Below are 247,577 nucleotides of genomic sequence, written 5' to 3'. Positions count from 1 at the left end.
TTCCTGCGGTCAGTGGCCTCCATCATGACAACCACCTATAAACAAAGTGCAGACGCCTCTCAAGGACTGGAAAGGCAGCAATTCAGATACTGCTTACTAGACTGGCAAGTTCATTGTCCCACAAGTGAACAGGTTATGACTCACTAGTAAAAGATGTAACAGATTTTTAATACACTTAGCGTCCTTAATTTTAACAACCTCCTAGGAGGGGCTCAGTGGGAGAGGACTTTTTATCTCAGGCTGTAAAGGTGAAGTAGTTATGGTCCTGCAAGCAGAGTATTTCAGCTTTTTAGGGTTCATTTAAAAGTAACCAGTTTAAACTTCGAGCAGATTGCAAGAACCATAAAAATTAGACAGGCCAAACTGAATAAGAACAAAAAGTTGATTCACTTGCAGCTGCCCGGTGCAGGACATAGACAAAACACACATTTATGAGATGTTAGAGTGACCCTGTGCTTGGGACTATGGACTGTGACATGCGAAGATTCAAACTGTATTTGTTAACAAACAGTTGCAGTCCCTTTATCAACAGAGTTGCCCCTGCAAACACCAGACAGACCAGCTCCTCTGACATACGGTCTCTCTCCTGTCCATCCATTTGTAAGTTGCAAATGACAAAGGGGTTGTTCATTTCCCTGTGCACTGAAAACTGTCCTGTGGGGAGCCTGGGCTCCCTGGATGTGATGTGGCATGCCATTGCGATGCCTAGTGTGCAAACTCCAAGCAGGACAACCAGGGACAAGCAAAAGGAGGAAGCCTGGTCTGTGAGTTCCACAGCCTTGAGGTGAAGAAGAATGGTTTATGTGACCATTTCAGAGGCAAATCAATATAAGTGGAAGTCCTGTTTCATAGGAACACGAGGGGACAAATGGAGAGACAGCAAATCACTATAAATCCTTTCTGTCCCATTCAGATATATGAACCGAAGCAGCAAGTCCCTGTTCCCAAATTCTCACAAACAATTCGCAGCTTCCGGATGACTTCTGGGTGAGTATCTCTTCTGGGTGACGAGGTTTTAACACTGTCTGATTTCCCTCTTAACACTTCCTCTGCACGGGGGCTGTCAGCAGTTTTTCACTGTTTGGAGGAAGAGGGTAGCTTTCTGAAGAAGAAGTAGGGAAGAAACTTGTGAAGGAGAAACCCCATGAGGCTGGTACTCTCCACAGAAAACTCCTTATTGGAGAGAGGAAAAGCATAAATCCAGCTGCTTTGCAATAAGGAGTGTAGCAGCATCAAACCCTTGCAGAAATATGTGTTACAGCAGCAGCACAGTCACAGAGATACTTTTAATCTCGTGCTTTTCCTTTGATGTCTGGCAATTGGGGGTCTGTGGAAGAGCAGCTTATCTGATTCCTGCAGGCAGGTTATAGACCTGGGTCTCACACTGCTTTGTGACATCTGGAGCACTTCTCTGCATATTGAATTCCTTCCTCGCTTCCTTTTTCCCCTTTTCTTTTTCTTCCGCCTAAAGTCTGTTTCATTCTTCTGGTTTTATTTCCAATAATTTTTTATTGTTAGTGACCTAAACCGCAAATCACCCACCCAAGGCCCGTAACTGCTGTTAGTGATACAGTACCATCTGTACAGAGGCTCTGGCCAGCCAAGGAGATTCTGCCAAAGCAGCAACAGGTGCCCTTCCTAAGGCTCTGTCGCAACCTGGGGACAGATCTAGTGCGAACATGGCTCATTGCAATACTGCGTGCTACATGCAGAAAGGCTTTTGGTCCTGCTAACCAGGTCCCTCCATGGAGCATTACAAAAGGAATGTTTACAGACAGGGTTATTTTTATGACTTGATGTATTTATTCAAGAAGAGACATAGCTGTATAACTTCTTTAAAACACCCGGAGCCCTGTCTCTCCTGTTGCAACCTGCGTTGCTCTCAGCTACAGGTGAAGGAGACATGAGCCACGTGAAGATAACAGATGTTTTCCTCATCTGAAGTTGGCCTGCCTTCTAGCTCTTCAGTTCCTGGGGAAAAAGGGCTTTCAGTCTGCTCGTACACAGAGCCCCAGCGTGTCCTGCCTGGCATAGCTTCAAGGCTGGGGATTTTTAAGCAAGAGCAGGCTCCTTTCTTCTCTTCAGACGGACAAGTAGTGCTGCTGTGGCTGGCCATGGTGTAATTGCTACCTATTGTCAGGGAAACAAGAAAGACAAGCAGAAAGGAGTCAAAGTAGTCAAAATTGAAATGCAGTATTTGTTTCTAAAAAGTCAATATTGGCTGCTCGTTTGCTTCCTCCCTTTTTCCATTTTTCAGAGAGGTAGTTTGAGATGGATCAGAACATTTCCACAGTTATCAACTCATTTTTTTCATGGTTTCTTTTTCCCATAGGATCCTTTCCCAATGTTTAAATCTCTTTGATTCTCAACATGCTCAAAATGCAGTTTCCATTTGGGCTCTTTCTTTCCTCTCTGCTTACCTCCTCTTCACTTTCATAGGTTCGTAGGAGAATTCAGATGGGAAGGGGTCTTAGCAAAGCTCTTGCACAAAGCAGGATCAGCTCTGAGCTCAAACCAGGTTGCTCAGGGCTTTATCTTTGCAGATCCTGAAAATATCCAAGAATGGAGACTGCACAGTCTCCCTGAGCAACTTGTTCCAAAACCTTTCCAGTATTGCTGTATAAATATTGCCACTTTTGGAGCAGAAAACTCCAAAAGAGATTCCTAGTAGTAGTAAGTGGGAATGAGCAAACTGTGTGCAAACCATGACAAGTGACTCGGTGTGAAGCCAAAGCTATCGAGCTGTGAGCGTAGTTCTCTGTTCAGGTACACTCTGCCCTGTGGGAGTGAATCTACACCAGCTCTCTACACAAGCATAACTGAAACCATAAAACGGCATACAAGCATTTAAAAAAATCAAGACAGCTTCTTTGTGATACTGAAGTTAATTGTAATTATATTTCATGCTGATGTAACTGGTATCTGTTTATTGCCTGGTACTGTGTTTGCATATTGAAGAAGTCAATTATCTCTTCAATTTGCAATCCTTGGCACATGTAATCAATTACCCTGAGTGAATGTTTAAAATTACTCATGAAAGAGTCATATTTTATTATATTTCATCTAGAAGAACCAGTAGCACCCATTAATAGAATGGATTATTAGATTTTTGGAAAACCTGTGTGGAGTGGCCAGTAGGAAACAGATTGAATTGCTGAACTTATGCATTGCCTGAGTCATTAATTCATACAACCTTACTGTGATCTTTATTAACTGAAAAATCATTTAGATTAACTGAGAAAAAGAATTCTTTCTTCTCAGACTTCCACTCATATTGACTTTCCATTACTGCCCCCATGTATGCGTGCACACACACAAGTGTTAGAACTGATCTCCAAAAGTAAAAATAGATTACAAACCAATACTTGCATGTAATGTGGATGAAGGCTAGGCTCATCAGGGGTTTGTTTTGTTTTAATTAAGGTCTAGCTAGTGCCACTGAGGAGCCCTTACCTCCCAGCATGTCTAGCAGAGGCAATCGGAAGAGAGCTGGCCCCTTTCAAGTTCTCGTCTGGGAAGGTGGCAAATTACTTAAAGAAATGTGAAAACGAGACTGACAACTTTGCAGAAAAACAGGAGATTTAAGTGTTAAAGGAGAGGATGAATGTACAAAGATCAAACACATCAATACGATTTAATCCACATTTGTGTCTTAAAGCAGTAGCTTATCTGAAGAGCATGTGTAATTTTAAAGGATAGAAAGACAAAGGCAAAGGAACTAGGTAAGAAGAGACTATCTTATTCAAAAGTAGCTTTTACAAAAGTATTGGTGGACTCTCCCTCCTTTGAAATAGAGGTGAATGTCGATGATGACTGCTTCTGAGACACTGCATGGAGTTGATATGCAGGTGGCTACTAAGTCTTTTGGACAATGAAACATATACTCAAATATGGTCACAGTTTCAGTATTTAATCATTCATAAAATCATTTGCTGAAAGCAGGTATAGCTTGAGCCAACAGCAGCTAGAGTTAATATATTCCAGTACTGCAGCAGCTCCAGCTGCTCCAGATGTTTGAGAGCCTTTGTGAGGTTTGCTCCGCGTCGGCTGTGGCAGCCTTGCCAGGTAACACTGCTGAGGCTGCATGTGTGGCTTGACTTCTGTGCCATCCAAGCGATAACACAAGCCTGATCCCACAAGTACAGATAATTTCCAGTAATCATTGTTTCTATGTTTCCATGGTTACTGGAAAGATAAAAATTCTATTTTTGCTTCGTGAAACTACAAAAATTGAATGTTTTCCAGAATCTGTGCAAGGTTAAAATTAAATTGTGAGCAGACAATATAGCCATTTTTCTTTCATGTGTGCCATCTCTTTACTCTCTTTTCACCCTTTCCATCACTTCTGACCTGCACAAATCCCACCAGCTCCACAGGAAAGCTACTCCTCAGAAATAATCCCAAAGGGGGCAGAGATCAAACTCTTTCCTATGGAGTCCTAGAAAGACTTCAGGCATCATTCATTCTAAAAGAAGAAAAGAAAAAGAAAAACGAATATTGATTCCAAGGTCTAAAGAGTTTGTTATTTATATAAATGCAGCTAGAGCAGATGTGGCAGAAGTCGACAGTAACCTCCTGCTCCATTTTTACGGCAACTCTGCCTATGAGGGCCAGCATAATTATTTGTTGAACCTGTCAACTACAGGTAGGCTTAGTGTGCAGTATTTAATGAAACCTCCATGGAAATGTGTGTTGTTGCACCTGGAAGAGTGGGGTATTTTTTCAAGCTCAGGCAATACCCAGATCACATAAGAGAACACAGTGATGGGTCCTTAGTAACCAGTCTGTGCTAACAGGGTGGTGAAATTCGTGCAGGGCCATCGTGAGCTATGTGGCTATTTTAGGTCCCTGCACCTGACCAGTTAGCCCCATTGCTCTGAAGAGTGTTACAAAGACACAGCATTGTAATGCTGGTCTGACTAGACTTCAAAGGTATCTGGTTCATTTGGGTGTATTTTACTGCCTTGCAAAAGGCACATGAAGGAGTAAACACAGATAGCCCAAATGTCCCTCCTGCTGTTTTGATGGCTCCAACTTTACACCACAAAAAGCTCCACCTTCTCTTTGGAGAAATGAACTGGGTGGTTGGCAAGGCCTTTGCTAGAGACCTCTCTGCTCCATCGATGCGGTCTGCTGGAAAAATGTACTTTACTCAGACTATCCACTCATCATCTTGCTCTTGTTACTATTTATACCACAGCAGCATGTAAGTGCCTTAGACAAAGAAGACTATAAATATTGGAAAGGAGCTGCTTGAAGAATTTCTAATACAAAAGACATGCAGAAGTAGAAAGGAAAATTAAAATGCTAAGACATGAAATCACTTGCCCAAGTTCCCAGAAATCAGGTATCCCACTGCTTGTCCATTTTATTAGGACTTTGGCCTTCCTAGTTTGTTGCTGTCAAACGTTTTGTTTGCGTCATGAGATTGACACAAACATGAAACATCCCAGGAACAGGACTAGGGGTATTTCACCCTGGCATATGTTCCCTCTAGAGAAATTAGGTTTTTTAAATCAGAAGGCAGTTTTGCTAGCGTCAGATACCTCTTGTCTTCTGCCATGAAAATGCCTGCAGGGTGACTGTAATGAGAAGTGGAAATACCTCACTTCTTCCTCAGCTGCCTTCCTGAGTTTGCTGATCTCAGGCTGGGTTCGGATATTGCAAGTCTGGAAAACAGACTTCAACAGTGATTCATATCACAGCACGTAACACGCAAAGAAGCTACAAAGCTACTCTCGTATTCCCCCAGATGCTGACATTCTATTGTTTCTTTGCATATGATATTTTGCAAAAAGGAAGTAGTTAATTTCCTTTTTGTAGTAAATGCAAGGACCAACAACATTTATGTGATGCAACTTCAGAATTTATACCGGGTGATGTTTTTCCTTCAGCTGTATCAAGTGGCACTGAGAAACAATGCTGGAAGTTCGAAAGACAAGCAGTGAAAAATATTCTGCTAACACGTTCCTGTCATGTACGCTGTGAGTGCATTAATTTTTGCTTGAACAATGAAACAGGGAGACCTGTAAAACAATCTATTTGTAATGGGATTCTGCACGTGGTGTCCTGATACACAGTCTTGTCTGAGATGCGAAAGAGCGCTGCCCATGTCAGTATGATAAATACTATTTTTAGGGACAAGATGAGGGGAAACATTAGCCTGGCAAGAGTGTGTGTGAGCAGCAGAATGTGACAAGTGCTGTGACACGTCTCAGCCTCCTGGGCTGGGGCTGCCTGGCAATCTGCTACCAAAAGCGTATGTAAGTCACCACTAACAGACCTGCTGCTGCTGTAAATTAAAGTTGGTCAGTGTAATCTCATTCCTAAGCACTCTCCAGAGGTGGGAGGGGAAAGCTGGAGCTCTGTGTGAGCGGGGTTGTGGTCACAGAGTGGTGAGACATCTCTCCCGACAGCAAGCACCTGGCCCAGGAGAGGAGGCATCACCCCATGCCTCTCCCCCAGTCTGATGGCGGGGCAAGAAAGTGGAGCGGGGCCATACTCTGCATCTTCTACCCCATTGCTTTATGGGGAACAGACAGAAAAGTTTCTTCTGCCTGGGCATTTCACCTGTGAAACCTCTGTCTTCTGCTGGTGCCACCGTACTTTGGCATGGGCGAGTCACAGCATGCCCTGGCATGGGGCCCTCAGTGCAGCAGGAGCAGGGTGCTGGCACGGGTCCTCTGCTCCCAGGCTGGCTGGCAATGGCTATATCAGTCTGGAAACCAGGAAAGGATTTTGGATCCTTGGCACGTCAGAAGGCAACAGTGCAAAAGCACAGGAGGTGAGCTGGAGGTGAGGGGCACTGAGATTCACGCAGGTGTTTAGCGGGGCTGAGCCACAGACATGAATCCTGCTTTCTTGGTCCTATAAGAGCTGCTTGGTACAGGTACAGATGTAAGGAAGGTAGCCTAGGGGCACCCACGGGTCTTCAGCTTATCTTCCCCACTCCTCACCGCCCTTCCTGTGGAACGAGATGGGGACATGCAGGGGTGAGGGATGGGAGGTGCTCCTTGTGTGCAGGCGTTAGTTGAGGCCATGGCTGTGTGGGTAGGTGAGTCCCACCAAATGACTGCTGCAAGGGCCCTGCTGTGCAACTGAGGCTGTGCCAAGGGGCGATGGAGCCCGGCTGCCCTGCCCGTGTCCCCCAGAGAGCCTGGGGACACAGCAGGAGCCCGCAGATCGCGCGGGCAGGGCAGCCTTCCCTGGGTGGCACCCACTGGGACAAACCACAGCAACAGCCTGCCCAGGGCAAATCTTTTCAGTTCACATAGCTTAAATCACATGAGGATCAAGAGTGATTTATCCAACAGCACCTAGCTAACCAGTAGCTAGTGGACTTTACATTCAGGTTCAATACCAGCAATACAGCAGATAAACTGCATTACTAGACACTAAGCAAATGTTAATAAACATCAATAAAATCCTAAACACTCTTCTAACCCCAAAACCTTCTGGTCACCCACTCTGACACATACACCTGCGTGTGGTTGCAGCAAGGGCTACACAGATCATGTCCCCAGGACCGGCCACTTCTACCTGGGGGTGCTGGTTGACAGCCGGCTGAACATGAGCCAGCAGTGTGCCCAGGTGGTCAAGAAGGCCGATAGCATCCTGGCTTGGATCAGGAATAGTGTGGCCAGCAGGAGTAGGGAAGTGATCGTCGCTTTGTGCTCAGCATTGGTGAGACCGCAACTTGAATACTGTGTTCGGTTTTGGGCCCCTCACGACAAGAAAGACATTGAGATGCTGGAGCATGTCCAAATAAGAGCAATGAAGCTGGTGAAGGGCCTGGAAAACAAGTCCAATGAATGGCAGCTAAGGGAACTGGGGTTGTTCAGCCTGGAGAAGAGGAGGCTGAGAGGAGACCTTATTGGTCTCTACAAGAACCTGAAAGGAGATTGTAATGAGGTGGGGTTTGGTCTCTTCTCCCAGGTAACAAGTGACAGGACAAGAGGAAACGGCCTCAGGTTATACCGCAGTGATTTAGATTGGATTTTAGGGAAAATTTCTTCACTGAAGGGGTTATCAAGCATTGGAACAGGCTGTCCAGGGAAGTGGTGGAATCACCATCCCTGGTGGTGTCACCATCCCTGGAGGTATTTAAAAGACGTGTAGATGTGGCACTTGGGGACATGGTTTAGTGGTGGACTTCATAACATTAGGTTAACGATTGGACTCAATGATCTTAATGGTCTTTTCCAGCCTAAAGAATTCTATGATTCTCCAGCCAGCCCCAGTCACCCCGCATATCAGGACGAGTGCCTGCTGTCCAGCCTCCCCTCAGCACCACACCATCCTCTGTGCTCTGCATGGAGCTGTTTTCCCATGGACAGGAGCATGGCCATCCTATGTGCCTGCAAAGTGCCCGCTCTCTGCCTAGGCCATTGCTATGTCTTCTGTTTTTCCTTATCCAGTTATCAGGAGTCAGTTTAACAGAATTACAGGCTCCACTTAGGTGCCTTCCTGACTTTGGACTTTGGCTAGCTTTACTTCTCTTTTTTCGGGAGTCACTGGCGCATCTCTGCAAAAGTAGGCTCCTCTTTTGAAAGCATACAGCTGGTGTGCACGGATTTTGCAGAAAAATCTTTTATTTTGTGGATCTGTCGGTAATTGCTCCTGGATCAATCTCAGAAAGGTCTCTGTGAAGGCTGACCTCCTTTGAGACGTCACCTTCATTTTTATGCAGAGTCATGGTGTTCTGCTCCACAGAGAAATGCTCTGGTATAGCTGCTGTGATGATGAACACCCTGCCCGCAATGGTGAATGTTGTACAAGGAAGGCCAGAGGTGCCTACCAGCTTGTACCTGAATGCCATGATTTTATTTTCTGTGAGAGTGTTGGTGACAGGCATGGGTTTCAGCAGAGCCAGCACACTGGTAAATCTTATGGCCTCAAAGGAAGTTGTGTCTGTCTGAGACTCCAACCCTGTCACTTCACTTCCATCTTCCAAGGAGCATTGTTCTCCCCTGCTGCTAAAGCCCCTATACAGAACAATGTAGTGTGCAGCAAAAATGATCTTTCTAACATACTTGCATGCCCTATTGGCAATATCTGTCACAAACACAATGGTTTTCCAGAGCAAACCACACTTTTCTCCAGGAAGATCCGAGGGATCACAGAGCCATGACTGAAGCAGGAGAAATAAACTACGTCTTTCCTAGCTTCCACCACCAGTGGAGCCTGCGTGGAGAGGGTGGGTGGACAGGCAAAATATGGTGAGTTCTTGTTGCTGGATACATGGTTATTCCCAAACACCACATGCTAAAGTTCTGACGCAACAGCTAAAGATGCTCAGCCCTCCCCTCAAGCCTCAACATTAACCCAGAGGACAGTATTCCTCACTGCACCAAATGTGACATGGCTGGATTATCACAGTCCTCCTGAGCATCTGTGCAAAGAATTCATGTGTGCATATGTAAACATTGTCACTCTTAGCTACCTGTACCCAAATTTAAAGGGAGGCCACAAAATCATTAGAATCATCATGTTCTAACTGTCTTGATGGTCTTTGACTGACTGGTCCATTCTAGGCAGAGTTTGGTAAAAATGGCACCTCCTATTTGGTGATGCTTGCCCAAGACTTAGACTCCAAAGCAAGAGAGTAACCTCCGTTTTCCCTCACCCTGGATCTCAAAGCGCTCCCTACATGTCACTTGAAGACTTACAATGCACCTTGTATGCTAGAGAAGAAACATCTTGGTGCAAGACCTAGAACAAAGATGGCAGAAGATATTGAAGTGTCATTTGAATGTTAAAAGGAGGAAGCTCAGAGCTAAAAGTTCATGGACACTTAATCGTAAGCAGTTACAGCTCTGGATCAGAGCAAGGTAGCTCTATGTGTCTCCAACTCAGACAGCTTGTTCCCCTTGCTCTGTCTTTCATATGTCTTTTGTGGTCACTAGCAGTTCCTTGCAACAGTAGACTTCTCTCCTCTTTAGCTAAGACAATTGGTGGCTGCAGCAAGTCCCTTGAACAAAGTAGGAGATGCAGCCAATTTTGCGGGTGAATGTGAAGGGAATACTCGGAGGAAAGCTGAAGTGGAAGTCAAAGGTGTGGTCACCAGTCATCTGAAAGCCAACCAACACACTGCTATCAGAAGTCTTTTAAACATTTAGGTTGTTTGTACCTTATGGAAACTTTGATGTTTCTCCCAGAATCCAAGGTGTCCTTACCATCCAGTATTGCACCCAAAGTGCCATAAAGCCATGGTATGGGGTGGACTGTGCATTACCTCTGCAGGTCAGCTGCTGAGTGTATGGACCCCTACCAGTCAACAGACTTGGGAACTGCTAATCTGACTCATTTTAACACAAGGTCACCTAACCTGCAGCTCCTTACAAACTGTTTCGGATTTTCGCTTAGCAAACTGGAGCGCCACAGACTTTTAACCTTCCAAATAAACATTAATAGGGTTTTGAGGAGAAAAACGGTGTAATAACTCTCACTCCTCTTTTATCATTGTCTACAACACCTGTGCATATGATCTGAAACTTTCATTTCACCTGTGCAAAAGACCCCACTCACAAATAAAGTAACATTTAACACCTTCTCTGCACAAATGAGAGACGGGAAAGCTGATCCATTCTTTCAAATACCTTTCCTTCTGTGCCAGTTCCTCTTAATCAAATTCAGTTCTGTGTGGGTGAAGTCCCACTGCCTGTAACGAAAGACTATCCCACCTATGCAAGGATAAGTCTGGCCTCTTCTGGCCAGATAAGACCAGCTCTTGACTGTTTTCTTCATCCAAGACTTATTTCTTTTCAACACATGTATCTGCTGGGAGTCTGTCATCCAGTCTTGAGCTTTCCTTCCTTTTAGCAGCTTGTGCCAAAACTTCACTTTGAACAACAATATTAGGACATGTGAGACACTGCTAGAATTTTTGTCCTGCTGACTGTATCCTTTTGCAGATGATTTCAACAACACCTTGAGTTTTAATAATCTAAACTGGATATTCTTGTTAGCAGAAGAGCCTGGATATTGTTTCCTTGCAGCATGGGATATTTACCAGATAGCATAAAAGCATTTTCAATCAAACATCAGAGTTGTCACTGAAGAAAAAAAATGCCTAAAAGAATCTGAAAGGGAGGAAACTAAAACTCATCAGCCTCTTAGATAACTTCAATATAAGAAAGTCATGTTGTCTATTCTGACAGTTTGTAGAAACCTGATATTCCCAGGGCCTTATCTCACATGACGTTGACTTATTTAAGTTATTTTGGCAATGTTCTTGTTTTGGTATAAGGAAGGACTTTGAACCTGGAGCAGATCTGCAATTTAACCTTGAAAGAAATCAGTGTTCCCCTCCTGGAATGATCTGCAGTTAGGCCCTGGTGTGACTGGTCTGTTTTGCAACCCTAGCACAGTGTGGGGATTTATTGAAGAGTTCAGATTTCTCAGTCCCTGCTGCAGGTATAGCCTCAGAGCCTGGCGTTGCGTGCAGGGCTGAAGTAGGCCCTGTGGCACAAAAAGGCTTGCAGATACACATTTCATTCTATGAACAGTTTTAATCCCAATTCCTCTTGTTTTGCATCACTTCTAAAGAGACTTCTTTGACTTGTGCCCGCTTGCTAAGCTGTGCTTAACTTTCTGCACAAGCCCTTGGACTCAAAAGGACCTTCTGGCCTTAAACAATGTCCCTGAATTCACCCTGGAAGCAAAGGTGCACTCGCTTTCCCTGGCTCCCCACAGGAGCAGCCATCCTGTACGTGGGCTCCAAAAACCTTATTGCCCTGAAACCACGCAACAGAATTAATCACACTGCAGAGAGTTTCCCAGCAGCTGCAGAGGTGGGAGGGTGCTGCCAGGAGTTTGCTCCCCAGAGGTGCGCGGGGATGCCACGTGCTCCATGTTCAGCAGAACCTGGCAACTTCAGTCACACTGGAAAATCTAAGTCAATTCCAGATAATTTGTTGTGCCACGCAATTCAAAAAGTGCTCCATCTTGTATTACGCAGCAAGGGAGATGATGGCTGCAGCTGTGGCGAGAGCGCAAACAGGCTGCTGGTGGGAGTGACTTCAGGGGTGAACCTTCTTTGAAGGACACGAGGGATTTCCCAGGGTGCCACTGACGGCACATGGCAGTGCTGGAGGAGTTTCAACCTGCCGGTAGTGTTGTGAGCTCCTGCCCCTGGTTTGCTCTGGCCTAGGGGTTTCTGCTGGTGATGGGGATGGTTATCCCTGGTAGCACGGCAACTGTTCTTTTTCTTTTCTGGGTCTAATTATCCTAGAGCTGTTACCCATCTTATTCGATGACTGCAAGGAGTCAGTTCCTCCAGCAGTCTTTATCTCACAGAGGGACAATACAGAGTTTCAAGTGTGGTGACAGGGCTTACCAGGGTTAAAAAGAAATATGTCAGCAGGTACCTGGATCCATGTATAACGCTTCTTACAGAGACATCAGCTGTGACCCAAGCAGGGCATTTGGCAAGATCAAACACCAGATAGTAACATGCTATCAGGAGCATATTAGCAGCTGAGTGTCAAAAGCTGACACCAGCAGCAATCTGTTCAAACATACTTGTATGCCAACATTAGTGGGGAGCACAGAGTATTCAGGGTGAGAAGGGTCAGGTCCGTATCTTCTTTCATGTTTTAAAATGGCTTTCTTGGACTTGTTAGAGCATGTCTACAGAGATACAATCAATGCTGGAAAAGGAAGGAAAATACTGAGTTACAGTAGTAAAAAGCTGTTATTAAACTGCACTGCATGGGCAAGTTTTGTTTGATGTGAATGCTCAACTATTTTGAAAACAGGAATACATATGTAGGTGGCAGAATACGGATTCAAGTGTGTCTTCAAGCAACATCAATTTGAACTTTAGCTGCGAAGATCCAGAACTGAGGTGCTTTACATGTACTTGTTCTTATAATGACAAAAATAATTCTTCCAACACTCAGGCTTTCTCTCTCTTTTCTGTCAGGGCCGTAACATCTGGTGGCCTACAGGAAGAGTCAGCATGCAGCAGTACATCAAGGCTAAGACTCTAATGCATGTGTAAGGGGAAAATAACCTTTGGACAAAGTAGAGCCTTCAAGTCTGAGAAGAAACAAAGCCTGACTACTACAGGTCATAGCTCAAAAGCACAGTTACCATGCATTGGCACAGTCTAATTTCAGTACTAAGCTAATCTAGGGCAGCGACCACCTGTGATCTGCAGACTAAATTTTCAGGACTCCCAACAGACCCTAAGAAAGAGTAGCTGAGAAAGGGGAGTGCACCTCCTAGGAGACTTCGATATACTTTAAGCATCCACTGGAATAATTCACTGTTTTAGGTGGTCATTGCATGCCACTGACTTTACTCTTTTTAGTAAATCTGTACATTTTAACATTTAGCTCTGCATTTATGTGTGTGTGTGTGTTGGGGTGTATAATATCAGAAGTGAAGGTGCAAAGAAGATGGAGCCAGGCTCATTCCAGTAGCAGGACAAGAGACAACAGGCACAAACTGAAACACAGGAGGTTCCCTCTGAAAATCAGAAAACGCTTTTTCACTGTGATACAGGTTGCACTGAGAGGTTGTGGAGTTTCCTTCCTTTGACAAATTGAAAAGTCCGGGCAACTGGCTCTAGGTGGCTGTGCTTGAGCAGGGGGTTGGACTAGATGACCTCCAGAGGTGCCTTCCAACCTCAACCATTCTTTGATTCTGTAATTTCGGCGAAGCTACTGAAGGTGAAGGGTTCTGGAGCAGAGGCTCGCGCCGAGGGACCCTTTCTCCGGTGGCAAAACCGCAGCGGCGAGGCGGCAAAAAGCGCCGAGAGAGAGAGGAGACCCCAGCCCCCCCCCTCAGCGGGAAAGCGGGAAGTGCCAACGAGCGGCAGCTCTGACTCAGCGGGGGCGGAGTCGAGTGTGACAGCGGCCAAACCCCCTCAGGGATAAGAGCAGCCCCCAGGGAGCGCGAGCGAACAGAGCCGGCAAACAGAGGCAGCGCAGCAGCCCGGGAGCGGCGCAGCAGTTTGCGCGGGCAGGGCGAGCGGGGAAGGCGACTGGCAGGGTACAGCCGCCCCTTCTGGCTACTCGAGTAGTGGGCATCGCTCTTCCAGGAGATATTCTAGCCATGGTTACCACCCGTGGTAAAGCTGTGGCTCGAAGGAGTGTGGGGACCCAGACGGAGGCCCCATGCAAGAACGCGGGTGTCCAGGTCTCTGGCTGCAGGGAGTGCCTGAGCCTGGCGCTCGTACCGGAGGACAGCAGAGACAACGGCTGTGTTCGGTGCGAGCAGGTGAATGACCTGCTCAGCCTGGTGGCAGAACTGAAGGAGGAAGTGGAGAGGCTGAGGAGCATCCGGGAGTGTGAGAGGGAGATCGACTGGTGGAGCCGCACCCTGCCCTCCCTGAGGCAGCGGCAGCAGGAGGCGGCTCCACAGAAAGCAGAGAACCCCCATCCCTCTTGCCACCGAGCAGAAAGAGGGGACCTAAGAGATGGGGGGGAATGGAAACAGGTCCCTGCTCGGGGGGGCAAGCGAATTTCCCCCTGGCCTCCCTCACCTGCTCAGTTGCCCTTAAGCAACAGGTATGGGGCTCTGGAATGTGAGGGACCGGCCACAGAGGATGTGGGTGAAGGTGAGGCTCCATCCAGGGGGTTGCCTAGAACGAGTCAGACAGCCCCACGTATTACAACTGCCTCAATGAAGAAAAAAAGGAGGGTCATTGTCATAGGTGATTCCCTTCTGAGGGGAACAGAGGGCCCGATCTGCCGACCGGACCCATCCCACAGGGAAGTCTGCTGCCTCCCTGGGGCCCGGGTTAGGGATGTTGCGAAGAAACTCCCTGGTCTGGTGCGGCCTTCTGATTACTACCCCCTCTTGGTAATGCAGGTTGGCGGGGACGAGGTAGCAGAAAGAAGTCCCAAGGCCATCAAAAGGGACTTCAGGGCACTGGGGCGACTGGTTGAGGGATCAGGGGCGCAGGTGGTGTTTTCCTCCGTCCCATCAGTGGCAGGGGACAGCACTGAAAGGGGCAGGAAAACTCACCTGGTTAACAGGTGGCTCAGGGACTGGTGCCATCGGTCAAATTTTGGCTTTTTTGATCATGGGGAGGTATACACAGCACCGGGCCTGCTGGCAACAAGTGGAGTTCAGCTATCACAAAGGGGGAAAAGAATTCTTGGCCACGAGCTGGCGGGGCTCATTGAGAGGGCTTTAAACTAGGTTCGAAGGGGGAAGGGGATATTGCCCAGCTCACTAGGGATGAGCCTAGGCTTGGAGTGCCAAGGCCAGGGGTGAGATTGACAGCCCAGCTCAAGTGTGTTTACACCAATGCACGTAGTATGGCCAATAAACAGGAGGAGCTGGAAGCCATTATACAGCAGGACGGCTACGACTTGGTCGCCATCACAGAAACATGGTGGGACAACTCGCATGACTGGCATGCTGTCATAGATGGCTACAGACTCTTTAGGAAAGACAGACCAACAAGGAGAGGTGGGGGAGTTGCTCTATATGTGAGGCAGCAACTGGAATGCATTGAGCTTGGCCTGGGGGCAAGTGAAGAAGGAGTTGAAAGCTTGTGGGTTAGAATTAAGGGACAGGCTCACACGGGTGACATTACGGTGGGTGTATACTACAGGCCACCCGACCAGGAGGAGGAGGTTGATGAAGCCTTCTACAGGCAGCTGCAAGCAGCCTCACAGTCACAGGCTCTGGTTCTCATGGGGGACTTCAACCACCCTGACATCAGCTGGGAAGACCATACAGCTAGGCAGGCGCAATCCAGGAGGTTCCTACAGAGCATCGATGATAACTTTCTGATGCAAGTGGTGGAGGAACCAACAAGGAAAGGCGCGCTGCTGGACCTCGTGTTAACAAACAAGGAGGGACTGGTGGAGGACGTGAAGGTTGGAGGTAGACTCGGCTGCAGTGACCATGAAATGGTCGAGTTCAGGATCCTGCGTGGAGGAAGCAGGGCGATAAGCAGGATCAAAACCCTGGACCTCAGGAGGGCTGACTTTGGCCTCTTCAAGGAGCTACTGGGAGGAATCCCGTGGGCCAGGGCTCTCGAAGGCAGGGGGGTCCATGAGTGCTGGTCGCTTTTTAAACAACACTTCTTCCATGCACAGGAGCAATGCATCCCCCTGAGAAAGAAATCGAGCAAAGGAGGCAGGAGACCTGCATGGTTAAACAAGGAGCTTCTAGCGGAGATCACGCAGAAGAGAAAGGTGCATGGCATGTGGAAAGAGGGACAGGCCACTTGGGAAGAGTACAGAAACGTAGTGAGAGCATGCAGGGATGCGACGAGGAAGGCCAAGGCTCACCTGGAATTGAAGCTGGCAAGGGATGTCAAAAACAACAAGAAGGGCTTCTTCAACTACATCAGCAGCAAAAGGAAGGCTAGGGACAACGTGGGGCCGCTGCTGAATGAGGCGGGTGTCCTGGTGACGGAGGATGCGGAGAAGGCAGAGCTAATGAATGCCTTCTTTGCTTCAGTCTTCAGTGCTAAGACTGGCCCTCAGGAATCCCAGGCCCCGGAGGTAAGAGAGGAAGCCTACAGAGAGGACGACTTTCCCTTGGTCGAGGAGGACTGTGTGAGGGATCGCTTAAGCGATCTGGATGTCCACAAATCCATGGGCCCCGATGGAATGCACCCACGAGTGCTGAGGGAGCTGGCGGATGTCATTGCTGAGCCACTCTCCATCATCTTTGAGAGGTCCTGGAGGACAGGAGAGGTGCCCGAGGACTGGAGAAAGGCCAATGTCACTCCAATCTTCAAAAAGGGCAAGAAGGAGGACCCAGGGAACTACAGGCCGGTCAGCCTCACCTCCATCCCGGGAAAGGTGATGGAGCAGCTTATCCTGGAGGCCATCATGAAGCAAGTGGAAGAAAAGAAGGTTATCAGGAGTAGTCAGCATGGATTCACCAAGGGGAAATCATGCCTGACCAATCTGATAGCTTTCTACGATGACATGACTGGCTGGGTAGACGAAGGGAGAGCTGTGGATGTTATCTACCTTGACTTCAGCAAGGCTTTCGACACAGTCTCCCATGATATCCTCCTGGGGAAGCTGAGGAAGTGTGGGCTAGATGAGTGGTCGGTGAAGTGGATAGAGAACTGGCTGAATGGCAGAACTCAGAGGGTTGTCATCAGCGGCGCTGAGTCTAGTTGGAGGCTGGTGACAAGTGGTGTCTCCCAGGGGTCAGTACTGGGCCCAGTCTTGTTTAACTTCTTCATCAACGACCTGGATGAAGAGTTAGAATGTACCCTCAGCAAGTTTGCTGACGACACCAAACTGGGAGGTGTGGTAGATACACCAGAAGGCTGTGCTGCCATTCAGCGTGACCTGGATAGGCTGGAGAGCTGGGCAGAGAGGAACCTGATGAGGTTCAACAAGGGCAAGTGCAGGGTCCTGCACCTGGGGAGGAACAACCTCATGCACCAGTACAGGCTTGGGGTGGACCTGCTGCAGAGCAGCTCTGCGGAGAGGGACCTGGGTGTCCTGGTGGACGACAGGTTAACTATGAGCCAGCAGTGTGCCCTGGCTGCCAAGAAGGCCAATGGGATCCTGGGGTGCATCAAGAAGAGTGTGGCCAGCAGGACAAGGGAGGTTCTCCTTCCCCTCTACACTGCCCTGGTGAGGCCTCATCTGGAGTACTGTGTCCAGTTCTGGGCTCCCCAGTTCAAGAAGGATGAAGAGCTACTGGAGAGAGTCTAGCGGAGGGCTACAAGGATGGTGAGGGGACTGGAGCATCTCCCCTACGAGGAGAGGTTGAGGGAACTGGGCTTGTTCAGCCTGAAGAAGAGAAGGCTGCGAGGGGACCTTATAAATGCCTACAAATATCTGAAGGGTGGGTGTCAGGAGGATGGGGCCAAGCTCTTTTCAGTGGTGCCCAGTGACAGGACAAGGGGTAATGGGCACAAACTGAGGCACAGGAAGTTCCGTCTGAACATGAGGAGGAACTTCTTCTCTCTGAGGGTGACGGAGCACTGGAACAGGCTGCCCAGGGAGGTTGTGGAGTCTCCTTCTCTGGAGATATTCAAGACCCGCCTGGACAAGGTCCTGTGCAGCCTGCTGTAGGTGACCCTGCTTTGGCAGGGGGGTTGGACTAGATGACCCACAGAGGTCCCTTCCAACCCCTACTATTCTGTGATTCTGTGATTCTGATTCTGTAATTTTGTGATCCAGTGAAATAACCACGCTTTTGCAGTTGTTTTCAGTGTATGTCTCACATTTTTCTTGCCTCTCAGTAAAAATACAGCAATATCTTTAATAACCCTTTACTATAGTTGCAAATATAACAAAGCCTGTATTCCCAGTGGATACTTGCTGGCACGTAAGTCAACAAGAATACTGCAGGTAAGCATTTTAGATGACCAAAGAAAGCTTCAGTGATGTGCTTGTGACTAAAGATTTGCTACCTGCTGCTAAACAGGTTGTGATAGATTTCTGTGCGACAAACGTTCAATTTACAGATACAGCCTCATGGGGGACTGCTCACAGCCTTAAATACTGCTGATTGTACCAGAATGCTGCTCTTCATCACAAAGGCCTGGTTGCCCTCTACTGTAGTGAAAATGAGCATGCCATGGGATAGCAACAGAGCATGTGGACATTGCTAAAAGGACTTCGTCCCCAGATCCCACCTTCCCTAGCCCAACACTAAAATGTCATTCAGTTGACAGGCACCTCATTCTCGTGTTTTACTTTCTATGTGGAAATACTTTGCTTTGGAGATGTAGGCAGCCTGGTTGGTGCAAGCCGTGTGCTTGTCATAGTCCAGTTCAGGATTACCCTTTCTTGTGGTTTTGCCTCAATTTGCAACAAAAGAACCACGCAGTTACTCTCACTCCTTCCCTCCTCCCTGGTGGGGAGGAGAATCCAAAGGAAAAAAAGCAAAAACTCATGGGTTGAGATGAGAACAGTTTAACAGAACAGCAAAGGGAGAAGAAAACAACAATCAATAACAGTGATAAAAGCATATACAACATGCAGCGTTCTCACCACCTAACACTCAGCTTGCTCGTGAGTAGAAAAGCCTCTCCTGCAGCCAGCTCCTCACTTAAATACTGAGCATGGCATCACATGGTATAGAATATCCCATCTGATTGGCTGTTTGGGTCAGCCCAACCAGCTGCTTGTGAAAATTAACTCTATCCCAGCTGAACCCAGGACATTATCCACACCATATTCTATACCATCTATGTCGTGCTCCAGGTCCACACTTTACTATCACTTCTTCTGATTTTAAGCCATCTCAGGTAGCCTCTTCCCATAACCTCCACCTTCACCACAGGGTCCACCAGGGTACTGCTGTGGTTCAGGATCAGTTGGCCATCTATGCTGGAGCCAGCCAAAAGCATCTGAATCTCAGGCAGCACTGGGTTAACTATTCTCACTGTCAACATGAGGGAGGAGAGGCAGCTGGATGCTGCTGGGGTCTGGAGGTTGGACCGAGAAGTCATCTTCTCCAATGCCACCCCATGAAACTGGGATTTGTGAGGTCACAGCATGGAGGACAGGTGCAGAGTGCTCCACAGGGAGAGAGAGAGCGAGCGCTCAGCTCCCCAAGCTATGTCAGAGAGGACTGGAGCCATTTAGCTGCTTATTAGCAGCACCTAACTAACTGGCAAGCATTCAGCTGCACATTTAGGATTGGTATTGGCAATACAGCAGATAAACCACAGTTCAAGACACTTAACAAATGTTGGCAAGCACCCCAAAATTTCTCAGCACGCTTTCCGTGAGTAATCCCAAAAACTTCTAAGCATGCACACACACGTGCATGGTTAGATGCACCCCATCTCCTCTGGGGTGCTGGTTCCCCAACCCATGGACCTCGTGTTGGGGACATGTGGGTGCTCTACATACACCCTATCCACTAATCCATCCACCAGTGAGAACACATCCCAGAAGCCTCCACGCTCTGTGGTGCTGCACCCCATCAGTGTCAGGGTGCTGGCTGCTCATACCACCCAGCAGCGGTGGGCTGCGGCTGGCAGTGCCAGCCCGGGCTTCGGTGGCCACTGCTTCCCCTGTCCCACTCCCAGGTCTCATCACAGCTTCTCACATGTCCTTGAAATTTCTTTCCAGGCTGACTCTTCCTTCATAAGTCTCCTGGTAATCTTCTACCTACTTTTTAATCTAGCTGATGATTGTCTCAAGCAGACTTCACTATTCCTCATTTCCTCATGGTGTTACCAGTTTAGGGCAACCTCCCTCGCAGGATGCGCAGGTTTGTGTTCACACTCATGCACTCGCTGTGCACACTCACCTCACTCCCACTCTAGCCATTGTTATCTGGGCATGGTACCAAGAAGAAGCCGTGCAAAGTATCCCACAGCAAACTGCTTGCGGTGGGTGGTAGATGTGGCTGATATTGCCCCCATAAGCAGCGGCCAGAAGATCACAGCAAGTGCTGGTGAGATCATCAGGGCAGGTAAGCAGCCACCACAACACCTCTCCAGGCAGCGAGGTCTTGCAGGTCCAACGGAAGCCAGTGAGCTGTCATTCACCAAAGCGGGATGATTGGCAACATTTTATTGTGATGTAGGAGACTTTGATGAATATGGCTAAAGGCAAGGGACTGAGACGAAGCTCAGCCTGCTTTGTCTCCTGAACTCCTCCTTGTCATATCAGAGCAATGCCAACTAGCTGAAGCTACTGCAACTTGACCATAACATTAAGGGGAAAGACATATTCCTTCCAAAAAACACCCCAAAACACTGTAAGGCTGAGCTGAGATGGACTTCAAATGCTGTTGGACACTTGGACCAAATGGTTGTGCCATGCTTTGACCTACATAGCAGTGGGAAAGGAAGGGAAAGGATTCAGCATGGGAAATCAGAGAGACATCTTCAGCCAGGAGAGCCAGGATGAGGACAGCTAAAGCAAGGATCATGTCTGCAGCTGATACCAGCAGACATCTGTGAGCCACTGATTACTTGTAAGGCCAGAGTGAAAGTGCTGGCACCTGCTCTGCAAAACCCAATTCCAGAGGCAGTGTTCTCAGCTGCAGGTTGAGGATGAGGGTACATGCTGAGAAATGCTGAAAATTAACTGATCAAGACAGCCAACAGTTTAGGAAACAAGTCACAGCGGCAAGTTGGTATTTAAGCCGTTTCTCCTCCATACTAATTAGTCACTTGTTCCAAAGCTGCCAAGATTCTCCCTCACAGCCTCTGTACCCCATCCTTGCTTACAGTGTTTTCAGGTGTTTTTTTTTTAAGGAAAAAAAAAAGCAGTGAATTAACATGCTGACTGCAAACTGTCAGTCAGTCTTCATTCTTGGTTGCTGCATCTAATTCTCTGAGCCTCTGCTTTCCTTGCCTTTTTGAAAAGTAAACTCTTTGGGAAAGGATCTGTTCAGTGCCCTGGGTTGTAGTGAGAAGGAACGATTTCTCAACTGGGCACAGAATTACCAGTAACAAAAATACCCTTTTTCTTATTTATGCTTGGCTGTTCTCAGCAGTCATCGCCTTGTGCAAAAGTTGTGTGGTTATGGGTGGAAAAAAATAGCTTATAGCTACTTGCATGACTGATGATACACTGTCAAGTAAAAAATTATAATTAGTGATAATATATGAATCAAATGCTAGATTTCCATGGTTTGGTGCTCAGGCACTGATTTATGCTTTAGAAAAATAGCTTATAGCTATGATCTCCATGCTGATATTACACCAAACCAATATCTCATCTGAATCTGTGCATCCCCCGAGAATTGTAAGTGCAATCTGAGAATGCAATTGGCCAGAAAAGGAGAAAGCATTGCTTTTATGTCATGTTTTGTGCTCCTTCCTTAACTCCAATTGCTGTCTTGAAGTTAGACAGATAAAAATGAGTTGTGCAAATGTTTCTTTGCACTTTGTGATGTCTCTGAATAAATGATCTTTAAATTCCATTTCCAGAAGAACAGTACAGTATACTTTTAACAAAAGTAAGCTTCAAAAGGTACAGTAGGGAACAATATATTCTGTCTTTGCCCATGTTGATGTGTGGTGTCATGGATTTTGAGCTTTCAATTGATATCAGCCAAAACAGAACCTTTTGTCTGAATCAGTTACACTTCAGAAGATATAAATGAAAGTGGATCCATACCTAGCTATATTTAATTTTGCAAACAAAAAGCTGGCTTCCATAGCTTCCTCTCAGTCATTTAAGAAACTTTGTGCAGTCCCACTATGTTTGGCAGTTTTCTGCAGACATCAGGGACATTGTTTGCTCTTGGTTTCAGTTCTCTGAGACTCACATGAACATTGCCTTTGGTTTGAACCTTCTGGTTTCAGTTTAAAATTTTGAGCATGAAAACTCAAGGGCAAATGAAGGGCCAAGCTCCTGAGCTCAGTGTTGTACTGTGATAAAACACGTTGGTGTAGGGTTGTGTCAATGAGGACCCAGAGTAACCAAACTCAGCCCAGGGATGGCCCTTGTCACTCTGGCTCTGCACAAGGACTGGCTTCCCCCGAGACCCCAAGGTCTGAAGGAACTGGATGTAGGAAAGCAGAGGCAAGACGCAGGCTGAGCTTTTGGGTTCATCATAGAAATTAGACTAGTTTGTGCTTTGAGAGGATTTAATACAAAAGTGTTGCACAGGTCTCATTTGTATTCTACTGCTTTCCAACAGGATATGAAGGGCCTACGTCTGCACACAAATTCCCTTTGTGAGTTGAGCTGGCTCTGTAGCTCTCCTGATGGTAACATGTGGAAAATGGAGTACCTGCATTTGAATTTTAAATTTCTTGTATTACAGGGGAATTAGGATGTACTGGTGGTGTAAACACTGGCACTAGCTTTCCTGAAGCCAACTTCACAACCATCTCAGAGGCAGTGACATAGCTATGAAGAAACTGTCATGGAGGAGTCTTCATACACTCAGCCCGTGTTAATACAGAGGTTTTACAAGACAGCATGAATCAGGCAAATGAATGCGGTCTCTTTTTGCCAAGTAATGTCTCTCTATGGAAAAAATAATGTGTAATAAGCACTGTGAGTAGGATGGCTGTCCAGAGTTAAATGGATAATTCTTATTTGGCATTCCCACACAACGAGTGATTCACTTGGCAATCATAGGGTCCAATTATCTTTTAATACTCTTTTTTTGGTTGCTATTATGATATATTGTGCATACAATGCTTTCACTAATACTGTTCTTAATTTTAGTAGTGAATGCATTGGAAAATACAACTTTTTTCATCTCTCTTCTAACTTTGATGATTTTTTTTATATCAATATTGCTATTGTCCCTAATCTTGGTATTAAGAATTACTTGTTATTTTAAGGTGTTCCACGACATCCATAGAGCAGAAAAACACACCATTTCTACTGCAAGTTGGTTCACCATCAAGTTGTTCTGCAAGAGATATAAAGAGCTGTGCCATACAGCCATACAGGGAAATGAATTTCATCAGAGGGCATGGAAGTGTAGTTGCCAGGTTTTTATAAGCCAAAATCTCATGACACCTTTTTTTGTGAGGATCAACATAAGTCAGGCTGACTGTAAATTCAGAGCATCTCCTTCATTTCTTGGCTAATCTCAACATTTAGCGAGCACATGCAAATGTAAGAACCACTTTAAGAATTTATAACTGTACTTGGCAAGTGAGGGAGGGTTAGAAATACAGCAAAGCCAGCAAGTTTAAAGCTCTACCATGATAGATCTTACCTGGAGAATGTACTGAGAAATTGTCAATAGCTGCTTGTAAACAGTAGAGCTTGAAATGGGGAAAACATGTTTTTTCCCTGTCAGAATGGCACAAAGGCTTGGCTGAAGCCCTTGCCTGGCCTGTCCTTCTGGCTGATGTGAGAAATGAGATATAGATTTTTTTTTATACCATACGATCAGAAACTTAGAGGAGCCACAAAGCTGGCACACAGTTTATGTTACACTTAAGGGAGATGTTGGAAAACTTTTGCAACACACATCTTGCTATTTACCAAATGCAACTGAATTCACATTATTAACCAAAGAAATACAGAACACATGCTGCTAAATTTGCTTCTGGTGAAAGCTGATGTAGCTAGGAACCGGCTAACATGCTGCAGCTTTGCATGTTACAGAGAATTTGTTCACTAAAAGGAAATAATTCCTTTGTTAAAAATAAATGGTAAGTCTGTGATTTTCCAGAATCCCCCATTAAATTAGAAACACAGTTGCTGCTCATTTCAAGGAAACGTGTGCATGCAAATCCATTCTGTATCCTTGACATTATCAATCTAAGCACCCAGAATGATCTTTTGTCTAGAAAATAGTATACAAAAGAAAATCAGAGTGGAAAATTTCATATATTATGAATAAGAAATTACAAGGTAAAGTCAAGAGTACCTGTAGATACTTGCAAGGAATTAAGATTTCAATATACAACAATGTGAGATATTTCATTGTGTCTGCTTAAAGTTACTTACCTACAAGAGCCAAAATAGAGAAGTCTGAAGATCAGAAACTTTAGTGGGAATGAGAAAGACATGCTGCTGTCTACAATATTTGGCATCAGTAGCAAGTTTGCATTATTTTATCCCTTCTAGAGAGACACAGTAGTTCAAAACTTTCTTAATAAGCCAAAAAGTTCCAGAGTACTGCAGTATCCCATAGGAGGTCTTTTAATGATAGACCAGCATTCACGTCCTGTTCTGCTGACTGCCATTACTTTAAATACCCACTCTGCCTGTCTACATTTAAATAAGCAAGTGGATAAATAGGCCTGTTTCGATTTCAGAAAGCGTTACCAGTGAGATGGACAAAACACCAGCGGGACGGCTGCAGCGAAAGGCACAAGCCCAGGAGGAGCTGCGTACCCCTGGCCCACAGACCTCATTCATCTCAAGGGCTGTAGGCTGTAAGCAGCTTTGTTTGGAGCACACAGGAGAATGCAGTGCTGCTCCTGACAAGCATCTTCCTGGGGTTTGTTTTAAAGCCAACCAATTCAGAAGTGGGAACATTCCTCAATATTCCCCAAAAAAGTGAACAGAATCACAGAGTGAACCCGACTCTGTAATCATAAAGAGAGGAGATAAAACAAGCAAAACCCAAGGCCAGCAATTAACATAAACAACCTTCATAATGAAAGCACAAGAGACAAGCCTGATTATTTATATGGGTATCTAAGGTGAGGAAAATATATAAGACAGAGTCCAACCCTTGACCAGAACTAAACTGAGCCTGCGGGGTGTATGCAACCCTCTTTTCTGTGCCCCAGAGGTTTTCAGCCAGGGCTGTATACCCCATGCCGGGGCCTGTGCTGCCTAACCAGTGTCTGTGGGTACCTCCTGAGCACATCACGCAAAGAGCTCCCCTCCCCTGCAGTGTCATCAGAAAGTTCACCGTCCCTTCAAACCCCATGCCTTTCCAGGCTGCTCTGTGCAGGTCCAGGTTTGATCTGTGCCCCATGAAGTCAGACATGGACTCCCCATGCTGGTACCACCCTGGGAATATCCATCCGTCTCCACAGCCATTTGCAGGGGGCTGAGGTGCCTCCTCATAGCTGGATTGCACAGTTGGGTTGTCTTTTTTGGACGTAGGTCCTCCTGCTGAAGCCAAGGAGGGGTGAGGGCTTTCTCAGGAAAAGGGGGATAGAACTGCTCCATTTTTTACCTGAAATACTGTGTCCAAGCGCTGCATTGATGTATAGCCCTTCCACTCTGTTTTGCGGTCCAGGAGAGTATAACTGTTCAGCTACAACCTGTGCTGTCCTGGAAAGCTTCACAGGACCTGACACCCTCTTCACTCTACTGAAGCATCTCCATTCTGCTTTAAATATTCTTTACATCAATGAGACGTACATAAGAATGATTTCTTTGGCTAATTTTCAGTACCATTGCTTGTCAAGGCAAAGTTTACTACAACTGACTTCCAATGAGAGCTCTTTCCTTCAGAATGCCATATATATATATATATATATATATATATAGCCACGTTAACCCTGTGAGATCCAACTGGAAGTCCCCCAGAGCCAGCAGTCACCCAGTGTGCTCTTAGAAAGGGTATGGTAGGGAGTGTTGGGTTACACGACAAAAATTCAGACACACAAGCAAACACACACCCCTCAAAGAACACTGCAGCTGGGGGAACCCAAATACCCCCTGCCCAGCTCCTCCTGGGGCCTCACAGGAGCCTCCAGCCCATGAAAATCTCATTCCCCACAACCCCAGAGGCACAGTGGCGGGGGGGACCCTAATGCCCCAGTGAGGGACGGGAGCCCCTGCTCATCCCAGGGCTGTCCTAGCCCCACGGACTGGGGGTCATCCAGCACTAGGACTCGGCAGGGAGGCTCTCTGGGTCACCCCATGGACTGGGGACACTGCCCAGGGGTACAGGGCTTGCTCCGACGTGCTGGGAACAGTATTTGGGGACTGCACAGAACTAATTATGGGATGTTTAGGGGCGGTAAGTGAAGAGAGGTATCACAAGGAGGAACTTGAGGAGGAACAAGTGTGGGAAAACAGAAAGAGAAGGGAAGGAAAGGATCTGGTCCCTTGCAAAGAGGCACTGGCCAGGATGGAGTCAGTCCCGACTTCTGACTAAACTCCATGCCTAGTGATTTTCCTGGGTGCAGGGCTCTCTGGGCTGGGTGCCTGTGTGTATGGGGGGGCTGAGTGCCATGGGTGGACCAGGGGTGGGAGTCCCATGTGCATGTGGTGCCAGGCCAGGGCATGATGAGGGTGCACTGTGAGTGCATGGCCCTGGCCAGCCCCAAGCTGGACTAGCTGGTGAGTGTGACACGTGGCCTGGGGAGTAAGGGGGGGATGTCTCTGGGAGCAGGGCCTGGGAGGCATGGCCCAGGGACAGGGAACTGTGGCAAGCTCCCCCCTCTCAGGCTGCTGGATTCAGCAAACCTCTAACAGGGGAGGACTGACTCCAGCCCTTGCTTAAGAGAGCTGAGCAAAGACATTTTCGGAGCACATAAATCGGGCCTGACGTAACAAATGAGATGTTTGCATTGGCTCCCACCAAGGCTTCAGCAGGAGCTAGGTGCTGAGCTGTCTAGCACATCTAGTCTGGCAGAAGTTAAACCCAGTCTATTTGTTTGGGATCTACGCACATATTTGCACATCTCTCGTCTGTACATCGAAACAGCATATTAAAAAATACTTCAGGATGGTGCAGTTTCAAACAAACACTTCAAACATTGTAAAGAAAGCTGAATGCCTTAAACCTCCCATGCCTTGTGGTCCAATGAAGGCATGCCAGGAAGATTTCTCGCCATTTAGGGAGCCTGTATTCCCCAGTCTGGTGTTGTCCACTTCTATTCATTTGTGATGTCGAGTTTTCTTCTCTTTTAGCTTTCAGATTCAGGCCTAGAAGTGTATTTGTTCGACTAGGTTTGGGGTCATAAATAATTGAAATGCACTAAGAAGTGGTAGTTTTGGTTGGCTGATTTATACAGTGAGGAGTGTAAAGTGGTTGTGACCTTCTGGCTCTATCCTTGACATGCATATAATTGGGAGACAAGAGAGAGGCTCAAAAGCATGCCACTACATGGCAAACGAGCTACTTTTGCTTATGAAGACGTGGGGTTGTTCTAAATTTCTTCTCATTCATAGAATGCATAGTCTATATATTCATCTTTTAACAGCCCTATTGGCTTTTCCAGACATACTGGATATTCCTCAGCGTCTTGTTTGGTTAGGTTTGGCTTTACTGGTCAGAGAATACAAAAGCGATGCAAGCCTAATGAGTGACATCGTTGTGCAGACAGAGCCAGGAACCTCAGCAGATAAACCCCAGGAATACAGAAAGATAAGAGCAGGTAAAAGAAAAGGGAGGAGGAAAAATGCCCAAGCTCAGCCTTTGCTTTATTTTTCTGTCCCATTATTGGCCTTCAAAGAACGGTGAGAAGCCCTTCACACAAGTGAAGGGAATAAGTTGCTTTGTTTTAAATCTGGTGCAGAATCAGCTCTCTTCTTGGTCACTTGTGCCACCTGTGTGAGTTTCTGCCCTCTGTGGGGTTCACTGCCTTCAATTCTTCCAAATCAATGTAAATCACTTGTGATCAGGAAGGGAGGACCAGGTTCCTGGTTCCAGGTTCTGTTATCACCTAATCACGGGAGAGACTCTACTGTACCACAATACAAGCCACTACGATGCCACTGTTTCTGCTCATCTGCACTGATCTAATTCTTTCAAACAATTCATTATTTATGGAGACAATGTAAAATATGTTGTTTTTGAAAAATCAATCCACAGTATATTAAGCATGAATTGTGTGGATTTTTTTTATATTGTCAGCTCTTGATGCATATGAGAAAATGCACTTTGCATCAGTCCTTGCAGCCCTTAGTATCAATTTTTTATTAATGCTTCCCTTGTAATTTTGTATTTGCTTCTAGTACAGATGGGGAGTAAAATGGGAGCTGTCCAGTGACTAATATGACATATTTGAGTTTTCATGGATGTTAACAAAAGACTGTGCGGTCCAGTGAATAAAAGCTACTTAGTAAGGTAAAAATGACACTGAGATTATATCCCATGTGGATAATTTTTTATAATTAAAAATCATTCATTAAATGCTTGTTATTTTACTGTAAGACAATATTTCCAAAAAGATTTAGCAGCCTGTAAATGAAGTGGTCAAGTTCATGATCAGCTGTCAATCTGTTGTTTGATTAGCTCTAAATCTGTGTAGGTTGTGAGCGCTGACAACCTGTTGACACTGGGCCCTTGATCTGTAGCATTCAGCTTTCTGTCTCCGAAGAGGCACTCACTAAAGGTCATTTGAAAGCCCAGACCACGGGGCTCAGAGGTCACACTGATGGTGGGTTCTTCCTTACACCCAAGCCACGCCTTGCAGTAACTGGACATCCAGGAATTCAAGTGTCCCGAGCAAAAACAAGACCAAGACAGCATGGCTAGGCTGAAGGCTATGGCACTCAGCTAGGATAGATGGCTTTTTTAATCAGATTAAAAAGGAAACGTAGGGAAAAGGTGGGGATGGGACCAGAGGGGTGCAGGGTGTAATGGCTGGGCACTTGCTTCCTGGGCAAGTGAAGAAGGAAGCAAGGAAGGGACTTACACTCCAGGCTCCTCCATCCCCAAAGAGCGCTGAGTCGTGCCACTGCGATGCAGCTCAGCTGAGTACAGCTTTCATTTAGGCAAGTAATCCTAGCTTGTCCCAAGGAGCCCTTGAAATAAAGAATTCATCTGATTCATTACTGCTTTCTGAAAATTTACAGTGTTGAAGCAAATATTTCAGAAAAAAAATACTCAAATTCTGTTCATTTCTTCAGGCTAAACATTTTCTGATATATACCTTAGAGTTTCAGGCCACGATAAATGACATTCTTTAAAGACAGACTTTGCTTTGACATATTATATTACTGTCCCCCATAAAAAACATTGCCAGTTCTAACAATACACATTATCCAGTGAGCTTCTATATGTATTTTCATTAAATATTGAAAAAATATTTGTTGATTTAATGGGGTACATGAGTAAAACTACAGCATAGGCAAAATATGAAAGATACAGATTTGAGAAACTACTACTGTGCAGAACTAAATGTGAAAGTGATTAAGAAAAACAAATTGTATTCAGAGTTGAAAAGCAATTTTATCTCAGAATAAATATAAATGAGCTTTGTGATGCTTCAGAGTTTGGGGTGGTTTTCTTTTTGTGTTTGAATCTGTTATTCAGACCGTAAAGGAGGGAGGGAAATTATATACAGTCATACAAACAGGATCAAAAATTTGTTCCGTTTGAACTTTAGCCTATGAGCTAAATAGGATGCGGATTAGCTCAGGCTGCAAATCTGAGCAGAGTTAGGAGATGTCAACTATGTTAATGAGCAAGCAGACACTTAAACGGGAACCACCGCAAAAGTAATCTTCTTGCTAAGCCATTGAAGATACACCAACAGGTTGCACGCGTAATTGGGAGCACCAAGGCACACAATTGCACAGACCGGACCCCTCTTTTCACAGCCATGATGTTTCAGTCACATGTCTACAGGTCTTTCTGGTTCTCTGTGTCTGCAATTTTTTGCATCGCTGCCCCTAATTGTGCACACTTTGAAAAGCTGCCATGTATCGAGTGGATCCTTTCCTCTGTGACACTTCAAGGGACACCGCCAGGGCCTTCGTGAGGTTACCAAGCCTCAGCTCCCTCTCGGAAACCCGAGTAACTTTCAAACAGATTTGACTTCTTTTCTTGTTGCCTCAGACAAACAAAATAGACTGACTTTATTTCTAGTCAACATAATTTTCAGGTTTTTATATGTATTTATAGCCTGTTCGAACTTCATCCCTGTGGAGAATGCAATGGAAGAGCAAGTCTGCACCATGACAGGTATGATGTGCAAATGCTCCAACCCTACCAAAACCACATAGACCTAACTGAATTTAATAGCACTCTGTCATTTAGCATGTGCATAAATATTTCAGAGCCCAGGTCCTAAGATGAGGGAAAAATCTCTGCTGACTTCACTGGGCCTTGGATCCACTCCTGGATGTCTGTTTGGTGTCTCCTCGGCCGAAGGTCAGCTCCATTCAAGAGAACCAGGTAACGGCTGGCAGCCTCTTTGCCGGCTCGCCTACTGCTGCGAGGTCTCCACGACAGGGGGTCTCTTTCCGAATCAGGTGCCTTCAACCTGGACTGGTACTGAGGGTATGGCTAGACAGCCACAAGAAGCAACAGCGACACTGGTCAACTACCTCCTGAAGACCTCCAGCCAGAGCACGGTAGCTGCCGCGTGCCTGCTCCCAACCCGCTGTAAGGGGAGCTGCAGAGGAGTCGCTTGTACCACAGCAGAGAGGAGCTGACAGCATCCCTATACCGCTCCTCCACCATCCTCTGATCACATGACCGGGTGCCTTTATACAGTCATTCAACGTATCTAAAGCTCAGCACCAGAAGCTCTTCAGTCCAGGACACTTTTTTATCCCAAGGAAGCTTTTTAACAGCTGACCAATATCTGCACTATTCAGTCAGTGCCTTCTCAGGATTTTCTGGTGTACAGCACTCAGTAAATACACTATAAATTCACATCTAACTTTTCCTCTGATCTTGCTCTCACTAACCTTGGGGAAAAATTTATTACCTAATTCACTTGAAACCATTCTGTATATTTATTTTTGTGCATTTTGGTTACAGAGAAATCTCTGCTGCTCTATATTGTTACAAATGTCCATCCGTCTTAAGTTTTGATTCACACCGTGCAGGCAATGGCTGCAGTTGACCTTGTACGGATTGATTGTTCAGAAATCCAGGCTTATATGTATAAACTGGATTAATGCAAAACTGCTGGAACACAGCTGAGGAACACAATGAAACACAGAAACTATTTCAAATACTAAATCGAATACAAGTTGGTCTTCACTGTTATGCACAAAATCCATCTCTCTGTAGGACTGGCCTCTGCTGACCAGGTGTACACAAGGATATATTTCATATATGAACCCTAAATTCTAATAGCTTGAGAAAGCCAAATGCAACAACTGAGAAGCTTTATGTGCAAATGGATATTACCCACAAGAAGCAATTCGAATGCATGAAGCATGCAAAATTCAGTTGAAAGCTACAGAAATGAAGAAAACTTGCTATATAAGAAATAAAAAGATCACTTAAATGGTCTGTTTAAATGTCTGAATTTCTATATCTTTGCTGGGAATCGACGAAGCATTTTAAATTTTGGTGTAAGATGATTCAAGAATTTAGACCTGTGAGCATGGGAGTGCAAATTGGCCTTCTGGGCTGCAGATTTTGGGATCTACTTCTGTTAAAAAAAACAAAACAAAACACCCCACCAAAACTGGATCCTTGGTTTGCTTTAATCCTCATTCAGAATTAAAACAAAGATAATTAGGATTTCAGCAACTGCTTTCTCAGTCTGGTTCAAGTCCCAAAGCAATAGGAAAAGCAGATGAGTCTGAACTGTGAAAACTGGGACTAAAGTAAGAATTTGACTTCAAATTTATCCCGATTCAGTGACGCTAATTGTACAGCTTCTTAGGAACATATAAAATGCACAGTGGAGACGTATATATTTTCGCTTTTGTGAAGGGATGGCAAACACTGGCTGAAATTTCTAAAGTAACACGAGTGACCTTTATCCCAAGGAGTGATAAATTCCATGTAAGAAAGTTTGACGACATGACAGAATAAAATGAACTGTTATAGGAACCATCAGTGCCGTGCTGAGATGGGCCAGCACTGAAAGTGATCTGCCAGGTACTGATATCAGCACCCGTAGAGGAGACATAGGCGGGAGCAGCACATCATTTTCTGAATAAAATACCAAGCAGAGAGTAACATAGTTGCAAAACCCAGTATGAACCCAGTATGTTGCCCTTGCCCCACTCTGTTTCCAGCCAGAGGAAGCTAACCCAATAGCTTTGTAGTGAAAGAGTTAATTTGTTGTGACAGGGATGTTAAAAGCAAGTGCTGAGGTTGGAGGGCACTCACTGCCCGGAGCAGGCAGGGACTGGGTCTAGGCGTGACGTGTGTTTCTGCTGAGTTGTGCTGGCTTCGGTGGGATCACAGGCTCCGTGGACTGCATTTCTTGTTCCTTTGAAGGCAGCAGAAGCTGAGCAGCCTCTCTAGTTTACTAAGTGAGGAAAGCGAATTATTTCTTCCTCACCTGCTGTGTTCTTCACAGCAGCATCAAGGACCATGAAACGTAATTATTACCCAATGGAAACTTAAAAAGGCAAAACAGACTAATTAGAAAAAGATCAGGTATGCAGTATCAATATTAGCCCTTCACCTTGCCACTAGCAATATCTGCAAGGCCAAATGTTCACAGTGTCTGCATGAGCTGGGCTTTGACATCCATTGTCCCTAGGCCCACCCAGCTGGGCAGGGGAAGATGGGCTGCCCAGGCCAGGCCATGCAGGCACCAGCTGCAAAGTGGCATCCACAGGCATCTCCTCAAAACGTCCTGAAGAAGGAAAGCTGGCTGTGGGGACCTTCTACCAAGCCGTATGATCACGAAACACCAAAGCGGTGAGAGGACCGCACTTTGAGGGGTATTTGTGAGCACCCACATTTTGTCCATGGACAGTGGGAATGAGGCAAACACAGGATTTTTGCCTTGGAAAGCAAATAAAGGGCCTGGCTGCTTGCCTCTTCCCAGGGAAAAATATTTTTCAGACAATAAAAACTTTTTGTTCCCGACTTGCAGGCAGACCTTAGCTTTCCTGGGCTGTGGGCTGCACAGGTTGGGGTGATATGGGAGCTCCTGGGACGGTCCCAGTCCTACCTCTGCATCCCTCTGCACTGACAAACCACTTGACTTGCAAAGTCCGTGGACAGCAGCCCAAAGGGGAGTTTATTGTGCCTTGCAAAGTTGCAAGAGGAGCCGGTTTGAGCTGGATCATTCTAGTCACAGCTTTTGGAGGACCCAACTACACATAGCTAACAAAAGAGCAGAACTGAGCACAGACACCTCAAGGCAGGGTGCTGCTCCCCGCACCCGCCGCACGGTGCCCACATCTTGCCTGGCGCAGGGTGCTCCGGCTGCGGTCTGGTGTCTGGCTTCCAAGCGGGTCAGTCTCAACCCTGGGAGAAAACTGTTGCGTTGTGATGGTCCTAAGCATTTTTTAAATTTTTACCGAAGGCACTAAAAAAAAAAAACAACCAGGAAAGGGCTGTGGCCTGCTCAGTCAAATGAAATATTCAAAGGCAGCATCAGCTGAAGAGCTTCTCATAAGAAATACAGCAGCCATACAAAAGGCTGCAACCCTCTTCTTCAGATCAGCGGTCTTTAAAAGCCGGGAGAGGACTGAGTTAGCATCGGTGGGATTGCTGGTTGTTTTTCTGTTTTGTTCCCCCCTCCTGCTGAATGAAATTGCCTCCCTCCTCGCCACGAAATTGCACTGGAGTCAGTACTTTGTTTCTGCTGTTCAGTTTAGACGGGTGCTCTAACTGTGGTGATGCAGTTCTAGTTATTTTGGTTTTCAAATATGACTCAGTCCTAAAACAAGCCCTTGAACAGTTTTATTTTACAGTTCCAGGCAATACTACTGATACATAAATGACATCCTGGGAGTTACATCTGAAGTCTAACACGGTAGAATGAGATTACTGATAAAAACAGATTTTAAGATGAGGCATCATAGTTGAGTTTGGGTCTCTTATGGATGAAATGTTATGTGATCAATAGATTATCATGGTTTGTAGTAGTTACAGTTTCATGTTATAGAAATAATCTATGAAGAGATTAGTAGAATATAGGGTTGCAAATCTGTTGCAGTAAGCAATGCCTATCTGGCATTTTACAGACTCTGTATCTGGCAATAAGAAAATGCTGATTAGTGCAGACCTAGATGAGTAACTGATTTTAACAATTGATTTTTTATTTTTATCATTTTGCATTAGCACCATACTGACAAAACCAAAAAAAGTGACATGGACTGACATGCTAGCAGCCTTTCACATGTCTGATGAACAGCCACAGAGATCCGAGAAATGGGATTTGCAACACCATCTTTTTCTTTTCAGGCACTCTCTAAAAATGCATCCTCTTACTCAAAAATCCAGTGGTATGCTTTGTCTTTCCTCCCAGGACAGAGATTTGGCCACCATGCTAAAGCAACAAGAAGTTTTAAACTTTTAATTAGAAATTAAAATAGTAACAGAAGAGATGACCAGGATTGTGACTTGGCGAATACATGGCTGTGGCTTGGGCAGAAGACACGACTGCAGCGGGCTTTACCGGTGCACTGAAGAACAGATGCTTCTCCACGGGTCAATCACTCAGGAGATACCAGAGCTGCTCTTATCTTCTTACTCATATTATGCTGAAACATTTTTGTTATATAGTTGGCAAAAGCTATCTGGAGATTTTTAAATAATTAACTGGTTTGGGGACAAGTTAAACTGCATTTGCCTGTGAGTAAGTTCTGCTGTTAAAAAAATAACTAGCCGAGCCCTACTTTAAAGCTACTACTACTTTTATCTGAGAAATCGAGGGAGTCTCCACCTGTTGAGAGGCCATGTGAGCTGAGCATGGTCAGTGCTGCAGTGGGAGTCTCCTCCACTTTGGAGGAGACCCGCAGGTGCTGGCTGGCCCATGCAACCTACCCCGCAGCTCAGGACTTCCCCACAGCAGGGACACAGGTGACCCATTCAAGGTGGAACTCTCCACGTCCATGGAGAAGGAGATGCCACCCCGTACACATCCTGCAATTGAACTCAGCAGCTATTGCTGCTGTATTGCAGCAGGATCCAAGATGTGGGCTCTGTGGCTTACAGGGTGCTTCTCCGAGGTCCCCCAGGGCAAATCTGCTGTAGCCCAGCACCTTTAATGGCAAGATCCTACACTGGCGCTGAAGGAGGGCAGTTTTACAGCGCTCCCTGCATAAATACCCACTTTTAGGCATTCTAGAAAAAAGCAATGGCTAGTATCTCAGCTATGAATTAATGACCATATTCCACCAGCTGCGCTGCTAAAGGTGGAGCTCTCACAGGAGGGAAAGATGTCCCTAAGTAGAAGGAGGACTAAGGCAGCCAGCCCCCTGTTCTTGCCCATGGTAAATTTGTGACTACCAGAAATTTGCACCAGCACAGTTAGCTCCCTTTTCAACAGTTTACAACACTGTTGCTTTTTGTCAACTTGTTTCACCATAGCACTGAATTCAGCATTGTAACTGAAGACATCTCTGCCTTTGTATCTGTAGGTCTATTAACTCAGGGCAATTACTCTGCAGCGAGGTGACAATTCCTTTATGGAAGTTATTGAATTCTGGTACTGCAAACACTGCAAACAGTGCATCAATAATGAAAGGCCAGTAAGAGAGCACAATGTACCTGCATTGTTCAGAATTATAATTTCTTTTTATGGACTATATTGTCTGACAGATAATTTAGGCCTGGAAATTAGGCATCAATTTTTAATAGTATTTAAATTTACTTTTCAAGGAAAATTAAAAACATGAGCTACTAATTACCAGCTTGACTGAACAGGAGGGAGATGGGGAAGAGGAGGTGAAAGGGAATGAAAACGAGGGTCACTAAGATGTCTAAATGGAGTTTGCTGACCTTTAGAAGAACTCCCAACTGATTAGTAACCTTGAACATTGATAAATTAGATAATATTTGTACAAGCCATTCTCATTTTTTATTTAGCAGAGAATTCCAGTCTTTTTCAGCAGTATGACTTCTGCTTTTTACATACACATAACACTGACTGTCTCTCCAACGATCTGATTCAAGGTTTAGCACTATTCTATGTCTCAGTTCTTGGCTTTTTAGGCTGTCTCAGATTGTATTGCACTATGCTTCACAAACCTGCAATAGCAGAGAGATCCTAAAACACTCAGGTCAGGCTAAGCAACAAAAGGAAAGAGATTCTTGTTTTCTATCTATACACTGTTTTATTTTTGGTTAAAAGCTGGGCTTTAACACCTGTATTACTCTGCCTTCAAGAAACGATTGAGAAAAGTTTTGGAGATAATTTTACTTCCAGTTCTCCTATCTGTTATAGGTCTAAATCTGACATTGGTGCATGCACTGGACCAGATTAAGGGCAGGGACAGTTGCCTCACCCATAACTTCTCTATCCGTGGACCCAAAACAGGGATGCTCACAACTGTTCTGTGGATATCTGCCCTTCTCTCCACCCACTGCACTGCTTTCCATCAGAGCTTTCCACAGCCTCTGACAGAGACCGAGGATTCTGCCCTTGACAAATGTTAGCTCTTTCAAAAAAAAAAAAAAGTCTGGTCTTCATGCATTTCCTATGTCTATCTTATACCTAGTCTTGAATGAAATTGAAGTGCAATTCTTAAACGGCAACACCTTCTGCTAAACCTTCTCAGAGAAATAGGCACGCAGCTGCCACTGAAACCCACTGGAGATGTGCCTTTGTGTCCGTGGGGAAAACATGACCTCCCAGCAATTACTAGCAGGCAAGAAAACACTGCACAGAAAGGAGTTTCTTTTTCAAGGAGCTAACATTCTTCTTTAAAACCTTTGATTGCAGCTTGTCAGGAACTGGACAATACAGTAAAATCCTTCAGTACCTGTTATTTATGGACTAGGTGAGGAAAAAGGTTTGCTTGATATGAAAATCTTCATAGCGTTAATGGTCCAATGTAGACTATCAATTCGGGGAGCTTAGCACTTTTTCCAGATTTTTAGTTTCTTGGTTTTGTTTGTATTATTTGCATTCAGTGGCCTGGCATCTCTTGTATTCCATGCTCCATAAACATCCAGTACTCAGCAGACACTAGGGCTCAAGGGAATACCAACCAGGTATGTGCAGTTGCATGGCATTCCTTTGATCTCCTGCTGTACATGAAACACTGTTAAGTAGCATCTGTTTGCCAGAAAATAATTCTGTTTTGTAAAAAACGTACACATGGACTTCTCTCGTAACTTCATAATACACAGGGGTAATATGGCAGAACTCAGAGGGTTGTCATCAGCGGCGCTGAGTCTAGTTGGAGGCTGGTAACAAGTGGTGTCCCCCAGGGGTCAGTACTGGGCCCAGTCTTGTTTAACTTCTTCATCAACGACCTGGATGAAGAGTTAGAATGTACCCTCAGCAAGTTTGCTGATGACACCAAACTGGGAGTAGTGGTAGATACACCAGAAGGCTGTGCTGCCATTCAGCGTGACCTGGATAGGCTGGAAAGTTGGGCAGAGAGGAACCTGATGAGGTTCAACGAAGCCAAATGCAGGGTCCTGCACCTGGGGAGGAACAACCTCATGCACCAGTACAGGCTTGGGGTGGACCTGCTGCAGAGCAGCTCTGCGGAGAGAGACCTGGGTGTCCTGGTGGACGACAGGTTAACCATGAGCCAGCAGTGTGCCCTGGCTGCCAAGAAGGACAGTGGAATCCTGGGGTGCATCAAGAAGAGTGTGGCCAGCAGGACGAGGGAGGTTCTCCTTCCCCTCTACACTGCCCTGGTGAGGCCTCATCTGGAGTACTGTGTCCAGTTCTGGGCTCCCCACTTCAAGAAAGATGAAGAGCTACTGGAGAGAGTCCAGTGGAGGGCTACGAGGACGATGAGGGGACCGGAACATCTCCCCTACGAGGAGAGGTTGAGGGAACTGGGCTTGTTCAGCCTGAAGAAGAGAAGGCTGCGAGGGGACCTTATAAATGCTTACAAATATCTGAAGGGTGGGTGTCAGGAGGATGGGGCCAAGCTCTTTTCAGTGGTGCCCAGTGACAGGACAAGGGGCAATGGGCACAAACTGAGGCACAGGAAGTTCCGTCTGAACATGAGGAAGAACTTCTTCCCTCTGAGGGTGACGGAGCACTGGAACCGGCTGCCCAGGGAGGTTGTGGAGTCTCCTTCTCTGGAGATATTCAAGACCCGCCTGGACAAGGTCCTGTGCAGCTTGCTGTAGGTGACCCTGCCTCGGCAGGAGGGTTGGACTAGATGACCCACAGAGGTCCCTTCCAACCCCTACTATTCTGTGATTCTGTGATTCTGTGATTAATATTCATGGAAGTTTTGCCTGTCCAGGTTGCATGACAATCTACTGAACTGGTAAGAGAGATGCTGAAGGAACTTTGAAAATAACATGATGAGTAAAGCAGTTATTTAAAGGACACTGTCATCTTGGGCAGTTTCCTCCTCCCCTGTTTTGCCTCCACTGTTCGTGATGCATTCCTTACAAATTCAACTTTTTCAGCCTTTGTAAGCACTGCTTCATTCTTTACTTCTCTTTTACAATAACATAGCTTTGGTCACATAGCCTCTTTTATTTACTGTCCCAACAGTACAGTAGTGAAAATAGGGTTTGCATGTTGAAGTGATCCCCATGCATTAAGATACTTTACATATACAACTAAAACAGCTGTGGAGCTTATAGAAAGGCAAACCAACTCGGGGCGGCTGGAGAGAGGAGGAATGTGGAGAAGATCCCCTGCAAATCTGAACAGATGCAAGTCATACACAAATGGTCTGTACACACCGTGGGTGACAGCATCCCACCGGCATGTAGGGTCTGATCTTTAGGCACATGAATTTTCTGTTCAGCCCACTGTAATGACTCAGATACATGAAGTTATTTATGTATACCGAGGAGAATAACAATGATAAGACATGATAAACTGTGCTGTGAAGAAGGTCCCATATTTAGGGTAGCTAGACCAGCGTCGCTCCACCTGTATGGCCCAGCTGTCTATGCATGCTGCCAAAGAAGGAACAGTAACAACACGCATGGAAATGACACCCCTGAAAAGAAAAGACAGCACAAACAGAAACTTAAGGTAAGAGAAATATTTATTTAAATTTGCACAATAACGAGCTTATACTGAACGAATTCAATCAAGAAATAATAGTAAGTGCAGTAAAACAAGGAAATATTGATGACTTTTCCCATCAGAAAACATTAAGAAGCCATGCCTGTGTATCACTGTTTTTCTTTTTTGCTTTTTGTTTCTTTTTTTGTTTTTTCAGTAACTTCTTTTTTTTTTGCAGCGCACATACTGTACATATCACATCTTAGCTGCTAGATTCTTTATTCCTGAAGGCTTCATCCTTTTAATCAAACATCTGCTAAATTCTGCAGTGAGCAATCAAACACATCTGTGCAGATTCAAATATGATTAGGTAAAAATCTCTGCATCTGGTCAAGTGTTGGGCTCTCAAAGCTCCAGAAGACCCTTTAAGAGCCCCTAGTTGATTTTGGATCTTGACATCGTTATGTACAGCATTACAATGTGTCACTTTACACTAACCTAAATATTCTGCATAATGCTGTCAGACAGACAAATAGCCAGAAGATTTGGGCCTAACCTCATACAAAGGTTTACACATCTGAGCTTGTCTTGAGTCCCATAAATCTTACTCTCATTCAGGTAACTGAGTTCATCACCTATCTGCACTTTAGACTGACAAAATCAATCTAATTTTAGTTTTAATTTTGTATAATTTTTGGTCTAAAGGTCTTTTTTCATGGAGGAAAATTCTTTAACTAGAAACTGCTTGTGAGAGATGGTTGTTGGTGTCACAGTTCCTGAAGGCACTGTGGGTCCACTGAGCAACAGACGTGGCCATTCTATAGGAAACAAAAACAGAAAGAAGAATTGAAACAATTAGCATTTTGTACAGATTAAATCAGTTTAACAAGCTCAGCCATTTGCAAATGCCCATGAGATTTGAACATACAGATTTGCAGGATACAAGACGTCGACAGGTTTTGATCGGATTCATGACATTGTCGTCATGTCCTTCCCTTGCCCGAGGGAATGGACTATTATGATTCCTCTAATTGCTTGGTTTGCTGTGGCCTGTATCGCAGGGCTACAACAGTCAAGCTGAAACAAGCTGGGATCAGTGGAAGAAATGCACCCAACAGAAGGTATCAGGCATCTGCTCAAGTACACAAAGCTGTTGAACAAGACAAGGCGCTGGGGGTTTTATTTAGATCAGGCAGAAGGGACTCTGGGTTTTATTTAGCCCTCAGTGCTCCAAGTTAATACATTCTAGCTGTAACACCAGCAAACTTTAATCCATAAAGTTTTTCCTGATAGTCCAGACATTCTTCTGAGACTATCAGCAATTAAGGGAACTAATTGCCTATGTACATCATTAAAGTACTAGACAAATTGTCTTCTGCATTTCTACTACTTCTTTTCTTAAGCCTGATTCTTACAGTGAAAATAAAAAGTGTGTATTATTTTATAAATTACTGCAAGTATGTTCAGTTAACTAAACTGCCAGGACTGATTAAAGACCATGGTCTCAGTAATTTAAACATTTTCTTTCACTCCTTCTGTTACAGGAGGTTAGACAATCCTATTGCCCACCTTCTTTACTTGTGATTTGAAATGGTTTTGTGGCTAAGTCAGCTTTAGCTGATGCCCAGGTTTCTGAATTCTTAAAGGATTTACGTAAACCTATTTTGCTACAGCTTGCTTAGAGAGGCTTAGACTGGAGCTTTGACCTTCCACGTGATGCTCTGCAAGGAAAGAGTGGAGTGACACAAGACAAATGAGATGGAGAACTATACAAATTGGGCACAGCATTAAGCTGATCTGGAGGGAGCAGGCTGCTTGCACGCACAGCTACAATATTAAAATGCTGCCAATGTAAGCAGATAGTGCATTTCAAAAACAAAAGTGCTCTGTAAAGAGAATTGAGTAAGACTTGGCTTTCTGAGGGACAAAGTGGTACATCTTCACTGTTATGCAGATTCATACCTGAGCCATATTAAATCTATGGGGATTGGCAGAGCATCTGTTTTAATCTTACACATGTTCACAATGCAGCAATGGATTTTATTAGGCTATGTATGTGTTTACACTGAATACAAATTAGTCAACACTTAAGGTTCAGTGTTTGCTTAAAAGGAAAGGGCAGATGGGAGCAGCAGACAGGTGGCCATCAGCAGAACTGATACATGGCTTCTGCATTGCCATTGATTAGCAGTACAACAATCACAATGCATTGCCCACCACTGAATCCCAAAAGTGCTTTAGAGAAGAACCACACATAGCTATTTGTTTTACAGATGGGTAAACGGAGGCACATAAAACTCAGCAACTTGCCCAAGCAAAAAATAACTTCTAGTATTGGAATTGGTGTATGCCACCAGCTACAGACCCCAAAATTACAGGTTTCTGCACGCAAGCCTGTTTCAACACCCTTTAGGGCAGCAGCTGGCTTTCTAACCATTGGCCACTCTGTCAGGTCGCGTCATTTCCCTTTAACCACCAACCCGTTCTGACATCAAGACAAATGCCTACGCTTACTTGGCACATGCCACATCCCTCGTAAAAGGACTATGCTTTGACAGCAGCAACTGCTGTTGCACACAGTATTGCATCAGGCAAAGTGGAGGAAGAGGGTGGTGCCTGACAGCTTCTGCTACATGAGCTGTTACTCCCCATCTCTCCCAGAAGGAGGTGTTGATGTTAGATTATTTTTTATAAGCACCCTTTCAAAGTAGTTAATTGTACCATGTACTAGAGTTTGGGAAGTATCTTCCTTGGGGAAGACATAGTATAAAGATCAAAACAAACTGTGAATCTCAGTAATAATTAAAGATCTCTGGATGAATCCTGCTTTCTCTTTCTCCTTGGCTACCGCAGAAACACTCCTTGTCATTCTTCAGTAATGGATGATGGAAAATGCAATTCACCATACAGGCTTATTTTCAATGAAAAAACTTATTTTAACCTCTTTTTCTTTTGCATCTTTAAAACGAGATGCCAGAATTCACATAAGCCCACAGCCATTAATTTTTCTCCTCAGACAACTATTTCCTTTGACTACGAATACTATCACGTTCTAAACATTATGTTGATTCTGCTGTTCATTTTAAAGCAAGAAATCTATGTAACCATGTAATTAGTCCTTTAATTCTCAAAACAATTATTAGTCTCAAAAAGCAATTCAGTCAGTTCTGATAACACTATAGCATTACACAGAACAAATTTCTTGTGCGAAGTCATCTTACATACCTGTTCATTACTGCTTATGTTTCCAAGATAGCATGGAGCTATAGAGCAAGAACTTATCAAACTTGAACCGAGCTATCCTGGTGGAAAAGCGAAGCCCACTACTGTGTCCACAGCACACTGCAGCATGGGCTGTTGTCCTGCTTCTGATCTGCTAGCTCATTAAACCGTCGTACTAGCACATGCAAGAGTCAAGTCAACTAAGCTGAATACTTTTACTGTTATCTCTGCTGCTTAACAACAAGGGTAGACACCAACTATCCACTGACCGGACTCAGTGCATTAATATTTATATGCCACAGAACCAGCTGGGAAAGAAGCATCTCAGTTTAATTTTTATGCTCTTTACCTTGCACTGGCAGAGGGTGCACTCTGTGCCGTGCTTAATCCAAGAAGATCCAGTGAAGCGAATGACATTGGTTTCATCCAGACAGGTTTTAGTGATGTCATTGCGAATGGTGTCTGCTTGGCAGGGGTCAGTGACACAGCGTGGGCAGCACTCATTCTCGGGGAGGACGCTGAATTCACAATCCACCTCCGGGCATGGCAAGGGCCAGCAGTCAACTTCGCCTTGCTGTTTGCAAATATGATGGGAACAAGAGAAGATTATTAGCTCTTATTTTCTTTTATTATCCATTCCTCTGACTCAGCAGTATGTTTCTTAGCTGGCTAGTTTTATCCATCTGGTCCCATTCAGAAGCCAGCGCAGAGAACACTGATATTCACTGCCTGTGGGAGACACAGTAAGTTGGGTGCTTTTTTCTGCATGCTATTCAGGAAGTGTATTAGATTTCACTGATTTCAACACACTCTGCATCAAGCTGCAGCTGAAAATTCTCCATAAACGTCATGCAATACAGAATATGGACATGTCCTTGTGAAGTCCTACTTCTGTAAGTGACAGAAGCCATAACAAGGCTGTACCACAAAGGTGCTTCCAAATCTCCACTTTCACCTAGTTCTTACTTCTATTCAGACTGTTGGTTTGCCACAGAAAGCCTCAGAATTCAGCTCTGGAGGGGCCAGGGTTTATCTTTGTCACGGTTACAAATGTATTGGTTGGACTAAGGATGTCAAGCTACCAACAGCCCTGTGCAGCAGGGGACACCAGCACATTGTCAGTGGGACGACCTCCACCTGCTTACCATCTATTTAGGGTGTTACGATCAGAATACCTGAACTTCCAGACTTCATAAGAATTTCTGCATGAGGGGTTCAGTACAGTCTGGGTACGAAAAGGTCAAAAGAGACACTTGTGTTTGGCCTGAGTATTCTTAGGGAAAGTTACTGTATGCCTGTACACAAACCTAAAGATGGCTAATTATTTATGTCAGTTATAGAAGCTGGGGCCGGCTTCCCTTCAACTCTGGACAAGGGCCAAAGTTTTAGATCTATCAGTCGAAGAAAAGACTTCACATCAGTCATTAATGCCTGTTTCTTTTGGAGCAGGTCCATCTCTGACCTCTAAATTCTTCAGCTCATTTTAGCAGAGATTGCGTAGTGTGCATTTAAGGGGAGCAAAGAGAATAGCATTTGGCCTTAGAAAGAAGTTTATTCACAAAAACTGTATCTAAGGCTTTGAGAATTAATGAGTTCAGTATCTTCAGAGCAAAAGCTGAAAAAAATTCCCAGGGATTTGCCATAGCTGAAAATTCATGCCTCTTGTTGCAGAAAGTATTGTGAAGTTATTCATTTACAAACTTCTCATCTGGGTCAATTTTTGACTTTTTGAATCACATGATGGTAAGAACGAAAGCAATCTTAAAACCAGTCACTGATCTTGATATTTCAAGTCATTTTTCATAGTGATGGACAGTACAAGGAGTAGACAATACGTTGTCACCCCAAAAAATCCCTCACAACTGAAAAAAAGCATGCTTCAGTTACAGAAGTAGCATCTTGAAAAAAGAGACCTCTATTGAGATCCCAAACTATAGGTTGTTCTGTTTTGTTTTGTTCTGTTTAATGAAGCACCTGGGAATCTATTTCACTGGATTTTAGCAGTGGTAACACTGAAAGCACAGTGTCTACAGAAATTGGTTTCTGGTTGTTAATCGTGATACTCTGACAAAGGAAAGCTGCTAGATGGACTAGGCTTCACATTTGGAAATAACCTGTGATAAAAGCTAGGGTTTTTTATCTTGGGATTTTTTCTGTCATGGAAACTTCCTGAGTGGCATTACGCAGAATAGTTTTTTCTCAGATTCTGAAACAGGAAAAAGATCACAAGGTTTAACAGATTTTATTTTTCAAACCTCATTTCACTATTTTGAAAAATGTATCAAGTCATGTATTTTTTCTGTTACTCAGAATGTCTGAATGAATAAACAAATTTTAGTCTACTGGCATCTTTGAAATTATCAACCGTGATAATAAATACATATTTAGAGTTTCCTTATACAGCTTCATTGGTCTTTGAATGAGTGAGCACATAAGTGCTGCTGTGTAGGTGCCACATCCAAATGTCCTCCACTCTTTGCTAAAACAATCTCCATGATTAAATAATCTCTATTATGTCTATTGTATCAAAACGCATTTTTGACTGGAGCTTGACAATAGTGACAAATATCCATGAAAACCAGATTTTGATTATACACATACTCCAGAGGAAATTAAATGGATGCCAGTGCATGAAAATTCAGTATTCATAGATCAGAATATCTCATATCCTTTTTCCCTCCTGTCTCTGCTGCTTCAATCAGAAGCCTTACCAAACAGCGACACTGCTGACAGTTCTGTATCCAGGAGTCACCGCTGTTGTAGGAAAGCTCCCCGCTCTGGTGTAAACATTGACTGCTGAGCCTCGGGTCACATTCAGGACAGCAAAATAGGTCAACGGTGGGATTTTCACAGTCACAGACCATTCGCCGGCACATTACATATCCACTCTGTTGTTGGAAGACAGTCATAGAGCGATGGCAGAAACGTGACCAACTCCAGCAATACTTGTACCAAGATTTGATTTCTTGGCATGATTCTAAGCCACTAGCAGCTCACGAGTTTTTCCACTATACGGTATCTTGGTCAAAATACCATTCAAACAGGGCAGAAACCACAATACACACTCAGTGACTACCAAAAAGTTCCCCTGTTGTCTTACATGCATCCTTCACACAGCCAACCTTCAGACAGCTCTCACCTAAGTTGGTGAAACCCAAGGGTGTCTTTCTCAAGGGTCAAATTTTAATGGATTGCACTCAGTTTATGTCATTCTCATATGGATGCTAGTCAAGTCTTGCTTTAAACTTCCAGACCAGTCCCTCTCTTCTGTAATTATTCACATATGGAAGATGATAGGTAGTCTGAAATTAAATTCATGTCCATGAAACCTGAGCTGCTGAAATGCTCAGGACTTTGTCAGCAGTGTATTGGACCTTCATTCTCCATCAGCATTTAGCTTGGGATCAAGGTTCCCACAGCTAACATTTGAGAAAGGTAAGCTGAATTACTCTGCAGATACAGAACCTACTTCTATTTATAGCCATCTGCTGGAGATACCAGCGTCAGTCACTAACGCCCATATGTGTCTAGACAGACAGTTTCTTCACATGAAAATGCTGTTACTCCCACCCAGAAAACACAGGTGGCATCTCTGCTAAGAACACAGTACTGTCGTCCTTCTCCCGGTATCATATAATAAACTTCCCAGGGAGGTTCCGCTTGTGCAGATGGGAGAGAGAAGCTGTCCCCAAAACTGTATGTAATATATAGCTCCATTTTTTTGTAGAACCACATGCACAACTTAGAAGGCAGCTAAAACAGGAATTTCAGTGGAATCATGGCACTCTTCCCTTTCCCCACCTTGCAGAAGCAGCTAGTTCTGTTTCTACTGACCTGGCACGAGCAGACAGAGCATCTGTCATTTTCCAGCACCCAAATCTGACCATTGTGCTTGATTTTGTCTTCATGGATACAGTCTCCTGTGCAGTTCTTGCCATGGGGACATCGACAGTCGTACCCACCATCCAAGTTAAAGCAAACAGTGTCATTGGCACAGCTATGCCTTCCAGTTCCACATTCATCAATGTCTGTAAATACATGCCATGTAATGCTCTTAGACCACATTCAATTAACAAAAATCTTCTTGCGGCAGTCAATATAAATGATTCTTGGCCATTAAAGCCTTCAGCTGAAAATTAATTTGCACTTCACCAGGACAGTGAAGAAATAACTTACAAGTTCACAAAAAATATTTCTCAAGTCACATCAACTTTTAAAACATGGTATTTTGAATTTTCCTATACATCTTTCTAAATGAATGCTATTGAGTAAGGCAGTTAGAATGACGAAGTCACAGGAAACATAAGAACAAAAGTAATTCGGAGCTCCCTACAGAGATTATTTTGTGGTAACTGTTCATGAGATGTGCAGTTAAACAAGAAAAGCTGCAGAATCTTGTTTTCAAAACCTTTTGTTGGCTCTGTCTGGCACATTTGAGTTCACTTGCTGAAAAGTTAATGTGAAAGGTGACATCTGACCTGTAAGCTCATCTAAGCGAGCACACCATGCTTTAAATTGCATCACTTATTAGGGTGTGGAAGCTAGAATATTTTAATTACTCAAGTTGCAGTGACATCTATAGCCTTTGTGTCTAGCATAGAAAATAAAGAAAAAAATTAATGTCTCCAGTGAATAAAGGTAAATGACTTCAAAACAATCTTACATCAAAGAATTCAAGAGTACCTTTAAAGGCCTACTTCATCAAGGTACACAAAATTATTTTGCAAGGGCAAACCAGCAGCACACACACTGCTTTCTACTTGAATAGTCTTTATTTAGCTTTTTCAGCTGTCCATATGGAGAAAACTACTCTAGGAAAAAAACTTTGAAAGGGCATGAAGTAAACAGCTATGTGCGATAAAACATGGAAAACACTAGAAGAGTAAAGACTAGATCTATGGCAATTGTAAATACCGATACATTGAGTTCAGTTCTAAATACAATTCCACAACAGTCTGGCCCAAGCTCTTAATTAGAGTTCATTAAAAAGTAGTGTTGTGATACTTAACTGTCCAACAGAGCAGTACAAGACAAAACAAGCAACATGGTCATGCATGTATCTTTCACTATCAGCATAAAAACTTAATAAAACACTCAGCTTTGGGTTCAATAATGGAAACGAAACCTCCAGTTCACCTCAAGCAGATGCAGTTTAAAGCAAAATAACTCAATTATCATTTTAATTCCAAGTGTGGCTGCAGTCAAAAAAAAAGTAAACAAGTTGCCAACATGAATATGAATTGGGATGAAAAACAGCAGGGAAATTATTAGAATTCCATTGTATAAATAAACAGCATTGTGGGTTTCCTTCAAATGCTGTGTGTGGTAACAGTGGCACCATTTCAAAAAAGTATTGCAAAATTACTAGGGCTCATGGGAAGGATGAGGAAAATGCCATTTGAGAAGAACTGAAAAGAAATGGATTGTTCCCCTCTAAAAGAACATCAGCAAGTAGGGCTATAACCAAAAAAATAATGAATACTCTGGAGAAGATGTGTTGAGAGCTTTTGTTCTCCATGTTGCCTAACACACAAGACAAGGGACAGTGAATGAAACTGAAAGACAAGAAATTTAAGTCTGATCGAAGGAAGTAATTTTTCATATAATGCATAAACAAACCATGACTCTCAATGCCACAGAGTGGTAAGAGGGGAAAAAAATAGCATAGCCAAAAGTGTATAAAACTAGCAAGAATATTCATAGAATTATAGAACGCTTTGGGTTGGAAGCGACCTTGAAGATCATACAGTTTCAACCCCCCTTCCACGGGCAGGGACGTCTTCCACTAGATCAGGCTGCTCAAAATCAATTTGCAATGCTGCCAGATTTTGGAAGAGAGATTACATTTCATGCATTAGCGTCTACGGTGCCCTTCTTATTTACATATCAGATAATCCTGAACAGGCAAATCATCTCAGATCTCCACATCTTCTACCTCGCCATCTTCTGAAGCATCTGGAGTCGGCCACTGTTGCAATAGGGCAGAAGATAACTGAGATCGTGAACCTAATTCAGTGAGGCTGTTTGCACGTCCCTGAGCAGCTGAAATGCCACAGGCACATCGGATGGGGAGACCCAGCCGAACAGTAAGGATACAGAATTTGCAGAACGGACAGCCCTGTGGAGGCTGTGCAGTCTCCAGCCTGGAAAGTTTTTCGACAAGTACCTAACAGGAATGCTTTCAGCAATGCTAGTCTGGGCAGAGCAGAGGGAAGGAAGAGGTGCTCTCTCCTCCCTCTGTTTTCTCTTAAATCCATATTGAAAGTAATACAATCTGGCAATTTAAGATCTCCACATACTGAGTCTAACTGGTTTTAAGCTATGCAATAACAAGAACAAACACAAATCCTATTTAAATATAATGATTAACCGCAGGATTCTCTTTATCATTTAAGTAAATTTTAATAAATTACTTTCCAACATGTGTGTTCATTGCTTTAAAATACTCTTCTGTACAAAGCTTTCACGTAGCTAGTGTCCTTCCCAGAAACCTGGCCACTTAACTGAAAGCAGCCATATTTAATGAGACACTTGGATAAAGTTCAGTTGTCATTTAAATAAGAACAATTTCCTTTAAACAACAAATGGTGACTCTCTAAACACTAAGTCTGCATTTGGCACTTATGTGCAAGTGTATTTCACAATTTTCCCATGGGGAAAAGGCTTCCGGGACTTGTTTTTCAACATGGTAACAGTTAATGCACTGTTACTGAAAATAATTGAGGTTTCATCATTGACTCTGGTATTGAGCCGAGTTTATCCAACATTGAGCACTTATCAAAAATCCCAACCTTGGTTTTTTCAGTTGTTTGATTCATGAAAATAAATATTCTGGATAGGGCAATTTAAATATCCCTGATGAAAGCAGGAGCTATTAAGGTTTTGATTCTAACCTAATCAGAAACTGCAGTGTTTTTATAATACAGGGAGAGAAACAACAAACTTTTCGTGCATGAAATTCTCATCTGCATTATTCATCCACATCAAACTTCAGGCATTATCTGCGCAGAATCCACACAGTAACCATCCATACCAAGCAAGATTTTGTTCAGCTTTTTTACTTTGGTTTTATAATGGATGGTGGATTATGTTACTGACATTTTGTTTACAGCCTTAACCGGCTCCAGTTTCCGTAACCATATGGACAGGGTACACTGGCCCCTCCACCTTTTGTGTCTGAAAAAGGGAGAGGGGAGGATGGTTGCATATTTCCAGTATATCGAGCCACAAAGACATGTTATTATCACTCTCATATTGTTTTTTAAAAAAACAAAACAAAACAAAACAAACAACAAATAATTCACTTCAGGCTATTTATAACACACTGCTTAGGAACCAAGCAGCTTGAATGTTATGACATTAGAACATTAAGTCTCAAAAGACTTGGAGGTTTGCCTCAGAAAAAAACAGAAACAAAATGTAACTAGCTATCTTGTTCAAAATTGAGGACCAGTTCTTATTCATCTAACCTACACTAAAAATTACAGCAGCTTTGATCTGGCACACTTCTAAGGATTTTCCTTTTCTTACTATCATCCCTGGGTACAACTTAATGTTGCAATGACAAGGGAGTACCATGGATGAACAAGCAGCAATACATGTTACAGAAAGCTAGGAGTTAATTGTATCTCAAGTAATTTCATGCCTACACAAGAAAAACACTGGACTAAAGCCGTACAAAATGATGACAGTACCTGGAATGACTAAATATAATAATGTAATATTTGAGAGACTGCAAAGGCAGAAATCTCCATAAAATTGGGAATTTCACTTGCCCCACCAGGCTGTGACCCAAGGCTGTATTTAACAGATTTACTGACTGTTTTTTGGAACAGATAGTCAAAGAATCCCAGAGGGACAAAACGCCATTTGATTTGGCCCTGAGCAGTGTGCAGGCTTTCATTCAAAATGTCTCTGCTGAACAACTGGCCTGCATTGGTGACCAGCAGTTACCACAATGTACACAAGTTCAATGTCCTTAAAGGAATTTAAAAGGCTGCAAAAAATCTCTGTGATAGTGCTTTTATTTTCCAAGGGGGAATAATGTTAAAATGATAAAGTTTTAAAGATTAATTAAACCTACCAGACAAAAGGATAAAATGTTTGCAGATAGAAAGAAGATTATTTAAAGATACTACATTAGAGAGTCAGAGTAAACATATACTATACCAATGAAAAAGACTTTAAAAGGGGAATACATTTCATATAATGTAGTATTTTTATTTGAAAACTTCATGAGCTCCTTTGCATACTACACACTCTTACAGGAACTATGTGCCATGGAATAAAAGAGGTTGTTGACTCACAGACTAATAGTGGGTTAACTAGTAAGTAATTAAAGGCAGAAATAAATGCTCAGGCTGTCACAACGGAGAGTTGTCCCAGGGAAGTTCCCCAGTAATCTGTGCCAGAATGTGTATTGCCCACTACACTTAGTCATCTGGAGGAATGGATCAACAGCAAGACTAAAAAGGCTGTTGATAAGAAAGTACTAAAACCAAAAAAAATGACAGTGAAATATAGAAGTATTTCATTATATTGACTGAATAAACAATAATATCTCAGATGAGATTCAATTGTAAGGTGTATGGGGCAATACCCATTCAAAAATCAAAACAGTCTTTTAGATTTGTTCTGGAAAAAGATCTTAGAGCTACTGTGGATAGCTCTAAATAATGATAGCTCAATAATACTTTAGGCAAAAACCACAAATACAGCATTGATAATGACAGATGCGAAAACTCGCAATAAACTGACAAGCAACATGAACAAGGCATAATTAGAAAATAACCTGTGTACACCTTGCTAGGTAGTGACAAAGGGCTGGGAGATGCATTTGGATATAGCTGCTGAAAATCTGCAACTTTCCCTTCTTAGATGAGCTATCCAGACTTATGTGCAGGACATTCACACAAAGCCATAAAAGGTATCCCCTGGACATGGTTTACTAACAGCATCATTCTGGTATCAGTTAGAATGTCATCTGTGTAAAGAAAAGATGAACATCTCTATCAACGAGAAATATACTGTTGGAAGAGATGGGTTGGGAGGGTGGACACTTCCTTTGCTCTGCAGCAACTGGAGCTCCTCAGTTACTTTAGCTCTGAGGAGTATCATTAGCTCAGCTAGGTGACAACATGAGGCTACCTGAATACCTTTTGCTTAAGGCAAAACACGAAGGAGTGCATTTAATAGGGAGCCCAAGCCCTTTTGAGCAGAAAGTTTGGTTTCTGTTCTTCTCTGTCCTAAGTAAATCTATTGACTGATGTAATCTATCTTCAAAGAGAAAATGAATTGTGAATAATTTATTCGTGACTTCACACAAGCCAGCTGTCAGAGTGCTTAGCAGATGTGGAAGATGAAGAGCTGAGACCTCAGATGCCGGCAACACCAGCTTCACAGAAATGTTGTTTCCTGATAAAGTAAATGTGTTCAAATTACTGTCTTCTAACATGCAGTAGTTGAGTTTCTGTTTTATTAGCCCTTTCACAAAAGATGAGAAACTCTGCCAGTTTTGTACTCAACCCACACTCCAGAGTATTTAAACACTGATGTGTCTCCAGATCTGCCGTCAGGTGATGTTTAAGTTGCATTCCCAAATTCAGCAATGAAGCCTTAATGCCTATAGCTCTGCTTGGGATGGATGGAAAAAAAGTCACTTTATGCTTTTAGTTGTTGATGTGTGATCATGAATAAAGGCAAAAGGATTTTGATGGAGCTTTGTGAGTGCTAGTAAGATTTCCTGCTGAAGAGTGGTGATTCTTTATTTCCTGTCTCCTTAAGTGCTATCAGTAACAAAGCTTCTGTTAAACATGATCAGCAGTGTAGAAAGATCTAAGTGTAGGACAGCGGTTTTTCAACTACAAGAAATTTCATGTATTAGTTAAAATACTGGATGTACTGTGAGATAAATTTAGACACCCTGACAGTCAGCAATTCCTCTGCCTTCCAGATCCAGAGACATGGATGTGGACATGATCATTCTGGACTTATGTTCATTCATTAAGGCTGGGGAGCATCCTGAGGCCTGTAATATGCCTCCATCCCTTGTTATCCTGGATTGTAGGAAATATTGTTCAAGTAGAGCCCCAGCCCTCTGTGTTGTCAGGTAGATTGCTCTATCACACAGAGAAGGAAGTGATGCTACTTCTGCAAGCAGGACAGCAGAAGAAGAATATAACAAGACATTTCAGAACATACACAAACAAATATACCCTTGCAACCAAAAAGATCCTTTTTGAATTGGGCATTCTGGATTGATGCTTTCCAATCCTTTCATTTGCACCTTATTTAAAGAATGCGGCACTTGCTGAGAGTGAAGGTATGTTGATGTCATATTCTGCATCGACAAGAGCTGGTACCTGACAGATACTCTTGGCAAGACCCAAGGGGCTGCATTAATTAGGTGAGCTATTCTTCAGACACGGAAGTATGCAAGATGTCAAACAGCTGACGAGGCATAACCTGCGCTATTCTGGTACAAACCAATATAGCATCTCTCTTCGACTGATTTTGGAAGCTTTTAGACATTGCAGGGGACAAATTCAAAGCAATCGGGATCTTACACAGAACTGCACTGCAAATATTAGCTGGGCCCAAACATTCTTATTTTAGGATTTTGCTCTCGGTGGTTCCAGTTTTTTAATGCAATGAAGTTTTAGGCTGCAACATCTACTGTCTTAGCCTAGCTCTCTTTTATGAAATGGTACATCTGAGACAACCTTCAGAGCACCAGTAAGACTGTGTAAAGAAACTAGAAAGAAAAGCTGTAAGGGGGCAAAGAGGAAGGTACCAGGTAATATACCATGTTGAATGCTATGTTTACATATATATAAAATTTAAGACTTCCCAAACCCATGCAGTTCTCAAAGACTAAGAGGATGATCTTTCACCACTTTTCTGGAAATAAGATGGTGCATAACTTAATTCTATTTCCAAGGGAAAAGCAGCGAGTGCTGCTAAGAGGCTGAAGCCCTACAGCTGCATTTCCCATCATTTCTCTCTGTAAATGTTATAGAGACCACAGACCTACCCAGGAGTATAATGTGAAGCAAAACTAATAGCAAAGGAACCTCTAGGTCTTACATTGCCTGTAGGTACAATAAAATGGAATTATGAATTTCTGCATTCAAGTACATTAGTCAAAATACTCAATATTCTCAGTCGTGCCAAAGAAGCAGCAGTAGCCAAGGTCAATATATGTGTAAAACAGGCAATTCAGCAACTATTATTTCATTACCAAGCACTGACAAAGTCTAATGCTACGAAGGAGTCCACGTCTAGCTAGGAACTTTTAGTACGATGTCCTAATGGGACTATTTCCTGCAACAAGAGTAAGTGCAGTTTTGGTATTCCTTTAAAATAAGGTTTTTAAGGAAATGCTTCTGTGATCTTAACAGAGGTGTTTCCACCTGAATCTTTAAAACTGAAGCCTTTTCTGAAGGAAACAAGTTTCTGACTAACACTGATCACAGAAATGCTTTCTGTAGTACTATCCAGGGCACACAGACCCAGATTTGAGGCAGACTATATAGAACAATCAATAAAGAAAAGATTTGAACCCACACTTCCTTGGTTTTCAAAGGCTTTCTCCACTGAAGGAGGGAACTTTCTTCAAAGCAACTGAAGTCTAGAAAAAATGAGCCAGAGGCAAGCCTATTGTACACTCCTTATAAAGACTACTTCGAAGTAGTCTTCTTAGAAAGCAAAATGGACAACGCCTCGAAGAACATTTCCTAATCCCCATGAGGTTTAAACTCTTTGTTCCCCCAGAAAGTAATCAAGGCAGGCCCTGTCTCTCTTCAGTGTAATTCAGCACTGTTCCTTCCACAGTTCTCCAAGCTGTTGCACTTGCACAAGTCAGAAAGCTTCATAGGACACCGGTCCTGGGTGCAGCAAGAAGCTCATACAGCTGCAGGTGGGAAGTGGAGAACTGAGATTTGAAATCTGAGATTAGTGTAGCCTAGAAGCTGCTCCCCCATTACAGTGTCTAAATGACCATCCACCAACAGCTCAATCTAATCCCCTCTAACTAGGGGATACTGAAGAAGTGACAAAAGAAATCCATTTTCTTATGTCTTTAAACGCAGTAGGGGAATCTCTCACAGTGGAAAGATCTGACAGCAGAGAAACTAATTGCTTTTGCACTACTGTGCTCTGCTACTGGAAGTTGAACTTTCCATACTGCAATAGATTTTAGGCTGTGTCTTCATACCTTTTTCAGGTTTTATCTTCTGTCTGAGATACCATGTCATAGGCTTCAATCCAATAAAAAGTGATGTAATAAGACTAACAGAATATCTAATCTTCCTATCTCAAGTTGCTACGAATTCCAAAATTTGGAGCTGCAATCAATCAAACTGAAAGTGTTCCACTGTTAGTGACTAGGGTTATCAGCAATGAAGATAGTTTCCTGGCATCTGTGATTTAATTCTAATTACTTGTTATCCTCTGTGTATGTTTAATAAAGAGCTGCTGGCACTTTGTAGAAAAGGTCAAAACATTCTAATAATTGCCACTTCTGCATACATGTAGCAATCCCCATACTTCTTTTTCCTCAGCTTTTCATTTGCTTAGAAATTGCTGTTTGATCACTGCTTGTTTGCACACATCTTAACAGAGTCACTTTGCATCACGTATATCTCTTGAGATAGTTACATGCCAAACCACTGTCTTCAACCTATGAGACAAATGTTCTATTGACATTGAAGATAAAACTCTAGCCCAGCTAGAGTGTTACCTGCACCGCGAGTGACAGAAGGGCAACATTATAATCAGAAAGATCACAACTTCTTCTTTACACCTTCTTGTCCTAACACCTGGCCAGCTAACACTGACATTTAGTTAGTTCTTGACAAAGAAAGCTTGACTTATGAAAGCAGTGGCTGACTCAAATCGCTTATTCCCCCTGGGCATACAGGCTTTCAGCTGTGGTGAAAATGTGTTGAAATAAAGTATTGATGATAGGGCTACCGAAAAGGTCATCTAGCTCCTGGAGAACTCTCTGTGTGTCTGCCTTAGTGAAATTAGTTCAATTGCTTCCCGTTGAGACCGATACAGCCCACCAATGTGAGTTTACACAGCAAGGTAGGAAAGCTTACACTGTGTGAGCACTGAATGTTTCATCACTCAGAGACAGAAGGGTTCTCCCTTCTCCTAATTTTGCCCTAAGTAGTCGATGGCAAAACAGATTAGTTTGTTCTCTTATTTAAGAGCAGCAGCATGCAATATCTTAAGAGCTGAATAACATTCTGTACCTAGAGACCTGCATCTGAAAATAACTGTGTTCTTACTAACCTGCTGTTCTCTCTAACACCATTCATAAACAAAAAAAACCTTTGCATCTCCTTGTCCCACCATCACTTTCTTGTCCCCTGCACCTCAGTTCATTGAGCTTCCCATTTTGTAAGGTTTTGTAAGGTTCTTCAGATTGCAACTTTCTACAAGCAGTTCTCCTATGCACAGGAGGAGCACCACAATATTAACCCAAGTGTGGGTAAGGATGTCAGGGCTGCCTGTTCATTCTTTGCAATGGGAAATATTTTCATCACAGACTATTTCCATGTATAAGAAATGGAACTGAGGTCTGGATTGAGGCCCATTTCTACACATAAAGCATCTGACATATAAACAGATTACTATGGAGTGAGAGATTACAGTGCATGCTATCAGCCCACAGGAAATCACTTCTGCAAGGACCATGAATAGAAGCAGATGCAGGGCCAGAGAAACTGTGTTTTAAGCACCATTCCTGACTTCACACTTTATTATAGCGAATCATAGGAATGGCCACTAGTGCTCCACCTGTACGTTAGGAATATTCATACTTTATTTTCTTTTGCCTTTTATTTATGATGCTTCTTTAGACTATGATTGCTTTGGATGAAGGTTTAATTTCCATTGATACAGCATCCAAAACAATACCTGACCAGTACAGTCAGAGATACTAGACATTAGTGTAATGCGAGTCACAACACTGCCCCACCTTTTTTCGATACTGACCTTCACAGGATTCTCCACTTGGTGAGAACATCCCATTGTCATGGTAGCCGTCTCGGCATTCGCAGTGGTACCAACCAGGCAGGTTAATGCAGTTAGCACGACTGTCGCACTGAACGAAGCCATCTGAGCATTCATCTATGTCTGTTCAGCAAGAACAATCAAAAAGAAGGAGAAAATTTACACAGAGGAAGTTGCTATATTCATCTGATGGAAGAACAGTGTCTTTGGTATTTCTGGGTTTCTTGGCAGTATTTTCATTACTCACACTTGAATTTCCAGAATTATTTGTGATAAATTTTTGATTCATTTCCATAAAAGGACTTGGCTAACAATGTTAACCCTGCCAACAGTGGAGCTTCTGCTAATCCAAATTTACTGTTTACGTATCAGTAACTCATTTTGTCACAGTACGTGACAGGTAATCTGACATCCATGTAAGCTGTCCATAGTATGAAGAAAGGAATTGGATGCTAGTTCAAATAATAAGATGTTAACCATTTAAGTAGTGCAGGCTGCCTGATAAACAAAGACTGTTTCTAGGGGTGTATGAAAACATTAAATACTCATTATGGTCCCTGCTTATGCTCTTGGTGACACCAATTTTAGGTTAGTAGGGCTCCCCTAATTTGTGGAGTTCCCGTTGACTTGCACCAGTGCCTCTGACTCTCAACATAACTGACTACAGTCTCCACTCTCACCATCAAAGAGAACAGCTGGGATTCCAAACAAATGCTTAGACCCTGAAGATGAAATACAACACACTCTCCTCCTCCTGATAATTCCTTTGGGATGTGCGTTTCTTAAAGATCAACTTCCACTGACTAAACTCTACAGTAACAACTTGCCATAGAATGGATTTCTGGACGCACTCGTTAGATTCAAAATCCACTAAAGTACATCCTGCAGACACCTGAACTCATGGACTTAGCAGAGATGCAGAGAGAACTTTGTGACATGTTCATTTCCAGTGCCTTCAGTTCCGCAGTAAGCCATAGTAAAGAACAGGTCTCAGAGTATGAGTGTTGTTAACAGTTAAGGAATACCAGGAGTATGGAATCAAACCGGGATAAAAATGTGTCCTTCCTTATCAGATTCATCACATTATCATTGTGTTTTATACCAGAGGTACCAACTTGAGCAGCAAGCTGACGGACAGTTGCCAGTCGAACTGGCACAGAGTGAGACACAACACGCACAGACTTGCCTTCAGAAACAAAACGCTCTAAACCCCACACCATGAATCTGAATAATGAATAAACCCTCAGTGTAATGGTCATTCTGGCCAAAGCAGGGATTCAACCTTTCTTAAAAATAAGAACTAAAATAACAAATTAAGACTCAAACTCTTAAAAGTACCTCAGTAGTTGATCTAGTATCCTCTGGGATGTGGCTACAAAGGAGAGGTGTGATGTGACCACTGAGATATATGTAAAATATGTCAAAATTCTGCCCACAGACCCATTAGCTCCCATTTATGTCATTTCTTATTTTCATAGCAGAAAGTGTAAACTAGCTAAGAAAATCAATTGTGAGCTGCTATAAGGGCACAGATCTCTTTTCTGAGAATACTAATGTGTGCATAGATAAAGATAAATTCCCTCTAGTCTCTTACAAAATCCATTAAAAAATAAACTTAAAAAACCCTCAAGGCTTCCTTATCCATTGAAAACCCTTTGTTCCACGTTTGAAGGACAGAAATGTTAGGTATGTGGGGGACACCTGCATACACTGTCAGGTTTCACTCAGTCACCCACACTTGGTTTTGAGTTGCATTTTTCTTGTACATGTCATGGGGTGGGTGGGATGGGGGTATTTTATTTACATGCCAAACAACATCTGTTTGGAATCTCTTTGGAATGACTGTACAACCATATGATGAGTGCATTGTTTTTTAAAAGCTTTACAGTTACTTGATGAAATTTCATTAGAAATTTTCGTTATCACATCTCAGTCTGATTTTCTATCAACAGTCTCCTGGAATATTGCACCAAGCATATACTGTTGCTGCTTTGTGTACCACAAATTAAGCCATAAGTGTCTATTGGTTTAAAACACAGAATTTTCAACACTACTATGAATTCCAGGACAATCATCTAAGTAGTCCTGCTGCAGGACTGAGAAATGCCAAACCTTTACAACCTTCTGCTGTTCAGTGTGTCTCTCTCTAAATCAGTATAAACTCTGTCCTTTTTCCTGTGAGCAGCCGGGACCCAGTGGGACCTCAGTGGTGCCTGACAGATCACAGGAAGATCAATGAAAATTATGTTACTGTAGTGAGAAAAGGTTGGTTTGCAGTCCGTGCCTTATCTACTGCTATTCACTCATGCACCTGCATATTACTTCAGAAAAAGGAAAGGAAAAGAAGGACTACAATCTAGAAGTTCCCTTACCACTGGGGAATATGCCGCCTGGGAGACAGCTTACCTGGCAGAACAGAATCTAAGTGACCGTGCTAAATGCTTGGGATCACCTGGCCAGTACAAGATAACTTACTGGGGTTGGCCAAGGCTACAAGCCCCAGAGAATCAATGAAGCATGTAACCTCAGAGGCTGAAAGAGTAGAGCTGTTGTTTAGACTCGATATGGATCTTCATACTTGCTACTTCATGACATCATTAAGACTCTGCATGGTATGTATGTCTTCTTTGGGAAAGTGGAATGTGTTTATTGGTGATGAGGTGGAGAAGAGAGTGTTATTTAGGTCAAAGTAACAGATATGTTCCTCTCTTCAAAATAATTTATCTGCAAATCTGTAAGCCTTGTAATTATAAGCACAGTATTGCAGGCAGAGGCTGAATGCATTCTGATGAACTCAGTTACCGATTATTCAGGAAAAACAAGTCTTGAATGTCACGTCAGTATTGGTAAACTGACAACAAAAGCAGCTTTTCTGTATTTATTTGCAAACTAGCTGACAAACCTATATCACAAGAAATATTACTTGGGATGAAATGCTTTTACAGATGCCAATAAACAAAGAAATACATTCTTCTGGTTTCGTTATGGCTGCATGCAAAGTTGAGTGGAGTTATGTAAGACACCCTACCATAAAAAGCATGGATGGAAGCACACTGTTGGTCTTTAAGAAATGTCCTATACTTGACAGATTGTTTGCCTGAAGCCACTGCATTGGAACCATTGCTGCACTGATGCTGAATAATCCATTACTCCTTACCTGATTTTGCAGCAAACAAAAGAAATCCAAAACAATTCTCATCACCACTAACTGTTTAGGCAAACGATGTTTTACAGCATGTGCCAGTGGGTTTAAGAATATAGATGTTCCTTATGCACAGGATTTTGTTTTAAATCTCCCAGCTAACGCTGATCATTAATTCTAGTAGAGACTTGCTCTGTAATGGGACAAAATATAACTGTCGCAACTCTGTTCAACAAGAAAACGCAGCATAAATCTGTTTCGCAGCGCCAAAGCACTGATTTCATGGAAAATTTTCTTGACATTTGGATAAAAGGATTTCTATTTTCAAATGGGCATAGTATGGCTCAGGAAGTGCTGCAAAAGTATCTACAACTGAAATTATCTTATTAGTATGGGAAAAGCAGCCAGAAATAATTTTTCTCTGTCCTGTGGTGAAACATTCTCCGATGAATCATCTTGCAGCTGCTCAGTCAGAGGTGTGAGCTGACAAGAGAAGAAAAACTGATTGAAGTTTTGCTTGGCCAGTGGCTATGGTATATCAGTGGGCTATATGGAACATCAGCAGCACTAATGAAGTCCTGTTTGATGGTGTACTAGAAAGGCATGAAAAGTGAAATATTAGCCTATAGAAGGAAGTTACTGAAAGGCTTTATATTTTCACATATGAAAAAAATTAAACAAAATTTTTAAGTACAAGGAAAGGATGGATGAGTTTTTTTCAACAGTAGGTGATGACATTTTTAAGCAAATAGACAAAACAGACTTCTTATTCTAAGTACCCGAGTTCCGCTCTTTAACCGGCTATAAGAAACTGTGGTGAAATGGGGGGAGAAGTAAAAAAAAAGAGAGAAAGCATCCCCCCATCCAGGAGGTAAAATAGAGTCTCATATGCGTGACAGGCCAGAGCAAATGGTTGCATCCTGCCCCTGCTGCAATTTATGGCAGAACTCCCATTGACTATTGTGGAGGTGGCATTTTCTTGTTTTTTTCTTTCCTTTTCACAGAAAGAGCACAACTGCACATACCAAATCTGCCACCCCACTGATACTAGTTGCCAGGTTTGGAACAGAAAGTAATGCCGAGACGGTCGCTGGAAGCAACCTTCGCCCCAAGCTGGAGAGCAGCTACGCAGCTGCACCGTGGCACTTCAGCGCTGCCTGCTCTGGCTGTACTTTGCCCTACAGCATTTGCATGGCAGAAGATTTGTGATTTTGGCTTGTGAAGCACTGTGGCTGGAGGACACACACCTGTGAGACTGGTTTGCCCACAAAACACCAGGAGCATGGGGACTGTCTCTGCCCTATGTAACTCACAGAGACGCTCATGGCATACACACCATGAACACACCCCATTGCCACAAAACAGGGTACCTGATTATTACACGCTTACCTTGTGCATGATTTGGTTTTCAGATATTTAGGTTTTCTCCTCTGTTTCTTCCTTAAACTGACATCAGTCAGCCTAGTTATTTCCATATTTTATTACCTATTTTTCAACTGGAAAAAAACTCAGATTTTTTTTTTTTTGCTAATTGGAGCCCCATTCTACTAAAGTAGACGCACAGTAACAGGCATTTTGAAAGCAAGTGCTGTATACACCTAGCTCCCCCCTTGACATGAGAAAACCTTGTTCATCCAGATCACTGTCTTTTTACCTCAAAACCACGCATTTCCTTAACTGTGGCAACAGTTTCAGCTGTTATACCCCTTGCTCTTGGGGAGACTGAGAAAACTCTGCTCCCTGAAGAGTAAAATAAGATCATTAGCAAATTATCCACTGCTACACTAAGAAAAAAGGAAATCTAGCTGTCTGATGAATATTATTAGAGAATTTCTGTATAATAAGAGCTTTTGAAGATTGGAAGTGGTATAAAATTACAAATTTGAAAGATAGCAGTGCTCTTTCATCCAGCAATAGGACCAAGCTCTCTAATGTGGTCAAGCCGCACTCAACAAAGAACCATGGTGTGGGAGAAGAAGGAGGGAGGCGGTTATACAATTTTGTATTACTCACTTCAAGACTGAAATATTAATCATCAAATCCTCCTCTCAGAAAAGCCTGTATGCCACCATCAAACACAAAGATACAGAGACACAGAGCACAACTTAGTCCTAAAAGCCTTTCTTTCAGAAACTGCTTTATCCAGGTCAATACAAACCAAAGCACCAGTAGCCCTCTCCTGTCAAGAAGGCAACACCACAGACTGGCAGCTATGAATACTCAGAATTTAGTTATTTCCATTCTGGAAGTTTTTCTGGGACTGTATAATACATGGCACTCAGCTAAGACTGCCAGTTAATACTCTCAATTGCAATAATCTGTCCCAGTGCTGATTGGGTTATTATCACTGGTTATATTTATAAAGATTAATGAGCAGCCAGCAACTTCCATGATGATCAGTCACTACTGACTTAGGCTAAATTTGAGATATCATTTCAAAGGCAACAGCCTTTCCAGCTTAATGCTAACCTCCTGAGCCACCCACATCCCAGACCCGTATAAAGTGCAAACACGGAAAGAAAAATAATTTCAGAAACAGATTGCTGAAGAAGTGGTTTAGGGGACTGTGAAGCTGTTTAAAAAGATAAATCTTCAATGCTTTTTTATCATGGGTACATTTGGAACAGTCAAACTCTGATACGTCGTTGCATATGTCAATACATTTTCAAGGATGTTATGTCTGGCTTGGATATAAAAGACCATGTCCCAGCTATTCAGACTTATGCTCAGATAACAGAATGCCCAGTAGGATTAAGATGATGTCTGAGTTATCTGATTTTAGTAAATACATGTGCAAGGGTTGGGGGGAAAGGCCTTATTCAGTAGGGCAAAATGAAAGTTCACTGTACTGCATAATGTATCTGCTGTCCAAACTCAATTTTCTGGAGCAGCTTTGAAAAGAGTTCATTACCTGTACTGCAGGTTCTAGAGTCCCATCTCTCACATTTAAGAAGAGAAAAGCATTTGTGTTGGATTTCATGTGACAGCAGATTTCTAATATGATGATACTTGAGAAGACCTTGCTGTTCAAGCAGACCTTTGATTTGAGATCTTATACAAAAAAGAGGTCCCAGTGGAGAAATATAAGAGTCTGAAACTAGTTCAATAAACTGGAGCTATCTTATTGTTAAAACAAAGTACCACCTTTTGGGATTTCCACCCCACTACATTCCCATATACCGCATGCATATAAACATCACACAGAGGAATAAAAAAACCCAAGAATACAGAAGCTGAGACTGCTGAAATAATTCAGGAAGATATCAGTTATGCCAGAAAACCAAAGTTGTTCAGAATGCCTTTTAAATCTGTTTTGTAAAGTCTGATCATCTCCTTTCTTCTAATGCTGCTGCTGATTCCCAAAGGAACTTTCTTCATTGGTCAATAAGAGTCCTAGAACCTGATTTTGTTTACAATCTGACTATGATTTGTTCAGCTTCCAGTAACTCATCAAAGATACAATATCATATCGTGAGTACTAGGTCATGCCTTTCACTGTATGCCTTCTCACATCAAAGTTTTCATTAAGCTATAGAATATTATTGAGTTACTGTATTTGCATCCCACATTTCATTTAGCTACAAGTTCAAATCATGAAGGGGCAGACTACAGCTGGCCTGTGGGGCACAGCAAAGAGAAGTGTCACCCACAATTTTATCCTAGTATAACATAATTCCGTGAGCAAAAGGACTTTCTTGATGTAGCATTAGAAACATCAGGTATCTCAGATGCAATCTTCAGAGAAGAGTGAAGACCATGGCCTTTCCTCTCCCTGCTCCCTTGGATAATGAATTAGGCCTGTGTCAGAAAAAAATGCATTTTGAATGCCTTTGAAGTTGCTGCTTCTATCTCTGCACCTCCCAGATCTAGTAGAAATTCTAGCTGAGTCACCTTAAAACCATAATCTGGCTCAAAGGGCAGGAAACCAGAGCTGGGGCTACAAATGTCACATTAAAAATTGCTTCAACAGGTTGAGTCAGAGCTGCAGATATGTTCTCAACTAAAAATTTCCAACTGTCATGTTGCACAAAAAAATAACTATGTTAAAACAGGTTGTCTTCTTTTTTTAAAAAATCCTAGCAAGAGCATGATTGTATTTCCTAAAGTACTCTGTCCATGGAAAACTAATTTAGTTCCATTAATGAAAAGGAAGCAAAATGTGATTGAGGATGTAATACGGAATTATAGTTCATTAATTCTTCAAGTATATAATTTTCCAGACTCCTGATCCCCCATTGATTTCTGCACACCCCCATAGGTCTTGCTAAATGCCAGCAAAAGGAAATTCAATCGTGTTGTTATTTCATGTGTGGCAGTGGCGGCGCTCCAAAATTAGATAGAAATGTTATGAAAGGGAATTTTCCACTGATTGCTTCACCATGCAGCCCTATTACCAATTCTTTGTTGTCAAAAATTGATCAATCACAGACCCCACCAATAACTGAAACTATGACAGTCTCTCATTACACACCCAATATCATCACAGAAGGTGACATCTGTAACAATTGAAGATGATAATTTAGAACACCTAATTCGCCATGATGAACTAGGTGCATCCATGAATAGTGTAAAAAAAAAAAGAATATATTTTCAACAAGATTCTGTGAAACCGATAGTGCCAATCCCCATTAGAAAGACTAATTGAGAGGTACTGGGCCTCTATTTCTAGTCGTTGACAAAGATGTGGTTTTGCTTTCACTTTGTCCATCATTCTCAGTACAGCACCTCATCTTAACTGTAACACATGCTGCTGTTTCCTCATTAACCCTATCTTGAAAAAGTAATTATTTTCTTCAAGATAGCAAAAGCACTTTTATACCTTGAAATACAGCAACAGACCCATTTTGGATACCTACCAGTGTCTGAAAATTACGTAGCTCCATTTGCACGTTAGAAATAGGACTAACACAGTGGTGCTATCACTAACTGTGTCAATTGTTGGGTAACAGTAGCCATGTCCTAAGCAAAAGAGAATTAATTTCTCTGAAAAGAGAAGGGCTAGTTGGGCCAGCTGTTAACCTCTTTTCTAACAGGTGGGAAGGAAGGCTTTACTTGCACAGTGTACTGACCAAAGATCTTGAGTTTCCTCAAGTGAGGAGTCAAGCCAGTTACAACCATGAGTCATGACTTTTACGTATATGAACCAAGGATGCAACCAACACAGTCAGCTTAGTTTGTGTTCAGCTTTGCAAAAAAGTTGTTTCATATCAGCTGTGCTATGACTTACAGTAAATTTCCAAGTATTTAGTTCAGAGGCCATCTAAGGAAAACAAACAAAATAACCCACAAAGCAACACAAACAAAGTTTTGGCTAGGAATTGATTTGACACGCTGATTTTAATTTGGTCTTCTGCTATGGTCTTCTACCCTTTGGTCAGGGTATCGTGCATATTCTATGCGTGCTTAAGTTTAAAACATTCTTACCTACATTTTCTTGCCAGTGACTTGTTACCATGACTCTCAGTACATACACCAGTGACCATTAATTTACGTTGCTGGTCCTGGAGTATAAAATCATGTAGAGATTGTATGAAATTGCTGAAGCACAGAAGAGGAAAAAAACACACTATTCCTTTGCTTAGGCTATAAATATATCAATGGCATATATCTGCAGAGACTGAAGACTCCCTCATGTTGACAGCAAGATGAAGGGCTCCACAGGGATATGGGGCAATGACTGGCAGTGTTATAGATTTTAATTCGACTAATAGTTGAATGGCTCGTAATTCATAAAAGAGAGAGCTTACAGTGAGTGATGAAGGTCATCCCTATCTCCCTTATACAACAGAAGAAAATTCTATTATAATGCTGCCCAGCTGCACTATTCACATTCTATTTATAGCCCACTGTATTTTAAGAACCTAACTGAAATTTTAGTTTTCATATTTAGTAACGGAGGTTCTTTCCTGTAGCAAATAATAGCTAAATAGTGGATGCATTTTCATATTTTTAACAAATATCAAAAAATCCTGTCTCCTCAAAGCTCTTTTGTAGCGCTCTGCTTTCCCAGTTTATCTTTTTTTTTGTTTGTTTTACGCTGCTACATAGAGGATTGTAGTGTTGCAACAAGCTAATGAAAATACAAAGAGAAAAAGATAAGTACTAGTATTTGGATTTTCAGCGGAGAAAAATTTTTTGTTATTTAAAACTGACAAGGACTCTGAGGGAGGAAAGAAATCATAAGCATCGAAGAAACTGTGTCAGGCGAGCAAAATGAAGGGAGAAAAAGACACAGAAGGATAAAGCAGCAAAGCACCTTAAGCTACAAAACAGAAAGGGTGAGGCAAGTAGAGTTCATGCCTAGATCTAGAATGCTCACCAAACTCAATATGGGCATTTTTTGCGTAATTTCTGTCAAAGATTAACTTTATGAATAAATATAAGTAAAAATGTGAACCAAAGTAAAACTTCCCAAGCTTCTGAAGTCACCAGTCCTTGTCTCACTGCTCATTTTTGAGCTTACTTTTCATATCTGAGAAAAATTTAGGTGATTACAGGGATTAGGGTGACCTCCCTTCCAGACACTGCAGCCAAGCAAAAAGCATCTTATCCGCAGAACCCTGGCTTTCCTCTTGGCTTGCTGCTGATCTCATTTGTTTACCCTTATAGACAAGTTTTAAACCTTTTCCTGAAATCTAATGAGTTAACAAATTTAGACTATGTCCATTTTGAAAGTCAAAGGAAAAGTATTTTCTTAGGTTTTATGCATTTGCTACACTTCCCACTCAGAAAAAATACAATATAAAACCCACGAAGTCTTCTCCCAGTTATTGATGTATTTCAACAGAGGAGCAAGGGGTGCAGAAAGGAGATGACCTATATCTTATCTGCACTTATGCCACTGCCTTCTTACGCAAAACTTCTCACCTGCTCAACTTTCCTCATGCGTCTTGTTTTGCATATCTGTAAAAGGGGAAGAAATTGCTTCTGCCAGCTCTCTGTTTTTGTACATAAAGAACTCTAGGTGAAGAATTTAAAGTAACAGAGCTGTTTGGCAAGTACGACATGTGGCGATGCCAAGGCATGGTTTGGGGAACAGTGACACACCAGGGAACAGGAACTGCAGAAGAGACCAACATGTTTTGGGGAAAGGTGAGAGGAAGAGCATCAAGTTGTAGAGACGAAAGCTGCACTCCCTGCCTTTACTCCCCTGCCTGCTTCACTTGGTAGTACGGACAGATCACAGAAGTCACAAGGGCACTCACTAATAGTAATTTAAGTCTTGCATTATTTTGTTTTTCAAACAGCGCTCACAGTGTAGAAAACAAGTGTTGTTTTTTGTAAAAATACAACAGTCTCCTGTACAATTCTACTGCACTCTAAGGATCTTTAATTTTTATGGTTATTTGAAAGAGTGGTGGGATATAGCACCAGCACATGTAATTAACCTCACGTTATTATATATGTTCAGGGGAAATATCTGAGGGAAGGGAGCAGCACTAAGCTATTTTGTACACTAGCATGATGAATTTCAGAATCTCACTTACAAGCAGCTTACCTATATCTGCCATGTTTGCAATCCATCTGCTGGCTGCATAAGTCTGCTTTTCTGTAGCCTGAATTAGCACTTTGAGCATTGTTTAAACAGAGCATTCCTTGTAGGAAAGGCTCATTCTCCAGGGGTTAACCGAACACCTCTCTGCTACAGTTTCTGAGACTGCCAGTCATGTTGGCCTTTTCTGTTTTGAACTTCCTTGTAATAGTAAATACGAAGACTTTTACTGGCACATAGTTAGCTGAAGTTTGATGGAATTATTAATTATAGTTTCAACTAATTCAACTAATGCTCATTAACTCTTTGCCGGATTTTTACTGGTATAGTGGAATATACAGTATTATTTCTCTTCTCAGCAACTGTCCTTTCTGAATTGAAAGTTACTCTGAAACTGTAAACTTCACATGCCCAAGATTCACAAGCTTATTTATGACTAAAATCCTCCAAATCTCCTAAGTTTTTTCCTGAGGGAAAAAAAAACCCAACTCATGCAGAGGTTCTTGGAGAAGAGTTTCAGCAGAAACTCTGTGCTAGAGTTTCTTGTTCTTCTCTTGAAAGGATCTTCCAAATTCTTTTGGGCTGGGGAACGAAAAAGAAACTTTAGCCAATTTACACCCTTTATACAAATCAATGAAGGAAATCTCAGACAATTCAAAGGGGGCAGAGATGCGATGGCAGCCTGTGCAACCTGCATTTGTAACTTAATTCTTACCAGATGATTGCTCACACTCTACATAGGGTTTGTAGTTTTCCGCTTTCCCAACTGATTAAGATCCCCAACAAATCCAGGCTGTTCCTCCCGCAGAATGTAATCATTTGTGAGCTGTCATCTCATGTCTGGATGAATTTTCAGCCTTCATCTCTTTGTTTGAGCATATTTGTTTTAGAGGGAGTGAGGAACATGCCCTTTGCCACCTACAGTCCCTGAGAGCAGAGCTGCTACCGCATCACGCATTCCACATGCTCTCCCCTGCCTCTGCAGGACTTCAGCTTTAAAGGATATGCCAGCTAAAAGAGAGGCGCAGACAGGAGAGAGTTAAAACCTTTGCTTCTACTTAATTTCTGACAGTGTTTGCTGTTGTCTATCTGCCTATACTCATACGAGCAACTGAAGCCCAATAAAAAAAGTGGAGATTGCAGTATTTGCCTCTTTAGTGCTCAGCGTTCCTTAAGATGTAATATATCAAATGCTTTGCAGTGACTTTAGACTTAGGCAAAGTCAACATATTTCTCATGAACTCATTTAAATAGCTTAGAAATAAGCTTCACGGTTGAGATCCTTATGGGGGTAAAGCCTCTTTTGAAATCAACCCCATCTTGACTTTTTTTGAACCATGGTACATCTATTACTTCTAAAGGTACAAGCATTAGTAGCAACTTGTTTTATTTTTACACATGTTGGACTCGGCAGCTATTCACCTAGAATACTAATTAGTTGTGAGAGAGGCAGACGATTTATGAACAAAGCTATGAATGCATTGCATGTTATATTCCTTTAGCTAGACTCCAACTTCACAGGATTCCTGCTCACCTGAGGCCTGACTTCAGAAATACATTAAAGTGTAAGCATTACAACAGCATGCTTTGAGCTCCTTGTTTTTCTTAGGGTTGGTCGGAGATATCAAAATGGTCTTGACCATCAATGGCAAAGAGACATTTTTACATTAGTAGAAATGGGCATTTTAGAATGACTTATTACAACTTGTTATTATTTTTCCTTAATAGAAGCAAACAAGAAAGCCCGGATCATACGCAAAGGCAGCCCATTAAAAGCCAATAGCCCTGCCTGCCAAGAGAACTGTATCAATTTATATCAGTTGAATACAAGGCCCAGGTTTAGCGAGATGAAAGTATGAGACGCAGATCAGTCAGGAGAACAGTTCTTTTTATCAGATTTGCCTAGAAACCAAAACAGATAAGGAGTATGGAAAAAAAAAAGACAAAATAGTAATTGATTTTGCATTACTGGAAGACGGTTCAAAAAACTAGTAGTCAGTACTTATAACAAAATACCTTTGGCTGACTGCAGAAGGCCATAATTAAGGAAAACAAACCATTTCATCAGCAGAACTCTGCAGGACTTTCAGTACCAGCTTTTCAGCTGCAAGCTGTGAGGTACAGAAAAAATCTCCCCTGATCCTGCTCAGTCTTGGGGAGCTGAAAATGCACAAATATAAAGGCCGTAACTTGTTAGCTTTCTTTGCCTCCTCCGTTTCACCAGATGTATCATACGAACAAAGCTCCTGATGAGAACAGAAGTTGTGAAGATGATGGCTCCTAACCTCATGATTTTATGTAAAGCTTATTGCAGGAGTGCAGGAACAAAAATATAGGAAGTAAAAGTTACTTGGCACTTTCTTCTCCAGAACAGTCAAACAAGATATTTCAAAGACTTTCTAGGAATTTCAGATTTGACAATAAAAATTAGACCTGTCTGTCTGGAACAGTCAACCTCTATTATTGAGGATATTTCTCCCTATTAATCACCACTGAGAAGTAGATAAAATGTATTGTGCCCTAAGCAGTACATCAGAAAACTATACTAACCAAACAAAACAATGCAGAAGCCTGTAAGTAGTGCAGAGGTCCAAATTCCCAGAAATACTGTTCTCAAAAACTATTTTTACTCGAAATTGAGGCAAGCCAAAAGAAAAAAAAAAAAAAAAAAGAATGGATACCCTTTCCAAGCCCTGACAGGACTTGGGGACACCACCAAGGTACTGGATTAGATGGTTCACTCGGGCACAGTGAACCATTTGAATCATTGCTCTTAAGCACTATTTGCCTAGAGTAGCTCAGCAGGTAAAATATAATAGCTTTCACCCTGGGCAACAAGAAAATTACATTGTTGATCATGCAAATGTTGATTTTAGCCTACTCCCGGATGGTGTTTGTTTAACTCTCAAAAATCACCTCATATTTTGAACACATTAAAAAATTTTGCAATGATAAGAAAAGTAGAAATGTTGTCAATCAGGTGACTGATATACTGGTATGGCTTCATAAGGAAATAACTCAGATAGTCATTTCCTGCTAACTTCTCTTCAAGTCACCAAAAAAATTGTATGTGAAGATGCTTGTTTCACATTGTATAACTGTAGATCAGTGGCAGAACCGCAGACCACAAATTATGTATTTCAAAAATCATTATTCGGGTTCTGTATCAATGTACAGAAAAACTATCATAGTGATGTACCAGGCTTCTTGAGAAGAATTAGCTGTTCTGTGTAAAGAAGACACAGAAGTGGATGTTCTAGGATGCTTCCCACAAGTTTGCCCATGATTCTGCTATCTGCTTTTCCTACAGTAAGACAGCATTTAAAATGGAATAATATAGAGTAAGATGTGGCATCACTAAACACACTAGTTATATGCATTACCTCAATAAACCAAGGCTAGCTCAAACAACCCTGTTCATGTCACTGAAGTCAGTAACTGACATGCTAAATAGCCATTTTAGAGAAGGCCAAGACTGTATCACACACCACTCATTACCCGGCACGTGCAAGCTGGCTAGTGACTTCACATAGCAAAGATACAAGTTATAAAGCAAGATGTTTCAACACCCTCAGCAAAATCATTATATTATTTTTAGCAGCTGGGTCCTGCCTCTTTCTGCTGAAATGGAAACCACAGAAAATATTAATTAAATGCAGGTGCGTGCAGTAATTCAGAAGTGTTTTCATTTCAGAGATTCAGCTCCTGAGAACAGAAAGTACAGTTAGATATTTACTTTTAAAAATTTAAGTTAAAACAGCTTAAACAGGATACTGAGAACTCTGTGTCTACATCCACATTTGAGCGATGGCTGGAAAGGTCAAACTTACCAACCCAACATGTCACATACTGAGATTTCCACGGGGCAGGAAGCCAGGAGGCTGGCCAAGGAAACGGGGAGCACTTGGCAGGACTCAAGGAGGACAAATGGCAGTGACACCCTAGGGTTATGCTGCACACGTAAGCTAAGTCCACCGCCGAGCTGGGCACATCAGCTCCAGCACCTCTGCTTCCCCACCTCCTCCCACAGCCGGGGCTCAGGGTTGCCCAGGGACCTGACACCAGAGCCTCAGCATAGCTGCAGGGCTAGAGCAGCATGCAGCCCAGCACGCAGCCTGGATCTCCGCTGCTTGCAAGCCACAATGTGGCTTCTTCGGATATTTTCCTGGATGATTTTAATTTTTGCTTACACCAGAGGAAAAGCTTCAAATAGCCTACAAACTGAAAATTACTGAAGTTGAAATACTGGACTTGAGTGACTCCAAAAGGCCTGACTTTCAGAATATGATGAACTCCTACTGCACACTGGGATCTATTAAAATGTTTTACACTGCAGATCATGCTCATGTACTATTTGTAAAAAATTTATCCAGGCTCTACACATTAATTCAACATTTTCTTATTTGTGTGAATTGAAGTCAGCCCTTTAATGTAATTAAAACATTTTCTGTTGAAAGTATCCTGTAATTTCTAAGTCTCAGACTTATGAGGCTCCCCAAATACGGGAGCCTGAATTCGCTGGACACCAGGATCCAAGCAAGCTAGCTGGGCTATGAAAACTAATGTACGATGGGAGACGTCCCTTCTTCCTACAGCTATGGCTCTGGACAGTCCATTCCTGCGCTTCCTTCATGCTCGCTCCACCACTTTCCTCTTGCTCCCGTCTCTTGTTTCCTCCTTCATTAAAAAGCCCAGCAAGCCCTTAAGGATTTCAGAGGATAAAATGATTGACCCTAATACACTTTCTGCTCAAGGAGTTTGTGTTTTACACTCATTCATCCCAGCACGCAACCGCCTTCCCCTGGTTAGACTATGAACTGTTGAAGGCCATTCCTATTACTCTAGGTTTGCGCGGGACCTCACATACTTGTACCAGAAATTTGAGCCTTTTAGTATTATTGTTGTAAATCCCAATCCGACTATCAGTAATTTAAATTTTCATTGTAAAAATAAAACTGAGTAAGTGGCAGATTCCTGAGTTGTTGGGAAAGTTTTGACTGTTATACTTTCATAGCTTACAGAAAGTTTTCAATAGACTGGGGCCAAGATTTTTTAAGAGTTCTGCCAAAACTAATTCCAGACCTTTCAGAACTGGTTTAACGCTCTATGGACTTCAAATGCCATTTCTGTCACAGCTTCAGCTTCAGAGCCTACCTGGCCACAAGCTGATTGTGGTTGTTTTAGCTGAACACAAGGGATCAAGGGCTTAAATGGAAGCAGTTCTCTTGAGATGCTAAAGTACTAAAATACTTCATTTTTGCAAAATCAGCAAAGTTAACAAGCTTTCTGGTTACTTTGACAAAGCCTTCTATTCCAATACCAGTAAAATTATTTTCCTAATAACTACGGTATCAGAATTAAAAGATTTTCATGAGCTTCCTTTAGAACAGGAATAATTACAGCCTTCAACAATTTGAAGGCTGCCATTATTATGGTCAGTGCACATGAACAAATTAATTTGGATTTGCTGAAAAGAGCAACAGTCACGCATGTTAATTATTTAGCTTCTATACAAAGTGGCACAAAACTCTAAAGAGATCTGGCCTGTAACAATTGTTTACCTACATCACTTGTGTGAGTTGTATTTCAGCATTTTGAACTACAAATGTTAAGCACAAAGTTGCAAAAATTTGTTTTAGCAACATCAAAATTTTTTTCCTTCTCCATTAAGTACTCACAACACTTACACTATTTTTGTTTGAGCTTTCCATATGTGGAACAAAAGGCAAAAAAATACAGAGAAGAGTCCAATAATATATTTTACTTGGATTTGGCTATTTCTGGTAAGACATCAGATAAGAGAGGGTGATCTCACATACCTGATCCTCACCACTTTTTTCATAAATTCAGTTACACATTTAATTAAGCCAACTGTTAGTAATAATGTATGGCTGAATGAATGTAGAATCTGTAAGTTAAACTTTTTGCTCAACAGTTCCTTTCAAAGGTGACAGCTTTATGTGACAGTTTATTTTCAGCAGTTTGCCATGGATTGTTTAATAACAGGTGGCCATGATTTCCATGATATCCAAGGAAAGTTCATTATCAGGAAATGCAAGTTACAGCCAATCACCCCTAAAAGAGCCTACCTCCAGCCAACCTGTTAACAAAAACTACACCAAAACACTACTACTAGCAAAACTCTTCTATATAATCTCATGCATAATTAAAAGCGGTCCAGGGGAAAGCAGAAAACCAGAGTGGGAACTCAAGAAAGAAGCTGACAGGCAGCAAAAATGCAGTAATCTGGTATACATGCACTAGCAGATACGCATATGTAGGAGAACAAGCCCATGCTTGAAGCTCTGTCAAATTAAAGGGGAGTTACAGTAACATCAAGCAGATCTAACAAAGTCATCTTGTGCTGGATTCTGAAATAAAACACTCTTCAAATACAATTTAAGATAGCATTTAAAAATGCCCACTAAAGAATTCATCATTTTGCAGTCATAGGATCATAGAATGCTTTGGGTTGGAAGGGACCTTTAGAGGTCATCTAGTCCAACCCCTCTGCAGTGAGCAGGGATATCTTCAACTAGACCAGGGTGGGCAGAGCCCCGTCCAACCTGGCCTTGAATGTTTTCAGGGATGGGACCTTCACTACCTCTCTGGGTAATCTGTTCGAGTGTTTCACCACCCTCATGGTAAAAAATTTCTCCCTTATATCTAGTCTAAATCTACCCTCTCTTAGTTTAAAGCCATTGCTCCTTGTCCTATTGCAACAAGCCCTGCTGAAAATATGTTCCCCACCTCTTCTACAGGCCCCCTTCAGGTACTAAAAGGCAGCTATAAGGTCTCCCCAGAGCCTTTTCTTCTCCAGGCTGAACAGCCCCAACTCTCAGCCTTTCCTCATAGCAGATGTGCTCCAGCCCTCACATCATCTTTGTGGCCCTCCTCTGGACCCGCTCCAACAGCTCCATGTCCTTCTTGTGCTGGGGGCTCCAGAGCTGGACGCAGGACTCCAGGTGGGGTCTCACCAGAACGGAGCAGAGGGGCAGAATCACCTCCCTCGACCTGCTGGCCACACTTCTTTTGATGCAGCCCAGGATATGGTTGGCCTTCTGGGCTGCGAGCACACATTGGTGGCTCATGTCCAGCTTGTCATGCACCAGTACCCCAACAGTACCCCAAGATAGCATTTAAAAATGCCCACTGAAGAATTCATAATTTTGCAATCAAACAAGACAGTATTAAGTCATGTACTTTGAGAAGGTTTAACAGGCACAAATACTTTTAGATGCCCTTGGTAGTCTCAGCTCTCTACACCGCAGAATGCTGCTCTACTGGCTTAACTGCTACTGTGCCTTGTAAGACTTGAAAATCTTTTAACACATAAACCCTACCTCCCTAACCCAACTAATGCATCCCTGACATTAGCAATGCCTTAGTCTGCATCTTTTGGGAAGAGAAACAGGAATTCTCCCACATCTCATTTTTATGTCCTATTACCAATTAAAAAAAAGGTGCCAGAGATTGATCTATCTGCACATGATTCTTGCATCTGCTTCCTCATTCCATTGATCCATTTCCACAGGGCACGTGCCATGGTTAATCTAAAAGGCTTCCAATGGATTGTTCTAAGGTGTTTCGATAGCTCTGTTAACTGCAAGGTGAATACTCATTCTCATGCAAATACCTGACTAGCAGTAGTAGTTGATTCTCCTCCTCATGTTTCTGAGAGAGATGGGGCTCCTACTGACACCCCAGAAGCACCCATTTGGAAGCAAAAAAATTTATTAAATCCATTACTGCACTTAATTACACAGGGCTTCACTTCTCTTTGCAAAAGCTGCATTGAGTTTAGGAATCTGACATGGCCTTTCCATGGCAGCTGACAGGTGAAAAGAGTTACAGCTGTGCCCATAAACACAAACGAGCTTCTGGTGCTAATCCACCAGAACTGGGAAAGCCGCTTTGAGTTCTCGGTGAATAGGTTTACTCTGAAACCATGTTTCAATCTCAGAATAATTTTATGAGAAGATTTCTGACCTCTCCCATCAGAAGCAGGCTGTCTGCTTCCTGTTCAGTGGTGCCCTATCAGTCACTGCCTCTGCTCCTCTTCGCTCCATTGGAAGGCTTAGAGGAGCTGTTTGTCCCACAACGTGGAACAGTACATCTCCCAGCCAATATAGCCACCAAGGAAACAGGCCAGGTCTTTGCCACACAGTAAACCGCCTCGTCAAAAATTTAGGGGGATGCTCTGGACACCAGCAGTGCCAGCTACTTCAGGTCTGGTTTACTCTTGTTCTTGGTCAATGGCCTGTTCTACAACTTGAGCCTGGCTCCATAAGCAGGACCTAAGCACAGAGAGCATCATCCCTCTCAGGCTTTGGGAGGAATACAGAGACACTCATCAAGTGTGCAGGGATTGGTTTTGGAAAGGCTATTGAAAACTGGAGGGGGGGGGGAAGGGGGGTACTCAATGCCTTCTTCACCTTGGTTTTTAATGATTAAGATTTGCCTTCAGGAGTCCCAGGTTGCCAACACCAGTGGGAAAGTCTGGAGCAAGGAAAATTTACCCTTGGTGGAGGAGGATCAATATCTAAATAAATTGGAAAAAACACAGGTCAATCAAACCTGATGGGATGCACCCAGCAATGCTGAGGGAGCTCGCTGATGTCATTGTGAGGCCAATCTCAATTATCTTTGAAAGGTCATGGTGACTGAGAGAGGGTCCTGAGAACTGGAAGCAAGCAAATGTCCATCCTATCTTTGAGATATCCTCCTGGATACCACTTTAAACACATAATAGACAAGAAGGTGATTGGGAATAGTCAGCATTGATTTATGAAGAGGAAATAATACCTGACCAACCTGAGAGCCTTCTAAAAGGAGATGAAGAGGTTGATGAATGGGAGGAGAGCAGTGGATGTTGTTTATCCTGACTTTAGTAAGGCTTCTGATGCTCTCATAAGATCTTCAGACAAGCCAGAAAATGCAGGCTAAATAAATGGACAGTGCAGTGCATTGAAAACTTGCTGAATAGCTGGGCTCAGAGGGCTGTGATCAGCCATCCAACGTGCAGCTGGAGGTCAGTCTCTTAGCAGTGTACACCTGAGTAAATACTGGGTACTGGGTCAGTACTGTTTAACATCTGCACAATAAGACAGAATGCACCCTCAGCAGGTTTGCAGATGATGCAAAATTTGGAGGAAGGTTTGCGACACCAGGTATTTCTGCTGCCATTCAGAGGGACTTCAACAGGCTGGAGAAATGGGCCAACAGGAACGTCACTAAGTTAAGAAGGAAATGCCAAGTCCTACTGCTATTAAGCAACAACCCCAGGCACCAGTACAGGTCAGGTACTGGTCAGTGGGAAAGAAGCTTTGCAGAAAAGGATCTGGAGGTCTTGATGGACACCAATTTGAACATGAGCCAGCAACACACCCTTGCAGCAAAGAAGACCAACAGTCTCCTGGTCTGTGCTGGGAAAAGCATTGCCAGCAGGTCAAGGGAGGTGATCTTCCCCGCTATTTCATGCTGTTGAGATCACATCTGGGTGCTGGGTCCAGTGCTGGGCTCTGCAGTACAAGAGAGATAGGGAGCAAATCCAGCGCAGTGCTCTGAAGATGATCAAGTGACCAGAGCATCTGTCATATGAGCAGAGGCTCATAGAGCTGAGATGTTCAGCCTGGAAATCAAAAGGCTGAGGGTGATGTTATCAATGTGTATAAATACCTGATGGTGTTGGGGGAAGCCAGACACTCCTCAGTCATTCCCAGGAAAGGGACTAGGGGGATGGGAAATTGCATTTGAATGTAATGAAAAGAATTTTTTTTTTACTGTGAGGGTGATTGAATACTGGAATTGGTTGCCCAGAGAGATCGTGAAGTCTTCAACCCTGAAACCACTCCGAATCCAGCTGGATGCAGCCCTGAGAAACCAGCTCTATTTGGCCCTTCTCTGAGCAGGGGGATTAGGCAAGATGATCTCTAGAGGTCCCTTCCAACCTCATCCTTTCTATGATTCTGAGAAATTATTTAAACAGAGCTATTAAACCACCTCTTACAGAAGGAAACAGTAAGAATGGTGATTGTATTTTCTAGGTTATTACCAGGCTGTGGATTCAGTCTCCTGTTAATTTATTCATAGGTTCAGCAGCTGGTGACAATTTCTCTAAAACTTTATGTTTTATTTTAAGTTGAAAATGCCAAGATTCTTCAATAAACAGTTTTTAAATAGATGTAGCATAAACAGAAATAAGTAACACGTGATTTAAAAATAGATTTGGCATCTTTACATCAATCCTCCTCCTTCTTTGTATGTGATCACAACTAGGGATGTCTGCCTAGAAAAGATTACATCACCTTTGTAGATAAAGTGACTGTTCAAAAAGGGAAGATTCCAGCATAAATTATTTGTAGTATGAATGTCTTGAATCACTTCAAGCCTAACGAGAAGTGCCTTCAGGAAACTCTGTTGCATTCACTGGGAGTGAATATGTACTGTCCAAAGCTCAGGTTCTCTTTTATGGCTGTATGAGCCATCATGTTGCTGACAATGCAGTCTCAGAACAAACGAGCTTTTGCTCTTTATTGACAGGATAGCTCTTCCATTTACCATGCTGATGGTGTTTCAGACAGTATGTTTCAAAGCCATGCACAAGTAGATTACGATCCTACTATAGCACGTTAATATCCAAATGAGGTGACCAGACCTGTACCCCTGTGGCTCATCTCTAGCATTACTTATTTCAATAGTAAGTATGATGTCCAGTGGAGGTCCACCAGGATGGAGGAGCTTCTCCTTGTAAAGCTGACCTAGGAAACTGGTTTGGGGCTGGCAAACTGGCTCCAAATCGTAACACCATGTGAAAACTACCATCCTAACCTGATGTTACATATTGAGATCAGATATTCAGAAAGGCATTCAGATCTGGTCCAAGTCTCTGCCTGCCCTCTTCTATGTCTCCTGAAGGGCAGGAAGGACAGGCAGTTAGGTGAGCAGTCCAGCTGCTTTCAAAGGACATTTGGGGCCGAATGCATGTAAGACAAGTTAGCTTTACGTGCCTGAACTTTCTGAATTGGGAACAGAGCATCCCTGGGTTCTCCTCTAAAGAAGGGAGCAGAGACAGGACTTTCAGGGGCAATTCAGAAAAGCCAGTAAGATAGTGGCTATTAATATTGACTATACAAGGAGACTAAAGCAAATATGCTTCTAGTCTACACACTTCAGATAAGAGTATAAAACTGGAAAAGATGAATGTGGGCCTCGAAACTATACATGTTATACTCGGTAACAGCAGAATGCTGCAAGGAGCATATGAGGCAAATCTTACAAAAACAAAGTAACTGTTTAATACTTGAGCATTATCTTAGCACACAATTTGTTTCAAGCAAAAACACAACACTGTTACATTGAAAAGACCTTGGTATCTTGCACTACTTTATTTGCAGTCTGTGAAACAGTGAGGAATATTTGAAAACTTGCTCTTCTGACATTTTTCTAGAAATAGATGAAAAATCAGGACACTGCGTTTCACATAGCATCCCTCTTGTGTACTGTGGTAATATCTGCTCAAATACAGAATATTGAAAACAATCAAATTTCTCACCTCTCAAACGGACCAGATAATACAGAATTCAGATCAGTCTGTGTTTTTCATTAAACTGGACATGTTTACAAGTCAGATGAAAGCAATACTTGCTCAAATGACCTCCTTTCCTCTGTTTGGAAGATTTATTGAAGGAAATATAGAACAGCAACAATAGTCAATCACAGGTGGCAGACTGCCCTTTTATTAGGCATACTGAAGCCAATTAATCTAAGCGTGCTTTCTCCTTTTACCTCCTGGAGGCATGTACAGTTAGAACACATTTAAAAATTCTGCAGCAATAAATAAAGGTGCTGAAAATATTAATCTGAACTTTGAAAAATTATTTAAAGGCACTTGAAATGCTAAGTACTAACATTCTGCATACTCTGTTGGGCAATATAATTTGACTAGATCCAAGACTTAAAGTTCTAAAACAAGGCTATGTGGTACTGCCATCTTCAGCGTAGCAGGAAGAGAAAGGAATGCCTGCAAAAGGAGATAAAAGCAGTAGGAACACCAAAACCTGTCCTAACACCAAGTCAGAACACCAAGTTAATCAGAAGTCTTCAAATAAGGTTGCAAGCAAAGGTGGGCTACTGAACCAGTCACACATTTTCAGCACAGAAGTAACTAATTCTTGGAATATATTTCTAGATGTCAGATTATAAACCATTTATAGGAGATACCAAAGGCCATTTGAGGTGAAAAGGAAGTCTATAGTAACCTTATTAATTATGAAACATCAAAACTCAATATGTCTTAATTCGTGTTCTCATTTTTGCAGTCCATGTCCTTCTAATTAGAACTGTTGCAACATAGTCTCTTGGAAGGCATGTAAGAAAAGTGAGTAACTTTCTAGTAGTAGCTTCCTCTTACCACTTAAATAACCTTTTGTTCTTGGATTACCTCAAACATCCTCCTTGGATTACCTTCACCGTAAATTCAATTACAAACTTACCAGTTTCACAGCTGGGCCCAGTGAAGCCTTGTGGGCAGGCACACACGTTGGAAGCAATACAGGCTCCTCCGTTCCTACACCCATCTCTGCAAAAGGCTGCAAAATGCAAAATCACAATATACGGGTAACAGAACCACGCTCAGCAACCCTGCAGGTGGCCACCAGCCGCTGTCAGGCTGGCACGAACCGTGGTCCCTGCGGCATGGAGTGCAGAGCCTGCCTTCTCCTACGGACAGAGGTCACGAAGAGATGGTTTATGGCCCCCCTGCCTCACTGGCCAGATGGTCTGACAAGCTACAGAAGGAGATTAGAGCAAATGGTCTGAAGACAGCAGCTCACATATATGCTCCTTCACACGCATTGGGAAGCAGTGAAAGGCAGCCGCTTCCCCGGGAACAGACTCTTCCTAGGGCAGTGCTGGTCTTCTCTGCTGCCCAACTAAAGGCCTGGGCATAATAGGCACAACTGAACACTAAATTGTCTGGCTCCCTCATTCACTGATTAAGCAATTAGATAGCAACAATAAAAATAGTAACTTTTTCTCAAGGGATTCTGAAGAACTTAAAAACTTATACCATTTACAGTTTGAAGTTTGAATGTTTTCACAGCTGTAACTTTGCTGGTAACTATGGGCTTCCTTGAATGGTGTAGCATGTATAGAAACTGCTAACTCAAAACTTCTATTTATGTATAAAACATATAAAAAATATATATAATATATATGTGAAATGTAATTACTTCAAATTTTTGAGTATATTAACTTCTGTATGCATCATCCTCAAATTACTGCAAACTCTGCCAAACGCAAAGTCAGTGTGTATCTGTATGAAGATCTTCCTATAGGTGCAGGACCTAAATGACTAGCCTAGCATTTTGCCTCTCCAAGGTACGTGAACAGATTTGCATCGACTATGACAAAGCCAGTTCAAAGACTGACGTACCCCTGGGGCTTTCAGCAGCTTACCTTTGCAGATGGTACCGTTTCCCGTGTAACCTGGCTTGCAGACACAGTTGTGCCCACCCACAGTGTTGAAACAGAGAGCATTTTCATCACAGTTGTGTTGGTTTGTTATACATTCGTCATGCTCTGAAAAGTGAAACAAGAATGGGATGGTCCTGAATTTTTAAAACACAACAAAATAAAAGCTTTGTATAGGTTTCCACTTTAAAAAGGGATAAACACAGTAGTAGTTACTGACAATAGAGCTATGTGAACATGTAACCATAGGATAGCCAGGGATGTATTTTCAGCACATACTAGTATGTGATAACTTTGCTGCAACGTAACTCCAGCTTCATTAACAAGGACTCACCATAGTTATACTTTCCATGTGGGCTACAGTGTTCTCGTAAACATTTGCCAAAGAGCCGGCTAACATACTGAAAATCCATATGCTAGTTCTTCTGTATAATTTTTTCATGCAGGTTTATCTTATGTGGGATTCATAGAGTTTCTTTCAGAAAGCTGACTAATGGTGCGAGTCACACGCTCCAAACTGCAAAAGATACGGTTAGCAGAAGGCAGGGCTGCAAAACGTAGCCTGTGTTTTCCTTCCCTTCAGTGTGTACACAGCACTTCATTTAGATGAAGTAACCCAAAAATACAAGTCTGCCTGGTGTTCGAGGGACTTTTGGCATGGTGTGTCCTAGCACCAGAGTGCGATGGATGAGACTCCCCAGCCTGGTGACTAGACTTAGACATACTGGGAAATACACCTTTTGGGAATTAATGCAATGACTTGACAATACGATTTTGTGTTAACTTGCAATGCGCTGTTTAAGCATACCACAAGTGTCCAGGTTACTGAACATTTTAATGTTTTAGTTTGTGATTTTTAAGAAACAGAAAATGCAAATTCAAAATATGATCCTCTAAAGTGTCATTTCAAAATGCCACATAAAATGCTCTAGTATTTTCAAAATGCAGTATCGTAGTCTGTAGGCATGAAAACGAAATGTTTCTGTCTTCTGGAAATATCCCTTGCATTTTCTTTGAATCAACAGTATTCACCTATCCATAAATAATTTCAGATCCCGGAAATTATAATTTCAGGAAAACCGACTGTTTGGGAAATATAAGGGCACCTAACTTCAGTCAGCACACCTGGACTAACCTACATGTGAGGTTTTCATAGCCATCATTCTGCCCAGGTTTTAGCAAATTTCATTAGCACACCTTATGCCAGTTCTGGCTAGCACAAGTCTTAAATCTGGAACTGGATGCTCTTTCTTCCCCAGTTCTGGGTATGTCACACTGCTCTGAATCTTCCCTTTTATAAATAAAGAGCTGAAGTCTGCACTGACCCCATAGAGTTGTCAGGAAAATTAATTTCTTAACATTTGCAAATCACTATGGAAATGTTCAACTTACTATTTCAATACTGGCCATAAAATGTAGAAGTATAAAACTGGCAGAATGGCACATCTCTAATCCATCAGTAGATGTAAATTATTCTGTAGTAATGGTAAGTACCCGTTGTTTAAAAGGGGGAAAAAATTCACCACAGTATAGCTAATCAATTTTAAACACGCCATAGGTTTAGATATTTTTTTTGGTGGGTTTGTTGTTGTCTTCTAAATAAGCACTTATATGTTTTTTATATCACCAACAACACTCTCATCAACCCTCAGAACCAAGGCATCAGTACTTAATGAGTTGAGTTTCTTGCTGGATGCAGCAGAGCACAGGCTGCAGGCCTCTGCCCTGAAGCATGAGATTTAATTACTTTGCTCTCAGCACGAATAACTAAAATTGTAACTGTTCACCAGATGATCCAGCCCCTCTAAAATCCAGTTACAATATTTGACTCCAAACTCCTAACATAGTGAGATCTCTTGTGCTGGCTGAAACAATTTTTATGCCAAATCAGTCCATAAAATAAAGAAAAACAAAAGTCATGACCACACAAATAATGTAAAAAGTGTTATTTGTACTGTACTAATATTCTGGCTTTCTTAGTTCATGTTAATATTATGATATTATTTAAATATGACATGCTATTTAAATATTAAATATATATTATTTTCTCATTTTTAAAAGTTCTATATAACATGCAACAGGGAAATAACTATGGAAATGTGAGAAACATTATGCACACAGCAGGCAAAAATGTCTTGCAAAGCCATTACCTTCATATCTCAGGAAGTAGGGTCTATACTACTACTTGGGCCCCTCACTACAAGGAAGACATTGAGGTGATGGAGCATGTCCAAAGCAGGGCAATGAAGCTGGTGACAGGTCTAGAGCACAAGTCTTACACGGAGCAGCTGAGGGAAACAGGGTTATTTAGCTTGGAGAAAAGGAGGCTGAGGAGAGACTTTGTCACTACAACTACCTGACAGAAGGTTGTAGCAAGGTGGGTGTCAGTCTCTTTTACCAAGTAACAAGTGAAAATATGAGGGGAAATGGCCTCAAGTTGCACCAGGGAAGGTTTAGATTGGATATTAGAAAAAATTTCTTCACTGAAAGGGTTATCAAGCATTGGAACAGGCTGCCCAGGGAAGTGGCTGAGTCACTATCCCTGAAGGTATTTAAAAGACATGTAGACATGCTGCTTAGAGACGTGGTTTAGTGGTGGACTTGGTAGCGTTAGGTTTATGGTTGGACTCAATGATCTGAAAGGTCTTTTCCAACCTGAATAATTCTATGATTCTGTACAACACACCACATGGGTAAACTCAGCTTAAATCACTGAATCTGACAAATTAAGTATCATCCTCAGTGAGGAAGTGAAGCCATCCACCCCATGCCTTGAGGATGCAAACGCATCCCTGGCACATACGGCAGCTCTTTACTGTGGGTAAGAGCTTATTAGAGGAAAGCAAGTGATCGCAGGCTGTTACGCTAAAAGGAACGGCTCTAAGCGCACAGCTGGAACAGCTCTGAAAGCCCATCTAGGCACCCACAAGCAGGGCCAAGTACTCTGGCCCCTATGCCAAGCAAACTTGCTATTGATATTCCACTACAACAATGTATTAACCATATTTCTAACCCCTTGCAGTACCAGGGCCTTGAAAATCATTTGCACAGATGTATGTCCTTCATATAACCAGATGACTGTCACACTTGAGTGTGCCGTCATAACATTTACTCTCTGGGCTAAGAAAGACTACTGAGTCTTTTAAGACAGACTTTTCTTAGAGCATACACTATCAATAAAATTAACTTTCTGTCAGCTAAGTAAGGCAGCTTGGATTCAAAGATAATATGCCTCATTTCCTAGTCTATGTAAAAACTTCTGTATTTCTTACCCTCCTGTAAGAAAGTTCATGGAGGATGTTTGCTAACATTTCGGGAGGAGGGTCCAGCACATAACCCAAACTGTATCAAAACAGCCAGCATTTCTGCTTCTGTGGTTATCTGCTCAAACTTCAGGTCTATTTTTATTTAAATCAAATATTAGCAACTCACAAAAAATTCAATGGTCTGATAAATGATTCTTGGACTGAAGTTTACATGTAATTTTTAGGAGGAAAATGTCTCAGAGTAAAAGGAAATTTTGGGATTCAATTAAAGCAGCAAAGATTTTAAAATGGTAGGAATAGGAAAAAATCAGCAAAAAATAATCAGGATGTTTTACATTCCATCTAGATTGTTGCCCTGTACCATCTGATCTTATGTTCAATAACACAGTTAAAACCATTTAAACATAGTATTTCTTCATATTCCGTCTTACAGTGGCACCTAAAGAGCAGTCAGCCTACACTGCAGGACCTGCTCTTTTATGGAATAATTACAAATGGCTAAACTACACCGGAAAAAATCCTGTACATAAAGCATCTTACTACATTTACTCTTCCAACACATGGCACACTATCCACACCAATTTAAAGAGACCATCAGAAACAGCTTCTTCCAGAATTCGCTATTAATAACAAGGCAGACTGTCCAGCTTTGTTAAAGATAGAAATACTTCTTTGTAATAAAAAGGGTGGTGCTCTGTGGATAATTCTTCATTAATTTATGCTGAACATTTTGGTTTCCTTTTTTAACCAAATACTTGGAAAGGCACCTTAAATAGCAGGACATTGCAGACACAGAGTTCAGCAATCTTAAATACCAAACTAGGAACTGCAGAAGCAGACAGGACTGTGCATTACAAAGAACCAAAAAGCAAATTATAAAAGAATCATTTAAAGAGAATCATTAATATGATTTTTAAGTTCAAAAAGCAGTATAGAAATATTACTTACATTACTTAGAAATTTCGGTATTGCCCAAATATATTTCTGATGCTGCAAGAAGCAACACTGAGGCCATTTATTTTAAATATCTTTAGAAATTGTGTGGTACATTTAACAAAAGTCCTGTACTTATTTCACTGCACACCATAATGATGATGGGGACAGGCCAGGTACTACAGTATTACAGAAGCAAGGAAATAAAAATTATATTTGCAAAGAGATTTTCATGATTAACACACCTGAATTTGCATAAACGTCTTCTATAAAGACCAAATGCACTGGTTTCAATGATTACTTCTAAAGCTTTATTGTCTAATATATCTAAATTCCATTTTGCTCTGTTCAGGACTCTAGGCTCAACAATTAAAATTCATAAAATCTCTGTTCTGAGTGAGAATCAATCTAAGTTTTAAAGACAGTATTTGTATTGACTAAACTAACCATCTCTGGAATCAGGTATTTCTAGACAGAAAAAAAAAATTAACTCTAACTTTTGCTATTACTCCACAGTAATAGCAATAGCAGCAGTTTAGTGTGTATGAATGTTCCATTAAATAGTTCTTATGACACAGACAACTTAGAGATGAAAAAAACCACTTGACAATGCAATTAATTCACTTATGAGCATTTGGGTGTGCAGCAAATAGATTATATACACACACACACATACACATGTCATGCAAATACATATATACATATGCACATACATATATATACACATAGAGTAAAGGTTATGTACTTTATTTTACTTTGGTTCATTATGAAATACTACTCTAGAATATTCCACATGGTTTGTTTGACAAACATGGTGTTACTTTAGGATATCTATCGTGAAGTACTACATCCTAGCGCATGCTAGAGACTGCTGGCACGAAGTGATCAGGACCCACTACACCCTGTGATGTATGAAAATGCAATGACAGCTGGGGGATCTGTCTTGTCAAGTTTGTTCTCTGTGCAGATTCTTGCAGAGCTTAGTAAAATTTAACACACTGTCTACAAGGTGTGTCACCTACCTCCTCCTCCTTTTCTTTTCCTAGCACCACGCAACATCGGTCCCCATCGTTCCTACTGTGTATTTCATGATCAAAAATAAACAAAAAATCTATAAAGCATTTCCTGCTTGTGTACTGCAAGCCTTCCCAATTTTGCCTTTCACATCCAAATTCTGAAAATGGAAGCAAACATTCATTTCTGAGTGAGGAACTTGTGGACCAGGATTAAATTAAAATAATTTAAACGAAGACAATATATTAGGTATTTTCTCCTTTTGATGCCTCTGAAGTCTTGAACTCGAATTACTTTTGGCCTCCTGTCTCCTTCCCATTGATCTGGTATAGATCTATAGAGCCTTGGTGACCAGCTGGCAAACTGAGATGACAGTGACAACAGTCACAGCAGCGACAACAGAGTTACCTGAACTATCAATAGCCAACACACTTAAATGGCCACTTACAGTTTATCTTAATTACAGCTTTTTTCCCTCAGATAGTTCATGTACAAGACAAAAATTAGTAGTAATTATATGAGTAGTTTGGAAGACTTATTCCATTTAGATCATTTGGGAAATGACAGATGGTTAATTTCTTTAAGACTTCGTATTAACTAGTTTAAACTCAAATTGGTAGGGTTACTTAAAGTCTCAGTATATGCACTTTATTTTCATAGAGCAAATGCTATAAATTTATTGATGATTATGCTATGTTTTCCATATATTTATGTTCAATTTTTGTACCGATATTCCCCAAGTCAACTATGCCCCCATTAATTTTTCTATAGATATTCCCTAATTCAAATGCAAAATGGAACCCATCTTTAATTACGCATAGACTTACCATCACACAGTTTACCCTTAGTTAACGCTAAAGTCATTAATCATTAATTAATGAGCACCAGCACCTGTCCTCAGTTCAAAGCTGAGGATATGAAAAGCCACGTCTCCTTGCAATAGGCTATTCACTGCTAATCCTGTTACTTGATTGATTTTCACCGTCATCCACTCCTGTATATCGATGCTACTCTTGGGCCTCATTTTCTAATTCTGTCTTCAGTGCAGCCACAAATAACAATTTCTGTAGATCTATGTCCAGAATTTTCCTACATTTTTTTCCTCTTAATTATGTTGATAATAAAAATAGCTCTGGCATGTGCATGTTTTATTTTCAAGGCCTGTTTAGAGACCATCCTTCTCTCTGAAATGCTGTTTCTGTCTGTAATTACTTAGTCCATTGCTGTTCTTCAGGGAGAACAGCTGCCATCGTCTCATCCAGATGTCTGCTTCTCTCTTTTATCTACTGGCTGATTTACTTATTCTATATTTGGTGTTAATATGAGAAAAAAAGGAAAACCAGGAAAACTATAATGAAACCTTAGGAAGAAAACCACTTGGGGATACAGCCAAAATACAGTGTTCCTTTTCACATCCATTATGAGGAAGCTCCAGGACTGCAACTTAGTTATACTACTAGGAAGATATGAAAGGGAATCTATATTAATGGCAATTATTGAAGCAGGATTAGAAGCAGCTGAAAACACACTTGATGAAGAGCATGCATTACCAGGAACAGGCTCTCATTCTCCTTGTGTCTGCCTGTGAGGCTAGGAGGACTTTGGAGAAAGCTCCAAGGCGGCTGTAGGTCTGACAAGACTCGAGACAGGCATGGACTGAGCTGGACTTTTGGAACTGGTATAACTGATTTCACAAAAAGACAAATCCTGACACTGAATGTGATGATTAAATCCATCCCTAAAACACCTCCCAATTCCAGTCATGAAATTCTTTTCTCTCTAGGAGAGAACCAAATCTTGTAACGTGTGCACTGTTCTTCACCAATGTGGAGAACACAAGAAAGTTCCTGGGACCAAAAATCCATAGAGAAATACTACATATTTATATGCAAATATAATTTGAAAAATATAGGACATTCTAATCCTAGTAAACACTAGTTTTTGAAAACTTATTCTAAGAAGATTTTCAGTTTTATGTTTTATTTCACAACAGACCGTCATCTAAAGAAAACTATCTCACACACCAAAGCCTATAAGAGGTGTATAGTTTTTTTCCCTACCCTTTGACTTTAAGACTTTTTTTCTTTACACAAAATTGCTTTTCTTTATTTTTTTGGTTATTCCTGTTCCGGGTTTTCCTCCTAGACTGAAGGAATACTTAACTCTCAGCTGTAAGTCTCTTTGAATTGTCCACTAGTAATTCCAAATTCTGTAGCTCTAATGGTGGGTTTTATGGCTCTAAGAATGGTATACTCTCCCCTAGCACTCAGCTTGAAGAGCCTAACACACGAGTTGAATGTTGACCAGTCCACCCTTCCTGTGGTATCCACACACCAAGAAGTCAGTGCCAAGATCTCCCGGAACTCAGGGAAGACAAAGATATTCTCAGTCTCAGATACAACGGACAAGATGATGGGTAAAATACATAATTCAAGGTAGGCCTACCATTACTCCCTCCATCGCTCTTGAGCAAATCATTTAAACCTTCTTAAACCCACCTAAGTTTCAACATCTTCAAAATGTGTGTTATGATTTCCACTTTCATGGAGCAAGACACATTTTTGCAAAACACTCACACTCCTCTCACGGAGGCTTCTATTGTAATATTAATCAGTGTTACTTCATGTACTATCCCGTGAATCTTTGCACTTTTCAACCAGTTAGGCAGAGGAAATATATTGAAGAATATTTAGTATGACAGCTAAAGTTAGATAAGCTTTAATTTGTCTCCACTTTCCTTCGTGTCTGCCATTTTCTATACTCCTTCTTGAACAGAAAAGTTTAAGGGAAGGATTTTGTAAAGCACTTAGCATACGCCTGTTTCCCCTAAAGGAAAATCTGTAACTCCCACTGATTCCAATGTCAGGACTATAATGCAAATGCAAAACAATTTTGAAAATCCCACCTTAAGAGATTTCAGTCTAGACACAAGGTCTGTGACCTTGTCACCCACTTCTTTCTTGCCTTAATTCAAACTGATCTCTTAATATCTTGTCTCTTTTACCACTGACATTTTAAAATAAGGTTTCTATCTTTCAAAAGGTATTTCATCATTTAGATTTTCTCCATAAATTCTTTTCTTTTTGTCTAGGCAGATGTATTGTTTGTTCCTAGGTAAATCTTTCTAAATTCCAACTTGCATTGTACAGGAGACCTCCCAGGCACTGACGCTTTCAAAATCTTCTATTACGTTGTCAAAAGTGACAATGATAGCAAATTCTACATCTATAGTAGTACTCCCTACTATATTGCTAGTAGAATAGCCAGGCTAGAGCTGTAAATATCCCTCTCCAATTTGCTCAGCCAACTGAAAAATGTTTATTCTACGTCTTCTCCTAATGCCAACCTTTTTAATTTACTGTTTCCTTAGTAAAAAGGCTCCATGTTATACAAGTCTGCCACCAGCAACGGATACATGTATTGGATATTTGGCCTCCATGCTACACATATTTCTGTTACACAAAGAAAGCAGGAACGTGCCTTTCCGACTGCTGCTGAGGCTCGTAACTTGCTGCCTGTTCTCATATTTCACTAGTGACATCTTACAGACCACCTACATAACCAGAGAACTCCACAAAAAAAATCTCTGAGCCACACTGTTTTTAGCACAGAAATAACAGAAGGATGGATATATGATGGGACGAGAGAAAAATGTCTCAGCAACCAAGTACCATCCAAAGTTTGGTTTGATACACTACAGACAAACTCAAAGCTCTCTGGAGACACCTGGTCCCCCTCTTCTATCTTTTGGGGATAGCATCATGACCAGAGTTTGCCAAATTGTTCCAGGGGCTCCTGGAGAAATCACAGTTACAACATACAGCACCACTGCCATCATCAATGACAGTGCTGGTCAGGTGAAGAAAATGAGAGGCACCACAGTGGTGGATGAAATGCTGCTGTTGCTTTGATCCTGCTCTTGTCCACAGGAATCTGAAGCAATTTACCTAACCATAAATATGAGGAAACAAATGTTCTTTCTCTCCTCTTATGCAGGAGGGAAATTTCTTAATGCATGAGATTGTTCCTCATATTTCCCTGATGGTACTGTGACACGGGCACTCAGATGACTCACTGGATATCAAGTAGGACAGTACTATTTTTGATAAGGCAACTGTAGTGCTTGAGCTCGATGGGGGAGAAGACCTTCCTTCAGTGCTGCTCACCTGATTTTTAAAAGGGTTCTCTACTTAAAAACAGGGACAAAGAAAAGGTTCAGTGATGGTAAAGCAGAAGAATTGAGGTTTTGCCCGCAGGTCAGCCTTGATACCGTCTCTAGTGATGCTCCTCATTTTCCCTAGGGCACATCTTCCTTAGTAGCTTACAGACACACACCAATCCAGCACAGCAAATGCATCCTTCACAAACACTGCACCTCAGCTGCCTTCCCTGGAAACAAAAGCTCTTGGGGAGAATGGTAGAGCCAATTCTTACCACAGCACAGCATAAGGGAAGAGCTAACACACATAACCCAGCCTTGGAAGCCAGGAAGTGCTCCTGGCTTCTGCAGTTCAGGCATAGCCCTTTATGCCAGGAGATACCCCGCAGAGCTGTCTGCACAGCTGCTAACAAAAAAACCAGCACAGTACAGTAATGGAGACACAATGAAACTAGCTTTCATTTTCCTTTTCCCCCCTAAAGTGGTATGAAACTTTACACTGGCAAACTTACTTGTTTCACGGGTGGATTCTCTAGCCCGCACTGTGCATCTGTTTCCACAGTTCAACTGCTAGTGCCAATCAAGCTTACAAATACTTATTTCTGTACTTACATATATGGATACTTACATATGTTTTATATTTATAAATAAATATTTGTATAAACACATGTTAGCAAACTTTACACATCTGGAAAAATTCTGCCATCAAATCTGCTGACCTAAGAACACCATGAATTCCTCTAATAAGCAGAACCATGGATTACATTATGTCTTCACTATTGTTCAGGACTCAAATACTCAAAATATGAATTTAGAATCAAACCAAGGAGTTCAGGAAAAGAGCAACCTCGACCAGACACTCCATTTTCCTAATACTCCTGTCACCCCATGATGACTTCACCTTTTAATCCTACTTCCTTTACATATTTCCTCTTTGGAAAGGTTAGGATTTAAGCTGAGGTGCTGTGAACAACTTTGAAGGACTTCATACTAAGATGAAGCTCACTCCATGGAAGGTGTACTAAATGAATAAACGCAGGGCATTCAAAGCAGATTGGAATAGCTGTTCAGGCTACCACCAGCCACAATCTCCCAAACATTTACCTCCCAAACATTAAAATGATGTAGACAGAAGTTAAGTTGAATTCTACATCCATTTCCACCTTCTGAAGAGCTAGGAACAACGTAATAAATTCTTCTTACCAAGCATGTGCACATTCCAAACTTTTTAAAAACACAGAAAAATAATTAAAATTGATTACTATTGATGGACCCCCACCTTTCCAGAAATACATCATCTTATCTTGAAAAGAACTGGCCATTTATGCCCACTTTGAACAGTGTGAAACCTTTATCTTGGTTTGTTTTTTTTTTTTCAAACGCAGTGTCATTAAAAGATTCTACTACAGGTTTCCAAACCCTGAACATCAAAGTTAACACTGTGTGACAGCTGGTATGTTCCAAACTCATCACATTTAGTGGTCTGTAACAGGGTAAATGACAAAATTACCTGCTGTAATTACTGCTGCTGACAATATATTTTCCCTGGTGATTGGTCTGTGTGACTCAGAGCTGCTTATCTTTGTCAGTCCAGTCCAAATCTCCATTTCCATGTGACTTGGACATTAACTTAGGAAGTATTTACAAATTAGTTTCAATATCTGCCAAGACAGATATTTGGGATAGTATAAATTCATCTTTTATTGCATGATTAAACAGTCTACCACTCTAATATTATTTTGCATTAGAAAATCAGTATTCACAATGAAATTCTGTTCGCTATTTATATAAATATATATAAATATATATTGGCATAATATATATTTATAATATAAATAAAAATATAATGCAAATAAGCATTTGGTTTATATATATATATTATATATAAACCAAATGCTTATTTCTCTTGTTAATATATTGGAAGGGAAACACACTGAAATAGGTAAATAAAATAAAGGAATAAAATGCAAATAAATAAGTACATTTTCACAAAATGCTCAGTCCTAAAGCAACACATGAGGTAAATAATAGTGATAAAACATTAAGATACTTAATTCTTCTTGCCTTCTTGTGAAAATTTTAAAGAACACTTACAGAAGACAACAGTGACTTTTGATTTGGTGCAATGTGAGTTACAGGCTAATCAAGCTAGCTGACTGTAAGTGTTTCCCTGGAATATCTTTCACATTTAAAGTATAAAATAGATACAACTGCTTGCACCATTTCTCCTACGACTATACTTATGATAATGTGAAAAGATTGCAGCATATAATGACAGTAGGAAACAGATACAGTCTTTTTAAGATTATTTGGAAGCCTGTCAGAAAGAAAAAACACTCCCACAAGAACTCCTACAAACCTTTTAGGCAGAGCAGCCTCTTATTTTATTGCTAAGCTTATTGACAGAGCTCTTAATTCTCAAGAGAAATGTCGAGATTTTCAAACTTTTTTGTTATTTGTGAGGAGACCCTCAATCTTTGCACATCTGACTATATAAATTGCAAAGGGGACTGACTTCAAGAAATTAAGTCGATTACCATTTCTGAAATAATTTCTGGTTTCAGTTTTCTAATTTGGTCTTGAAGATGCCTCAAAACCTCTAGTGTTTTCTTCAAAAAAAAAGAAAAAGAGACACAACAGAACAGTTCTGTATAATGAGAATGTCCTCAGGAAAAATATCAAGTATCTTTGTAGACACAGTACTTTCAGAAACACTGCCTCACAATATGTATCTTCACTAGCAAAAGTGAAATTTCACCCAAGAACCTTAGGGTTCTGTTGTACAGGAGCACAGCATAGACAGCGACACTTCTCTCTATATCAATGTAACTTTTCAAATTAATGATGATGATTTGGGGCATCAGCAGAAGAAAACTCTAAGGATGGGTTCCAATATATTTTCTCGGTAGGTGGTATTTGCTCCTTCTTGTTGGCCCAGTCTTTCTGACTGCTGCAGAGAGGTCCTGCCACTCACACTGTCTTCTTTGTTCACTTAGACGAACTGGCAAACACAGATGTAGTAAATTCTGGAACTGAAAGTAGCTTTAGGCAGAAACAGAAGGGAGGAAAATGCATGAGTTTAGCTTCCACGCTATGCATTTGTGCAGGACCAGCTACAGCCTGGCTGCAGAATCACCAGCACATTTCAGAGTGAATCAGAAGTTACATGCAGAACTAAAAATATAAGCTTTCTTTGGGATTACGCACAGGAACACACACACCGGATGAGTCACTGAAGTGGATAAACCCAATATGTTTACTTTGTGCACCAACGCATTTCAGGGTAGATTTCAGCATAATTCTACATGCAAAGAAGGACTAGCAAGGACACCACTGCTGTGGTCAAGGGGTCTATACCACAAGTAAGGCCACTATTCAAGCACATGGCTGTAGGAGAGGGTTGTAACCCAAAATGCTGTTTCTTAATTATTCTAGCTGTAGAAATTAATTTCTGATTTGAAGAAGCAATTTGATGCAGCGAAGTACATCTGTTTCTGTAAGTCAAAAATAATCAGTCCAAAAGACTGACAAAAGGGAATAATATTGATAAAGATCTATCGCAGAGACAAACCTAGTAAGGATTTGTCAAAGAAGATGACAAATGCTAAATTACAATGACTGACAGTATAAAACATGAGTTAAGCAAACAGTCTGCCATTAGCATAAAGCAGGTTAAACTCTTATAAACATTTCCTGAAAAACAAACACTTCTCAGTTGTTTCAGGAGTCAATGATTACTGGACATGCCATGTAGCATGCAATGGGAATCAAATTATAAAGAATTAAAAGTTGTCATGCTCACAGATTGTCTGACCAGAAATAAATCACGGATTCATATCTGCCCAAACAAGAAACTTCCGTATTCATTCAAAGAAAACACTTGCAGCTCTAATATTTAAAGAAAAGGCTTCTGAAGCCCTGGACAAAATTTAAAAATGTTACTTCTCATCTTGTGAGTCTTGACAGACAGTTATTGTTCTTATCCTCTGCCTTTTCTTACAACTGTGTTATCCTAAGATTGGAAATGTTTTTCAACAGCAGAATACCAGCAGGCTGACAGACATTATAGCAATATACCACCAGCTGTATCTACTACCCTCTAACCTGGCTAATTTATGTCATAGCTATAGTCACCTTGATTTTACTGTGAATGTGTAGAAAACTGCTGACTTCAATACAGCATGACCACATAACCTTAAATAGCTCCATTGTTCCCTTTCTTAAAAACCATCTTCTTTCACACAGTAGCTCCAGTCTCTCCCCACCCTTGGCTGGAGTCCCTCTGAGAACAGGCTGCGCTCCTCCAGCACGAGGCAGTCACCAGCTGGAGCAGGCATGAGAGATGTGAGCGAGCCAACTTCCTTCACTTATGGCTCGCTCAGTGAGACAGCAGCAGATTCCCATCTCCTGAGCCAGAAAGACCCTTACAACTTCAAAGAAACTGTCCTCAAGGCCATCTACTGTGTTTCCTGATCTTTGCAGTCTATCTTTCACAGTCTCCGACCATCCACAGACAGATGGGCCAGGGGAGGTCCAGCTGTGAAAGGTTGTCACGTTGCAGTTAATTAATATCAGCCATCCCCTCATTACCATCTTCCTAATTCCCACAGTCCACAACTACTATCCAGTATTGGAATGAACAGATGAAGAAGTTTCAACAAGACAATCCCCCATGTACTCTTCAGTCTCTTGTACTTCAACTCTTCTACAGAAAAACTGCAGTTGTTGGGTTGTTGGTAATTCTGGGTACAATTCAGCTCCAGATTAAGGTATTTAAATTCGGGTGTCTATGTGTGCAGTACTGGGCAGGATTCCACTGCATAAACACACAGCTGGCTAAAAAGTCACATCAAGTCTGGCACCTCACGGGTATCCAAGACATCAGCAAAGGTTGTAACATGAAGCTATATAGGAAGGCTGTAACAGCAGTTGGAGCGCAAGCAGGACACACCACAGCATCTAAAAAGGCACTAGACCTATAACTGGGCAACCAGATCTTGCTATAGACATCTAAGTTCCCATTTCAGTCAGTGTAACATACAGAACTCAACAAGTCTAAAATAGATACCTAACATGGGATTGAGTTGCCCACAGGTAAGGGACTCAAACCCATGGAAAGAGGTAACTTACTCCACTTGCATCCAGTTGTCACTCAAAAGCACAAGATCTGCAAGGTAGGTCTTGTGTCAGATCTGCTAATCCCATGTTGACGACTGCCTAGAACCTGTAAATAGACAACTGAGTTGGGTCCAGCTGAATCCTTGACCTCTGTTGATTACAGTGTGATCTTAGATGAAGACATCTACATTTGGATGTCTTAATTGCAAAGGAATCCCACCTCCTGTGTCAACTTCAGTAAAATTCTAACATGAAGAGTCAATGTAATTGGCTATGGAAATGAATAATTCATTCAGTGCTGTATGGTTTGTTAGATTGTCTGTTTTTACAATATACTCTGCTAATTTTGCTGTACCCCGAGATCTCTAATTTCCAATCATATTGTACTAAAACAGCACATAACTGCATTGCAGAAGCTGTGAAGGGACGCTGGGTGCTTGGAAACTGTAGAGGGGTTCAGAACACTGAGAAATAGCAGGTTCACTGGATGTCTGTTGTAATACTGTGAAATAAACATTAAGCAATGTTAATGTTTGAAAATATTGTAATTTCAGAGTTTTTACATGAAAGAAAGATCTCACAGGAGGGGACGTGGAGAGGGAGGTGTTGATCTCTTCTCCCTACCATCTAGTGATAGAAGATGTGGGAATGGTTCAAAGCTGCACCATGGGAGGTTTAGACTGGACATTAGGAAGCATTTCTTCACCAAGCACAAACACTGGCACTAGGAACAAGGCTTCCTAGAGAGGTGGTCGATGCCCCAAGCCTGTCAGTGTTTAAGAGGCTTTTGAACAGTGCCCTTAACAACATGCTTTAGGCTTTTGGCCCTGAAGTAGTCAGGCAGTTGGACTAGATGACCATCACAGGTCCCTTCCAACTAAATAGTCTAGTCAAGTCTAGTCTAGTTTATTGTATTCTATTCTATTCTATTCACTCTTTTCTGAGTTACTGTTTCAAACTGAGTATATTCTCAAGTTGATATCTGTACCTCCTTTGACATATTGATACATATATATATATCACCCTAAGAGTACAAAATATATTCCATGTAAAACAAAATAATCAATTCTGATGTCTGCTTCTGCTGAAAGACAGATTTTAAACAGTATACAGAAACCGTAGAAATGCAAAAATAGAGACTTGCTTTTGATATAATACCTTTTGCCATCCTCTATTGCTAAGGCCAATAGGGAATCCAGCTCTATAATGCATTGATAGATAGCTATAGACACACAGAGACATATACCAAATATACATATATTTCATAAAAGAATTATTTCTGTAAAAGAATTAAGCATCCAGTACTGAAGATCATACATTCATATCTTTGTCAAGGGAATACATTTTCTGTTTATCAACTCAAATCACATTGATCAATGATCCTTTAAAAATGTGTTGGATTTTGATCAGCTGAGAAATCAATCCTGTTATAATTGCATAGCCAGATGAATGGTTGTTACGAACGGAGTCAGCAACCAAGGAGGAAATGGGACCTAAAAAGTACCCTTTAGGAAGGAAAAAAAAAGGTCTCATTCCAACTTAAAACAGCTTCTAAACTAAGTTGTCAATGATAACCCGATTCAATCCAAAGACAGCATAAATTAGTTCCATTGTATAAGATATAGCAGATATATAAAAATGACTTGTGTTGTTATCTTGCTAATGCAGTCGCATAGCAACAAGCTCAGTCTGAACAATCATTCCTTTATTAGCTTTGTGAATTATCTTACAGCTAGAAAGTGGATATTGGAGAGAATTTATCCTGAAAGAGGATTGAGAGTTTCATGTAGGCTGACACACTATAAAGCAGAATGAAAACTGGGCCAAGTAATGGAAATCAGAATCAAATGGGTTTTGAGTTAAAAATGCTCTGTGCATACAAGCTGACTTCTACAGTGTTTATTACTAACAGCAACCCTGAATATATAGCTGGACACCAACGCCTCAGTGCAGTGTGGACTACAATGTGTGGTAATGCATGTGCACGCACCTTACTTCTAATATAATCGGGAGGCAGGGGATCTCCAAAATCAGAGATGGAAAAGACAGATGGCTTATCTTGCCCACATCATTATAAATCCAGAACTGAGTGTTTCCTCTGGTGCTTTGCTGACTACAACATTTCCTTACTCAAGCCGTAGTATGTCATCCAGTGATGTCACAACAATCCCCTGTCAGTATGCTTGTTTATTGCTCTGTCACTTGCACCATGCTGCACAATTACTCTGTCTTTATTTAAGCACAGTCAACGACCTCAGCTGTTGTACAAGCTGCAGAACTTGAGGAAAACTTGAAATGTTGCTGAATTCCTCAAAATAAGTCAAGGGAAATAAATGGGAAGAAATTAGCTTTTTTATTGTCATCATGTTTCACATTACTGTATTTTCAAGTAACAAAGCTGTTATACTGTAAGCAATGACTAATCTGAGGTCATGGACTTTTTTTAACTTCTTTGCAGCAGTGAAGGGTAAAGGGTATACAGCAGTGCTGAATAAAGTTGCACCTTGCGGCCTTATTTAGTCTCTTATTAAAATGTGGCCTCATTTACCACTGTACTAACCACTATCAGTATTTGTTACCTTCAGAATGACTTGTGGATGCTCTTGTGTGTCTGAAAAAGCAGGCCAATTTTATACTGTTAATTAACTGAGGACAAATATGCAGCTTTAAACACAGAAGCTGGATGACTTCATTCAACTCTGAATTACATCAGTCTTACAGCAGCTTTCCTCCATGGAAACCCAGGCAACTATACCACTTTTAGAAGAGACTGGTGCAGGTGCTAAAACATGGTCCACATTCCTCACATGTAAGCTAGATTTTACTCTTCATTTTAAAAAAGGAGAGGCATACCCTTTCAGTTCTCAGAACTCATTTGTGGGAATTGAAATGTACAGTTGGAACAAATATAACTAGTAATACATGATATTGTAAAATACCCACTCTTGACAGCTAGCTGGGGTCTATCTCCTACCAACGTATACTGGTGCAAACCCATTTCCAACCCCATGTCAGAACCCACCAATGAACTTATCCTGAACATCTGGAAGGAATGCATTGCAAGTCTGAAATTTTAGCTGGCCTGTGCCCTAGGGATTAAAGCAGGATTTTTCCTTCAGTGTCCTTAGAAGCAATTGAACAAAACTTTTTCTCAAGTATCCCTGCCATTAAATGTCACTTCTGCTGCACAGTATAGCAAAAAGTGAAGATTTCTCAGACTGTTGATGTCCCAAACAATTGATGGATTTACAAGTCAAAAATAAACTAGTGAAATCCGCATGGAAGCCCACAGGCAGATGCACTTTTATGAATTTGAGTTTCTAGATGCCAAGAGGAATCATTCATCCAAAGTGTGTCAGAGGACTATGGTAATAAAAAAAACATGTGGCGGTGAGTATATTCCCCCCTCAAAAATAGCTGTACCTTTCAAGAAGCAGAGGGTAACAACTGGGCAGCTTGCAAAACCCCTGATAATCTGGGGATCTGAATTATAAACAGTATTGAGCTGTGTTCTTTCAATAAAATCACAGGTCCCTCTTATTGGCATTTCAAGTCCATCCAGATACCAGACTGGTGGTTCCCACGGTGCGGGCATCTGCTCTCAGGAGTTAAGGATGGGCTGCATTAGCATTGCAAAGATGCTGCCTCTGTTTCCTCATAAGCATCTTCAGAAGACTTACATTGTAAACAAAGCATTAATGAAGGAAAAGGAGGCAAGACCCAACCTTTAGCTATATGCTATACCAAAAAAACCCAGATGGGAGTTTATTTTCTGGCTGATAGGATAGTGAAAACTGGGCAGTGGCACATATAAAGCAAATTTTATTATCAGATTTACACAACTAATACTGACAATTTCAAAGATGGGGAGAGAAGAGAAAGAAGCCTCTAAAGGTAACTTCAATTTCTACTGTGGACTATAACTATAGTTTTAACACTTCATCTTTAAAAGCAGTGGAGGAATTTTGGCAGTTCTAAAAGAAAAGAGTCTCCCACTCTCTGGAGAACATCATTAGCCCACCATCTCCTGACCCAGCACCAGCATGGAGACAGAAATATTCCAGAGATATTTCTTTACAATCCTTCTGGAACAGGCTGCCCAGGGATGTTGTGGAGTCTCCCTCTCTGGAGATATTCAAGACCCACCTGGATAACGTCCTGTGCAGCCTGCTGTAGGAGACCCTGCTTTGGCAGGGGGGTTGGACTAGATGACCCACAGAGGTCCCTTCCAACCCCTACCACTCTGTGATTCTGTGATTCTTTATACACACACACACACACAAACACACACTCAAAAACCCCACTATGTATCAATGCTTAGCAAAATACCAAACCAACAGGTATCTTTCTTAAGTGGGGACATTGCCAGTGGCATTAGCCGAAACCCAAGCAGATGCGTAAGTTGTTTATAGGCCAAAGCCATCTACAAGAATGGAACAAAACAGGAGGGTTTAGGAAGGACGTAAATTTGATTGCCATGGGCAAAGCAAATGTAAAACAAATCACAATGATGTGCCCGGTCAGAAACTGAAGTGAGAAAACATTAAAGGCTGCACGGGAAAAAAAAACACAAAGGCAGGTGGGAGAGTATCAGATGCATGAGTGCTGAATGGGCTGAATGTGACAGTCTGGTTTCTACACATTTTGTAGAGGTGAATTTGTTTTAGTCACCCCACAGTATCACTAAAGAGCAGAGAATATGGGTCAGATGTGAAAAACTGGTTTCAGAAAGTATGGGCCACTGCTCTGCAGTGCTGCAGGCCTTTCACCTACATTTTCCCTTTTACTATCGAAACCCCCCTAGTAATTATTAATTAGCATTATTGTTATCATAATTCCTACTTTTTGCACATTCAGCATCATTATGCAGCTAAATGTGTCATTTTCTCCTTAAATCTTTCCCATATGCCAACTCAATCTCCCCAGACCCTTAATTATTTTAATGCTGGTCTTGGAATTCCCTCCAATTTGCAACAGATTTGTGATTTAATTTGATTTGAAAAATATGCAGAGCTGCCAGTATTCCAAAGAATTAACATTTTCAGGTGTCACTCAACTTGCTACCGCCATGTTTCTTGGTAATTTATGTGGAAACAATTATTAGACTTCAGTTTAGTGTGAGAGAGCATTGTAGGAAAAAAAAAAATGCTGCTGAATGCATTTACACCATTTTCAGAAAAAAGTTGTTAGAAAAATCCCCGAGACTCATAAAGGCTTAGATAGGCTGGGGCAGAGGAGAAGGGAGGCCTAGCAAGGTCCAGCTGGATATACCTATTTAAAGCCCAGTGAGTTCAACACATCTTTCTTTGCTTTGAGTAGGCCTCCCATATGGTCAAGCCAAAAAGCCCAAGGCCCAAAGCCATACATCTATTCCATTCAGTCCTTTCATTTCTAAGGAAGTACTTCATCCTTTCCATCTATTTAGACTTTGAAGTACAAACCCTGCAAACTTTCCCACCACAACCATGGTATGTTGTATAAAAATCCTTCACAATTTTCTTTAGACATCAGAAAACAAACCCAGGAGTACAAGCGTGATATTACCAGGCTGTAAAGCACAATAACGCCCTCACAGACTTAGGATCTCCACCTATTCTGCTATCTCCTTTGGCTTCTGTTTCTTTCTAAAAGCAAGCAATAGTAAAACGTCATCATGACTTGGCTTAAGTGAAAATGAAAAGGAAAGACAAATCAGCCGGAATGGATTTAGCAAAATGGTTGCGATAAAAAGTTCCAAGGTCTGCATGCATTTAAAAATGTATGTGAGTGCCTAGCTCCCCACGTGGGAGTGGTCCCACACAGCAAGGCGCAGCTGTGGGGTTGGACATGGTTGCTCATGCGGCCGGACCACGCTTGGAAGAACTAGGCCACAATTTGCAACACGCCTGATATGCTTTTAATAATTAATCAGTTAAGACTTCACATGTATTTCCTGCCAAAGTACAGTGCAATGATAAAACCTCACTGGTGTCAGGGTACAAAGCGGTAGATCACTCACTCACTTCTCTCTCTCTCTCAAAAAGAAAAAAAAAGTAACAGATAATTTACTAAATGCCATAGATGACAGCATGTGCAAACATGAACTCAGAGAGTCTGGTTTATATACTAACACAGTCCATACTTCATACGTCCACCTTACATTCGCTCATTTATCATCCTACCCAGACCACATGTACAGGGAGAGCCAACTGAAGTTACCGTCCCAGGGTACTCATGGCAAGCCCCAGTGCCTCCCTCTCCAGTACCCCTAAATGTGAAACACAAAAGAGTCCCTGGGGAGGAATTCTCTGGGAGGGTAACATCAGCTGTGTTACCTTCCCCACATCACCTCGGGGACCTCCACCCACAGGCGAAACTGAGCACATCACCAGCACTTCCACCAGAGAGAGCAGGTGGCCCATGAGACTGCAAGGAAACAGACTTAAAAATCATCAGGGGCTCAGAAAATCCCTGGCTTCTCCTGCCTTAGGAGGCAGGATCTAGGGAGGATGCACTAAATCTCACAGAGGCTTCTTTCTTCTGTTCCATTTTTGATGGGTTACTTAGGTGAGTGGTCCCAAAGCAGGAAACTAATGACATCTGTTCAGACTAAACGTGATTACCCATATACTGTGGCTAGTCAGAACTCCCCACTGTTTGAACCAAGAGTGAAAAAGAGAGAGCTCTCATCTCTCATTTCCTAACTTATCCCTTTTCCATTAAAAAAAAAAAAAAAAGGTGCAGGAAAGGACATGCATCGCACTGTTCAGAGCACTGCTACCAGCTGTGGATTACACAGCAGCGTGGAAGACTGCAGGTGATGTTGGCTGTGTCTTTGCTTCTGGAAGGAAAACTTTCTTTTTTCCAGCCAAGAAAACAGCCTGTGCATTTTTGTAATCCCAGGCAGAGTAAGGATGTAAGTGTTACTATTCCAGAAAAATAGTAAGGGTTTCAGATTTAATCATATCTAACAGTAACGGTGCAGCATACTGCTACACATATAAAACTACCCTGGCAGAGACTCGTGTCATTTTCTGCCTTCCTTCCCCCAGCGCAACACCATTACATTTCAGATTCTGTGAAGCAAAGTGGAAAGGGAATGAGACAAAACCAGTGCAGGGAAAGCATGGTAGCCCAGGGCATATATTTTATGCCTTTAATTTGCAGTTTGTGCACCCATTTGGCATATGGGTGCAGCTTAGGACTCGTCTCCCCTTCTCATAGCTATGATTGATTTCTGAGCATAAAATCAGTCATGAACAACAGATTTCTGTGTAAATATGGTTGTGACTAACTCAATCTAACCCTGCAAATCTTGCTTCCAAGACGAATACAAATAATGAATCTGAAATTGATGTCTTCATTACATCCTTTGTTGCAAAAATCAAAATGTAATTCAGATCTATTGTAAAACTTGCAATAAACATGCCAGGAAGAAAGAGACTGGAACTGTTCTGGAAGCAGCTATATGCTTTTTTTGTGCCCAGAAGTCTGACAGAGATAGATAGCACAGATTTCTTTTCAAATGTCTCATACAGGAGAAAAACCCTTCAATGCCACTGATTTTATATCTCTTTTCTATTTTGATCAATGACTGCTAAATTATGTATGTGTGCATAGTACGGAACTATAAGGCATGTTACGTTAGTCTGCCGGCAAGCCGCATGAACATCACTCACATCATAACCTGCCTAATCAAGGTTCAGGCATAATTTTTCAACATCCTCCTCCTGTGCTTCAGCTATCCTGTGCAAACAATGACATATTCATGTCAAGTTACAGAACTTCTTCCTGTTTAGTAACACTCCCAAGGATGTGCTACCAGAGCTTCTGGTCCAGCTTACAGTAAGTCAGCTATTCTACGCACAGCTACAGTTCCACAACTGGATTTGATTACACAGCATTACAAGGAATAGCATGGCCTGAAATATATTTTAAAAATTTAACATCTAGTAACATACAGGGCCAGTTGTCACTTGGTTGCCCTATTCTTGTTATTCCTGAACTGGATTGAAAATCTGCCTCCTCTTTGGTTTCACTGATATTTCAGCTGGTAAATTAAACCCAACAAGGCAAATAAAGAGTTGCCAAAAACTTCAAGTGCTGCAGCAGACAAGAGACGGCTGAATGACTAAATATAGTTGCAAACATTGACAAAAACCAAAGTGCATCAGACTCTCTGTACACAAGTACTGAGAGATTTGAACAGAATTATGTATTATACAACCACATCAACAGAAGACCTGGAGCCTGGGCTTTTGGTAGTTTTTGTGGTGCATTTGCAGTAGCAACGTGCCCCTAAGATACTCAGGACTGCCTTTGTGTGCAAGAGATGTCTGCATGAGGCTTCCGCAGCATGATTCTCATGAGTAGCTGGCAACAGGTATGTTTATAATACCCTTCTGAGTAGCTGAGAACTGATGCTATCAAAGCTGATGCTTCCAGCTGTCTTGAGGAAAATGGAAAGGAACAATGCAGAAGTTATGTCCTACAACACCCACTGTCTGCATGAATTACATAAAGCAGAGACTATCCAACAGTATGACTGTAAACACATTTTGCATATAGGTGTTTAGTTTTAAAACAACATTTCTTTTACAGACATCTTTCCCACTTTTCATTTTTACCAGATGTAAACATCATGATTTTGTACAGACTATGGAACACATCAACTATTCAGTGCAGCTTCTACAATAAATCTGATTACTAGAACTCAAAAGAAATACGGAAAAGGCAGAAAATCCTGTCAAGGACAGTGCACAACCTTACTTTCACAGATATGCCAAGTTAAACAGGGTACTCTTCACAAAACCTTTCAAATATATCTCCTTAATTTGCAGAGCTCGCTCTCTTTGGTCTATCCTGATTGCTTTTCTCCTTGCCATTCTGCTTTTCTACTAGATAAAAAGGCTTGGTTTATGCCCTTAACTTCAAGAACTAGCACCATCATGACAAGAAAATTGTGCTTAACCAAAATAATTTCTAGCTCCAGTGAATGGTCCATGAGTTCGTGATTCACAGTGAGATGCACTGGGCACAGACAAGTTGGTATCTCGATTCTCAAAGTGCAAATACTTTTACTTTCTGCTTTCCACAGTCATAAAAGGAAGATTAAATTGGTGGACTTAAAACAGAGCAAATACAAGGTTGGCTGAGGAGAGGGAAACACAGGCTGAGATCCCTAACACAGTTTACTGCCTTGATTCTCTAAATAACATGTATTTGGAAAATACTTTTCCTTTTCAAGTCCTAGATATCATTTGTTCAGCTGGATGCCATTAAGGCTCCATTTAAAATAAAAACAAACAATCAAAAAATCAACAATAAATGGAAGTATAATGAGGTTTTTCTGTAAACTACTTGCTTTAAAATACCACAGCACGCTGTAAGAGAAAATCATGCTTATGAAAAGTCAGCTATACCCAAGCATAAAAACCTAGGCTAAACGTGTTGCACTGTTTTCAGGGCAGCAAAGTACTGTCATTAGTATCATAAACTCCTTCCCACTACTATTTTGCACTGATTTATTGATATAGACAGCTTTCAGCAATGTCTATTAACTGTAAATATAGTAACATAAATTATATGTAAATTAACTGTAGCTGTGCGTAGAATAGCTGACTTACTGTAAGCTGGACCAGAAGCTCTGGTAGCACATCCTTGGGAGTGTTACTAAGCAGGAAGAAGTTCTGTAACTTGACATGAATATGTCATTGTTTGCACATATGTAAATTATATGCCTGTAAACATAGTCAGCGTTTCTACTACACTGAGCTTTTGCTGGTTCTCAGATCAGAGCACGTTTCTTCAGGAGAGATTGTGCTAAGCAATCTAGTGGTTTAAAACTTCCACAGACTGCACGTTAAAGCCACAGCAACATAGCCTCCCTACTTCTGTTCTCTTTACCTCTTAGGTTTATATCTAGGCAAATGCGTGCACATGAAAGTCTCTGAAATCAGGAGCTTTAATAGATGGCAAAAGCAGCAAAGAGCAAAGAAGATACTGAGGGTGAAAAACCTATAGCAGTCTCATGTACCACCTGCTTGCCAAGCTTGCCACCTGCTTTAATGCAGTGCTGTAACATAAGTGCTCTCAGTGTCACTTATATAGGCTACAATAAGCACAAAGTGCCATTTACTGATCAAAGCACAAGCCTTCAAGTGTATCCTGTGTTTCCCTTAATTTTTAAAATATAATTATCCCTTCATTCACTAGTTGTTTGGTGGAAATGTCATGAAAGAGTCTCATAACTCTGCATACTTCACTAACCGACCAGTGACTCCCCTGGAGGTGCTCACACTAATTGTGGAATCAGAAAAATATACAGATCTTTAGTGATATATACACTTACTTATGTCAGGTTGCCATTCATGGAAATTCTACCACCCAACAGGGATTGCATCCTCATGGTTGCCTCTCACTATTATTTCAATCCAGAAAAACTCCAGGTCCTGAATGACAGCGAGTGGCATTGCTCAGACATGCAAAAAGTCACTGCGTGACTTAGAGTCCATCTGGTGTAGCAACTCTTAAGATTTGAAATCTTACAAAACTATTCCATCTACTTTGCTACTTTTGCATTAACTTTTCCTTGATCAAGGAAAGGTGGAAAAGAAATCATCCATTTGTCACCCTTGAGGGTGATTTCATGCAAAACTATTATTTACAAATGTGGAGCCAAACGCAGTTTGGAATGTGAGATCCGCAATGGATTTCCAGCAAGTTTTACACAAGTTTGACTGTCTGGAGTTCTTGAACTACACTGAATTTCACAACAGTACATTTCAGTACAACAGTACAGGAGGAATGTAGCATGTGGAGCACCGAGAAATACTTGTCTTGTATTTATAGGCACCAAGTGCCCCTGTGAAGGTGTTTGCAGTGGTTTACCATGTGCAGAGTTCAATCAGAACAGCAAGTTAAGGGAGGCCAAGTGAAAAAAGTATCATGGTGATTTAGATAAAGTCAGTCATAAAATAATCCCAACGTTCACACCCGGCAGGTAGTGAAACAATTGTTTTACTCAGCGAGGAGTGTGGAAAATATGAAAGAGTGATCAGAAACATACTGGTTGCTTCAGAAAGGACCTGCTGCAAGCAGCCTCTAACTTCGTCCTTCAAGATCTGGGCTTATTGAAGTAAATTAATGCCTACCAGTGCATGTGAAACGAATGTCAAGTACAGGTAAGACAGTACGCATAAAAATCACACCTATGTGCTTTCAGATCCATGTCTCCAAGCACCGTGCATGTTTGGGCAAGCAAATTATGGTAGTTTATGAAGTAGCTGTTTCTGTACCAAAATGTATCATCGATGCCCAAAAATGCCACGAAAAAATGGATAGAATTAAATAAACTTAGAAATTAATTTCACAGTGCTATTTTCACATTCTGAATACTCTCCTGCATTTATAGCCAGTGCTACTGTTGGGTAGTATGAACTCCATGAAAGTTGTACTGAACAAATAAATCCTCTTACATAAAGACCTAATGCATTCCCCTGTGCACACAACATAGTGGTCCTGTTTTGTGCACACACGTTTTTCTTCACTGAGGGATTGTGCCACATCTTTGAATCATATTTACTTTATCCGTTTAGTACAAAAAAACACATCCCTCCCAGGAACACTTACAGTCAGCCTGGCTCTGATATGGAAGACTCTTTTAAATGCTGTGTTTTCATTCCAAAACCCAAAAATACCTTGCAATAAAAGAAGACTAGAAGAGAGAAAGTCAGTATGAACCCAGCACTTCCCCTAGAGCATCCCCTGGCAATAGAGCAAAGAGGGAAGACACAGAGATAAGACTGACCACGTAGTCCAGTGGCACAAGGCAGGCAGAGCTCCTGCCCTCTGAACTTGGGATTCAGCTGGAGAACCTCCTTGATGGAGGAGAATTCAAAACCAGGCAACAGCCAGATTTAATATGGAGCAAATTTAACTCCATCAAAAGCTTGTAGGAGAGTCATTATACTCCAAGTGACATTGTAGTGGTATGGCACACAGAAACCGAGTAACCCTTGGCACTATTTTTGCTGTCTTATTTTTCCCTTCAGCCTACTCCCTTCACCTTTTCTATCAGCACCCAAAACCATGCAGATGTATGACACAATCCAGACCGCCTCACAATTTCAGGCAAACAATACAAGACACATATAATCTGCAAGCTTTTCTGCACCACATCCTTGCAATTATTTTAGTCTTTCTTCTGTTTAACATTTCATGTAGATGTTTTGTGACTCTAACAAAGATTAACCTTAGAAGAATCACATCAGTGCTCCTAAATACTATCATTCTGTTATTTTCTTTCACAAAGATACAGCTCTTACCTGTACATGAATAATCATCAATGCGTATATATCCTGTTTTGCAGATGCACATAAAGGATCCTGGAGTATTTACACACATGGTATTCTCACGACAGTAGTGTCGTCCTTCAGCACACTCATCAATATCTGTGAATCAGTCAAAGAGGAACACGAGTCAAATTCAGCAGCATTATTTACAGTCTCTTGATATACCACTATTCACTTCCATCAGTAGTGGGCTAGACTAAAAAGTTACTTGAACAGCAAGGCATTTTGGAAAGCTTTTTGCCTTTCTCCTTTAAAACAACTGCTTGAAGTGTTCAAACAAGAGAAGCAGCATGAGCTTTCTGTGAACTGTTGTTAGTGCAGTTACAAAGAAGATTACACTGGCTTACATCTTTCCTAAGTCCTTCTGAAGTGCCTGTGATGTTATTCCTATGATTCAAGTACGAACAAAACAAAACAAAACAAAAACAACAAAAAAAACCCCAAAAAACTGGGGTCCCAAACAGCAGACCAGCTGCCTCAGCACTGTAATGTCATCCATCACTGTACCTGTGCACTCATTGCAGTCATCAGTATATAAACACACTGCTATATGCATGCAACATGCCTTTGATCTAACAGGTTTTTGGGAAGGAACTGTAAGGAACATGCTAAGATCTGAAAAGATGACACAACTTTCTTTTAACTTTTCTTTTAAATTTTAGCCAATCAGTAACTTTAATATATATACATTTATCTATAGCTATACATACTTACATATGTATATAAATACATATAGCCACACCTTATCTGAAAGGAACCTGAAAGAATTGGATTTGCATAAAGACCTGCTCTCATAGAAAAAATTTCAAATTCAGAAAATTGGGGTGGAATACCTACTGCAATACAAAGTCCTAGAGCAAATTCCAGGCATAAATCACCATAGACATGGACTTCAAAACCTAATTGGTTTCGGTACTCCCTTGGGCTGCAAAATTAGACATACTTTTTGTAGCAGGTTATACTTCAATGGTGAGACAGAGAAAGGACTACAAATATAAAAAAAAACTTCTGCACACTATTATTATGCCATAAAGAAGAAAAGCTGTATTAATTTGGAAGTGATTAGTAGCATGCTGTTCCTGTAATACTAATGACAAAGACAGCATCACTGAGATACTCTATACATCTTGTCATGTAACATACTTGCTACCAAAAGTATGTTAAAATTCAAAGCGTGGATTGTTGGATTGTTTTTTTCCTGCTCATCAGTTGTGACTTCCTCACTGTTTTCAATGATGTTTACAGCTTTCAGAGTTGAAAATAAAATCTCTGGATGGAAAACAATGTTGTATTCCAGACTCCAATGATAGTTCATCACGATAGACTGGATGTATAAACTTAAATCAGAGTTGACTTCCTTATGCTGTGATGCTAGATGTCAACAGTGCTAACTCCTCTACTCCTGTCCAGGTCATATGCTTAATGTCGTGGTTTAACCTGGCAGTTGGCAACTAGGACCCGACAGCTGCTTGATCACCCCTCCCCTTCCCCCCCAGTGCGATGCGGAGTAGAATGGAACAAGGTAAACTAAATAAAATATTAATACTAATATTAGTAATAATAATTATTATGCAAGACTGGCTATACACAACACAATTTTCATCTCACCGTGCGATGATCGATTCGCAGCCAGTCTGCAAGCAGCAATCACGGAACGTGGAACTCATGAAAAAAAGACCGAACTCCCAGAAAAGGAGGATTCCTGTCCCCCAGCCAACCCCCATTCACAACCTGAGCATGATGTCCATGGTATGGAATCTTTCCACTGGCCAGCTTGGGCTGGCTGCCTGGCTGTGCTCCCTCCCAGCTCCTGCACACCTGCTCATTAGCTGAACATGGGAGACTGGAAAAAGTCCTTGATTTCTTAGAAACAACTAAAACCATCAGTGTTATCAACATTCTTCACCTTCTAAATTGAAACACAGTAGCTACTGGAAGGAAAATTAACTCTATTCCAGCCAAAACCAGACAGCTTATCTCCCAGTTCTTCCTCCACTTCCTAGCTTCTTTCAATCAATAGCTGCTTCCCAACTGCACTCATTGCCTGCTTTTCCCTTTACAATCCCACAAGAAATTTGCCTTTGTGGTGGTTTGACTGTGGCTGAACACCAGTTGCCCGCTACAGCCACTCTATCACTCCCCCTACTCAGCTGGACAGGGAAGAGAAAATATGACGAAAGGCTTGTGGGTCAAGATAAGGACAGGCAGAAATCAGTCACCAGTTACTGTCATGGGCAAAACAGACTCAACCTGGGGAAATTAGTTTAATTTATTACCAACCAAATTGGAGTAGTATAATGAGAAATAAAACCAAATCTTAAAAACATCTTCCCCTCACCCCTCCCCTCTTCCTGGGCTCAACTTCAGTCCTGATTTTCTCTACCTCCTCCCCCCAGGCAGCACAAGGGGACAGGGAATGGGGGTTGTGGTCAGTTCATCACTCATTGTCTCTGCCGCTCCTTTCTCCTCAGGGGGAGGACTCCTCATTCTCTTCTTCCCCTGCTCGAGCATGGAGCCCCTCCCACGGGAAAAGGTTCTCCATTAACTCCTCCAACGTGAGTCCTTCCCACAGGCTGCAGTTCTTCACGAACTGCCCCAGCGTGGGTCCCTTCCACGGGGTGCAGTCCTTCAGGAACAGGCTGCTCAGTGTGGGTCCCCCACAGGGCGCAGTCCTTCAGGAACAGGCTGCTCAGTGTGGGTCCCCCACGGGATCACAAGTCCTGTCAGCAAACCTGCTCCAGTGTGGGCTCCTCTCTCCACAGGGCCACAGTTCCTGCCGGCAAACATGCTCCAGCGCTGGCTCCCCAGGGGGTCACAGCCTCCTTCAGACATCTACCTGTTCCGGCATGGGGTCTTCCATGGGCTGCAGGTGGGTATCTGCTCCACCATGGACCTCCATGGGCTGCAGGGGAATAGCCTGCCTCACCATGGTCTTCTCCACGGGCTGCAGGGGAATCTCTGCTCCAGTGTCTGGAGCACCTCCTCCCCCTCCTCCTTCATTGACCTTGTGTCTGCAGAGTTGTTTCTCTCACACCGTCTCACTCCTTTCACCCACAGCGGGTTTGGGTGTTTTTTCTTCCCTTTCTTAACTATGTTATCCCAGAGATGCTACCACCATTGCTGACGGGTCAGTCTTTACCAGTGGCGGGTCTGTCTTGGAGCCGGCTGCAACTGCTCTATCAGACATGGGGGAAGCTTCTAGCAGCTTCTCACAGAAGCCACCCCTGTAGCCCCCCCACTACCAAAATCTTACCACGCAAAACCAATACAGCCTTCAGTACAAAGCAATGTGCTACGCTGAATATTAGTGATTCTGTAGTCATTTCCTAATTTAATTCTGTTTTGAAAAAAACTTCTGTTTTCCCCAGTGTCTCTGCCCAGTGCAACTGTTCTGCTGGAGAAGCTGGGGGAAGCTGGCGACAAACCATAAAGGTGTCCACTGTGAATGCTCAGGGTCATGAGCCCAGTCTGTTTTGCACAAATTCAGTTCCTAAGAGTTTCATGGATAATATACTTTAGCTGGTGTCCTCCCCTTCCTTTCCCCATAAGCTCTGCATGCATAGAAGAATCATACCTCTATTAGGGTGCTGGTTTGGAAAAGTTAATTTTGTAATTTTCAGGGGCATACATACATACACACACAAATAAGTGTGTATTTACAGTGAGCATACTAAGGCTTGAAACAGTTTTTGTGAAAGTCATCGAAGAAAACAACAAAAAAAGCAAAGCTATCACAAGACTACCACCAAGGCAGCTGGTTTGGCACAGAAAGTGGAAAATGGCTCAGATCTCCTGACATACAGATGTTCTGCAGAAACGTAAATGCGCAGTTTACAAAAGCAGCCAACAGTTACAACATATGCCTCCGCTACTACCGCAAACAGCGCAACTTGTGTCTTTCATAATTCCAGTTCACAACTCTATATTAAATTAATGGTGTTGATTTGTATTTAAATAACAACATCAGTCTTCGAGTAATTAGAGGCCTTATGTTCTTGGCATCAACAGACTGCCTAGAAGCCAGCTTTGGCACTCTCAGAAAATTCTAGTTAAAGATCCAAAGCCTCAAAAACATTAAATAGAACTTTCTGAAACTCTATTAATGATTGCTTTGGCAGGTAAATAGCCACAGGAGACCCAAAATGCTAATGGCTTTAATTTTGCAGTGAAAAACTTAAAGCCAGAGCTACTTTGATTCAACCCTCCTAATTTAGAAGTGTTCTAAATAAAAGCTTTCATTTTGCCAACATATCCCATATTGAGGTTTTGCAAAATATTATTCATAATTGCCTTTATTTCAAAACCTTGCTTGTTCAATTGTTACCAAAAAAAGCCCAGAACTGATCAGATTAACTTTCGATTGAAGTGCTTCATTTGAACAAATATCTTTTTTTTTTCCAGACTGATTTGCAAAGATATTGTCCACATTTTTTAAACACTTATGGGAAAACAAAACTCTTTGCCACCCAGCTCTCTAGAAAACCTATACAGAATGTAAAGGAAATAAAGAGATTATTATTGCTACTATCACATTATTATATCACATTGGCACCTAAACACCCTAATCAAGCGTCAAAAGTCCATTGCTCTACACCATGGATGCACAGCTGATAAGAAGCTGCTTTTACAAACAGTTTCCAACTTTAGCACTAAATTACATTGCCACTGGACATAAAAGATAATTAATACAAAAAAGGCAAAGTAACAGTCAAATGACAACTAGACACACAGAGATTCACCACACTAAAGCCATGCGATTGCATTCCCCCTTCAGCACTCCATATGCAAACTTCGTATTCATTAGTTAAGGTATCACAGAACAAGGAAGAATGAGCTGGGGGAGGGAAAGAGCCCAAACATCTGTTCTCTTTTAAAGCTACCACAATAAAAGCCTTTTTATCCTGCTTACTGGTTGAAACCCTGGCATAGCCTTTTATTCACCTTTAGACACAAATGTACTACACACAAATGAAAACCTGATGCATTTCAATATCTAAGAAAACCTACAACATTTATCTTAAATTTCCCCTGCCAAAAAGCCTGGTTAGCATATTAATGCACATTAATGTCTTACTGCTCAGCCAGTAAGATGCCGAAGTCAGTCAGTTCAATAGGATGAATGCACCATTCCAATGGCTCTACACACTCAACAATAAAGACCTGTGTGCTTAAAGTCTGTGATGTGATACTGAGCCACCAGCTGTGATGTACTGACAACAGTGTAGTCATGGAGATCATCAACCTGCTCTGTTCCCAGCGGAACAGATAAAAGAGGCATCTCTGGGAAAACTGGTTAGTGCAAAAGTGTTTGGAATCTGCACTTCAATGATTTGTTTACACTTGCAAAACCATCAAAACAAACAAAAAAATACCTTTCTTTATCACCCCAAGCACTCAAACAAAATTTACGCAAAATATACAACCCAGGAAAAGTTTCCCTGTATCCCTTCCTCCTGCACCCTAATGAGTTTGCTTCCCCAGAGTGAAATTCCCAGTTATGTTTTACAACCCCGTTAATAAGAAGAGAACTTGACCTGCAATCTATAAATCATTGTTGACCAAAGACTCACACTAACAAACAAATCCTCTCCTTAGGCCTCACTATCCATCATTGCCTTTATCCACCACAAAAGCCAGCCAGAACAAATGAGTCTGGTACTAAGTCAGTAAATCTGGGCTGTAAAGAGAGGAGGCTATTTCCAGAACTGAGGATCCTTTATGGATAGCGTCCTGCCTCCAGCCATTTCCTTTAAAACTCAATGGCATCTAGCACCAGTGATCTCCCTGGTCACACTTACAGAGGCATATGGTGGGCAGGGAGATGCTCTTGCAGGATTTCTGCAACAAATAATATTAAGCATCTAGGAAGAGAGCAAATAGGAGCATAAAAAACTGTATTTATAAAAAATTATTTTGTAAGTGCTTCAAAAATTACCCTGAACACAAAAAGCAGAGTAGATTAGACCTACAATTTAAAAACAAAACAAATAAAAAACCATGGGTTTTTTTGTTAATGAAAGGTTTTGTCTTCACAGCCCATAAACATGAGGCCCCACATTTACCTGCTGAAGAGGGTAATGCTTTTCCACCTTTCCCACACAACTTCATCAGCAAACGTCCACCCTGACCTGAAGGCTCCACCGCTAAGAGCAAGGGCATCATTTACCCACTATTCCTGTGAACCATGGGCTTCTCTGCTGAGAATTCCAAGGATGGAGGCCAGTAATGACAGTCAGCATAAAGGGCATTCAGGCCCTTATTTTTATCACTACTGACCTGCCTTATACAGAAATATACAAGCTGGGCAAGGTTGAGACTTTCTCATCTGGTCCCTGACCTAGAAAAATGGCATCACAAGATCAGCAGACGTTACTCAGCAATTAAGGGACTACAAAAGAGAAGAACGAAGAGTGACCGATCACAGCAATCGATACCACTGAAAAAGGTAAACATGGCTTTAAAATCAACACAACTTGTTCTGAATCCTGGACAGGGTCACAAAGGAAAAAAGTTTTGTCCTTTTTCTTTTCAATAGCCCTTTTTTTCTGACCTTCTACCTCTGACATCAAGCTTTTTGATTGTTTTCCTCCCTCACTCACTTTCTACCTAAGTTTGGTCCTGTCTCCAGATCTTGCTCACCTTGTCTCTCCTCCTGTCTTCAACCCATCCCCTCACCAGCTCATCCTCTTTAAAATAAAAAAATGATAGACCATAACTTCTATAACTTTGAAGAAAGCTCCCATCACCTTACCCATCTGTGAAAGTATTGGTCTTTTTCCTTTCACTACCAAACACGCTAACTCATCCCCAAACTCTTCCTTCCAACTTGCTCGAACATTTAGTACATTAAAACTTCCCAGTCTACTGCTCCAATAAAAACACTCTTAGTAGGGTCTCTCCCACTTCCCCTGACCATATTTCTGAGCTCCTATTCTCTCGACTTCCTTCACTTTCAGCTACAACCTGATTTTAGTATCTCGCATGCTTTACTTTTCACAACATTATGCTCCTATGTGTCTCTTCTTGCATATAACCTTTCTCAACCACTATGATGACAAAATATCTCAGGGATCTCCCACAGTCCTTGCTCCTTCTCCTCCCACTACTCTTTCCAGGCTCTTCATCACTAGGCAAGCCAATGGTTTAACTACTACTGTTGCTCCAGTCGGTCACAAACCCATCACTGCACTTTCGGTTTGCCTTGCCCTACCAAACCCAGTGCAGCAGTTTTTCCAACTGAGATATTCCACAAAAGATGTTAACATCAACTTCAATAAAAATTGTGTATTTTCTCACTGTCGCCCACATTATTTATCCCAGCTGACTGCATCACTCTTGATAGTTGTCAGCACTCTTATCGTTTGCAGATAATCTTTGATTTTTTCTTCTCCATATATATATAGCCCTGTGCCTTTGGTGTTACCAACAGGCAGGAAAAGCCTAGCTCCAGCAGCAAAATTACCCAGTGGTCACACATGTGTGATCTACCTCTGAAACTAATTTTTTTTTTGGTGCTGGGAATTTTTATCATTTTTATTTTTGCCTACCTTTCTGCAGTAGTGCGTCTCATCCCCCAGAAGAGAAAAGCACTAAAACCTAAGCATTCATAATATAACCAACCTCGTGAACCAACTACAAGAACATACCCCATGTATTGAGTTAAAACATACAAAAATAACCTCAAGCATACACAAAGACCAAGGATAAAAAATAAAATAACCTTCCACCATCCCCAGCATGCTGCTTCCAGCAGGGAACCTGGGCCACTGACAACTCTCTGTAGCAATGCAAAGGAAGGGTAGAAGGAAATGGGCAACTACTTGTGTCTATTGATTTTTATTGAATTATTAATTGATCTTCAGAGAAACCGGGTGAGTTGGATTATAGGTGTTAGCACTGTTGTAACTGAACTAATAAGAGATTGTTCTGTCTTGACTACCCTGTTAAAGCATCAATTAGACTAAAAATAAATTCTAATTATTGGATCCTCACAGAAGGTGTGTTCTTTCCTTGGCCATAATTAAAGTGCATAGGTAACACATACACACATTGTACACATCTTGGTGCTTTTCCCTTCACATTATTTTAAATCTATGACCTTTGCTTAAGTTCATGATTTCTCCGGCCATCTCCTGCAGCCTGAGATGGGGCTTTTAGGACAGAAAATACTCTTAAAATAAAGGCAAAGTCACTCAAGGTCTGTGTTCCTTGACAGAAGCTCCATACAGATTTGAAAGGACATAATACAACATTACAGCAGAAATATCATTTTTAGCTGTACAAAGAGTTGTTTTTATTTCAGCTTGCCCCAGTTTTTGGAAAGGAAGACAGACCGTTGAGATAAAACTGTCTTTGTTAAACATGCAGTAGGAGATATTCAACAGCTACCAGTGCAAGTGAGACTCTTGGAAGAAAACAAAATCTGCATCTCAGTCTCATCAAAACATCACTGGACTCCAGATACATTATGTAGTTTAAAAAATATATATCACACAGTATATTTTTGAATACAAATATTTTCTGCCATCATGTAATGTTTTACTTGGCAAACTGCATCTTCTTACTATTTAATATCTTATAATTAATTCATATGGTAGTGTATACACGATAAAACAAGTAATTACATATAGTTTTCTGTCAGACATGAAAGCATCCCGGGAGGGCCTTTCCTTAGGTATCAAATAACCAATCTGCTGTAGCTGCATATTGAGAATAAAAAGGATGTTGTGTATGATTAATTAGTGAATTCCAAATACCAGAACAACTTACTGAGACTCCAGTTGATGGCCCATCCCCCTTCAGCATTACACTCAGTTAGAAATAGGTCTTTAAATTTGAATTGCAAAATAACGTTTTTCTTTTTTTTTTCTGAAGTATGACAGCTTCTCATCATTTTGAACTGTGAATGTCAAGAATTCAGAAATACTTGCCACCGCCACTGTTTTTGTTTTCCCCTATTTTAAAAGGGGAATAAGAAGCATTAATATAATACAATACAATACAGAAACTACAAATACATATCAGATTCTTCTTAGGAAGGGACAGCACAGATTGTACTGGATGTGTGTATTGTCAAAACGTTTTGTGGGAGGACAGATGTACGCATAACAGGATAGTACCTGTAAGCTGTGGTAAAGCCCCTGTGGGTGGGTTAGCCTGCATCTGGGGTTTAGGTAGGGTCTAAAGCATGGAGCATATTCCTGCAAGCTATCCAGTAAATTACTGCCTGTTCTACAGAAAAAAGTGATGATATCACATCTCAGCTGTCTCTCAAACGATGCCACACTAGCTAAAGTACCACAACAGATATAATCACCGTGGCTGCTATTGCTCTGCACTCTTTATGAAAGAGTATTTACTTTAAGTTCAGTTTTGTTTAATGCTGGGGCTTTTCTGCGTCTTTTTTACAAGCTCTTGGGGATCTAGCCTCTACATATCCTAAGATGTGTTGCACTTTTAGCCTGAGGTTTTAAAAGTTACAAAAGAAAACCAACCAGCTGGCTTTGGGTACTTTTCAGCACAGTGACAGCATCTAATTCTTCCAGTAGTCACCTCCCAGCTACTAGTAAAAACTGGAAATAAAGGAAAACAAGAACAAAATGAAGGCTTTAGTTTCTTTTCTCTTTCACTTTGAGGCTGCAGATGTAAGCAATTTGTATGAAAACTTTCACCTTAATTTCTCATTTAATAACAAATTGCAACGTATGCTGTTTCTGGCGGAAAAGGGATGCTTTCAGTACAAGAAAGCATCTCCTTACCAGACACTGGTAGAGCAGAAGACTTTAAAAGAGTTTCCAAGGGGCTCCCTTTATACGATTAGTTTCAGCTTTTTTTTTATCATAATAACATCACGGTCAGTCCTGGCTATGGGTATATGGTAGAATCAGTCTGAACATACTTCCTGTAGAAGTAATCAAAATCAGACAACACTCAATCACATCCTCCAATCTGTATACCTACGAACCATTCCACTGCTACGCACGGTGGGACTATCTGTGCCCCAGTATGCACCACACTTTACGAACTGGTGTCAGGGATAATACTTGTATACTTTAAGTTAGGAATATGCTTTATTATCTTCCTGAATAAGAGCCATGGCAGACAAGAAGGATTTGGCCCACTCTGATACACTGACCTGGCCAGATAATTAATCATATTTAGATGCCTCAGTAACATAATGATGGAAATAAGATGACACTTAATGCCTTTGCCAAGAGAAATATTAATAATTGATAATATACTGAAATTTTTAATATTAATGTTTAAATTTAATATTAATGATGTTTAATTACTTTTAAATAGAGATTTGGAAATAACATTTTGTCCTCCTGGAGTGAAAGTTTTTATTTCTGCTTGATTAGTTTTCCAACCCAACCCAAAACGATAAGGTAATGACTCAAACAGTGCCAGTTGATGGAGATGGAAATCTTTATTTCTTAGCTATGTGTGATACTATTGCCACATCTCATTTAGAAAAAAGAATTTATGTATCAAGAGGAAGCTTGGATAACCTTCCCAGTTTCACAGAACTGACAGTACTGCAGAGCTCCTAGGTAAGACTCTCACCCAAAGAATACAGTGCATACTGTGAAGACAGCAAAGCTAGCAGATAGCCCAGTACTGGTTATGAAAGACCCGGAGGAATTAATAGAATATATTTCAATACACTGGGGTTTATCTCCATTACAGATGTCTCTGTCTTACTTAGACTCTTCTCAGTATTACACTTGCCAAAACAAAAAATGTGTTGTTGATTACTGCACTTGGCCAACGTGGTGCAACATGTATCCTACCGCAATTTGATTATTACTTTTTATCTTTTGTAAGATCTCTTCTCTTCGCTGCAATCTGTAGAAATCAGGCTCATTGTGAAGATGTACTTTATTTTTGTAATCCAGTAGTTTAAAACAACAAGATTAACAGTAAGATTAACATCAGATTGTACTAATTAGGTAAGTGAAGAAGTGTAATGCTTTTGTTGTTGAGGAAGAGGGCTGAATAACACATTAGCATTTTTAACCAAACACAGGGATAAATTACTAAATGTTTCCAAGCAGAATGAGAGCATACTACTCTGAGCTAAGGGAAACCTGATGAGGTCCAACCAAGTGGCGCTTCCGACCTGCTTCAGGCATCTACTCTGGAAAGAGACAATTCATCCTCTAAGACTGCCTGCTTCCCACTGTGAAGGATGAAGCATTAAAGGACCACCACACACGATGACTCAAATCAAGTCAGCTTATCCAAAAGCAGATTTCTAAAGTGAAGACTTTCTCCCCTCAAGGGACAATCATCAGCGAAGCTGATGCAATTCTCAAATTTAGACGAAGTCACTCAGTCTTTGGTCTCACTTCAGCTGCTGCATTTGAAACTGGGACAAACATGGCAACAGCGGAGAAACTAGCAGAGTTACTCAGGTAATAGGATAAATTAGAATAAAAATGGAAAATGGTTTCACAAAAGTTTGTTTAATAATATTAAATGATTCCAAACTGTTAAGATAAGTTAACTAGGTTGTAAATCATGCAACTAGTACAATTAAATTCCCAAATATGAGAAGATAAACATTATGGTCCACACACCCATAAGGTAAATTTGTAACGAGTGGAGGGTTCACCTTGGCCAGCAATTCAGCACCCACCAGTCTCTCACTCATTTGCTCCCCCCTCCAGTGGGACTGGGGAGAGAATAACAAAAGCAAAAGTGAGAAAAAAAACTCACGGGTCAAGACAAAGTCCATTTAATAAGTGAAGGAGGAAAAGGGGAAAAGAAGTGATTCACAGGCAATCACACTCCAGCTCTCACCAGCAGACTGATGCCCAGCCAGTCTTCAAGCAACGGCCACCCGTTTTTACTGCTGAGAACGACATCATCATGGAGCCTGAGGCTGGGGACATCCCTTTGGTCAGCTGGGGTCAGTTGTCCTGTCTGTGTCCCCTCCCAGCCTCTTGCCCACCCCCCGCCTACTCGCTGCGGGGGAAGTGAGAAACAGAGATGGCCCTGCTGCTGTGCAAGCACTGTTCAGCCATAGCTGAAACATCTGCGTGCTATCAAAGCTGTTCTAGATAAAAATTCAAAACACAGCACCATACAGGCTGTGAGGAAAATGAAGAAAATTAGCTCCATACCAGTCAAAACCAGTACATGATGTGAAATGGACTCTGTATCAGGCAAAATCCTCTTGATAAAGAAGCAAACAACATGTTTTTCTTAGATTACATTCTGTCCCAGTGCTTACAAAAGATTACTGCATTCTCCTGTCTGCTTTCTTGAGCCTGGTCTCCTTTCTGTTTAATCAGGAATCCTTGGCAACACTTCTGAAGTGAAATCAGACTTTGCACAGAGGTAGTTGAGTGCTATTACTAAATCATAAACTTGGATTTCAAGCAATCTGTCCAAGTACAATTCACAAAGGGTACAAGTAACACCTCCTTCACACACATATCTTTAGAGGACCACCGAAAGTGGATGACATGGTGCGTGAAAACAGCTTAGGTTCAAGCATCTGAGAACAGCTAAAACTGCCATCAGCAGACTATTTGAAAACCCATCTTATTTGAAATATGGGTATATTCCACTCCTCTAGAGGAATCAGAATATCCTGATAGCCAAGAGTCACAAATTTTATCCTTAAAAACCTTTTCAGCATAACTCCACCACCAGAATTGTAGCGGGTACCAAACACTGTTTGAAATATATCCCAGAAGGTGATCATCAGTTTAAGGGCACTGCAGGTGTTGCTTTGGGAAAAACTAATTACACTTCATCAGAACATCTGTTTTTGTAAAATCGTGATGTTAGGTAGGCTATACACCAAGGATGCTATATTCAAAAGCATCTACACCTGGGCAGCACAGCCTAATCCATACCCAACCTGCCGATAAGGTAACTCAAACTACATAATAACCTGAGGCAGAAAATAGATTTCAGAGTACTTGGAAAAAGGCTTACAGCATGTAAATGAAGAAATCCCAATTCTTTAAGTGTTGCTTTTACCAGTTCTCCAAGGGAAAGCTAAATGTGACATAAATATTAACAAATATTATTATTATAAAACAGAAAGGTATCCACCATAAGAGTATCTAGAGACATCACACAGCTTTGGAAAATCACCAGTTCTTTCTAGGACTGAAGCCAAACTCTTCCATCATTCAGAAATTTATGCAGCTTTTCCAGACCCACACTGAAAGAAGCTTTGAATATTTTTATTTTTGTTCTTCTACCTTAAGCAGAAGTTCTGCCAATGGGAGCATCATTACTTCTGTTTATTCTTTGAATTTTGACAGTGCTGAGGCACAAATCAGCATTGTATTCAGTGAAGTTTGCCTCTAACACAGAATCAATGACATCCAACATTGCAGTGTATCTGAAGTTTGTGAAGCGCAAACACAGAAACAGCTATCATACCCATGGGCTCCATCCATTACAAAAAGCCTTCTCTGAAACCCTTTGGGTTAACTCAACTTTTCCACACTTGGCATTTCTCGTAATTAAAGCCACAACAATGGCACAGTGAAGAAAGGGTATGTGCTGAGAAAGGGAGGTTGGGACCATTTCAGCCTTTCAAGATGAGGGATGGGACCCTGAAAAGACTTGGTGTTACACTGTTGCCATTGTGCTATTGTTTCATATTAAGGTAAGAGTAAGGTAATTCTCCTTCCAGTAATAAAAAACTCAGTGCTCAGAGACTTTTAGGATGGAAAAAGGGATACAATGCTAAAAGCACAACTCTGAAGAAACACGGATATTTCAGTCCCCTGCCCCTCGTCTTCCACAAAAACAATCCTAAAGTTTCAGCCTGTGACCTTATTTCCCTGCTCCCAGCATACAACCTCCACACTCAGCCACGGATGGCCAGCCAAGGCCAGGTCTGGACCCCTGTACCAAATGTCCATAGTTCAAGTGCGGTGCCCACACCGCAGCTATGGCACATGGTTGGCAGCAAAGCTAGGCTGGTTTGACTGCTGAGTTACCTTCACCCTCAGCTGGGAGAACCTCATCTGGCAGGGACCCAACCTCATGAGCTTGCTTGATGGACACATCTTCCTAATGGGACTGACTGCCACTATCCTCAGTGTAAGTGAGTGTTCCTGGATCAGGCCCTAAATCATGCACATTTTTAAGACAGCATCCAAACATAGTAACACAATTTTTATTTTTATGTAAGTTATGTGTCCCAACCTTTCACTCAGTTACACAAGTTTTTTGAAAGCACTTAAGCAGATTGATAATTACCACACATAAACAACATCATTTGCCCATACAGAAGCAATTGGGCCAAGAAATCTCCAAGAATTATCATACTGAATTCAGGTACTGCACAAACTGGTAAATCCACTTGTAATATGAATGCATCAGTCTCATATATGATAATCTGCTGTGCAACCCTCATCTAATCATTTCACCACCAATGCTGATCAAAATGCTTCTTTTCTTTTTTTTTCTTCTTAGGACATGCCTGGCAAGTTGCACACATAGCAACAGACTAATTAGAATGATGTGGAGATCACTAAGAGAGTATAACTTGTTTTTCTGCTTTTCTTCAGCAGAGTAACAATAGAGCCACAGAAAAAAAAACCTTAAAGCACCTGAATTCACTGTAACTCCATTGCTCCAGTGACTCCCTCAAAAAGGAAATGTTTGATGAGTTCCCAGAAATGCAGATCCACAGCCTAAGCCTCGGCATAGTCTCCAGGGACTATGGCATAAAAAGTGGCCGATGCTGCAACACTGAACAAACTATACAGCAGGTCCTGATGTCAGATGCGTGCTGGGACATGATGAGGGGCAAGGGATTTGTTTCTGCATAATTTTTAGTTCTAGTTCTCAAAACAGGCTTCCATCAGAAGGCTTACCATAAACATTAAGCAGAGAGGTATGCAAAGCTGAATTAATTATATGCTCCTTTCCTGAAAACAGTCATGAATTCTCAAATCTAAATCTGGAGATGTGCATTCCCACTGACGTTAATGCAGCTACTAACTCAAGTAAGCTGCAGGCATGAACTGTTGCAGAGTTCAGCCAAAGGAACAGTCTTAAAAGGCCTTGTTTCGTCCCGTTCATTTGTGCATAGCCAGAGAACAACCCAGGTATTAGGTGGGACTGCAGAGTACCTTAGACTCTACTCACAGATGCTTAACTTTCAATTTAGCAGGCTAAATCTGAACCAAACTCCTTATTAGTCAAAGGTCATCCTGCTGCCAACACTTTAGCTTTTATGGTAAGAATGGCCTCATAATACACCAGTATTATGTGTTTGCAGAATTAGGGTTTTCATGAGGAAGAGTAGCAGTTAGCACAAAAGTGAAGAGATTGTGCAGGGGACGTTGGCTTTTGCTGCTGGAGTGGGGATGGGTTTTTTTCCACAGGATTACACTAGACACAAATTATAGAGGCTTCTCTTCTGATTAAGTAGCTTGTTGCTCCCTGATACCAAACAGAGCAGCTTGAATAATAAATCATTACTCAGTACGATTAATACTAGTATCGAGTCTATAGCATTAACTTCTTTCCTAGGGAGAGAGAATGGCAACAGGCAGCAGTGAAAAGAGAAATGGAATGTTGTACTAACATGCTGTTCAAATGGATGAGTTTTAGGTTGCCTGAACATCTGAATACTATGAAAAAATAAAACTTTCCTATGGAAGTATGCTTCAAATTTAAGAACTCAGCAATACTAACTTGCAACTTTGACACTGATCAGATTTTTTTTTTCAAAGAACTTAATTGGAGAGAGAGCTATTTTAGTTGATTAATATGCTGCATATCTAATTCACTGCATCTAACAGGCCTATCCCTTTGACTACTCATGAATCAATACATTCTTTCCGTGGTAACTTCTACAGCAGAGCTAAGCATCTTCACAAGGTATTACCTTCACAGTAGGCATTGTCCTCTCGAAGGGCTCGGAAGCCATCTCGGCAGCTACAGACAGCTCTGTCATCTAGGTTTCGGCAGACAGAATGCTCCATACAGTTATGTCCTTCCGTGCAAAAATCATGGCCTGTATAGAAACAAATACAACTGAGGGTTAAAAAGAATCTGAGGATTATAAAATATCCCTGTCAAAAACAGTCCTATCTTTTTTTCAGTTAGGTCAAAGAATACCTTTCTATTGTGCATGAGATACAGAAAAATAAATTGTACCAAGCATGAAACAGATGAAAGGAGTAGTAAAGGTCACAAGAACAGACTGTGTCTACGTCTTCAATTCAATTTCAGGTTCTGGCATTGATCGAAGGCGGCTGGATAGGCTTGCTTAAATCCCCTTGCTGTCTCCTTGTCATTGTTAAGTACTTTTACAGGACACTTCTTAATTATGTATTTTTCTTTGTTTTCTTTCTCTTTTTTTTTTTGGACATTTATAGAAGAGTTCCATAGCCTAGACACTCAGTAGCTCACTTACTAGTGGTATTACTTTTTTTCCTAGCACTTTTTGTTCCCAAGTGTATTTATAGAATCCTTCCATATTTAACCAAAAGTCTTTGATTAGCATTGACTTGTTTTGCTTTCCTCTTCTCCTTATCTCTTCCTTTCAAGCTCCACTGACTGAAGACTTTTCCCTGATTGCATCATACTTTCCATTTCATCTCACCTTTTAGCCATCCCTATTTCCTATATTCCTATTTTTTCCCTTCCATTTTTCCTGAATGTGACTGCTTTCCACTGCACCTTAGTCACAAATATTTAAGATTCTGAAGTTCTTTTCCAGGCTGGAAAATACAGATTGAACCTTTCAACTCAGTAGTTTTTGCTAAACTCTTTCTCTTTGCTCTCATGAAATCTAACACTGCTATGTTGCTGAACACCATTAAAGCACCCTTTCTTACGCTGAATTCAAGCTGATTGTAGTAACTGACTTGAAGCTTTCACAATTTCCACATCTGTCTATAATGGTGTGGAGCTTGTCTCCTTCATTGCTTTCTCAATAATTTCATTTGATTAAAATTTTCTTCTTTAACTGAAGCATTAGAATTGACTTCACTGTTGTTTAACTATCTTCTCGTCTCAAAATCTCCTACAAGAGAACTGGCGAATGTGGGTCAGGTTCGAGGACCAGGACTGGTGGAACAGCAACAGCTCCAGAACGCAAGCTGGATCAGGCTACAAAACAGGCCTCACAAGATAACAAACAAGTATTTGTTGGCAGTAAAGATTATTATTTTTACCACTCCACCTGCCTTCTGCTTCATATTTTGCTACGAAAGAGCTTCTACCCCTAACTTTATAGAAGCTAAGTTAAATGAGCACTTCAAGCAGGACAACGGCAGAGTCTGCTTGGACATCAGGTCACAGAGGTGTCTTGCACTTGGGCAGCTCGTGAACAGTGTGAAGCAACACGAACCAAGCAATACAAAATGAGGGAAACAGAAGAGCCCGTAAAGGCAGAATGTTTTAGTACTGAGACCCAGTGACACGGTCATGATGCAATCACAGTCCTACCATCACACGAGAGGCAGATGTTTTGCTTTCTCTCTCCCTTTCTTTCCTGCTGTGGATTGACTCCCTGTAGCCTAGAGATACAATTAGGTAATGTTATTTAAATATTATACTTCACTGTAGCTACCACAGTGCTGTTAGGACATTAAGAAGCAAAAAGCTCCGCACTTCTATCAGCGTTATGGGTCTTCAATACTCATTGATGACAGCAGAAGTGTGTGTGTCAAGAGCTACCTCTGGCCATGGCAACATCTACTCTTTGCCTTTTCGTTGTCTCACTGAAGCCTGAGTTAATGACAAAGCAGTAGTCTTCTTTTTGGATTTCCTGGCCTGGATTGCTGTATCAGACTTTAGTATTAAATAACTAAGAATGTACATGTTATCCAGAAAGGGTGACAGCTTTTTTACTGATTTTTTGTTTTTTCTAAGATTCTTAACACTTATCTGTCAGCTGTATTAATAAAAAAAATACATGCTGCTGAATAATAGCATAGAGCAGCTTATTGTTTAAAGAATAAGCTCCTTCGCTCATGAGAGGCCAAGCTAGTATGGTTCAGGTAGAATTGAAAATGTTCAGAAAGCGCTCCTCTGACATATATTAAAGTTTTCTAGCTATACCAGGTACAAGAAACAGAATTCTTTTCTCTAAGCCACTGAAGATTTTATAGAAAATTATCATTTTAAAAATCCTTTTTGATTGTGACAGACTTCAAGACCTATCAACTTTTTTTAAGTTCTTCTCTTCTACTTTCTTATCTCTCTGCCTGATGTCATTAATCATATCCTTCATGCTTGCACCGAGTACCACAGAAACAAGTAGAGCTGCACTCTTCACTGAAGTATACCTAAAATCAGCCCAAGAGTCTAACATCTTCTTTCATGCCTAGTATCAATTTATCATTATTTAGCTATAGAAGAAACAGACATAGCCACTTCATGCAATTGCTCGGAGCTTTGAAGATACTGGTATTAGTCCACATAAACAGAGTGGGCTCAAGACACAGAGCACTTTGTGAACCTCTCCCCTTTGGTAAGGATGAGTCTAGGTGTAGCACATAAAGGTATGTAGCATACAAAAATATTTCCCAAAGCTTCTGCTTCTAGATGTAGACTACAACCCCAAACAGATGAACAAATTCCTCCAGTCTTCAAATAACTGCATAGCACAGTCCTCTGAAAGAGGCATCGCAAAGCATCTCCAAAAGATGCTGGGGAACATGGTCATTTCTCCAATCTCAGTTTCTTTGGACACCGGAGTGGGAGAAGGGTAGAAAATCACTAATTTGTATATGATTTCTTTGACCTTTCACCCACTTTTGGCTAGAATGAAAAGCACAAGTGCCAGTAAAATGTTTGACAGAATTTATTAGACATTTTACAAACAATTTTCAGATGTCACGATGCAGATGTTATCTATTCAGCTTCCCAAGATCTATAGCAATTATCATGTGTAGGAGTGTCCTATTTGAAATTATGAGAAAAAAGTCTATGTAACCTATAAGAATGGAAAATTACACTGAGCTTATATATATCCCGCTATTACCTTACCTTTACAGATTTTGCAGCAACTGTGAGATAAGGGGATCTGTTGAGATTCTGGGCAGTTCAAAGCTGTACAACTGTCTTTTGGAATACGCTGCATTTTGTGGTTCTGTGAAATTGAGGTAACTGGTTAATGTTGTGAGAGAAGAAACACAGATAAATGATAGTTTTATTAGAATTTTGGCATTATAATGTGCAAACAAAAAACTGCCTATGCCAAACTCCAGGTATCTTCGAAAAGCATTTGAAAGGACAACATAGCACAACAAAAGCATCAGGAACCTCCCTATATGCAACCCTTTTCAAGCAAGCAAAAGTGTGGAAACTGCTCTCATTCTTCTCTTCTCTTAGCTGTCAAGCAACTTGCCTCAGAAATTTCTCCTAAAATTATGGCTGAAAGAGTAACAATTATTTCTCACAAACTGAGGCAGCAGATTCCAGAGTCAAGGGTCCTCACAATGAATACTCTAAAGCAACTTGCTATTTATACAGCAAGTACAATCAAACTTGAACATCTCTGATTTCAACACTGTGGTAGTAACACTGAAGAAAACAGGCACTGATTCCCTATTAGGAAAGAAAGGGTTTCTCAGCTAAGCTTGGATCAGACATCTGGAAATGTCCAATGGCAAGATGGTATCTGAGTATCTTCAGGCACTTCGTGCAGGTCACATGCAATCATTGCAGTTTGACCACTTGAAATGCCTGCCTTAGCAATTTGGCTACCACAGATGTACCACCTTTGGGCTCCCTCGGGCCCTATTTTACTGTGTCTTGCAGTGCTCTAGTCATGATCACAGAATCATAGAATGGTAAGGGTTTGAAGGGCCCTTAAAGATCATCTAGTTCCATCCCCCACCACCATATGAGCAGGGATACCTTCCACTATACCAGGTTGCTCAGAGCCCCGTCCAACCTAGCCTTGGACACTTCCAGGGAGGGGGTATCCACTACTTCTCTGGGAAACCCGTTCCCATGCCTCACCACCCTCATAGTAAAGAATCTCTTCCTTATATCTAATCTAATATACTCTAACAATGATATGGCAAAGATGGAAAAAAAGGCAAACAACATGTCCTTGAGAGGCATCTGCCTTAAAATCAGCAATCTGGGTGAAATATGGGCTCCCTGAACTCAGGACCCTGTATTTCCACATGCAAGAAAAGTGCCTAAAATCATGCATAAGCCATTGCATGTATTATTATTCTTAACCTAGCATTTAATTTTGAATATTCTTCATGATTTAAACATGAAGCATGAAATACAAAAATGAAACATGAACATAACAGCCAATATCAAAATTACTTCTCAAATTTTATCTTAAGCAATCTTGACACAGATCCCAACCCTAACCTGATAACACAGAAAATTAAACCAGCCACAGAGGTGTTGCACATCAGAACAAGAAAAACCCAGCAATCCCACAAAATAAAGAAAACAAACTCCTTTGACAGGAATAATAACAATTAGAATAGCCTGGATTACATTTAGTTCTTTTACAAATTCTATTTTGGAAGAAAAATTTTCATTCACTTTTTTTCAAATATTCAAACAGAAAAGTGTGTGCCTGTAGCAGACACAACTGCAGCAGCCAAACAAAAGAAAAAATCATGTTTAGAGTTACGTGCAAATGAAAAGAAGAAATTTCCTACATTGCCTTGATAACATCATCATAAGCCTTCAAGCATAAAATCAGTACTTGCGCCATTCCTATTCAGTCTCTCTTGAGCTGGAGTCGTTAATTATATCCTTTTATGAAAACTCTGGTAGTAATAAAATACTGCCCACCTATGACTTCCTAGCTGACCAACACAGTTTACAGTATGTGGATTTTCTGCTCTGAATTATCATTCACAAGGCTGTTCAGCAGAAACTGTATGTACTTTGGTCCTTGAAGAAACAGCATGTGAATCAGCCGAAGTTGCTGCTTAATCTTTCTACCAGGACAGCCAGGCAGCCCACCAGCAAACAAGTGTAATCAACAAAATACAGACTAGCGTAGCCAACAGAGGCATTTTCTTCATACAGTATCGCACTTGCCAGCTGCCAGAAACACAAGGTAACATCACATAACTTCTGATGGTTGTTAATTATATTCATTGACTAATCGCAGAATTCATGTCCCAGCTGTCATGTTGAAAATACAAGCTCACAGCCCTGAAAAGCGTACGACTGAATCCCAAATTATTTCTGGTCAGCTTCTCCTTTCCTTTCTGAAGAGGGTTTCAAAGCTCCTACTCCAGGAATTAAGCTCAGAAAGATTAAAATCAACAGCAGTAAGACAACAGTCCCCAGTTCCTCGTTGTAAAAACAAACTTTTTCACAACTGTACAAAAATGTTTTTGAGATTTCCAGAAACTGGTCCGATAGATAGCTGCAGCGTGGCCAGAGGAGCTTCTCCCCTCTATTTCTCTGCCCTCGAAATGTGCGTTCAGGTTTCCAGCTCCACCACACAGCTCTGTAACCAGCGGAAATTCCTCCCCATCCCTCCCCTCCAGAGGCAACAGGGGACCAACTGCAGCAGTTGATGTAATTCCCAACCCGCAGCTGTCCCTGGGGTATATTTTGCCCTTAAAGTGCACTTGTGCCCTGAAGAGCAACCCTGCTCATGCAGCAGGACAAGACTGACTCAGCATCAGGTGTGTTCCGTTTACAAATAAAACAATGACTCTACCCAATTTCCATCACCAGAAATACAACCAGACACTTGGTGTGCCAGCTCTTTTCCTTCTTTCATCTAGCTTTTCCACTAAGAATTCTCCTGAATTCCAAATTATGCCCCCATCACGCCCATGCGTCTCTCATACCTGAGCGCATAATTTTGAACAACAACATTGAACATGTGTCAGTGGAAACATGAGGTAGTCTGCTGGGGTTTTATTACTGATGATGGAGATGATACCTAAGGAGGAAAGAATGCAGCTTGATTGTCAAGCTGCATAATCAAAGCTAGCAGCTATGCAAAGTAAATGTATTTGCAAAATTTGATGTGAAACTCCGTAAGACAAAATAAACACAGGACCCCCTAGTTGCCTTTTCTGTTGCCAGTTCCTAAGGTAGACCTGTCTGTATTTCAACAGTTTCTTCCAGTGGGACTTTAATATTTCTACCATGCAAGAAATTTTTTTTCCATCAGCAGTATTCTTACCTTGCACTCAAACAGAACACAGTCCCCTGAGCTTGAATACACAGTTTCTCTTTGTCCTTCAATGTAGGTTCTGCCTTCAAATACGCATACGGCTTCAGGAGAAAACAAAAAAAAAAAAACACACAATGATTTTGTAAGAAAGTGTTAGTACTCTGCTTATAGAACTGATACATTTTCTTAAAGATGACTGCATTTCTAAATGAAAAGATTGAATCAGCTCCAAGAATATTCTAAACCCATCTGTAGGAATGTGGATCTCACAAGAAAAAAAAATCAGAGGAGAAAAAAAAACACACGAAAGAACCAGAAAAGCACACATAAGTAGAAGGTGAAGGATGTTGAAGCAATACGGAGTACAGACAGCTACTGAGAGGGCAGAAGAGCCGTGTCTCAGGTCACGCCAAGGAAGCTATGACTGCCTGCAACACAGCTCAGGGGCGAAAAGGAAAATGGAGACGTGACAGCAGTGTGAGTGGCATTAACAGACAATCAGTTTCTGGAAGAGGACGGTGCAGGACAAAGGGTGATCACTCAAGCCACATATTAATTTGTTATCACAGCCCTTTGATGTATCATCACCCCACACAGTTATTTAAACACTACCTATTTGTATGTTGATTACCCCAGCTATTTACCATCACTGCTAGAAGTATGTTAAATGGACCTTCTGTGTGACTGCCTTTTTTTTTCCCACCATCAGAAGTAGGGTCAAGTCTCCAACAATCACATGACAGAACGACCCCCCCAGGCTTGGTGTTTGTTATATCATGACCTGGCCCAGTGCCACTCCTGTGCCCCGGCAGTACTGGGTTTTGCAGCAGCGTGCTGACACGTCTCGTACTAGATCGCTCACTAAAGCTCCTATTCTGTATCTAAGGGTTACATAAAATACCTTCACAGCAAACTGGCTGCCTTTTTTTTTTTTTAAATAGGTCCATTACTGCAATTACATTATTCAAAGTGTAAAGGCTAAGTAATATAACTGCTAGGTAAAGAAAATCACATATCTGTCTCTGTTTCTTAGGGGACAATCAAGGCTCATCAAGTAAGCATAATCATGAAATAACAAGAGTAGGTTACCACTTTCAAGTTCCAGATTACATGTTAGAGGCCTAATTTACTAATCATTGATTTGGAGATGTAAATCAATTATACTACAATTCATTCACAGAGAGGTTTATCTATTCTGTTTAAATAGATTTATTGTCTAAATTGTAGACAATTTAAAAATATCTAAAAGTACGAGTGTTTTTATTGTGTGATCTATATTAATTACCATTACTGCTGTTACTTTCACTTCTCCTTTACTCTTTATTTTTGACTTGCAGCTCCTTAATTTTACAAACTTCTTATTAATTTGTCAGCATGTAAAAAGTCAATTCTTGTAACTGATGTTGCAAAAGAAGTGATGGGCATAGTGACAAAAAAGTTTCTTTTCAAATTCCAAAATATTAATTATAATATCTTATAAGGGATCTTATGTGATATAAGCCTGCACAGCACTTTCAAAAAGTAGTATCACAGCATGTTGCAGCACCCCAAATCCCATGAATCGCAGAGTTTGCAGTCATACTTAATAAAAGAAGTACAGAAAAGAGCCACAGGAGAGAGTCCAGGGGAGTGTCCTAGGGCTAACAGAAGGAGAAAGTTTGTACAACATCCACAAAGAAAGGTCATAGAGTCAAAAAAGCTCAGTACAGTGCCTCTTTCCTCTCCCAGAAAACAGGCTCTTCTAGAAGGAAGTATGTGGAAAAAAATATGTATAAATCTTTAGTGGGGACTAGCAGATCTTGAATCCAGACAGGACAAGGCAATCATCCAGTCATATATATCACCTCCTATATATTACAGACCATGACACTAGACTGAAATGCCCATATATTAAGCCCTTTCCCTTGCCCCACACATTTCATGCTCCAAAGAAAAACTACATGTGACAGGAAAAAACAAAGTATAGCAATGCCTGAGGACCACACAATGGCAGTGGACTGATAACTTCACACATCCTCATGTTTCCAACAGGCAGACTATGTCTCTTCACTGGAAAGGCAAAAGACTTCAAGATCACTGTCATTCCGTCTTGGAACAAAACACTTTCGTGAAGCCAGAATACTCTTAACACGTGAATAAGACCACCCAAGCATCTTAAAAAAATGTATCCATACTACCTCAAAGCATAGTCCACTGAATCCAGTCTCCTTATCAATAGTGACAAACTTCTGATTCTTCAGAGAAACTTAGAAAATAATGTAAATAGAAAAACCATCAAAAGGACACATCCCGCCTAGTGTGAAATCAGGAAATCATTTCTCGATTCCACCAACAGCCCTCTGAAGTCTTAGCATATCAAATCATCGTAATGCAGTGAGGCAGTATCTCAAACACTTGCTTTCCACAAGAAAATCAACTTTTCTCCATAAAGTTTTGAAAAAAAGAAAAAACTTACAAATTCTGGGGGCTGTATGAGATCGCTTTGCCCAGACAGCCCTTGCCCCTTTCCTGTGTGTCCTCATACAGTTGCTGAAGACTGTTTCTCAAAGGCTAGAAAGTGGCAGCAGAGTGCATGTTTTAAGAGGCTTGTGTGGGTCCCAGAAACTTCAAGCAGTGCTGACTTCTCCACCTCCACACCTTTGTATGTCAGCACAACACCGGGCCACCACATAGCTCAAAAATCACAGCTCATTATTGAATTCCCCTAAATAAACATTTCCAACTATCGGATTATGCTGTGGCTTTGTCAGCAAGGTTATAAAGCCCCTAGGTATCGGAAACCTGCTTATACAGATTGATCAAACTATGCTTAAGAGAGAAAACACAACAAACAATAAATGTCCAATTAAAAAACTAAATTGAAACTAAATTGAAAACCTGTTAACCTGAATAATCTGAACACAAGCCCAAGCATGTATTCTTATGGACTGTTGCTCTCACTGACTACATTCAAAAGGGAGATTTCTTCTTGAAATCATCAAAATCAACTTTACTTGGATTATTTCTTCCCTAGAAGGATTCCACCACATTTGGGCAATTCCTTCCATTAAAAAGCAGTAAGAACTAAGGTACATGCAGAAGCTCGAATTCACAGCACTATCACTTAGTTCTTGTCTTCTCACCTATGCTAATCTAGCCAACTAAGTTCACAAAAAACACATGGGCACTTCACCTACACCTGTCCCACTGGCTCCATATTTATTTAACAAGATCGATACTGAGGGGTTTAGTGGTGGTCTAACCTTGCCAGTGCACACTGTCTTTTCCTCTCCAATCCTCCCATAAATGCCTCTGTATCTTTTCTGTTCTTGTTAGTCCACTCTTCTTCCACTGCGCACACCCTGGCAGACAGTAAACAGGCAGATTTTCATCAAGCTGCCTGGAGGCATCTAAAAACTTTACTCTAAGGTTGTCTGCTTAGGTGAGCATTGAGCACACATGAAAATATTTCGGTGTGACAAAGCTACTAACTTTCTTCTGCCCCACCTTCCTCCTAAGACAGCGGGACCCATGTCCCAGGCAGTGTGGAACAAAGTTTCTCCCACCTCCTGTCAGCAATCGTCACAGTTAGTGCACACCCCATGATGGTGGTGTTTCATGTCGTTATTTTCCCTCACAAATAAAGACATTTCAACAATATGAACATCTGGACTAGAACTGTGTAACTGAAAAGCCCAGTGAAGATTTAATTTCTGCTTGGCTAGATGCTTCCCAAGATACTGTGATTAGTTTGTGATTGGTATCTCTCTGAGGAAACATATAATCTTTCATCTTCCTAAGTCCTTTCATTTGACAGACTGAGTCACAGTCAAGAAATTACCTGATGATTAGTTGTTCCAGAACTTGATGGTTATTGCTTATGTAGGATTTCATCTACAGCTGAATTACATCAGCTACTTCCTCTTGTCATCAAACTCACACATCCCCCCACTACCTAAAACAAGGTGTATTATTCAAAGCACAGTTTTCTAAGAAGATGAAACAGGAAGTCTACAAAACCTGCTAGGAAGTTTGACTACTCTTGCTATATTTGTATACAGAAGGTGATTAGGCATCAGTACAGAGTCTTAAAAAATTATTTGCAAGGTCTGCTTATATCCCCACTACTAATTTACGCAGATGTAGTGGTAATACAGCTATTCCCTGCAGTACCATTTAACACATTGTGATCACACAGCATCTTCTCCATATTCATCCAACAAAAGTAATCTTTCAGGAGCCCGCTGGCTGTTGTGTTCCCTCAGTGAATTATCAACAGTTTGACAAACCATCACTTCTCTTTCACAACTCTTTTTTCTTCCCACTGGCCTCCAAATGTCATTTTCCTTCTGCATTTCTTAAAACGTCCATGCAAAATCCATGACCCAGCTAACTCCTGCCTTCCATTCACTGAGTTCACACGATGCCATTTAGTACATTTTCTGACTTCTTTATTTATCACCTTCACTATCCAGATTGTGTGTGCCTTCCTCTGAGGAATGTGTGTACACTTCCCCATGGTATCTAAGCTGATTTTGATTCAGACTTATCAAGTGAAAGCAGAAAGTTTAAGACATTGGTGAACTCCTCACACCACTTTATTTTCTTGTACTCATATTTGCCCAATGAATGGCAGATACGACTCAAAGTTTTGTGAAATTCATCAGTAATTATGAATGTGACTTTAAATATGGTAATTAATTCTATGTTGCTGCACTTTTAGTTCACATATGATGATCTGTAGGGGGGAAAAAATATCCAAAAATTAGCATACAACCCCCCCTCTCCCATCTTGTTCATTTAATTTTCCAACCTCCTCCTTGGAATCTGCTTGATTACATTTTCCACTGCTCAGAGATCAAGGCTTAGGAATTGTGTAAATCCCATTAATCCTACTTTGCAAGCTTGCACAGTGCAAAACCTCTGTGTGGCTTTATCCTTAGAAATACACACAGAGATAATGGTCACCTTTCGTGAATTTCTCTCTCTCGGCTGCCACGCCATTACTAGGCACTGCTCTCTTCCCCCTTCTCATTTATCTTCTCAGGGATTCAAGTGTTATTTCTTCTTCACTCATTTTGTGGAGAGCACAAGTTCCTCTGTTACTGCAGTCAGTGAGACTGCAGGCTTGCTTCATTTCATGCCATCTCCCTCAACAGTTCAAAATAATTCCAGATTTCAAGCTGGAAAATAGATTGCTAATTTTTCCAGTCAATCACTGTTGAAAAGCTGCATGTATATGCCTCAGCCTCCTCAGCTGAAAAAAAGAAAAACCAATTCGAAATTTCCTAATGATAAGGGATCAATTACTATTTGTATCTTGTTTCTTGTTAGCCAGAAAAGCTAAACGTCTCTATTACACTGAAAACATGAAGTCATTCCTCTACAGTACTTTTGCGATCGTTTAAGAGCATCTGTGGTGTGAGCCACCTCCAACAACACTAATGGGCTGTTTAGTCACATTGGCAAGGAATCAATCTAAAATTATAAATTCTTTCACCTGCTTCTCATGCTTCCTATATTTCCATCAGCTACTATGGGGAAATGACATAATTCATGCATCCCATGTGTTCTTGCTGGGAAATATTCTGCAGAATTCTTCTGAGCCCTAGAATGAGGGCTCCTTGAGGCATCCTTAAAGAATAAAAATGTAATCTGAATACTGAAAAAGCGCACCAAAATGTGAGTAAAAACTCTGTTGATTGATAGCAGTTCATCTGAGGCAAACAGACCTGACAGATGAAGTAAAAGTTTCAAAGCAGGCTGCAGGACAGGGAGTGATCTTAGAGGTCTTTTCCAGCCTTAATGATTCTATGATTTTGGGAAAGAGTTTGCAACCAATCAAAGCCAGTGGACATCACATCGCACAAAATGAGCATGTGGCTGTCTCCAGTTATGCAAAGATCCAATCTGGACAATGTGTTTGAAGTCAGCTCCTCTTAAATATGGCGTTATTGCTATCCACACTGCAACTTTAGCTTGGTTAAATATGGCAGCCAAAATATTTCTACTAACAGATATGCACAGCTTTGGCTTTGCAGCAATGGACCGTATTCTGCTTGTCAAACAGAACTAGAATATTTTAGACTCTAAACAGAGGATTTTGAAAACTTGTACATGACTAATGTGATCAAAATGTCGATCCATTTTACGCCGAATTAACTATGTTGGCCACCCAATTCTCAAACTTTTGCAGCAAAATGTCAAACAATAAAATCAAATGCCAAGACAAAAGCCTTAGAGGGTGTCAAGAGAAGAAAAGCAATTAACGTTAATATCAATTATGACTACTGTATTACAATTATATTAAAATTTTATAAATAGCACAACTGTCTGCAAGACCAAAAAAACTCCAATGCAAACATTACATAGTCGCTTAATCCTCATAAAAGTGGGATTAGACATTATCTGATGGACTCCTTATGTAAGCTACTCACAATAGTAGTGACATAGTTGTATCTCAGTAAAGATGCAAATAGATATTTTATCAAATGCTGACAGCTACTAATGACGGGCAAATTTCTGCTTCATTTCCACCTTCTCCCAGCTGGACTGCTGGGCTAACTGTAAAAGGTGCTTTTCTGAACACTTTGTTAAAAGAAAAATGATGCAGTATAGAAAAATAAATAGACACCTCCCTAAACCACCTTCTACTTCATGAAATGCTTAAACTTGCACATAGACCCATCAGAGAGCCTCAAGTCAAGGGGATCCGTATGGAGCATTAAGACCGATTAATTGATAGTCCAAGGACTGAGTACTGGGAATTTATGAAAGTAATGAAGAACTGTTAAAGACCCACACACTTTTGAGTCACTATTTTAAAACTATGAGAGGTAAACAGTTACGACTCATCAGCATTAATTTACTAAATAAAAAGCAGGTTGTGTTCTCCATTGCCATACCATAAGATAGGACCATCCACGGACGTGACAAGGGAGGACACCCACTCCTGCCACAGCCCGTACAAGGGGTGACTGTTACTCTGCTCCACAGAGACTCCCAGTGGAGGGGGGGAATAAAGCATTTTGGGATACTACCCACATTTTTGCCCAGATATGGCATGAAAAAATAGTGTCCACCAATTATGCATAACTTTCGAAAGACAAGTTTTTGCACATTACTACTGCGATGGGTGCTTTCCGCAGCCTTGTGGGCACAGGTCATGAGCATATTCAGTAAAAGGCAAGCACCTCTGCATGGGAGCACCTTCAGAGATTTTGACAGTGTTTCATTTGACAGCGTTAGAAAAAGTCCTATGCAAACAGCAAAACTACTCGGTTCACCGTAAAATAGTACACCTGGCATTTATTTGGGTGAAAAGGACTTGCAAGCGACACTTCCACTTTCCCAAGCCACAGAGGTTCCAAACAGCTTCTGCTCCAAAAACTTACAGCTACTTCCAAGAGTCGTGGGGGTTTTTGACCAAAAGCTTGCCACTTTATTTAAGCACCCACAGACTACACCCTTACATGAGTCACTGTCAGGGACCCTACAGATGCTCCCACTCTCAACCAGACTCTCCTTGGCCCAAAACAATTTCCAGACACTTCAGCTAGAAATTCTGCACTGTGACTTTGCTGCATGGTGAAGGCACAATATCCTGTGACCTGGCATCATGTACCTCCGTTTCACTGTATTTAATTTCCTCTCAAATCCAAGTGCTTTCACTTCCCTTATAAACAGCAGCCCCTTGTTCACTTGGATATTACAGTAATAATCACATGCATCTTATCTGCCTAATGGCACAGCCCAGTCTAATGTGTTTAGATGTTCCCAAGAGTGGATTAGTGCACAGCTGTAGCACCACATCTATAGCTGTTGTTAGATCTCACTTCTTTCAAAGCACCTGAATCTACCTTCCACATGGGAACTGAACAGGGTTTCATGCTCCCAACTCTTCCTCCACCGATTTTTGTTCCTGCATAAGGAATCTGCCCATCCTCCTGTCCCTCTTCTGACACTCGTCATCTTCCTCCCTCACTTCAGCCCGATTGATAGGATTAGTTGGCATAATCACAAACACTCCAGAGAACTCTACTTAATGTTCTTAAGCCCTTAGCATTAGTTCAGCAAAAGATATTTAACACAGGCAGCAAGGTAAACACGTTTTGAAATCTTGATTAAAGTCAGCTATGCAAATCAGCTTTCCAAATTTGTTATATACTCACTCTCAACATTCATTATCAAATAGCATTTAATCAAAAACTAGTCTAAAAAAAATAAGGTGTTACCAATAGAGTTGGAAATTTTCAAAAGACAACTATAAATAGAAACTTATGTACATCTAACCTCACGGCCGTTTCTCCAGGCTGCCAGAAGTTACTATTATCCATTGTGCATTCCCAAACAATAGGGTACTTCATGTCTAAAGTCAGTTCAGGATTTGAAACAATTAAAAATGTAAAAGTAGCTGGAGCAGATATTCATGGATTCTGCTTTGTCATAGCCAGTTTCTCCAGAGTGTATCTGCTGACGCTCCAACCCAGTCACAGAAAAATGGTAAGCTAGAGTTCATAGCAACTGTTAACGGGACCATTCCTTTTCCATTTGGGAAGTACATCAATGAGGGAAAGTCTTAGAGTCACTGCTAATACCAAAAAAAATTAAGTGATATCTATGTTAACACCCCTGTTGCCTTCAGGGGGGCCTTCCCAGACATTACACTCAGACTGCGTGCTTGTGCAACCAGGTGTGTATATCTGTTTGGTGCTGCAGTGTATGCCAGACTCCAGGAGAGCTGCAAGACTTTGATCTTACTGATATGTCACCCAATTCACTTTTTTCCCTTTTCCTTTGTCTAACATTACCTTTAAATGGAAACCAAGAATCAAAAAGAACAACTAAAAAAATATGTAAGTTTTACTTATTGCCTATTAGCATCAAATCTGCATAAGGCAAAGTAGAATTCTGTAATTTTAATGGCACAGAAAAGAAACAGGTACATGACTGGAATGAGTTAAATAGCATAAGGACAAAATACTTCATGAATTTTATGAAACCTGTTCTCAGGGTTTTTCATTTTTTTCAAACTCTTGAAAACCTCAGAGAAAAATACCAGTTTGTATTCATAAATTCTTGAATTTGTTTTCAATATATTACTAGCTAAGATGTTGTTTTTGTTAGCTGCAGGGATCTAGTATGAATATTTTGTAGAATTATAAAGGAATAGTGGACTTACAATAATTAAACTTGACAGACAAGAAATTTGGGCCATTACCCTGACAAGAACAAGTACTATCTTTCCTGTGGAATAATCTGGTTTTGTTACAGGGAACTTTACTGTGACTGAGAAAATGAATCCACCTCCCATTGCCTATGATCCCACCACCTCAATACATGGAGAACACTTCAGTATTTCCACGAGAAATGCAAGGGGAAAATAACAATAATGCTAGCAATGTGCTTTGAAGACCTAAGATAACTTTATTATTGAATTCTATTGAAAAGTCGAATTAGCTTCTACTTCCCTCTCCCTGTGAATTCTGTTATTCTAAGAGCTAAAATAATGGGAGCAAAATGTCTTGAGAGAAAGCAAAAAGAAAAATTTTGCCCTGAAAGCTTGAATAAATATCAGTAATGCAGCATGTGCATCTCCTGCAGGGCCCCACCCTGACTGTGAAAACAAGGCATAGCCCACAGTGCCAACACTCCAGGACAGAGCTCTTGAGCATCTAGCCAGAAGGGCACAGCCACACCTGAGAGAGTAGCCTGACAGGACAAGGACTTCTTTATTTTAGTTTTCCCTTACACTCCCCACATCTTTGTCTTTATATCCAGTTGTCTCTTCTCTTACACTTAAATTGTGAAATCCTGCAGAACAGGGGACTGTCTTTTGTGCGTACAGTAACTCAACTGATGGCTTTTCATAACAGAAGCATTTTAAACTACCTTAATACAAGTACTCAACAGCAATAACTAGTACAGCTGCTTAAATAAATTTGTTCACTGCATCTCCCTACTTGCAAGTCAACCATGGTCTGCCAAGAACTGCACTCTAAAAGGTGGAATCCAATTTGTTTTGCAATATGATCTTCAAAATTTGGAGGAAAAAATGTGAAGGGCTGTCATTCTCCAAGGGAGAGAGTTCCTTCTGTTCCACAAACTATTTTATTTCAACAACTACCTTAGGATTTTATTTAACAGACCTTGATATCTGTCCACATATGTTTAGAAAAGGCTAGACTTCAAAACATGATATTTTATTGGAAAGAACAAAGGACAGGGATTTTGCTGTCTATGATCCATTGTCAGCAAGAATGAAGAATGACTGGGACTTGCTTTAAACAGTACTGGTAAATAGCTTCCCAGATGATGAAAGACCATTGCAAGGCACATACAGACCAGTTTTCAGCCTACAGCAGAAGCCAAAGCGACGACTTTTAATCTGTTTGCTCACACTGTAAGAATCAACCTGTTACTTCCATTGAGTTTTCATGGGGCTCAAGATGTCACACGGGAAACAGGAGTAGAGGTGCACGTGTGTGAATCAGGTAAATTAGCAAAATGGTTGAACTCATGCATCAATATGAGGATGTGATTCTTTTATTTATACGTCTATTTTAAGCTTCTATTTTTAAAATGTAATTATTTATTCTCACACTTCTTCATAGCAACTTTGCAATAATACACTGCAAAATAGTAAAGTAAAAAAGTTGTGGTTAGGTGCTTACACCATACAACCAACTCTATACATACAGAGCCACAGAAGACCATTTACAAGATTTAAGCATTCTGAACTCAAATTCTACTACTATTTAGACATCTGTCTGAGAACTTCACACCAACCATAGGCAAGACTACTATTTCTTCTATGCTATACTCAGATTTGATTTCTCATTTAGGTGCCTCGAGGATCTACAAAGCTTCTGTATATAGCAGGATGAAAACATCTACAGAACAAACTCCCTCTTCGTAAGCCTGTAAAATGTGCCTGGAGAGGATGCTGCACTTTCATGAATAAGACCATAACCTAAAAAGATATCTTAAGGAAATATCTGAATTTATGTTTCTTTGTCAAAGCAGTAACGAGACAGGGAGAATCACGCTAGTTCATCTTCCCTACCTTCAAAGTATCTGAAGCACTCACTCACTAGAAATACTAGGTTATGTGCCTATTTTCCAGATGACTTAAGCATAGTTTCTTGATTTGCTTTCAGGATAGGGGAAAAAATATAAATCTGGTTATAGAAACCAGGTGTTTTCTGCCCCAATTTATTACATCAAGAAATGATGCCACTGTAATACCATTATAACACTATTATGTAGAAGTACATACCAGCCATCAGAAATGAGCAACATAAAAAAAAGTTGTTCTTCACCATAACAGCTTATGACAATGCAAAACAACAAACCTAATAATAGCTTCAAATTTTATTCATCTGTTAGGGGGGAAACAAACAAACAAAAAAACCCCACAGGTGTCAAATAATTTTTAAGGGATTTTAACCAAATATCATCAATTAAAAATAAAATTAAACCTGAGAAGTCAGTCAAAATTATACTTGAAAAAAGTTTACACAAACTTTTTCCAAGAGCAACTAGGAGAGTACCAGAATTTTCCTTTACAAGCAGAAAGTTACAGAAATCATTTTAACTAGTAGGAAAAAATAATAGTTTGCTATTTCATAAAAGCAGGCTTAGGACAGCCAACTACCCTCCCAAAGAAATGGGAAGAGCTTTCTTGCTAGTGGAAGCCGGTACCAAATAAAACCGATAAAAAAATGTAAAAATTAATAAAAATATTCTCAGTATTGGCAAAGAGGCAGACCAGTGATACAAAACCACAGAAATCACTGTAGATACAGTCCTGTGCCCGGTATAGTGATGAAAGTAAATAGCAGATACTCTTCAAATAAAGAGGACTTCAATGATTGTTTTGAAGGGAACAGATGAGGAAAGTACGAGCAAGGATTGTTACACCGTATCTGCTGAGATTTCAGTTTTAAAGCTGTGTCTCACATGGGACAAAGTGGCCATTATTTCAAGCCAAATATATTTTATGAGCTGACAGATGTAGAAAGAGTGATCAATAACAGCCTGGAGGTCCATACATCACACTTCAGATATCTGCAAGTAACGGCTACGAGAAGTAAGCCAAGCAGTAGATTTAATTCACTACACGTTTCCACTGAAAAAATTTCAAACTTCTTCAGTCCAAAAGACTGAAAGCCACTGGTTTAAATCATTATCTTTACAAATAGACAAATAAAGGATAACAGTATACATCATTTTATATTAATGTCACCAAATCAACTTCACTCATATTTTACCATCCCTTCCTTAGACTGCCAGGGAGATAAGATCACATTATTGACAGTTCTGAGGTGGGATTTTTTTCAGTATTTTATTTATTGAGTCTCAGCCTTCACAACCTCCCAGTGTTTTTCATTTTACATGACACAGGCACTGTCAGAAAACTCTACGTGTGCTGCCTTTTACGCTCCTAGCAGTGTCTCCCCTAGGCCAGCTTTTCACCCAGATGACCCTCGTCAACGTGGCAATCCTCTTATCGATAAGAGTACGTCAGGTGCAAACCATTCTTTGCAAAACTGCACAGGTCTCAGCAAGGCGTGAGTCTCTTACTTGGTTGGTTCAGTTTTGGCATTTTGCTCTGTCCAGGTCCATGAAGTGCTCTCTGGCTCCAACCTGTTACTTTTCTATGACTTTGTCCAAAACCTGCAGTTTTGGTGTTTTTAGCTAAAGTGAAATTCTGCTCTTTTCAGAACGCATGCCCATTAAAGATCACTGTTACTGGTACTATGGAAAATTGCAAAATCTACAAAGGAAAAGCTCCAGGCAGAAACTAGAACATCAGCTACAAGCTGCTGATTTGGCAATGTGCTCCTGGATACGGGACCAAGAAAACAAACCAAACCCACAGTCCAACGATGCAGGTGCAGAGTGACATTAGCATATTAGTGGTGAGAACAAACATATTGAAATCAATGCATAGCCATGTGAACACCCACATATCCTGTGTGATTTTTGTAATTATATATAGAATAGAATTTTTTTATCATTATTATTTCACTACCACCTGACTAAATAAATTCTGGTGAAATCAGCATTACTAAAGTCAAGGCAGTAACTTATTAGAGACTGGAACACTGCCAATCTTCACACTCCCAGCTGTCTGAAAGCCAAATTATTCATAACTAACATATGTCAATGTTTTATTTGCACTGGAAATAAAATAATAAAATCTTGCAGGTATTTTATATTTTGTGAACTCCTTGGTAAGAACATAATGAAAATAGAATGGAAAAGAACAAATTCTTTTCCCTGACAGCCTTGACATAATAGATAAGAGCAGCAGGGGAGAGCAGACCATGGCCTACAGCAAAATTTCCCATATAAAAAACATTTTTCATTCTCTATCGATAAAATTATCACTATTATGTTTCCAGTTTCTTCTTTAGTGCAGACTGCTATATATGCAGTGTAATGTATTTTAACGAATAAGAATTTTCTTAAACATATTTTATTACTCATTCCTCAGGTACACAGTCTAAAACTGGATGACTTTACCATTAACTGGAATTCTTCTCATATACTGATACATTGCCTCCAGATCTAGAATCTTCCAGTGGAGTTCCATAATACATGGGGTCCAAAACAGCTGAAAAGCCACTTGCCTAGGAGGGAGCCACACTTTGACACATGAAAAGTCTGACTGAGGCACAGTGCACCAACTCCCTCAATTCTCCTATGCTAACGTGGAGCAATGACATTCAAAGGACACGGGGAAGGAGGAAAGGAAAAGTAGGAGCAAAATATTCTGAGAAGTCCAACTACTGTAAGCTGTATTTTAATTTATACAGAACAAGACATATAAGGGGTGTTTCCTGTTCAGAAGGGAACTGCAAGTGAAAAGACTCAGCGTTTCCCTGCTGATGGAGGTACGCTGCCCATCTTACAAAAGCAAAGGTCCTTGGCAACTACAAGCTCTGCACCAAAAAGCCACTGACAATTCTGCCATTGGATATGTTACAGATAGAAACCATATATATTGCTATGGTATGAGTAGTTTGAAAATTTCTATAGCTTTACCATGGAAAATACAGCAGAGATTGAGCAGCTAGGGTGAAGGGTGAAACTGGCCCTGCCTACCAAAGCCAAGTAGAGTCTTTCCACCATCTTCAGCTAGCTTTGAGTTTAGCATAGGAAAGGCCCCAAAACATTCTTAGAGTGTCTCAACGCTCATCTGCTGAGATGTTATGCTTTCTGGAGAACAGAAGGCTCTGAAGGAGACCTTCATAATGTGTGCAAACGCCTGATGGAAGGGAATGAAGAAGGGAAAGCCAGACTCTTCTCAGTGCTGCCCAGTGACAGGACTAGAGGCAATGGGCACAAATTAAAACACACAAAATTCCACTTCAACACAAGAAAGCACTTTTTTACTGAGAGGGTGACCAAGCACTGGCGCAGGTTTCCCAGGGAGGTTGTGAATTCTCCATCCTTGGAGATATTCAAAAGCCGTCCAGACATGGTGCTGCGAAACTGGCTCGAGGTGGCCCTGTCTGAGCAGGGGGGGTTAGGCCAGGTGACCTCTAGAGGTCCTTTCCAACCCAAACCATTCTGTGAGACCCTGATTGTAGGAGCTATGCTGGATTCACAAATGATACATGCATCAATTATGCTTTTCCACTATAGTTTTTTAAATCTAAAATAGCTCCACTGATTTTATTGACCTACATGAGTTTAAGGATACACTTGTTCCCTTCAAAAATATTTATTTAGAAAAGATATTTGAGTCCTATTTCTAAGTGAATATAAATACTGCCTTTCTTTTGAAGATACAGAGTTGCTGAAGTAAGAAAATGATATAAACGGGTAGTAAAGTACAGTGTAATGCATCTCGGTAGTACAAGTGTATACATAATGCTTTTTATCTGTCACTATAATGTGATACTATCATTGTATGTGATTCAAAAGCCTGAGAAATAAAGTTCATGTGAATCATTAGCATGGAAAATCCAGAAAACAGAGGCTGAACGGACACTATTCTGCTAAATGTTAAATAACATTCAAAAGTTCTGTATGCTGACTACAGGAGGTTATAAAAAATAGCATGGCTCTAGGAAACAATCCAGTGCTGGCTATATTCCAGATATCTTTTAGTACTGTTCTAAACTGGGCTAAATTATCTGATTTTTCATATTAAAAAAATCTCAAAATAACAGAATTTTTGATTTATTTAAACTTGTATCTTTAAAAAGCAACATATAAATACTTATAACCAAAAAGCAACTTATCTCTTGCATTAACCACAACGTTGCTTCTCCTTTATACTCTAAATTGTGCATTTTTTTAAAAAAAAAGCTATGACTAATCATTGCTTCACTGCTAAAAACTGCTTCTTCTTTCTCCACTACTGATGCCTGCTCCATTACCCTGAGCCCGCTGGCTGTCCCACAGCCCTCCGGCTCGTGCCGTGTCCCCACTGGAGCTGCTCTTCTGTTTCCAGACTTCCCCTTCCTCTGATTTACTGCCAGGATAAGATGGCCTGCTCAGTCAGCGCTCACTAATCCTGCCATTCAATCATTTCTCTGAGCTGCAGCCTCTTCTCTGTGCTACACCGAACAAAGGAGAAGCTTCTCCGGCACTTGGGTGAACAAGGTGGCGGCTGGCATGCCACCCTGCCACCGATGCACGTCACTGAAGGCAAGACGGTGCCACTCCTTCAGCCTGGAATAAAGGTGACAATTTTGTGAAAAGATTAAACTCCGTGAGCAGTACAGGCTTAAGTCCATAATGCTTCAATTCACCTGGATAAATGATAAATTTCAGAGGAAGCTTAATCAATATTCCCAAAGTTTCCAGATAAAAATGTTTGCACTCTTGCTGATGGTCAATTGGTGTGCAAATGAGAAGCAGAATGGCTTTCACAGCCCCTTCTCTCTGCATCAGTAGGACTGCAAGTGCTGGAGCTTGCAGAAAAGTGTGTAGCTTTGGAGAAAAATCAATGAATCATGGAGAGGTGTCCTGATTTTGGACAAGAAACTACTATGACAAGAGGAAAACAAAGAATCTTCTTAATTTTAATTATAAAATTAAAAGTTTCTGTAAGCTAGCAAGACAGATCACTGCATCAGAAAACCAGGCATGTTATAAGAGCTACCATGTCTGTATTTGTGTTTTGAATTACGTTGTTCAAAAAGCCTTCCCGAGTTATATAACCCCTCTATATGCTCTCTCTCCACGCCTGCTAGCAACAGAAGTGCGAGCTGATCCAATACAGCACTATGCTTCTCACCATCGCTTAAAAAGCTTGTGTTAGATTATGGATTTGGCTATAATGCACCAGAAAACCAACAACTGTCCCACTTCAGAAAAAAAAGTGCATGGGAAAATCACAGCCTGCACATTTGAACATAACGACTCAGACTTTAACCTCCACTGAAATCTGTTGGGATAGATTTAAATAGTTTGGGATTAGGTCTATAAGTATCTGCACTGTCACTGGGAGGACAGTAACGAGAAGAGAGAAATTTCTTCCTGGAGACCAGTCTTTGATTATGGGAGTTATTACTGTGCCAGAGATACTGGTACAAATATCACTTCGGGCCTTAAAAAAATGAAAATCAGCTAGTTTGTTAAAAAAACTCTACCTCTGTTTTAAAGAGTACATATATCACATAGCTTATTGGAAGTGATGCCTTAGTGTTAATACCGACTAATAAAAAAGTTACCATAAAAAGATTTGCTGACCAAGTAGCAATTGTGCCTGCCACAAAGACATTGGCAGTCCTTCCACAATTCACTTAAAATAAATGAACTCATCCTTGTACTTCTTAAGCCAAGTCCATGGTCTAAAGCAATACTTTATAGGGTCAATACAGGAGCTTAATCTCCCCTCGATTTGTATCACTGCCTGTCACCACACAATGCATTTGTCTCTGCAGAGGAGAAAAGAATTTAATGATCTCTTGCACAGACCTTCTCAGATAGGTTTAAATTGCATTTGGAATAGAAAAGAAAGTGGTCTCTGCTTTCCAGCTCCAAACAATTCTCCACAGGAAGCTCCCACTGACCTAAGAGGTATGCTCTGGTAGCTTGACTGAATTTTGTGTTGAATAACTTGTAGGTAGCTGACACATATATGCAACACATTGGCCAATTTAAGTGCCTTGGAAGATCGTTGCTTCTTTTAGCCCATTACAGCTAACAGAAAACACATTTGATAATTTGCATGCATTGTCATTCCTTATTCTAGCAGCATCAACCTTCACACAAGACAAAACAGAACAAGTTGTCTGAATGTCTTCAGACAAAGGTACAGAGTTAGGGGAGAAGGTCAGGGTGTGTTACTATTGTTTTCTTTTGGGTCACAAGAAGAAGGAAAGTCAAAGCAATATTGACTAAAAATAGCCCCAAACCACAACATTCCTTACTAAGTGTTCTTCCTCAAACAAAATATTTAAGAAAAAACATGAAGAGTCAATAGTGCTGAAATCCCTCAAGTTTTGAAAATGTCATCAAATGACATACAACAAAGCTGCACAATCCAATATTTAAATGCTGGGCTGGGCTGAAGTTCATTTCCTGGACATAAGGAAGAAATTTTTTACAATGAGGGTGATGAATCACTGGAATAGGTTCCCCAGAGAGGCTGTAGATGCCCCATCCCTGCAAACATTCAAGGTCAGGTCGGATGAGGCTCTGAGCAACGTGGTCTAGTTGAAGATGTCGCTACTCATTCCAGAGGCGTTCGACTAGATGACCACTAAAGGTCCCTTCCAATCCAAACCATTCTGTTTCTGATTCTGTTCTGTCTGTCTTGAATAAAATGCCAAACTCAGCTAAAGAACAGTGTATTCGGCATCACTTTTTCTCAGCATTTATGACTGATTGTTCAATATTAAGGATAGTGGCTCCTTGAGCAACACACCCTAATTCGCTGCTTTCACAAATATAAGCCATCTGTGGTCGGTCTACATAATCTAGTCAAATGACACATCCCCTGATATTGTTCTAAGAATTGAGAACAAAAAAGTGATTCTTGGAACCTATCCAAATGGAGGAACTCAGCATTGACCCCTCGAGCAAGAACCGTTGTCACTGAGCACACTGACCTCAATCAGCTCAGACCTTGAGCTGAAGACACCAAGTCAGGGTACAGCTGGAACAATAATATGAACTCAGTGACAACTCAGCATTTCCACTAAACTGGCCTGGAGAATAAGTGAGGGTCCTGCAGTCTCCACTGCCTTCAGCCTCTTTCTACACTTTTTCACTGGAATTTAACTACCTTGTCAATGGGACTCCAATTCACACTCTCCGTCTTCTGGCTCCAGGGAGTTGGCTACTTAAAAAGTTGTTTGATTTTTTTTAAATGGTGCTTTAAATAACCTAGATGAAATTAGGAATAATTTTTTTAAAAGAAATGTCTGTTCTTATTTTTGGATCTAGTAATTTTTCTGGTCATTTGTCAAGAGGGTTATATGTGTGCATGTTTGTTAGAAGTTGAGTTATAGACTGGCATCAAATTAACAAGACTGGAAGAAAAAAGACTTTTGATAATATTAAGAATATCAAAAAGGCAGTATCATAGTAAACTTCACAGTAAGCTATACCAGAACTGTATCTTAATTGGGAGAAGTAGTAATGCTGTATGACAAGGTCAGTGTCCATATACTCATTCACATTTCTTGACCTTTGTCAAGACTCCCAAGAAAAACAACTTCGTAAGAAGTCTCATGATGTGAGCACTTCCCTATTAACATCTGGATGGAGAATTCCCAACTCAATTCACAGGCGGTACATTACAAAAACATACTTCAGAGGATCAGGTTTTCAAACTCTGCCAACACAGTCAAAGATTCAAGCAGAGGCCTGAACTCCACACATTTCACATCCCTGACTTACCAATTTCCTGAGCCATCTAAAATGCATGGAAATTCTGTGTAGCTGGTTAAAAAAAAAAGTATTTGAATTCTCATTTCCTCTCAATTAATCTACTTGAGTAAGTTAATAAGCTTTCATAAAATGGGATGGTTTGTGTAACTTCTAACACAATTAAATATTAATACACTCTTGTGGGAGCAAAATCAATGGAGTACAAAAACATCTTCCTGAATTTTATCTTACAACATGTCATCTTAACCAGTTATATATTTCTTTATACTCTGTAAGAAGTTTTATACAGCAGTGGAAGAGTGATGAAACCACACAGAAAAATCTCAACATTTATAGAACAAGGAAATGTGTGCATCTCATGCTCAGTTTCAAAAATGGCCATAGCCAAAAATGAATAACTGTCACATAGGCAATACATGTCCATAATCAATTTGAAATTTTATACATAGTCCATCTAGATAATGATTTACCTAAAACCCCCACTTCTGTGGCCCTATTTGCAACAAAACTAAAATGCTATAAAACCAACAGCTAATCACCTATCTTAAATGACAATATTAAATTACTTCTATCCAGTTTCCTGTATAATTCTGCCTGACCTTTTGCAAAAGAACATTTCTAGGTGTCTGGTTTTTGCTGATCTCTTGGGTCTAGTATGAGTTTTCTCTTCCGCTAACTACAGAAGAAGAATCATAAATCTGAAGCTTCATTTCTAGCTCTACAACATGAGGTTGAAAGTACACTCTTCTTGCGACAGAGGTGTTAGAAACACTGGTCAAAACGAACGCCAGGCAATCATTCTTGAACTTCTAGCAGCTTGGTCTAAAAGATAGACTCTGGAAGTATGCAGAAAGTTTTTAAAATAACTTTTTAAGCATTATATGAAGTATCTATGTTAAAAAAACACAACTAAAATAAAAAAAAAAATACTCAAACGGAAAAATTAAAATGTTCTGGTTATCGATTTCCTGAAATATTTCAGGAAAGTCTAAATTCTCTCATTCCTTAACCTCATATTTCATTCCCTGACCAGTTCATTCACTGACATGTTTACAGAAAGGTTCATTTTCTTTACAGATTTCAAAATATTCATTAGAAGGAAGCACTGCAGTAAAACTTACATTGACATTCTTTGCAGCACTTGCCATCCACATACGCCAGGGCGGAGTTAAGTGGGCAGTCAAAGAGGGGGCAAATCAAAGCCTCGCACTGCACAGTACCATTCTAGAAGAATAAAAGGCACTTCACTGGTAGTTATATTTAGCAAGAACAGAGATGTTCTCAAACACAGGAACTTAAAATCTATTTTTAAATGCAATGAACTCTCCAACAATATCCCAAAAGACATTTTAACATGGCTCTTTCAATAACTACAAGAACAGAAACTATACCTTTAGAATATCATCCATGCAATCTTTCAGACATGTATGATGTGTTCTTTGAGATGATAATGATCTAAAGTTTTTTACAGGCAAATCTATTTGGAGGTTAAACATTCTGCCAATCAGCAGCAAACTCACAGATAACTGAAATAACAACCTCACAGAACAATACTCTACCTTCTGATCTTTACATAAGAGACAATACATTTCTAAAAGTTAATAATATCGTAGCTGCAAGAAAAACCTGAGACAAAAACATGTAATGCATTTAACAGTAAATTCAAAGCATTTTAAATAGCTGTCAGCCAGATTTAATACCACAAGTTGTGTCGCCTTCTCATCAACCACAAAACTCTTAAAGCAAAACTAACATCCCTCCAGAAATACAAAGACCAAAATCATACTAAGCTTAAGGAGAACTATTTAGCAAATTATAGATAGCAGCAAATCAATCTAACGTGCAGTACAGACAACAGCCGCCTTTTTGCTAGTTTCTAATGGCCTTTGAATTAGGCATTTAATGAGTTCAAACGGAAATGAGTTTTAAATGAATGGACAGTAACAAAGATGCCATGGTTTGGTACCTGAAAGGATACTTTCAACTGCTTCTGGAGTTGTGATACCTTTGGGAATCTTCCATCCACGTAACAAATCTTTTTCATTTGTGATGTAACACAGCATGCATATGACCCTGACATTTTACTCTTTTTTATTTACTGAGATATAACCAAAGGCAACTAAACGGAATCGGGCACAAGGGATCTATTAAATCATTTGCTAAGAAAAAGGCTGTATTTATAGCAATAAAAAGCAGGGAATTAATTAACCAGAGAAACCATTTGCAAGTCAGTGCATGGGAATAACATGACAGCTAAGTATATTGCATAGCATCTGCCTTTGGTGACATGAAATATAGGGGAGCTACACATGCTGGCACTGCTGAAACAGTATGAAAATGTATTAATTAATACTATTTCTTAGCTTTAGAATAGATTTTCTAGTACTTTGTTGTTACTACCTAGCATACACCTGGAAGTTTTCTCAATATTTGCCTCAATAAAACTGTAATCAGAGGAAGCAATAGCGTTCACGAGTCTCCACTCAAACCATAACCATACCATGCAAGTGCAGTTCTTACAGCCATCAGTCCAGGATTCAAACTCTCTGTAAGTCGTGCCTTTCATTGTGCAGGTCCTTTCACAGTAGCACTGATCCAACTTGTTCATTCTCTGCTCAGCTTGGGACAACTGTATTTACAGTACACAAAAAAGTTTTGCATTTGTAAATGGTTTCCACATTAGCACAAACATAATTGAAACTGTCCTCCTTATCATCAAACATGCAGATGAGGGAATACATGTAGGAAAATGCAGTCAGAGATAATAAAACAATTAATGCCAAATACAATATGATTAAACCATCAGTCATTCGGAGATGGAAATTAGGAAGCAAGCTACAATGCCTTCTTTAACATCAGGGACATCATGAAACCAAGTGAGTAGGTCAAGATGTGAATGGCCCCTGATTTCTCATCTTTGTATGTGTGAACTGGCCAAGAAACTTACTCTACATAAACTACTTACAGATATTAGCTTATGCACAAAATCTGAATCTGAGTAGAGAGGCAAAATTGGAGGTAAAGCTCAAAACCAACATGTTTGCAATTGTTTCTCCACTTCAACCAAGCATTTTTAATACTTGTCTATCAAATCAGCCAAGTAAAAGGATTCCTGCAGACATCTAAAGAACTGACATTTAAAACCAGAAGACTAGTCTACGTTCAGCAGCAGACACGAATGCTTTTAGTGTGATATTTTAGGGAAAAAAGAAAAGAAGAAAACACTGCTTTGGATTCTTAATTCCTCATCTTCACATATTTTGTCTGAACATGTCTATGGCAGCTCAATTCGAGAAAAGACTTGGACCAATAAGTCTTGCTGCAATTAGCACTATAAGCACAGTAACCTATTTAATTCTAGATTTATTGACTTGTTTATCCTAATAGACAGGGCTTGAATATCTATGAGCCCTTTCCTTGATCAGGGATTTGGATTCTGTTTACTATTAAAAGATACGATTCTATAAAAATATTGAAGCACAATAAAGCTCTCTGAACTGGAAATTTGTATGTATAGACAATAGGCACAGATATATAAATACAAACACACAAACACACCATGTGGGGATGTTCCACACACACCCACATGCATGTCCCCACATATGCACAAATAATCCCAGAAGACAGCAATTAAAGGGTTAGAGTCCTCATTTCTCCCATGCCTCGACTCCTAGTAAACATTACCTTAGCTGATGTTTTCGCTAAAATGTCTTGCAGTTCCATGATTTTCTGCACAAGTCCATGGAAGTCGTTACAAGTTGGGCATGCTAGAATAAGAAAATACGTACATTAATAAAAAAATAAAATGTATTCACGATAGCTTCAATCATGTCAAGATTGACAACCAATACACTGAAATTCAAGGTTTTAAGCAAGCTTGTAGGACAGAATGTAGATACAAATCACACCTTTCATTTTACGGTATAAGAATTAATAGACTTACTGCGATTAAGATCTGGGCATTGAGAAATAAATCCTTGAGGCATGACAAGTAATTGCACATCCTGCATTATGCCCTGTGTGTAAGTAGAGAGAAAAAAAAAAAAAAGGATACATTATTTTTACCTGTCAAAAGTATGCTTTTCATTCACCATGCAAAACATTCAAGCCCACGCAGAAAAACTGCCTGATAAAAACAATACTTATGAATACACATCTTCTTGTCTGGACCCAATGCAGTGAGAGAAGAATAAAGAGAAAGTAAAATATACAGATGTACAACTACAGACATACGGAATCATTTTTAAAGACGTAAGATTAAATGTCAAGATGTAATTATGTGGCAAGAGTTTGGTTGTTTTGAATTCGTTGTTATTTTTGGTTAGCCATTGCAGAAAAGCCTGAAAATGACCTTTAAAAGTAATTTGAAAAACAGTTGCAGTTTCAGTTACTTTGAAACACTCTTTTAAATAAAATGCAAATTTTTCACTAGGCTATAACTGTCAAATAGAAGTGAAGATTAAAGAAACTTGAGTCAGGAAAAACACATTCGTGCAAACCCTTTCTGATTTCGATGTGGATCTTTCCATAAAGCATGCAGAATGCCAAGCAACTACATCTCTGTTACACAGCTGCAGAGTTGCATGTTGGCAAGGACTTAGGGGAAGGGGAAGCTTAGTGTGAAATTCAACTGTGGCATCAGGAAAGAGCTGGTTTCACCCAGAAGAATAGACCCCATGCATTCAGGCAGAATCTACATGCATCCTTTGTTATTAAGATATAATTAGCAGTCACTTTGCTGCTGTCCAAAAGCAAAGGCCAAAAAACAATTTCAAAGTGAGCCATTGTATCATATTTGCTCCAGATGTCCCTTTAATCCATGACAACCTCCCTGCGCCTCCAAAACTCACTCTTAGGCGGAAAAGCAAAATAATTACAATATGCTTTAGCATGTTTATGAAGAGAATGTTTCGTGACCCCAAGGACACAATGTAAACTAAATGGAAAAGTCCACGTTTCATCCACATACACAGGGTATTCAATACAGATGACACAAAGTCAAAGAGCCAGAATTTTGACCTCAGCTGAGTGACGCAGGGTGACTTAGCGACCTAAGTGACCTACAGAGAAGAGCAGGTGTCACTCAAGGCCAACTAAGAAGGTACTTAATGACCATGCCTACCTTTCTCCCTTAACAACAAAGCTACAGTCTAGGGCAACCGGATGCTCCTTCAAACTGCACAAGGAGATGCAGCGATTAGCTAGCTATTAAAAAAAATAGATGTGCCCGAGACAGGGCTCCACATCAGGACCTCCGACAGCAAGCATTCTGGAAGTCAAGAGCAAAGACCTCTTTGAAGAGCACACCAAAAAGCTCACTGTATTAATTTCTCCTCCCTTCCTTCCTTGGTGTCATCGGGTTCAAACTCATGTCAACGAAAGTTGCAGCATTTTCTTGAAAAGGAGGAATGGCAGGGTCCCACTCATTCAGCTCTAAAAAACCCTTCACTGAACACACAGGCAAGCATTCAAATCATTTAGCTTTAACCAACACTAAAGCTCCCGCAACCATTTGAGAAGCTTTATTCATCATACATTAGCTGCGGTAGAAGCTGACTCTGCCACTCGACAGAAATTCAGGCTCCTCCTCGTCCTGCTAAAGTAGCTACAGGGAGCTGTGACAGCTAGCCCACATGCGACCCCAAATCAGGACCTCCAGACAGTACATGAGAGGCTTTGCACAGGCTCCTGAAGAACCCGGTGGTTCAAATTAGCACACCACTGGATGCTAGGCACTGAGAGACCTTACACGGTACCAGAAATCAGACAGCCAGAATTGCTCCCTCAGCAATTCTGAGAGATCTTAAATCTTAATTCACTTTAAGATTTCGGACCTTAGAGTGAAAGAGGTACAAATATACAAATACAGTGTGAACATGCCTACAGGTACATTGGTTTAGTGCAGCAATATTAGGTTCAAAATCAAATACAGCCAAATAACATCGTTTTCAGAGTGACTAATGATTTTGAGTACCTTGACCTCTCTGGACAATCCATCCAATCCACTCAAAGCAGCCTGATTTTCAAAACTCACTAAGCACCTGGACATCTCAAAATCAGGTCAGTAGGAGCTGTCCCACAGTGACTGTCTAAAAATAAAGGCTCTCCAAAACACTAAGAAGCATTGAAAGTCCCCACCTTCTAAACTGATGAATCTCCTGTACAACAGTGTCACATTTTCAGAAGCAGTTTGACAACTGGCACTGTATTATACTGGAGAAATCACTCAGCACAGTGTATTTTGGCTATATCGATGCTCTTTTAACAGCTATCCATTTCTGTATTTCTGTTAAGCTGGTTTATATTTGCAACCGAGGCAAAATTCTCCATGTACTTTATTTAATTTTATCTTTCTTGAATAGAAAAAGAAAAAGAAAAAAATACAGTCCACTACTGGAGTATTTATTTTTCTACACCTAGTAAGCTTCCTTGCAGTGACTACGATTTGGCAAAAAAAAGAATATAATCAAGTCAAAAACTGAGAAGGCACCATAAAATAAAAGGAATTTTTAAAAAACTATTAATTAGTTTTAATTAGCACATAGATTAAATGAAATGTGTCCGAGGTCAGTTTAAGCAATGCATTAGTATTTTCCATTTCAACTGTTTATTTCAGCTAGAAATACAATTTTTCAGCTTGTTTAGCAGACACCCTCTTAGTCTTTTGGTGGAAAAGGAAACACATATTGAATTGAAAATTAAAAACAAAGTCATGCTTCGGCTTTCAAACCTGAGTGCCCCACTGGACCTCCATACTTCATACACAACAAGGACATAAATTAGCATTAAAGTATAGCAAACAGCATTTCAACACCCAATACCTGATTTTAGAACAAAAGCACAGAACTTGCTGTGAAAACCATAGTCAAAGTGTTTTGCACTGAAAAAAAGACTTAGAAGGCCATATTTTAAAAAGCGATTTGATCTGTGATAAACATCATCAATTCTATTTTGCAGCTCAAGTAAAAAGATGCCTACAGAGAGGAAAATGGGACTGCAGTGGGGAAGGCATCCACAGGGATGCCATCATTTGTTAAAACAGCTCCAGAGAAGGCTGAGGCCAAGCGGCAGACAGTGGCTGTGACCAATGAGTGCTACCTAATGGGCTCAGAGAAATCAAAATTTACACTCCAGTTCAACATAGCGTTCACTTCTTCAGTCTTGCTATACACCAGGTGCTTGCTATATATACATGTTAAAGCAGAAGCAGTAAGCAAAAAGCAGTTACAAATATTCTTCCTCTGGGGGAAAAAGCATTCACTTCACTGATGTTAGTCATCTCATTCATTTCTGAGTCGAGGAGATATTGTGATGAAATCTAAATCCTACAGAGGCAAAGAAATTGGAGTTCCCTAGACTACAGTGTTCTATGACACACAAAAAAACATGCATCTAGCTACAAAACAGATAATAATCTGACCATTTATTTTCTGGATTCTGTTGCACTTGGCCATTTACCTTTCCCTGTCTTACACTTCTGCTGGCTGTGTCTTTTGGTGACACTGAGCCCTACACACCTGCCTCTGCAACTTTATTTAGTGAAGTCCAGTTTGATGGAAACACAGCTCACTGCATCAGACATGCTGATACACAACACACCACTGCCCTAAGAACCATGTTATGATCACAGAAGCACAGAGTAGTTGAGGCTGGGAGGTACCTCCTGAGTTAATCTACTCCAACTTCCCTGCTCAGGCAGGATTAACCACAGCAGGTTGACCAGGACTTGTGCCCAAATGGCTTTTGAATATCTCCATAGTAGTCTTACTCTGACCAACCTCACAACAGAACTGTTTTCTTACGTTCATCTGGTATTTCAGGCTTTTCAATTTTCACCCATTGCTTCTTAGCCTGTCAGTGGGCACTACTGAGAAGAGTCTGGATCCCTCACCTTCATTCTTCTCCACATTCAGGTATTTATACACATTGATGAGATCCCCCCTGAGTCTTCTCTTCTCTAGGCTAAACAATCCCAGCTCTTTCAGCCTATCCCCATACGAAAGATGCTCTAATCCATTATTAATTTTTATTTAAGTTCACTCTTTTCCTTGCAGGGAATGCATACCTTAAAATAACCATGTGCATTATTCCTCTGTCCCAGCCAAAAGGTTGTACCCAAAGGTAAGTCCATGAAGGGCTTCTCCACAACTCTTTCATAAATTCTAAACATAAAGGGAAAAATAAAGTCCCAAGTTGTTATCATTTCATTTATTCAGAGCTGGAATGTTCCAAATGTGACAACTTCTTACAAAACAACACTCTTTACTTACTTATTGCAGTCCACATGTAAAATCAAGTGAGAGGCACTGATTGCTAAGGAAAGCCTGTGCCATTTATCATCTGCCAAAATGTATGGGAATACTTCTGTGTGGGAGCGATGACTGCCTGAACGATAATGCAACCTGATTTCATTTCGATGACCGCTGCTTTCCAGCTCCAGGTACCTGTACCATAAATGCATCATCATGTCATGAACCATTCTTATCAGCACAGCATCATTTTACATAACACAGCTTCTCATTATCATACAGGAACTATTTAAAAGAGAGAATGACAAGCAAGGAGATACAAAGATGAGAGTAGACACTTTCCAGATTTGCACTGCATGCTTCTTCTTAATAACACATAATAGCAGGCTCCAACTTTCATGTAAGTACACAAGATCCCAAGCCAAGTATTTTTTTCCTCTAAGCAACACTACTTTCCACAACATGATCTGATTGGAAATATAATTACCCTATTATGAATAAATGCCTCATATCCTGAGAGCACAGTAAGTATACTCCAAAGGCATGAATGCACAAAAAACTACTCCAAGTTTTGCAGTGGGGACATCATTAGCCATTACCAACCAGGGAAGTAAGCAAGAACTGAGACTGGACTCTGCTTTGTTTGCTTTCGGATGTACTGTTAACATCTCCTTTCACTTTTCATAATGAAATTTCTCTAAAGACAAAATCAAGATGTGCTAACTCTTCAGAACAATTTATATATGTGTACATTTTTTCTTTGTTAAATAAGTATGTGTATTTGTGGGGTGTGTGTGTATATATACACATCTATACCTATACATATATACATGATAGAAAAACAGCACTGCAGCTGTTTAGTGCACCACACATCAGATTTGCAGATCGCAAATACAAGCTTTGCTGGTGAAATTCCAACAGATCAATTTAAAAAGCACCCCATAACCAAACTTGGAACTTACTCAGACAGGCCTATTTCTTGCATATCAGACCTCTTCTGGGAACAAGCTTGACAAACCATTTATCTTCTAAGTACTAAGTTTCTTATTTTAAATACCTCCTCTAAAATGCTTTTAAAACAGGAAAGAAAAACAGAAATGGAGATTCTCTATTAATCATATGCAACCTACAGCTAAAGACCAAGGAAAACAACATAGTATGTAGTGAGAGCACAACTGGGAGAACAGACAATTCATTTTTGTCTATTTTTGCTGCTGCATCTGCAATCAGGCATGACAGTGGTTTGTAGTCTGAGTGCACACGTGTCTTAGGGTGATGTCGTTTACTTTAACAGACTATCTATATTACAGAACAGACAAGACAATGATTGTCATTTTCAAGAGTAAAGACGAGACCAAATCAAAACGATCTTGTACAATCATTATCCCTAGGAGAAGGTTGAGCTCACTGTACATCTTTCCTTCCTTTAAGGTGTTTCACAGTGGAACATGCCTAGCAACAGCACAAAAACAATTATTCTTTTGCAAAACTGGCAAAGAGCAATTTCTTCTTCCTCCTCAGTATTAACAAAGCAGTTAACTAGAGTCAGCAATAAAATTTATAGTCTGAGATAATTTACCTCCTCATAGCCCAAAAATCATTTTTGCATTGGCAAGAAGTGTAAACTAATTGAAGGCCTGGCTGGAAAAAAATTGGGTGATAGTGGCAGGACATCAGTCAACTTAATAACCTCCTTCATAACTCAAGCTTCAAGGATAAAAATAAGGTCACTCTCAACCTAACAAAGAAGAGGAACACTACAGAACTGGACTGCTCCAGCAACTTCTAAGTTTCTCCATCCAGTTGCAGACACAATCTGGAAAAAAAAAAGGGATGGATACGTTGAAACATCATCTCCTGGTAGAATCAACAGGTAGCTCCTACTCTCTTCAAAGTCAATGTCAGAACTGATAACAGGACACAGAGATGCAGGTAGGCAAGGAACAAACTACACCTGTAAACATACAGTCAGTACAGAAGGTATAAAATGAACACTCATGTTGGCCATTATGCAGCTGAGAGAAGGAAACCTCTGAGAACGAAACATGCATTTCCAAATAAAATGAAGACATCGCTACAAAATTTCAGGAATTAAGAACTGCTGAGAGAGGATGCTGACATTTCACGATGCTGCAATAAGCAAGGAAAACTTTCTACACGATGCTGTGCAAAAATTGTGGGCACTTGGGATTTTGTTTTAACTGTGATTAATGTACTGTTTTGAGAGCCATAGGCAATCTCTTGTTTTTCCATTTGGTAAACTAACAAATACATCTACCTTCAAAAAGCTTGATGATTGTTAGAAAAATGAAAAAGAAAATAATCGTCATTAGGAGCATTATTAGGAGAATAATTTATGGTTTACTAATAATCTGTAAGAGCAGCCGGAAAACACAATTAAAAAAGCAAGTGGAATGACAGCCAGAACAATATTCCTTTCAGTTGGAACTAATGCCATGACACTGAAACACAGGGAAGCCAAAGTGAATCACTTTCACTTCAATTTTTACAAAATACTGTGCTTGCTATTCCACTTTTCCAGGTATGTTTAACTGCCTGGACTTAAATGGCTCTGGCTCAGCCTCATGAGCTTCAGAAGATGGGACAAGCCTCAGTACTGGCCAACAGATACAGGTGGAAATGCAAAGTTTGCCCGCAGTGAGGCTGCTCAATGCCATCTGTGAAGCTGTAACACTTGGGTACCTGCTTTCCAAAGGTTTGGAAGAGTCTTTCAGAAAGTAAACTAAGCATAAACAAACACACCTGGATTTTAAAAATTCATTTATAGTGACAAAAATACTCCTTACTTCTCTGTACACTCAAGATTACTCCTCTTTTGAGAGAGAAAAGAGGGTGATCTTGGTTCCTAAAGGACTTTCTCCCAAAGGAAACAATAACTGCACTGTACTGCAGTCTTCTCCTAACCAAGAATCTCGCTACTGAAAAGTCTCAGGGGAACTTCAACAGCTGAATCACTGGTTCCTTGTCCACGCCAGCCCAGTCATTGCAGGGAGAGCTCAAGCATTCCCACTACTAACATCACTACTGCTTTTCCCATCAGCTCCAAGGCACTCTTCTACGCTGCAAAAGGCAAACTGCTCTTGGAGTGAAACACAAACTGTAGTGAGAAACACAGTACAACAGTAGAACCTGCTTCCCCCTTTACTAACGTCCAGGATCTCTGTGGTTGTTTAATCAATACCAGCCTACTTGATTTTAACCCCAAAAAAACCACATATGGTTTGGGTCAAATGGATTTAATTTAGTAGGGAGAAGATACGTGCTTAGATTTACTATGTTTGACATACAGAGAAGAAAATGCCAACCTGAAAAAAGGTTGTTACATCTCCGCAGATAACTCTGTGCATGCACAATAATTGCAAAGGCAACAGCCAAGGCCACTGTAAGATCAGCTGCTCTGCTTGGAAACCAGCCAGACAGCAATCCCTGCTGTACTGACTAAGGCTGAGCCTATCTTGGTAAAAGGAAAAAACTTGTCATAAATGCCCCAGGGGAATTTGAGACAGAAAACAGTGGTGTTTTCTCTGTTGCCCAGCACTGATCCATCCTAACTGCTGGGTAAGACTTGACAGTCAGCAGATCTGCTCAGCTGCAGAGCTGCTGCTGCCTGTCTCGGCGAAGTGCACGTGGTCTGCATGAGCCTGCGCAGGACCTGCTCTTCAGCCTGCGACTGACCAGCATGGTGGGAGACTGTGGAAGCAGGAGTCCGGATGTACAACATAAAGCTAGAGATTTAGGAGGTGAAACACTAGGCGGTCCTGGTGTATGCGGTAACAGTCTTTGAGAAGAGGGGAGATACCATCCTTCCAGCCAACAGCCAGCATTGGCAACTCCAAGTCTTTGATGGCTCACTCGCTCATGTGGCATCCCTGGTGACACAGAAAATCCACACTGTAACTGCCCATGCTTACTCCAGGCAACCAATAATTTCAACTTCAATTTACAGCACGTAGACCAATGTCTTAGAAGCTAAAGGCAAGATATCATGTCTTCTGCTTATTAATTTATTACAGGTATTGGGCTTTTTAAACTTATGCTACTCACATTTATAGGTATAGCATTAAACGAGTTCTTCACAGCTCTTTGATCTACACCAAGAAGAAAAGGAAACCCAATAAAACGAAAAAGGAGAATGTACTTAAGATAAATTAAAGAATTAAAATCAAATTAAATTAAAATAAAAATTAAATAAAGAGAATTAAAAATATTTTTGATACAAAAGTTCTTGCTTTTTTGTTAGGTATAATTACACAAAACAAACAAAAAAAGAGACCCTACTCAGTAGACCCTATTCAGTGCAAATGATGGCTACCACAGCAGTAAGCAATTCTGCTGCATGTAGATTATGAAGATGGAAAGGTAATTCACCCCACACAGCCACCACATTCAGCAATGCGTTACTTGCTATTTTCTCTGGTATGACGACTGGGCAGTCAGGAGTGTGAGCCTTATTTTTCTATTTGGAAGGAACACTTAAACTGTTCTGAAACATTAACTGGGAGTTTTTACCACTTGGTGCATCCCCTAGAACAATATGGCACCAAAATATCCCCATATGAATTCCGAATGTTAAGTGGCACTTGCACTATAGCTGTAAAAACCTAGTCCCCATCTCTCACACTACTGCTTAGCCTTATTGGCTTTTCCCTTTCCCCTGACTATCTAGAGCTCTACCTAGGCAAGAGATGACTGGTAGTTTAGCCAGGGAGTGATAAATAAACAACTGGTCTTCACTTCTCTGGAAAAGTTGGTAGCACTTAGTGCAAGTGCACAGTGGGCAGAAAGACTACCAGTTCAGCTTCTGCCCTTTTTTTTGCTGAATACCTTTTAGAGCCAGACAAGAATTTTCTAACCTAGGATATTTTTGTTCAAAAATGTTCATCCATTCATTGAAACCAAGTCTTTTGACAGAAACAAACATTCTTGCAGCAAGGCTTGTGGGGTCCAGGATGAAATGCTCATTAAAATGAGAGACAGACAGAGCAAATCGAAGACTCTCAGAAAGACTTTTGCAAATACTCTTTAATGCCACTGTTATTAGCTATTTGAAAGCAGATATCCCAAGCGAAGAGAGGTTGTAATCAGAACAGGGGATTTCCCATATCGAAATGGAGTGCACAAACAAGGGGACAGTAAAACCAGTCTCTTGGGTCGACCTGACAAGGCTCTCCCGTTATGCAGAATTCATCAATCAAAACAAGTCAGGCACAAGACCAACCTAAATCCAGTAAGTGCTATGCCTATACTAACAAATAACGTCAGAAAGGCCCATTCCCTGGCACTGAAGACAAACATTAACAGTGGTGCTCTGCTACAACTCTCATTCATATGGGTGCTCTCTCCCACTTTTTCCCTGAAATGGGTGGGTTTTGTCCACACAGCCTGTTGGGAACAGTCCCTGGCCAATGCCACTGCACAGACCGTGCCCTGGCATCATCTGCAAGGGGGCTAATTTCAGGAGACAAAAGCATGCCAAGGAAGGTGCTAGCAATTATGCAGAATGGACAACAGCAGGCCAGTGCTCCAGCCTGGACACAGTTTGGTTTACTAGCATAGCCCCTGCCAGGCACTGCCAACAAAGCGTTTTATTGCATCGAGGGGTGGAAGAGAATGCCACGCCTCAGGACACTTGTCTCAGATGGAAAAGAACCAAGTTTTAAAGTCTCTGCTCCAAATCAAGCAAAGCAGAGATTAATGGGGCAAGGAAAATGCCTCTGAAGTACCCCAGCCAGCGAGCTACTGATCATTCTGGCACTCACACCTCTTCTGCTGTTTATTTTCCTCTACCAAAAAAAGGTCAACCATTTCAGCTTTGTCCCAGCATGACACTGCTCATCGCACTGGATAGCTACAGAGGACAGCTGGGGTGGATGCAGGTGCATTCCTGATGTGCACAGGAGTCAGAGACCCATGCTGGGACATGCAGTGAGGAACACCCTCCACATTGGGATGTTCATGGGAGAGAGCAGCCAGGCAACAGATGACTGGAAGGGCAGAGAGACACCCATACACACCCATTCACCTGCACAGACCCTCCTGGCTACTGCACAGTGCTGCAGCTTCCCTCTGGCCAGAAAGAAGCCACAGCTCAAGGTAAGGAGGGAGTGGGAGACTTGCAATGCCATGATGTGGAGGAGGAGGCTAGGAAACAAATGCAAGTGAAGCTGCTCAATTTCTTTTGATCCCTGACCCCTTCAGTGTGTGTACCCTATCCAAACTAATAAAGCATGCGTGAGAAAAATGTCAGTGAATTCATGGGACCTGATGAGATGCATCCCAGACTCCTGAGGGAATTAGCTGATCACAGAATCACAGAATCACAGAATAGTAGGGGTTGGAAGGGACCTCTGCGGGTCATCTAGTCCAACCCTCCTGCTGAAGCAGGGTCACCTACAGCAGGCTGCACAGGACCTTGTCCAGGCGGGTCTTGAATATCTCCAGAGAAGGAGACTCCACAACCTCCCTGGGCAGCCTGTTCCAGGGCTCCGTCACCCTCAGAGGGAAGAAGTTCTTCCTCATGTTCAGATGGAACTTCCTGTGCCTCAGTTTGTGCCCATTGCCCCTTGTCCTGTCACTGGGCACCACTGAAAAGAGCTTGGCCCCATCCTCCTGACACCCACCCTTCAGATATTTATAAGCTGATGTAGTTGCCAAGCCACTCTCCATCATATTTGAAAAGTCATGGCAGTCAGGCCAAGTCCCTGGTGACTGGAAAAGTGAAACATTGCACCCATTTTTAAAATGAGTAGACAAGAGGACCCTGGGAACTACTGACCCTTCAGCCTTACCTATGTGCCTGGGAAGATCATGGAACGGATCCTCCTAGAAGCTCTGCTAAGGCACATGGAGGACAGGGAGGTGAATTGAGACAGCCAGCATGGCTTCACCGAGGGCAAGTCCTCCATGACCAACCTAGTGGCCTTCTGTGATGGAGTGACTACATCAGTGGACAAGGGAAGTGCTACAGATGTCATCTATCGGGACTTTCATAAGGCCTTTGACAGGGTCCTCCACAACATTCTTCTCTCTAAATTGGAAAGACATGAATTTGATGGGTGGACTGTTCAGTAGATGAGGAATTGTTTGGATGTTCGCATCCAGAAGGTAGTGATCAATGGCTTAATGTCCAGAAGGAAATCTGTGATGACTGGTGTCCTTCAGGGATCTGTACCAGGACGAGTACTGTTTAATATCTTCATCAGTGACACAGACAGTGGGATTGAGTGCACCCTCAGCAAGTCTGCAGATGACACCAAGCTGAGTGGTATGGTCGACACATCTGAGGGATGGGATACCATCCAGAGGGACCTGGACAAGCTTGAGAATTGGGCCCTTGTGAACTTCATGAGGTTCAACAAGGCCAAGTGCAACCCCCTGCATCTGGGTCAGGGCAACCCCCAGTATCAATGATGGGGGTTGACAGCAGCCCTGCCAAGAAGGACTTGGGGGCACTGGTGGACAAAAAGCTGGACATGAGCCAACAATGTCCACTTGCAGCCCAGAAGGCCAACCGTATCCTGGGCTGCATCAAGAGAAGTGTGGCCAGCAGGTCAAGGGAGGTGATTCTGCCCCTCTGCTCTACTCTGAGACCTCACCTGGAGTCCTGCGTCCAGCTCTGGAGCCCTCAGCGCAGGAAAGACATGGATTTGCTGGAGCGGGTCCATAGGAGGGCCACAAAGATGATCAGAGGGATGAGAACACCTCTCCTGTGAGGAAAGGCTGAAAGAGATGGGGTTGTTCAGCCTGGAGAAGAGAAGGCTCCAAGAAGACCTTATAGCAGCCTTTCAGGACTTAGAGGGGGCTTATAAGAAAGATGGGGACAGACTTTTTAGTAGGGCCTGGAGCGATAGGACAAGGGGTAATGGTTTTAAAGTAAAAGAAGGTAGATGTAGACTAGATATAAGGAAGAAATTTTTTACAATAAGGATGGTGAAACACTGGAACAGGTTGCCCAGAGAGGTGGTCAATGCCCCATCCCTGGAAATATTCAAGTTCAGGCTGGACAGGACTCTGAGCAACCTGATCTAGTTAAAGATGTCCCTGTTCACTGCAGGGGGGTGTGGACTACATGACCTCTAAAGGTCCCTTCCAACCCAAACCATTCTATGAATAAGACCTTGTTTCTACCAGCATCTACCTCATCTGACTTCAGTGGGGCTGCTGTGATCTGGAAGCCTTTGCTGGCTTTGAAGGCAAGAACTTGCCTTTCACCTGAGAGATCTCTCCATCACCTCCCAGACTTTGAGCTCAGCTATGCCCCTAAATCAGGGAGGTGAAATCTTGCCTTCCCCACCCACAGAATCTAAACTCAGCTTCTGCTGAGTTTACCGCTATGATCCAAGAGCCCCTGGTTATCACAGGAGCAAGATATTCTGGATCCTCAAATATTACTGCTGATGACAAGGCGAGGTTCCCAGCCAGCCTTCCTGCAGTACTTGCAGGAGCTCAGCAGGAGCTAGAAGTAGGAGCTGAGGTCCCACTGAGCTTCACAAAGCACTTCCAGAGGAGCTATTCTTCCAAAACATGCTAGCTTGACCTTGCCAGGATTCAAACCTGGTGTTATGGCACATCATCCACGCCGTCCCTGTTCGAGCTGTGAATATGAAATCAAATTCCCAAACACGGAAATACTTTTTGAAACACATTTCTTGCCTTTGAGCAATCGCTGTCATGCTTTCCATCTTTCTCGCTTACCTCATTTATAAATATATATGTATTCCCATTTTGTTCTTACTATCACACAGCCCCGTTAATATCAGTCTTGCCTGTCTGAAGCTTCCTTTTCTGAGAAAAATCAGGGACAGAAGAAACTTTCCCAGATCAAACACTGTAAAAACAAATGCCACAAACCATCCATTTCACTCTCTTTCTAGACATTGTTTCTCCACAGAGAGCAAGAGAACTGCAAATACAATAAACAACTTTCCAATATATACATTAGTTTACTGATATGGTAAAAGCCAGTTTCAACCTAACTCTTCTCATTTCCCACCCTGGTAGAATACAGATTTCTTTGTTATTTATTTATTAATAGAAACCCTTTCAAACAACAGTAGAAGAATAACGATATCTGTCAAAAATCGCATTTCAACTATTTCAGTGTCACAGGCAGTGACAAATCTTTTGTCTCCTATTCAAGTAGGTCTGTCACTAGTCTCAACTCAAACTCTGGGCTCATATAAGCATTTTGTAACAAGTTCTTGACCAAATCACCCTGGATTAGTTGGCACAATGATGATTTACATCAGCTGACTTGATTTAACAGAAATTACAGGAAGGTGGTTTTAAGGTGGTTGTATTACAAGAATTTACATACTATTGGCAGGTTTTTTGTTGGTTTGTTTTTTTTTTTCGGTCATGAAGTGTAAACTAAACTGAAGCAAAAAAAAAACCAGGCAGTGGTGACAAGGCATCAATCAATTTAATAACACCCCTTATAACCAACACTTCAAAAACCAGATCATTCCTATTACGAAGACATTAAACTGAGTACAACACAAACTCGCTGCTTCACAAATATTTCCCTCCAACCACACACCCGGGGACAGAAGTTAATATTCCAAACCAACAGAAACAAGGAACCTTTCTCTTTTGGGGTAGAGGCAAGAACTCAGCCAAACATTCAGTGCCTACATAGAGAATCCTTTGTCCCACAGAATCTTCCCACGCACTAGAACAGCAGTGAATGAATGAAAGAAAATACCTTTTTTTATTTTGACACCTTTGATGAAACATGCAAACTGCATCAAAAGAAAAGGCAGCTGACACTAGAGGAGTTTTAAATTGCTAAAGGAAGTCAATTCAAAAGCAACTGATTGCTATGAAGAAATTTTAGAGAGTTCATAATTATTGTCAGAATAGTGAGAAACAGCAACTAAAATTTACTACCAAAAAAAATAAAATACAGAACATCACAAGCCTCTATTCTTCCAGAAAAGAGCACTAATACTTCAGCACAGAACAGTTTAAAAAGCAGAAATAAGCTGTTACTACTCCTTTATTACCTAATGCCTGCTCTGCAAGTAGTGATGGGGAGGAGAAAAGCACCCTTCAAACAAAACCAACATAATTCTGTAGTATTGGCTTAAGTGGTAAATATTGAAAGTTTTTCTGAGCATAATGCGTTTGCAGCACATTTTGTGATGTCGGAGAGAGGACTTTATACTGCAGTCTAGAAATACAGACATTAATAAATCAAAAGCAGAGAACACACAGTTCCACCTCTATTTTAATACAATGGTCAAATGACAGAACAAAATTTCTGCATTGGGAGTTCACCTCTGGCAACTTATCTCTTTGTACAGCTAAATCTGTTAGAGAAAAACTGTCACAATTTCATCCTAGACACCAAAGAGGTCTGAAACTGCTATACAGTACAGCCCATTCGACAGCAGATAATCACAAGACACCAACAGCTTTGAAAACAAATGCTAAGGAAGGCAGAAATTTAATAAATTAGTAGAGATACATAATTAAGTGTAGGGAATGCCTGTCCACAATATTCAGTTGATTTTACTGCTCTGTTCCAGGATATAAAAAGCATTAATCAAAGGAAAGAACAGTTAAACTACAATCACAGTACCACAGAAGGACTGAGGTTGGAAGGGTCCTCTGGAAGTCATCTTGTCCAACCCCCCCTGGCTCAAGCAGGACTACCTGGAGCTGACTGCCCAAACAAATCCCATTATTTCATCCTTTAAGGGCCCTAATACGCAGTATTTCAAGACATACGAATATAACTTCAGTTGCATAAAGCCATCTAACCATGAAGGGAGCGAAAAGCTTTATTACATCACTCCACTGTTCACAATTAAATGAAAATATACGATGGAATAGCGAGACGTAACATACATTACAACCCTGTTGCAGATTAAAATCATCTCTCTGCTGATTCGTCCATCAAGAAGAAGCTGAGAAATTCAGAAGTGAAATGAGGAGGATAACACAGCTTAAACTAAAGGCTGAGAGCAAGCACACAGTAACCAGTGTTTAACAGTGCTTCCACTCTGACTTACAGCATCACTTCATTAACATCATTCAAAATATTTACCTTGTTATTATAAAGCACAATGCATTTTAGGCAGGGCACTCTATGTGTTCAAGGTGATGCTGTCAAGTTAAGAAAAGATTTGTAACTTCGATCTTTTAAGATATGTGCCATACATAAATTTGCCCAGAAATGAGCATTCAGCTGCCTGAAACCCACCTGAACAATCACTGATGTGCAATTTGGATTCCCTGACACCACGAGACTTTTCTTGAAAGTATCACTTCCAAGCTGTACTCAGAACTACCATTGCCTGAACCCCTCAGCTGCTCTAGTCAGTGGGGAGAAAAGCAATCTCTGTGGAAGAGTATGAGCAAATTAGAAAGGGATAGTTACAGGTATGGTTTCAGATTCTTTCACTTGAAGACCAGTTTTAAAAGATTTGAATATGTAAAATACTAGATAAAAGCATCATCATTCTACAAGGGGAAGACAGCTTTGATACTCAGCTGGGAGAAGAAAAATAAAAGATTTTAATGCAGTAGAAAAAGATTACTATATCAGCAGAAAATCCTTTCAGGATTTTCCTTTCACTACTTTTTGTGGCGACAGCAACAGCTCAGCCTCAGCAAACACCCAGGTCTCAGAGCTGCATGGAGAACTTCTGCACCTATTTCATAGCCCAGGGACAGCATTCACCACATGATGTTAGAGGGGAAACTTTGGAAGCGCAGTCCTGTCAACTGAAGACTCAAAGCCTTAAGTAGTTGCACAACCATATCTCAGCAGAAGTATTCATTTCTGGTGTTCCTCAAAAGGGAACCAGCAAAAATGAACAACAACAAAAAAATCCCATAAAACTAGACAACACAGACTGAATCAGTAAACTCTGAATCATGTAAACTATTTTAAGTATACAGTTTTAAAGAAAATTATTAAATTTTAAAAGTAACTGCAATTTAGGAAATGTCCTCAATTGTTGTAAATTAGTGTATTTGCACTGAAGTCCCTAGATCCATACAAAGAGACGATGAGTATTTACTCTGATTTAATTTCAAAAATGCATAAAATACTTCCCTTCCTACCAAATAAATGCATATACATTTTACCACTTTTTAAACAAACTTTTCATTTTCTTGTACCCTAAAAATTCTTCTACCGTAGAACCATTAGTTGTTACGAAACCTCCGTAGAGCGATACATATGCAAAGTTACTTGTGTGATGACTGGTTATATCCTTCAGTTACTGCCACCTCCAGCCTTCCTCACCACCATTCCACTCCCTCACTGCAGAAAAGCAAGAGATACTGACTTCTGTAAACTAAGTATATAGCCAGCTGTGATCCTATCCCACAAGGCAGCAGTTCAATACTTAGTGCAATTTTTCTGACATCAGAGGAGTTACACAAGGCAAAAGCTGGTGCAAAGGTGTGGAGTCAGGTCTGGCATCGCTACCAGCTCTGATGACTGCTGTGACAGACAGTTCACAAGAAATTGTTTAAGAACTAAGGGACTGTTACAGACAAGTCCCTGCTCAGAAGTGAGCAAGGTCAGAGAAATGGAAATCCAGCACTGAAGCAGCAGTTATTTAACGTAACCCATCCAAATGCTTCCTTTTAACTTCCACATTCTCCTGTCTTTGTTGTCATTTATCACAAAAGAAAATGAAAGCCATAAGAGATACTATAGGAGACTCAGAGATGCTAGCCTAATTCCAGTACTACCCACACCTAAGTTGGCCCTCATTTTAGCACAATTAAATTGAACAAACTCTACTCTGGCACACAGACATCTTTCTGTACATCCTAGCACAGAAGAGACCAGAATGTGTTTATTGAAATCTTACGGGAACATCTAATTTAATAGCCACAAGTCCTTTCTGGCCATACTTCTGCTGAGACTAATTTTACACCCGCTGAAGATAACAAAGACTTTCCCTGACTGTAAGGGGATCAGATTAGGTCTAACATTTCTAAAACGAGTTCTTCTTGTTTCTTTTTAAATAGATTACCTAATATTCTCCAAAAGACATGAAACATTCACGAGTAGATTGTTCTTTAGCTGCTTCATCCAAAGCTGACCTGATAAGTGACTCTATTTGCCTAAATAACCTAGAAGGCTTTTTTTCTTCCTCTTTGCTTATCCAAAGGCTCACAAGGAGACCCCAGTAACAAACATAAAGCATATATCCATATAGAAAAATTGTAAACACTAGGCATCCCTTAAGTGGACTTAGTAAGGTCTCACTGGCTAAAATAGTGGTAGGAAATTTTTCAGCAAGGTGTGAACTGGGTATTACCTTCACTTTCCCTGCCTCTAACATTATAATGTTAGAAGAACACTAAAAGTTTCCACAGTTAAGATAAAAACGGTCTCAGAAATGCTCAGCAATGTCACTAAGTTATGCATTTACATTTAAAATACCTACATACATAATGCAGACCTTCTGATTTCAGCTAGAAACCCTGACAAATGCTTTCCATTGCAGTTAGACACTTCAGATTCAGATACACATATAAACAGAAGATGGTGAAAATGTAACAATAAAACCTGCAAATATTTAAGGTATGAGAGAAATATCTTGAAAAGTATAGATGTTATCAATATATTGCTAAAAACCTCATAACCCATCCCTAAGAATATACCAATATAAAATAACAGGATTTTCAGAGTCCTGTTTGTCACCCTTTTACAACCATATTTTATATACGCATAGGCAGATGACACTGACGAACCAGATTCAAATGAGATAAGCAGCAGTATGTTTGTATGGCCACGTGACCTGGAGCCCAGCATTGCTCTAACCTTTCCTTTTCTTTGCTATGGCTGGATAGAATTAATTTTGTGCATTCTTGTTCACATAAGACCAATGTCAGGTCTACTTGCTCAGCCTTACTCCAAGAATTAATTATTCTCCCAAACAGTATCTCAAATTCTTCTGCAACACTTCAAAGAAAGTTCACTACACATTAATTTTTGCACTTTTATCACTCTATGTTCACTGAGTGGCAGTGTTTTCTCCCAGTTGGCCACTCTCCAAGTTAATGTTTGTCAAGTTTTGCTCAGTTATACACTACACTTTTTTTTTTGATCTTCTATGCCATGTCTCTTTCTTCACAGCATTCCTGAGGCCAGGAACGGTTTTCCAGCAAGTACTGCCTCCTTTCAGAAAGGCTATGGTTATTCTTTTTTCCAGAGTTTGAGAGTTTCACACTGGTGACCTCTTTGCCCATCTCTGCTGCTATTTTGGCACATAAAGGTTTCACCTCTAATTCTGAAATTTCAAATACAGTTGTTTTAATAGCCCAAACCAATCCATGTTCTTCCTACAAATGGAGGAACAAGCTTTGTCAGGGCACGGCTGGCCCTACAGACATACTCTCTCATTTGAGACAATGAACTTTTCCATCTGGGATGATTTGCACATATGGTGGTACAGTGCGAGTTTGAAACTCAGTAATCTCATCTGCCCGGTTCTGTCCCTTGCACATTGCTCACTCCTGCAGATGAGCAGTAGGTAACAGTGAACAGGGAGAGCCCCTTGGCTCTTCTATGATACAACATCAGTAAACATCATCCAGGTGGCATTCAAACACCCGCTTGCAACGTTTAAAGATGCTTTTCTAAACTTGGTATAATGATCTAATGATCATTGGGAATGCTTTCCCTTTTTTTCTTGGGGTTTTTTTTGGTTTTGGTTGTTGGGTTTTTTTTAATAGGTGAGTTGCAGAAGATGGGACCTCTGCGAAATAGAATAAAAGTAGAACATCTTCCAGCACAAAATAATTGACAACATTCCTGCTAACAAAAACTTGTACACTCATGAAAAAGAAACAGATATTTTACTTTGCCTGAACATCTCTCTCTACCTTTTCTTTTTTTTATTTCTGTTTTGTAGTGAGACTATCAAGCAAGAATTATGAGGTTGTATACAGGAAAATACAAAGGTCTATGAACCTAGAGCAGAGATCATCTGTTGATTATGACAATGACTCCTTCAAAAGTGCACATTTTAAAACTCCTTTTTATTCTGTCACAGAATCATAGTGCAGTTGTCTTTAATAGCCATTACTCAAATAGATACATAAAGAATATCTTATTTCTCTAACAGTTGTTATCATATCAAAGGAATAATGCTTAAATGCTCCATGTCATTCACTTCAGTTTTTCAAGGCTGACAACATTTTGAGTAAAGTGCTCTGCCATTCATGGGAGGTGCAAGCCCATAACTGGAGGATATTTTTTGCTTTCTTTAAACCACTTGCAGTGTTAAAAACCAGCTGGTGAAGAGGTGGACATACAGGGCCAAGCTTTGTGAATCAGTGTAGCTATATTGACATGACAGGTTTACACCAGCTGAGCATCTGGTCCTTACGGTTATGAATGACAAGAGAGAACTGGATTTTCATGCCCTTCATGGCAAGAGACTATTTAAAGTGTAACAGCTGTTCCACTTTCCCTTGGCTGATTTGGACTTGTGATTTTTTATGAATCTGCACAATATGCCTACCCGAACACCATAAATATTTGCAAATGACCTGCTACACAACAACTTTGCCCTAATTTATGTTCACATTTAGACTACATAAATACGTCTGCTTTCATGGACTAGCATACATGTAGCAGAGTACTTACCTGTGATCTAAATGATGAATAGAGAGAATAACCCCTGAATTCAAATGGGCTTGTTTTAAGGTTGCCAGGATTGTGAATTCATATTTATTTCTTAACTTCTGAAAAAAGATTTCAGCTGTTTCTGGAGATGCCTTTACACTTCTTGAGGTATCTAAAAAAAAAACACCACAGCAGAAAACCACTCAGGACAAAATCTTATTTTACTTTACATCCTCAAGTCAAAGAGTTTACAAAATCAGAAGCCACTTCTGAGGAGCACAAATGAACAGACAGGCAAAAGCAGAGGCCAAAGTATTGTAAACATCAGCTTTTACATGCAATGGGAGCCATTTCGATGAAAGAGAACACATTTTCTAGGACAGCCACTTTATTCGGAGGTGGGGGGAAGGGGGGAGGTTGTTTTGTTTCGAAGACAGGGTCATAACTCTTACTTTCCCCATGGATGGCCAGATGGTACCTTTAATATCCCATCCAAAATACGGACTCTCTAGCAGCGATGCACAGAGTGACCACACTGGATATGAGCCTAAGCTGTGAAGCACAACCTGAGCAATTTTCTAATGACTTCTACAAAAATGCTATGCTTAATTGCGATACACTATTAATTAAAAAAAAAAGAAAACAAAAAAAAACCACAACAGAGCAGCATCTCTTTAGGGACAATTTACTCAGCTTTAAGTAATAGTTATAAATTAACTTTAAAACTCATCATCCTTCAAAATACATGGTCGCTAATTAATCACTGTATACTCCAGTTGTGCGGTATGTTGCTGCTGCTTCTTGCACAGGATGTCATGAACATTTCTTAGAGTAATTACACACACACAATAAAGATTTTGCTTTTAAAAATCCACACACGACCAAGACTGAAGCAATGTTTCTGCTGAATTTGCATGGAACATGAACAGAAAATAAAAAGGCCCAACCTTAAGCCCTCTTGAGAAATAATTCACAAAATAAGATGTCAAATGCTACAAAAACAATTCCCAAGGTTTTCCATAATACGTTATACTAGAAAAAAATTAATATAACTTTTTAATGCACAAAATTAATTCATTACCTTGTGTAATCAACTGTGTAAGAATGAAATCAATTCACAAGATTCTTTTCAATGCAATTTGACCATACTGCTCTAATTCAGGGACAGCAACAGAGAGCTAACTGCAATAGAAACGGTGACTTTCTTTTGTCAGCACTGGATCTGAGCTCTCAAGTAAGCTTACACTGCTGTTCAGAAAAACAGGTTTATTCTTTAAGCTGTACCTGCAAAGATGCTACTCTCTCAACAGCAAACAATTTATTGTGGTTTATGGACCAGGAATATTTTTTACTATGTGTTTAAGAACCACAACAACCTGTACAACCCTGAAGTTCTAACCAAGCTCCTGCACAGTGTCACACCAGACTGAATCTGATTAATTTTTTCACAAAGGGGAGTCCAAAAGACAAAAACAAAAAAAAAAATCCTTTAAAGCTTTTTTTGTGAAATTTCATGTCTTCTCTATTGCAGATTGCATAACTCTCTCACTGTAGGAGACATCCGTGGTAGTTTAATGGAATTGTTAATAAATCATAAGGCAACTCAAATACAATTACATCAAAGCATTCATTTTTAGCCAAGGGACACTAACAGAGTGGAATGACATAGGTTTGCATGCTAGAAGATAGTTTAACTGCATTAACAACTTCTAGCAATATAAACAATCTACTCCCAAGAGAAAGAGCAGAGGAAGGACACACAAAGAACATCTTCACTAATCACGATCACAGGATTCTCACGCATTGCAGTTCTCAGCAGCAGCTTTCCTACCCAGATACAGAACATAGGAAAACACATATGTGGAACCCACTTAAAAGCCTATAGAGTCCAATTCCAAGATGCAAAGCACATCCTCCAACCCTGTTTGCCACGTGGAGAAGCTGCGTTTCTCAGCTTAGAAAGCCCAGCCAACATACTTTTCTACTGCAGGTTCATAATCATTAGGGCATTTACAGAGTCTCCTTTTGGGCCCATAAACACATTACATGTGTACACTGAAACGTGTTTACACTGTAATCTCATTTTGATTAATGACAGAAGACTTGATGAAGTATCATCAAACCACACTTGCGTGCTTGTGTGCACAGGCAAAAGCGTGTCTGCCCTGAGGGGCAGAGCTCCCCTGCCTAAAGGGCTTGCAGCCTCCGAAGCCTCAGTCAGGCTGAGCACTGCAACTTTATGTAAAAGCAGGAGAACAAAACCCAGAGCAAGCTGAGACCAGTGGAATGTGGGAAATCTTCTTGCTTACATCTTAATAATAGTTACTACATTGTAACAATGATCTTATCCCTCTGACACTCTTTTATATTTCTTTTAAACTTTCTTGGTAGAAATATTTCACTTTGACTTCAGTAGACAATGAGATTAGAAAAACCAAACCTACAAAGTATACACCATGAACACTCTATGCTTTTTTAGCCGTGTTGATTCAGGCTGATTCCCCCTCACCTGAAACACCGCAGGAGTTTCCAGGAGAAAAGGGAAGGGTGGAGAAAAAGGGCTACGAAGATGATTCCCATATCATCATCTCCCAGCTCCCCGCCATTTCTAAAAGGCTGATAAAGCACACATCCACATGAACATGACAGTGAAGAAGCTGCACAAGTCCTTCATCCAACAGCTTCTGTGTCTCATAACTTCAGTCTCATTCCGATTTAGAGTGAGCGCACAGGAATGTACAGAGGCATTAAGGTACTGAATAGATACTATTAATTTCCATGGATGTATATTGGAGTGGACACACAACATTTACAGTTCAATCTGGCAGCAGAAAAAGATAGAAAGAGGGCTGGACGTCAAGCAAGTCAAAAAAAGAGAAAGACATGTCAGAATTGTGAGAAACAGCAGAATTGCAGAAAATATTCTGGCATTCTTGTTCTGCTCCTATTACCTCCAACAGATTTCTCTCAGAAGAAAGACGAGGAAATGGTAGGAAGAAGATGAGAAATGTAGAACAACTACCTTACTCCATGAATCCAGATTTTCTCTGCACAACTCTGAACCTTGGAAGACACTAGGGTGCCCCTCTGTGCCAGTTACCCTCTGGTTTATCCCCCTACATCATTCCTAGTTTTAAATACTATCACATCTTACCAGTGGAAATCATAAATGCTCTGTGCTGGAAGCAGAAAATTGTCCACAGACACCATGCTTACTTAACAAAAATAAAATCAACAGCTTTTTAATTAGAAAGAAATATTAATTTCTAACAAATTCCTGTGGTATTCTCATTAGCAACTGATGAAAGAAAGTATATTCATAACACCCGCACCATTACACAAGATGAGTTCCAGTTGCACATAAATCATTATCTCCTTCTCCTACATGCACTTTTATTCTAACTTGAGCTATTGGGATGCAAACACTGTGCTGCAGATGGCCTGTGCTTTAGCGAGGAAGCAAAACCTCGCGGTCACGTGGAGCTCTCCAGAGCCCTCCCAGTCCTCACTGCTGCACTGAGAGAGGCAGGGGAAACACCAAGCTGCCTCTATGCCCGCAAGAGAGGAGTATTTTTAGGATCTACTCATGTCACCCCTGTGAATCATTACCTGATCACTAGGCTGGATGTGAGTTTTCCACCCTTTTATCTATAGAACCTTATAATGATTCATCATGGCCTTAGACTATCTTCTTGTATACAGACAGAAGTATCAAGGCCTGACTAGATCATGCTGGAAGCCTGTGTATTAAGATTATCGTCACATTAACTGCTAGAATATTAAACTGCCAAAACACACGGCTATTCGGTTTTGGTATTGCAAATAGGTCAGTTCATACTTGCTGTACCAGAGAGCTACAGAGCCTTTTGAATTATTACTACTCTGTTGAAGCACAGAACCCTTTGCTCAGGGCAGGCATCAGGCAGATTTCTTAAAGAAAGACCCCTGAAAGATCCATTAGATCCATTCTTTTTACACTAACCCAACGGTGCAAATCCCTCATTCCAATTGCCTTTGAACACTAGCAGTAGGTGCTTGATAGATCACCAGCAGTGCTCAATAAATACTGATTCAGGCTTGTTCTTGACATTTGGCTTCTAGTAATCATTTTAAGACCTACGGAAAATACTTTACTGGAACTGGACTTCTTCCATAATAGCTTGGAAAAATCAAACTGGTATATCTCAGATAATAATTTGTGGTTTCTCAACAGTTACATAAAAACCTCATATGGTGAACATTTCTAATATACAAAACCAAAGGCATAAATCTTTTAATATTAGAGTGCAAAAATAAGGAGAGGACTATTATTTTGAATGAGAAATTTGTCTCTAGCCATGATACCTATATATTGGGTTCACTTTCCTAGAATATTGCATGCGTTTACTTTGACCACACCACAATAACTTACAAACCCATAGTGTCAACACTCCATTTTTAATGTATAGAAGGACAAAGTTCAAAGTGACAATGAAAGAAACAAAAATCCAAACTCAAAGCATGTCGCACTCCTTGTTCAAATCAAAGGTTATAGCACGGAAATGCCTTTAGAAGGAGTAATAACGCTCATGTGGTAACACCTACAGCTGGTTTGAGACATGCAAGTTAGCAAAATTACTGAAAACGACACAACAGACTGGGGGAAGATGGCTGGAGGAAGGGAGAACTAACTCTTACAGTGGTTGGCAATGGTAACAATTTACAAGAATGCAGACAAACAGGTGGTGGTCACTATGTGCTGCACCTTCAGGTGCAACGTCTAGTTATGAGGTGAGCATCTGGACACAGGCACAGAAAACCAAGCCTTTCAAGATCTAACATTGCAAAGCAATCTGAAAACCCGTGAAGGAAACCGCTGACCGTAAGACCTGCAGTCCTTCAGAGGACAAACTTGATGGCTGCCTCTACTCTGTGCTTGCAACAGCCATCACAAGTGGGATGCTCTCAGAGACAACCTGCAGTCAAAGCTTTGCAGCAAACACCCAAGTGTCTCCTGGAGGTGTCAAGTGTAGACACTGTCATTTCAGTCATACTCACGAGATAATAATTACTACACTAGAACCAAGACAGTAAGTCTAACTTCCAACAGCACTCACTCCACAGGTCCAAAGACTCTTCCATCAGTCTAAAGTGGTGCTGCAGAAAGAGGCGGTTCTACCCTTTGCTCTGCCACCAGCCTTTAATTCCTTCTCCTTGTCCCTGTAGTGACAACTGCATTCATGCAGACGTATGAGAAACTGTATCAGGCAACTGATTCAGCTATTACTAGCTGAGATCCCCCCCGTAAAAAAAGAAAAAAAAAAAGATGTTGGAAGCAGCCATGAACAAGTTACTGGAGGCAAGCAGGGAAACTTCCATGCACAGCACTCGCAGCGTACTAAAATTGCACAGTGAAAAGACTACACACGAATATGGTTTAGGACAACCCATTCATTACAGATGTTTTCTGGTCCACAATAAAAACAAACAGTTATTAAATGGAATGGATAACTTGTCTTCGCAAAGGGTGTGCTCTTGAGTTTCTGAAGAGCATCTAAAGCTAAACATACAGTGTGAATTGAATTATAAAACAAACTCCTGCAGAAGAGTCTTTGAAGGAGGGATTCTAATTAATTGAGCTCCACAGTTTGTTTCGTGTGCACATAATCAGCTTTTAATAGCAGCAACTATAAATCAGTTCTGCATCTGACTAAGTTTGCTGAACTACCCAAATTAAAATCTTGTGGTTTGTGAGAACAAGGAGAAGGGGAGAAGGGCTGCAGGCTAAAAAGAATCTAAAAAATACAACAATGCTAGCTCAATTTTGCCTCTTTTCCACTGCTAGAGCAGTGTCACAAGCACATATTCACATCGTGTCACTTCTCCGTACTAAAATTTTTTGCTAATCTTTTTATTATACAGGACAACAATATCTGAGACTGTTTACTTCATATTGTTGTTTTATTTAAGTAACTGACGTGGGCTAAGCTGCTCCCAGCCAACAGGGCAGCATGCAAAGCCAATCCAAAAGCAGAATCTTTACAAGGTTGAAAGGGTACAGCAGGTTTTTAAGTGGAGCATGGTGCATTCAAATTCAGGACTGGCATTCCTGCAATGAAAACTGAAGATAGAAAGAAGTACAAAAAAAAAACCCAAAAACTTCATTAGATCAAAACCCTGCTGGACATGCTATGCTTTAGATAGTTCAGTGGGAAGGTTGATTGGTTTGCCCCTTTTTTTCTTAAACACACCTGACACTCTATTTGAACCAATACATAAGACACTAGTTGATAAAACATTTTGAGCTACTTTTTATATATATTTGTTCATTCCTTTCTCATAGATTTCCAATTGTTTCAGAGAAAATACCAAAACAGGAGCAGCTACAGTTTTCCGCACTTGCATGAATCTGACTTGGTTTCTCCAAGGCTGTAGGAATGAGCTCTGCAGGATTCGGGGGGGAAGCTGTTGCAGTTGAACCTCAAGTTTAAAAGACTACAAGATATGGGGTAAACGCTGACCCTGCAAGACTCCCACTGGGGCCATTCCCAAAGGGTGTGTGTGACCTGCAGGGCCCAGGAGCGTTGCCCGGTTCCCAAGTCTGGGTGACCACTGGGACTACAATGCATTCATACAGCAGAATCCAACCAGGGACATCTAGACCTTTATGCACCCACATGCTCCTTATAAACTGAGTACAACCTGGTCTCACCAGAACAAAAACTCACGAATGCAGGGAGCGAGGAGTCCAGTAAATCTCCCAAGTTGAATCATTAGGACCTTGGGACACCCCATAGACTGTTTAGGGAGGATACCCCAGAAACTGCCCTTGTAGTTTAGACACCACCACAGTGACCACCAATTCTGTGTGTTTCCCTTATTTCCGTTAAAGAAATGGCTCAATAAGGATGTATGCAGAAAAAAACTGCAAAGGATGGGAAGGAGAAAAGGAGGAGGGCAAAATGGCACTTCAGCTGAAACCAAACAATTGAAACAAAAACTGACTCAGAGCCAAGTCATTAAATCAAATAAAAACAAGGGGAAAAATGTCACAGTTTGTTCTTGCAGCATTTGGGGTGGTTCCAATTGCCTTTGCTTTGTTGCTTTCTCTATTCTGAATGTCAGCTACAGCTTTGGTGTGTCATCCAGCAAGGGCTTTCCTCCAGCTCAAACCAAAAGCAAAGTCCCACAAGTCACAACAGACTGACACAGAAGACTAAAAGCAGGACCTGCCTCTGAACACTCACATTTCTCCCCCAGTTATATTGAATGTTCATACTTCTATTCTCTAAAAATTTTCATCATATCACCTTGTCAGGCGAAGACTCTGGCTCACCTACAACCTACACACCTCTGTGTTTAAAATTATTTTGGCACAGCTGAGAACACAAATCCATTGTGGGACAAGAGGGGTAAAAGGTACTGAGAGCCTGGACACATCTGCTTGAATACAGCTGCAAAGTTTCTGATCTGAAATAACCAAACTGTTATTAAGGGCCTAACTTGCTTCTGTAATCAAGAGCAGTTTGTGTATTTGCATAAGTAAACCTGATTTCATTCAAAGTGCTTTGTTTCTAATGTTTTCTTCTCCATGGTCAAAGTCCCCAGGGAATTTTTGCTTGGTTTGTTAAGCTTGCTTGTTTTTTTAACTTTTTTTTTTTTTGAAGCTAAAGGAACATTAAAAATTGTCGACTATGCAAATGAAATTAAAATAGAACATATTTAATAGGGAGAGAAGCTTCTACCCAATATGAGAGATTGAGATAATTGAGCTGTAGCAAGCCCTCAACCATTTCTGTCAGCTCCTGGCGCTAAATTGGATGACTCTTTAGGAAAGACTTTGCAAATCCAAGACTGTCTGGGGCAAACTGCAGCTGTAATACGTTATACATTCGCTGTAAATTGACAATAATACCACTGAAATCTGTCTAGAAGCTTTTTGCAAAAGAGATGACACAATGCTAGTTGGAGAGTGATTATAGTAATGGCTGGGTTAAGCCTCTGATTTTATGCACTGGCTGCTCCCAGAAACCAAGGAAAGTCACATCAAGCTGAACCTTTCTGCATGCTAAGCTCACCTTCCCACAGCCCAGCTACTGACCTCCCCTGCTGAAACAGCCTCCTTTGCATCCCTGTGAGCCTACAAAACAATTGTTCGGGTGCTAGCCACTAAAATACAATGAAGCTCTTTCAAAACTTGGCCAACCCACCGAGATGATCTTGAAATTGGGGATATGAAATCATTCTTTGCAGAACACATGTACTTAACCAGACCATGCTGTGTGGAATGGGGAAGGTGGATTGTTCCTTCCAGCCCAGCCACCTACTACACAAGCGGAATCCAGCTGCTTCAGTGAAGCTGTCAAATGATCGGTGCAGCTGCTCAACATGATCCCCCACCTGGATTACAGATGAAGGAAATGTCCTTTCAATGGTGGTCTGTCTCAGTCTGTCAGCAGCACCATACAAACAGCCACAGACAGCACCTTTGCTTGATTAGTAGATCCGTACGGCACAGGGAAACAGATGCAGAGAGAACAAGTGGTGGATTTACACCACTATCAACATCCATTTGAGCATCAGGACTACGTATCACAGCTCGTTCAATCTCAGGCTTAATTTGCCAGACCTCAATGCTAAGACACATAGACATCGCTCATCCTCCCTTTGGCTGTGGTCCCTTCGGCAAAGGAGGAATTCACACCAGGATTACAAGTGGGAGCCATTTACTGTAAGGTAAAGTAGCCCAGCTCCACCGCAACAAGTCAGGTGCACTCTTCCAAAAAATACACTGGGTCCATGACCGAGGGTTTCATGACTTTTGGACTCGGTAGGCAAAAAGTAAATAAGTAAAGAGGTAAACAAATACAGTAAAGGTTCTCGCGACTGTATCTACAACAGCACTTTTCTGATAATTTTTCAAACCTTTTGCAAATCAAACGATAAAAAAACCTAACTGTAGGAAAACCTGAACTTTAAATGTGTAGGCCTCCAGATTAGAAGTCTGTATTCTTAGCACAGGAGGCTGAAGCAGCTGATTTGCTTAACAAACAATACAGATCCTACCATGCTAGATTGGTACTTAATCCACTCCCACCAAACTGCCAAAGAAAATGCAAACTTGCGCTCCTGAGCATTTCTGAAAGGAAAATAAGGAATGCGCTCATCAATGCAGTGGGAAGCACTACACAAAAGTACTATCAGGAATTTTTGAAGGCATGCATGGTACAGAAAACCACTGTTCCTTGCCCACAAGAAACACTATCCCTTTCACTGTAACTATGTCATCACGCTAGCTACTATCACCAGGTGAGAGGGTGCTGCTCAGTGGGGACCTATTACATGACAACAAAGTGACAAAGATAAAAGTCTACTTCTGTTCTTGTTACAGGAATTCCACCCCTAAGAAATTAAAATGTCTGCTGTATGGTATGCTCTGTCCCAAGTATTTATTATTGTAATTCTTTCTGGCGATTCATAGGTTCTGGGTTATCAATTATACGATGCAATAGCTTTTGTGATTACTGTTTTTTCCCCAGCCTATACTCTAACACCATTCTCAATACTTCTTTAAATTCTGAAGACTCTTTGCATTTGCTCCATTGCAGGTAGTATCAAGTGCTGCTACTTATCATAATGTTGTTTAGGTTTTTCAGGGCCAATATCACTATAAAACCTATTACATTGGAACAAGGACACAGAGGTAGCACAGGGTGGGATTTCTGTCTGCTTCTTCATTTCAAGACAGGTTCCAGTTACATTTAAAAGGCTGCAGTTAGTTTTATAAATATATATGTGTATATATACGTGGACACACTCCCATCCCTTTAGCCATAATGCTGCTTTGAGAACACCTTGAAACCTGTGGAGAAAATCAAGCCTATCGTATTTTCCTTGCTTCTGCCATCTATGGCATATGCACCTAGTTATGCTTGGCTGCGCACTCTCACACGAGCACTTTGTGTCAAACTGACCTAACAACAAACAAAAATATCACACCAAGCAATGCTGTTAACACTGGGACACAGACTGAAGAGCTCAAGAAAAATAATGCATCGCCTTCCAGCCCTACTGGTACTGTAATAAGGTCATGACACACATGAGAACTGCTAAAAGACTGAATTTATTTCCAGCCCCTAGTCGTATAGCACAATCAGGATTTAAAAAGTTATGCAAGTCACGCCAAGGGGGAGGACAGGAGAAAGAAGCAGTCCTGTCAGCCTTTTCCAAACGAAAAAGCAGGCTACTGAAGGTAAACAAAGCCTAACCCATTAAAAACAATAAAGTACAAACTTAATGGCAATAATAAACTAAACAAGCAGATTATGTTAGATGTAGATTAAGCGAGATTACTTGAGCTACTGTCCACCCAAAGATATGACACAATTCAGGCTTCTCAAATATACTGTATTCCAGTGATGAACTCAGTCATACAATGATAGACTGCAGAAGACCAGCAGGGCTTCTCTGGATTAGGATTATGCTGGGTGTAGAAACTCCTACACCCTCTCCGCAACACACCACATCTCTCCATCACTCAGTTCTCACTGTGCAAGTGTCAGTAAGACCTACTCATGGTCTCTGCCCAGTCATCTCCTCTCAAAATCTCCTTTCCCTGTGACCAGTATGCAGAGTCACAGGGAATCACCTGCAGCCTTTGAGTCACAGAATCATTTAGGGAATGAGAAGCGAAGGAACCTCCTGAGCTCATCTAGCCCAACCCCAACCATTCTTGGATCTCCTTTAAGAATCTGTTTCTCCCTCTTTGCAACGGTTTGCATCTCTCATCCTAGTTTTCCTTCACCTCTGACTCTCTGGATTATAATTGGTTTTTACCCACCGTAGGGTTAATTGTCTTCCACTCACCAAACTTCTAAGTGGTAAGGCTGATTTATTATCATACAATACAATGGTGAGCTTAAGAAAGCATTCGTATGAGACCCAGATGACAACAATGATGTGGTCTGCATGAAAGACTAACTTCTGTCACATGAGAATGGTCAACAGTCACCAAATCAGAGAACTTCAGAAAACTCAAACCTTCATCCCAATAGCAAAAAAAGCACAGTAAGGCAGGGGGACAGAGGCCACCACTGGAAAAAAAATTACATCTGCAGCATGCCAGACACATCCAACAATTCGGTTGCTAGCCTCAGGTCTCTGGCAGCGGGTTGAGCAAACAACAGCAGATGGAAGGAGAATGCAAGGAGACTGAACCGTGAAGAGAATCCACGTACCAGCAGAAACAAGGTGGGAGTACCAGAGGAACCCCACTTAAGGAGAGAGGAGGGACCCCCAAGACACCAGTCTTACTGGTATTCTCAGAAAAATGTCTACTCACCTGACATCTATTTTGATGCCAGGAAAACAAAAGGTTAGAAGGATTTTTAATCAGGAACATCAAAGAGAAGGGATACCAAGGAATACCATACACACAGCTCAGCTGTAAGCTGGGCAGACAAGGCAGAAAGTACGTGTGGGACTCAAGCTACAGTTGCCAGAGGTCCCAAGGAAGCTGAGGAGGACCAGAGTTCAGATTCTTATGTAAGAAAATTTCTTTTAAATCAGGTATTAACAGAGTCCATGCTTCTATGAATGTGCCTCCTAGCACTGGTGAATCAGCTACAGGTTTTAAACACATGCTCAACTTATAAGCTTGGATGTGTTAAAATTAGAAATGCTTCCAAACCCCGATTTCCTTGCTCTTGTAGATGAGTACCATTAAAATATACTGAAGTGCATCAAAGAACAATTTTAGGGAGAATGCAGCGGCACCAGCTTGATTTTAATGAGTGTTAGCAGTTTTATATCCCTTTGTGCCTTTTAAAATGTCTCTATTCTTCTAGAACAATTCCACCAACACCCCAGATTTCCAGAGTACAGAAAAGGCTTGTAGAGTCATCCACCCCATCCTTAGCATATTGCCTGAATGTCACACAATGTCTACAACATAGCTAATGTTTCCTAGATTTTTTTATTTGCTGTTATATTCTACAAAATCAAAAGTCTGGAGATCTCCACCACTTCCTTTCGGCAGCTATTCCACTATCTAAACTAGTTCACTGTGAAAAGTCTCCTTTTATCTTAAATCCTCTCCCTTTATAATATCATTACATTGCTCTTACCTCTAGCTCTTTGAATACTAAATAATTCCTTTATTTTAAACCTCTAAGAGTCTTCTAATACTAGACACTTCTCATACAACACTTTTGTCATTGCTTGGACAAGCTGTACATACTCAAGTTCTTTCAAAAGCTTTCTTTGTAAGCCAGTCTTTTTTACTGTATAACGAGGTTTACTGTTGTTTTCTTCACTCCCTGCAATTCATTGATATTTTTCTGAAATGGAGAAACCCAGAGTGAATGCAACAACCCAGACGCAATCTCAGTTTAAAAAAAATTCAAGTTCCCAGATCTCTTACTACAGTACGGTTTCCTTATGCTTCAAACGCTAACAGTGTATGCGGGGATTCTTAAAAAGAGCATCACTGAACAGGGTACAAAAGGTTTTCCTCAAGTCTACCCCACTCCCTGAATGGGTCCTGAGCAAATCTGGGGACTGTTTCAAGTTCCAGAGATATTAGCCAACGCTACAGGAAATGATGTAGGCATGGTGGTGTTGGGTGGATGGTTGGACTTGATTGTCTTAGAGGTCTTTTCCAACTTATGATTCTATGAGTTTATGATTAAGAGGACCTTTGGAACAGCTGTAACCCAATATGCAAATACATGCTTACGGAGTTATTAAAACACAGATTATTGACCTCAAAATGACAAAAGCTCCTTTGGAACCCTTCTGGATCATTACACAGCTGTACTTAGAGACTGGTAGTCTTCCAGCCATGGAGTCAAGGCTGGCATGTGTTGTCTTCTCTTGATAGGATAAACAATATGGATGTTACCACCATCTGATTGTACTTAAATAAGCATTTATGCTGGGGAAACCATATAAATATTGCTCTGTCTAACAGAGAGAACAACTCTACAACTGGAGGTCTTATTATACACCCTCTATGTTTTCCAAGAGGGAAATTGCCACTCAAATTCCACTAAAAGAGTTCTCAGTTATGGATCGCTAGCAATATTGATTGTAACGGCTCCTTTGGAAACATTACAGTCTAGCGTAGCAATGTTGTTGCTGCTGCAAATATGTTAATCTGCTGAAACCCTTTTGAACACTGTCTTCAGAAGTCTCTTTTAGTCTCCTCATCCTTTTAGACCATGCCCATTGCTTTAGCACCTTGCAACAGCACAGAGCTGTGAGTAGCATCTCCCAAGACAGCTCAACACAAAAGTCAATTTTCTAAGCTTGCATTTCTCCCTGAAGTCATCGGGGTCACACACCCCCAAAAAAGCATGCACCAAAAAAAGAAAAGCAAAGAAAATGCTGTTTAACATAACAAACAATGAGAAATTTTGGCTGTAAAATTCTTTCATGTTGAAAATGGTTACAGCATTTTTTCCACCCCAACACGGTTTAAAGAAAAGGAAAAAAATAGAAAAAGGAAAAAAAGAAAAAGAAATTTACTCCCTAAATGGGACCACAACTTAAATAGTGTATTTGCTACAAGTTTGTTTTAAGTTTTTAAAGTTCAGCAACAGCTATCTGAAATATCTGAGTATTTATCATGGAAAATATGACCAGGCAAAAAACCAAAAAACTAAAATACCTTTTCTTACCATGTTTCCTCTCAGATTTTCTCAAGAAGAAATCTTTTGGACAACACCAAGACGGAAAAAGTAGCATTTCTTAAACATTGAAACAAAATACAGAGGAACTCAGCCAAAACAGATGGACAGAAAAAAATCAGTGAAAAATCATTTTTCACCCCTTATTCACCTGTACCTTAGCAGCGCCCGCAGCATAATACAGCTGCTCTGTGGATCTGCACCTTGGCACATGACCAAATGGGACAAAATATAGGGAACTGAAGAATCACTACAAGGAAGTACAGTTTCCTGTCACAGCTACATAAAATCCCCAGCTCTTATCCACTTATTTAAAATAACTTACAAGCTCAGTTCTGTACCTCCCTCAAGACTCAGTGGAAGCAGTGAAGTTAACCATTCTCAGAGTTATTTTTCCAAGCCAGCATCTATATGCCCTAGAGGATACAGACTGGAAGAACATAAGCATGGTGGGGAGGAGAGTATGAAACCTATTTCCCACACCTTCTATGCAAACAGTAGGGGAAAAACAGACATTACGACTGATCTAGATGAAGGGATGTATAAGAAACGCTGCTGTCCTCTGTGAATCCTCACAGGAGAATGAACCGTGCTGCAGTGGGGTGAAGAAACCATAAAAAAAAATTAACCTAGCTAGTCTCAGCCACACTTCGTGACTACAGAACTATGTCACAGCAAAAGCAATTACATAAGGGTAGCAAGACCTCGTATTCCCACGTCACTACCCCTTGCTAATGCAATCCTCCCCCAGCAATATGGAAAGATGTGCTTGACAGCTACCCAGAAGAGTCACTGTTCCCCCTCTCAGGGCACACATGCTGCAGGTGCTGGGTTCTCTTGGGCACGCAGGACAGATGCTGACCTGCTGCCAGCATCGCATCTTTAACTTCAGCCAAGACCACTGCTCCCTGCTACACTGCCAGGAGAGGCTGCCTGGTGAGCAGCCATCTGCACTCGGCTGCTCCCGATGGAGATGTTGACATGGAGAGAGGACTACCTTGGCCTCCACTCCTCCCGACCATCCTGCCCCTCCTCATGGCACCAACCAGGGGTCTGTCCCACATCACCACACCGACATAGTCTTCACATATTTTCCTTCCGTACACGCCCCAGAGTTACACATCACACTCATCTTCAGCTCTCCAACAAATACGCCAGGTTAAGCCCTGAGATAATACTAGCCTCAGCAAGGGGTTTGCACCTGCAATATTTTAGAAGAGGCCTCATTGTAAAGGCAAGAACAAGCAAATGTAATTCCATCAGTTATTCATCTTATTAATTACGGGTATCACACTATGAATTGTTCTGCGCAATACTCAATGTATAAGCAGAACATGGCTATTTGAATTAACCTGAATAACCAAACTCTTCAAAATCGTCAAGACACTCAGCACTGTCCCAACAGAAAACAGATCCCCAGAGACTTCAATTTCTTGCAGATAGTTGACACAACCTGGCTGTGAAAAGCACTAGGTCATGGCCATAAGAACACAGCAAAATATGACATTCCTCTAAATGGAGTCACACCCTCGCTGATTAACAAAGGCAGGTACTAATGCACTGCAAAGGTGGAAGTAGCAGAGGCTGGAGACGTCGGCTGTCCCACCAAGCCCAGGCAAAGCTGTGGAAGCCATGCTGCTTGGCACTATCTCCCAGCAGGATCTGGGCAGGTAACGCACGGTGTCTACACCCACAAGCAGGTATAATTTCTCTCTCCATGCTGTAGCTTCTTCCATAATCCATGCTCTTTAGAATTTAAAAGACTGCAAGGTGACAGGAGCCCATATCAAGACACACGGCAAGAGATGCGAGTACAAAAACAACTCAAAACCCAAAGGCTATGGAGGGAATATTTAATTCCTGCTTATTTGCTTTCCTTCCCCCTAAAAAATACACTGTAGAAAAACAAAAAGAATCCAAATCCCAAGACAATAAGGAAAGCTTTGGGTAAAATGCCTTTTCTTGCAATGAACAATGACAATTTTTAGAGCTGTACTTAGAAGAACTCTAGTGCTTCATACTTACACCTTTGCAATGCTTTATATGCCTAACGCACACTCTCAGCAACATTATTTATTTGAAACTTTCAGCATTAAGACAGTTACAAACCCCCAGTACTACAGGCCAAGTTTTCTGTCATTCCTTAACATTATTTTGTACCAACTACGTACAGTGATTACAGGCTTTTCTTCCCTGGAAACCTGTTTCCTTGGTATCTGCTAGTACCTCTAGTACTACGTATATTTATGATTATTCAGCAGTGCATGGTTATGCAGTGGTAAGTATGTGCTAGTTCTCCATGCATGGTAACTCAGCATGGTTTGGGATGGGAACTGGATGCAGGATTCTCACATACCACCTCCTCCTTTTTCAGGGAACGCTCTTCAAGCAGCAGACATTTCCCAAATACCTCCTCTTGCTACCGCTGCCAACAGGAGGAGGTGGATGACGAACATTCAGCTCTTCTGGAATGAGGGGATGCCTCACAGCAGCAGTCCCTGCTCTGCAAGCCCCGGCAGAAGCAGCTCATCTCTTCAGGGCTCTCCAACATCCAGCCTGGCTTCCCAGCAGTGCCAATCACACCCCTGGCAGTGCTGTACTACAATGGTTACTGTTTGCATGGGTGCAAAGGTGACTCTGGAATGCGCCAGAAGTGGCAGGGGATGTGTGCCATGGGGGGAAAGCCATATGCTGTCATTGCAGGTACACCAAAATCTGGATCTCTCTGGCTACTACATTGTCCTAAAGTAATTGTTTATATTAGGTATTTCTAATGTTGAAAAACATTCCAGTATTCACTGAAATTAAACTCAATTATTTCAGCCTTTCACAGAACTGAAAGGTGAGGGGCTTTCTGTGTCTCACCAAAAATCTAGGTATTTTTATTATCTGCAGATGATCTCTATGCTGGAGGTCCCAGACTTTGAGGATTCAGTGATTCTGAGAGAGAAACCAGCTTGCTTCCAAGACAAAAAAAGATAGGTATTCACTCTGCAGTCAGGCATGCCAGTTGGCAACATTAGCATCCTCTCCCCCAGCTGTATGTTACCGCTCCTCTGGGAGACGATTCTGGTCTTGAGTACAGCTGGAGAAAGGGGATTTTACAGGATTCTAAGCCATGTCACTGCAATCAGCCAGGTTCGCTCCTGAAGCTGGTGAACTTGGCCATCAGCAGACATGGGAACGCTCATATGATCTCTTGCTTTGGAAAAGTTGTGGGGACAGTAACCTCTAGCTACCAGGCAGCAACAAGCAGCTGGGAACAGTAATATTTTCAGCAGGCTCAGCTGGAACCTGGAGAAAGCATCTGTCCACAGTTTCAGTGACAGGTGGCAAGGAAAAAAGTGTGCGTGAAGTGCACAGGCAACATAAATCCTATTCCTATAATGAAAGAAAGTTTACTCGCATCTAGTTTTAAAGTTTTATTTTTAGCTTCTTAATTTAGTAACATTCAGAGGTGATGTCATGGGACGAAACCAGTGATCTTTCCAAAGGGATACAAGATGTCTAAAATATACAGTAATATTGCCTTGCTAGCATTTTACAATAGTAGGCTAATAATCCAGTCACGCAGCAATATATAACAAATTTTTACACAACGAGGCCTATTTTAGGGGGGGGGGGGGAGGGTCTGCTAGCAGTTTGTGCCAGCAAGCCTCAACTCAAAGAACATTGGTGCTGAGTCCTTTTGTGCATCACACTGACAGATTAAATCCTTTCTTTGGTGTTTTTTAGCACGTCTTGTTCCCCATCATAATACACCATATCTTGCCCCTAGAACTGTCCCTGCTCAGCAGAAATATCCAAATATTCTTTATAACTGCATTAAGAGTTACATATCCTAACTGGCAGAGAATGAGTTCCAAGTTCTGCATTTAGGTACACAAGTGCCCACATTTTCATGACTGCCATGCCCTTTCTACCATTTCCTTAAATACATATTCTTGTATTTGTAACATCTGACTACACTCTTCTGCCCACCCTTTAGCCTCCTCTTTGAGGCTTATATACACCTCTTGATGGGTGTATGTGCACATATATTTATATACATTCAGCCCTCATTTAGATTCTCACACCTCAGAACACCATTTCCTATTGCAAGGTGAAATACTTGGCTTCACTGGGATCTTGTGTGTTCTTAACGTTAAGACTCCTGAGCACTGACTTCAGACAAATATGTCTGACCCATCAAAACCCTCAACACCCTCCAGCCTCTGTCGTTGTGGGTCTGTCTGCCTTTTCAAATTTCTCTGCAGTTACATATGTAACAATAGCTCTTACAGCAACATGATTTTCATATTTGCATAGGAGAATGGCTACACTGACTTTCATCCCCACCAATCTCCTCAAATTGTATTAAAGCAGTATATTTACAAAGAAAGAATTATAAAGAAGACAAATGTTACTTCTCCAAAAGCCTTCTTTAACTACATTATTTACAATTCAGTCCACCCACCTGATTTGGGCTTCACTTTCAGCATCATGCCTGCTTCGCAAAGGCAAAATAAAGGTATTGAAAATTTCACTGACTCCTGTGGTGCAGGTATTCTGACTTCTATTCTGCTGCTCTGATCAGAAGAGCAATAATTTTTCTCTCCACTTATTTTGACATAATATCTGCTGCTGGCTAGAAAGTGCTGGCAGATGTCCATATGTACCAACACTAACATTTTGGAAGACTTTCTCCTGTTTTCTATTCATAATTGTATCTTCCCACAAGCTACACTGGAACATTTTACTTTGCAAATCACATTTCCAGAAAGAGAAGTCCCTGCAGCTAACCAGAGCCAGATTACAGTGGCATTCAGGTGCTACCATCCACTACAACCAAGGAGAATCACGCACCTAAAAAGCTTTAGAATTCAAGATCACAGTACCTAATCCTGCTGAAGTCAGTGGGAAGAGTTCTGTTTCCCAAGTTTGATACTTTCTGTAAGATTTGTACGGTGACAGAGCAGATTGGTACACTGGACATACATAAAAAGAAACTCATAAGTGACCACAAATTTCAAATGGCTATAATTATTTCTAAATCAGGAACTGTACAAGGAGCATTCTAAATGCTCTTGAATGGACTAGAATGGGCTAAAACTATCTTCAGAGAGTAACTGCTAACTGTGTTATACAGCCTAGAAATACAAGTACTTTTGAAAATCAATTACACAAAGAAGAATGTCAGAACAGCCAATTAGATGCTAAAACCCTTGTATTGAAAATTGATGCTACATCTAATTAAGCAGTCAAAACTGACTTTTCACCTAGAAAGAGAAGGAAAGAGACTATTTTGCTTTAGCTGTATGCACGATTTTCCCATCATGTATCTCTGTCTGTTACCTGTTGGCAGTTCAACCTGCCACTTTCGTGATTTCTTTCTAAAATAAAGAACAGCATTTAGGCTTTCTGTATGTTCTAAACATATGTAAAGTAAGGCTTTACACCAGTTGAGAATGTGGTCTATCAAACAGCGCAACATACTAAAATGTCATAAATATCTATATGGTACAAGAAAAGATTCAGTATCTGAAGAAACGAAAAGGCAAAGGATCACAAGTTCAAGCTTCCAGACTAAGTTCACAGATCACTGAAAGTCATTTGCGTCCTTTTCACAAAATCATTTGCATCTAGGACTAAGCCTTCAGCTGGAATAAGGAAAAAACACACAGGCAAACCTCAAATTTAAAGTCAGCACGTACACTTATTTGAAGTTCACACACCGCCTATACATACATTAAGAGGCATACATTGCAGTAATGTTCCTACAGTGTGAGCTCAAAGAGCAGAACAAAAGCGACTAAGTGGATGCAGTGGTCTGGCCAAGGAAGGAAATTGCTCTATTTCTAAATGCAAGTTCAAAAATGAAAAATCTGTCTGCTCAGTAAGGACCCCGTTTACTATAAGAAAATCAGCAGTCGTCTTATGCAACAGCAAGAAAAGTATCTCCAGTCCTGCAGGGCGCTGAAGACTTCCCAAGGGATACTGAGCAACTTCAACCACTATTTAGACTCCACTGTTTTCATCCTTGTTATTCCCCCAGTTCCTCTTAACAAAATAAGATGGTCAGTGTGAATATTTAAACACCTATCTCCTCTTGTTACAACTAAACTGGTAACCCGTTGGGGAACTACATACACTCAGAATTACAAAGAAAGAGGGAGCAACTTGAAAAAAATTCTTTAGTAACCCAGTAATTTTTTTGTCCCGACACTGGGAAAATACATAATGCAAAGTGTTATTCTTACAAACCTCTAATCCTGTTATCACTGAAGTCAAAGCGAGTTTTGACTTCCCCCTCACCCCAACTCATTCTAGTACAACGGGGCCTCAACCCCAAACTGTACCTTAAAAACTACAGCTATTTTAGGACACGAACCCCACAGCCACACAAACGTGCTGCCATCCCGAGCAGCCAGCCCCTTCACGGAGGGCCCTGTTCGGCAGCTGAAGCCCACCGCAGATGTCCAACGCCGGCGTGGGTCAGCGCTTCTGAACGCACAAGCCCACGCGTCTCCACACTAATGTCCACAGTGACACACGCCGGCTGTACCGGGGAAGAACAACCGCTAGCGAGACCACCTCAAAAAAAAAAAAAAAGCAAGCCTTTGGCAACTATTAGCTTCTGATAAATTATCTCATTAATGCAAACATGAAAAAGAAATTCCCTTTCCAGATCTTATCTCCCTTGAATTATAACTGCTCCGTGCGGGGTTCGCAGCCTCTCGCCTGTTGCGCTAGCAATGCTTTTGGATCCAAGCGGAAACTCCTGGCGTGACACAAGCAAGCAGCAGCTAAGTCCCCCGATTTTAAAACTACAGGCTGATGCGGAGATTTGCTCCTGCTCCCCTAGATTTTAAGCCATATTCCTCACTCTTGTTTAGTCATGTTTCTAAGGAGCATTTCATCGTCTTTCAGAGAATAGACTTGTTCCTACAGGCCATTTTTAGGCTTTTTTTTTTTTTTTAAATTAAGATAGAGGATTTTTCCAGAAAATGTTCTTGACTTCAGCTTCATTTAAGCTATTAGTATGTTATTAAAGTGTAATTCAAAAACACCCTGAAAATGAGCAAGTGCAGGCAATGCAACCTATGCCAATAAATTCAACTAGCCATTGAGAGTTATTTTACAGCCCTTCACGAATTACAAAATAAGGAAGTTTAATTATTTTTTAATAAACCTCCTAAATGCACTTTTTGAAAGACAGAACAAGACTACTGTTTTATTTCTATTCCCGATACGAACAAAACCCAATCACAAGCACTAAAGGTGCCTAAAACTCATTCCTTGCATCTCACGAGGGGTACGACACAGAGGCTCACAAGGGCCGCTTTCCCTGGGTGAAAAAGGGCCTTTGGATTTCCAGCCACCCGCCCCTCTCCTCCGGGACACTTCATTCCGGCGTTTTGCCCGATTCACACAAAACTTTCCGTGAGCGTCTCCTTGGCTGGAACCGGGGGGTGTTCAGCGTTTCCCAAGCAGAGCAGGAGAGTGGGTGGTGCTATTATTCATCACTGCGCCCCACGACTCACAAAATCAGCCATCTGCCATCCCCATCCTTGCTGCACTTTAATTAAGCGTCTACCAGTCAAAAAGGGGGGGGGGGGGGGGGGGGAGGTGAGGAGGAAAAAACCGGGGGTGGGGGGAGAAGAAGGGTGGAAGAGAAGCGGGCAGGGAGGGGAGGGAAGGGCCCCCGGGTGGTCCGGGAGCGGGGGCCGGGCGGGCGCTGAGCGGGGCTGTGCGGGCGGGGCCGGCCGTACCTGGGAAGAGGAAGGCTTTGCTCCCGTTGTGCAGCCCCGGTACCTGCCGCACGCCCTCGGCGGAGCCCGCCAGCGGGAGCTCGGACAGCACGTCGATCTGCAGCGAGGGGTCCACGCCGAAGCCTGCAACTGACCCAGAAAGTGTCGTCACCCCCCCCCCCGGGCACGGCAACTTTCCGAGCATTCTCCCCCCCCCCCCCCAATACACACACACAGGGACACACCGCACCCGCCCGGGGAGCGGGGCATCGCCGCCGCCGCGCTCCCCGGCCCCGCTCCCGGGCGCCCACCCGCCTACCTGGCCCCAGGCAGAGCAGAAGGCAGAGCGTGCTGAAGGGGACGCCCGGCTCCATGGCACACACCGATGCGCTCACTCCATAGCCCCCCTCCTCCGGCTGCCGCGGGTGAAAAACCTCCGGGGGCAGAGGCTGGGTCCCTCCCCGCCCCTCACCGGGAGGAGCGGACCCCCCGCCGCCCCGCAGCGCGCATCACGCCGGGCGCCGCGCCGCCCCGCCGCCGGCCCGAGCACACAAAGGCGAGGCCAGGGGGCGGGCGGGAGCAGCCCTCCGCCACCGGGCGGACAATACGGGGAGCCCGCCGGAGCCCGACCGCCTCCGCCGAGCCGAGCGAGCGAGGAGGGAGGGAGCGGAGGCCGCGGCAGGCGGAGGCAGCGCGCCCGTGTCCCGCAGCTCCCCGCCCCGCCGCCGGGCGCGGCCCCTCGGATGGAGAGCGGCCGCCGGAGACCTCCGCCCGGCTCCCGCGGGAGCGCCCGTCTCCCCCCGCTGTCCAGCGGGGCCGGCGGGAGGGGCCGCCCGTTTATGCCGCGGCCGCAGGAGCCGCCCACCGCCTCCGCGGGCCGGGCTGGGCCGGGCAGGGCCGGGGGCAGGCACCGCCCCGCCGGCCGGGGGCTGCCGGGCGCGGGGGGGACAGGGACCCCCTCGTCCGCCCGCGTTGGGGTCAGCGCTCGGATTACCATCGCGGAGTGACGCCGTCCGGGCTCTGGCGAACCCTCAGCCCGGTCTGCGGAGCGCGGATGGAAGTAACGGGGGGGGAAGAAGCAGCCAGGACGTCCCCAGCAGCTGGCGGAGGCGGGGGGATGCGGGGGCGCAGCCGGCGGCGCGGGGCTCCGTCCCTCCGGTCCCCGCTCGCCCGGGCGTGCGGGGCGGCTTTACGACAACCCAGCGGTCCGGCCCGCGGTTCCCCAACAAACCTTCCTCCCCCCCAGCAAGTGACACTTTGTGCCTTACTTGGTGTGCCCAGAAAGGGGGCTACGAACAGCCCTATTCTTCCCTTCCCTTTCACAGACTCACAGAATGCAGGGCAGAAATGCCTGGTTCCCGTTTGTCAAAGTCTGTGGAATAAAGGATTGGGGGTTTACATTTATTTTTTTCTAAATTCACACACATATCAGCAAGACCCCCAGCCGGTGATTGCAGTATTGTTTATTGACCTCCCCCAAATTCATCCTCTGTGATCTTTACAAATAATAAAGTCTTTACAGGTAACCTGTACAAACCTTTCCCAACAACAATTCCAAAGGCTAAAAGGAAGAAAGTTAGTTTTTTGGTTTTTTTTTTCCCAAAGACAACCATAGCAGTCAAAGGTAAATCTGCTTTCTGGGCCAGATTTGCCCACTGAGATGCTAAGCAATGTACCCTGCACAGGCAGAGGAGACAGAGATACCCCACTCTCGTCCTAATTAGCCGAGAACCTCTTCCGCACCGAAGCTTCATCCTCAGCCTGTCGGTGATGTGGAACTGTGCCTCCGATCCCTTGAGGTCCGCTGGCTGCCAGAGCAGTCTAACGGGCGGCACGTTTCCTTGGGGGAGTTAATGGACAACAGCCACATGTCGGTGACTGTTTTCATGCTGTTTCAGTCGCATTGGTTATAGATAACTGAACCAGAAGCAATTAATTTGAGAAGAAATAGGTTCAAAATCCAGGGCAATAATGGCGCGTAATGAGCCCCACCACCAGTTGAGCCAGGCGCGCGAGCAAACAAACCGCGAGAGGCAAACATCCGCCTGGAGTTCTCGGCGTCTGCCAGCAGCCGCTGACGATTTCCATTAGCTGGGGCTGCCACAGTGGAGTGAGTGTGTAAATCAGGTGGAGTCCGCCCCTTTGATAACCCATTTCTCTCTCTCAGTGGATCTCTGGGGAGTGGCCACTCATCTTCATGTCACACACGTGAAAAATCACTCAAAGCACCATCCAATCTGCTTTATGTCTTCTCTCTTGTCCATGTGGAGCCCAGGGCAGACACTGTGCGCATTACACAGAGCTGTGTTTTTGCTATGTGAGGTGTCAATAGTGACATATTTCAGCTAACCAAGAAGTAAGTGAACAGCAAAATGAGAATTTCTATCAATACAAGGAATACTATATTGATGATTAAATCTTTCAAATAGTTGGCTACACCTGATATGTATTTCTACCCATGGAATCACTTTCTGATCGCTTTAGAAACATAGAGTTTTGCAGTCTTTCTGGGCATGTCCTTGCTCAAATCTGGAAATACCTAAAATAAAATGGTTTTTATGCCTTCAGTTGGCTGAAATGCTCTTGCCTTTGGTGGAAACCACATCTTTTAGCTAGGAGATCTGCACACATACCACACTGAGGCTCACCACATTCTACTCCTGTTATGGGTCTGCGTGGCAAGGTATTGGTAGCAGGGGGCCTATAGGGGTGGCTTCTGTGAGAAGCTGCGAGAAGCTTCCCCCATGTCTGATAGAGCCAGTGCCAGCCAGCTCTACAACGGACCCGCTACTGACCAAGGCCAAGCCAATCAGCGATGGTGGTAGCTCCTCTGGGATAAGATATTTAAGAAGGGGGAGAAGAAACTGCGGTGAAATGGTAGTGAAAAGAAAGGAGTGAGACGGTGTGAAAGAAGTAACTCTGCAGACACCAAGGTCAGTGAAGAAGGAGGGGGAGGAGGTGCTCCAGACATCAGAGCAGAGACTCTTCCCTTGCAGCTCGTGCTGAAGACCATGGTTGAGGCAGGTTTGTCTTCCTGCAGCCCATGGAGGTCCATGGTGGAGCAGATACCCACCTGCAGCCCGTGGAAGGGACCCCATCAGGGCAGGTGGATGCCTGAAGGAAGCTGTGACCCAGTGGGGAGCCTGTGCTGGAACAGGCTCCTGCCAGGAACTGCAGACCCATGGAGAGAGGAGCCCACACTGCAGCAGGTTTGCTGGCAGGGTTTGTGACCCCGGGGGGGACCCACGCTGGGGCAGCCTGTTCCTGAAGGACTGCACTCCATGGAAGGCACCCACGCTGGGGCGGTTCGTGCAGAACTGCAGCCTGTGGGAAGGACTCACGTTGGAGAAGTTTGTGGAGAACTGTCTCCTGTGAGAGGGCCCTCATGCTAGAGCAGGGGCAGAGTGTGAGGAGTCCTCCCCCTGAGGAGGAAGGAGTGGCAGAGCCAACGTGTGAAGAACTGACCATAACCCCCATTCCCCATCCCCCTGTGCTGCCTGGGGGGAGGAGGTAGAGAAAATCAGGACTGAAGTTGAGCCCAGGAAGAAGGGAGGGGTGGGGAGAAGGTGTTATAAGATCTGGTTTTATTTCTCACTATCCTTCTCTGATTTGACTGGTGATGAATTAAACTCCCTTTTCTCCTCAAGTTCAGCCTGTTTTGTTCGTGATAGTAATTGGTGAGTGATCTCTGCCTGTCCTTATCTCAACCTTTGAGCTTTTCATCGTATTTTCTCTCCCCTGTCCCTCTGAGGAGCGGGAGTGATAGAGAGGCTTTGGTGGGCACCTGGCATTTATCCAGGCCAAACCAAAACAACTCGACACACGGTAAAGGTTGACAGACCTAAGAATGAGGTGCAGCATATAAGAGCCATGTATTGGTGAAAGCACAGTATTCCAGTGCTTTCTGTATTAAGTAAAGTCTCTGTCTAAAGCAACCCATTCCAGATATTGACCTTTAAGGCACTCAGCAAGTTTCAATGCTCTCCAGAGTCTAGATGTCTCAGAGGTATCTTTTTCTCTGGTGAGCTAAGATAGTTCTGATCCCTACTAAGATGGTTGTGATCGCTACAAACATTAGAAGTAGGATTGCCCAAGGAAACATCTGTATGAGACAATACCCATCTTCTGCGCTGCCATCAGGAGTTGTCCCGTGGCTTTCTTCCGAATACCACCCGGTCACAGGCATTGCCGCATCTGCAGTGAAACAGCCTTCTCTTTACGAAACCTCTCAGATGAAATGACGCCCTGTAATTCCAGAGCAATGGATGTGACAGCAGTACCACACGTGCAGTTTGTCCAAGCGAAAAGGCTTTCTGAACAGCTGACCTTGGACTCGGCCACCCAGTCCCCTGGGAGGGGGAATGGCTCTGGCGATGACGTCCCTGCCTGGCAGGCAGGTGAGCCTGCCGTGCTTCAGTCGCACTAGCAGGAGCACACTGTGTAACACAGCTTTGATGCTCTGTGACACAGCTGACTTATGAACAGTCTTCTGGTCATCAGTGTTTCAGTTCCAATGAGGTTTTTGGTTGAAAGCGGTATCATTACTTTGACACACCCTCCCTCACCAAAACACCTACTAGATCCTAAAAAATAAGCGGGTCTTCTGAATAACGCCTAATATTCACAACAATTTTCATGCCAAATGAAGAGCTAAGGGATGTGTTACAAGCCCCAAATTCATGAACAATTTCATTGCAAAGGGATTCTCATATTAATTACACCCATATTAATTATATGCTAATAAACTGAACTAAGTAAAGCTCTTGAAGCACACAGATGACAATCCTACACTGGGAAAGCATCACCTCTCTCACTGCAGCTTATGTGGGTCTATTTATTTTTAAAGAAAAACATGAATATTTCATTCACAGTAGTTTTACCCATGTATTCCTATGCCGGAACCTGGAGAGTCCATGTGAATTTAAGAAATACGTAAGGAATTGTCACTGACCTACTTATAAAACACTGACGCAACTTCTTTTCTAAGAGTATAGAAAAGAGTCTTCCTTATATTGCAAAACACACATAGTTGTTTACTCAACATTATAGTGCTTTAATGTAACATTTGTACAGAATAATATTTGTAAAACATGATGTTCCATAATTAATACTTTTTGAAGTGGAACAAGGACAATAGTCTGTTGTTACAGAGAAGCAGCTTTTTAATTTGAGTAAATTTGATACTGCTGGGGATGAGGGCTTTTGTTAGTTACTGACAGGCAAAATGCAGGCAAATAATGCTGCGGCATTTTCTGTTGATACCCTTCAATGTGGACTTCTGTCTGCACCGTTATATCGTTATGATCCAGATTTTGCTTCTACAAAACCGGTCACGTGTAAAGACTGTGTGGTTGTTGTGTGATGTGTAAAACGCCATGTGGGACTAAGGTGAGACCACCAAACTCATTTTCACTTGTTTTCTAAATCATGGCTTCAACAGCAAGGAGCAAACCTCAGATACTGTTCTTGAATAAACCTCAGGTGTTTATTAAATAGTTTTTTCTCGCCGGTCTCCTGACCAGATCCAGGAACTCCTCCTGCGGCACCCTCTCCCTCCAACACATACAGATGTCTATTTGCCTCTACAGAGCAGGTGATTTGCTGCTGCATTAGCCTCCTCACAGCTCCTCCCTTGCATAGTCTTCCAGATTCCCCCCGTGCTTTCTGCCCTTCAGCAGGTTTCCCTCACACAGGTGCTCTCTCTCTTTCCTCCTTTCTCAGACACACACATGAGTGCACGCCCGCTCCTTTGCTCGTCGTCTCTTTGCGGTTTGTCGGTCTCGCAGCCTCCCCGAGGTGAGAGCTGGTATCTGTACCAGTGTCCTGCGCGCTGCAGGCTTCCCGTCTCTGAATTGCACTCTGCCTTTCTGACCATGAAAGCCTCGAAGAACTTGGGATTTGATGACAGCAGCTTGGCTGAGACTCAGCAGAGACTGTCAAAATGACTAAGCTACACACCCGACCATGACGGTACCGGCCCAGTTAAAATGCCTTGGCATCAAAGGCGTTCCTCTCAAGCATGCATCAGCTGAAGAGACATCACCCATTTTAGTTACAGGTATAAATGTTTCATACATATTTGATATTGCCCCACTTGTAATTGCAAAAGTTACTTACCATCAGAAAATAGAGCTGTGAAACAAAGTCTGTAGCTATTTAAGGAACACACTTTACATCTCTTAAAGTTTCTCGCCTTCCTGGGTTTTTATACCATCTTCACTTGAGGACACTTCACGTCTTGTGCCTGTGGTTGCAGCTTTGGCAAGCAACCGGGTGCAGTCAGCAGTGGAGAAGCAGCACCAGGAGTGGTGGAAGTTACAAGGTGGTTGTTATGGCCACATTCTTCTGGGCGCAGAAAGAGAAATGGAGGCAATTACATTCATGGAAGGTAGAGATGAAGGTATTTTTCAGAAGTTTTCCCAAAGATTCTTGTTTGATTCAAGGGCAAGGAAGAAAGGCTGGAAGTGCAGGCTGTGCTTTCCCTTCCCCAAATTTGAACCTCAAATCTTTGAAGCAGTGAGATGCCCACATTAACCTTCCTTGCTAGAGTCTTGTTCTTTATACTGGCTTTATTTTCTTCCTCCAAGAGGGTGCACATCCCTTTGATATAAGGTAGAAGTGATAGACTGCCCTGCTGGCAGCCTTCACACATCATGATATCTAAAAATGTCTTTTCACAGAAAATGTCAGCTAGGAGTGCTGGCATTGCATTTGGTGCATGGAACCATATGAAGTAAGAAGAGGATAGTTCATGATCAGGATTTAATTATCTCAGTTTTGTCAGTCCAGACCACAATCACAATTAGGCAAGAAAGTACCTTGACCTAAGTGTGCTCTGTGTTTTGATCATTTTGCCACCTGAAATCTTACCTCATATTAAAAAATGGATGAGCATATCCATCACAAATACTTATGATAACAAAGCTGTCATGGAAAGACTTTAAATTGGTCAGTTTTACTTTTGTAATAAAGAAAAAAATCTATGCGGTCCTCACTGGAGCCAGATGTTGGCTACAATACAAGTCCCTGAAAGCAAGTGGGTGCCATTTTTTCCTTCTTCCACAGCCACCAATAATATGGTATTTCCATCTGCAAGTACCAAAGTGGAGACAGGATTTCTGACACTAGAAAACTCTCTACTACAGAAAACAAAGGGAAAACAAAATCGACTAGCTGAGAATCAAATCAGAACAAATCCATACTTGACAGCAGAATTTGTTAATGACCTCAAGTGGGGTGATGAGTTCTCCAGGCTTTATTTTCATTACAAGCAGCTGCCATTTTAGAGAACATGCTGTTCTTACAGGTTTGACACAGACGTTAGGGGATGACGTTTACAGCTTGCTGTGGTGGTCAGAGTCAGTGGAGAGATTCCAGGCAACTTTGGATCAGGGACCAGATCCAGACCCCATCCCCAGACCCCATGCACTCACAAAGAACGGCAGACACTTCTGGTATTGGGCACTGCTTTCCTTCTCATGGGCACAAGCTGCCATATCAACAAATTCCAGCACAGATCATTTCAAAGAAGTCCAGTCTGTCTGGTATGTCATGAGTGGGACTGCAGTGGAACAGAATATTAATACCTATCATACATCCATTTAGTTTTCAGTTGAGCAAAGCCAGATTGTGGCTTTTGCATCGTAGAGAGAGTTAAAAAACAGTTTCAAACATGCTTGTGACCTCAAAGGTACAATTTTAACAGTTCCTTGTATAGTCTAATTGCTTCTGCAGTATCAGGAGAGAAAGTACCACAGAATCTCTTACACTGTCTGACAAATAATAGGCTTTTAAAACTTGATCTGTACAGTTTTCATACCCAAAGGCATATTTATTGGACAAACCGAATAGCTTCAATGATTCTATCGGTCTATCAAATAATTAAGAAGGCCTTTAAGTAGTAGCACTCACACATCATCAAACTCCAATTCTTAAAGGACCTTGGATTTATATTGCCTAGAGAGAAAAATGTAGAAGAAAGGCAATAACCTGTGTGTTGAGGAGCCTGTACACTTCGGCGCAACAGCCCAAGCCGTGTTAGCCTTTTCTGCTGAGAGATCCATAAAGACTTGATAGCTTAGGTGCTGCGGTGCTGGGATGTGGCAGGTGGCTTCCGGACCCAAGGAGGAAGTTTGAAGAGCGCTGTGCTCTAGCATGGCAGCATCTGGGGATTTCTGAACCCCCCTTCACTGCACAGAATAAACGCGCCCAGCGCCTGTCTCACCAAATCTTCCTGCAGCTGAAGGGAGGCCTCCGGACTTGCGTCATCAGGAGGAAGAAAAGCACGCTTCACCTCGGACCATGCTTGATTGGGTTAGTCCTACAGATGTAATTAAATAAACCCCAATTCCAAGCAGCCAGAACCAACAGTCTGGTAACCAATTTGATCAGCAATTCCAGAATGTGAATGCACATCATGCTTTTTAAAATTTGCATCATTTTAGCGTTGCTTTTTAAGCCATGAAATTAAAATTCTCCATTAATTAATATAGCTAAATCATTACTGAGCATGATACTAAATAAATTCCACTATTCCCTTTCTTGAACAAACAAAAGGAAGAGAAAGATTTGGGCCCGTATTTTCTTAATAATTATCATCTATATACAAATTCTAACATTTATTTTAAATCCCACTCCTTGTCCCTTTAATAGCAAAAATGCATGTAGGGCTAGGAGGGCCAGGTTCAAGTACTTGCTTGGTCTGATTACCACATGTGCTTCATCCTGGCTTATCTCCATTGCTAGTGAGCACCCAACTCTTGAGTTATTTCTAGCAGAAAATTATTTCACCATAAAGTGCTTGATTAGTCCTCATCTAAGTGGTCTGTTTTTCAAAAGTCTAAGCACTAGACATTTCTCAGGAACATCACTTGCAGTTTTACTCTTACTTGTTCAAGCACGTGTAAAGCTGGAGATCCTGTATTTTAACACACCTGCTTGGCTAGGGGAGTCAGACCGCTAATGTGGGCAGATGGCAGTCAATAGCTGCAGTACCTAACCACTGACAGAAAAACAATTTTAGAAGCTGGGAATTCCTTACATTCTTGTTTTTGAATTCTAACAACAGTGTAAACTTGAGATATGAATTAAACATTTAATATAGCATCAGTGGTTTCTTCTTGGGTGGGAAGGAGCCAGGCATGCTAACTCACAGGTGTGTAAGTAACAGAAAGGTACAGAGATACAGGAAGGGAGGGTTACTGATGGTTGAGAAACCACTACCAAGTTGGGAAGAAATGAAGCGACTGTGAATAAGTAACTTTTACGAGAAGGGACTAGAAAAAGACATTCAATGATGATCAGTGTTTTTAGAGGAGGATGAAAGTAGGAGTTAAAGTGTGCCACCTAAACCACTGAGGGGAACTCAGGGTGTGTAGGAGAATTCTAGATCCTAGAAAAACAAATCCAGTGCTGTAAATACACCACACACCTGTGGATCAAAATGAGTAAGCATGAAGAAATACTATGTGTAATGGAGTTCATTAGCTTAGTAACAACAAGGCTTGGTTCAGAGAGTATGGTCCCAAGTACAATAATTAAGATGTGAATAATTAGAATATCCATATTTATGTGAATATTTCCCTTGAAGCTGATGGAACTACAAGTATGGGTGAATGGAATCACAAATAATTGAAGCTATATGCAAAATATCAGCATTTTAAAAATAAAATATAAGTATTTAAAACACTACCTTTTCTTCCAGAGAAATAGTTATTTTAAAAAAAAAACATGATTCATGACTTTCGAATGGAAGCTATTTATAACCTGTGCTTTAGTGAATCTCCACAGTTCAGAACAAAGAAACAAGGGAAGGCATAGGATAATTAAACGGTAAAACTCAAGGATTGATTCTGATCTCCAAAGCATCTTTCAGGAATGGATACCCAGTTAAAGCAATGCTAATAAAATGGAAGATTTGGCAGGCAATATACAACTCATACAGTAAGACAAAGCTTAGAAAGTACACAAAAACAGTCAAACACACGATGACAAATAAGAAGTGATGCAAGTAAAACACATATGGAAAACTGACTATTGTACGTAGGCTTATTCGACTGCTAAGTGTAAAGGAAGAAAGCACAGGGTGAGAAAAGATTGCAGTGAAGGTAAGTGATTTATATGGGTGTCAGAAAAGAAAGACTAGGGGTAAATCTTTACTCTGAAGTTACATGTAATGATGTGAAAACCCTGCTGGATAAAAGGTATTAAAAATATCAGCGGTAAAACAGATCCAGAAATACATGTTCTGCTAATTTATGGTACCAAATGGAATCAATTGGAGATTCTGAGGAAATCGTAAGAATGAAGCACAAGTCCAGCCTACCATAATTTATCACTAAAGATATGTAATTCATCATTAAAACAGCCACTCTGCTGGATAACTGGAAAATGGCCAACACTGTAGCAATCTTTAAAATAGCTTTTAAGACTGACCCTCAGAACTGAAATCTAGAGAATCTTAATTCATTATTGAGGAAAATAGTTGAGAAAATCATTTAAAATAGTTATAAAACACCTACAGGTGATATGCAGGAGAGAGAGAGAAAAAATCAGGATGAATATATTGCAAGTCAGCACAGATCAGCAGAGACAAATTGATATACTTATCAATGAGGATAAATTGTGCTTTCCTAACCTGTTCAAATGTTATAAAGAGTTAGCAAAATATTGACTAAAAGAGAATCATGGGATACGCATTTACAGATACATTTGATAATATCGTTCACATGAGGCTTTGAAGGAAATGCAGTAACCCTGGGGTAGGAGATAAGGTCTTTGTTACAGGTTAAGGGGAGAGGAAAGGACGAGGATGAATGGCAGATGATTGGGATGGAAAGGTGGTAGGAGTGTGATGCCGCAGGGACTGTACCAGAGGATCACTGCTAGGATTAATTCCACTCTTTCTCTGGCCCCATCTATTTATTAATGACCAGGAAGAAAGGGAGTACAGTGAGATGGCAAACCTGCTGACAACACAAAGCTGTTAAATTAGATAAAAGGAAGGTGTCTGTAAATAACTCTTGGGACTTGTGAAGCTAGCAACAGGAAAGGAAATGATGTTCAGCATAAGCAACTACAGAGATACGGCCATAAAAGAAACTGCTTAAACTGCTTATACTCATTAATTGGGTCTGAATGAATTACGGGGGAACCTTGCTGATTTGCATTTGCATCTACTACATTTTGTTGCTTGTTTACAACTAGAGGGTTTATTTTAAAATAGTGGACTGTACAAAATATCTTCTGTTCGTGTATTTAAATTGTTTGGGTTTCACTTTATCTGAACCCTTCATAATCTCTGACTACTGCTCAATGCACGCGGTGACATGCCACCGCTGAGAAGGGCAGTGTCTGCCTCTCTCTTCAGAGCTGAGAAACCCTGGCAAGCAGATGGCTCTGAACGGTGGGGCCAGTGAAGCAGTCTGTCAGAGCCTCATTCCTTCACCCCGTCTCAGAGCCAGAGGACTCCTGCTGCGGGAGCTTTTATATCTCTTCATAAAAAAGACCGACGACGTGCTAAAGATAGCCTCTGCTTACATGGGGCGAGCCAAACTGTGCACAGAGGAAAATGAACAGCCTGTCCTTATTGCAAGATATTTTTCACAAGATTACAGTGCTGATGGGAGGGGGTTTGCTCTAAGCTCCTGTTGGCCAATCCACTGAAGTATTTCCTCGACTCCTTCTCACCCTAAATGGGTCCAGAAAACGTGCAGGGCAGAAGGAAGAGGAGGAAAATGCCAGAGGAACACTGAAAACCTTACGCTGACCTCAAGCCTCGTTTTACTTGCACTGACGTAAATGTGGAGTAGCTCAGCAAAGTCCAGCAAAAAGACACCTCGGCAACAGGGATGCGAGAGAGAGCAGCATGTGGATGGACCAGGACCTGGGGACCGAGCTGTCACTGCCGGACCCAGCCCCACAGCGTGGACACTGCTGGCATCTCCGTCACTCCTGCTCAGCCCTGTGGGTCAGTCCAGCCCCAAGCAGGTGAAGAGGATACTGCTGACAGGCACGGGCTAATTTCCCAGGACTACAAGAAGACTCTACATGCTTGCCTTACTACCCTACTGTAGCCAACCTCTAGTGGATGAAAGGAAGGTAAACATTTCCCCTTCCCCCATAATGAAGTTGCACATCAGTGGAAAGGGGAATTCTTCACCTGTTCAGGTGACTGGCATATCACTTAGTGGATGGGAATAACTCCGTAAGGACAACATAAACACAGAGCAGCAAATCTTGCATGGAAGCTTGGAGGGAGGGAGGAGAATAAAGGGCACACGACACAGAAATGGTAATCACTGCTACACCATCTGACCTTTCCTACCTGTACACACCTGCCTTTTTCTGCGTTTGTTACAGTGTAAGGTATCTTTTGAACACAGGTGAGCAGAAACACATATGGTCTTCTGAGCCCAATATCTTTTACTAATTCCTTCCCAGGTCTGCTGCAAATTCTTGCCAGGTACATTTTGGAGCATCATTAGCTCTTTTTACAGCCATGTAGCACAGACAGGCTCATGGCCATTGTATGGTCTATCAGTTTGTTCATCTCTTTTTCCTCCGGTTCACGAACCCCTTTCCTCCAGCAAAAGTTCTGGTGATTAGTCTTCAAGGGCATGATTTTGCACTTTGGATTATTAAATTTCATGCTGTTTCTATTCTGCTGTTCCACAAGGTCATCTAATTTTTCCTGCATAATAATCAAGTCTTCCTCTGGTCTGTATTAGCTGTACGTACCAGCTTTGTGTCATCTGCAGATTTTGTAAATGTGCGTCTAGTTCTTGCACCAAGGTCACAAAGGACAACACGAAACCAGACTAGGCCCAAGGCTGTCCTCACAAGGAACATAACTATTTCTCTCTTCTCCTGTAATCCAGCAACCTCCTCTGTTCAACAATGTCAGAATTAATCCTCTATCATCTCTTGCTCAAATATTAGTTCCTGTGAGGCACGCCTTGTCTCAACATTTTCCTTAAATCTAGATAGATTCGGTCCACTTTTTACTTGCTTTTTCAGTCTTTTTCATTCCCTAAAATCTTTTCTGGGGTTCATATAGGACAAAATCCAACTGAGCTATGATTATATCTCGTTCCTCCACTCCTTTTTTTTTCCTTTCGCTCATGCCGTGAAGCAGCATGTTTCTCCCTGGAGGCGGCAGGAGGAGAGGTGCCAGAAGAAGACAAGCACTCTGACAGCATCTCCTGGGGAGCAGGCGAAGTGTCAGGATAGAAGGAAGTAATATTTGGGACATCACCCAGTCCTACGATTGGTTTGGGGCTTTTTTCCACTAAATTTTTAAAATCTTTAACAGATATGCATGTTCAGTAGTACTGGGAGCATTTCTTTCAAAGACCCTGACAGACTCTTGATGAAGCGTAAGAGCATTCAGAAAAATCTCCCAGAATTGGCCAAGGACACCATATAGATCCTGCCTGACCTTGCAGCTTTTCCAAAACAAATACATGCTGAGACACGGGGGCAAGGATTTCTTGGGAAAGGCAAGGCTGAAGGCGAGGCCATGTCAGAAGTGGGGTAAAACTGCAGCCTGAGGATGGACTTGGAGAGCAGGGAGGGCAGGGCTGCTGAGCAATGACAACAGATATGCTCATCTCCATCATTTATCAACAGTCCTGGCTAACAGGGGAGGTCCCAGATCACTGGAGGATAGCCAGTGTAACATCTATATACAAGAATAGCTGGAAGGAGAATCCCAGGAACTACAGGCCTGTCAGCCTGACCTTGGTGTCGGGCAAGATTATGGAACGATTCATCCAGAGTGCGCTCACTAGGCATGTGAAGGACAACAAGGGGATCAGGCCCAGCTAGCATGGGTTTGTGAAAGGCAGGTCCTGTTTGACCAACCTGATCTCCTTCTATGACCAGGTGACGTGCCTAGTGGATGCCACAGCATCCTCCTGGAGAAACTAGCTGCTCAAAGTTTGGATGGGTGTACACTTCGCTGGGCAAAAAAGTGGCTGGATGGCTGAGTCCAGAGAGTGGTGGTGAATGGAGTTAAATCCAGTTGGTGGCTGGTCATGAGTGGTGTTCCCCAGGGCTCAGTTTTGGGGCCAGTCTTGTTTAATATCTTTATCAATGATCTGCATGAGGGGATCGAGTGCTTCTTCAGTAAGTTTGCAGATGACACCAAGTTGGCCGGGAGTGTTGATCTGCTTGAGGGTAGGAAGGCTCTGCAGAGGGATCTGGACAGACTGCGTTGATGGGCCAAAGTCAATCATATGAGGTTCAACAAGCCTGAATGCCAGGTCCTGCACTTGGGTCACAACAACCCCATGCAACTCTACAGACTGGGGGAGGAGGGGCTGGAAATCTGCCCAGCAGAAAAGGACCTTGGAGTGTTGGTCAATAGGCAGCTGCACACAAGCCAGCAGTGTGCCCAGGTGGCCAAGAAGGCCAATGGCATCCTGGCTTGTATCAGGAATAGTGTGGCCAGCAGGAGTAGGGAGGTGATCGTGCCCCTGTACTCGGCCCGGGTGAGGCCACACCTGGAATACTGTGTTCAGTTTTGGGCCCCTCACTACAAGAAAGACGACGAGGTGCTGGAGCGTGTCCAGAGAAGGGCAACAAGGCTGGTGAGGGGTCTAGAGCACAAGTCTTATGAGGAGCAGTTGAGGGAACTGGAGTTGTTTAGTCTGGAGGAGAGGAGGCCGAGGGAGGACCTTATTGCTGTCTACAGCTACCTGAAAGGAGGTTGCAGTGAGGTGGGTGTTGGTCTCTTCTCCCAAGAAGAGCAGTTCAAAGGGACCAGCTCCCACATCCATCAGCTTCTCAGCTGGACGAGGGAGTCGGCTGGGTTGCCTTTTACATACACAGCTCTGACAGCTCAGGAATTGTGGATTTTCTAATATATATGCAGCTGCCTTACTTTCTATGGAGCAGGGAAGCATCAGCTCTCCGGGTCCCTCACTACCCAATTTTATGTGCCAGCCTGGCAGCCAGTGAGCACTTCTCACCTCACCCAACACTTGGCAGTGGAGGAGATGCTGTGGTCAGGATTATTGCCAGTAAATTATTTGAAGTGTTTGCCCTGTTCATGGCAGATTGCTCAGGTTTCCCCTCTCAATATGTTTAAACCCTACAATAAAACTTCTGTTTGCTTAAGGCCATCTGCCTAACTCACAGTTTGGGAGTGGGGAAGTGTCACTCGCTGGCTGCCCAGGCTGGAACCATTTCCCACATTTCTGAGTGGGCGATGAAGCCAGCCTTGTTTCAGTTCAGGATTTTGCTAAAGATGGCTCAGAACTGGGTGAGGCCCCCGAGCTGCCAATCAGTGCTGGGTGGAAAGGCTGCATGCAAGCTATGGGCTGCTATTGCACAGCCACATGCCTCAGCAGCGGGCTGCGGTAGCTCGCTGCCAGCGCCGCGCTGACGCAGCTCGGCAGTGCCTGCTCCGGACCTGGCTCCCACCCGGCCAGGTCACAGCCACAGCAACAGGCTGTGTGAATGTGCCCTCCGATTTGCTTCTGCCTCGGGAAAGGGTGACATCCATCACCCTGTCATCCTCGTTCACACCCCAGCACTATCCCCTTCGCAGATCCCAGGAACGGGATTCATTCACTGTTTGGCCATACCTGGATTAACCTTTCATTACTATCTGTCAGCTTGCAGTTTCTGCATTTCTTGCCTTCTTGTTCTTTTTTTATTTCAGAGGATATAGTATCTCCTGCTATTTATTTTAATTTTCTTCATGAAGTGCAGCTCAGCAAGGCTTTTGAATGTTTTCAGTTTATCTCTGCATTTTCTGAACTTTGAGACCTAGCTCTCCTAACTGTCCGTTCCTTTTCCATTAGAGGCAGGTTTCTTCTCACTCTTACACATTTTCTTTGGGTGCTTATTTTTGCCAGGGAGGTCAAGTTTCCTTTCCGAACATTTTCCCCCTTGTGCTTGCAATACACAGGAAAACTCTTAAATAATACATCCTTCTGACTTAAATTAACTCCAAGCCTCCTTCACATTAAAATTCTTGAGCTCCTTACTCCACTGAATCTTATTTCACATACACAAAAAATTGCCATTCTGAATCCAAAACCTTAGCTACAGACCTGTTTTAACAGATTTATAATTACCTGATCAAAGATGATTTTTGACAGCCAGTTCCTTTGTGACTCTGTAAGAATTTGAGTTTAAAGCATGATCATTTCTGGCTGATATAATGACCTTATAGCATAACATGCAGATCTTCTAATCCAAGAATACCAGGACTTTACAATTACTGCTAGCATAACTTTCCAGTCTATATATACACTTTAAAAACTCCTACCAACAGATAATTCTTCCATCATCTTACAGAGATCTCCACCCGTATCCACAGCTGAGCCTGGGGAGATCCACAACAGATGGCTCTGACAGAAACATATTTTCTACTCTGTGCCTTCTGTTCATCAGAAAGCTTCTGTTCCTGTACCTCTTATTCCCACCATAAAGCCCTGCATGACTTACTAACACCTTTTCTTGCCCTTCATGATTATGAAGTTTCCCCCTAAAAGGCCTAAAAAGCAGAGAAGTTTTGACGGCTTTCTCGGCAGCACACGTATTTTACTTTGACTCTTGGGATGTTTGCTTTTTTTCTGAAGGCCACAGCTAGCAGCAAGCAATTGCATGAGACTATCAGCTTTCATTAAAAAGAAAGAAAAAAGAGAAGTGTTACTCACTCCTGTTCATAGATAAAAGCTTGAAGCTGTGACTCAGGTGCACCTAAACACTCTGAAGCTAGAAAGGAAATGAGATAACTGAAATGAATTTTTAAAAGATCCCAATGTAAGAAATGTCAAGAATTTTGGAGTCTGAGGCATGGTTTTTGAGCATTGAGCTTGGTGGCAATACCGTGCTAAGTGGAGGGAGAGAGAACTGGAGCTGGCTCGATGCCTGTGTGCTCTGTGGAAAAGGAAAGGGGAATCCGCACACAGAGCGGACCTGCAGACTCACAATTCTTGTATCAAAATTGCACATATCCTTTCATCATTGCCACCAAGAACCATGAGGTGAAGCAGATTTCATAACCTGAAAGTCTCCTCAAACAGCCAGAAAAGTGATACAGAATCTGGTTTCATGGGTCATACACTTAAAAATGTTTTGTTACAGATGCAATGTTGTAGAAAATGGTTTAATCACCTACTATATGCTCCTTATCTAGGGAATGTATACCATACTGTTAAGATACTTCAGATAAGCAACATGGACCATATCATCCTAAGAATGAAAATGCTGGAACAGTGCAATCTACAAAGCAAATGTATAGTAGGAGGAAAACCTTTCTTCCCTTGATCTCAAAGGTCTCTATAATAAACTGTATCTGGACCCCGTAAAGGTAATACAAATTTTGCAGTGTTCATTTTTGTGCTTATTAAACAACTGAATAAAATCCATTAGAAAAAGACATATTAGCATACAGTAGGTGTTACAAGAGAAGCATGTGAACTTCTGACAATTCAATGAATTACACAAATGGGTCTTTAAAACCTTGGCAACTAAGAAAGAGCTCATCCAAACATGTAGCCTTCATGTAATTTCTGACCTAATTTTGAAAACATGCTTTCTCTGTTTTTTTCCTGCTTTTTATTGGTTTTCCCATCCTTGGATGTTAATAATGCACTTGTGTCATTTTTCAGCTGTATGTAGAGACCATGTGGATGCCATCTCATCTTACTGTTCACAACGTTACCATGAATAAAACAACACAGAACATTAATAAGGAGCAGACTAACAAGTAATGCAATTTTGAAGAATTCACACCACTGTTATTCATCCTCTGTGACCATTTAATACAGGAGGTGTCTGAAAGGACAGATGGGAATTGAAAGCAATGCAGTTGGAAGAAAATTGAGATTACAACTATCCCTCCAATAATTTGAAACTGATTCTCAAGCTTCTTCAAAAATAAGTGCAGAGCTCAAGGTCAGAAAATACATTACTTGGAATCAACCATTAGAATGCAGAACAGCCCCATAGCAGATTTTGCTGTCTGCAGATATCCTACATTTGTCTTCAGCAGCAGCGGAGTATCCAGGTTACTGCAAGTGTCTTGGAGTACCGGGCTCAAGTAGTTTATTGATTGCTATGTACAAGTAGCTGTGCAATGGCAGCCAAACAGCAAATACCCTGTCCACCACACACCCGGTCACATGTGCCACTGCTGATGGATTCTGTAGGTCTGCCCTGCTGTTTGGTAAGGCACATCTGTAAGGGCTGGCCAACAATACAGCGGGGAAATGTTTCCATGACAATAACAATCACTCCTTTCTCTCCCCTCCACTCCTGCTTCTTCCTGTCTCCTCCTGGCCTGCATTCATGATAGATTGCTCTACAACAAATCAGCAGCACATTGAAGATGCTTTTGGATACTCGCCTATGAGACACGATAACTCTGCTCTCTGGGTGACATGCTATGGGGGAGGTAGGCAAGCATGAAGGATCACTAGTTCTCTTGGAGGAGGTAGCCAAGATGAAAATACTATAATGGCTGAGCTCAGAAAAGTGGGGAATAAACTTCTAGCTCTCCAACTCATAATTATCCCATACTTCAGAACATTCAGAATATCATTTTTGAACAGCTTATGACACAGCCTTTCTTTCTCCAGAATCATTATTGCATTCTGGTTTTAGGAGAGAAACTTGTCTTCTTTTGGATTGCTCAGCACATTTCTGTCTTGTACTGATCTGTCATCTGTGATTTTGACCAGCAGTTGTCTCTTTCTTACAGCTCTGCAGAAGCAGATGGCAGATCTAAAGTTTCAGCTGCCCCCAAATTGTATCATCTCCTGTGGGAGAGGGATAGACTGGGAGAGAATTTGCATTCCCACTGCTGTTGCTTGTACAAAGCTAGCAGCAGCTTCCTTGGCAGAGGGTCTCCACTAGCAGCGAGACACCCTGACATGGAATGTTAAAAAGGGGATAAGGCAGCAGCAGCTTTTCTAGCTCTACTGCCTATTTAACACGATGCAGCACTGCATATTGACCAGATGCGTAAAGAAAAGGCAAAAGCCAGGGATGCATTTTGCTCAATGTAAGTCTCTCCTGGCACACTCTGGACCAGCTGCACTGTCTCCCCCACCTCCTCCCTCCTCTGCTATGTCACTGCCTCACAGCCCGGGTCCAGTTGCTCCGCTGCTGATTGTGAGGGAGGTACAGAGAGGTAGCACCAGTGCGGGGAGAATTAGCATAACAGCTCCAGTAAAGTGAGAAGGGGAGGGAGACAGGACGTGGGGACACTGGTTATGCCCTGTGTCCCTTTCAGCAAGAAGGCGGCGGCAGACCCCATATGGTCTGTTTAAAGAAACCAGAGAACCGTTGTGCTAGGATTAAACAAACCAACCAGAGGGGATGCCAGGACACTCTGCTATTGCTTGGCCCAGAATACCTTTCTGTCCCGTTTCCCTCGTGCCTCAGACAGTAGCTGCCTTTGCTGTTTAGAGGTGCCATCTTTAAAGGTGGAATGTGAAAGCTGGCCAGATGTCATGCCAGCCGCATCGCTTCTTTCAATGCTAGTTGTCACAGTTGCATGTCTTGACCACAGTAGCCTGCTGGGCCACCTAGGTGCAGGAGGACCTCTGGGTTAGCAGAGTACACATATAGTTCAGGGTCCAGAGAAATGTTAATTTCCAATAAAAAGACCCCAAAAGGTGTAGTCTTGAGGATCACAAGCTGTCACAGGGACATTTAAATTATCACAGGAGCATTTAAATTATTTTATGGCTCTAATCCCAGCTTTCTTCTGTGTAACACCAGGACTCTTTTCCTGCACTCAGGTGGGATGAGTACCAAAGGATACAGCTGAGCTCCAGCTGTTTTATGGGTCTCTGACACTAGCCGGTGTGCAGCAGTTTCTCTCAATATGAACGATTCTTCTTCTTCTTCTTCTTCTTCTTCTTCTTCTTCTTCTTCTTCTTCTTCTTCTTCTTCTTCTTCTTCTTCTTCTTCTTCTTCTTCTTCTTCTTCTTCTTCTTCTTCTTCTTCTTCTTCTTCTTCTGCTTCTGCTTCTGCTTCTGCTTCAGGATCATATTCATTCACCTGGGGGAACGTTAAAATTGATCTCCCAGTACTCCAACAGACTTGCTCTATCAATTGTGTCTTTCCAAACATGGCCCATTGAGATAGCTCTAGAAAGAAGCCAAACCTAGACTAGGCATATGAAAGTCAAGAAAATAGAGCCTTGTGAGGTACTGAGCAGAATAGCAACAGACCATAATGCCAAGCAAAACAAAAATACCTCAAATTTGAGTTGGGTTTGGAGGATATATGACTAACTTACCCATTTCTTACAACTTTACTAAATAGCTCACACTATAAGAAAACAAAAATCAAGTCATTCTCCTAGAAACTAGTGGGTGTAAAGAGCATAGCCCTAGTGTCATTCTGCGAAGCATTTACACTGAAGAAAGTTGTTACTGAAATAAATGTGGGGCCATATCCTGCTGGTCTTATTTATTCTGGCAGTCTCATGAAAGTTGATGGTTCATGCGAATAAACGAGAAGGATTTAGCTTGAGGTGACAGGAGGTAAGACCTCAAGCAATGGAAGAATGGAAGTGAGACTGCCCAAGATTAGAAATCTAATGTTCTCCCTAGATTAATCTAAATAGAGAAGACTGAAGCTGCGTGGTGTTCAGCCTACTGTACAGCAATCCATCATTAAAAATAGAAGAGGCGGAGAAGAAAAATAAGATGAGAAAAAAGTAAGATTTCTCTGCACATAGGTTTCTAAAAGGTACATTTCTCCAAAAAAAAAAAGGTTGCAAGGATTGCATTTGCATATTTAATCATTGCTTTTTAAAGATCTTTCCCCTTCTTTGAAATTTCAAAGCATAAGGAATTTATTAGTAAAATGACATTTTGTACTGAATTTGAATATATTACGGCTTTAATGATAACCTTTATACAACAAGAAAGATTTTTTTGGATGTAGTCTCATTTAAAATTAATAGATATACATTCTGTGCAGTCAAATGTTTAATTTGCTACAAGGATTGCTACTATTTTAATTTCTTGTAAAAAAAGTCTTCAGAACTATGCAGACACAGCATGGTCACCTTTGTTAATCTTTTTGTAAATAAGCAGTCTTGTTTCATGTAAATTTTTAAAGGAAATTTGGTCTTGCACTACGAATGTTTGGGGCAAGAGATGGAATCTCACAAAGACTTCAATTCACTGGTCTACACTGATACTTTTAAAATATGTGTGAAAATCTGTAGAGAGACCTGTGATTTTCCAGTAATCAGTTTACCACATTACAAGTACAATGTTTAGGGATGTTGTTCTATAAAGGGCAAAGGAACTAGTTTTAGATACCTTATGGTACCTTTACATGGAACAACCGAGCCACCTTGTAGCCTGTCAGGTTCATTTCAAGTGTGCGTAGTGTAAATTATACTTTTCCCTTTTGCTGTCTATTCCCTACAGTCACGGCAGGAACAGCTTGCACCAAAACTGTCAGTTTTATAGCAAAAATCAGTCAACGTGCAATGCATATTCTGTGCAAAAGTGTCAGGGTGCATTTTCCTGATGTGCATGTCATGCATCATTTTCATCAATCTTTCATTTTTAGGAGAGCAGGAAAAAAGCTCTTTTTTTCTTTGCAGAAGAAAAAAAAAAAGGAAGCAGGAACAATTTATTTAACATTCCACGTGGCTTCTATTTTCTTCAGAAAGGCAGAGCTTTGTTTCATCTTCTATTATACATTCTACACGCTGTACACTTGTTTCTAAAAATATCAAGAAAACCGCATCACAGTATCAACTGAATGTCCAGAGTTTTGCATCTTAGATCTTCTGTCTGACAGCTAAGTGTCTCTACAATTATCCATTATTTGTGCCAGCTTTCTACCTGCTTCGACTTCTGAGTCACGTAGATGCTGCATGTGAGAAAAGAGTGTAAGTATGTGCCTTGGAAAATGACACAGAGCGGATTAATCACCTGGAGGGAAAGTTAGTATTTTTTTGTAAGATTATAACGTTTAGTATCAGATTATAATCACTGCATGCAGTGGGGTGATGAGTACCAGAATACCACAGCAGCACATCTTGAAACTTGAAACAGGTGGACTGGCGCTTCATTTGTATGAGTACGGAGTGAACAGGTGACGTATAAAGACAAGTGGACAACAGATGTTATTCCTTCCCCAAAGGAAGGAATATTTCTGCCATTGCACTTGATCAATAGCACACTGTATTTTGATATGAGCTCTCATTCAGAGTGACTTCCCACTGATGAATGTAAAGGTGGCATGGATTTATTAGATGGAGAGAAGGGAAAGTTCAGCAGGACTGTAACCATACTACTTCACCATCAGCATGACCTGCTACAGCACATTCATCCCTCATCCCAGGACACAGCTCTTGTGGCATAACACAATCTCTCTGCCTGCACTCAAACTGGATTGTGGCTCTGTCCTCCTATGGAAGAAAGCATCAAATTTTTCTTCAGTTCTTCTCTTGTCACAGAACAGCTGATAATGTGAATTGAGTTTTGTTAATATGGACCACCATTAACAATTCAACAAGGTATTGTTCAAGATACACTGTATCATGCTTCTTGCAGAAAGTAATTGAAGATATCTGCAGTTTGAACACTCTAGAGAATGAAGATCTTCTTGCTGTGACAACCAATGGTCTCAAACAGATGGTCCAGGAAACATTGTCCAATAGAACTAAAGAAATTAGAAATAAACTAAGGATTGAATCTTTCTGGAGAAAGCTTCTCAGTCTTCTACCAGATAGTTTACATCACTTGAGATATCTGCAATATAAGTGCTTCCATCTGAACTTGTCATGCTACATTCCCTTCATCTGAAGAAGACACTTCTAGGTGTTGACTCATCTGGCCCATTTCAGATGTCAGCTTCAGGGTGAGATTAATAATATCATAGAACACCCCATTGCTGCCTATAAAGGAAGTCTAGACGACCACCTCAGACATAGATGTGTACCGATTCATCATCAGGCAGAGCAAGTTTTTCACAGCATAAAGCAAGTCAGAAAATAGATCCAAGTTCTGCCACCAGCTTTGCCTTATGCAATGAGACATCTGTACTTGACAGAGATGTATGGGTCTGTTCTGAAAGCCTTAGTCATTTTAAAGGCCTTAAATGGAGCCTTTATCAAGTACAGTTAAGAAATAGTATTTCCTTAAACTGAGGTCAACAAGCAGTATAGTACTAAGTTTTATTTCCAAGTATCTACTTCTGTTCTCCCTCTGGAGTTCAGGTAAAAAGTGATAGTTCACAAAGATCCTGTGTGAGAGCTTATTCTGTTCAGTTTTGCCCCATGATCTGGACAGTCACTTCTGCAGCCCAGTTACGTTTGTGAAACAATTCTCTCTGTATTTCTTACCACAAAATCTCCAAAGCTTTCAAGGCAAACTAAAAGCTTAAAGTCCCTGAAGCCTAGAGAAGATAAAGTGAAACTAGATTTCTCTTACTAGACACTGATGAATCTCCAAAAGTTCTACTTTCTCGAAGAAGCCATCTTAGGAATAAATAAGAAATCATAGCTGGCAAAGGGTACGTCCATAGTGTATCAGAGATGAAATGGCAGGAAATTTAGTTGAACCCAAGGCAACACTGACCTGGCTACACAGAGCTCTGGTAGAGGAAAGGCAAGGCTCAGCAAAGAAGATGAGAAAGTCGAATCCTGAGTAAACTCAAGAACATCCACGCTGCTATTTAAAGACAGAACATCTGGAGACCGCTCTTTCTTCTAACCCAACCTGCTAAAGCCTCAGCCAGAGCCTGCAGCTTCTCTTAACCCTGGGTTGTGATTCACTGAGGAGCCTTTTGGGCCATAGACCAATGGGGAGGTTGTGCACCATAATGCTGACAGGGAAGGTTTTCTAAACCTTCTTTTAATCTGACTTAAAAACCACCTCCCACAAACTGTTTGCTTCTCTGGGGGCTGCACAGCATATGTTCACCCTGGAAGGAGGCTGCTGCAGCAGAGAGAGCAGCTTCTCCACCAGTCTTTCAGGCTTACACCCACGAGTCCCTGCTTTTTGCCACTCTTCATGATCCCTTCCCCCACATCGGCTATTTTTATTCCACTGAAAATATTAGCTGTGAGCTAACTAGGCCCATTTTCAGAAGATCTCCTTTCCCATAGAAATGATAACAGATACTGTACCCAAATACTTGTAATTCATTCAGTGAAGGACTCTCAGCTGCAATGGTGAAAGGCCCCAAATGATAGATCACTTTGTCAGCTGAATCCATGTCATAATTTCCAATATGCTCTTTGAATTCTTTGCCTTCTGGTGTGTTGACTTTGACTGATTTGTATTCTTGTAGCTGCCTTTTCTTTCTGTGCTTGTGCTCATTTCAGTCATTTTGGCTTTTATGCACTTCCCAATGTATCCCAAATGAACATGGGGGAAGAGAGTAGTTGAAGAAAATAAACACTTAAGTGGTGCAGAAAAACAAAAGTGAAGTGGTCAGATGTGTTTTCTGCAGCTTTTGGCTTTTGCCTTAAATCATTCTGACGATTAACTCTGAGCCTAGTTTTGTTCTGCGGCCCTGATGCAAGGGGAGGACTTGTAGATTTGGGTTTCCTGGTTTTTTTTAAGAACTCACCAGCAAAAGCAAAGCAGAAGTCAGTATGTGTTTCTACATTATACTGGTGAATACATTCTTCTTTACAACTCCTTCCTATTTAAAAAGAGCTGTGAGTATAAATTCCTGGTTTCCTACGTATTGTATGGTCAACAAGGATTTTGTGACTGCATTTTCCAGGCTTTTATTAGCAGGGGTGACCACACCCAGTGCTGCAGCGGTGTAATTACTCTGGTTCAGGGACGAAAGATGCAATTCCTTCAAATGTAATTGGCTAAGCTGAATTAATGACCTTCCTGGACTTAATCAGAAACAATGCAAAGAAAAATTAAAGCAAAAATTATCCATTTCCTGCAAAATCTGTCCAAGTGATGCAAACTCAGTCATTAATTGTGAAAGTCATTTTATGACTGGATGCACAATAAAACAGTCTTGCAATTTTATTAACATTTACTCACTGTCTCTGCATGTTTATATCACAGAATCGTAGAATCACAGAATCACAAAATCACAGAATCACAGAATCACAGAATGGTAGGGGTTGGAAGGGACCTCTGTGGGTCATCTAGTCCAACCCTCCTGCCGAAGCAGAGTCACCTACAGCAGGCTGCAGAGGACCTTGTCCCGGCGGGTCTTGAATATCTCCAGAGAAGGAGACTCCACAACCTCCCTGGGCAGCCCGTTCCAGTGCTCCGTCACCCTCAGAGGGAAGAAGTTCTTCCTCATGTTCAGACGGAACTTCCTGTGCTTCAGGTTGTGCCCATTGCACCTTGTCCTGTCGCTGGGCACTACTGAAAAGAGTTTGGCCCCATCCTCCTGACACCCACCCTTCAGATATTTGTAAGCATCATACTACCAGAATCTCCTGGTAAAAGGTTTATCTGCTAACATGGAAGGTGCTCACAGGTGAGAGAAGCAATAACAACCTGTCTCAGGTCACTATGAGTTTTCAGCCTCCAGTCATAGTAACCTTGTTTAATGTATCTTTAGGGCTATAGGAACTATGTTTTTTTTAAGCAGAGATTGACAAGAAACAAAACGGAACAAGAGCTTTCCAGGCACATCTTAATCTGCGTGGCTGTGGTGGCACAGAGCTGTGTTGAAAAAGGACAAGGTTTGATGGGTGGCATCACAGCTTACAGTCAGAGGAGGAGGAGAAGACAAAAGCCTAGTAACTAGTAAGGATCATCATATCACACGCATGGCGGTGGTCTGGGCCCTGGTGAACTTACCATTATTGCCTGGTAAACATTTAGTAGAAGTATAAGGTAAGAAAAGTCATTAGTGAAAACAAAGGCACATTATATAAATAAAATGCTCTTCTCTGTGGATGTTTTCATGCACAGTAAACAGATATTTTCAAAGCTCAGTTCTGAATATGACAGTGCTTTACACCTGCTTAGACTCAATCCTCTGCATATAATGTACATACACAGGGATTTCTGAGAAAATCACTGAGCAATCTGAGAAGATGTGTATTTGGGATGCACAGATGTTGATTCAAGTGCCTGATAAACAGCTTCGGGTTGGTTGAGGGGGCGTGACATGCTGCCTAGCATCAATAGGCAGTTCATATGCAGCATGCACTGCTCCGCGCATCCTACAAATTCTGTAGAAGGAAATGTCAGAAATGGGGGACAAGTCTCAGAAAACACAGATACCACCATCTTAAAGTGATTTGTAGCAACTAATACTTCAGGAACTGAAAAGTCAGAGTACCTGTAGAGTGAGGAAACCACAGAGAGAGCTACGAAGATGAGGGGAGGAAACACGATGAGCAACCTCATACCTTTGGGTGAGACTCCTGGAGCCTGGGTCCAAATTTTCCCTTTACTGTGAAGCGTGAAGATTTGTGGATTCACCAAAAAACACGGTTTCCAGTTCTGGTAGGAGTAATGCTGTGTTTTGCAAAATGAGATGGATAAAAATCAGGGCCATGGAGAACTTCTTGGTGCCCCATCCAAAATATAAGGCAGATTCTTGAGTGGAAACTCTGCCAGACAGAAGAAAGTTTGTGCTCTGAAAACCAGCTCCTAAACATCTCAGAACCAGTGGGTACTTCTGTCCTGAAGTTCTTATGCTTTCATTCTTCATCTGGTGAAGACGATCCTGATTACCCTACACACGCACTTCCCACTGGACTTCTGTGAAGATTGCTTTGCATGTATGTGACATATAATAGTAAAAGCCAAGATGGAAATGAGTAATTGTTGCCCAAGAAGGTTTCAGAGTGTGCAGGAAATCAGGTATTAGATCTCATCTGCCTGTGTATACTTCTTCCCCTCTGACTAAGAATTCTTTCCCTAATCTGAGAAACCTCTCCTTTGGAGTATGGTATTTATGTTCTTATTTGAAAAAAAAAAAACAAAAACAAACAGAGCGAAATTTATATTATGTAACAAACATCTGTACACTGGAAAATTAGTAACAAGTTTCAGGTGACATATACATGCAGCCTAAAGATGTTTGCTGTTAATCTTAAGGTTCCCTTTCCAGCACAGGCTGGAATGTGACCATTATCGACCATTTCCTCCAAGCTTGCTTCTGAGCAATTACTTCCCCATCCTTATCTTGAGACTATTTCTCCACCAGCTCTTCACTAACAAGTGCAAATGCTTTTGCTACTTCTGTAGCTCTTTCTAATTTCTCTCAAGATTATTTGTCAGTCTCTTTCTTCTCCATTCAGTACAATCATATTTTCTGTTACAGGAAATCTGTATTTCCACATCTCAAATTTCTTAGCACTAATTCTCCTTCCAGAAGAGTCCAGACCTTCAATTTCTCTCCGTTCTGTCTCTTCCTGCCAAGTAATACCCGGTCTCAGTCTTCACATTAGAGTCATCCAGACTTCTCATCATGTCCTTGCCCAGTGCCTTCCCGCTTCCTCCTCAGTCTCTGGCCTCCTTCCCAAGGCTGCTGGGCAAAACAATCTCTTTCTCAATGAATGGCCGGGGGGCCTTAGCTGAAAATGTGAATATAATTTTGCTGAGAGGCTATAATCTCAGTATGGAGAATTTCAGACAAAACTGATTTTAGCTTAATCATAAAAATTTGTTAAAACAATTTTTTATAATCAGGCCGGCTTAGTGGCACGCAGTGCTACAGGCCCCAGGTGTACTGAAGAGTCAGTTCTCTAAGATTACTGAAGCAGTATAATCTATTAAAAGTGATATACTGCACCAGATACACTTATTCCAATTTATAAAACAGAAAGTTTCATGGTCAATATTAATTTTCTTTTTCTACAACACACAATTTTATTTCATGCTTCATTAACAAGTGTAGGTGTGCTTGACGCTAAGTCAGCTCTTTCCAACTAGGTCTCATGCATTCATGCTCTTCCTCATACAGTGCAAAACAAGGAAACAAGGTGACTGTTAAGCAAAAAGGGGCATCATTTATGACATGTAAGCCTGAGAATTTTTAGTTTCTTTTTACAAATACACCACTCCCAACTTGGCGTTTTCCTTAAGGCGGAGATGATCAGCCTGCAACCAATCAACCACCCCACCCAGCACGTCCAGCAACAACATCCCTCCTCCTTCCAGACCCTCCTTGGCTGTGCCCCAGCAGCTGTCCCAGAGCAAACACCTTGTTCTGGAGGCGGCACTGGGTTGCTGCATCTCCAAGAGGCTTGTCTGCCCAGTGTCCTGCCCATCTCACATTGTGGCATGAGGTCCCCAGGAAGGCACAGCCGAAACAACTCATCCAGCCCACAGCCGCTGACCTGCCCAAACGGGTGGACTGGGGAAAGCTGGGAAGGAACCCTGTGGTTATTCTGCCTCTACCAGGTCCCTGCTGTCTGCCAGGGTCGGTCTCGGGGCAGCAGCTAGGGTTTACCCATGCACACCCGCAGTGGATCCCGAAGCAGTGGACGCTGCACCGGGCAGCTGTGGGGTGTATGTTGAGGAGATGGAGGCAGACCACAAGGCAGGGACTGCGGCGTCTGGCCCTTGCCAGCCTCTAAAGGCAGAAAAAAATGTGGCTCTCATGCATCAACAGTGCGTTATTTTTACAAACAAAGAAAAACTTTATGAAATCAATTCCTGAAAAGCTGAACTGTTTTATCAATTGTTGAGCACGTAGTAGACTACAATCCTCCATGAACATGTCACTGTAGCTCCTGTTAACCTCACTTACACCTGTCCTGACTGTTGATAGTAATTCAGCTAAATAAAAAGCCTGTTTATAACACTTTACGCTGCCAAAGAAATGTGATGGTGTTAGAGAAAGGTGGTGAGTTTAAGTGTTCTGAGAGGAAAAAAAAATATCCAGATTTTCAAGCACCTAAATAAAGACAGCGTATAACACTGAACTGGTATAATAAATCCATGAGAAAAATGTCTTATTTAACACAAGATTGCCAAGTCATACCTAAGTTTAATTCTTACAATGACAGTGCATTTAATTACAGTGTTAGCTGTATCCCAGTAGTAGCTGGAAGATACAATTTAGTCGAGTAAATTTTGCAAATGTAGAGAAACAGAAGCATTTAAAGTGCTTACATTCAAAATATGTGGGATATCCAGAGGAGAAAGTAGGGTTGAATTGTAATTCTTCTTTCAGAGATGAGAACTGAGACACAGAGAGAAAAACTACTCTGCCTGTTCTTCTCTGCATCTGCTTGACTCCAAGGTCACGCAAAAGAACGGCAGTAAGCAGAATTGCACTCAGCTGCTTTTGAATGCCAAGCCTAGATTTTAACCGCGTCCTACCTGAAGAAGCTTTTGCAAGTCAATACAACAACAAAAATGAGACATTTTGGCATATCTTATTATACTTAATTAGACAAATGTGTGTCTCCTTAATTGCCATTATTATATGCTGATTATATACTGGTGGCAGGCATTGTGTTTTAAATTCTTAACAACAAAGCAGGTTTTTAAGTTAACCTTTTCAAACTCTCTTGGAGTGCCTTTGACTATACATAAAAAGAAGGGAAAGCTGCTTCAAGGAACTTTCCAAATCATACAGCTTACCACAGTTCTGTGAAGGAAGCATTTGGAGGACTAACTGCAGTCCTTGGCTCATCTGATTTCCTTACCTTGCCATCTTTGATTCATCCTCTCAGCTGAGATTCTTCATTTCTTCACAGAATTTATCCCAGCTGGTACCTAGATTGAAACTTTTGGGCCATTGACAAAGAAAAATAAAATCCAACAATACGCTTGCAGTTAATTTCACACTGCGGCAGGGAGGTTGGGGAAGCTAGGGAAGTGCCAGGCAGCAAGCTAGAAAGGGGTCTAGGATCTTGTTTCCACAAAGCACTTAGGCACACTCTGAGATCCAACTTTCCTCCGGGCAGCAGGAGATTGCATTTAGGTACACGCAAAAGAAATGTACTATATAATGACATCCATATATTGTAACCATCTGGGATGCTTACGAAGTGCATCACCACAAAAATCCCCATTTGCTGTACAAATGTATGTAATGGAACTAGTTTTATGTGCTCAGTAATTAAATGGCAGTTCTGCATGTTCAGGCATAGGGTGAACTATTTTGGCCATAATTGTGAGTAATTACAGTTGGAACAACCATCATGCCCTTTTTCCTTAAACTCTAAAAGCCGTTGGAAACAGTCTCTTCAAGGCATTGTTTTGTGCGGATGTTCTGAAAGTTTGTCTGGGAAGAGAAAATGGTTTGCCACCGTCCCTGGCTGTTATCTATAGGGCTGCAGTGCCATCGTGTGGCAGAAAAATCCACTTCAAATTGCCATTGGGTACCGTTTCTGGCTAAGAGGGAAATGAAATAAAAAGCCTTCGAAATTAGAGGAGCTGATTTAAGGAACAACTATTCTATGCTAGAGATTTTCTAAACAAGGGTGGAAGGTAGTAATTCTCTCCACTCTTCATCACATTTCCACTCAGGGTTTCCCGAGTGCTTAGAGGTTGTTTCTTCTTGCTAAGAGCTTCTTCCATTGAGTTGTGATGTCAAATCCACCAATAAAAGATCTGCAAGACTTTAAGCAATGGAAACACACAAACTTCGTGACAGTATTGGTAGCTTGAGGTACAATCCCCTAAACCAACAGTCCCAACTTCACATCTTCAGGGTGCTTTTGGCATCCACGGAACCCTTAGAAATCCTGGCTGCTTTTGGAGCCCCGTAAGCAACCCCAGACATGTCCAACACCTTATATCTGTCCCTGACAACAGCCAAGAAACTCCTCAGCGTCTTATTCTGCGTGATGATCCTGACACCAGCCTGTCTTCACATCTTAGCCCCAGCATTTCCACATCTCTTTCTCTCACACAGATGCAGATACATGCATTGGTTTAGGTAGGTTATGTTGATGACATGCTTAAGTTCCATGATATTTCCATAATGTGCATCTCGTCGAGTTGCTTGCACAGAATGGTATGTGAAGAACCCCAAAAAAAATTATTATTATATTATAGTTGTATTGAGAGCTTTCCTAATTATAAGAATTTTAATTTTGCATTAAGCATTTAACCTGTTTCAGAAATACTGCTACAACAGCTACCACTTGAATCTACCCTGGCACTAGGAAGAAATCTGGAAACCTTTCCCTGAAAATTTTCAAATTTAGAGGCCCTGTCATCCCTCATGAGTAGACTCAGGCTCTGGAAATCCCTGCTGAGCTCCCCCAGCATGTGTTCCCATACCTAATCACAACAGGCTAGAAAATCTCATATATACTGGTGTGTCATACCAGTGCTTTCATGAAGTAGTTATCATTCTACAGATATTCTCAACAAGGGTCAGTCCCAATGAGAAAGAAAGAAAACAAAATTCACTTATTTGTTTACAGACTATTAGTTCTGATGCTGAATGTGGAAAAATCATTAACTTGTTGAAATCTTTGTTTTAAAGGATCATAAATTTTCTTTACACATTCAGTGGCTATTATTCAGGCAGCTGGAAATATCGTGGGTTTTTTGAGTGTTCCAACCAGCGAGAAAGGCCCAGCCCATTACAGTCGGTAACAATCAATTTTCGAAGGCAGAGACAAAGTATACAGAGCAGATCAGGTTCAACTCACACGTGTGATAATCTGAGAATATTTAATTGCTGTCAAATCTAATTCCAGCATGCTCCAGATAAAAAGCATTACACAGTAAGTTAGTTGTCTGGATCAGTCTTAGTTCCTCTTACAGGTACTTAATGAAAGAGGATGGCATGTGTGATGAACATGTGCTAGAGAGAAAGATACTTGCAGTACCTGATAATGAAAAGGAAAAAAGGGGAAAAAAAGAAACAAAACAGGTAGAAAATGTGGAAAATCTGAAAACTAAGTTTAACATTGCAGGACTAGACTAACGCAGATAGGACAAGAAGATAAAATTGCTGATACTTTAGAATAGTTACAACCATTGACTTGGGAGATGTAGGGTATATCATCTGGTCATGGAATAGAAGTACATTTCTATTAATGAAAGCCTGGAGTAGATCAGAATTAAAAGATCAGCAATACAGAAAGCCTGTTAATGACAAAACACGTCCAGAAAGAAAAACGGAGCAAAACTGAAATCTGGGAAAAGAACAGAAGGATAAATAAGGTAATAACTAAGTTGACAGTCTCTCCTGGGAAGCTTTCTTTCAGTATAAATTTTCTGTTAACCAACAGTGGTCTAAAGACTCATTCTTTGATATCCACTTGGTCCAAGAGAAATCAAAGACAATGAGTAAAGCTCCGGCCCTTCAAACATTTATATATCCCTAACACTCTGCATGATTCAAGAAGACAGGTATCAGACCAAAGTAAATAAAACTGAATGTTTTAAAGGAAATACAGCTTTTGGGGGGAAAATGTTCTGCTCTAAATTTCCTGGAGTTTTTTTCCAAATGAAAAAGATACCCCTCTCCTTTTCTTTTTTTTTTAGAGGAAGAAGGGGAGAAAAGAGGAATGAAATACAGTGTTCACCTTGGCAAAGAAAAAAGTCTCAACATCAAAGAAAAAAAGGTTTGCTTGTTCAGGAGGTTTTTTTTTTTCTTTACTCTGGCATGTATTGTACTTTTACCAATCCTCTGTTAACTATCTACATATGTCTTTACAGGCAGGAGGTATAAATTTGCAGTGGAGCAACTCCTGAAGCCATGACCCTTTTCTGAGCAGCCGTTTTCCTTTAACTGCTATAGCTGGGCTTGAATCTCCATATCTCCTTTACCTTACTGTCTTTAAAAATGTATTATCAGTAACACGCTAGACATGTAGGTCACATCTCCGAAGAGCTCTCACCAGGACCTCTGGCGTTCATACTGAATAAAAAGGAGACTGCTGACATTTAGCTCCTTGATTGCAAACACAAGTGTTGCCTGTGACCACAATTCAGAGTTAGATATCAAAACGCTGTTTCTTTTGTCATTTGGCTGAAGAGAAACAAGAGCACTGAACTGCTCAAGATTGCTTTTTCCTCTAAAAACATTTCGCACAATTTACAGCTTGTAGTAATAATGTCTACAGATGTTTTAATGTATTTCAGGTTATTTTCCCTATTACACACGCTGCTAGAAAAGCTGTCCCCAAAACATGACATTTTCCAGTGAATGACAGATTATAGAATCGATAAGGGAAGAAAATGTGGAGGTTTATGAAGTTTTCAGGAAGCTGCAAAACATTTTCTTCAGTAACTGCCTTATGACTATAAATTTAATTTTAAATATTTTTCCTAACTGAATAAATGCTAAACTCTTCTAACAATAAAAGTGCTTATTCTGAAGTAATTCTTCACCTCTGTATCTTTTACATTTCTATGGGAAAAAAAAGAGAATATATATACACATTAAACTAAAACATCTTCTCCAAATATCATGGAGGCTTGGCATGTTTCCATTCAATTGAGGTCCTGTTGTTTGAATGGCTTTTTGCTTTGGCCAGATGAATCTGTGGATGTTTAGAAACCATACTGACCTAGTCTTTCCCTTGCATTAGGAAGGTGCCACATTTATTTGGGTTTGATTTATTACTCCCTGAATGACTGAAAAAATATTTTACTTTCAGCTGGTGAATTCCATATAATTTCAGTTCGCTTTACACTTGTATTAAAATGTCATGCAACTTTCATCAAAGTGGATGGCCTACTGACTTCAGCAAGCCAAAACAAACATTATCTGTCCATCTCTAGTAATTCTGCCACCCTCAGCGACCCACTCTGCTCGTGAGCCAGCCTTGCACTTTTCTTCTCCATTTGCTCTCTCTTACTAGTGCTCTTCTCTCCAACCCAGTCCACAAATATCCTCACAAATTGACTGAATCGCTCCATCTTTCTCCCTCAAGTTTCCACTGAATCATGTCCCCTTCATCCACTTCCCAGGGACCAAGCCGAGGAGATCTGCCTGTACTCCTGTCCTGTGTCAGTGCATCCTGATTGCTAAATGGTGCCACAGGGCAGACAGTCACACTGTTCCTCAGGGCTTGTTATACTTTGTCCTCCTCACTGCCCATTCCCGCTATAGTTTTTGGCATCTCTTTGTTATTGTTCTTTCTGATACTGCCTTTCTTCAGCCTGAGTGTCACTGTATCCATTAAGTTGCTCAATACTAATGCCAGACTCATCAGAGACACTTTGTCATCACCTTCAGTGTTTCCATCCTGGTCCTTGATCCTCTATAAACTCTTCAAGCTGAGTGTAAAATGTTATGCTACCACTTTTTGCCCCCAGAGACAAGGGCTTACTGGGCTGTTAATAACAGAAGGCTGGTATTTAGCTGCTGTCTAATACCTAGACACGGCTCTGTGGAAGTATTGCTTCTGCTGTCCAATGCCCACCTTTGCCCAGTTTACTGATCTCCTCGATTTTCTCTTTTCAGAAGCGTTATGGAGTATTTATCTGCAGAAGAGAGAAAGAAACTCTAATCTGCAAGGCACAAGTATCAAAGCTTCCTGTTAGAGTTGGAAGATGCTATAAGCAAACACAGCCCCATGGAGGTGAATGATGCTGTGTCAAATAACCATGATAAAAAACTGAACTAACAGTAAAGGCAACATGTATCATGTGCAACAGAAATGAAGCATGTTTGCTTTTGGAAAAAAATATCTAGTTACAACAAGATAAACTACCAATACTATACCATCTTTGGATTTATTGCTTATAATTGATTCAAGTTTGGTGGCCTTTGGTAGCCTTGAATTCAAATCAACCTCACTTTGTCATGTAACTGACAAATGCCACAAATTACAGCAGAAGCAGTAAGGCCAGCATCCAACGTCAAAGGATGACTTAAAATTAATTAAGTATAAAACTAAAATTTCCTATTGCCTAACTAAAGGCTACCACTGCAGGTCAAAATTAAGGTGAATTTACAGAGCAATGGAGAAAAACCCGTGTTGTGACCTCCTTCCCTTCAAGACAGAGTAAACCCTAGTAAAGGTCATCCTTATTTAACCTTGCATTATGCAGTGACTCATTCAATGCCTCCTAATCATTGAAAACCTACCACATGATAAGGACACCAGTCAAAAATTAGTTCCACATGTGTTCATGCTTGAAGTACACTTTTAATGATTAGAATTATATGAGTCAAATATTTGCTAATGGGCAAAGACAAAATATTAACTTGTTAAACAATAGACTGAACTTCTTGGACAATATTTACACATTACCTAAAAAACAATTAAAGAGAACATTTTCAGAGATGCTGACTCGAGCTCCCACTGACTTTCCCATCTCTTCGCTCTTCCGTTTTTCTGTCCCTTTGGACAATCCTCTGACAAATGTCAGACTACTTCGGCAACAATGTGACTCCAAAACACAGATCTCTCCCATTAAAGGATATGCAATGCACACTACAAAGAAAATAGCACACCAACATATTCACTAGCACTGTAGACTTTTAACAACCTTCATTCTAGTTCATATTATTTGTCACATCACTGGTATTATTAATAGTCATGCAAATGAAGAACTCCCTTATAATCTCGCCTGGAGTTAGTTTTCTGTTAGCTCTGGATGTGAATGAGAATCCCAAGTACAAAGGAAAATCCCAGCTGTGAGTATTTAATTTCAGCTGCCATCTCCTAAAATATCAGAGGTGGTTCTGTAGGACTTTCTTTTTGCCATCAGGCCTTCACACCACCGTATTGGGTCTGGATTCTCCACAGCTGCAGAAGACCTTATCCGGATCTAACCCTTAAGATTTTAGGCTTCAATTCCAACAGGTATTCAAGTGTAACTTTGAGTAATCCTACAGCTGTCGGACTGGTCACTCCAGCTAGCATACGTTCATAGTCACACATATATTTTCATACTCCACAAAGCTGATGTCTTTATATTTGTTTTCTTTGACAGTTTTTCCTTTGTAAAGACACACTCTGTCACTGGCAAAGAAACAGACAACCACACCGTTTTAGTTACATCACTTGGGCTTACCTATACTGCTGTTCAAGCAAATAGTTACTATAACTCAGTATGGCTACTTAATCTCACACTTAGCGCCTTGTACGTCTGCATACACTTACATGATAGACGTGACAGTGGGAGACAGAGAGAAAAACATTACTGCCACGTTAGGAAAGAAGAACGATGAAACAGCTGTAGTTCAGAATCTATGCACATTAAAAAAAAAATGCTCTTGCTAAGCTTTGGGTTTGTGGTATGATGATTAATGGCCCCATTTAAATAAGAAAGATGGTGTGACGTTGTACTTCCCTGTACAAGTCTCCCAGTATTTTGTTCAGTAATTCTAAACCAAATACATTCTTGGCAATGAAGTTTCACTGTCAACATATTCTGTCTGTAGTTTAAAGAGATGAGCATTTGCTAATGAGTCTGCCTGTAATGGTTCCTTCAGGGTTCACATGTTCCACTACAAAGTCTAAGACAATTTTTCACTGATAGGAATTGTCAGTTCTTAAAGACCATTGATAGCTGGTGACACACAATTATAACTTTTTTCTTAATGCCACATACAGTTTTCCACGTGATCATGTGATGGTTCTTTCATTTTTATACAAATGCCAAATAAAATACCTGCATAACCGACAACTGAAAACTCCAACAACAGATCCATTAGACAACACTGAGAAAGGCATAGTCTTGGGTTTTCTTCTCTTTTTTCTCCCTTCTTTTTCTCAGCTGACATTTTTTTTTTTTAAATCAACACTATTAGCAGTCTACTTGTCAAGTAAATAGGAAATGTAAATCAGAAGGAATGGGAACACGAAGCTTTCTATGGCCTGTCTCAGAGCTGAGGAAAACTCTGCTCACTCTTCTCACTTGCTGAGGGACAGAGCAGTCTCTAGAGAGAGCCTGAAATGCCGAACATTTTGGCCCCCTTGGGATGCCCCTCCTTTCACCAGGGTAGACAGTCCTCAGAATTGCTTCCTTTCCTATTTCTCCCATTCCTTCCAGGCTTCACATTTTTCTTTGTCATCACAGGGAAAAGCAATTAGAGCCTTTTTTGCAGGAAAGTCCACTAGTTCCTTGCAGTTGGGCTTACATTATTCGTAACACTGTTTACTTTTTCCTTCTCAGATTTTCTCTTAGCCCAAGCCAATATTTTCCAGACCATTTTTTCCACTTTATTTGTTCTTTCAACGCCATATACTTTATCATGTTGGGCACCCAATAAGAAAAAAGTTGGATGTTACTCGGGTATGCCTTCAGGCTGCCGAACAGCCAGTCACCTACACCTTAACCAGACCTACGAACCCCTTAGAAAGGGATGCAGCTGAATGGGGCAGTCAGACCACGGGCCACACAACACCACAAGACCGGTTAGGCTTGGAGTCTTATAACATTGTGGCATTAATCAGAAATATAAACCACTACGCTCCACATCAGGCCTTTCCTTCGCCATTTTGCCTCTGCTCGCATTGTTCTTCCTTCTGTTCCACCTTGTGGTCAGGGACATGAGAGAGGAGTCAGGACGGGGAAAAGTCTTCCTCACACCAGTGCTGCACTTGGCTGTGTACTGCCTGCAGCTGCAATTCCACTGTCTTCTGAACATCTCTACCCTGCCTGTTTGCAGCTGCAACAACTCATACCTGGCAGCAGATATGGACTAAGAAGTGATACAGTGTCTGGTATCTAAATCAGGGACGTCAGCAGGCATTTTCAGAAACATGTTCTGGGTAGGAATTCTTCCCATCACTTCTGATTTAAGCTCTGTTGTTCAAATAGCACTGGCTCCTGACAGGACCAGGCACACCGATATGCGTAAGGCCATATGGAGTGTGAGGAGCACCAGATGAGGACCAGCGCACAAGAAAGAGCAGTGCTTGGTCTCCTGCTCCCATTGCATCCTGGACTTTGCTGGAGCAAGAAGCGCTGCTTGCAAGTGCTGCAGAGATCTTGGCAAGTGACACACTGGTCCCCACAGCACAGTCCAGAAGAACCCTGCAGTTGCACAAATCCTATGGTTCCAGTATGGAGTGAAGTAGAGATGATTACTCATTCTCTCAGAAACACAAGCAGATGAGGAGAGCAGACTGGAAGGACCTCTTACTCCTGCCTGGCCATGCTTTGTTCAGGGTAGGAGGGTTTTTACTTCTCAGCACTTCTTTCACACAAAGGCCAGTTACAGCAGATACACAGGGGAAAGAAAAATTTTAATTTGAATGACTGCTTCTCCCTTTTGGAAGGATATTTTGGCCTCCCGCTTTAAATAACTCCTCTTCTGGGAATGCAAGGGATTATTAGGAAATGCTGAAATGAAGCCTTGAGTTACATTGCAGTAATTTGGTATTTAATGATTTCCTTTGGCATGAGCTAGATGTAAACATACAAGCATGATAATTATATATATATATACACAATTACTCATTCCAATTTGTTTTATTATAAGTACGTCATTTTTCATCCTTGTCAACTGCAACATGCAATAGGACCAGTGGGTTCTTAACATTTGGTGGTAGGTTGATTTTTTCCAAGGAGTTTTGACAGAGACACATGAAAGACAGACACACATTCCATGTGACAGCAAACAAATTTAGAGAGAGCAGCCTCTATAAATAATCTATGTTCATCATCTTACATAAGGAAGTGGAAGGTTAGCCACTTCTTCCAATCTATTAAATGGCTTGCAGCAGTTTGGTAAGAAGACCTGCAGGCTTTCTCACTATCGTTATGCTGTCACATGGCTGCAGTCCGGGAATGACAGAAGAATAAAGCCCATAAGCATGTGAATGTAAATGCAAGTACAAGTCAGTGATTTGGAAACACACAAAAAAACCTCTAGAAAAACAACATTAAGAAAACAAGAGGGAGCAATTTTTCTTTTCGGATTCTCAATGATTTGTCACTTCTTACAATATTTTTTAAAAAGCTACAAGAGTATAATTTGGAACTTCCTACAGATCCCAGAACATAAATGTCAGAATCTTGGGCACCAGTCCTGCCTCAGTAAGGAGCATCCAGTCTGTTCAGGAAAGGATTCCCAAGGTTAGAGCACAGGAACCCAAAGACAGGGGTTTTATTCCTCACCAGGAAAACTCCTTGCACCACCTTGGATAAGTCACTTCTCCACAAGGTGTTTCTTCCATCTGTAAATAATCTAAAAACACCTCCTAACCCCTAAGTGGGATAGTGCATACTTTTAGTACTTCCTATGAGTAAGAGGTCTGATTCTCTGTCTCCCCTGACCCCTGAGTACTGCTGGTGCAGTGAGCAGGGACTAGAAAAGCCTTTGAGTTAAGGGAACAGAATTGGTTCAGCAGAAGTCACGTACAGGACAGCTATAAGCTATAAGCTGTCCTACACAGGTGTCCTGTAAGCTTCAGGGCAGGGAATCTCAGCAGTAGTGCAAATCCAGGAAAAACATTTGTCAAGGAAAATAGGAAAGGCTGTTCCTGTCACATATGGAGGTATGAACTCCCAGCCAGTCTACCCATATTGAGGGAAAGTTAAAAAAAAAAAAAAAAAAAAAGTCAATTTTCTCTTTAGTTTTCATTCTGCAGACATAACGGGGCCAGCTGCCTGCTAGCTTGCTTGCATTCCTCCTTGGAATAAAAGAACTGGAGAGTGGAAATTGTTTCCGTACCTTGTTGCCACTCCACCCATGCTCGGTGGCCCACATACTGGCATGCCACTGGGGCTAAATAAGAAAATACCGCTCATGCAAGCAGCTCAGAAACTCGTTAGCCACCATCCCTTAAGCAAAAGAAAAGCAGGGAAGGTGTCGTGACTGAAGAGCATCTTGGATACACAGACTTCAAAGGTGATTAGGGAACTGCATATTAAAAATGACTTCTCACCTTTTTCTTTTGTCTTTTATTGTAATCCAGGCTGACAACAGTGCCTATCACAAAGGAGACTGTACTTTCCTGGTTCCTGATTCCTTATACTTTTCCAAGCCCTGCTCTTTTAGATGGAAATGGCCAAAAATTCAGGATCTAGTGAAGGTTTATGGATTTTCTGAAAGACTTCAGCCTGAATCACTGGGGCTGTTTCCAAGTAAAGGGACAGGGAGGGGGGAAGCTTATTTTATTTATGATCAGAAAAAATCAGGCAACATTTCCTTTATAAAATTCTAGTACTCTCCTTTCACCCTCCTTTTCCAAAGTAGAGATTGGACACATGGGATCAGGAGTTGTTTTCATATCTGGGATAGGTATTTTTTTATTTTTGTGCAAATCCACCCTCATATGCTCAGACTGTAACCCTTTGAAAAAGGAAAATACTCTGTATACATGCACTATAACCTTCTTGGTATTAGCTGGAAATTTTCCAGGTGATCCCACCTCCACTCATCATCCTCCATCACAGAGACGATGCATCTCTAAGCTACGGCAGGATTAAAGATCTTGGCCATGACATTTGAATTCAGAGTATGCAACATCTCATCTGTATTGCCTCTGCTTCCATTCTGTGCTCTGAAACCCCGGAAGACGAATTTTCCCAATTCAAATACAGAGAAGATATGGACCAGTCCCATGTAGAGCAGTTTGGGAAGCACAGGTGGAGGAAAGCAGGACCTGACTTTGTCCTACCAAGCTTGAGGTATGTTCCATCAAGCTTCAGGCATGACTAGTGAGAAGGCAAATAGAATGGGGCAAAAAGTCTGGTGTAAGGAAGCGAATGAAGATCAAGGATTAATGAAGACAGGTTTTGGGGCTGACAGGATAACTAGAAGCTAAGTCTGAGGAGAGACTGTTAGAAGAGGTAGGAAGAAAGGATTCAACAAGTTGAACAGGTGTCTCAAAACAAGAAGGCGAGGGAGAACTGGGGAAAATATCCAAATGCTAGCATAGTTGGTGAAGGGAATACTTACTGTGTGTCTATGTCTCAGTACCAAAGAGACAAGACTGAAACGGAGATCAATTGCATCCGACTCCAGCACAGCCCTCTTACAACTTGAAATGGAACAAAATGTTCCCAGGTCCCACTTAGCATCACCTTAGCATCAGCAAATATCTTTACCATTTCCCCACAAACGAAAGACAACTTACCACTGCTAGCAATTTCTTACCTTAAAGGAAAAAAGTCTCAAAACAGACCTCATGGTTCCAAGCAGAGCTGGGTGAATCTACATATTTTTTCTCATATGGTGGAGGGGGGGAGAAAGTATGCTGTGAACAGCAGAGCTGGGATCTAAACAAAAGGGGTTTATATCTGAACTCAGTAAAGGTAGTACTTCATAGGTGAAGATTTTCATAATCTGATGTGAGGCTATTCCCCAAGTACTATTCATATCCTTTGCATCGCAAATTGACTATACAAATGAGTACATAATTTCACTGTGCCTCTTCACTTATCTGTAAATTCACTGTGTGTCTTCACTTATCTGTAAAATGGGTATGATAGCATCCCCTCACCTCAGGAATATGCTGTGATAATAAATTAATTAATGCTTGTGAACAGCCAGATACTCAAGAGCAATAGAGAGAATCCAGGAGGGAAAGTGATTATATGTTCAGAAGGAGTTTGAATGGTGCGCAGTAAATAAGGCATGTGAGCACACACTGAACAACAAGAGAAACACAAAACCAAACAGCTGCTTACTCAGCTGAATACAGCCTACTAAACCAAGAAGAAACCATGTGCAAAAAAATACCATTCAGTCATATCATTAAAGGCTATTATGCTCTGTACATGAGGGGTGCGAAGAAAGATTCCTTAGCATACTTGGTATTTTAAACTGCAGTAAGGAGCATTTTAAAGAAATAACAGATTTCTTTATAATACTTGAGAATATGAAAAGAACATCGCAGAAATTACAAAGTATTTGACAAAATGGAGGACTCATATATTTATGTCATTTTGCCCATGAGTCCTGCTACAAAAAAGCAAAGCTTGAGGTCTTGCCAACTACTGTATGCTGTGAAATATTATTATGCCAGTGGGGAAGACACAGCTTGGCAACACCTGACACTAGTCAGATGTTAAATGAGCTGCAGTTAACTTATGGCCATGCTAGACTCAAAAAAACTTGGACCTTTGGTACCTCTGGTATGCTCCTCCTCTACAACGATGATTTCAATATGGTGGCAGATGGGAAGTCACAATTTAAATGACGCATCACTTCAAATCCATGGACAGTCCTGAAAAAAAAACCAAAATGTGCATAGGGTAATACTAGTGCCTTCTTCCTTACTTCATTAAAAGGTCTAAACAATTTCCTAAACAGAGGACATACCGTGTATTTTTTCCAGGTGGGTATTACTGAAATAACCCTGGGGGTTACCGTTCTTTTTCAGCTGTGCATGCTTATCAACAATGCAGACTCAGGACCTGAACCCAGTCTCTGTGACACCAGTGTGAACTAAATGTAAATTCATCAAAGTTAGTGGAACTACACCAGCATGATGGTCTAACCCGGCGCTTACTAAAGTTAGTTAGAGATTTCGGTGGGCGCTAAGGCACCCCTCTGAGATCGTCTCCAGTGTGTGATGGAGGTATCTTTGCTTCCTTAAAAGTCTCAGAACTGGGGTAATCACAGAATCACAGAATCACAGAATCACAGAATCACAGAATGGTAGGGGTTGGAAGGGACCTCTGTGGGTCATCTAGTCCAACCCTCCTGCCAAAGCAGGGTCACCTACAGCAGGCTGCACTGGACCCTGTCCAGGCAGATCTTGAATATCTCCAGAGAAGGAGACTCCACAACCTCCCTGGGCAGCCTGTTCCAGTGCTCCATCACCCTCAGAAGGAAGAAGTTCTTCCTCATGTTCAGACGGAACTTCCTCTGCTTCAGTTTGTGCCCGTTGCCCCTTGTCCTGTCACTGGGCACCACTGAAAAGAGCTTGGCCCCATCCTCCTGACACCCACCCTTCAGATATTTATAAGCATTTATTAGGTCCCCTCGCAGCCTTCTCTTCTTCAGGCTGAACAAGCCCAGCTCCCTCAGCCTCTCCTCGTAGGGGAGATGTTCCAGTCCCCTCACCATTCTTGTAGCCCTCCGCTGGACTCTCTCCAGTAGCTCTTCATCTTTCTTGAACTGGGGAGCTCAGAACTGGACACAGTACTCCAGATGAGGCCTCACCAGGGCAGTGTAGAGGGGAAGGAGAACCTCCCTCGACCTGCTGGCCACACTCTTCTTGATGCACCCCAGGATTCCATTGGCCTTCTTGGCAGCCAGGGCACACTGCTGGCTCATGGTTAACCTGTCGTCCACCAGGACACCCAGGTCCCTCTCCGCAGAGCTGCTCTCCAGCAGGTCCACCCCAAGCCTGTACTGATGCATGGAGTTGTTCCTCCCCAGGTGCAGGACCCTGCATTTGCCTTTGTTGAACCTCATCAGGTTCCTCTCTGCCCAACTTTCCAGCCTATCCAGGTCACGCTGAATGGCAGCACAGCCTTCCGGTGTGTCTACCACTCCTCCCAGTTTGGTGTCATCAGCAAACTTGCTGAGGGTACATTCTAACTCTTCATCCAGGTCATTGATGAAGAAGTTAAACAAGACTAGGCTGAGTACTGACCCCTGAGGGACACCACTAGTTACCAGCCTCCAACTAGACTCAGCGCCGCTGATGACAACCCTCTGAGTTCTGCCATTCAGCCAGTTCTCAATCCACTTCACCGACCACTCATCCAGCCCACACTTCCTCAGCTTCCCTAGGAGGATATTATGGGAGACTGTGTCGAAAGCCTTGCTGAAGTCGAGGTAGACAACATCCACGGCTCTCCCTTCATCTACCCAGCCAGTCAAGTCATCGTAGAAAGCTATCAGATTGGTCAGGCACGATTTCCCCTTGGTGAATCCATGCTGGCTACTCCTGATAACCTTCTTTTCTTCCACTTGCTTGATGATGGCCTCCAGGATAAGCTGCTCCATCACCTTTCCCGGGATGGAGGTGAGGCTGACCAGCCTGTAGTTCCCTGGATCCTCCTTCTTGCCCTTTTTGAAGATTGGAGTGACGTTGGCCTTTCTCCAGTCCTTGGGCACCTCTCCTGTCCTCCAGGACCTCTCAAAGATGATGGAGAGTGGCTCAGCAATGACATCCGCCAGCTCCCTCAGCACTCGTGGGTGCATTCCATCGGGGCCCATGGATTTGTGGACATCCAGATCGCTTAAGCAATCCCTCACACAGTCCTCGACCAAGGGAAAGTCATCCTCTTTGTAGGCTACTTCTCTTACCTCTGGGGCCTGGGACTCCTGAGGGCCAGTCTTAGCACTGAAGACTGAAGCAAAGAAGGCATTCGGTAGCTCTGCCTTCTCCGCATCCTCCGTCACCAGGACACCCGCCTCATTCAGCAGCGGCCCCACATTGTCCCTAGCCTTCCTTTTGCTGCTGATGTAGTTGAAGAAGCCCTTCTTGTTGTTTTTGACATCCCTTGCCAGCTTCAATTCCAGGTGGGCCTTGGCCTTCCTCGTCGCATCCCTGCACACTCTGACCACGTTCCTGTACTCTTCCCAAGTGGCCTGCCCCTCTTTCCACATTCCATGGACCTTTCTCTTCCACCTGATCTCCGCTAGAAGCTCCTTGTTTAACCATGCAAGTCTCCTGCCTCCTTTGCTCGATTTCTTTCTCAGGGGGATGCATTGCTCCTGAGCATGGAGGAAGTGTTGTTTAAAGAGCGACCAGCACTCATGGGGACCCCTGCCTTCGAGAGCCCTGGCCCACGGGATTCCTCCCAGTAGCTCCTTGAAGAGGGCAAAGTCAGCTCTCCTGAGGTCCAAGGTTTTGACCCTGCTTATCGCCCTGCTTCCTCCACGCAGGATCCTGAACTCGACCATTTCATGGTCACTGCAGCCGAGTCTACCTCCGACCTTCACATCCTCCACCAGTCCCTCCTTGTTTGTTAATACAAGGTCCAGCAGCGCGCCTTTCCTTGTTGGTTCCTCCACCACTTGCATCAGAAAGTTATCATCGATGCTCTGTAGGAACCTCCTGGATTGCGCCTGCCTAGCTGTATGGTCTTCCCAGCTGATGTCAGGGTGGTTGAAGTCCCCCATGAGAACCAGGGCCTGTGACTGTGAGGCTGCTTGCAGCTGCCTGTAGAAGGCCTCATCAACCTCCCCCTCCTGGTCAGGTGGCCTGTAGTACACACCCACCGTAATGTCACCCGTGTGAGCCTGTCCCTTAATTCTAACCCACAAGCTTTCAACTTGTTCCTCATTTGCCCCCAGGCCAAGCTCAATACATTCCAGTTGCTCCCTCACATATAGAGAAACTCCACCACCTCTCCTTGTTGGCCTGTCTTTCCTAAAGAGTCTGTAGCCATCCATGACAGCATGCCAGTCATGCGAGTTGTCCCACCACGTTTCTGTGATGGCGACCAAGTCGTAGCCGTCCTGCTGTATAATGGCTTCCAGCTCCTCCTGTTTATTGCCCATGCTACGTGAATTGGTGTAGACACACTTGAGCTGGGCTGTCAATCTCACCCCTGGCCTTGGCACACCAAGCCTAGGCTCATCCCTAGTGAGCTGGGCAATATCCCCTTCCCCCTTCGAACCTAGTTTAAAGCCCTCTCAATGAGCCCCACCAGCTCGTGGCCAAGAATCCTTTTTCCCCTTTGAGATAGCTGAGTTCCACCTGTCGCCAGCAGGCACGGTGCTGTGTACACCTCCCCGTGATCAAAGAAGCCAAAATTTGACCGATGGCACCAGTCCCTGAGCCACCTGTTAACCAGGTGAGTTTTCCTGCCCCTTTCAGTGCTGTTCCCTGCCACTGAGGGGATGGAGGAAAACACCACCTGCGCCCCTGATCCCTCAACCAGTCACCCCAGTGCCCTGAAGTCCCTTTTGATGGCCTTGGGACTTCTTTCTGCTATCTCATCCCCACCAACCTGCATTACCAAGAGGGGGCAGTAATCAGAAGGCTGCACCAGACCAGGGAGTTTCTTCGCAACATCCCTAACCCGGGCCCCAGGGAGGCAGCAGACTTCCCTGTGGGATGGGTCCGGTCGGCAGATCGGGCCCTCTGTTCCCCTCAGAAGGGAATCACCTATGACAATGACCCTCCTTTTTTTCTTAGCTGAGGCAGTCGTAATTCTTGGGGCTGTCTGACTAGTTCTAGGCAACCCCCTGGATGGAGCTTCACCTTCACCCACATCCTCTGTGGCCGGTCCCTCACATTCCAGAGCCCCATATCTGTTGCTTAAGGGCAACTGGGCAGGTGAGGGAGGCCGGGGGGAGATTCGCTTGCCCCCCCGAGCAGGGACCCGTTTCCATCCCCCCCCATCTCTTAGGTCCCCTCTTTCTGCCCAGTGGCAACAGGGTAGGGGGTTCTCTGCTTTCTGTGGAGCCGCCTCCTGCTGCCTCTGCCTCAGGGAGGGCAGGGTGCTGCTCCACCAGTCGATCTCCCTCTCACACTCCCAGAATGACTGCCTGAAACTCATCTCCAAATAATTGCTGATCACAAGCTAAAGAAAGTGTTTTTGCTTGAGGCACTTACAGCTATTAAATACATGATCTTATCTTTATGTTCAGAAAAGGTTGTTTCAAATACAAGTCCATCTACTTTAAAATTTAACACATCTCTTTATTATGCTACTACTGATCCTGTTGACACAGCAGTGACACTTTTCATATCAGAAGAAACATGGCTAAGCTTGAAATACTTAGTATTGTTATAGCACACCAGAGGTACTGTACAGACTATCCTATACGGACACTGCAAGGAGTAGAAAGGATGGTGATGCACCTTTGTAGTTAGAGTGCAGCTTCTTTTGAGAAAACTGGCTTCTCTTGTAGTGTTTTACAGGAAAATGAAGTTCCATTGAAACATTTCATAAAATCTGTAGCTGGTAAAATATGACACCTCACCTCTCTCTGTCTTTTTTCGGCAATAAGATCTTTTGTAGCTATTCAAATAGTAGGATTCAATCATGCCTTTCTCTTTTATAAATCAATTTTTGTATTATTTTGTTTTTATATTTTAGAAATATTTTACATTTCTAAGTAAGTGCATTCTTCAATGGAATTGTACATCCCAGAGTGCAGAGTTTATTTTCTCCTAATGTTTCATTGTCTAAATAATAATAATTGTTTTAATTATAGATTCTACTTTTTGTGTTCAAATTCAGTAGTTTATTTCTCCAGGCCACATCCAGGTGTTGTAAAATTGAAATATACTAAATCTCATATAAAATATAAAATGTAAATTTTAAATAATTAAATTTCATAAACAAAAATTTGTGGAGAAAAGGATCTAAAATTCGAAGTCTGGACCTCATAGGGCATATTACCCTTTGAAGTTTCAGTGAAGATCAGAGTATTCATAGAACCTAGATTCCCTGTAATTGGATCAGTCCCTCCAAATCATTAACATTAAGTAAATGTTCTATCACGTAGAACTAATTTTACACATATAAGCAATCCCACTGAAGTCAACAGAGATGAGAATAGAAATCTTCTCCTCTTAAAAAAAAAAAAATATATATATATATCCAAAAGAAACGTAATTTCATAAATAAAACGTTGAGACATCGATTTGCCCACTTGACTTGTGGGATGCTTAGTATGGTGGAAATCATTGATTTAGAGTAATATCTCTTTAATATGGCAATTTTTTCCTCAGGCATTCCACATAAACCCCAATCTGCCCTTACACAATTGATTCTACCTCCTTAGCAGGGTGAATAATGAAGAGCTCCAAAACTTAAGGTACCTGAGTTTTTAACTGGCTTTTTACCTTCAGTTTTAATTTAATCTTTATGTGCATACAATCCTTCCCTAAAATAGCATGGCAGTTCATTCTGATGAGTAGTCAGCAGATCAGCTAAGGAATTAATGTCCAGAGAGTTGAAATAGAGCAGATATTTCAAAAACGCATCACTGTCACAGTTAACAAAGAGGGTGTGTTCCTGGCTGCTAAGGCTAATCTTTTTAGCCCCAGGAGGAGGCAAACATGCAACATCTGTAACAGGTTGTCCAGGAGGGAAGCAGCAGGAGGAGCAGCAGTCCTGCTCCACTGGATGTGCCAAGCATATGCCCCACCAGATCCTGATCTACATTTGCAAAAAGAAAATGAGATTCCTCTGCTCTAACTTCGTCCAGACTCATCACCCCAAGCTCCATTGACAATCAACTGGCAAAACCAGGCATCACCACAGATTAGTGGTGGACACCTATCTCCAGATGAATCTCAGAAGGTGCCCATTTCTGGATGTCTAAAATTGGAGGAGGGAAATCCTATCCGGAATGGCTGGAAGAGAATTGCATTGCATGCTCTCAACACACATTTCTCTTTAGTATTTTACAAATGAAGGATGACAAGATCCTTCCCTCTAGAAATTAGTCCCATAAAGGCCTGGCCCTCCACAGGACAAATTCATATTTCAATGCCTCGTTTTCCAGAGTGCTGAGAGGAGGATCAGATCTTTTATGAACGTTATTCCTTGGGTCAGGGTAAGGCCATAAGCGAAAGAATCACAGAATCACAGAATCACAGAATGGCAGGGGTTGGAAGGGACCTCTGTGGGTCATCTAGTCCAACCCCCCTGACGAAAGAGAACAAGGCGGGTCTATGGAAGGAGAGATAAGGGTGCTACACTTTTTTGAACCATCTTCCCCAAATTAACATGACAAATGCAGAAAGCAGCTCCAGCAGCCTAGACCCATCTTCAACCAAACTATGTTTCTGGAATGCCATGGACCTGAGGAAAGCACCCACCAGCATACATACCAAACATAGGCCCATCTTCTGTTTAAGCTTGCTGAGGTGCACAGAGAATAAATATAAAATGTTTTATATAGGGGGAAAAAAAAGAGGAGCTGTGGTTTCCTTTAGCTCTTTTATGTTTGAGCTGAAAGCCAGGCACCCAAGAGCACATGTTGAAGAGGCAAGCTGAGATTTCTGTCTGGACATAAGGAGACCAATATGGAGCAGGAAGGCAGGCTCCAAGCAGCAGTGATGAGAAGTAGCTGATTTTTTGTTTTTGCTGATGAGATTGTAAAATGTGAGACAGACTCCCGTAAAGCCTTCACATAAAACTTGAGAAGAGATGGAGAGGGTTCTCTGTGTAAGAAATTAGAGAAGCAGGAGGAGAAACAGTAAAGGGTATAGCTGTAGAAGCCAAGAGAGGACAAGGAAAGCATGAGGCGTTATAGCAGAGGACAGTGGAGAGCTTTGATTATTCAAAGTCATTACAGATATAAACAAAAGCAGATTCAGTGGAGATCAAAACAGAGGAAAATGACTGAAAAGAGCATAAAAGGGAGAGAAAGCTATTTGAAGAATGTAAACAACATTTCAGCGAGTGAAGAATTATTAAAAGAGACGAACAGTGGAGAAGGATTTTGCCCAGAGAGACAAATGGAGTCAGGGGCTTTTGTTTTAAGATGAAGGGACTAAATAATGCTTATATTGTGAAGAAAAGAGTGAGAGGAAGGTGGAGAAGAAAGATATAAAGTCAAGAAGTGTACAACCAAGAGCAAGACAGGGTTTGCTAACAATTCATTTTTTAAAAGGGGATAGTTGGGCAAACAGACAGTTTTTGAGATTCACTCTGAGAAAGGTCATTTTTGCCCAAAATCTTGTTTCCATTTTTTCCAGCTGTATCAATTGATCCAATGAAAAATACTACTTGTTCTTACTCACCTTGTATTTTTTATGTTTTTGGACTTTCAAGGTTTCAATAATCAAGAGCAATTGAAACCAAGACAAAACTAGTAAATTCAGTGATTAATAGATGACTGCAGGGTGGGAGACACTGAAATGGACACAGCTTTTTTCAGGAGAGGAGAGAGATAAGAACAGAAAAGTTAGAGGTGAGAAGAGAAACGCCAAACACTCCTACACACAGCGATAAAAGCAGAGGTATGCCTTTTTCTTTACAGGACTCAGCAAAATGATATATCTGTGATCCAGACTTCAGAAAGTGGCTGACTCCTTCAAGAGGGTAGTCAGTTCTTTTTTCATTTCACTTCTGAGATCCGGGCTACATCGTTTCCATACCATTTTATTCGAGAGCTCGTATTATCAACTTGCAGAGCAAAAGCACGTGACGTGCCCTTCTCGTGCTGTAAAATGTGCCTGTTGCTATGTCACAGGAAAAGGGCAAGTCAATAGTGGACAGGATTTGGTTAAAACAAACTTTTTCATTTCAGCTTTTACTCCTTCATGATGTAAATGTAGAAGCGATTTTGAATCCATAATGAACTCCAGTTGGTCTTTCACTATGAAACTTTCGCAGGCTGGAAGGGGGAGAGGACTGATGTTGCCCACTCACCCTGCTGCCCACGGCAGGATGAACACCACTGCCGACTGTCTGAAAACTGAAAGTTTATAGCAAAGGTTCGATAACGATGGAGATTTCACAGTGTCCCTGAGCAATCTGTTCCAGTCCTTAACTCTCCTAAACATTCAGAAGTTCCTTCTAATGTCTAATTTAAATCTCCCTTACTGCCGTTTAATCCCATTATACCATGCATCCATGATGAATGTGGTGAATAATTGATTCCCCTCCTCTTTGCTGCTACCTTCCGCACATCTGAAAACTATATCCTTGCCTCATCTTCCCTGCTAGAGAGTAAACAGCCCCACTTCTTTCAATCTTCCCTTGTAGACCAGGTTGGTTTGTTTTTTTTAATCTTTGATCATTCTTGCTTTTCTCCTCTGGGCTCTTTCCGTCTGGCTCATATCTCTCTTGAAATGGGATGTCCAGCATGAACGCAGTATTTGGGTTGAGGCCTTACAAATGCGAGGTGTGGCAGAAGAACTCTGCTTCAAAGTACAATACGCCAGACCGCAAACCAAATAAAATAAACAATGCAAAGCAACAGTAAGATACTACTGACTTAGATTCAGCTCCTTACGTCTTGCAAGTCGTGATCCCCTTCTGCGCCACTGCTGCCTCTCTCTGTATTTGGGCAGCCTAAGTCCCTGTCTAAGTACAGTACTTTGCATTTTTCTTTACTGAACTGTACCCTACTTTCTGCAGGCCATTTCTCTAATTTTCAAGATCATGTTAAATTCTAAAATGCAAGTGACGACTTCTGGTTTGGTGTCATCTACAAACTTCAAATAGCAGTGAAGGGCCAAGAAAAACAATTATTTGAACATTGATATATCACCAGTTAAGAAAATACCATTCATTTTAGAAACTGTAACCTTAAATAAAGCTTCACCACTTACTGTGGATTCTTTCCTCTGAGTTGTACTGCATTTTTTGCTGTGCAAGTTATTCACATTTTACACAGCACAAGTTAACAGCTCCTTCATAACTCAAAAACTGTCTTCGCATTTTAAGGAGTCTTTCCATGGATAAGATTTGCATATGTCAGGATTTCTCTAAGAGGTGTGAAAACCAGAAGAAAATGGCTATTGGCCAATAAAAATATGTCACTGATCTAAGTGCTTCCCATATGCACACTGCCAGTGTTTTCCAGATCCTGTCATATGCATGATTGCTCATTTTCTGATTGTTATCAGAAATAACACTAATATTCCAAGTCTTCAGTTGGACCACAAGCCAGAGGTATCTTACCAGCTACCAAAGAGCTCAGAGCTATTGCCAAGGCTCCTTGTATGAACCCCATTCAGAACTGGCTCAGCAGCTCTAACCAGTGAAATTAAGTGCATTGTTTTATTCATTAGAGATAAAGCAAAGGTAAGGGAATGAGAACAACCTCTGCTGAATAGTGTAGATCATTAAGCACATCTTAATGAACTGCTTTTAAAACCAATTTTAAAAATTCCAAAACACGAGGGATAAAAAGTGTCTTATGGACCCACAGTGCTATCAAATTTTAGAAGAGATTTAGGGGAATTTCAGAGATGTGAGTTCGGTCCGTTGGGTTCAGAGATGTATTGGTTTGAAGGGCTGGCCAAGCTGTGTTGCTGGTAGAGGCTGAGGAACTTGTGGACTAGCCCAGTAGTGAGATTTCCAGTATTTGCTTAAATTGACTCGACTTGGTTAAGAAAAACATAAATTCCTTTCAGAGATTGCAGTCACTTAACTAAATCAAACCAAGCCAGCTCAGTGCTCACCATAGCAAGATGAGTTCCCTGGAAGGACACAGGTTTTGTGGGTAGCTCTCAGAGAGAAGTAACCTTCATTTGAGATGTCTGTAAATACAGGCAATGTAGATCGTGTGAGAAAGACATTTGAATATTTCTTCTCATGTGCTATCTTGTCAACCTTCCTTTGGGTGAAATAAAATCTAAATCTCTTTTTTCCCTACTTAAAAATCAGTCTTTTTAACAAAAAGCCAAAGCCTTAAATAGATGCAAACAAGGAAAACAGAACCCAGGCAGAGAGCACAAGCAGTTAAACAAGACCACTACCTAGCAGTGACTTCTGCTGGCATTTTCAGCACTAGAGGTCTTCACCTCTCAATGTTTTGAATCTGTGCACATCCCAAAACCTGTCAGCTTTGACAGGCTTTGGAGGTCAGTGGATAGCCATGCAGACACCCACCCAGAGCCCAGACACTGACACCTAACTCCTTGGAGAAGCTCTTACTTCCAGAATATAATTCTTTTGGAAATGCCACATGACTTCATGCAGAATGCTGTGGCGAATGACAATTACTTTAAGATTTGGCTAGACAAGTAGCTGCCTCTACTTGTTTTCTACCAATTGTTTAGCATCCACACAGACTATAGGAGACCAAGGTCATCTCCCCCTTGACGCAGAGCTAGTCAAACCCACATCTTCCACCTCCAGAGGGGGTGCCAGTCACCCAGCTGTCCTTAAAAGGTGAGGGAGAGGGAGATTATTCATCATTCCGGTGGAGGTATGGTCATTCCATTTTCCAAAAAGGAAACTGGGATTCAGGGGCTAGAAAACAGATACATGACACTAGCAGTAGTGGCTGGGGTAATCACAGAGGAAAGATGACAATTTCGTGTCAGACGTATCCTCATTTCTAAGCAAACTACTCCCTTGGCAGTGAAAAACCTTCAACAAGAAGGGCAGAGCTGACTCATTCTCCATGTCGTAAGAGCCACCAGTTACAGCAGTCCCCTGACCAACCTCAGATATGAATACCTGCAGGCAGAGAAGGTGCCTGATTCCAGCTTTACCAGACTCTGAGCTGTTTCCATTGGATTTCAAAGGAGTAGGGTGCCAAAATTCAGAAAAAACAGCAGAAAGACCCTGTGCTCAGCTTTCCCATTGGTCAGCTTGAAGCAGCTCCTAGACTGACATTTCAGCAGTCATAAGCCTCCTAACAAACATTTCAACTTTCCTTGTATGTGAATTGTAGAATGAATCATAGAACGCTTTGGGTTGGAAGGGACATTCAGAGGTCATCTAGCCCAACCTCCCCTGCAGTGAGCACGGTCATCTTCAACTAGATCAGGTTTCTTGGAGCCCCGTCCAGCCTGACCTCGAATGTTTCCAGGGATGGGGCATCTACCACCTCTCTGGGCAACCTGTTCCAGTGTTTCACCACCCTTATTGTAAAAAATTTCTTCCTTATATCCAGTCTGAATTTACCCTCCCTTAGTTTAAAACCATTGCTCCTTGTCCTGTCACAACAGGCCCTGCTAAAAAGATTGTCCTCATCTTTCCTATCAGTCCCATTTAATTGCTGAAAGGCTGCAATAAGGTCTCCCTGAAGTCTTCCCTTCTCCAGGCTGAACAGCCCCAACTCTCTCAGCCTTTCCTGACAGTAGAGGTGCTCCATCCCTCTGCTCATTTTTGTGACCCTCCTCTGGACCCACTTCAGCAGGACTATGTCCTTCTTGTGTTGAGGCCTCCTGCTGTCTTGCAGGGTTGCTCAGGATCTCACACCTAGAAATTGAGGACAGCAACCAAGTCCATAGGACTTGCAGCTCTTTGGGGATCCTGATCGGGGTGCTCTGTGCTAACCTTTTAGCTATAGGGGACATCACCAACCGTCTTTCAGGCACGATGCACCGTCAAGCGTGCAGTCACCAGCTGTCACACCTCCGGTGGTCTTAGCTCTGACCAGCTGTAAGGGAGCAGGGAAAGCAGATCTGATCTTAACTGTGTGGTTAGAAGAGACGGTTGAGATGAACGCCATCAGGCCAGGCTTCTCTCCTACTCTTCATGCTGTGTGTATATGTGCATACATACATGTATATACACACACCTGCTGCATAAGCCGCCTGTTGTCACTGACGAGAGCAGTTCGTTTGCCCGCTCTCAGTCCTCACACCCGCATGCCCTCGATGTCCACGGACACGCTGGTAGAGACCCGGCCACGCCACTCGTGTCGGGCCCCCCGCCCCGCGCTGCCCACGGGTGGGCTGCGACAGCAGCACGGGGGTCAGCCCTGGCACGGGGGGCGGCCCTGGCCCCGCGGCGGGCGG

General features: G+C 41.7%; 2 protein-coding genes across 4 annotated transcripts; both read right to left on the bottom strand.

Moving 5' to 3' along the window:
• Positions 1-8,590: 8,590 nt before the first annotated feature.
• ARRDC5 (arrestin domain containing 5) lies at positions 8,591-19,342 on the bottom strand. Its single transcript, XM_009943462.2, is given in 4 exon segments — positions 8,591-9,130; positions 9,874-9,950; positions 9,953-10,070; positions 19,160-19,342. Coding segments are annotated over 4 exon segments (918 nt in total).
• A 19,906-nt stretch (positions 19,343-39,248) lies between these two features.
• On the bottom strand, positions 39,249-194,269 carry NELL2 (neural EGFL like 2). 3 transcript variants are annotated; one of them, XM_075428504.1, is made up of 20 exons: positions 193,776-194,269; positions 193,478-193,606; positions 172,081-172,231; positions 156,459-156,632; positions 156,254-156,350; positions 152,132-152,204; positions 151,873-151,955; positions 150,689-150,817; positions 149,310-149,412; positions 129,358-129,449; positions 126,216-126,318; positions 123,103-123,231; positions 107,202-107,327; positions 80,392-80,514; positions 79,428-79,523; positions 56,282-56,422; positions 46,115-46,308; positions 44,992-45,168; positions 42,630-42,854; positions 39,249-39,876 (listed from the first exon to the last, which is right to left on the bottom strand). In XM_075428504.1, exons 1-20 carry the CDS (start codon positions 193,828-193,830, stop codon positions 39,826-39,828), a joined length of 2,451 nt encoding a protein of 816 aa, XP_075284619.1. In that variant the 5' UTR covers positions 193,831-194,269; the 3' UTR covers positions 39,249-39,825. The 3 variants fall into 3 exon arrangements, with proteins under 3 accessions (XP_075284619.1, XP_075284620.1, XP_075284621.1); XM_075428505.1 differs by having other exon boundaries at positions 193,478-193,600; XM_075428506.1 differs by lacking the exons at positions 79,428-79,523; positions 80,392-80,514.
• Positions 194,270-247,577: the final 53,308 nt, after the last annotated feature.

This window comes from Opisthocomus hoazin, chromosome 8, assembly GCF_030867145.1.
Source record: "Opisthocomus hoazin isolate bOpiHoa1 chromosome 8, bOpiHoa1.hap1, whole genome shotgun sequence".
Lineage (NCBI taxonomy): Eukaryota > Metazoa > Chordata > Aves > Opisthocomiformes > Opisthocomidae > Opisthocomus > Opisthocomus hoazin.
The sequence above is the reverse complement of the archived record's forward strand: the minus strand, read 5'-3'. Positions and strand labels throughout refer to the sequence as shown.

What these genes read in the sequence shown, in the direction of transcription:
- NELL2 (XM_075428504.1), bottom strand. Translation starts at nt 193,830, where the DNA reads ATGGAGCCGGGCGTCCCCTTCAGCACGCTCTGCCTTCTGCTCTGCCTG. An exon ending in TTACATGTGGACTGCAATAA is followed by an intron (nt 156,351 to 156,458) that starts GTAAGTAAAGAG and finishes CTTTATGTTTAG; the next exon opens with AATTTATGAAAGAGTTGTGG. An exon ending in GCACCCTCTGCCAGTGCAAG is followed by an intron (nt 39,877 to 42,629) that starts GTAAAGAGCATA and finishes TGTTTCCTATAG; the next exon opens with AATGGCCACGTCTGTTGCTC.